The sequence below is a fragment of the Scyliorhinus canicula genome, chromosome 10, assembly GCF_902713615.1.
Source record: "Scyliorhinus canicula chromosome 10, sScyCan1.1, whole genome shotgun sequence".
Classification (NCBI taxonomy): Eukaryota; Metazoa; Chordata; class Chondrichthyes; order Carcharhiniformes; family Scyliorhinidae; genus Scyliorhinus; species Scyliorhinus canicula.
Window position 1 is genome coordinate 86,667,871 of NC_052155.1, and position 288,358 is coordinate 86,956,228.

Sequence of the window (288,358 nt, forward strand, 5' to 3'; positions counted from 1 at the left end):
CTCTGTTGACCCAACATCTCCTGACAATAAACAAACCTGGATAAAACAGGTTACTGGAAGAATTTGCCAGCCAACTCTATTCATCGCAAGGTTTGACAAAGGCACATGATCATTTCTGTTTTGGAACCTTGACGGTGGTGAGCACTTCGCTGTTTCAGCCAGGATTTTTCCTTATTGAACTTTTGAAGCTGTTGATCCCTGAGGCTCTGAAAGTTACTGGAGCTAAATGACTTCTCTCTTCAAATCTATGAGCAAATGGAAGGATCCTGAGGATCATCCATTGTTACAAGAATGCAGACCTGTGATAGGTAAATACCGTGTTCAAAGAGGAAATGGTGGGGACAATTTAATTAGTGTTAAGTACACTCAGAAAGATCGAGAGAGTTTAGCATCGCATGAGAGCCTGGATTATCTACCATCTCACAGCGACATTTATAAAAATTGGCTGCGAAAAATGCCTTATAGGTAAGTAACACAATTCCTGTCTATTATTTAGATATTTTCATTTCAACATTGGCAGATTTATCTTTTAAGAATGTAATTATATTGATAAAGAACAAAAAGGTGTATTTTAAAATGTCTCTGGGAAATAAAGAAAAAACTTGCATTATTTTGACTGTTTTTCATGACCATCATAGATCTCGAAACTCTTTAAAGCCAATGAAGTACTTTTGAAGTGTAACCACTGTCGTAGGAAATGCGGCTGTCTATTTGTACACAGCAAACTCTCACGAACGGCAATACTATGATGATAATGAACCGATAATCTCTTTTGTATTGTTGCTTGAGAAATAAATATTGGTCAGGTGTGGGGATAATTACCTCTCTCCTTTTTGAAATAGTGCTGTGGAATGTTTTATATCTGTCCGGGCAGGAAAATGGGACCTTGAAAGATAGTCCCTGAGACAGTGGGGGACCTCCTCAGGACTGCACTGGACTGTCAGCCTCAATTTCGTTGCTTAAGACCCCAGATTAGGATTTGAGCCCAGAACCTTTGTGACCCAGAAGAAAGAGAGGTCCGACCTGAGCCATGGCTGACAGCATCCTGGGCTAGGAGCACACAAATCAGCTTGCATTATTGCACCAGATGCTGGAATCTGCTGGGCAATGTATGGGTGTCTTGTGTGGACATTGACTGAGGAGACGATTGGGCTCAGATGGGAGGATTGGTTGCCTTTCAGAAAATGTCAGTGACTTCGGAAGAGAAAAATAAAAATAAGTTGGGGGACAAATTTTATTTCCTAACCAAATGTTTAATTTTATTCAGAATATAATGGCATTAAGTACAAATATTTAGCAAAGGAATAATGCGATGGTGTGGCGATTCCAATGTCCTGGAATTTGTCGGTTTTTGATGGTGAACTGTTGGTATTTCGGTGTCACTTACCCCTCTGAAGTTGACGGCAAGAAACACCTTGGAACACTTTTACATTAAACATGTCATATAAATACATGTTGCTACACAAGCGCAGATTAGTGCAGAAATCCTGAAATTATGATTTGTCATTCACTGCCCCATCACAGGCTGCACTGTGGATTGTTCCCCTCCCCCGTCACCTTGCAGAGCCGGAAATCAGTGAGATCATGACTTCTGTTGAGAAATTTCACTTTACTCTCACATTGCCATTAGATACCCTGTAAGAGATTACACCTTAGTCAGGTGTAATTGGGTTGTTAACAGTGATCTCAAATCATAGGATCATAGAATCCCTACAGTGTAGATGGACGCCATTCAGCCCATCAAATCTGCACCGACCCTCTGAAAGAACATCCTACCTAGCACACACCCCCCCCCTCCCCGCCCAGCCCTATCCCCATAACTCCACCTAACCTGCACACCGTTGGACTGTGGGAGGAAACCGGAGCACCCCGAGGAAACCCACCCAGACATGGGAGAACGTGCAAATTCCACACAGGCAGTCACCCAAGGCTGAAATTGAATCCGGGACTGCAGCAGTGCTAACCACTGTGTCACTGTGCCACCCTTGAGGAATAACTATAGCTAAACAATTGATCTGGCCCTGAAGAAATATGTGGAATATCGTTACGTGTCTTCCTTATGATTAATTTCCAGATTTTTTTGCACTAAACGCTTTAAATAATTAAACTATTTAAAAGGTTTGTTCATGATATTTCACTTTCGATCATAACTTCATAAGTATGTCCCAATCTTGCTTTCTGTAAAGTTTTTAAGAGGTGTCTCGTTATTAGTGTTTTTAATTTCCAGGTTGACTGTGAGAATTCTTTAATGTAATTGGTTGCTTATGCAGCTTGATAACATCATTCCAGCTCATCGCTGGGAATCCCAATTCAAACGACACTATAATTTATTTAATAGAAGAGATAAAGCTCCTTCCACAGAGATTGACAAATCTTTGAGTGAAACTTCCTTTGAGATCAGCAGGGGGCGCTCTTGCTTTGCTGCAGGCGCAGAATCTGGGACAATCAATCAGTCACAGAAGCATGGAGTTCCATGTTATTATTTGGAATTCTTACAAAACTGTTGGAGTGAGCACACACTACATATTTATGAGATATAGACACTGGTACAAAGCTTTTATATTCAGCCATTTTGGAGTCAGTGACTACCCTTGACATCAAGGCAACATTTGACTGCATGTTGTATCAAGTAGCACTGGCAAAATTGAAGTCAATTGGAACTGGGGACAAACTCTCCACTGACTGGAGTCATGACGAGCACAAAGTAAGATGGCTGTAGATATTGGAGGCTAATCATTTCTGTCCCAGGACATTGATGCAGAAGATCCTCAGGGCAGTGTCCTAGGTCCAACTATCTTCAGCTGCTTCATCAGTGACCTTTCCTCCATCATAAGGTCAGAAGTAGGAATATTCACTGATGATTGCACAATGTTCTGAGCCATTTGTGATTCCTCAGGTCCTGAAGTAATCAATGTCCAAAAGCCTGGGCAACATTCAGGCTTGGACTGATAAGTGGCAAGAAAAAATCCTCCCACACAAGTGTCAGGAAATGACCATCTCCAACATGAGAAAATCCAACCAGCTCCCTTTGGCGTTTGACGGCATTACCATTGCTGAATCCCCCACGATCAACATTCTGGGGGTTACCACTGATTAAAAATTTAACTGGATGACTTCCGGTGGCAGCTATGAAGGAGTAAGTCGCACAGTTGGTGACTCCCGCTCTGGTCAGTCTTTTGGACCTTTTCCCCCGATTTTCTACCGGACTTGAATTGTAAAACTGATGACAGAGGCAATTGTGTACTGAATTCCCACATCGGTTCATGGAGAGAAGGACTAGAAGTGCTCGTAAAGGCAGAAACAGAAAGACAGAGAAGGCTTGGGCTGAAGCTGCAGCGGGAGACAGCATGGTGGAGGACAGAACCTCTGGTTTGTCGACTCAGTGGTCAACGGAGCAGCTGATGCAAGTTATTCAGGAAGGCTTTGCTAAGCAGAAATGGGACTGCTTGGACCCGATAAAAGAGTCAATTGAACGGCTGGAGCTTAGATTGGACACCCAAGATCGGGCGATCCAGAAAGTAGAGAAGGTGCTGGCTGAGCAGGAGGAACATCAAACTGCGGTGGAGTTGGAGGTGGGGATGTTTAGAGACCAGCAGAAAAGGCTCCTGGAGAAGGTGGAGGACCTAGAGAACAGGTCCCGCCAGCAGAACTTGAGAATCGTTGGGCTCCTGGAGGGGTCCGAAGGAGCGGATGCTGGGGCATACATAGCGGGTATGTTTGAGAAGCAGCTGGGGGAGGGGACATTCTCCCGACCCTTGGAGGTGGACAGGGCTCACAGAGCGCTCCCGAGGAAGCCACGAATGGGAGACCCCCCAGGGGCAATGGTGGTGAGATTCCACAGGTACTTGGACAAGGAGCGCATTCTACAGTGGGCCAAGCAGACACGGAGCTGTAAGTGGGACAACAGTATCCTGTGGGTTTACCAAGACCTGAGTGTGGAGGTGGCCAGGAGAAGAGCAGGTTTAAACCAGATTAGGTCGATCCTTTTTAAGAAATAGGTGAAGTTTGGACTGTTGTATCCGGCCCGTCTCTGGGTCACGCACAAGGAACAGCACTTTTATTTCGAGTCTCCTGAGGACGCGCTGGACTTCGCGAAAAGGAAAGGACTGGTGGTGGACTGAGAACTTTTGAACTTTGCTGCAGTGTTTTTTTTTGTTTGTTTTTCTGTTCTTTTAAAAAAAAAGTTTCTTGTTTTTCATTTTGTGGGAGCTGTTTGCAATGCCTTTTGATTGATTTGGGACCAACGGTAGAGCTGAGTGAGTTAAGGTTTTCATCTGCACTGTTGGGGGATGGAGGTGTGCTTGTTTAGATCTTGGTGTTTTTCTGTCGGGCAATTGTGTGGGGATTGTTTGATGTTGGAGTATGTTTGTATGAGCGGGCGGGAGGGTGAGGAGGGAACAATAGGTGGGAGACTATCCAAACCAAGGATGGGGGCCACCAAGCTAGCTGGGTGCGCTAGCTCACAGAAGCGCAGTGGGGGGTGTGCTTATGTTCGGTTTATTAAAGGGGTTGGGTTATAGAGTGTTGTTATTGGAGGGGAGGGGGGATAAATGTTCTGCTGATGAGGGAGGGACTTGGACTAAGGGACAGAGAGGAGGTTGGGGGCGGAGGCTGCCTGGGGGCGGACCGGAGGAGGCACGGAGCATGGGCTGGAAAGGGGATGGCTGATCAGGGAAAGGCGGGGCAATGAACCCCCCAACTAGGCTGATCACCTGTGTTGCCAATCGGCACCGGAGTTGCCAATAATGTTGCCAATTAATAATGATGCTCTTTAGAGTCGGCAGGTATCAAATGATACCACTACAAGGCTTTACCGGATATCGATCAAAGGACCACACAACCAGTTAGTCAGTTCAAGTTCAAAGATGGTTTATTTACACACAAGGATTACTTTGACATTCAACACAAAACACAACAAGTTAAACTACACCTAACAACTACAATAACCTATACTTAACTTCAGGCAACTGGCTCTATGCAGATGGACAAGGCCTTTGTCCGGATCTTGCGGGGCTGGGTGGAAGAAGTGGCTCTGTTTTTGCTGGGTTCATCCGCTTTGTAGCGATTGTTGGTCTTGAACTTGTCTGTCTGGTCGTTATCCTGTACTTGGGTTGGCTTTGATTTTGGCCAATAAAGGGGTGGGTGCCTTGATGGCTGGGTGTGCCCTTAGTGGTCATTGACCTTGGCTGTTTGGGCTCCCTGAGTAAAGGGAGTGGCGATGATTAGTCTGCATCTGTATCGGTTACCTGAGTACAGTACTTTTGTTCTGGGGAAATGGGCCATTAGAATGCAAACGAGCTGGGGTTTCCATCGCGTCTAGCTATCTGGGTTGCAAATACACACACAAGCTCTGAGTCTGTCTGAGTCCTGGGTTGGCCATAATTCCCATGGTCCTTTGCAGGTGGCCATCTGAGATGGCTACACACCGTCCTCTTGATCCTGAACGCGAAGCGTGGTGGATCCCTTATCCATCCCTGGTGTGCCGGTTACCCTTGGTCAAGGACAGGTTCTACGCTACTCTGTCCTATGTTTTTGGTGCGTTTTTATTAACACATCATACATTCATAATTTCTAACGGGTCACTATAAAACATTTCACTGTTCCGCACAATTGAATATCTAACTTACACTATCTAAGCTACTCTAATGCTGCTGGCAAATATCAAAAAGAACTTATGTACAATACAAGGTTTCAAAACAGCAGCATCACATTCCTACTTAATCCATCAAAGTTAGAGAGGTATACGGTCTTTATTTTTATCAGCGATTACAGTGTTTGTTGAGGTGGGTGAATTCCAAAGAAGGGGGCTCGGAGTGGATATATCGGAAAGCGGGAGGCTCCATTTAGCCATTTGCGGAGTCTAAGTATCTGGAGGACACTGCAGAGTATTGCTATTACCAGAAGGGCCTCTACTGTGTATGAAAGGGGGTACCATTTGGCGATGTCTTCACACCAAGTGGGGGTTTCAGTGTCTATCTCTATGTGTGGTGTCTGGGCTAGGGATGTCATGATGTGTGGTGGTGTTCGGGGCTGGTGTGGTGTGTGGTACAGAGGCTTGTAGGAGTCCAGTGATGAAAGAACTGTGATTATAAAGGGAAACCATTACTTGCTGACAGACTGTGTACTCTACAGGGTAGACGGTTATGTCAAAGCAGGCTTTCCTTCTAGCGCCTAGTCGGACAGCTGCAGTGAACTATGCTGCTTTAATATACTCTGTGACTTGTTGGACAGCTTTTTCATGGGTGAGGGCGGTGACTGTGGGGCTTGCCAAATCGAGACATAATAAATATTCAATTCCTTTCATGGGCCGTCCGGTTATGAGTGTGTGTGTGTGTGTGTGTGGGGGGTGTGTGGGGGGGGGGGGGGACCTGTGGAACTGGAAACGGTGTTCCGAATAAGGGTAAATGGGAGAACTGTGTCCCATGTGGTGTTATCCTGTTGCACCATCTTTCTAATGGTCGCTTTTAATGTGTGATTCATTCTCTCAACAATGCTGCTGGATTGGGGGTGATACGCGATGTGAAATTTTGGTTTCACTCCAAAAATTGTTAGGACATTTTGCATGGCTCTGCCGGTGAAATGGGAACCTTGGTCTGACTCAATGCTGCGGGGGAGATCGCAGTGTGTAAATATCTGTTGGGTCAAAATCTTAGCTGTGGTCTTTGCCGTGTTTGTACGGGAGGGAAATGCTTCTACCCATTTTGTAAAGGCGTCGATTACCACTAATACATATTTGAAACCATTTTGGTAAGGGGGGAGGGGGCCAATGTAGTCGAGTTGCAAATTTGTCCGAGGGCCATTAACAGGTCGGGTGTGTCTCAATTGTCCTTTCTTGGAGTACCTTTCAGGATTGTTCTGTGCACAGATTAAACAATTCTCAACATAATGTGTTACATCGGATTTTAAATCGGGCCACCAGCACAAAGGTCTTAAATGGGCAATGGTATTGTCTATCCCCTGATGTCCGTCATGAAACTGGTAAATTATCTGGTTTCTTTCCTGGGTGGGGACCACATACATTCAATTTTTCAAAACTATACCGTCCTGTACCGTCACTGAGTCCTTGCATTTGTCATAGGGGGCTGGGAAGTTACCGTCTAAAGCTTGTTTGAGAGTGTCGTCTGCCTTTTGGGCTGGGATAGATCCTCGATGTTGGTCTAAGAAACCTGGACTGCATGTAACGGTTCACTTTCGGGGGGTTGCCATTAGTGACTGTGGCGTAATCCTGATTTAGCTAAGCCTTTACATTAACGGGTGGGGAGGAATGATGATGGCTTCTCACTTTAATAATACCGTACGTGTGGTCTTTAGCTGTCCTAAGAATATGTTTCAACAATGGGGCTGAGGATAGGGGTTTACCATCAGCGGATACGAATCCTCCAGATTCCCACAGGGGCAGGAATTCTGTCAAGCTATTGCACACATATAAACTGTCCGAATGTATGTCTGCAGGGATTGGAAATTAATCGGGGTGCTGCACTACATATGCTATGGCTGCTAGTTCTGCTGCTTGTGATCCTAGGTGGCCAGGCAATTTTAAAGATAGTTCTTCTAATGCGCCTCCCTGTGCATCTCTACATAAATTCCACAACCAGTTATTCTCTTTCCATTTTCGATCGTGGAGGAACCGTCTTCATAAATCTATAAATTTTATTGCCTGCTTGTGTGTGCAGTGACTTTGGAATAAAGGGGCCTGTGTGGTGTTGGGCTGCTATGATCTGGCACACATGTGGGGTCCCTCTATACTGAAGGTTATCTGCTAGAAATGTGTGGATCTTTGTATGTTTGACTGTAATGTCCGTTTCTTGTATCAGCAGTATCCAGGAGCTGCTCTGATCTGGCTTACTGAAACGTCCTTTAACCTACCATCTAAAAATAGCTGCGTTGGGGTGTGCTCGGTTAAAATCGTTACTGGGTTAAGGCCTGTGATGTATTCAAAATACCGTACTGCCCAAATCTGCAAGCAAGTGCCGTTCGCTGTAGATCCTTGCTCTACGGGATCCAAAATTCGTGAGGCATAGGCTACGGGTCCTAAGCGGTCATGTCTTTCCTGCAGGAGTACTGCTAATAGGGTTCGGTCGGTGGTTGCTACTTCGATGGCATAGGGCGAGTGTGGGTCTGGAACTTGCAAAGCGGGGGCTGTACCTAGGGCGCGTTTTAATTCACCGATGGCGTTTGTGTGCTGAGGATGCCACTCCCATGGGGCGTTCTTTTTAAGGAGCTCTGAGAGTGGGGCTGCTTTTGTGGCAAAACCATCTATATGGTTCCTACAATATCCAACTAATCCTAAGAATGACTGAAGTGCAGTGATATTGTGGGGCAGGGGCAATTTAACTATTGACGTAATTCACTTCTGTTCGATCTCTCTCTTCCTGTGCGTGATAATGGTGCCTGCGTAAAGAACCTTTCCTTTTACGATCTGGGCTTTTTTGGGGTTGACCTTGCATCCAATGGATCGTAGGAGGCCAAGCAATTCCGATAGGAGCTGTACATGCTCCTCTTTTGTGTCCGTCTGTAGGAGTAAGTCGTCCACATACTGTATAAGGCATTCGGGGCGAGAAAATTTGGAAAGTCCGCTGGCCAATTGGCGGTGGAAAATGGAGGAAAGTGGAATCCTTGCGGGATGCATGTCCACGTGTACTGCTGCTCTTGAAATGTAAACGCAAACTTATATTGACAGGCCTTGTCAAATGGGATGGACCAAAAGCCATTGCTGATGTCCAGCACTATGAAGTACTTTGCCTATACTCCCTGCTTGAGCATGGTCTCGGGGCTCGTGGCAAAGGTGGGGGCTGCAAAAAGGGTGACCTTGTTAAGTTCTCAGTAGTCAATCGTCAGTCGCCTAGAACCATCGGGTTTTTTCACGGGCCAAATTAGGGCATTATTTGTTGAGGCTACTGGCCAAATTACTCCTCGATCTAATAAGTTATTGTTGACTTTTGAAATCTTTTGCTGTGGGAAACCGTATTACTTCTGTGGCTTAGGATCGGGACCCTGAAATTGTGACCATTCCTGGGATCTTCCCACAATCGTGTTTGTGTTGGGCGAAGGAAGCTTTATGTTTTCTGAGGACTTCTCTAATTGTCTGGTCTGTACTAATTGTTTGTGGATCAAACCAATAGTCTCCTACTGAGCAAATCCTATGTTCATAGTCCCCTACTGTTTTGGCCATTTTCCATGCACATCAATTCTCGGGATCAAAGGAAATGTTGTGGGAGCTCATAAAATTGATTCCTAGAAGGTGCTCGGCTGTTTGGGGCGAGTCGATTAAAACAACGGGGTGTCTGGTGCTTATGTTCCCTATCTGAATATCTACAGGGGCTCTGATGTATCCCTGCTGTATGTGTCCGGTAAATCCACTACGGGTGATGGTGTCTGTAGTGGGCCATTTGTCACGCTGGAACATTGTGGAGGAGTTTAAATTGGTGCGGGACCCTCCTGTGTCCCAAAGAAATTCTATTGGATGTCCTCGGACTGTGCCTGTGACTACTGGTCTGTCAGATTTGTCCCAGAGTGTCGCAGACCCAAGTTGGGGAGTCCTAACACCGTCAATCTGTGGTGTTGATTGCTGAATTATGTGAACGGGCGGCTAACTCTATGTATGGGCCTAACATTGTTCCTAGGTGGGGGGCCTGGTTGTTGGTGGCGTTGCTGGTTCGGGGGGGGTTCTGTCTGCATTCGGGGGCGTAATGTCCCAAGTGTCCATGATTATAGCAACCTCATGGTGGCTGTGCTCTGGGGTGCTGTCCTTCATGTCTACCCTCGTTTATCCATGCTGGGTCCTGGCTAGTCCTGACTGGGTGTATATTTGCTTCTATCTGTTCCTGATCTGCCTGTCTGTGTAGGGATTGTTCCCATGCCCAGGAGAGTCTCTTTAATACTCACACTTCATTGTGTGTGTGGTCTGCGGGGTCGTAATTCACACAAGCCTTTTGACCTGCTTCTGTGGCATGCGAGACTAAGGTGCAGGACCATTTAGAGGCGTTGTCCTCATTTAAGTGTGTGCGGTTCAAATCCCCAAATACTGCTTTAAAATGGATCCAAAGGCGACCTGCAAATGTGGTCGGATGCACTCCCTTCTTTTGCCGACAGCGGTTTAAACCTTCTACCGGATCTCCCTTGTTGTACCCGATTGCGTCTAAAATGGCCGTTTTCAGCTCCTGTAGGATTCTTCCTGCTACATTCTGGGGTTCTGGCAAAGCTGAGCTGACGGACTGGTCAAGGCTCTTTACTATAAGTTTAACTTCCTCCCTTTCGTCAAAACCGTACATAACCTTTTGCTGGCGTACTCTCTCAAAGAAATTATGTGGGTCTGCGGTGGGTTCGAATGGATCAAATTTAGCGCAGGCATCTCTCAATTGGGTTATGGATAGTGGGGTGGTGTAAACGCAATCAGGCTCCTCCCGATCTGATGACGTGCGCTGTGTGGTGACCGGATTCATGGGGGTGTGTGCTGCCTGTGCAGTCGGTGGTGCCGGTGCTTTCCTTTTCGGGGCATGGGGATCACTATTGTGATTTTCGGTATTCTCCACATATCTCTGGGTGGTTTCATTTAGTTCTTGCCAATTGGCGTCACCTTCCTCATCTAAATTTTGTCCAAAAGTCTACCTAAATCCACTTTGCACTGAAAGCAGTGACTGCAACTTCTCTATTTGTTGTCTACATTTCGCGTGGTCTCCTGTGCTCTGTCTTTGTTCTGTAGTGGAGCTATGGAGGCTCGTAAAGCTGCCTTTAAATCCGCGCATTGACTCGTTAACTGTGCTACCTGCTGTTCTGTCTCTTCTCGTACCAAGACTGCGCGCTGTGTATCTTGGTAGACTTCATCGTACTGGGTCTGAAAGCTGCTAAGGTGAACTAAACAAGATTGATGTGCCCGTTTGACATCAACCATCTCTTTATTTTTAGCTACCAACTGATCCCGGAGTTGCTCAATAATCTTTTCGCTTTCACTATTGTTTCCCTCATTCTTCTCTTCTTTCTCAACTAGCTGCCTGCGGAGCATCCTCGTGACCTCCTCTGTGCCTCGCAACTGTGCCGAACAGGACACAATTGCCATCGGCTTTTGCACTTTCGCTGCATTTTTCTTCTGCACCTCGGTTAGGTTGTCCCACCAAGTTTATCCTATGGACCTGACTCTTCATTTGAACAAAAATCGGACCAAAGGGGCCATCCTTCCTCCTTTTCTGGAGGAAGGACTGATTCTGAAGTGGGACAAGAACCCGGGACTGTGTAGGTCCTACAGGCCGATATCCCTGTTGAATGTGGATGCCAAATTGCTGGCCAAAATTTTGTCCTCCAGGATTGAGGATTGTGTTCTGGATGTTATTGGGGAGGACCAGACGGGGTTTGTTAAGGGTAGGCAGTTGGTGGCAAATGTAAGAAGGTTGTTAAACGTGATCATGATGCCCCTGGAAGGTAGGGAGGTGGAGGTAGTGATCGCAATGGAAGCAGAAAAGGCTTTTTAAAAAAAAATAATTTTTATTCAAATTTTTCAACAACAAATTTTCTCCCAACAACAAAATAAATAAGGTATAGAAATAAACAGAAGGAAGGACCCCCCCAATACAAAGCAATAAATTAATAACAATACAAAAAAGAAGAAAGTAGCAAACAGTCGCAAAAACAAACCCCCTTAACAGACCCCTAACCCACCCCCCCGGGTTGCTGCTGAGATTGACCACCCTCTAACTCTCCGCCAGAAAATCGAGAAAGGGCTGCCACTGCCGGAAGAACCCTTGTACCGGCCCCCTCAGGGCAAACTTAATCTTCTCCAGCCTGATGAACCCGGCCATGTCGTTAAACCAGGCCTCCGCGCTCGGGGGCTTTGCGTCCCTCCACTGCAAAAGAATCCTACGCCTGGCTACTAGAGATGCAAAGGCCAGAGTACCGGCCTCTCTCGCCTCCTGCACTCCCGGCTCCGATGCTACCCCAAAGATCGCGTGCCCCCAGCCCGGTTCCACCCTGGAACCGACCACCTTGGACAAAGTCCCCGCCACCCCCTTCCAAAACCCCTCCAACGCCAGACACGCCCAGAACATGTGGGTGTGGTTCGCCGGGCCTCCCGAACACTTCCCACATCTGTCCTCTCCTCCAAAGAACCGGCTCACCCTGGCCCCAGTCATGTGCGCCCTATGCATCACCTTCAGCTGAATTAAGCTGAGCCGTGCGCAAGAAGAGGCCGGGTTCACCCTCCCCAGGGCGTCCGCCCACGTCCCCTCATCGATCTCATCCCCTGGCTCCTCCTCCCACTTCACTTTCAGCTCTTCCACCGAGGCCTCCTCCTCCTCCTGCATCACCTGATAAATTGCCGAGATCCTCCCCTCACCGACCCACGTCCCCGAGAGCACCCTATCCTGCACCCCCCTAGGCGGCAGCAGCGGGAACTCTGCCACCTGCCGCTTAACAAATGCCGGAATCTGCATATACCTGAAAGCATTCCCAGGGGGGAGGCCCCATTTCCCCTCCAACTCCTCTAAAGTCGCAAACTTCCCATTGAGGAAAAGGTCCCCCATCCGCCTGATGCCTGCCGTGTGCCAACTCAAAAACCCACCATCTATTCTCCCTGGTGCAAACTGGTGATTGCCCCGTATCGGGGCACACACTGAGGCCTTCACTTCCCCCCTATTCCGCCTCCACTGCCCCCAAATTTTGAGGGAAGCCACCACTACTGGACTCGTAGAGTACCTTGCCGGGGGGGAGTGGGAGCGGGTCCGTCACCAATGCCTCCAAACTCGTACCCACACAGGACGCCACCTCCAACCTCTTCCATGCGCCACCCTCCCCCTCCATCACCCACCTACGAATCATTGCCACATTCGCAGCCCAGTAATACTCACACAAGTTGGGCAACGCCAAACTGCGTACCTCCCTGCCTCACTCCAGGAATACCCTCCTCACTCTCAGGGTCTTCCGCGCCCACACGAACCCCAGAATACTCTTATTAACCCTCCTCAAAAAAGCCTTTCGTGCGTCAGCGTCATGACGTCAGCCGCGCATGCGCGGGTTGGAGCCGGCCAACCTGCGCATGCGCGGCTGACATAATTAGGCGCGCCGGCCACGTCATTCTCGGCGCGACGCCCCCACGGCCAAGATTTACGGAGCGCCGCTCCTAGCCCCGCCGGGAGAGGAGAATAGGGGGCGAGGAGCGGCCTCCACGGCCGTCGTGAAACTCGGCCAAGTTCACGACGGCCCTTCCGATTTTTCCCGGGAGTGGAGAATTCCGCCCCCTACCTCCCGGCCTCAAAAACCTCCAAGGGTCTACCCCTCCCATCTGATCAATGAACCCCCTCAGCACTGAGGCCGCCGCCGGCCTCTTGCCCGTCCTTGACCTTGAAAGATCCAGAGCTGGATCCAACACGGTATTAAAATCCCCTCCCAAGATCAAGCCCCCCCGTTTCAGGTCCGGGATATGGCTCAACATTCGCCGCATGAAGCCCGCATCGTCCCAGTTGGGGGCGTACACATTGACCAGAACCACCCGCTCCCCTTGAAGCCTGCCACTCACCATTACGTATCTACCTCCACTGTCCGCCACCTCACTCGACTCCACAAACGACAAGCTCTTGCCAACTAAAATCGCCACCCCTCGATTCTTCGCCTCTAGCCCCGAGCGAAACACCTGCCCAATCCAGCCTCTTCTCAGCCTCACCTGATCCACCACCTTAAGGTGCGTCTCCTGGAGCATAGCCACGTCCGCTCCCAGCCCCTTCAAATGCGCCAAGACCCGGGACCGCTTCACCGGTCCATTCAGCCCCCTCACGTTCCATGTACCAGCCGAATCTGGGGGTCTTCCCCCTCCCTCTGCGCCGGTCAGCCATAGCTCTCCCTCGGCTCACCACGTGCCCGCAGAACCCCCCAGGCCCGTTCCCCACGGTGGCAGACCCCCCTCCCAACCTCCCCCACCACCAGCAGTTCCCCTTCGGCCCCTGCAGCAGCAACCCGGTACCCCCCCCAGGCCCCCCCCAAAGCTAGGGCCCCCACTAGCTGCGTAACCCCTTCCATCGTACTTCCGTAAGTCAGCCGACTCCTGCTGACCCTGGCTGCTCCCACCATCCCAACAACCCCCCACCGATGCAACACAACCACCACTCCCCCCTCCCAGTGCCGGCCCCGCCCACTGCTCCTCCAGCATGGGAAGAAAACCCGCGCTTCCATCCCAAACCCCGTCCCCCCGACCCAACACGTTGGAAAAAGACGGGCAGATGACCCAGCGGGACCGCAAACAGCTCCCCAACCCTCCACCAGTGAAGAAACGAAAAAGCACCCAAATAAATAAATAACAGCCCCAAAAAGCGAAAAAGCAAAAAAGCAAAAAGGCAACATCAAACACAAACCAATAAAAACGAAAGGATACCAAGGAGGACTGTTGCACGTTTTACTATGGGCGTAAAACGCGTTTATTGGAGTGTATTAACACGCCTCCGAGTTCGACGTGTGCTTAACACTGCTAGGCTCTGTTCTATGTAATTATTTAGCTCTGGAGTCGCCAGTTGCCGTATAGGCAGCGTCACAAGTATTCCAAGGTCAAGTTCAAAGTAATAAAGACGATACACCGATTAGTAAAGTTCAAACGATCAATATTTATTATACAGTTAATAATAAATACTCATGCACACACTAAGAGACTAAGCTACAACTAAACTTAAGCAAACAGAATACTTATCTAACAGGAACAGGCAAGGTCAGAGAACGAGGCCTTCGTCCTGGTCTTGGTACTGCAGCCTTCAGCAAGCGTTCTGGTACTTGGGAGTCTAGTGGGCTTGGATCGCGTAGCGAGCGTTGAACTTACGGTTTCGGCGGCTGGTGCTCAACGGCTGGAGTCAGGATGCCAGGTGTCAGTCAGAGCCGGAGCACGGGTTTAACAGACCGGACAACACGAGGTCCCTATCTTTTATAGGGGTTCCGTTGTCCTTCCCTCTTCTCGGGCGGGCTCTACCTATTGGATCAATTTCTTATCGATACTGGATTAATTCCCCAATGCGAGGGGGTCTCCGTGATGGAGGGGGCGTTTCTTATGTCCTTTTGTTTGGAGGTTTCTGGTGCCTCGATGTCTGGGTCTTGATTGGAATGTGTCCATTCAGAACCAAATGTATCTATTGTGTGGGTGTTCAAGTCTGATGGCCTCATTAGCATGCAAAGCGTTTTGCCATTTGCACCTAGCTAAGGTCTTTTCACCTGAGCCCAAACTGGTTTCTGCTGCTGCAGAATGCAAACTGCTCTTTGCAGACTGCTGTTCTGGCTGAACTGTCTGTTTCCCAGCAGCCTTCCATTTTAGTTTGGCTCAGTGTCCATTTTGCGTGGCCAGCATGGCTACATTCCCTCCTTGTGATCCTCACAATCATACTATTGTGAAGGATCACCTATGTACTTTGCCTCCTTGTGTTCTGACCTCTTGCCAGTTCCTGTTCTACTCTGTTCTAAACTATGGGAAGAAGAGAAAAAAAAATTTTAACTAACATTTCTACTTGGCCCTATGTCAAAAGGGACATGCATTACTACAATTGGGAACCTCTACCTATCACTATTAACCTTAACCTTGACTTAAACATTTAATCACTCTAAAACCTTAACCATTCACACCACAACATCACACTTCCCAACTCGGCAGTCGAGTATGGAACAAATGAGGGGCCTCACGGTAGCATGGTGGTTAGCATCAATGCTTCACAGCTCCAGGGTCCCAGGTTCGATTCCCGGCTGGGTCACTGTCTGTGCGGAGTCTGCACGTCCTCCCCGTGTGTGCGTGGGTTTCCTCCGGGTGCTCTGGTTTCCTCCCACAGTCCAAAGATGTGCGGGTTAGGTGGATTGGCCATGCTAAATTGCCCGTAGTGTAAGGTTAATGGGGGGATTGTTGGGTTACGGGTATACGGGTTACGTGGGTTTAGGTAGGGTGATCATTGCTCGGCACAACATCGAAGGCCGAAGGGCCTGTTCTGTGCTGTACTGTTCTATGTTCTATGTTCTAATATAATACATGGCTGAATTTTATTTACAGAGTGTTGTAATCAGTGAGGGGTTGAGGGGTTTGGTGGAATCCGAAGATGGGGGATTGCACTCTATAGATGGGTGAGGTGCTGGAACGAGAGGCTCTCCTCTTCCATTTCCTCAACCTGAGGGTCTGCACTAGGATGATGAGGATCGCGATCACCAACAGTGATTCGATTATGTAGGACATGGAGTACCACGTCATGAATTTAGTACACCAGGTCTGAACCTCGCTGATCAGAGCTGAGCACTGGGGGTTTGTTGTACTAACATTTACGGTGGGGGTTGTGGGGGAAACGTGTCTTGTTTCCACACATATACATATGACATTAAACAGTAATAAGTGGGCTTCCATCATCTTTTGTTGTTCTTCTTCTTTCTCTTCCTTCTTCCTCCGGTATTGACAATCCTGGCTTCGACCTCTGTCTCGTCCTTTGAAACCTTTGGGATCAAGCACAGTATCTGTCAATACACAGTTTAAGACCTTTACTTGTTAGTGCATCTGTCTTTCAAAACCCAATTGACCCTTTAAAATGACTGGCTAAGTCACACCCTGTGACTCCCCTCATTTTTTTTTCAAAAAGCGAATTTAAAGACCAGCATACACCTAACAATCCTTCCTTCTGCGAGCCGTCTCGCAGGCTTTGCTGATTTACCATCCGAATGTTCCCGGATGTAAATAGCATGTGGGATGGTGGCCGAAGGGCTACCTAACCTAAAATGAAAACAAACTTGGAAATAAACATCCGAATGAGTTGCGTATGGGCCGCTACGGGTACGAGTTGGATGGGATCCCCGGGTAGGGCGTGCTGTGCCATACCCGAGCTTGGCTGACCAAGGGTTGGTTCTCAGACAGGGCGGGTCCTCAGTGCCGTTTGTCCACTGCCTGAGTAACCTGGAAGAAACGGGGACGAATGTGTTGACCATGACTTGCAGCCTCTATTTCGCCGAATAGAGGGGCACCTGAAAAAAAACCAAGGGAGCCAAGATGCTCCAACTGAGGACATCACTGAAGTTCTCAGAGATATCTGCGGACAAGCTATTTGGCGTGTGGCCTTACAGCTTTGGAAAGGATCTCCAATCAAACCGAAGTTCTCAAAAGTTTCGGCAGACAAGCTAACGTGTATGTGAGGTGGTCACAATCTTTTCAGCTGAAAAGAAGATGTCCATCCTCCAGCTGAACAATGTACAAACCTGAGACAAACAAACATAAAACGAAGACAAACATACGTGCAGGTTCCATCAGAAAGGACATCGTTTCCCTCAAACGATTCCTATCTTACATCATCTGGACACCTCACTTTGATTCTGCCTCTGTGAACAGGGTCACAAAGGGGTTGCCGTGTCGGGAGTCAGACACCGTGTCGTCCTGCTCTCCCGGATCCCACACCCTTGTGTGGATCAGGCATGCTATTTTGGAATTGTGTGACCGGGGGTCACTCTCGTCATTGCGGACAAGTCTGTAGGAATTGTCCCTGTGCCATTGTGTAGCGTCGAGTGTGTTGTCGGGGTAGTCGGGGTCGGGTGGTGGTTCTGGATGTTTGAGGTAGGTGACTTCCATGGGGTCACTGGAGTCGGGGTCGTAGTTGGTGCAGTGTGGGCTGTATGGCTGTGTGCTGTCGCTGTCTTCAGAGTCAGTGTCTGTCCTACTGTCTCTGCTGTGGCAGCTTGTGGGCGTGTCGGGGCGTGGTCTGTAGTGGTCTGTGGGCGGAGTCGTGGGCGAGTCCGTTGATGAACTGGTCTGTGAGGGGGATGGTGGAAAAGTGTCTCTGGTGGGCGGGGTGAAGTGTTCTGCTGCATCCAGCAGGACATGGTGAGCATGGTTGGCCTGTGTTCCATATGCCTTTAACTGGTTTATATGGAACCACGCGGTCTTCCCATTAGGATACTTTATCCTGTAAACGGAGGGGCTAATTTTGTCCGAAATTGAGTAGGGACCGGAATATTTTGGAGCCAAAAAACTGCTGGGGTTATAAACAGATAACATTACCTGTTGCCCAACCTGGAATTCTGTGGTGTGGACGGTCTTATTGAAACAGGCAGTACGTTGCTGTCGGCGTTTCCCTAGCTGGACTGCGGCTGCGATCTGTGCAGACCTCACAGTCTGAACTAGATCTTTAACTGCCCTTTCATGTGTGAGGGCCGTCACTTCGGGGCTTGTCATGTCCAGTCCTAAAAGGAATTCTGTACCTTTCATAGGGCGTCCGGTCATGAGTGTGTGTGGTGTGTATCCTGTAGATGTGGAGACAGTGTTCCTTATGAACATAAGTGCAAAGGGGAGCACTGAATCCCATGTGGAAATGTTCTCTTGAACCATTTTCCTAAGGGTGGTTTTTAGGGTCCGATTCATGCGCTCCACAATCCCGCTGGACTGTGGATGATACGCAATATGAAAATTCTGTTTGATTCCGAATATTGTCAGGACGTTCCTCATGACCCGTCCTGTAAAGTGAGATCCCTGGTCCGAATCGATACTTCGGGGTAAACCCCATCTCGTGAAGATGTGGTGGGTCAGGATCTTTGCAGCTGTCTTTGCTGTATTTGTTCGTGAGGGAAATGCCTCTACCCACTTGGTAAAGGTATCTATCACCACCAGAACGTATTTATAGCCATTCCGACAAGGGGGCAATGGACCTATAAAGTCGATCTGGAGGTTTGTCCAAGGGCCGTTAACTGGGCGAGTATGCCGAAGTTGTGCTTTCTTAGAATACCTCTCCGGGTTATTCTGAGCACAGATCAGGCAATTCTCTATGTAGTGCGTTACATCATTCCTGAGATTAGGCCACCAACAGAGTTGCCTGAGGTGCCTCGTTGTTGCATCAATTCCCTGATGCCCGTGTCCGTCATGGAACAAGGCAATCATCTGATTCCTGTCCTGCTTCGGGACCACATAAAGTTGGTCCTTAATGATCACACCCTCATGTGTGGTCAGTGCGTGTTTAAAGTGCTCGTAAGCAGGCACAAAGTTTCCCTTGAAAACCTCCCTGAGGTCTCCGTCCTGTTTTTGTGCTGCCACGAGATCTTTAATATCAGTCTGTGAGACTTGGACTGCGCTCACAGGGGCGCTAGCTGGTGCGCTAGCTGGGGGGGTCCATAAGTGTCCTCTCCTGGAACCTGCCTTAGCCAACGCGTCGGCCTTTACATTCCCAGGGGGTGATGACCTATGGTGGCTTCGAACTTTTATAATGCCGAAGGTCCTGTCCCTCGCTTTCTCTAGGATATGCTGGAGTAAGGGGGCTGATGGAAGGGGTTTTCCGTCTGCGGAGACAAAACCTCGTGTCCTCCACAGGGGCAGAAAGTCTGTCAGGCTATTGCAGACATATAAGCTGTCTGAATATATGTCTGCTGGGCTGGGGAAAGAATCGGGGTGGTCCACTATGTACGCTATGGCTGCTAGCTCTGCTGCCTGCGCGCCTAAGTGACCTGGTAACTTAAGAGCTATCTCTTCGAGAGCGCGCCCCTGCGCGTCCTCTACATAGATGCCGCATCCTGTGATACGCTCACCATTTAAAACTGTGGAGGAACCGTCTACATAAATCCTCAAGGGTCCACACGTGTCTGTGGGCTGGGGGCTTTGTTTCGGGTTCCCTATCTTCCTGGGGGGTGTTTTTGCTAAAAAGGGTCCTGTGTTATGCAGGGGAGCTACAATTTCACAGTCATGGGGCTGTCCGGGGTATTGGAGGTTGTCGGCTAAGTATGTGTGTGTGCGTGTCCGTTTTACAGTAATGTCCCGTCCTTGTAAAAGTAGGGTCCACCTAGCTGCCCTAATCTGGCTAACTGAACCGTCCTTCAGTCGACCGTCTAGTAGTAGCTGTGTGGGTGTATGTTCGGTTAGAATGGTGATGGGGTTTAGTCCGGTGATGTATGAAAAGTACTGTACTGCCCAGAAGACAGCAAGGAGGTGCCTCTCACAGGCCGAAAATCCTTGTTCTACTGGGTCTAACAGTCGGGAGGCATAAGCCACTGGTCTTAGCTGCTCGTGCCGTTCCTGAAGCAACACGGCCGAGAGGGTCAGATCGGTGCTCGCTACCTCTATTGCGTACGGTGAAAGTTGGTCGGGGACTAGCAGCGCGGGTGCTGCACTAAGGGCTCGTTTCAACTCTTCCACAGCGCCTGTATGCTGCGGAAGCCATTCCCAGGGGGCTCCTTTCTTAAGGAGGTCTGAAAGTGGGGCGGCTTTTGTCGCGAATCCGTCTATGTGGTTCCGACAATAGCCAACCAGTCCTAAAAACGACCGGAGGGCTGAAACATTCTGGGGAAGGGGCAATTTGACAATCGAATCAATTCTTTTGAATTCGATTTCGCGTTTGCCGTGCGTGATGACTGATCCCAAATACATCACTTTACTTTCCAATATTTGGGCCTTTTTCGGGTTAACTTTACAGCCAATTTCAGTTAAGAGTTCCAGGAGTTCGGCCAGAAGCGAAATGTGCTCTGCCTTTGTGTCTGTCTGCAGTAGTAGGTCGTCTACATACTGTACCAGACATTCGGGTCGGGAAAATTTTTCTAATCCACTTGCCAGCTGTCGGTGGAAAATGGAGGGTGAATTGTGGAATCCTTGTGGGAGGCATGTCCACGTGTACTGCTGTGTTTTAAAAGTGAATGCGAATTTGTATTGGCACGCTTTTGCCAATGGTATTGACCAGAATCCATTACTGATGTCCAATACCGTGAAGTACTTGGCGTTGAGACCCTGCTTGAGCATGGTCTCGGGACTAGTAGCTACCGTTGGGGCTACTGCGGGGGTTACTTTATTGAGTTCCCGATAATCGATGGTCAGACGCCATGATCCATCGGGCTTCCTCACTGGCCAAATAGGGGCATTGTTGGTGGAGGCTACCGTTCTCAGTACACCTTGGTCCAACAAGCTACCTATAACTTTTTCTATTTCCACCTCTGCTTCAAGGGGAAATCTATATTGCTTTTGCGGTCGGGGGTCCTGTCCGGTAACATGAACTTGTCCAGTCATTCTGCCACAGTCATGACGGTGACTTGCAAATGCTGTCCTGTGTTTGTTTAGTAGGGCCTTAATTTGTCTGTCGGTGTGGAGTGTAGTCAGGTCGAATGAGTACTCTCCCACTGCGCTAATCCGATTAGCGTAGTCTCCTACTGTGAGGGTGGCTGGGGCTCTGTCTGATCTCGCCATTCGCCAGACACACTGGTTCACTGGGTCGAACGACAAGCTATGAGCGTTCATAAAATCTATCCCCAGGATGTGCTCTGCTGTCCGGGGAAGATTTACTAGAACTACGGGGTGCCTTGTGGTAATGTTCCCTAGCTGGATCGCTACGGGTGCTGTGATATGTCCCTGCTGCGAGTGTCCGGTGAACCCGCTAAGTGTGATGGTGGAGGTGGTCGGCCACGTGTCTGCGTGTGCCGTGGTTGTGGAGTTAATGGTGGTGCGGGATCCTCCTGTGTCCCACAGTAACTCTATGGGCTTCCCTTTGACTTTCGCCGTGACTACGGGCCTCCCTGATGAGTCCCATAGTGTGTCACAGACCCAAGTGGGGGAGCCCGAACACCGTCAGTTCGTCTCGTCCACATTGGTGGGTCCTGACTGTACTGCTACATTGTGGATGGGTTTTGCTTTGTTGCGGTTCAGAGTGCCTGTCTGCTGGCCTCTCTGAGATCGCTGGGGTGCATTACACTCTTTTGCCCAATGCCCTAACTGTCCACAGTTATAGCATTCCTGTCCTTTCTGTTGAGGGCTGCTCTTGCCTTCATTTACCCATGCGGGCTTCTGGTGCTCTCTGACTGCTTGGATATCTGCAGCAGCCTGAGCCTCTTCTGGGGATCTAACTTTTCCTTTTGCCTGAAGCGATTGCTCCCAAGCGCGGGACAATCTTTTCAGGACCCATTTTTCGTTATGGGCCTCTTCTGAGGGGTCGTAACTATTGCAAGCGCTCTGTCCTGCTTCTGTTGCGTGTGAGATAATTGTGCGCGTCCACTTAACCATGTTTTCGCGGGTTAAATGCGCTCTATCTAGCTGTCCGAAAAAAGCGCTGAAATGAATCCACAGCCTTCCTGCGAATGCTGTGGGGTGTTCGGATCTCTTCTGCCTGCACTTATTCAATCCTTCTACGGGGTCACCTCTATTGTACCCGATGGCATCTAAAATGGCGGTGTGCATCTCCTCTAGGCTGCCTCCTGCCACGTTCTGTGGGTCGGGGAGGGCTGCCACTACACTCTGGTCTAAGCTCAGCACGGTGAGCTTAACCTGCTCTCTCTCATCCAGGCCGTACATGGTAGCCTGCTGTTTTACTTTAGCGAAAAACTGGTGGGGGTCTGCGGTGGGGAGGAACGGAGTGATCTTTTCACAAGCGTCCCTTAGCTGGGTTACTGTTAAAGGGGTGGTGTAAGTTATGTCTGGGGCGCCTTCTGATTCGGCTTTCCTCTGTGTGGTTACGGGATTCATGGGTGCGGTTATGGTCTGAGCTGTGGGGGGTTGGGGTGCCTGTCGTTTCTGCTGAGCTGCGGGCGCACATGTTCCCTGAACATAACGCTGCGCTGTCTCGCTTAATTCCTGCCAATCTGGGGCATTTTCTCCATCTAACTGTGCTCCAAAGGTGCTTTGGAAGCCATTCTGCACCGAAAGCAGAGATTGCAATTCCGCAATCTGTTTCCTGCATTTCGCGTGGTCAACTGTGCTTTGTCTTTGTTCGGTCGTTGCAGCGTGGAGTGCTCTCAAAGCTGCTTTGAGATCGGAACATTGCCTCTGCAATGCCTCCACCTGCTTTTCCGATTCCTGTCTTATCAGAACGGCACGTTGCACGTCCTGATAGGCTTTCTCATACTGGGTCTGGGAACTGTTCAGATGAGCTAGACAAGACTGGTGAGCCCTCTTGGCATCATCCACCTCTCTACCCTTCTCTGCCAACTTCCCTTTTAATTCCAGGTTTTCTTTCTCGATGTCCCTGACATCGACCTTACTCATTCGGTTCCTTTCCTCTAAATCTGCCCGGAGCGTCCTGATGACCTCCTCTGCGCCTCGCAACTGTGCCAAACAGGACACAATCGCCATCGGCTTGCGTGCTTTACCTAAACTCTTTTTGTGTATCTGAGAGAGGTTCTCCCACCAAGTATGACCTATACTTCCGGGACCTGTCTCCTCATTTGCACAAAACTCTTTCCAAAGGGGCCATCCCTTTCCCTGCAGATATTTGCGGAGTTCCAGCTCCCACGTGGGACACTGGCCTACCCTGCTACTGCTGCTGGTCGCTGCGACCACAAACTTTGCTGGATCCATCAGACGTTCCATTGCCTGCATGGCCATTTCCTCTGACTCTCTTTTTATAATTTGGAACAGGGGGTTGCTGGGGTGGTGTTTCGTGAAAAGGGTACGGCTTACGCTATTTTCCGATCACAAAACTACCGAAAGTTTGTCGCAACAAAAAGCTTTCAGTTTTACCTTACAGCCCTGTTAGTACGCATGCACTAAACACACTTCCGAATTTCGCTTATTATTTTGAACACCTTGAATACTTGTGATCTCTTTCTTTCTCTGCAATTTGGAGTTCTAATTCAAATTTCAGGGTCCTGGACACTGTGGTGTTTCCACTTACAACAGGGTCCCGGCGGAGTCGCCACTAAATGTTGCACGTTTTACTATGGGCGTAAAACGCGTTTATTGGAGTGTATTAACACGCCTCCGAGTTCGACGTGTGCTTAACACTGCTAGGCTCTGTTCTATGTAATTATTTAGCTCTGGAGTCGCCAGTTGCCGTATAGGCAACGTCACAAGTATTCCAAGGTCAAGTTCAAAGTAATAAAGACGATACACCGATTAGTAAAGTTCAAACGATCAATATTTATTATACAGTTAATAATAAATACTCATGCACACACTAAGAGACTAAGCTACAACTAAACTTAAGCAAACAGAATACTTATCTAACAGGAACAGGCAAGGTCAGAGAACGAGGCCTTCGTCCTGGTCTTGGTACTGCAGCCTTCAGCAAGCGTTCTGGTACTTGGGAGTCTAGTGGGCTTGGATCGCGTAGCGAGCGTTGAACTTACGGTTTCGGCGGCTGGTGCTCAACGGCTGGAGTCAGGATGCCAGGTGTCAGTCAGAGCCGGAGCACGGGTTTAACAGACCGGACAACACGAGGTCCCTATCTTTTATAGGGGTTCCGTTGTCCTTCCCTCTTCTCGGGCGGGCTCTACCTATTGGATCAATTTCTTATCGATACTGGATTAATTCCCCAATGCGAGGGGGTCTCCGTGATGGAGGGGGCGTTTCTTATGTCCTTTTGTTTGGAGGTTTCTGGTGCCTCGATGTCTGGGTCTTGATTGGAATGTGTCCATTCAGAACCAAATGTATCTATTGTGTGGGTGTTCAAGTCTGATGGCCTCATTAGCATGCAAAGCGTTTTGCCATTTGCACCTAGCTAAGGTCTTTTCACCTGAGCCCAAACTGGTTTCTGCTGCTGCAGAATGCAAACTGCTCTTTGCAGACTGCTGTTCTGGCTGAACTGTCTGTTTCCCAGCAGCCTTCCATTTTAGTTTGGCTCAGTGTCCATTTTGCGTGGCCAGCATGGCTACAGGACAAAGCCCAGAAAAGGCTTTTGATGTGTAGAATGGGATTATCTGTGGGAGGTGCTGGGGCGGTTCGGATTTGAGTGGGGCTTTATTGACTGGGTCAGGTTGCTGTATCCTGTGGCAAGCGTACGGACGATAAAGGACAACATCGGGCTATTTTAGACTGGACCGGGGAATGAGACAGGGATGCCTCCTCTCCCCACTGTTGTTCGCGCTGGCTATAGAGCCGTTGGCAATGGCTCTGAGAGCCTCAAGGGGCTGGAAGGGCCAGGTCCGGGGGGGCGGGCGGGGTGGTGGAGCACAGAGTCTCGCTCTATGCAGACGACCTGCTTCTGTATGTATCGGACCCAATAGAGGGGATGGAAGAAATCATGAGGATTCTCGGGGAATTTCGCCAGTCTTTGGGGTATCAGCTAAATATGGGGAAAAGTGAGATGTTTGCGGCCCAGGCGAGGGGACAGGAAAGGCGATTGGGGAGCTGCCGTTTAGATTAGTAAGGGGAAGCTTTAGGTACCTAGACATTCAAGTGGCGCAGGAATGGGACCGGCTGCATAAATTAAATCAGGCCCGACTAGTAGACCAAATGAAGGATGGTTTTCGGAGTTGGGACGCGATTCCGTTGTCACTGGCTGGGAGGGTGCAGACGGTGAAGATGACGGCCCTCGCGAGATTCCTGTTTGTATTTCACTGTCTCCCCATCTTTATTCCGCGGTCCTTTTTTTAGAACGGGTCAACAAAGTGATCACTGGCTTCGTTTGGGCGGGCAAGACCCCGCGAGTAAGGAAGGTAATGCTTGAGCGGAGTTGGGGAGAGGGCTGGCTGGCGCTGCCAAATTTTAGTAACTATTACTGAGCGGCGAATATAGCCATGATCAGGAAGTGGGTGGTGGGACCTGTAAGGAAGGGAGACGGCTTTTGCACTATGTTTATAGTTTAATGTACATTGTTTATTTTATTGTTGTTACAATACCAAAACTACCTCAATAAAATGTTTATTAAAAAAAAAAGAAATTTAACTGGATCATCCATGTACATACTTTTACTGTAAGAGCAGGTTAGGGACTGGGAATTCTGTGGTGAGTAACTCACTTCCTCACTTCCCAAAACCTGTCCACCATTCATAAGGCACAAGTCAAGAGTGTGATGGAATGTTCCCCACTTGCCTGGATGAGTGCAGCTCCAACAAGACTCAAGAAGCTCAACACCATTCAGGACAAAGCAGCTCGCTAGATTGGCACTCCATCCACCACATGAAACATTCATTCCGTGCACCATCAATGCACAGTGGCAGCAGTGCGTAGCATATACAAGATGCACTGCAGCAACTCACCAAGGCTCCTTCAACAGCACCTTCCAATCCCACAACTTCTACCATCTAGAAAGACACAGGCAGCAGATCTGCAAGCTCCCCTCCAAACCACAGACCACCCAGACTTAGAACTATGTCGCCATTCCTTGGCTGTCACTGGGTCAAAATCTTGGAACTATCTTGGAGCAACTACAGTGTTGTGGGGTGTACGTAAACCACATGAACTGTTCAAGAAGGTAGCTCCCCATCACCCTCTCAATGGCAATTCAGGCTGAGCAACGAATGCTCGCCTTATCAGCGATGTTCATATCCCACAAAATAAGTATAAAAATATATTTAAATGACCAAAGCATCTCCTCTGTGTAAATGGTTGCTTATTCTCCAGCGCACCTCCATTAAATCCAGAACTGTATGCATTAGAGGGGCTTCGCTTCCTGTTTCAGACTTGTTGGACCATGTTGTTGTGGAAACCAATCACCCTAATGGGGATGTTAGCTAGGCTGCTACTTGCTTCTGGCTTGGCTGGTGGAAAACATCACTTGAGAAGGTGCTCGTGTGGATATCCTGTGAGCGCGGGAAACAATGTAACAATGCCACGCGGCCCAATTTGCTGGAGAGATTCCCAAATCCTGAATTTGGACCATTCAACCAATTCACACACCACTCACCAAAGATCAAGCACTCAACTGTAAGACCCATCATTAGGAACTGTGAGTTTCAGATCAATTTACATGGCTTCTTTCCCGCTCCGGGACACCTGGTGGGCTTGTGACAGTATTATGTGCCTGAATGCAAAAAATTAGAAGGAGAAAGATTGGGATGGGAAGTGGCATGAGGTGGAAAGTAAGAGTGCCATGATGATCTCATCATGCCAGATGGCAAGGTAAGGGTGAGCTGAGGACTATGAAAGGGCATAAGGTATAAGGGCAGCACGGTAGCACAGTGGTTAGCATTGTTGCTTCACAGCTCCAGGGTCCCAGGTTCGACTCCCGGCTTGGGTTACTGTCTTTGCGGAGTCTGCACGTTCTCCCCGAAAGACGTGCTTGTTAGATTATTTGGACAGTTGGAAGAATGTTAGTGCTTGTGTTGCGCTGTGTTTGGGTGATGTGCCTTCCATAGCTGAAGCTGGAGTTACGTCACAGCAGTGAGAGGTGTAGGTGAAGTATCTGAATGTTATGTAGGAGCCCTGAGTGTCAGGAACTGGTTGAATGATAAGGCATGCAGTGCACTGTGCACCATGATAGGCTGGTGGAATAATGAATAAGAGATTCCATGAAAATGCATTCACTGATCTTGACTACACCCATGAGTGTATTAGCACCAACCATCTTCTGAGTGTATGAGCACCAACCATCGCGTTAAACAATAGAACAGGCTTGTGGGGATGAATCACCTACTCCTGTTCTTTTTTTAAAAAATATTTTTATTCGCTGTTTTCACATTTTCTCCAGAATTAGTCTGCTGGTGACACTGCTGCTAGACATGGAAACTTGACCACCCCGGGCACCTGCTTCCAATCCCTTCTGATGGCAGTGCCCTCATAGAACCACAGTGCCTCTCCTCCTCGACACTTGCACCACTAAGGCCTCCAGCATGTAATCATGAATCCTGAGCCTTCTCTCTGCCATGGTGTTGCATTTATCTTGTTTTAAATTGAAATAGTATTCAGGAGTAGCCTCCTGCAATTCAGTGCAACTTCTTTTTAAGCGGGACACACTAACTTCAAGAAGACAAGTTTGGCTCCACAAGTTGCTGTTCGAACAGACTGCTGAGCTCCTTGCTGAGTTCAGAGACAGCCAGCAAGGCAGCAGATGCTCCGCCCTATACAGTAAGCAGGTAAAACAGGTGTCAGCACCAACCATCACATTAAACAATGAATCATCTACTCCTGTTCTTTTAAAAAAATATATTTTTATTCTCCATTTTCACATTTTCTTCAGAATTTACACCCCACCAACAAACAGTAAACGGTAACAAATATAATGTCAGCCCCCTTATCAACAACAGCAACCCCATCCTCCCACCATCCCCCAAACAACAGCCCACCTGACAATATAAGTGAGGCACTATCAATTACGACGAGACGAGAGTAGAGTGTAATCGAGACTTTATTATGCAGAGATGTGGAGCCTCCTGCAGCTGCTGCAGAAATGGCTGCAGCTCGGAGAGCACACACATTTATACTCCACCTACTGGGCGGAGCCAGCAGGCAGGGATCAACCCCCGTACCTGTAGTACAGGAGTCTTACTGTATTACATCTCGTATGTGATATATACAAAAGTGGTGACTACCACATTCACCCCCTGTTTAAAAAGAGTCCAGCGGGGGTGGTGGAAGACTTTTTACATGCATAGGTTAACATTTTGGGGAAAGTTCACAAATTCAGCCGAACGGGTACCTTTATCCTCCGTTGTGAGCGCCGCAGTCCCGGTGGTGATGCAGGCGTCGGCTCGGTCGCCGGTGACTCCGGGAGCATGTAGACCTCATCTACATCCCCGGGTGGGACCAAGGGGAGGACGAATCATCCTGAAGTGGGGGCTGTGGTGAGGTGCGCTGGGGGGAGGAAGGGTGGTGCCGGGGCAGGAGGGGGGGGTGGGGACCCAGCTGGTGCCAGGTCCATGAGGGAGACTGTCTCTTGGCGGCCATCGGGTACGCCACGTAGGCGTACTGTGGGTTTGCATGGAGTAGCTGTACCCTCTCAAACAACGTGTCCACCTTGTGGAGCCGCACGTGCTTTCGGAGGAGAACGGGTCCTGGAGCTGCCAGCCATGTTGGGAGCGAAACCCCGGAGGTGGACTTCCTGGGAAAGGCAAGGAGATGTTCATGGGGGATTGCATTAATCGCAGTACAAAGTAGCGATCGCATGGAGCGAAGGGCATCGGGGAGGACCTCCTGCCAGTGGGAGACCGGGAGATTCTTGAACCGTAGGGCCAGCTGGACGGCCTTCCAGACTGTCCCATTCTCCTAATCCACCTGCCCGTTTCCCTGGGGGTTGTAGCTGGTCATCCTGCTCGAGGCGATGCCCTTGCTAAGCAGGTACTGACGCAGCTCATCACTCATAAAGGAGGATCCCGGTCACTGTGGATATAGGCGGGTAAACCGAACAGGGCGAAGATGGTGTGTGGTGAATTATAAACCTAGTAATTCACACTGTGTTCCATTATATGTATTGTGTCCTTGTGGGCTCTGTATACGAGCCATTGCGTGGTTCTACCCATAGGGGAGATGAGGAGTTTGTACTGTGCTCCACCCTTGGCTCCGCCCATGGCTCCCCCCATGGCTCCCCCCACTAACCGGAAGTATAAAGCTCTGCAGTCGTGAGCCTGCTGCCAGTTCATCTCGTCGCAGGCAGGCTCTGTTGTAAGATTATTAAAACCACTGTTCACTTCCAATCACGTGTCTTGTGAATTGATGGTCACATCAAGGTGTTGAGTGCTTTGATGACTGTGGCAGACGTCATATCGGGGTGTGGGACGGCGAAGGGGAATCTGGAGTATTCATCGAACACGCTAAGGAAGTACGTGTTTCGGTTGGTGGAGGGGAGGGGCCCTTTGAAATTCACGCTGAGGCGTTCAAAGGGGCGGAAGGCCTTCATTAGATGCGCGCGGTCTGGCTGGTAGAAGTGCGGTTTGCACTCCGCGCAGACCTGGCAGTCTCTGGTGATAGCCCTGACCTCCTCAATGGAGTAGGGCAGATTGCGGGCCTTTATGAAGTGAAAGAACCGAGTGACCCCTGGGTGACAGAAAGCGTCGTGCAGGGTCCGGAGTCGGTCCACTTGTGCGCTGGCACATGTACCTCGGCATAGGGCATCGGGGGGCTTGTTGAGCTTACCGGGGCGATACAAAATCTCGTAATTGTAGGTGGAGAGTTCGATCCTCCACCTCAAGATTTTATCATTTTTGATCTTACCCCGCTGTGTGTTATTGAACATGAAGGTAACAGGCCATTGGTCAGCGAGGAGAGTGAATCTCCTGCCGGCCAGGTAATGCCTCCAATGCCGCACAGTTTCTACGAAAACCTGGGCCTTCTTCTCGACGGAGGAGTGCCGAATTTCGGAGGCATGGAGGGTGCGTGAAAAGAATGCCACGGGCCTGTCTGCCTGGTTGAGGGTGGCGGCCAGAGTGATGTCTAATGCATCGCTCTTGTTTGGAAGGGGAGTGTCTCGTCGCCCGCGTGCATCGTGGCCTTGGCGATGTCGGTCTTGATACGGTTGAAGGCCTGGTGAGCCTCGGCCGTCAGGTGAAAACTGTTGCTCGTTCTGGGTGAGTGTGCTTAACACTCAATTTGGCTCTGTTTCGTTCCTTAGCTTTGGAGTCGCCAGGTATTGTTAAGATACCGCCACAAGTTTCAAGTTCAAGTTCAAAGCAATAAATCCATACACCAGTTAGTAAGTTCAAACAAGACACGTTTATTATATTACAGTAATCTACTAACCATGCATATAAAACTATAAGACTAGGCTAATCCTACCATTAATAGGCCAAATACTTATCTGGATAAGGGGACTGCCGGATCAGGGAACAACGGCCTCTAGCTTTGTCCTGGGTCCGCAGGCTTCCAGTAGTTATGGACTAAAGGGGGTCAGGAGTGTCTACTCTCGTAGTGTGCGTTGTATGACACTTACGTGTTGGTGGCTACTGTCCAGGCCTCTCCTTCTCAAGGTTCTTCTGCTGCAATGGTGTTCTGCTGGAAGGGCTGGCTGGTCAAGGAGAGGCTGGCAGAGAGAGAGAGAGCTGGGGTCGCGGTCTCTGTCTTATACCTCTCTCAGGGTCTGGGCGGACCCTCTATTCACTCACAATCGATTGGGTCTCTTCCCAATCGATTGATTTGAATTCCCCAATAACGGGGCAGTTCCTCGATCTCTGGGCGGTTCTTGGGACTTATTGTTTTGGACTTCTTTTGGCGCCGAGAAGTCTGGCCTTCTATTTAATGTATCGATTTGTGTTAACTTGTTTACATTGTACCTGGGGATCGCCCGGTATCGCCTCATTAGTATGCTAACTTGTTTTCTTTCACAGTGCTGTCTGGTTTCTGCAGCATTCAGAACTGGTTTCTGCAGTAGTCAGAATACACAAGCGCTTTGCAAGCTGCTTGCTTTTGCAACATGTCCATTTTCCCTGCATTCCTTGCAATCTTCCATTTTGTGTTGGGCAGTGGTCACCCCAGGTGGCTACAAAACGATGGATTGAATGAGTGGGCAGGCCTTGTCCGCATAGTTGGGCGTAGTATCAGATGAACCCCAGGCATCGTTTGAGGGCCTTAGGGCAGTGGACATCTCATGTGTGATATATACAACAGTGGTGACTACCACAATAAGCATCAAATAAAACAAATCCTCCCAAAGTGGAAAAAAAAGGAAAAAGGAAAAAGGAATCAGGAATCGCCTATGTTCACCATTGACATATACAGTCCACCGCCCAACCCACCCCCCTAATATTCAATGCCACCCAATCCCCGAAAGAGTACCATGAATGACACCCATGAATTGTAGACACCACCCCCTCCACCCCAGACTCCTCCCCTCCACTTCCTCTTGTAAACTCCTCCCCCCATCCGTTCCTTCCCCCAACTTTTCCCCCCGGCTATACTCACCGAAACCTGTTCTACCAGGCTCCGATGGCTGCAGCCCTTCCCCCCACCTCACTCCCGTTCACTGGCTGGCTTAAACTGGCCAGCATGGAGGCCCCTGCCCGGGTCTCCTTCCCCCTCACACCAGTGTCCAATTTGAATCTGATGCGACACTGGTTGACCGTGATGACAGCAAACCACTCGTCGTCAGGATCCACACTCAGATTGAAAGGAGGTTTGCAGGCATGGTGGAGACCAGCTCGCGTGTGGTGATGATGCCCACCCGATACGGAGACTTGAGGCAGTCAGCATCGGGGTCTGTTGGGCTTTCGGGATCAGAATCCTGAATGCCTTGTTGTATGCAGTGGACACGTCTGCGCTGCAGCTGGGATCACTGGCTGTTGCTCGGTGGAGCGGACCTGCAGAAGGCCGCATAATGCCCAGGCTTTCCACACTGTAGACATTGCCTGCCTTTGGCTGGACATTGCCGCATTAAATGGGCGGAGCCACAATTTGGACACGTCATGACGCTGACGTCAGTGCGTTCTGTGCGCCGGCGCGCATGCGCAGTGTGGTCGGCCGACATTCGCACATGCGCAGTAGGGTCTTCGGCCTTATTGTCCTCCCGGTCGTGGCGCGCATGCGTGGGGACCCGGGAAAAGCGCGTGAAAAGGCCACTCTCCTCGATGCTCAGGCCTGCATTTTTGCGATGGCCTGCACCCTTTCTGCCTCGTGGGAGGTCAGTTTTGTAGTTTCTGCCGCCCTGATGCGGGGGTAACAATTTCTGGCATGCCCATGGACAACGTACGTTTCGATGGCGACAAAGAGGGTCAACTGTTTGATTTTGAGTAGTTGCTCCCGCAGGGAGTCGGACTGGACCCCGTAAATGATCTGATCTCTCATTCACCTCAACTTCGCAGTGGCTGTCGAATTTCAGCAGAACTGTCTTGAACTTCATCTTGTCTTCGCCATCGGCAAACGTGAGCGAGTTAAAGATGTGGATGGCGTGATCCCCCGCAGTCGACAGGAACAGCGCGATCTTCCTGGCATCTGATGCTGCCTCGAGGTCGGAGGCCTCGATATGCAGGAGGAACTTCTGTTTGAAAACCTTCCAGTTGGCGCCGAGGATGCCGGAGATCCGGAGTTGCGGAGGATCTTTTCCATGCCGCTGGAGGTTTGCTTGCTGGCTGTTGCAGAGTCACTTGAGATAGGTTCGTTAGAGTTAATAGTTCCCTGGTACCATGATGTCTTATCTGAGTTGGTCTAACATCGACTGCAACTGGATGCAGTGAGACTCGAATCAGGCTTCCGACACAGGAGATGGTCCAACACTGTTTTATTGAACTTGCTTGTTGCTGTACATAATCTGCTGTGGGTTGACACTCTATTAATCTAAACTGATAACCTCAGACTGTCTTGACCAGACTAGCTCTCTGTCACCTGGAGAAGGTGCTCATGGTCTTCTGCACGCTAACTATCTCTGTAGCTGTAATCAGTGAGAAGAGGCAGAGTCTTAATGCCTCGTGTGTTTTATAGTGGTAGTGTCTGATGCCTGTCTGCATCTCGTTATATCCATCAGTGGATATTATGACAGACATAACTACTGTAATTGTTTCTCCGGCACCCCAGTGTATATATACCTCCCCAGTTTACCCTCCCCCCACAAACATGTGTCTACCTATTTGTTAAATGTAATATTGCTAATTGTACAGAGTTGCTGATTTTGAGCTCGTGTACAAGCCCTACCAGTTTTTCTTATATTTCATTCTGTGTACAAAACTGTAAATATACTAGGTTCAAAAACCCAATAAAAAACATTAAAAAAATATCCATTTTTGTGAGATAGGAATATCAAAAGACATAGAGCAAAGGTGGGTGGATGGAGCCGAGAGGTACATCAACAATGATTTAATTGAATATTGAAACAGTCTAGAGGGACTTTCTGCTCTAGCTTATGAATATTCTTTTTGAGTTAATAGGAGGGGCACTAATGCTGCGTATTCTCTTCCAGGTTAGACTGGGACTATTGGTTTATGATGGGACTCATTGGAATAGCAGTTGGGATCCTGGGATTTTTCGTACATCAGGCGATTGACACTCTTATCAAGTTGAAATGGAAGCTTATTCTACATTATATAGAGGTAAGGAACAGAAACGAAACAGTTGGTATACATGAACATGCTTTTGAATTTCTTCCCAATTTCTACTAATTGAAATAGCTTTTTTAGTTCTTAAATTATGTAATTATAGGGCTGGAAAATGCACAAAGTCCTCTCTGTTTAATTTTCCAGTTAAAGTAATTTTCCTGTTTATAAACCTTTTTAACCTAAAACACCCTGGGTGGAATTCTCCCCGCCAGCAGGTTCAATGGCAGACACATGGGAGAGAGGTTGGCAGGAGGTCCACAAATCGATTTTACACTGGTGGGAATTTCCCATGGGATATTTTGCTGTGCACAGCAGATCGCGAAACCCACTGGAGGCTGGCATGAAATTGATTTGAAATCCTGCTAACAGGATGCAGATGAAGGCCCAACACTACCACACCTGATTCTCTGCAACACCGGCGAGAAATCATGCTGGTGCAAAACACATCTGGAACAAAATGGCGTGAACAATGGTTGGAGGACACTGGCCGCCCTGAATCCTGGAACACCATGCGTGAGGGCAGCATCTACTGGTGGATCTTTTAGATTTGGTGACCTTGAGGAGGTTCATCTTCTAGTCTCAGAATGTACCTGGAGGCTCACCTGCTTTCTCAGGAAGCCCATCGTCAAGTCCATCTTCTTTTTCTGGAAGCCAATCTTCATTTTCTGAAGGTTCATCTTCATTTAATGGAAGATCATCTTCATTCTCTGGAAGCCCATTTTCATTTTCTGAAGAATCTTCTTAATTTTCTGGAGGCCCATCTTCATTTTCTGGAGGATTATCATTTTCAGGATGCCCATCTTCATTTTCTGGAATTCCATCTTCATTTTCTGGAAGTCCACCTTCTTTTACTGGAAGACCAGCTTCATTTTCTGTCGGATCATCTTCATTCTTCATTTTCTGAAAGTCCATCTTCATTTTCTGTCGGATCATCTTCATTCTTCATTTTCTGAAAGTCCATCTTCATTTTCTGAAAGTCCATCTTCATTTACTGAAAGTCCATCTTCATTTACTAAAAGTCCATCTTCATTTTCTGAAGGATCATCTTCATTTTCTGTAGGATCATCTTCATTTTCTGTAGGATCATGTTAATTTTCTGAAGTTCCTTCTTAATTTTCTGAAGTTCCATCTTCAATTTTTGAAAGTCCATCTTCATTTTCTGAAGGAGCATCTTCATTTTCTGGAGGCCCATCTTCTTTCCTTGATAATAGAACAGTGATGTTGGGCACATTTTAAATATGGTGCCGGATACGACGCAGACCACGTGCCATCAGACTGGCCTGCCATGGAATATAGTGTAAAACCCTCAGTTGCATAATTAATGATGTTGGGGCCGGATGATTGGAATGCTTTCCTGTTGGCCTCTGCAGTGGGAAACACCCCACGTTCCCACCCCGCCTTGAGACGTAGTCCCAGGATAGGAGAATTCTGCACCACATTTTGTTTTGCTATGTATGAGATGCGTTTGCTGTTTCCTATCTGTAGTCATCTCATGTCATGCCACATTTCTAGTCAAGGGGAAATAAATGGAAGACTGCTAATTAATGTTGAGATGTGTAGTGACTGGTATGTCTCTCCCTGTAATTCTCCCTTGCTGACCTCTGCTAAATGCCACATTGAAATAGCTTAGCCTAACTACAGTACAGAGTGGTCAGCAAACCCGTGTTCCTGATGGTGTATTGACTTGAAGCTCCTGTGGCCATGCCTACTCGCTCCACAAGATCATTTTCTTAAAAAATCAATTATTGATGCCTGAACGGATATCTTGAAAATTTGTGCTTTTTCTCTACTCCACAGAATAGCCAGTTTATCCTCACGTGGACCTGGCTAGTTGGAATTGGATTGGTGATGGTCACACTCTCATCTGGAGCAGTGCTGGTAAGGAATTCAGGGATGCAATTCGTTCACAACAGCCTCAAAAGGTCTTTAACAATTTGACTTGTGCAAATATGAAACATGAGCAAGCTTCATATTACACAATAATAGATCAAATGTTGCCATGGGGACCGATAATTCTATTAAATTTAACTCTTGTTACGGCACATTAGAAGAAGGGTTAGGGAAATATTGTGGATGGACCAGCAGTGAGGTGAGGAGAAGAACTAGTCTGCATAATGCATTGCACTGAGGAAAGCGCTCAAATAATCAAATCATTTTCCTATGGTCTTATACCCATCAAGTTACTTTGCCTTTATTAAAGTTAGAAAAATTGATCCATGACTGTAATAACCTGCATGTGTCCCTCCCCCAAACCCAGCTGGGGATGATTGTTCTTTTGTCCTGATTGGATTGGGAATTAACCAGCAGTTGTATAATCGGCCACCCTCTGTGGTAGCTGACAGAAAGGAGTAAGGACTTGGTAATGTGTAACCGGGCTTTATGTATGTGCTACCTCCCTGTTGACCTCAAGGTCTGCCTGTCTACTTGATTAGGATTAGTTATATTGTAAATTTTTAGTGTATCATTTAAAACATGACCACTGCAAGGATTAAAAAAGGTCCTGGAGTATGTTACAGTGCATAAAGGATAGTACAATAATTTAGCCAACATTATTTTGTATTCTGATACCTGTGCTGTCCCAGAAAGTTTTTATTAACCACAATACAAACTTGGATAAAATCACAGTTGTGCAACAATGAAGGATTCCTGTATAATTCATACAGACTGACATTATTTGTTTGGCATTTCCAGATTTTCTGCCCGTCAGGTATGCCAAGTGGCCTGCCAGAGGTGATTGGATTTTTGAATGGTGCCTCAGTCCATGGTATCTTTCACATAAAAACCCTGATTGGGACCTTAGTGTCTTGCATTTTAGCTGTAGCCTCCGGACTCTTCTGTGGACCAGAAGGACCAATGATTCATATGGGGTAAGCAGTTCATCGCTGAGATTAACGTGCCAAGGTATTGAGTTAAAACAATGAGTATGAAAATTGCTGATTTAATGATTCATCATATGACTTTAATTATTGTCAATGTCACTTACCAACTGATTATGAGATTGTATGTCTCTTGTTAACTGGGAGGGACATAATGGGTGAGATTCTTCGTCGGCTGAAATTGGAATGAGGAAACGCGATTGGGCAGAGAATCGCATGTGAGGCGACAATCGTGGCCGGTGCTGGGCGCCCGACAGAATGCCATGCTCTGGTGCCTCGACAGTGGCGTCAATGCATTCTAGTCCTCACATGCATTAAATGCCGTTACTTTATCATTGGCGGACCTGACCCGGTATTCTCCAGGGCCTCCGCGATGGTCCGCTTCCGGAAGGAGGAATTACCGACGGCGTGTTTCACTTGTGATTTTAAAAATTGGGAAACAGGCGCCGTGGCTGATGAGGGTGAGAGAGGAGGTAGGACATGTTCCCTGATGCGTGACCATGGGCTGCCAGTCCTGCCACTGGCAGGGTTGGCTGGGAGCGGGGGGGGAGGATGGTGGTCTGCCAGGACCGGGTTGGGGGGGGGGGGGGGGGGGGGGGGGGTGGAGCAATGTGGTGTGACAGACGTGACCAGGGGATGGGTTGTGTGGTCGGGGTGCCCCCTCCCTCCCCCAAACCAGGGCATCCAGGCACAGACCACCATGGCTGCGGCCTACAAGGCAGCCATCTTACTATGCACCACACTGACCACCCACTGCGGCTCATGGTTGCGCAGAATGACGCCGACCATATGGGTAATCCCACTCCAACACCTCCGCAATCCAACCCCCCGCCTCACCAAACCCACCCCACCCCCCAACCGGGCACCGCCCACCAGCGCAGCATCACGTAGTCCACCCAAGGGCACCGTCCACAGTAGATCCTACAGGTTGTCACCGGACAGGGCTGCAGAGCATACCACTGGCATGGGTAGCGCAGCCACTGGTACCACTGCCAGGAGGGATGGGTGCCTGTCAGCAGGGACGGGAGCCGGGGCCAGAGGTCCTAATAGTGTTGAGCACCGACGGGGCCAGGAGTGCGATGTGGAGGGCAGAATGCCAGGGGGAACTGCCAGTTGTGGGTATGGGGTGGAGGGAGCTGTGGGACATGCAGGGTCAGAGTCCGCAAGGCCAACCGGGGCCACCGTATTGCCCATTGGACCTGATTGGGCACGGGGGTACGCACCATGCTAACATGTCTGCTTTTCACCCACTGCAGACAATGGCTATCGAAATCTAACCAGGAATGGTGCCCTTCATCCTGGCCACTGCAGTCTTGAGGGATTCATTGAGGCTGTACGAGTAGGAGCTGTTCGGGGGAAGGAACAGGGGGGGAACCTGCCCCAGAGGAACAGGAGGCAGCCACTGAGGATGGAGAGCCAGCCGCCCAACAGTGCGAGGAGGAGGTGGAAGGAGGACACCCACTCCAGGTGGCCGTCAAGGTGACGTTTGGCCTGAATGCTTATGCCTCGGGGCCCTCCCCAGGTATCAGGCACAGACGTGCATGATGTGCAGCTCATGCTCACACACTAGCTGCACGTTCATCAAGTGAAACCCCTTTCAGTTTGTGAAGACCGACTTGTCGTGGGCCGGTGCTCGTAGGGCGAATGCATCTCGCCGATCACCCCATGGAACTGAGGAATCCTGATGATGATGGTGAACCCCGCTGCCCAGACATCCTGATGGACTCGGTCCACATTTCATTTGATATATTGTGCTGACTGGGCATACAGGGCCTCCGTAACGGCACGGATGCACCTGTGCACTGAAGTCTGCGAGCTCCCAGACGGGTCCCCACTTGGCGCCTGACAGGACCCCGTGGCACAAAAGTTCAGGGCGACCGTCACCTTGATGGCCACCTTGAGCGAGTATCCTCATCCATACCCTCGTGCATCCAGGTGCACCATAATCCAGCAGGTATTCGTGCAGCACGGTAGCATGGTGGTTAGCACAATTTCTTCACAGCTCCAGGGTCCCAGGTTTGATTCCCGGCTTGGTTCACTGTCTGTGAGGAGTCGGCACGTTCTCCCCATGTCTGTGTGTGTTTCCTCTGGGTGCTCCGGTTTCCTCCCACAATCCAAAGATGTGCAGGTTAGGTGGATTGGTCATGCTAAATTGCCCCTTGTGTCCAAAATTGCCCTCAGTGTTGGGTCGGGTTACTGGGTTATGGGGATAGGGTGGAGGTGTGGGCTTGGGTAGGGTGCTCTTTCAAAGAGCCGGTGAAGACTCGATGGGCCGAATGGCCGAATGTAAATTCTATATGCTGTACTGTCCCACTGCTCAGCCGGAGTCTGCTATGGTATGCTCAGTCTGGCAGGCCCTCAAGTGACAGGTGTTGCCAGTACACATGAGGACTCATGCAGTGCTCCTTCCATGCATGTCGCCCTACGAGCACTGGCCCAAGGCAAGCCGGTCTTCACAAATCAAAAGGGGTTCCACTCGATGAACATGCAGCTAGTGTGTGACCATGAGATGCTAATCATGCACGTTCTTGCCTGATAATCGGGCCGTGTGCACAACGCCTTCATCCTGGCACACTCGATGGTTCTGACACCTTCGAGGGGCACCCCTGTATGAGTGCTGGCTTCTATACAACAGGGATTATCCGTTGCGGTCGTGGCTGGGGATGTCTATCGCAGAGACCCACTGTAACGACACTCATGTGGCGACCTGGGGCGTGATCGGGTGGTGCCTTCAGCATCCTGAAGATGTCAGGTGTCAGATGACCCTCCAGTATAGCTCTAGGAGGATCTCCCATATTGTGGTAGCCTGCTCCGTCCTCCACAACATCACGTAGCAGAGGGGCGACGTGCCGGAGGAGGATGAACGCGTGTCTGTGTGGGCTTCAGCTGCAGCTAAAACTACAAACCACGCTGTGGAGGTACTTTAGTGGCCTGGTTGCTGAGGCCATTTTTCGATTTAACGTTAACAAAGTTAGAGAGTGGATGCCTCCATCTTGGAATGCCCTTTCCATCACTTACCTGAAAAGATAGCAAGCTACTTCTTCAGTGCTGATGGGCCATCTTTATTGAATGGCAAGCCATGTCCTCTGATTGGCCAATTTGGGAGGAATCACACCTCGTTGACTGTTCCTATAGTGCCTGGGCTTCTGTCCCCCATTTGACTATGATATTCGTGGCCTGATAGGGGAAAAATCTTGCCCCTTGTTTCGAAGTATGTGTGTGAACAGGGAAAGGCTGGTGGGTGTGGGAAAGATAAAGTAGACACAAATGTATTGGTGATCATTGTTTGCTATAATAATACAATAACCTTTATTGTCACAAGTAGGCTTACATTAACACTGCAATGAAGTTACTGTGAAAATTCCCTAGTCGTCACATTCCGGCACCTGTTCAGGTACACAGAGGGAGAATTCAGAATGTCCAAATTACCTAATAGCACGTCTTTCGGGACTTGTGGGAGCAAACTGCAGCACCTGGAGGAAACCCACACAGACATGGGGAGAACATGCAGACTCCACACATACAGTGATCCAAGCCAGGAATCAAACCTGGGACCCTGACGTTGTGAAGCCATAATGCTAACTGTGGTGAATGTGATTCACACCGGATTATAACCTGTATATACATGTGTCTATATTGTAAGTGCAGTTGCACTAACTGACCTCCAGGGGGAGTAGCTCTGGGAATGCTTGAGAGTTGTACGGGGCTTCTCCCTTGACTCCGCCCAGGACACCTCCCCCGGGAGCTGCTGTATAAAGATCAGTGCCACAGGGTCAGCCGGCCAGTTCACCGAAAGTTCAACGGCTAACAGGCTGGCTCTGTTGTAAGTATATTAAAACCACTATTCTAATCCTACAAGCACGTGTCCGTAGAATTGTTGGTTCCAATAACCACCATGCTATTGTGTTGCCCTGTACATGCAATTATATAAACATTTTCCTGAAGCAGTCAGATAAGACAAAAATCTCATTCCCTATAAGCTGCAAGAAGTCTCCAGTTGGGCTGTGTCAAATGGATCCCACTGGACATAAGACTGTAAATTAGCGCTAAATTTCCCACTTTACTGAGTCATGCTCACACTCCATCTACAATAGGCCTGACCTCTTGGGCTGGTAGATAATGTGATTTTTAACATGTATAACCTGTGCTTATTCAAGTTTCATTTGAACCTTACAGCATCAGGGGCTGTTTAGCACACTGGCTAAATCGCTGGCTTTGAAAGTAGATCCAGGCAGTCCAGCAGCACGGTTCAATTCCCGTACCAGCCTCCCCGGACAGGCGCCAGAATGTGGCGACTAGGGGCTTTTCACAGTAACTTCATTCAAGCCTACTCGTGACAGTAAGCAATTTTCAATTGTGGGTCGACACATGATCTAGAAAATTCACTCAATGCAGGTACTTTGGGTTTTAGAGGAAGCCTTATCCCTACAGTTTTTTGGGAAATAATGGGTGGGTTCCCCATTAGCTGATGCCAAAATCTGGAAATGCGATTGCGCGGAGAATAGCTTCCGACGCCAAAATCGTAGCAAGCACTGATTTGACGCCAAATCGCGATTCTTTGTCACCTCGAAAACGTCATCAATGTGTTTCATTCTGCACATCCAGTAGACAACGTTTGCATATCATTAGCGGGTCTGACGCAGTACTCTCCTGGGCTTCCGCGAATCTCCGCCTCGATGGGCCAAGTTCCTGATGCGGTGATTCATTTGTGCTTTTAAAAATCGTGAAACCGGCGTGGTGGCCGCTGAGGGAGAGTGGGGTACGGAAGGTGTTCAACATGGCCATAGTGTGCTGACATGTGTGCCACAGGCTGGGGGGCTTCTGCCAGGTCTGGGGGGAGTAGCAGGAGGTGGGCTGTGGGGTAGGGGTGGACGGGCAGGGAACACCATTGCTGCAGGCGGCAAGGCAGCCATGCAGCTGCGCACACCGCTAACAGCCCACTTTGAACCTGGTGCCACGGGTCATATAGGTGTCCCCCCCGGGCACCCCACTGCGTGCCCTCTGGCCCCAGCTGTATGGGCTTGCTCCAGCGCAACCAGTGCCATCTTGTTGGCTGGGATGAGTGTGTGTAAGGTGTGTAATGTGTCAGTGCGGATGCGGCTTGTCAGCCTCCTGGGTGTCAATCACGAACCCGGTGAATCCCGCACTGTTTTTCATTCAAATCGATTGTGTTCCACACGGCACAGGTGCTAGCCCCTTAATAGTGGCAGGTGCAGTGCCAATTTTTCTGTTGTGAAAGTCCACGGATTTTCTGTTGGCTTCAACACTTGAGGCTGGATTCTCCGACTCTGTGGCTATGTCCACAGGATCCGCCTGGTCATAGGGCCAAAATGTCAGCGACACCCCTGCAGCGATGCTCCACCCAGTGGGGAGCTAGCAGCCGTGCCACCTGCCAATACGGACGCAGAATGGCCGGGTCCGTGGCTACGCATGAGCACGGCGGCGGCCAGTGGCGGCCGTGCCGTGCAACATGGCACCGGCCGCGCGCGGACATGTCCTGCCTAAAGCTGCCACCTTGTAATCCCTCTCATCACCCCGGACCACCCCCCATATGTCCCCTCAGACCCCGCCGAAGCTCCCTCTGCCAATGGAATGGCTCCCCCCCCCCTGACTGTGGCAGTGCTGGACACAGTCCGCAGCAGCCGCTACGTGAGGTCCCGGAAAAGTGAGAGACCACGCGCCCCACGCCATTGGGGACTCGGCCCATTGGGGGCAGAGCATCAGAGGAGGAGCTTCAGAAAAACGGCGCCGCACCCGACTCCGGCGTAAAAATGGATTCTCCGGCCAATCGTCGAACGCGATTTTGGCGTCGGTGATCGGAGAGCCCCGCCCTTAGTCTCAGAAACTGAGAATCCCACCCAATACGTGTATTTAACGTGTTTCACTCGATTCAACAGGCCGTGATTTGGTGAGGGTTTATAGCTGCAGAAGCTATAAAAATTAACACTTGTGAAAAATAGGTACTGGTAGTTGTAGTTAAAGAATATTGTTAGGACATTGTAACGGGAATGTTTACTCTGCAATGCTATACATCAGTCAGGTAGTTTTTGATGTCCCTTCTGAATGCCAAAAGTGAAAAAGATTACATTTCCCATAACTGGCATCTCTCACCTTGGTCTGTGTATTCAAAACAAATGAGGTGAATAAATGAAATATACACACAACAAAGTGAAGTATTTCCCTGACATGTGTTTTAAACAATAACAGTAAAAGATATTTCTGCTTTTTAGCATGTGCTGACATAGACTATTCTGCACTCAAACGTGTAAGTGTGTGCAGGTAATCTAAAATACAAGCCAAGTGCATTGAGGTTTCTCCATTTTCTTTACAAAGATGCAATTTGCAACTGTGGAGATTTTGCATTCTACATGAGATGGGAAGGGGCAGGGGCTGGTGGTGAATTTCCACATGGATACTCCCATTTATTCATCATGTGCCATTATACAAAGCAAACCTGATGCTGCCTGCAAATTTGAATAATTTCTGTGTGCAGCCAATCAGGGGGCCTAAAATTGTAATTTGGTGGCACCAATTAAAGCTATCCTTCACTATTTAAAGCTCACTGACCCCCTTAAAGTTGGGGGTAGAGGAGGGGGTGGATTGTAGCTGCAGTAGGAAGTGAATCTGGTCTTGGAAACAATGAGGAATGGCATAATATTGGAGAGAGTTTTTCAGATACAACAGAGGCATTGGTTGAAGAGATAGGGAGTAGGAGAAATGTCTGAAAATCACTGGGGCTGTGAGGCGATCCAGACACATTATCAAAAGGCAGGAAGCAGATAGCTATGGGGGTCAAAGCCGGGAGTCAAGCATCCTTGACATCAATGCAGAATTGCAAAACATTCCGTGACCTTGCACAAGTGATCTAAGTCAGTGAATGCACCTTCAGATGCATTTTACCAACTGCATCACAAACTACAGGCAATCCCCAATTCACTGAAGGGACACAAAAGTATGGCTACAGAGAAGTCAGATAAGAATTTCAATGGGACAAACTACAAAAGAAAACTGATGCATATGCACAACTAATTGCTTGGTGCATTGGGAAACCTTATACAAATCTTGTGTTCAATGTCTAGAAGTTTAGCACAGGATATTGCACAGAGCTTGGAGACAATCCTTTCCACCATGTAAGTGATGACCATTTGCAAATTTGCGGACTCCACTATTGCAGAATCACAGAATACTACATTGCAGAAGAGGCCCTTTGGCCCATCTAGTCTGCACCGATGCATGAAAGGCCCTGACCTGCCCACCTAATCCACCTGCCCGCCTTGCCAGCACTTGGCCCATAGCTTTGAATGTTACGGCGTGCCAAGTACTCATCCAGGTACTTTATAAAGGATGTGAGGCATCCTGCCTGTTCCTCCCTCCCAGGCAGTACATTCCAGACCATCACCACTCTCTGGATAAAAAAGCTTTTCCTCAAATCCCTCCTCAACATCCCACCCCCTCACTATGAACTTGTGTCCCCTCGTAACTGACCCTTCAATTAAGGGGAACAGCTGCTCCCTATCCACCCTGTCCATGCCTCTCATAATCCTGTACACCTTTATCAGGTCACCCCTCAGCCTTCTCTGCTCCAGACAAAACAACCCAAACCTATCCAACCACTCTTTCTAACTTAAATGTTCCATCCCAGGCAGCTTTCTGGTGAATCGTCTCTGCACCCCCTCCAGTACAATCACATCCTTCCAAAATTGTGGCGACCAGAACTGCACACAGTATTCTAGCTGTGGCCTCACCAAAGTTCTATACAGCTCCATCATGACGGTCCTTCTTTTGTAATCTATGTCATGATTGATAAAAGCGAGTGTCCCATATGCCTTTTCACCACCCTATTAACCTGCCCTTCTGCCTTCAGAGATCTATGGACAAACATGCCCAGGTCCCTTGGTTCTTTGGAACTTCCCTGTGTCAGACCTTTTATAGTGTACTTCCTTGAACAGGCGACAGAATGTGGTGACTAGGGGCTTTTCACAGTAATTTCACACTTGTGACAATAAAAGGTTACTTTTATTATTATTATTATTGTCAAATTACTCCTTCCAAAGTGTATCACCACACAGTTTTCAGGGTTAATTCCATCTGCCTCTTATCCTCCCATTTGACCGTTTATATCTTCTTGTAGCGCAAGACACTCAACCTCACTGTTAACCACCCGGCCAATCCTTGTGTCCCTGCCTCTCCAAGTGGAGATAGATTGTCTCCTTCAGAATCTTCTCCAGTAGTTTCCCAACCACTGTTGTGAGACTCACTGGTCTGTAGTTCCCTGGCCTGTCTCTACAACCTTTCTCAAATAGTGGGACCACATTAGATGTTCTCCCATCCTCTGGCACCTCTCCCGTGGCAAGAGAGGAATTAAAAATTTGGGTCAGAGCCTCTCTCACCTCCCATAGCAGCCTGGGACACAGGCGACACGATAGCACAGTGGTTAGCACTGTTGCTTCACAGCTTCAGGGACCCAAGTTCGATTCCCGACTTGGGTCACTGTCTGTGCAGAGTCTGTACGTTCTCCCCGTGTCTGCGTGGGTTTCCTCCGGGTGCTCTGGTTCCTCCCTAAAGACCTGAAAGACAGCTTGTTAGGTGAATTGGACATTCTAAATTCTCCCTCAGTGTACCTGAACAGGTGCCGGAGTGCGGTGACTAGGGGCTTTTCACAGTAACTTCATTGCAGTGTTAATGCACGCCTACTTGCGACACTAATAAAGATTGTTAATTCATGCGGACCCGTAGATTTGTCCACTTTTAAGCCTGCCAATACCTCCAATACCTTGTCACTCCCGATGACAATTTGCTCAAGAACCTCACATCTCTCTCCCCGAGTTCCATAACTACCTCCTCATTCTCTTGGGTGAAGCAGATGTGAAATATTCGTTCAACACCCAACCAATGTTCTCTGATTCCACCCACGGATTTCTCCCTTGGTCCTTAATAGACCCGACTCTGTTCCAAAGTGTATCACCACACAGTTTTCAGGGTTAATTCCATCTGCCTCTTATCCTCCCATTTGACCGTTTATATCTTCTTGTAGCGCAAGACACTCAATCTCACTGTTAACCACCCGGCCAATCCTTGTGTCCCTGCCTCTCCTCTATCCTCTTCCCATTGATATAATTATAGAATATCCTGGGACTTTCCCTACTTTTGCCAGCCAGAGCTTTCTCATATCCCTTTAAGCTCCTGCACTTTCTGTACTGCACTAATGCCTCTGCAGACTTGCTCCCCTTATACTTGTTAAAAGCCTCTCTTCTCCTTCTTATTGTATTCTGAATGTCTCTGGTCATCCATGGTTCTCTCGGTTTGTTACACCTTCCTGTTACTCTAAAGGGACCATATTGGGCCTGTACCCTCCCAATATCATCTTTGAAACCACCCCCCCCCCATTGCCCTTCTATAGCTGTTTCCACAAGTAACTCTTTCCACTCGACCTTGGCCAGATCCTGCCTTGTTTTGTTAAAATCTACTCTCCCCAAAACCAAAACCTTTTTTGCAACTTATGTATTTCTTTGTCCATAACAAATTTAAATTGAACCGTGTTGTGCTCGCTATCACTAAAATGCTCCCCATCAGCACATCAACCACCTGTTCGGCTTCATCCCCAGCACTGCACCATCCCTTGTTGGATCCTCTACATATTGAGATAAAAGGTTCTCTTTTATACATTCTAAGAACTCAACCCCATCTAAACCCTTAACATGATGGCTATCCCAATTAATTTTGGGAAGGTTGAAATCACCTAATATGATTACTCCCCTATCGATCCCGGCCCCGGGTCACTCTCCGTGTGGAGTTTGCACATTCTCCCTGTGTCTGTGTGGATCTCACTCCCACAACCCTGTTTAGCACAGGGCTAAATCGCTGGCTTTGAAAGCAGACCACGCAGGTCAACAGCACGGTTCAATTCCCGTAACAGCCTCCCCGTATAGGCGCCGGAATGTGGTGACTAGGGGCTTTTCACAGTAACTTCATTTGAAGCCTACTCGTGACAATAAGCGATTTTCATTTCATATGCAAGGTAGGTGGATTGGCCACACTAAATTGCCCATTAATTTGAAAAAAAAAGAGACTTGTGTACTTTGAATTTTTTTTTTTAAATTGCCCTCTTATTATTTTTACACAACTCCACGAATTGCGCATATATTTGCTTCTCAATTTCCCACTGAATGGGCGGCACGGTGGCGCAGTGGTTAGCACTACTGCCTACAGCGCTGAAGACCCAGCCCTGGGTCACTGTCCGTGTGGAGTTTGCACATTCTCCCCGTGTCTGCGTGGGTTTCACCCCCACAACCCAATGATTTGCAGGGTAGGTGGATTGGCCATACTAAATTGCCCCTTAATTACAAAAAAGTAATTGGGTACTCTAAATTTAGAAAAATAAATTTCCCATTGACTATCTTGGGTCTATAATAAACACCTCGCAACATAGCTGACCCTTTTTCATTCACAAGCTCTACCCACAAAGCTTCATATGATGCCCCCTTGAAGATATTGGGCGGAATTCTCCTGTCGCCGACGCTGAAATTGTGTTTGGAGATTGGCCAGTGAATCAAAGTTTATGACCAAATCTGGGGCGGCACCGCTTTCGCGATGCTCCGCGCCCTCCAAAATGAGGCATCGACGACCACAGGACATTGCCTGAGGCCCGCCCTCGATGCTCCGCCCCCGACCTGCGAGTTGCCAACGGCATGGGTCTTTCATCATCTCATCTGTCAGGAACTTGGCGTGGCGGCTGTGGACCCAGTCCAATGCCGCCACAGTCGGGGGAGGACCGATCCATTGGAAAGGGGGACTTTGCCAGGGGCTGGGGGCACTGTGGGGTGTGGTCCGGGACGCGCGAGCCAGCCAAAGAGGTGGGCACAGTTTTGCAGGCTGGGTCTGCGAGCGACCAGCGCCATGTTGCACGCCGGGGCCACTGCAGGCCGCCGCTATGTGCATACGCGGCCACAGACCCGGCAATTCCCCGGGCCATATCGGTAGCTAGAACTCTACGCTGCCTTGATGATAGCCCCCAGCCAAACAGAGGATCGGTGGCTGTTTTACGCCATTTATTCTGTTGTAAAATGCTACCATTCCCACGTCGACGTGGGGCCATAGCCTCAAAATCAGAGAATCCAGCCCATCATCTTTCCTTACTGCAGCAACTGACTCCTTAACTAATAATGCAATGCCTCCTCCTCTTTTACCCCCTCCTCTGTCTTGCCTAAAGATTCAGAGTAGTTGAGCTAACAATCCTGTCCCTCACTCAACCATGTCGCTTTGATAGCTATTATATCATAATTACATGTGTCAGGGCAACACAGCGGCGCAGTGGTTAGCATTGCTGCCTCACGGCGCCAAGGTCCCAGGTTCAATCCTGTCCATGTGGAGTTTGCACATTATCCCTGTGTTTGCGTGGGTTTCGCCCCACAACCCAAAACATTGTGCAGGGAAGGTGGATTGATCATGCTAAATTGGCCCTCAATTGGAAAAAATTAATTGGATACTCTAAAATTAAAAAAAAAAAAAATTACACGTGTCAATCATCGCTCTTAATTCATCCGTTTTACCTTTAATACTCCTGGCATTAAAGTAGAGGCCATCCAGCCTTGTCTTACTCCCTTGAAATTTACTACAACTGTATTCCCTTTGACCTGATTGATTTTCTATGTTATACTTGATGTGTTGGGTATGCTGGGTCTATGTGGACTGTGTTTGATGCAGTGTGGAGAGAGACAGGCTTCCAACACTTGATGAGATGCAACACAATTTTATTTAACATTTAACTATATTACATGTTAACTGTGGGTTGACACTATGCTGATTTGACTGGAGACCTGAGACTAGCCTGACCAGACTAACTGACTACCACATGCTGTTTGCACTGGCTGCTGCTCACGAGCTGACTGTCTCAGAGGCTGGATCCCCGAGAGAGCGGGAAAACTGGCGCCCTCTGGCTTTATAGTTATTAGAACAGTACAGCACAGAACAGGCCCTTCGGCCCTTGATGTTGTGCCGAGCAATGATCACCCTACTTAAACCCACGTAACCCGTATACCCATAACCCAACAATCCCCCCATTAACCTTACACTACGGGCAATTTATCATGGCCAATCCACCTAACCCGCACATCTTTGGACTGTGGGGGGAAACCGGAGCACCCGGAGGAAACCCACGCACACACGGGGAGGACGTGCAGACTCCACACAGACAGTGACCCAGCCGGGAATCGAACCTGGGACCCTGGAGCTGTGAAGCATTGATGCTAACCACCATGCTACCGTGAGGCCCCTAAAGTTATTGTGTCCTGTCTGGTGATTGGCTGCTGTGTTCTGTGTGCTCACTGGTCATCCTGTGTGTCAATCACTGCCTGTCTGCACTCCATCATATACATGGATGTATAGTATGACATCTCACCCCCTTTTTTAAAAAGATTGTGTTCAGGTAATAAATATTGAGGTGCGTGTACGTGAAGATGTGTACATGTACTTGACTATATAGATAATATGCTAACTTATATACATGGGAAGGTGTCGCTAGTGCAGATATAGGGCAGATAAAGCAGTAAAAAAATGATATGTACAGATGTCAAAACAATGAGACAACAAGATTATGCAACATTCAGTCTATAAGTTTAGTCTCTCTGGCGGGCGACGAATTGGTTGACTGAATGAGCATTTGGCTCTGTTGAGTCGGAGGCTATGCTCGTAGATCCTGTGGAACACCCGCTTGAGGCAATCAATGTGTTCATGAGGAGTTCTGGACCAGATTATGACATTGTCGACGTACACTCGCAACCCATCGATGCCCTCCATCATTTGTTCCATTATGCGGTGAAATACCTCTGAGGCAGAGATGATGCCAAAGGGCATTCGGTTGTAGCAGTAGTGACCGAACGGGCTATTGAATGTGCACAGCTTGCGACTTGACGTGTCCAGCTGTATTTGCCAGGACCTCTTGGAGGCGTCCAGCTTCGTAAAGAATTTGGCATGAGCCATCTCGCTGGTTAACTCCTCTCAGTTTGGTATCGGGTAATGTTCCCTCATGATGTTGCGGTTTATGTCTTTGGGGTTGATACAGATTCGAAGCTCCCCTGAAGGCTTCTTGACGCAGACCATGGAGCTTACCTAGTCTGTGGGTTCTGTGACCTTTGATATGATGCCCTGGTTCTGGAGGTCCTGCAACTGCTGCTTGAGGCGGTCCTTGAGGGGTGCCGGCACCCGACGTGGTGCGTGAACCACAGGGGTGGCGTTTGGTTTCAGCAGCATTTTGTATCAGTATGGGAGTGTGCCCATACCGTCGAACACGCTATGGTACTGCGCTATAATGTCATCTATTTGAGCCTGGAAATTTTCATCAGGTGAGACCGTCGCCTGTGAGGATGATCTGGTGTGGACTCGTTGAACCAGGTTTAGGAGTTTGCAGGCCCGAGCACCAAGCAGGGATGTTCTGTCAGGTCCTACGATCTCAAATCGCAGCGTCGCTTTCAATGACCTATTGGATACTCCAAGTTGGCATGAGCCACTGGCAGCAATGGCATTGCCATTGTAGTCGAGGAGCTGGCAGGCCGGTGGAAGAATGCTTGGTCTGACGCGGATGGTGTCGAGGTCGGATTTTGAAATGAGGTTTGCTGAAGCGCCGGTGTCCAGCTTGAAACGGATGCCAGCCTTGTTAACTGTGAGGACAGCATACCACTCGTCGTCCAGATCAACGCTCAGGATTGGGAGGTGCTTAACCATCTTTGAGAAAGGCAGGGCATGCTTAGTAATGATGCACACACGGAATGGTGATTTGAGGCACTCGCCGTCAGGATCTGGTGGGCTGTCGGATTCAGAGTCTGTCACGCTCTGTTGTATCGAACGGACGCTTCTGTGCCGTGGCTGGGATCGCTGGATGTTGGGCAGTGGAGCAGATCTGCAAAGGGCTGCGTAGTGGCCAAGCTTGCCACACTGGAGACAGCGTCGTGATTTTGCTGGATATTGCCGCTTTAAATGGGCGGAGCCACAATTAGGATAGGTCATGACGCCGACGTCAGCGCGTTCCGTACGCCAACGCGCATGCGCAGTGCAGTCGAATGATGTACGTGCCTGTGCAGGCTGGTCGTCGGTCTCGCCGTCCCCTCGGTCGTGGCGCGCATGCGCTGGAGTCCGGGAAAAGCGCACAAAATGGCCACTCTCATCAAGATTCAGGCCCTCCATTTGTGTGATGGCCTGTACCCATTCCGCCTCGTGGGGGCTTAGCTTTGCCATTTCTGCTGCCCTGATGTGGGAGTACCGGTTGTTAGCGTGCTCGTGGAGGACGCAGGTTTCGATGGCGATGGTGAGGGTGAGTTGCTTGACTTTCAGGAGCTGCTGGCGAAGGGAATCGGAGTTGACCCCGAAAATGATCTGATCCCGGATCATGGAATCAGGTGTCGAGTCATAGTTACATGACTGCGCGAGGATGCGGAGATGGGTCAAAAAGGACTGAAAAGGTTCATCCTTACCCTGAAGCCTCTGCTGGAAAACGTACCGTTCAAAGCTCTCATTCACCTCAATGTCACAGTGGCTGTCGAACTTCAGCAGGACTGTTTTCAATTTCGTCTTGTCTTCGCCTTCAGAAAATGTAAGGGAGTTGTAGAAGTGGATAGCGTGGTCACCGGCTGTAGAAAGGAATAGTGCGATCTTCCTGGCATCCAATGCGGTCTCGAGGTCGGTGGCTTCACGATATAGTTGGAACTTCTGTTTGAAAATCTTCCAGTTTGCACCGAGGTTGCCGGCGATGCGGAGCTGCGGAGGAGGGCGGACGCTGTCCATGTTACTGGATGGCTGTTTGCTGGTCAACGCTGATTACCTCAAGGTGAGTCCGTCAATTCTCAGCATCCAGACCTGGTACCATGATGTGTTGGGTAAGCTGGGTCTATGCGGACTGCGTTTGATGCAGTGTGGAGAGAGACAGGCTTCCAACACTTGATGAGATGCAACACGATTTTATTTAACATCTAACTGTATTACATGCTTAACTGTGGGTTGACACTATGCTGACTTGACTGGAGAACTGAGGCTAACCTGACCAGACTAACTGACTACCACATGGTGTTTGTATCGGCTGCTGCTCACGAGCTCTGACTATCTCAGAGGCTGGATCCCCGAGAGAGTGGGAAAACTGGTGACCTCTGGCTTTATAGTGGTCGTGTCCTGTCTGGTGATTGGCTGCTGTGTTCAGTGTGCTCACTGATCATCCTGTGTGTCAATCACTGCCTGTCTGCTCTCCATCATATACATGGATGAATATTATGACAATACTGTGTCCCTGTTCTGCTATTAGTCTGAGCCCCCTCCCGCCAAATTAGATTAAACTCTTCCCAACATGGGCAGCACGGTGGCCTAGTGGTTAGCACAGCTGCCTCACGGCGCTGAGGTCCCAGGTTCGATCCCGGCTCTGGGTCACTGTCCGTGTGGAGTTTGCGCATTCTCCCCGTGTCTGCGTGGGTTTCGCCCCCACAATCCAAAAATGTGCAGAGTAGGTGGATTGGCCACACTAAATTGCCCCTTAATTGGAAAAAATAATTGGGTAATCTAAATTTATAAAAAAAAACTCTTCCCAACAGCACTTGCAAACCCGCCAGCAAAGATGTTCGTCCTGCTCTAGTTCAGATGTAGACCCTGTCGCTTGTACAGGTCCCACCTTCCCCCAAAACGGCCCCTATGGTCCAGGAACCTAAAACCCTTGCTCCTGCATCAACCCTTAAGCCATACTTTCTTCTGTGCTATTCTCCTATTCCTGTACTCACCAGCATGTGGTCTAGGAATAATCCAGAGATTACAACCCGAGAGGTCCTGTTTTTTTGCCTACTGCCTAGCTCCCTGAATTTTGATGCAAGACCTCATCCCTCTTTCTACTTATGTTATTGGTACCAACATGTACCATGACCAATGCCTTATCACCCTCCCCTTCAGGATGCCCTGCAGTCATTCAGTGACATCCCGGACCCTGGCACCAGGGAGTCAACACGCCATCCTGGAGTCTTTTTCATGATCACAAAAGCGCCTATCTGTGCCCCTGACTATGGAATACCCTATGACTATTGCTCTTCTGCCCTTTGACCTTCCCTGCTGAACAACAGAGCCAGCCAGGGTGCCACTGCTCTGGCCGCTGCTGTTGTGTTTGATAGCGCATCTTCCATTACAACACAAGCAGCAACCACTCAACATCTGAATGCTACCCTGGAAGCACAGACTGCTGCCATGCAGTTAAGGAGCCCGAGTAAAATTGAATTCAATGGGAATTGGGGAACAGCTCTCCACTGGCTGGAGTCACATTCTACACAAAGGAAGATGTTTATGGTTGTTGGATAGGCAGAATATCATGACTTCTGGGATATTAGTGCAGGGGTTCCTCGGGGTTGCGGGGCCCATCAGCTCCTTTATTATTGCCTTCATCATAAGGTCCAAGTGGGGACGTTCATTGATTACTGCAGTATTCAGCTTCATTCCCAATTCTTTGGTAATGAAGCAGTCTGTGCCCAAATGCAGGAAAACGTGGACAACATTCAGGTTTGGGCTGATAAATAGTAACATTTGCGCCACAAGTGCCAGGCAATGACCATCTCCAAAACAAGAGAATCTTGCCATCTTTCAACATCCTGGGGGCTACCATTGGCCAGAAATCTTTCACACAAATAGCCTCTCTTGTGTCTTCAGTATGTGGATAGATTGAAGAGGCTGGGTGTTGTCCCCTTTGGAGAACAGAAGGTTGAGAGGAGATATGATAATAATAATAATCTTTATTAGTGTCACAAGTAGGCAGCAGGGTAGCATGGTGGTTAGCATAAATGCTTCACAGCTCCAGGGTCCCAGGTTCGATTCCCGGCTGGGTCACTGTCTGTGTGGAGTCTGCACGTCCTCCCCCTGTGTGCGTGGGTTTCCTCCGGGTGCTCCGGTTTCCTCCCACAGTCCAAAGATGTGCGGGTTAGGTGGATTGGCCATGCTAAATTGCCCGTAGTGTCCTAATAAAAAAGTAAGGTTAAGGGGGGGGGGTTGTTGGGTTACGGGTATCGGGTGGATCCGTGGGTTTGAGTGGGGTGATCATGGCTCGGCACAACATTGAGGGCCGAAGGGCCTGTTCTGTGCTGTACTGTTGTATGTATGTATAGGCTGACATTAACACCACAATAAAGTTACTGTGAAAATCCCCTTGTCGCCACTCTCTGGCACCTGTTCGAGTACACTGAGAGAGAATTCAGAATGTCCAATTCACCTAACAAGCACGTCTTTCAGGGCTTGTGGGAGGAAACCGGAGCACCCGGAGGAAATCCACACAGGGAGAATGTGCGGTCTCAGTTGATGTCTAAGCTGTCCAAGATTGGTTATCTGGAGAGCCATGCAATGCACCCGCAACTCACTGTGATGATGGGTCTTCAGGGACAATTTAGATGGCCTTCAGGCTTCTTCATTTAGGTGTGCATTGGCTGCGGGTTGTATGAATCACAGAATTGTTACGATGCAGAAGGAGGCCCTTTGGCCCTTCATGTCTCCACTAGCTCTCCAAAAGAGCATTGTGGCTTAGTGTCATTCCCTTGACTTTCCCCCACGGTACATTGTTTCTATTCCAATAATCATCTAATACCCTCTTGAATGCCTCCCATCCTGTTTCTGGTACTCATGAATATTAGAACTGATATGGTCCATGCGCTGCCTAGAGGCAAGGGAATGAGAACTCTCAAATCAAAGCAAAATACTGTGGATCATGGCGAGCAGAAACAAAAACAGACGGTGCTGGAGATTCTCAACATTTTGATGCTGCCAGACCTTCTAACTCTGTTTTTCTCTCCACAGATACTACCAGACCTGCTGAGCATTTCCAGCCCTTTCTGTTTTAATGACAGAGAACTTTCTCTTTCCTTCTGAGAGATAAAGCCGGTGACAATGCCACAGCCATCAGTAACAAAAATGTTGATCCAGCTTGCTTTGCAGTAGCTTAGTTTGAAAATGGACCTATATCTTGAGAGTCAGCAAGGTGGCATCTTTATTATTCTTCATAGTGTGAAGCGTACAAAATGAAATTTTTTCACTGCGAAACCCATGTCCTTTTTTGTGTTTTATGTTAAATAAACAAGTTTTTTTGTTTGGAATCGTGCGTCATCTTGAATGAATGCTGCACGGCAGAGAGGAGAAAACATATGGTGGGGGAACGATATTTCAATAGCTGATGTACCGACCGAGGGGTCAAATTCAGGAGTCATGTTATAGTTTAACTAAAAAGTGGACAAGAAGAGATGAATAGTATGTGATGCAGGATATATGGGAGTGTAACTGACAGGGTTGAATTCAAAACAGTATTCTTATTTTCAATTTTTGTTGAAATGCAAATAATTATGTTTATGATAAATAAGCTTTCTTTGTAGTTCAATTCTAGGAAGTGGTCTGAGTCAGTTTAAATCTGACACATTTGGAGTACAATTGCCTTTCTTCACAAGATTTCGAAACTGCGCTGACAGGTAATTGGTTGATTTTGTAGATGAATGTCTGGTGGTGGAAGAAAAAGTTGGAGTGGTTTCTTCCGGAAAGCAGGGAAGCTGAACAGGCGAGATCTTGAGCTGTCCGGCTCCTTAATAATGCAATAGTGAGGTCAAATCTCGTGGTGAGATGGGCAGGAAGTGGTCCACCTTCCCCGTCACTTCATGGGCTCTAACGTCCAGGCCCCATATTTGAATGGCACTGGGGAAGCCATTCACTCTTCCACTCTGCTCTTTGACTCCACCCCCCACTCCGCACACCCCTCCCAACCCAGTCCTGGCTTAGTCGCATCCCTCCCCTGTGCCCAGCCTTGACGCAGTATGTGTGGCAGATAGCTAATGTCTCTCAGTGCCTGTGTGGAATGAAGGCGAAAATCTAGGAAGAAGTCTACCTTGCCAAGTGCACGCTGCGTCTGTATAGTCATGAAACTGAACGTTTTAAATTCCAGCTGGCTGGGCGCTGAATTTGGAGGGGGGACAATATTCCACAGTGTTGGGATTTTATTGAGCATTCATGAGATACAAATGTGGCTCCCAACATAGATCCGCGGGACTTTCAACTCGCATTTAACCCGCTATGACAGTCAGGAGACAAAGATTCCAAACAAGTTTCCCGACCTTGGGAAATTGATTTTTGGCCTCCCGTCAAATCTTATTCCCCTGCCTGCCACAATTCCCGCTGCTGGTGGGAATGGAAACTTCCGCCCTATAGAAATGGATTACATTGAATCACCAAAGCAGATTTTGCATTGTATATTAGCAGCACATAACCCGTTTATTTGTGTGCCACATTTATAGCTTAGAACTGCCTGGTGAAATCGATGAGTTCAATGCCATCCCACTTTTTCTGCCTTTTTTGAAAAAAAGTGTCTGGAAGTATATTTTCCGATCTTGTGTGAAACAGAATTACAACATGTCTTAAACAATGAAACATTCTTTTATTTGCAGTCAAATTGTTCAAATTCCTGTTCAGAAGCTCTTCAATGGCATTGTATGTGTTTCAGGAGAAACTTCATCACTGCAGGGGCAGGAGCAGGCATTGCCTCCGTATTCCGAGCCCCTATGGGTGGACTTCTGTTTACATTTGAAGAGGTGGCTTCTTTTTGGGATATCAAGCTAGCCTGGCAGACCTTTTTTTGTTGTTTGATGGCTGCATTTACCACTGATCTCCTGTCCTCTTCGTTCTGTGGATTTGTGTATCGGGGCCATTTTGGATTCTTCAAGGCTGAAGAGAGCATCTTGTTTGGGGTATGTTCAGCAGAGAGCCGTTTGACAGAACTCCATTAATTTAACGTGAACTGCTTGTTGCTGAAGGATTTTCCAGACAGTGAGACAGTGAGTGGGCAGCACGGTAGCTCAAGTGGATAGCACTGTGGCTTCACAGCACCAGGGTCCCAGGTTCGATTCCCCGCTGGGTCACTGTCGCCTGTGTGGAGTCTGCACATTCTCCCCTTGTTTCCGTGGGTTTCCTCCGGGTGCTCTGGTTTCCTCCCACAGTCCAAAGACATGCAGGTTCGGTGCATTGGCCATGCTAAATTTCCCTTAGTGTCCAAAAAGGTAGGAGGGGTTATTGGGTTTTGGGGATAGAGTGCAAATGAGGGCTTAATTGGGTCAGTGCAGATTCGATGGGCTAAATGGCCTCCTTCTGCACTGTATGTTCTATGTTCTACATCTCATGTGAGATAGTAATCAGAGTAATTTGCTGTTTTTTATTTCAAACAGAGGGACTGAAGTTCACATTGGAATCAAGGTGCATTCCAACTAATTATATATTTCACAAGAGGCTAGATATGCTCGATTTGCAGAAGATAACTATTTTTTGTAAAGCTCTTGTTGAAGTGTAAATTTACAATTCGAAAATATGGATTTTATTTTTCATAATATGTAAGGTGGGGGGGGGGGGCATTGCTGTCATGTGTTTACTATGAGCAGGAAAAGAACAAGTTAATGGCTGCTGGTGAGAATATGCTGTGCTTTTTTATCTCTTTTTCAGACATCCCTGTGATAATTGGGTGGGTTAATTCAAATTTGACACAAAGGTAGCAACTCAGAAAACCACCACCAATATGTTTTTTTAATTATTGTACAAACAAACATTAAGCTAGAACTTACAACCCTCAGGGGAAGGGTTGTTAGATGGGGGAGGGGAGCGTGGCTGTAAAATTGTGTGCCATGCCATGGATACCATTCTAGGAACCTACCCACCAGCCCCACTGCAATTGTATCACTCGTGGGCCAACCGATGCTCTAAATGGCCAATTAATTATTAACTAATGAATCCATGGTGTGAGGGATCCACGCTAAGCATACAGCTGGTAGTTTCACTGCTCGGGCTACTGGCTGGACAGAAGGGGTACTTCCTTTGCAGGCCCCCTGCCAATAAGAGGCCCTCCCCCAAGGCCAGCCTACCCCCACATTTCTTTTCCCCTGTCCTGTCTACCCCTAAAATGAAGTTCAGAGTGGGGCAGTGGCAGCATGGATAAAAGATTGACTCAGTGACAGAAACAGAATAGCGGTGAACTGCTTTTCAGACGAGGGAACTATATAGTAGTGTTCACCAAAAGGTTGGTACTAGGACCACTGCTTTTCCTGATGTATGACTTGGCTGTATAGGGCACAATTTCAAAATTTGCAGGTGATGCAAAACCTGAAGTTATAGTGAATGGTAACGAAAATAGTGATAAACATCAAACGGTATTGGGGGATGGGAACCAGATTAGGAAGTTAGAGGTCAGTAAAGAGGCAGCAACTAAAGCCAGTAAGGTACTAGATAATAAACTCAATGTGACTAAGGGGAAGAGTAGACAGGGAAGAGATGATGAACGCAAAGGGACAGGTGGTCTGAGGTGCATTTGTTTTAATGCGAGAAGTGTAGCAGGGAAGGCAGATGATTTAGGACTTGGATTACTCCCTGGGAATATGATGTTATTGGTATTACTGAGACTTGGTTGAGGGAAGGGCAAGACTGGCAACTGAATATCCCAGGGTATAGATGCTTCAGGAGGGATAGAGAGGGAGGTAAAATGGGTGGAGGAGTTGCATTACTATTCAGAGATGATATCACAGCTGTGATTAAGGAGGGCACGATGGAGGATTCGAGCACTGAGGCAATATGGGTGGAGCTGAGAAATAGGAAGGGTGCAGTAACATTGTTGGGACTTTACTACAGACCTCCCAAAAGCAAGCGTGAAGTAGAGGTACAAATATGTAGACAGATTATAGAAAAATGTAGGCGCAATAGGGTGGTTGTGATTGGAGATTTTAACTTCCCCAACATTGAATGGGACTCATGTAGTGTTGGAGGCGTAGATGGAGCAGAATTTCTAAGGTGCATCCAGGAGAGTTTTTTAGAGCAGTATGTAAATAGTCCAACTCGGGAAGGGGCCATACTGGACCTGGTATTGGGGAATGATCCCGGCCAGGTGGTTGAAGTTTCAGTCGGTGATTACTTTGGGTATAGCGATCACAATTCCGTAAGTTTTAGAATACTCATGGACAAAGGCGAGAGTGGTCCTAAAGGAAGAGTGCTAAATTAGGGAAAGGCCAAGTATAACAAAATTCGGCAGGAGCTAGGGAATGTGGATTGGGAGCAACTATTTAAGGGTAAATCCACATTTGAAATGTGGGAGTCTTTTAAGGAAAGGTTGATTAGAGTGCAGGACAGACATGTCCCTGTGAAAATGAGGGATAGAAATGGCAAGATTAGGGAACCATGGATGACGGGTGGAATTGTGAGACTAGCCAAGATGAAAAAGGAAGCATACATAAGATCGAGGCGACTCAAAACTGATGAAGCTTTGGAGGAATATCGGGAAAGTAGGACAAATCTCAAACCCGCAATAAAGAGGGCTAAAAGGGGTCATGAAATATCTTTGGCTAACAGGGTTAAGGAAAATCCCAAAGCCTTTTATTCGTATGTAAGGAGCAAGAGGGTAACTAGAGAAAGGACTGGCCCACTCAAAGACAAAAGAGGGAATTTATGCGTGGAGTCAGAGGAAATGAGTGAGATTCTTAATGAGTACTTTGCATCGGTATTCACCAAGGAGAGGGACATGACGGATGTTGAGGCTAGGGATGGATGTTTAAATACTCTAGGTCATGTCGGCATAAGGAAGGGGAAGGTTTTGGGTATTCTAAAATGCATTAAGGTGGACAAGTCCCCAGGACTGGATGGAATCTATCCCAGGTTACTGAGAGAAGCGAGGGACGAAATAGCTAGGGCCTTAACAGATATCTTTGCAGCATCCTTGAGCACGGGTGAGGTCCCGGAGGACTGGAGAATTGCTAATGTTGTCCCTTTGTTTAAGAAGGGTAGCAGGGATAATCCAGGGAATTATAGACCTGTGAGCTTGACGTCAGTGGTAGGCAAACTGTTGGAGAAGATACTGATGGATAGGATCTATTCACATTTGGAAGAAAATAGACTTATCAGTGATAGGCAGCATGGTTTTGTGCAGGGAAGGTCATGTCTTACAAACCTAATAGAATTCTTTGATGAAGTGACAAAGTTAATTGATGAGGGAAGGGCTGTAGATGTCATATACATGGACTTCAGTAAGGCGTTTGATAAAGTTTCCCATGGCAGGTTGATGGAAAAAGTGAAGTTGTATGGGGTTCAGGGTGTACTAGCTAGATGGATAAAGAACTGGCTGGGCAACAGGAGACAGAGAGTAGTGGTGGAAGGGAGTGTCTCAAAATGGAGAAAGGTGACTAGTGGTGTTCCACAGGGATCTGTGCTCGGACCACTGTTGTTTGTGATATATATAAATTATCTGGACGAAGGTATAGGTGGTCTGATTAGCAAGTTTGCAGATGATACTAAGATTGGTGGAGTTGCAGATAGCGAGGAGGACTGTCAGAGAATACAGCAAAATATAGATAGATTGGAGAGTTGGGCAGAGAAATGGCAGATGGAGTTCAATCCAGGCAAATGCGAGGTGATGCATTTTGGAAGATCTAATTCAAGAGCGGACTATATGGTCAATGGAAGAGTCCTGGGGAAAATTGATGTACAGAGAGATCTGGGAGTTCAGGTCCATTGTACACTGAAGGTGGCAACGCAGGTTGATAGAGTGGCCAAGAAGGCATACAGCATGCTTGCCTTCATCGGACGGGGTATTGAGTACAAGAGTCGGCAGGTCATGTTACAGTTGTATAGGACTTTGGTTGGGCCACATTTGGAATACTGCGTGCAGTTCTGGTCACCACATTACCAGAAGGATGTGGATGCTTTAGAGAGGGTGCAGAGGAGGTTCACCAGGATGTTGCCTGGTATGGAGGGTGCTAGCTATGAAGAAAGGTTGAGTAGATTAGGATTGTTTTCATTGGAAAGACGGAGGTTGAGGGGTGATCTGATTGAGGTCTACAAAATTATGAGAGGTATGGACAGGGTGGATAGCAACAAGCTTTGTCCAAGCTGAGATTGTTTTTCTTGGTAGTGGTGATCAAAATCAAGGCAAATCCAGACAGAATAGATAGAGAGAAACTGTTCCCATTGGTGGAAGGTTTGAGAATTAGATGACACAGATCGAAGGTGATTGGCAAAAGGATCAAAGGTGACATGTGGCAAAATGTTTTTACCCAGTGAGTCATTACAATCTGGAAAGTACTGCCCAAAATCGTAAATCATTCCAGGACCTTTGAATCTTTGAAGCATTTCCGACAGTTCTGGACAGTTCAGGGATATTTCTATCATAGTTTATCTCATGAGAATCTTTTTCTGCAATTTGTTTAATATCTCAGCTCATGACTCTCTTTTTATGGATGCCATAGAAGGAACCATGCTGACTTCCAGTGGCGTAATGTAGTGGATGGGGTGCATGGGGTGGCTCCTGCTTGAGTGCACTTTTCGTTTTAGTTTTAGGAGGTATTTTCTTTTGAAAGCCCACCAACTTGATGGGATAAGGACCCTATAGAAGTGAAATACCCAGAAAAAGCAAAGGAAAAGAAGATGGGCAGTAGTGGTTTGTTGATGGAATTGGAGGCTACTCAGAGCTCGACCACAGATAAAATGGCAGTGGCAGCCTCTGGGGCTCTGGCCAGTCCGCTAATGGCCGAGGTGCTTTTCAGTACCTTGGTGAAAGAATTTGAGTAGCACTGGCAGATTGTGTTGGATGACCTCCAGAAAACGATGGAGGAGGCCTTGCATACAAGTGGCTCTGGAGACGACCAACAAAACCGTGAAAGCCCATGGAGCCACGATAAAAGAAATGGAAGTGGTCCTTTATGGACAGTCATCAGATTGCTTCACTGGAAGCGGAGACGTCTCTGGTGGCCAAAGCGAATAAATCATTGAAGGCCAAGGTAAATGATTTAGAGAATTGGTCCAGGACAAAACAGGGAATAGCTAGGGGAGGGAGACGAGCTAAATTGCTCTTGCAGATTTTGGCACAGGTCCAAATGGCTTAATGGTGTCTTTTGAATTGTGGGGCTGCATGAAGGGATGGAAGGACCAGCGCCGGCAAAGTCACTCACCACCCTGACTTGGAAATAAATTACTCTTCCTTTAGTATCGCTGGGGAAAAATCTTAGAATTCCCTCCCTAACCCTAACAGCACTGTGGTGTACTTACATCTCAGAGACTGCAGCGGTTCAAGAAGCCAACTCACCACCACCTTCTGAAGGGCAAATAGGGATGGGTAGTAATGCTGGCCTAACCAGCGACGCCCACATCCTGTATATGAATAAAGAAAATACTCAATGTTGATTTGGATCCATGTCCGCTGGTGGCCATTTTTGGGGTATCAGACTTGCCGGTACTTCAAATGGGGGTGAAGGCGGATATCCTCGCCTTCACCTCATTGATAGCCCGGAGACGAGTTCTACTTGTCTGGTGTTCTCCTACCCTGCCCAGTGTCTCGGCTTGATTGGGTGACCTCATGTCTTTCTTACATTTGGAGATGGTTAAGTAAACCATTAGATGATCAGTAGATGTGTTCTACCTAAGGTGGCACCCATTCATTTATTTTTTTAAGAAGCTAGTCACCGTCAGCTGTTAGTGGGTTTAGTTTAGTTTTTGGGGGTTAAGCTTGTTCTTTTATTGTGTGACTTTGGTTAATTTTGTTGTACGATTTTGTTTATGACGGAAAAATTAAAAAAAAAAAAAAATTTTTATTCAAGTTTTTTAATAACAATAACAACAACAAATTTTCTCCCCGCAATTTACGACAAACAAGGCGTGTTTCCACGCCAAAACAGAACAAGAAAATAACTCTCCCCCCTAAAATAAATAATAACAAATAGCAATATAAGAAAGAAGAAAATAACATAACAAACCCACCGCTGCAAACCCCCCCCCCCCCAACCATCCCCAAACCGACCCCCCCCCCCCCCCCCCCCCGGGTTGCTGCAGAGACCGACCACTCTCTACCCCTTCGCCAGGAAATCGAGAAAGGGCTGCCACCGCCGAAAGAATCCCTGTACCGACCCCCTCAGGGCAAATTTCATCCTCTCCAACTTGATGAACCCAGCCATGTCGTTGACCCAGGTCTCCGAACTCGGGGGCCGCGTATCCCTCCACTGTAACAGAATCCTGCGCCGGGCTACTAGAGACGCAAAGGCCAGAATGCCGGCCTCTCTCGCCCCCTGCACTCCCGGCTCCGAAGCTACCCCAAAGATCACGAGCCCCCAGCCCGGCCTGACCCTAGACCCAACCTTGACGGACAAGTTTTAATAAACATATCTTAAAAAAGGAATCATTCCCATCTACTTAAAATGTATTTTTTTGTTCCAATTTGCATCGCTTGATTATTTGAAAACTCAGAGCTCCTTCTAAAAGGAGGGGAGGCAACTATTCGATTGGACTGAGAGGATTGCAAACCTGATTTAAGCCTAGTAGGGGGATGCTGAGGCCAATTACAACATCTGCAATATCAATTGGAATGGGAGTTTCTAGCTCAGCACTGACCAGGGATCGAAGACCTCCTGGTCCATATAGCTATGTTTCACCTTTGCTTTACCAGCGCAGTCATCTTCTATTTTTGTACTGGAATGCCACCTGCGGCTCTGAAAGAGTGAATGCTTCTCAATTTTAAAATGCTATTCTCCTTTTTGATTTCTGTTCATCCAGGTTAAATACTTGCTTGACATGAATGTTTTAGTCTTTATTCCAACCATTATCCTGGGAATAATAGGAGGTCTGCTGGGAGCATTGTTTGTCTCCATGAACGTGAGAGTCAACAAGTTCCGAGCAAAATTCTTTAACCTAATTAAGCATGCGTTTGTGCAAAAAGCGTGCAAGCTCATGGAAGCAGTCCTGATTCTGGTGAGTTTCCTGTGATTTTACTGCTGAATGCAAATTATTTGATTAGTTTGTTTCCCTAACATATTCACTTGTGTCCTCCTGTTTGATTTCTGCTCTTTCACACCTTCTTGGTGTGCACTGCTCCATTTCAGTTTGGTGCGGATTTCTTTATCATAAGCTCTGATACACAACTATTGCTATGTTACTGAGCTGTCATTCATATTATTTGTAAATAGAAATAGACCAACAGAAAAATCAGGTGTCCTACCCAAAGCGAGTTTGTGCACATGTGTAAATTAGAAAGGTCTAAAAATTTAAATGAAGGATTAAAGGTCTATATAATTTGAAAAACATAAGGTGTATTGAAATTATGGCCTGGATATGGGTGTGGAGATTTTGGCAGGAAGTCTGCTTTCTCTATACACTTTAGAGATTCAACTCCACAGCGTGTGCCTTTTCTCCTTCATAGCTTTACCGCTCAAAAGTTAGATTAAATGACAGGTTTGGCTGCCAATCAGGCTGGGAAGTCTTTGTATGGGTGGGGGAATGTAGGGTGATCTCCTGTTCTTCTTCGTCCACAAACAAATTGTTAAGCACTTAACTTTCTCTCTGGATCTGTCCTTTCCTCCATTCTTAAGCTTATTAGACCTGGGAAATCCAGTTGGCCAATGTCAAATCTGCAAAACATGTTAAATCAGAGGCTATCAACCTTACATTCAGATATCCAAATGACTGACCTGCATCTTGGGTGTGGGCTGCCTATCTACACCTTGTCTTGCATCCGTGAAACTCAGAACTTGGTGGGTTGGAGGCAGGTTAGAGTTTTGGGTTTGAGGTTTTAAAAATGTCAACATCTGACCTGATCCGACTGTTTTGGGAGTTAAACCTCATCTTTACATATCCCCACAAATAAACCTAAAAATTCAGAAAATAGTAATTATACAACAGAATTTAGAAATTACATTGTGCTTTTTTTTTATCGGGGTACTAAAATGATCAAGCTAGAAACTAGTGATCCTCTATTTGAAGTAAGCCAAGGTTGGGTTCCCTTTAGAGCAAAGCAACTGCTATGTCACATATCCTGTCCATATACCACATATCAACTACGTTCCCTGCATAGCAAACATTCTGTGCATGGAATACATAAATGATAATTCGAAAGTTAAGGACTGCTATGCAGTTTCCCAGTAACAGCGCAATTGCTAATGACAGGACTGCAAAATTTATGTTTGGTGTCTATGCAGTTTTTATATAAATGTTTTTTTATTGGGTTTTTGAACAAGGTATAATTACGGTTATGTACACAGAATAAGAAACATATATATATATATATATATACACATATTTAGAAGAGAAGGGCCACCCTTCCCCCCACCCCAACATAAAATACAATAAAATATGAAATAGAATAACTGGTAGGGTATTGTGTACCAGCTCGACAGCGGCAGCGCTGTACACCTGGCAAAATTATTTACGCCACATAAGTAGGCGACTGTTTGGGGGGTGGGGTGGGGGGAAGGGGGGGGGGGGGGTGGTGGGGATTGGGAAGGCAAATATACATTTGGGTGCCGGGGAGATAATTACAGTGTGCGATACTTGGCTGTGTTTTGTGTTGTTGTCTCCTGCTTCTCCCGGACGGGTCTCACTGCCGTCCCACGCTCGCCTCCGCTTCTGCTGCTCCTCCAGCCGTGTCTATGCAGTTTAATGCCCTGATTAGATGGGATAACTTGCTGGGAAAATAAATGAATAGCAGAACTCCTTACAAATGATTGTGGCATTCTTATTGTGCCTGTATGTGTATGGATCCAAGAGCAGGTTAGAGGCTTGGAAATCTGTGGCGAGTAACACACCTCCTGATTCCCTAAAGCCAGTCCACCATCTTCAAATTACAAGTCAGGAATATGATGGAATACTGTCCTGAATGAGTGAAACTCCAACAACAGCCAAGAAACACAACACCATCCAGGACAAAGCAGCCCGCTTGATTGGCACCCATTCACTACCTTAAACCTTCACTCCCTTCACCACCCACACACAATGGCAGTAGTGTGCACCACCCACACCACATAATTCACTGTAACAAATCACCAAGGCTATTTTGACAGCACTTTCCAAACCCGCAACCTCTAGCACCCAGCAGGACCAGCAGATACCACGGAACACCATCACCTGCAAGGTCCCCCCAAGTCACACACCATCCTGACTTGGAATTATATTGTTGTTTCTTCACTGTCGCCGGGTTAAAATCCTGGAACTCCCTCCCGAACATCACTGTGGGTGTACCCACACCACATGAGCTGCAATGGTTCAAGGAAGCACCTCACCATCACCTTCTCAAGAGCAAATAGGGATGGGCAACAAATACCGCCCTAGCCAGTGACACCCACATCCTGGGAAAGGATATGAAAAAAGATCCCCGCAGGGGGTTGACTACAGTGGGGCTGGAAGATGCTGCCTGCAGGAGGTGGTGGTAAACCCCACCCTCTGTTACTTTAACAAAAAAGAATCCCTAATTAACCTCTGGCCTGGCAAAGGCTGTTCCTGGATTAACGAGCACCCAGGTCTATACAATATTGGTAACTAGTTGGCAATGTTCTTTCATAATGGAAACAAAGGGCAAGAGGATTGACCTACTGAGAAGCAATTTTGCTGACTGTCAGCCAAACTGCAGGAGATCCGTTTTTAAAGTGCCAACAAGCTGGTATGATATCCCCCTCTCACAGCACCATTACCAAAGAATATATTCCCAGTCACCATATTCACTTTGTTTGGACCCACAGTGCCTCAGCTGGACAGACCTCACACTTCACAAGTAGAGCAGATCCCACAATTTGAGAAGCAGTGGATTAGGGATAAATATGGACTGGAATAATAAAATACTCCCCAGGACAATATAACTCTTGAGGTGCTTGGCCTTGGGCAGGAGAGAACACTTCAACAATGGAAAGCAACCTGTTGGAATGAATGATGGAGACAGACACACTTCTTGCGGTCTAACTTGGTTATCTTTTGGATCAGGGATTATTTATTCTCAATTTTCATTCAGAAGATTAAATGGGTGGATGTTATCAACGTAGCAGTTAGGAAGAAGAGGGTTTTCCTCTCTTTCCACACTTTCTTATTCTCTTAATGCTTTTGTAGCCATGCTTTTTCACCCCTTCATTAAAGTTCATCTACTTTTTAAAAATACTTTTGTGTTATACCCTGTATATATTTCAATGAAAGCTGCATGGCTGGAATCCAATCCTTATCAATGTGTAAACATTTGTTTGTCAATTGAGACACAGAAAAATAAAATTGGTGAATTAATAAACACACAGTATCATAAAATTTGTAAAAAAAAAAATCCTGTTCAGATTTTGAAGATGTTAATTGGACAGCAGAGCTTCATTAAGTGACTGTCCTTTTAGCATGTTTTAAATTTGCGTGTGAAAGCATTCAAAATTTTTACCAATGGTAGTTTTCTTTTTCTCGTGCAACTTTTACATTAATATCTTTCTGGTAAAGATACCTGTTATTAGAAGAAAAGATGAATTGTTTGTAAAGCTTGGGCTTTTGTGAACACTCTATTTTTCAGTTAATCACAATTACGGTTACGGTCTATGTGCCTTCCCTCTTCCCATGCACAACGCTCTCCAGCCGTATACACGGTGAACAAGAAAACGGGTAAGAACACATTTTTTCTCTTTGCAATTGTCTATCTTCCCTCCACTCCCCTCTTGAAACTTTTGGTTGGTTAATGGAATGCTGCCTCATAGGAACTGTTGCCACGTCCAAGTAGCCATTATTTATGTGTAAGATTTGACAGTGAATGTTTGCTGGCCATTCACCTGTGTAAATAATTCTGTTCCCTTCCATTGCTCAGGCACATGTTTCCTTCAAGGATCATTAGATAGTCATCTCCAGGACCAGTGGTATACAGTGACTGAATCAATCAAATTCAGATTTTAATTCCATGGAATACCAGGATTTTTATTCATATATTAGAGATTAAATTTTGAGTCCTGTAATTCTTCTCAATTTCCCATGAAACCTCTAAATAAGTGGCCTTCTTGGTCAGGCATGAGACTCATGATTGATCATTTCTTTTCTCTTCCAGGCTGGTGCAGATGAGATGATTTTAGTGTCCCTTGTGTCCCTACTGTTGTCCTTATTAACTAACTCAGTACCTATCAGGAATTGGACCTGTGACCTGAACTGCACGGTTCAAAGCTGGTACTTTTACCTCAGAACCAAGTGAGAGCCCCAGGTAGCACATTTAAATTTACAACGTACTTCGTCCAGCTTGAAATTATTTTGTCTCACTGCCACCAATAAACTAATTACCAGACCCCTTTTCTTTTCATTGTTCACTTAGTTGTGTCATATTTTATTCTGAGCTGAGTTTTCACTCAATATGATATTTCAGTATGATCACCTCATATTATTTCAAACTCCAATGGGTATAGGCCCAGTCTGCTCAACCTTTCCTTATAAGCTAACTAACTGCTTCATCCCAGGTATCAGTCACGTGAACCTTCCCTGAAATGCTTTACATGCAATTATATAATTTCTTAAGTGAGGAGACAAATACTGTACATCGTACTCCAGATGCAGTCTCAGCAAGGCCCTGTACCACTGTAGCAACACTTAGATACTTTTATATAACATTCTCCTTGCAACAAATGCCATTTGTCTTCCAGATCACCTCTGAATAGCTCTGCAGTTACTCTGCATTTAAATAATATACTGTTTTTCTATTCTTCCTGCCAAGTGGGCAACTTCACATTATCCCGCATATATTGCCAAGTATTTGCCCACTCACTTAACCAATCTGCTCTCTTGACAATTTACTTCCCTATATATCTTTGTGTCGTCAGCAAAGTTAGCTACTATACATTAGGTCCCTTCATCCAAGTCACTGGTATAATGTGATGAATATTCAGTCCCTTAACACAAATCATTGATATACTGTGATGTAAGAAATTGTTAGAGATATTTATTATTGTTGCAGTAATGTTTTTAAAAGCCTGAGTTCAGGCACATATAATCTGTTGCAGTAATATTATTATTGAATCTAGGTTAAGGATGTAGACTCTGTGGGCGCGATTCTCCGCTCCCCACGCTGGGTGGGAGAATCGCGGGAGGGCCCCGCGATTCTCCCACCCCCCCCCCGCTTGGAAGAATCGCTGCTCGCCGTTTTTCACGTCTTGCTGAGGGGAAAGACGGCCACTGCGCATGCGCGGGTTCGAGCTGTCAGCCGTCGTGACGTCAACTGCGCATGCGCGGGTTGGAGCGGCTGACGTCACATAGGCGCCGCTGTCGCATCACTCTCTGCGCGCCGCCCGGCGGCCGAATGTTACGGAGCGCCGCTCCTAGCCCCGCCGGGAGGGGAGAATAGGGGGCGAGGAGCGGCCTCCGAGGCCGTCGTGAAACTCGGCCGAGTTCACGACGGCCCTCCCGATTTTTCCCGGGAGCGTAGAATTCCGCCCTGTAGCTGTAACATATGCAATTAAGGTGTTGTAAAGGTGAGATCATCATTCAGTCCAACCATGTATGTGCATACAAAGAGGAGCTTAATGGAATTTTGTTATGATTGCTGGAGATTCCCTGGAGAGTAGATAATTTGATACATTGGGCGTGATTCAGCAACCCCATTGCTCGCAAGATCAGCTCACCAGCATGAAATCTCTTGAGTGTGGCCTCGACGGGGAAAAACGTCCTGACAAAAAAGCTAAACTACAGAGGTGAGATGAGAGTGACTGCCCTTGGTATCAAGACAGCATTTGACTGAGAGTGGCAAAACTGAAGCCAATGGGTATTCATGGGAAAAACTCTCCATTGGTTGGAGAATTATCTGGCACAAAGGACGATGGTGCTGGTTGTTGGAAGTCAATCATCTCAAGTCCAGATGTTCCTCAGGGTAGCGTCCCAGGCCCAACCACCTTCAGCTGATTCATTAATGACCTTCTCTCCATCATAAGGTCATAAGTGGGGACGTTCATTGATGATTACACAATATTCAGTACCATTTGCAGCACTTCAGATCCTGAAGCAGTCCATGTCAGCAAGACCTGGACAATCCCCAGGCTTGGGCTGACAAGTGGCAAGTTACATTCGCGCCATACAAGTGGCAGGCAATGACCATCTTCAACAAGATATAATCTAACCATCGCCCCATGCTGAATCCACCACTGTCAACATCCTGAGGTTTATCATTGATCAGAAACTAAACTAGGCCAGCCATGCAAGTACAATGGCTACAAGAGGAATCCGAGGCTGAGAATCCTGCGGCGAGTAACTCGCCTCCTGACTTCCAAAACTGGTCTGTCAACGGCAAGGCACTAGTCAGGGGTGTGATGGAATACTCTCCACTTGCTTGGATGAGTGCAGCACCACCAACACTGAAGTAGCTCATCACCACAAAGAAGGCTGTTTGATTGACACCCCATCCACAAACATTCACTCCCCCATCACTGAAAAACAATAGCAGCCATGTGTACCATCTACATGACACACTGTAGGAACTTACCAAGGCTTCTAAGACAACACCTTCCAAATCCATCACCACTCGCACCTAGAAGGGGAAGGACAGCAGATACCTGGGAATACCAGAACTTGCAGATTCCCTTCCAAGTCACTGACCATCCTGATTTGGAAATATATTGCAGTTCCTTCACTGTCACTGGGCCAAAATCTTGGAACACCCTCCCTAACAGTGCTGTGGGTATACCTACTCCTCAGGGATTACAGCGATTCAGGAAGGTAGCTCACCACCACCTTCTCAAGGGCAACTGGAGATGGACAATACATGTTAAGCTAGCCAGTGATGTGCACATCACCTGAGTGAATGAGAAAAAAGGCAAATTGGCTTGCAGTTACTGGCTCCTTGTCTCCCTCCTTTCTTGAACAGTGATGTTAAATTTATAAATTTCCAAATCACTGCAACCTTTCCAAAGTCCAGCAAATTTTGGAAGTATTTTAAGAATCTAATACGCAGGCCATCGGTTCCAGGGGACCTATCGGCCTTTAGTTCGAAGTTTTTCCAGTTCCTTTTCCCGTGTGATTGTGATTGTTTGAAGCTCCTCCCATTTATCTCTTGATTTTCAAGTATTCTTGGAATTTGAGTATTCTACAGTGGAGAAAGTCACAGAATACCTGTTCATAGCTTCTACCTTTCCTTATTTTCCATTATTAATTCCCCATTCTCATTCTCAAAGTGACCAACGCTCACTTTACTTGCTCTTTTCTAAATACATATCAAACCGTTCTTATCTGTTTTTATCTTTGTAGCTGGCTTTCTCTTATAACGGAGGTCCACAGATATCTCAGAGGGTTGTATGGCTGGTGGAGGTGACAGGGATAGGCAGGCGGGAGACCTTGGAAGGAATTGAAAACAAGGAAGGGAGCCAAGAGCCAATGTGCATCAGTGGCCACAGGGTAATGGATGAAGGGATGTGAGTAAGGACATGCAGCTTTGGATGAACTCAAGTTTAAGGAGGGAGGTTGACCAGGAGTGTGTTGGACGAGTCGAGTCCACACGTAACAAAGGCATAGATGAGGGTTTCAGCTGCGGGTGCAGAGGCACATGCAGAATCTGGCGATGTTATGGAGGTGGAAATAGGGAGTCTTAGTGATGGAACAGGCACAGAGTCAGATATAATTCCAAGATTGTGAACAACCTGATTCAGCCTGAGAAATTTGCTAGGGAGAGGGATGGAGTTGGTAGTGAGGGAAACAAATTTGTGGTGAGAACTGAAACCATGGCCTTCCCAATATTCAATTGGAGTAAATTTCTGCTCATTCAACACTGGATGTTGGACTAGCAGTCTGATAATCTGGAGAGACAGAGCAGGGGCTGAGAGAGGTGGTGAGGTAGAGCTGGATGTCGTCAGTACATATGTGGCAATTGAAGCTGTGTTTTTGGATGATGCCAACAGAGGGAAACATGTAGACAAGAAATAGGAAGGGGCCAAGGATAGATCCTTCAAGGACACCAGGTTCAGGAAGAAATGCCATTACAGATCATTCTCTGGTTCTATTTGGATAGATAAGAATGATCCAATGCGAATGCTACTCTTTTCTGTTCTTCACGGTCTTTCTTCAAACATTCTTCTCCTTACTCCTTCTCAATGTCTCGTTCCCTTTCTCTTGCCATGTTAAAGAAATCATTTAAGTTCAAGTTGTAGTTACTGATGCCAAGTGAAATAATTACTATATTAATGGCTCCACAAAGCTTGGCCAATATTTTTCACATTGCGATATGATTTTTGCTACTTGAATGGTTTCTTATGGACCAATATGTGGAGGCAAATTTATGAAGTTTGTTACCAGAGGAAATTAAACATATATGTGCCACTTGAGAGTTGAGTTCAAGCCTAGCTTACTCAAAGCTTTAAGGTAATTTGCTGCATTATTATGTTTGCAAGGGTTGGAAGTGAGTACTGGGAGCTATGCAGAGTACCACTGAGCTAAAAAGTTAGATGAATTACCTTGGGCTTTTGTGCTTTAAGGTACTTTTACTATTCATTGGATTTCAGTAACTTCATACGAGACTGTCAGTCAAGCAGGCCCTGGAACCCATGTACTTAACTGCCTGGTAATATATTTGAAAAATGAAATGAAAATGAAAATGAAAATCGCTTATTGTCACGAGTAGGCTTCAATTAAGTTACTGTGAAAAGCCCATATATTTAAATAACTTATGGCCTGAAATTATTTAAAGTCCTATATGACTCACAAAATATTTACAGATGTGGGATGACACAATGTAAATTGTGTATATATTTGACTAAAGTGTTTGAGAAAGCACCACACAATTGAGGGTCATGGTATAAGAGTGTCAGTGTCAGGTTGGATAAAAGAGTTGGCTGAAGGACAGAAAAGAGCAAATAGTGGTAAATGATTGTTTTTCAGACTGGAGAATGGTAGAATCAATGTTCCCAAATGGTTGGTGCTAGAACCACTGCTTTTTTTCTGATATGCCTAATTGAATTGGATATTAAAATACAGGTATCCATGTTTAAAGCAGATTCTAATAGTGCATTTTTGTTTTTGCGTGTTTTGTAAATTAGGGATACTCCGTGAATAGAGTTGCTTCCATTTTACCTTTAGCATGGTTACTGCAAATGCCCAAACTTTTATTTTAAAAGTCTTTTTTTAAAAACTTAGTACCCAATTTATTTTTCCATTTAAGGGGCAATTTAGCATGGCCAATCCACCGACCGTGCACATCTTTTTGGTTTATGCTACTTCACCCTTGCAGGCACAAGGCAAACTCCACATGGACAGTGACCCGGGGCTGGGATCAAACCCGGGTCCTTGGTGCCTTTAGGCAACAGTGCTAACCATTGTGCCACTGTGCTGCCCTATGCTCAGTCGTTTATAAAGAAACTGCTTCTCATTGCTTTCCTCCACTGATCATCCTACTTACTGCTTCCCTCCCCCTACCCTCCTGCTCACCACTTCCCTATCCTGATCCTGCCTCTTGCTACTTCACTCCCTTGATCCTCTTGTTTGCAATTTCCTCAAACTTCCCGTTCACCACACCCTTTACCGACCCTTCTGCATGCTCCTTCCCCCAAACTTCATGGTCTTTCCCAGTTGCTCCCCTTACGCCAATCCATCACTTTCTCTTCCCAAGCCCTTGACGCTTGCTGCTCACTGCCATCCTTCCCTTGAGCTCTCGCTGTGAACAGGAGGGGTGGGGAGGCTCGGAGAAGGAATGGGAGGGTCAGCGAGCGGGAATGTCTGGCTAAGTGGTGAGTCAGAGGGTTGGGCTAAGGGCATTGAGCAGGAGGGTAGGGTAGGGGATGAAGTGGGAAAAACAGTAAGAGTTAGGGTCGAAGAGGGATCGGGCGGTTTGAGATAAGGTAGTGGGTGGGAGGGATGGGAGTGGCGGAAGTGGCAAGCAGGAATTGGAGATAAGTAGAAATAATTAATAAGTTAGTAAAAGTCACTAAGAGGACTTTTGTACCGATTAGAATCAAGACAGCCTTTAATATAAAAATTATCAAGGATTTCCTCCGATATGTTTTCTTATGGGAAAATAATTTTCGTTTAGCAGGTTTTTGTGTAGCACATTGTTTTTTAGGAACACTTTAGGAATACTAAATAAGGCATAGCTGCACAGATTAAAATTTCAAAATTTGTCAGTGCCACCAAGCTTGAAGTTGTGGTGAACAGTGAGGATGATACCAATCGACTGCAACGGGATGTAGACAAGCAGAATGGTCAGACAAGTGGCAGAATTTTAAAAAGTGAAGTGTGAGGTGATGGATTTGGGCAGAATGGATCGCAAGAAACAATATAAACTCAATGGCACAGTTCTAAAGAGTGCGCAGGAACAGAGGGATCCTGGGGCTCCTGTTCATGGATTTTTGAAGGTGGCAGAAGATATTGAGAGACTGGTTGAGCTTCGTAAATAGAGGGATTGAGTAGAAAAGCAGAGGAATTATGCAGAAACTTTATAAAGCTCAGGTTAGACCACAGCTAGAGTATTGCATCCAATTGTGATCACCATACTTCAAAAAGAATAGGAAGGTGCTTGAGATGATGGCGAGGTGGTTTATTAGAATGGTTCCAGAGCTGAGAGAATTTAGCTATAAGTTTAAATTGGAGAAGCTGGAGTGTTCTCATCAGAGTGAAGAAGATTGAGGGATGATTTGCCAAGACATGTACAAGATTATGACAGGTTTACATATAGCAGACAAAAAAAAACTTTTCCCATTGTCCAATTATAAAAGGACCAGAAGACACAAATGTAAGTTTTTGGGAAAGAGCTCCAGTTCCCATTTGGCGGTCAATGTTCTATTATAGTCCTTCATAATCTATATTTTCTATCTTTCACATGGTAATCAAAGCTTTGTGATTAGTGTTGAATTATTAAGAAGTAGCATTTTGGAAGGGAGACCTTGCCATTTTCCTAATTTGAAACCACTGGGCCATTCAAGATGGCAGCTAAATTCCTCTGGACAGAGATGATTGGCATGAACGGATAGGAAACATATAGTGAACATTGCACCTAATTGTATTTATTAAAATGCCCAAATACAAATTTGTTCTAAAATGTTATAAATTATTACTATAACAGAGTTGTCATTTCAATGCTGATTGTAGAATTCATAAAACACATGGAGGAAACGTTTACTTATTTCTGAGTCCCCTCATTTATATGATAAATTTCATTTTCAGCAACCAATTAGCAAGTATTATTGATTTCTTTTCTATGTTTTTGTTGTTTAATTATTGTTATATTTATTATGAGAAAATCAATTGATATTTTTCCCTGAATGGTTAAACAGATCATTTTATTACAACATCTCAACACAAGTTTCTCAACTACTGAGTAAGACAGACCATTTTAACTCCTACAACTGTCCACTGGGAACAACCTGGATCGGACCTGATGGTATAAAGCATTCAAATCGCACTTATAATCAAGGTAATGCTGAAACAAACTCCCCTGGAACTTTGGAGGGGATGGATATTCAGATGAGAAGGGGAATTTGTCCAGTGTTTTGACTAATGCCTATCCCTCAAACAATGTCACCAACATCAGATACTTCTGGTTATTTACCTCATTGCTGTTTATGGGACTTTGCCGCCAATTGGTTGAAGCCTTACAACAATAATTACACATTAAAAATACTCCATTGATTGTAAATCACATCATCTCAAAGGTGGTCAGCCTTGAAACATTAACTTTGTTTTTCCCTTCGGAGGTGCTACCTGACCTGTCCAATATCTCCAGCATTTTCTGTTACTTTGCAATGTTTTGTTATGTTAAAGCCATTATATAAATACGCTATGGATATTCTTTTATTTTAGATCGTCAGCATCAGCAGTATTTTGCCTTTAACTTTCTAAACTGTTGTGTCTGCCTACAGCTGCTGTACTTCTGATTGAAAATGGCTATAATGGAATTGTGTATCTCTTCAGAAGAGGAACACATGAAGAATTTGGATATGCTGCCCTCTTCACTGCCCTTATTATTTACTACTTATTTTCTTGTTGGACAGCTGGTACCGCTATGGCATGTGGACTAGTCATACCAATGCTGTAAGAGGCCATTTTACTTCTGTAAACCTTTAATAGGGATATGCTTTCCAGTGTACTGTCTAATAAGGTCAAATAATTATTGACTGAGAAATCTATATTTTTAAGTTATTACGTTATTGCCAGTGAAAACCCAATTCTTTGAATCTCCATAAACTTAAGCCACTCAAAAACTCTGCTGCCTGCTTCCGAACTGCCACCAGGTCCCATTCGTCCATTATCCCAGTGCTGTCTGACCTACATTGGTTCCCAGTTAAGCAACGCCTCTGTTTTAAAATTCTCACCTTGCTTTCAGATCCTTTCATGGCCTCATCCCTCTAGTTGTACAATCCTCCCATGTGCCTCCACTCTTCCAATTCCTATTGATCATCTCCGATTTTAATCATTCTGCCATGCCTTTAACTGCCAAGGCCCAAAACTCTGAAATTCCTTCAGTAAACCTCTAAGCTTTTCTCCCACCTATGTAAACCCTCTTTTTTTTATGTGTAGATGCCGGCGCTGGACTGGGGTGGGCACAGTAAGATGTCTCACAACACAACAAGCCCAACAGGTTTATTTGAAATCACAAGGTTTTGGAGTGCTGCTCCTATAAATGCTGTGATTGTGAACCTGTCTCCACTTCACCCGATGAAGCAGCAGCGCACCGAAAGCTTGTGATTTCAAATAAACCTGTTGGACTTTAACCTGGCATTGTGAGACTTCTTACTGTGCCCTCTTTTCTCCACCAAGCTTCTAGCCTTCTGCTTTAACCTCTCATGTCGTTTGGCGTCAAACTATATTTGGTAACATGCTTGTCAAGTGCTTGGGATTTTTTACATTATTAAAGGGGTAATATGAAATACAAACTGTTATTGTTACTGCTGTTGCTGTTAAAATAATGCAGGTTGAAAAATATAATACAGCCTATCTCTATCTGTGTAAATCTGATACAGCCTAACATTACCTGTGTCAATCTGACACAAACTGTTTTTACCTGAGTCAATCTCTGATACAGCCTGCCTTTAACTGTGTCAGTCTGATATAGCCTAACATTACCTGCGTCACTCTCTGATACAGTTTGTCTTTATCTGATTCAATCTGATACTGTGTTTTTCCTGTGTTGATCTCTGATATAGCCTGTTTCTACCTGTGTCAATCTCTGATACAGCTTGTCTCGATATTTGCCAATCTAATAATAATAATACTAATCTTTATTATTGTCACAAGTAGGCTTATACTGCAATGACAATACTGTGAAAATCTCCTAGACGTTAACACTCCGGCACGTGTTCGCGTACTTAGAAGAAGAATTCAGAATGTCCAATTCACCAACAGCATGTCTTTTGGGACTTGTGGGAGGGAACCGGACCACCCGGAGGAAACCCACACAGACACGGGAAGAACGTGCAGACTCCGCACAGACAGTGACCCAAGCTGGATATCGAACCTGGGACTTTGCCGCTGTGAAACAATAGTGCTAACCACTGTGCTACCGTGCCGCCCTGATACAGCCTATCTTTCTTTACCTGTATCAATCTCTGATACAGCTTGACATTACTTGTATCAATCTCTGATGTGGCTTACCTTTACGTGTGTCAAACTGATACAACCTGTCTTTACGTGTATCAATTTCTGATGTAGCCTTCATTTACCTGTGCCAACCTCTGAAACAATGAGGAGATGCCAGCATTGGACTGGGATGAACACAGTAAGAAGTCTTATAACACCAAGTTAACATCCAATAGGTTTGTTTCGAATCACTATCTTTCAGAGCACAGCTCCTTCCTCAGGTGAATGAAGAGGTGGGTTCCAGAAACATATATATAGACGAAGTCAATGATGCAAGACGATACTTTGAATGCGAGTCTTTGCAGATAATTAAGTCTTTACAGGTCCAGAGGTCTCTCCAGTTGCTCGGTCTGAGGAAGGAGCTGTGCTCTGAAAGCTAGTGATTTGAAACAAACTGTTTAATCTCTGATACAACCTATCAACCTATCTTTACCTGTCAATCTGATTCAGCTGTCTTTATATGTCACAGCCTCTCTTTTATTTTGTGGTTACATTAGCTTCTTACTCTAGAATGGTCTTGTTGAAAATGCATTTATTTGCATTCCAACTATTTACAAATGTTAAACAAGATCGAGGAATAGCTGGAGCTAATCTCTAAAATGCTTCATTTTCTCTCAGTGAATGACATCACCATAATCCTTACGCACATGCTCAGTAACTATTATTCATTAACCTGATCACCTCCGCTTCAGCCGTTCGTCCCGTCTTTCGCCTGGATTTTCCTTGTTCTCTGCTCCTGTAGAAGCCAAGTTTGTTATTGTTTCCCTTGCCCTCCTTCCGGCTGTCATTCCTTTGCGTCCCGCCCCCCCCCCCCCTCCCTGGTTCCCCTCTATTGTTCCCTGTCTCCTCCCTCCCCCCCCCCCCCCCCTTCTCCTGTGGTTCGCCTTTTTTTTCTCTTAGATTTAGCTGGTATCCCCCTCCCCCCCACCCCCGATCTATCCCTCCCCCCGCCTCGGCTACTTTCCCCTGATTCTTGGCTACCTGGCTATTCTTCTGCTTGTTCGTTGGCCACAAACAGCTCCTGGAACAATCAGGTGAATGGCTCCCATGTTCTGTGGAAGCCGTCGTCTGACCCTCGGATGGTGAATTTGATTTTCTCCATTTGGAGAGAGTCTGAGAGGTCGGACAGCCAGTCTGCAGCTTTGGGTGGTGCTGCTGACCACCAGCCGAACAGGATTCTATGGCGGGCGATCAGGGAAGCAAAGGCAAGGGCGTCCGCCCTCCTCCCCAGGAATAGATCTGGTTGGTCTGATACCCCGAAGCCTGCATCAATCTCTGATACAATCTGTTCTAACCTGTATCAATCTGATATAACCTATCTTTACCTGTGTCAATCTGATGATATAGTTTGCCTTTACCTGTGTCAATCTAATGATAAAGCCTGTCTTTACCTGTGTCAATCTGATATAGCCTGTCTTTACCCGTGCCAATCTGATGATATAGCTTGTCTTTAACTGTGTCAATCTAATGATATAGCTTGTCTTTACCTGTGTCAATCTGATATAGCCTGTCTTTACCTGTGTCAATCTGATGATATAGCTTGTCTTTACCTGTGTCAATCTGATGATATAGCCTGTCTTTACCTGTGTCAATCTGATGATATAGCTTGTCTTTACCTGTGTCAATCTGATGATATAGCCTGTCTTTACCTGTGTCAATCTGATGATATAGCTTGTCTTTACCTGTGTCAATCTGATATAGCCTGTCTTTACCTGTGTCAATCTGATATAGCTTGTCTTTACCTGTGTCAATCTGATATAGCCTGTCTTTACCTGTGTCAATCTGATGATATAGCTTGTCTTTACCTGTGTCAATCTGATGATATAGCTTGTCTTTACCTGTGTCAATCTGATGATATAGCTTGTCTTTACCTGTGCCAATCTGATGATATAGCTTGTATTTACCTGTGTCAGTATCTGGTATAGTCTGTTTTCTCCTGTGAGGAAATATTTAAGGCAATTGTTGGAATATTTCCCTTCTTGCCTACTCCTGTCCTCTGGATAATGATCTCAGTAAGAGTTGCCCAAACAGCAGGCGTGGGCTATTATAATGAAGTACAAGATTGATCATCAAGGGAAAGCTTACTGTTGGGTCTCTGCTGTGTGATTCGATAAACAATCCATTCACCATTTCCGTTTCCTTCCTCTGAGGGAATATTTCACATTTGATCTCCCGTTTGTTTGTCCAATGGGTTTCCACATGGGAAATCAGGAGGACATTAGGTTTTTCAGTTTTCGTTCTTAGTGTGTAATATTTGAAAATCTTCACCAGTAAAATGTAACTGGGGAACTATTTCAAGTAGTGATCTGAAATGGAATTGATTTTTTTTAAAGGAAAATCTATGTGAAGTGTCCTAGAACTGATTATCTTCTCCATTAGGTACACTGGAGCATTATATGGCAGGATAATTGGTCTCATAATGGTGTCGATTTTTGGTATCCAAACTGACAAGCATGAAGCCTGGATAGACCCTGGCCTTTTTGCAGTAATTGGAGCTGCCTCATATTTCTGTGGCGTTTCCAGACTGACAATCTCCCTTACTGCCATCATGGTAAGAAATATTCATCAAGAAGCATCTTTAAATACAATATGTTTGCCAATGGTTGCAATGTTTTTGATCTTTACACTACTCGCCAGATATAGATACCTGTATTTCACACTTCTTTGATATTGCCTCAGATTTCCCTCTATTTCTGCCTCTGATGTCTATCTGAGAGTCTTGTTCTTGTGCCCTCTTCCTATTCATGTTCTCCTTTAGCTGTTGTTCTGCTGGATTTTGATCAGCTTCCCTGAAGGGACGTTGTGTCTTCTTTGTTCACTAACGAATAGACCAGTTTTACAGCACACAGAATTGTGTGCTGCCCTATAGCTATTCCATGATTCACTCTTGTAAAATGGAGAGCAGGGAAATGGTAATTTTCTCCGGCTGCAGGCTAGAAGTGACAAGAAATCGAGAACTGGAAGGGGTGAGTGGCCAGATATCCACAGGGGATTTAACGTGCAAAAACGAGTTCTGTTTTGGGCACATATAGCAGGGTCTTTCTCGATGCCTGCAGTGCCAAGGGCACCCTGCTATCAAAAGGGACTAAGTTTTTTTCCTGGCCCCGGCGAGGAGTGCCCTGCTGAGGCTGCACTTACCTTATTTCTTGTACAGATGAGCTCAGCCCAGAAGGAAGAGATTGAGGCGCCATTTTTAAATGCTTCCCCGATCTCTTGACCCCCCCTCGGACATCACATTGTGGACTCCGGACCACCCTCCCACTGCCCCAACTTACCTCTTAGGGGGTTCTCGAGTCCACTTCACCCCATCTCCTAAGTGCAGGATTGCTCCAGGTCCCATCCCTGGCACAGGCAACCTGGCACCCAGGAACCTTGACACTGCCAGCCCGGCACTCAGGCAGGATGACATTTACATTGCCAGGGTGTCCAGTTGCCAGCAGGCATGCCACGTTACCACCCTGCCCAAAGCCAGGCCACCCAGGGGCCTTTGATGGCCAGGAAGGCCCCTCCCAGGTGCATTTATGCCTTGTCCAAGTTTGTGTGGACCAGTACTAAACGGCACTCTGACAAAGTCTCCCAGGCCTCGGCAGAATCGGACACCGAAATATTTAAGTGGGACTAATGGCTCACTTAAATATGTTAATCTGTCCTGTGAGGGCGAGATCCAGATCACGACGTCTCGTAAGATCTCGTTAGATCCCAGGAGGCTTTCCCAGCGCTGCAAATCCCATGAGAGGCCTCTTGTGAGATTCAACAACCTTGTCACGTCACCAAGTTGGGCGTGAAAAGGCAGATCGATCGCGTCATTAGGGAGGGATATCGAACCAGGTGCACAAGGGCAAAAAAGGGCCCTTCCAGGGTAAAAGGCAATGGTGATGGGGCAAGAGAAGAAACAAAAGATGTGTCTAGAGCAGGTGTGCCGCTGACTGAATCCCCCCCCCCCCGCCAAAGCAAGCAAAGGAAACAAAATGGTGTGCAGATTATGGTCTGAAATTGTTGAGTCCGAAAGGCTGTTAAATGAATGAATGAAATGAAAATCGCTTATTGTCACGAGTAGGCTTCAACGAAGTTACTGTGAAAAGCCCCTAGTCGCCACATTCCGGCGCCTGTCCGGGGAGGCTGGTACGGGAATGCATCACCAAAAGATGATGTGGTTGAAGTGTTGGGCAGTGTAGGCTTGTGAAGCTAACATATGCCACCAACACTGAAGAAGGTTCAACTCTATTTTATTAACTACTTATAAAATAATAGACATACGAGAACTGTGTGTTTAAACGATGCTAGTTTAACTAGAGACCTGTGCCTGTCTGAGGGCAATGTGTCCAAGTTTGCAGATGACACTAAGATGAGTGGTAAAGCGAAAAGTGCAGAGGATACTGGAAGTCTGCAGAGGGATTTGGATAGGTTAAGTGAATGGGCTCGGGTCTGGCAGGTGAATACAATGTTGACAAATGTGAGGTTATCCATTTTGGTAGGAATAACAGCAAACGGGATTATTATTTAAACGATAAAATATTAAAGCATGCCGCTGTTCAGAGAGACTTGGGTGTGCTAGTGCATGAGTCACAGAAGGTTGGTTTACAAGTGCAACAGGTGATTAAGAAGGCAAATGGAATTTTGTCCTTCATTGCTAGAGGGATGGAGTTTAAGACTAGGGAGGTTATGTTGCAATTGTATAAGGTGTTAGTGCGGCCACACCTGGAGTATTGTGTTCAGTTTTGGTCTCCTTACTTGAGAAAGGACGTACTGGCACTGGAGGGTGTGCAGAGGAGATTCACTAGGTTAATCCCAGAGCTGAAGGGGTTGGATTATGAGGAGAGGTTGAGTAGACTGGGACTGTACTCGTTGGAATTTAGAAGGATGAGGGGGGATCTTATAGAAACATTTAAAATTATGAAGGGAATAGATAGGATAGATGCGGGCAGGTTGTTTCCACTGGCGGGTGACAGCAGAACTAGGGGGCATAGCCTCAAAATAAGGGGAAGTAGATTTAGGACTGAGTTTAGGAGGAACTTCTTCACCCAAAGGGTTGTGAATCTATGGAATTCCTTGCCCAGTGAAGCAGTTGAGGCTCCTTCATTACATGTTTTTAAGGTAAAGATAGATAGTTTTTTGAAGAATAAAGGGATTAAGGGTTATGGTGTTCGGGCCGGAAAGTGGAGCTGAGTCCACAAAAGATCAGCCATGATCTAATTGAATGGCGGAGCAGGCTCGAGGGGCCAGATGGCCTACTCCTGCTCCTAGTTCTTATGTTCTTATGTTCTTATGAACCAGTTGAATCTCTCAGCACGTGGTGTGAGTTTGTACTGTACTTGATGAGCTCTTGTGCTTCTGAGAGGCAGCATCCAGAATGAGCAGGAAAAGTGATGCCCTCTGTCTTTATAGTGTGTGTGTTCTAACTGGTGATTGACTGCTGTGTTTGTGCATGTTGATTGGTCCTAGTGTATGTCCCTCAGTATGTGTCTGCACCATGATATACTGAAATCTGTTGAAATTAGGTCAATTGAAAATGTCAAAACTGAGATTTGTAGTAGGATATTACGTGTTATGGAATCAAGATATGGATCAGCATTATCTCCTGGATGTGCATTCATCTCTTTTTACCTCTGGCTTTCTATTTCTTTATCTCTTTATCTTTGCCTGAGAAACATCCAAATCAATTTTTCATAAAAGCTTAAATTTAGATGAGAAAAGATTCCCTGGGATAAATTTTCATCTCCGTTGTCCACTTATCCAGTGGAGAAGATGGCCCATCTATTGTAGGCCAGAATTCTCTGGCCATTGCGATTCACACTTCCCGGTCGCAGCGGACCCCTGGCCGCAGATTTCCTGGAAGCATGGAAATCCCATTGACAAACCCGGGAGTATAAAATCCCGCTGCACGTGAATGGTGCGCTGCCGACAAAGATGTGAGGCGGGATTCTCTGAGCCTCCGCACCAATATCGCAATCGGCGCGGGGGCGGAGAATGCCCGCGATTGGGTCCGACACCAAGACACGATTCTCTGGCGACCGGAGAATCGTCGCCAGCCGCGTGCGCATGGTTGACGCAGCGCCAGTCAGGGGCCGTTGAAAGAGGCGGCGATTCTCCGCAGTCGACCGGCCGAGTTCACCCCGAGTTCTGCGGAGTCCCGCCGGCGTGGTTCCTGTATGGTTTCACCCGGCGGGATCACAGTGTGGCGGCTCCGGGGGCCGTCCTGGTGGTGGGGGGCGGCGGGCTGGGGACGGATCAGACTGGGGAGGGGGCCTCCATGATGGCCAGTCCCGCGATCGGGGGCAATCGATCGGCAGGCGTGCATTCCGGGAGTGGGGGGGCTATCTCCTTCCGCGCCTGGCTGCTGGAGGGATCTGCTATGCTGCGCGGGAGCAGGGGCGAAAACAGCTGCCACACGTATGCGCGGAACCACTGCCAGTCGCTGCGCGTGTGCGTGGACCTGCAGCCAGAAATGCTGGGGCCCATATCGGCAGCCGGAGCTGCGTGAAGCACTCCAGCGCTGTGCTGGCCCCCTGTGGGTTGCAGAATTGCTGGGCCAAGAAGCCCGTTAATGTCGGCGTGAAGTACTCCGGTGTTTACACCGGCGTCACACTTTTTCGCGATTTTGGAGAATCCCGGCCGTGGTTGGGAGAGTGGAGAATCCCACCCATTGCCTGATTTTAATTCCATTGATTTCATTGGAATGAAAATGAGATGAATTCTATGGCAGATAAATGATCTGCTCTGTGGAGGCGGTGAAAAGAACTTCTGCCATCTCTTTCTCCCTGACTTTTTCTCTGACTTACTTTAAGTCTCTCTGAGCTTTAAACAAAGCAAAACCTACACCGAGTAGAGAATTATCAGAGTGTGTATTTGAATTTTTTTCTCTCTCACAGAAAACCTCAATAACAACTTATCCAGAATAATGTGCTCTTCTGCTCTTCTCATGTTCCCACGCCCACATTGTCTTTGCACTGTACTGCTGGCAGAAAGTAGCAGGAGACTTCCTTATTGGCTGAGAAACCCCCATACCTCAGGTTCATCAAATTGGAATATTATTGAAGTTTTCCCATTGACGTTTTCAGCTTCACCACCAGGTGTCAGGACTTCCAAAGCTTTAAAATTTTGGCACTCTTAAGACGACTGAATGTATTTCTGACAGAGAAATTATCATAGAATCTCTACAGTGCAGAAGGAGGCCATTCGGCTCATCGAGTCTGGACCGACCCTCTGAAAAAGCACCCTACCCAGGCCCAATCCCCCGCCCTATTCCTGCAACACCACACCACAGGGCAATTGATAATGGCCAATCCACCTAACCGGCACATCTTTGGACATCATGCATTGAAACAGTAACTGGTTTAAAGGAAAAAAAACAGACCCCCGTTTTGGGTGCGTTTAACGGGGTGTTTCTTGGCATCCACAGCGCTGAGAACGACTCTGTTATCAAACGGGACTCTTCTTTTTTGGCCTTGACAAGGAACGCCTTCAGGCAATCAACAAAGCGAAGGCTACAACATCTGCCTCCACACCCGTTTCCAACCCTGGCTGGTCCGACACCCCAAATATGGCCTCCCGGGGGCCCGGGTCCAGTTTCACGTGCACCACTTTAGAAATTACCCTAAAAACCTCCTTCCAGTAATCCTCTAGCTTTGGACAGGACCAAAACATATGAACGTGATTTGCCCCCCCCCGCAATGTCACAAACATCTTCTACTCCTTCAAAGAATCGGCTCATCCTCGCCCTCGTGAGGTGTGCTCTGTATACCACCTTTAGCTGTATCAGCCCCAATCACGCACACGAGGTGGAGGCGTTCACCCTCCCGAGCACCTCACACCAGAACCCCTCCTCCATATCCTCTCCCAACTCTTCCTCCCACTTTGCTTTGATCCCTTGTAGTGGTGCCTTCTCCTCTTCCAAAATAGCTCCGTAAACCGCTGACACTCCCCCCTTCTCCAGTCCCCCTGTCGTCAGCACCTCCTCCAGCAATGTGGAGGCCGGCTCCACTGGGAAGCTCTGTATCTCCTTTCCAGCAAAATCTCATACCTGCATGTATCTAAACATCTCCCCCTGCTCCAGCCCATAATTCGTTTCCAGCTCCTTCAATCCTGCAAACCGACCCCTACGAAACAAATCTTTCAGTGTATTAATCCTCTTCTCCTCCCATTTCTGAAAATTTCTATCCCACCTCCCTGGCTCAAATCTGTGGTTCCCCTGAATTGGCATTTCCCTTGACCCTGCCCTCAACACGAAGTGTTGGCAAAACTGCCTCCAAATTCTCAATGAAGCTATAATTACCGGACTCCCTGAGTATTTGCCCGGAGCTATCGGGAGTGGTGCTGTTGCTCGTGCTTTCAATCCTGACCCCCTGCACAAACTCTCCTCCATTCTGACCCACTGGGAATCAACCCCTCTGACCCAGCTCCGCACCTTCTCCACATTTGCCGCCCAGTAGTAATACATCAGGTTTGGGAGACCCAAACCCCCTGCCTGCCTTCCCCTCTGTAGCAGCACCTTTCTAACTCTGGCCGCCTTCCCTCCCCATATGAATGAAGTAATCCTTCCCTCAAACTCTCTGAAAAAAGCCTTTGGCAGGAAAATCGGCAGACCTTGAAAAATAAACAGAAATTGCGGCAACACGTTCATTTTAACCGCCTGTACCCGACCCGCCAGTGACAGAGGGTGACCATCCCACCTTGCCAGATCAGCTTTCACTCTCCCCACCAAACTAGAAATGTTGTACCTGCGGAGCCCCCCACCCCCCGACTCCCGGGCAACCTGCACCCTCAGGTGCCTAAAGTGAATCCCTGCCCAACGGAATGGCAGACCCCCCATCCCTGCCCCCACCCCCGCCCGAGACACCACAAAATACTCACTCTTGTCCAGATTTAGTTTGTACCCCGAGAAAGACCCAAACACTCGGGTGGGAAGGAGGCTGCCAGCCACCGCCGTTCGCCGGGCCTGGGCACAAGTGGCAGAGTGGGCAACACCGTTTGGACTGGCCAGCAGTGCCGGAGAAAACTGCATGATCTCCTCAGGGTGGCCAGGGTGAGTAGGCAGCACTGTGCCCCTGACACTAACATGCGTCCCAAACACTCACATCTCCACCCCCACCACCCAGGGGGGGCGGCCAAACCCCTACCCTGCAACACATGCCAGCACCCATACCGACCCCCATGGCTGGGTGTCCTGGCCACTGAAGCCACCAGCTACTCACCCCCTGGGCTCCATAAGTCGGACTGTTTAACACTGCGCGTTCTTTATTCACTCCCATCCCGACCAGGAGAAGGCCGCGCACAACCGCGAGAGAAGGTGGGTGGGTCTGCCGGACCTGCGCCCCTCACCGCAGCAGAACAGAGGCACTCGACGTGGTCAGTCGGCCCGAGGAAAGGGCAATCGAGGAAAGGGAATCACTAGGTCGGAGGTTGGCACCAGACTAAGAAGTGAGAACCCGCTGAGTTACGGTTCCCCATGGCACATGTGTCATTCCCCCCAACCCCCAGCAGCACACCCACACCCCCTTACCACCATCACACCCACACCCCCTTTCCACCATCACACCCACACCACCCACACCATCACATCCACACAACTCCCTCCCCACGATCACACCAACACCCTCCCCTCCCCACCATCACACCCACACCACCCCCTCCCCACCATCACACCCACACCACCCACACCACCCTCCCCACCATCACACCAACACCCTCCCCTCCCCACCATCACATCCAAACCATCCCCTCCCCACCATCACACCGACACAACGCCCTCCCCACCATCACACCAACACCCCCCCCACCATCACACCCACACCACCCACACCACCCCCTCCCCACCATCACACCAACACCCTCCCCTCCCCACCATCACATCCAAACCACCCCCTCCCCACCATCACACCCACACAACCCACACCATCACACCCACACAACCCACACCATCACACCCACACCACCCCCTCCCCACCATCACACCCACACCACCCCCCTCCCCACCATCACCAAAACCCCCCCCCACCATCACACCCCACACCACCCCCTCCCCACCATCACACCACACCACCCCTCCCCACCATCACACCCACACACCCCCTCCCCACCATCACACCCACACCACCCCACCACCCCTCCCCACCATCACTCCCACACCACCCACATCCCCCCCTCCCCACCATCACACCCACACCACCCCCTCCCCACCATCACACCCACACCACACCCCGGCCCCACCATCACACCCACACCACCCACACCATCACACCCACACAACCCACACCATCACACCCACACAACCCACACCATCACACCCACACAACCCACACCATCACACCCACACCACCCCTCCCCACCATCACACCCACACCACGCCCTCCCCACCATCACACCAACACCCCCCCCCCCACCATCACACCCACACCACCCCTCCCCACCATCACACCCACACCACCCCCTCCCCACCATCACACCCACACCACCCCCTCCCCACCATCACACCCACACCACCCACACCACCCCTCCCCACCATCACTCCCACACCACCCACATCCCCCCCTCCCCACCATCACCCCACACCACCCCCTCCCCACCATCACACCCACACCACCCCGGCCCCACCATCACACCCACACCACCCAAACGACACCCTCCTCACCATCACACCTGCACCACCCCACACCACCCCCCTCCCCACCATCACACACACCCACCCCCTCCCCACCATCAAACCTACACCACCCCCTCCCCACCATCACACCCACACCCCCCTCCCCACCATCACCCCACCACCCCCTCCCCACCATCACATCCACACCACCCCCTCCCCACCATCACACCAACACCCTCCCCTCCCCACCATCACATCCAAACCACCCCCTCCCCACCATCACACCAACACCCCCCCCTCCCCACCATCACACCGACACCACCCCCTCCCCACCATCACACCCACACCACCCCCTCCCCACCATCACCCAACCCCTCCCCTCCCCACCATCACATCCAAACCACCCCCTCCCCACCATCACACCCACACCACCCCCTCCCCACCATCACACCCACACCACCCACTCCCCACCATCACACCCACACCACCCCCCACCCCCTCCCCCCATCACCCCCCCACCCCCCTCCCCACCATCACACCTACACCACCCCCTCCCCACCATCACACCTACACCACCCACCCACACCACCCCTCCCCACCATCACTCCCACACCACCCACACCCCCCCCTCCCCACCATCACACCAACACCCCCCCTCCCCACCATCACACCCACACAACTCCCTCCCCACCATCACACCCACACCATCCCCTCCCCACCATCACACCCACACCCTCCCCTCCCCACCATCACATCCAAACCACCCCCTCCCCACCATCACACCCACTCCCCCTCCCCACCATCACACCCACACCACCCCCTCCCCACCATCACACCCACACCACCTCCTCTCCACCATCACACCCACACCACCCCTCCCCACCATCACGCCCACACCACCCCCTCCCCACCATCACACCTACACCACCACCACCCCCTCCCCACCATCACACCCCACAACCCCCTCCCCACCATCACACCCACACCACCCACACCACCCCCTCCCCACCATCACTCCCACACCACCCACACCCCCCCCCTCCCCACCATCACACCCACACCACCCCTCCCCACCATCACACCCACACCACCCACACCACCCCCTCCCCCCATCACACCTACACCACCCACACCACCCACACCACCCCCTCCCCACCATCACACCTACACCACCCACACAAACCCAGCCCCACCATCACACTCACATCACCCCCTCCCCACCATCACACCTGCACCCACAACACCACCCCTCCCACCATCACACCCCACCACCCCCTCCCCACCATCACACCCACACCACCCACACCACCCCCTCCCCACCATCACACCCACACCACTCACACCACCCCTCCCCACCATCACACCCACACCACCCCCTCCCCACCATCACACCCACACCACCCCCTCCCCACCATCACACCCACACCACCCAAACGACCCCCTCCTCACCATCACACCTGCACACCCACACCCCCTCCCCACCATCACACCGACACCACCCCCTCCCCACCATCCACCCACACCACCCCCTCCCCACCATCACACCCACACCACCCCCTCCCCACCACACCCCACCACCCACACCACCCCCTCCCCACCACACACACACCACCCCCCCCACCACACACACACCACCACACCCCCCCCACCATCACACCCACACCCCCTCCCCACCATCACACCCACACCACCCACACCACCCCCTCCCCAACATCCACCACACCACCCCTCCCCACCATCAGACTCACACCACCCCCTCCCCACCATCACACCCACACCACCCCCTCCCCACCATCACCCCACCACCCCTCCCCACCATCACACCACACACCCCCTCCCCACCATCACACCCACACCACCACCACCCCCTCCCCACCATCACACACACACCACCTCCCCACCATCACACCCACACCACCCCCTCCCACCATCACACCCACACACCCACACCACCCCTCCCCACCATCACACCCACACCCCCCCCCCCCCATCACACCCACACCACCCCCTCCCCACCATCACCCCACACCCCCCCCTCCCCACCATCACACCCACACCACCCCCTCCCCACCATCAGACTCACACCACCCCTCCCCACCATCACACCCACACCCCCTCCCCACCATCACACTCACACCATCCCCTCCCCACCATCACACCCACACCACCCCTCCCCACCATCACACCCACACCCACCCCCTCCCCACCATCACCCACACACCCCCTCCCCCCCATCACACTCACACCATCCCCTCCCCACCATCACACCCACACCACTCCCTCCCCACCATCACACCCACACCACCCCTCCCCACCATCACACCCACACCACCCCTCCCACCATCACAACAACACCCCCCCCCCCCATCACCCCACACCACCCCACCCCACCCCCTCCCCACCACACACACCACCACCCCCTCCCCATCCCACACCCACACCACCACCACCCCCTCCCACCATCACACACACACCCCCTCCCCACCATCACACCACACCACCCCTCCCCACCATCACAACAACACCCCCCCTCCCCACCATCACACCCACACACTCACACCACCCCCTCCCCACCATCACACCCACACCACCCCCTACCCACCATCACACCCACACCACCCAAACGACCCCCTCCTCACAATCACACCTGCACCACCCACACCACCCCTCCCCACCATCACACCCCACACCCCTCCCCACCATCACACCCACACCAACCCCTCCCCACCATCACACCCACACACCCCCTCCCCACCATCACACCCACACCACCCCCTCCTACCATCACACCCACACCACCCCCTCCCCACCATCACACTCACCACCCCCTCCCACCATCACACCCACACCACCCCCTCCCACCATCACACCCACACCACCCACACCACCCCCTCCCCACCATCACACCCACACCACCCCTCCCCACCATCACACCCCCACCACCCCTCTCCACCATCACCCCACACCCCCCCTCCCCACCATCACGCCCACACCACACCTTCCCCACCATCACACCCACACCCCCACTCCCCACCATCACCCCACACCACCCCCTCCCCACCATCACACCCACACCACCCACACAACTCCCTCCCCACCATCACTCCCACACCACCCACATCCCCCCCTCCCCACCATCACACCCACACCACTCACACCACCCCCTCCCCACCATCACACTCACACCACCCCCTCCCCACTATCACACCCACATCACCCCCTCCCCACCATCACACTCACACCATCCCCTCCCCACCATCACACCCACACCACCCCCTCCCCACCATCACACCCACACCACCCAAACGACCCCCTCCTCGCCATCACACCTGCACCACCCACACCACCCCCTCCCCACCATCACACTCACACCATCTCCTCCCCACCATCACACCCACACCACCCCCTCCCCACCATCACACCCACACCACCCAAACGACCCCCTCCTCGCCATCACACCTGCACCACCCACACCACCCCCTCCCCACCATCACACTCACCCACCCCTCCCCCCACACACAACCACCCCCTCCCCACCATCACACCCACACCACCCCTCCCACAATCACCCCCACCCACCCCCTCCCCACCATCACACTCACACCATCCCCCCCCACCATCCACCCACACCACCCCCTCCCCATCACCCCACACCACCCCCTCCCCACCATCACACCCACCACTCCACCACCACCACCACCCCCTCCCCACCATCACACCCACACCACCCAAACGACCCCCTCCTCGCCATCACACCTGTACCACCCACACCACCCCCTCCTCACCATCACACCCACACCACCCCTCCCCACCATCACACCTACACCACCCCTCCCCCCATCACACCCACACCACCCCCTCCCCACCATCACACCCACACCACTCCTCCCCACCACAACCTACACCACCCCTCCCACCATCACACCCACACCACCACCCCCCTCCCCACCATCACACCCACACCACCCACACCACCCCCTCCCCACCATCACACCCACACCACTCCCTCCCCACCATCACACCCACACCACCCACACCACCCCCTCCCCACCATCACTCCCACACCACCCACATCCCCCCCTCCCCACCATCACACCCACACCACCCCCTCCCACCATCACACCCACACCACTCACACCACCCCCCTCCCCACCATCACACCCACACCACCCAAACGACCCCCTCCCCACCATCACACCTGCACCACCCACACCACCCCCTCCCCACCATCACACACACACCACACCCTCCCCACCATCACACCCACACCAACCCCCTCCCCACCATCACACCCACACCACCCCCTCCCCACCATCACCACCCACACCACCCCTCCCCACCATCACACCCACACCACCCCCTCCCCACCATCACACCCACACCACTCCCTCCCCACCATCACACCCACACCACCCCCTCCCCATCATCACACCAACACCACCCACACCACCCCCTCCCCACCATCACACCCACACCACTCCCTCCCCACCATCACACCCACACCACCCCCTCCCCATCATCACACCAACACCACCCCCTCCCCACCATCACACCCACACCACCCCCTCCCCATCATCCCACCAACACCACCCCCTCCCCATCATCACACCAACACCACCCCCTCCCCACCATCACACCCACACCAATTGGTGGTAGGAACTCTCAAGGGGGTGGATGTTTGGAGGGTGGGCCGATCCCAGGAACTAGCTGCCATCCGGATGGTTTTGAGCTTTTGGAATGGACAGTCCCACCGATTGTGGAGATGCAGCCGCAGAGCCATGGACTACATGAGCGGTTGTTGGCGAGCACCCAGCACCTGCAGGTGCAGTTGGAGGAATCCAGCCGCATGCAGGAGTAGGATGTTGTGCCGACCATGCATGCCACCCAGGCCAACACCACATGGGAGGGTGGCCACAGTGGAGGTCTTGGGGCAAATGGTTCGGCCATGGGTCAACATGTCCAAGGCCTGGGGCACTCTGTGCAGGAGTGGCCGAGGCCCATTAGACAGCTGCTGTATCAGAGGCAGCAATGTCCCAGAGCCACCTAGACATTGCTGTGGTGCTCCCGAGCATGGTCCAGTCACAGCGGGCCATGGCTGAGAGAGTCGGCGGCATTGCCCAGGCGCTGGTGGACGGGGCACAGACACAGAGGGAGGTGGCCCAGACCCTGAGGTAGATGGAACGGTCACTGGCTAATGTGGCACAGACCCAGAAGGTGGTGGCACAGTCTCAGCGTGATGTGGCGCAGTCCCAGATAGAGGTGGTCCACTCTGTGTGGTCCATGGTCACGAGCATGCAGACCCTAGTCGAGATGAGAGCAGGACCCCAGGACTGGCAGTGTCAGGTGACAGAGGAGCCTCCGGGGCTAGCTCTGCTCGCACCCCCGTCCCATGGAGTAGCTCAGGGCCATTGGGCACCCCGAGGATGTAGGAGGTGATGGGGCCTGTGCCGGTGACTCCCACAGCAGTGGTGCCAGAACACTGCAGTGTCTCAAACTACCCCCTTCCGTCCCTGCTGCATGACATGGGCAGCAGGCAGAACTGGGCAGCATCACACCACATGCTACACCCGAGCAGCAGCCAGGCTCATCCAGGCCTGGTCGTCCCAGAAGACGGCCACTAAAGGGGACCCAGGTCACAGGGCGGGAATCACAGCAGGCTGCCTCCACTCCTGATGTACCATCTGGGGAACAACCTAAACATAAGGGCCTGTAAGGCCAGAAAAGTAGACACCAGCTAAGCTGGCATGAGTGCAGGCCACAGTAGAGCGATAGGGGCTCGGGCATAAACCTGAATATATTTGTTCACATTGAACACCTGTGCACAATGTTACAATCAGCCTCGGTGTTCTGTTAGAAGGTTGTGAAGGGTGGGCTTGTCTGGGCCGTTGCAGACGGGACGCGGTGGAGGGGGGAATGGACAGGTGTTTTGGGTGGGATTGGCCCGGGGAGTGCGGTTCAGCCAGCGCTCACCGCTCCGGTGTCTCACCCCCCCCACCACTCCACCCTACCCACCTCCGCCACCCCAGCGATTCGATGTGACCATGTGATGGAATGGCCAGCTCGCATGCAGGGATCACCCAGGAGGATGGTAGTAAGTGCTACTGTGGGCAGGAGTCAGATGTTGTCAAACGATGCGGAGCACCAGAGCTCAGAGCAGGGGGGGTGTGGCCGAGGTGGGGGGAGGAGGGGGGTGGTGGGGGTGGCCGTGCCCTTGCCCAGTCCACCTAGTCGGTGAACCTGGAGGTGATTAGAGCGTCCCGTGCGCATTGACCCTGAAACAAGTTCAGAAACAAGTCGCTAACCTATTGCCAGAGGCCTATAGCTTGAGGGGCGTCTCTCTGCATCAAGCATGGCTGCCATGGCCTTGTTGGAAGGATTTTGCAGGTCCTGTGGGCCTCGAACCCAGAGCTTCTGGCTCAGAGGTATGGGGCGCGATTCTCCGCAACGGCCGATGCCAGCATGAAACCCGGAGTGTTTCACGACGGCGTCGGAGGCCGCTCTTCGCCCCTATTCTCCCCCCCCCCGGGGGGCTAGGAGTGGCGTTGCGAGGAACTCGGCCGCCGGGCCTTGACGCTGGCGATAATGACGCGGCCGGCGGCGCCTAAGTGACGTCAGCTGCGCATGCGCAGGTCGGCCGGCGCCAACCCGCGCATGCGCGGTTGCCGTCTTCCCCTCCGCTGCCCCGCAAGACGTGGCGGCTTGATCTTGCGGGGCGGCGGAGGGGAAAGAGTGCGTCTCTTAGAGACGCCGGCCCGACGATCGGTAGGCACCGATCACGGGCCAGTCCCCTCACGAGCACGCTCGTGGTGCTCGATCCTCCGCCCCCCCACAGGCCCCACACGTACCTGTCGCGCTATGTTCACGCCGGCAGTGAACAGTTGAGCTTCAGCCCCCAGAATGTTGAAGGAGCTGGCTAGAATCATTCTCAGGATGGCAGGCTTTTATTACTGAGGTATGACAAAGCCATTGTTCATCCAGAACTGTTCACAGTCTATATCAATGATTTGGATGTGGGGACAAATTGAATATTTCCAAATTGGCTGATGACACTAAAATGGGTGGGAACATAAGTTGTGAGGAGGATGTAAGGAGGCTTCAAGTGGACTTGGGCAGGTTAAGTGATTGGGGTAGAACAGGTTTGTCCAACTCTGCAAAGTCCCTCCACGTGGCTGTTGGTACCACTGATCAATCTTATTTGTTTCTTCATTAATAAGGGGATCAGGGGTTATGGGGAGAAGGCAGAAGAATGGGGATGAGAAATGTATCAGCCATGATTGAATGGTGGAGCAGACTCGATGGGCCGAATGGCCTAATTCTGCTTCTATGCCTTATGGTCTAAGACCAGTCAGTGAAATTGAAGATTTCTGCAAGGGGTTTCTTTACCAATATTCTCTTCCTTGTTTGCTGCTGATAGGCTCACTAGCTAACACAGGAGAGAAACAGACTGTGATTGGAGACACACCAGCAACTGCAAATATGTGGAGATAGAGAGATTCTGGGGCGCGCAGGGAAATGCTTTCCCCCTGCTTACCCTGGCTGTTGCCAATTACCCCCTGGTTCTTACCATTGTCCTCCCCCGATCTTCCTGCGCTTTCTCATCTCTTTCTCCCGGCTCTTTTCACTCCCTCCTGGCTCTCGCCACTTCTCCCCCGTCAACACTCCCCCGGGCTCCCCCCCCCTTCTCCTGACTCCACTGCTTTCCCATGGCCTCAGAGTACACCCACATTTGGGCAGCTCCAGGTCTCTCTTCCCCTTTCCTCGCACCCACTGTGTGAGTGAGTGTGTGAGAGAGGGGTGAGTGTGAGGGGTGTCAGTGTGTATATGAGGGGTGGGAGGGAGTGGAAAGGGTGTATCTGGCTCACTCGCAATCTCAGCATTCTCATTCACACTCACCCTTACACACCATCACCTATTCTCAAAGTGGGTGAGCATGAGTGAGTGGACACCTGAGACTGGGAATGAGTTGGACACACACACCCTCTCATACTCGAATGTCGTCTTTTTTTAATGTTAGCAATTTATTGTTTTTACATTTTTATGCTCAGCACATTGTTTCTTTTCCTACATTAGCTTTTTTTTGAGATTCATTTTTAATGTTGGGCCAAAACCTATCTTTTCAAAATTTGTTCATCGACCCCTTGAGTGAGAAAGAAATTGTACTGTGGCTCCCCGTGTACAACAGGTTGGACAGGCCTGGTATAGAACATGGCAGATGGAATATAATGTCACTCTGTTTGAAGTTATTCACTTTGGTTGCAAAAACAGAAAGGCAGAATATTTAAAAAAAAAAATTTAGAGTACCCAATTATTATTTTTTTTTTCCAATTAAGAGGCCAATTTAGAGTGGCCAATCCAACTAACCTGCACATCTTTGGGTTGTGGGGGTGAAACCCACGCAGACACGGGGAGAATGTGCAAACTCCACACCGACAGTGACCCAGGGCCAAGGTTCGAACCCGGGTCCTCAGCGCCGTAGTCCCAGTGCTAACCTATGCGCCACTATGCTGCCTTCAGGCAGAATGGGCGGGATTCTCCCATCGGGGGGCGAAGTGCCGATGCCGGAGGAAAAATGGGAGTGTTTTACTCCGGCATCGGCGCCCGTTCTGGGACCCCATTCTGCAGCTCACAGAAGGCTAGGACGGCCTATGGCGCTCCAGCTGCCGATCCCGGCCTGAACCCGGTGCCATGGGGTCCGCGCATGCGCAGTTGGGCCGGTGCCAACTAGCGCATGCGCAGTGGCCTTCTTCCCCGCCCCAACCCCGACGCCAAATGGTGCAGGGCTACAGGAGCCGGCGTGGAGGAAAGGAGGCCGGGGGGGGCAGAGAGGCCGGCCTGCCGATTGGTGAGCCCCGATCGCAGGCCAGGCCACCACGGTCAAACCTCCCCTTCCCCCCACAGGCTGCCTCCGGAACCTTCAGCACTGAGGTCCTGCCAGCTCCAAGGATGTCAGAATGGCGCCGGCGGGACTCGGCTGTTTGATGACGGCTGCTCAGCCCAGTCATGCTGGAGAATCGGCGCGCCGTCCTGTGCCGGCCCGGCCGGAGAGTTGGCACATACCCCGACTGGCACCATGCTGACCACGCTGGCGCCGATGGCACTGATTCTCCACACTGTGGCGAATTACGTCCCGGCGTCGGGGCGGCGTGGCATGATCCAAGCGGCGCCGCGCCAATTCTCCGACCCAGCGGGGGGCCGGAGAATTACGCCCAATATTTTTAAACTGTGAGAGGTTGGGAAATGTGGATGTCCAAAGGGGCCTGGGTGTCCTTGTTTATGAGTCACTGAAAGCTATCATGCAGGTGAAACAAGTAATTAGGAAGGCAAATGGTGAGCGGCTTGCTTTGGCAGAGGTTAGCACTGCTGCCCCATGATGCCAAGGACCCGGGTTCGTTCCTGGCCCCGATCACTGTGTGGAGTTTGCACATTCTCCCCCTGTCTGCCTGGGTCACACCGCATAACCCAAAGATCTGTAGTGTAGGTGGGATGGCCACGCTAAATTGCCCCTTAATTGGAAAAAAAGAAAAGAGGAAGGCAAATGTATGTTAGTCTTCATCACAAAGGAAATTGAGTATAGGAGAAAAGATGTATTTTTGCAGTTGTATAGAGACGTGGTGAGATCTCAACTGGAGTATTGTGTATAGTTTTAGTTCCCTTATCTAAGAAGGGATTAACTTTCCACAGAGGGAGTGCAACCTAGGTTCATCAGATTTGTTATGATGTGGAGATACCGGCGTTGGACTGGAGTTGGCACAGTAAAAAGTCTTACAACACCAGGTTAAAGTCCAACAAGTTTATTTTGAATCACCAGCTTTCGGATAACTGCTTCTTCCTCAGGTGAATCAAGAGGTAGGTTCCAGAAACATATAGATAGACAAAGGCAAATATGCAAGACAATACTTTGAATGCGAGTCTTTGCAGGTAATTAAGTCTTTACCGGTCCAAATGGAGCAACTGGAGAGAGGGATAATCACAGGTTAAAGAGGTATGAATTGTCTCAATCCAGGACGGTTGGCAGGATTTCGCAAGCCCAAGCCAGATGATGGGGGTGAATGTAGTACGACATGAATCCAAGGTCCTGGTTGAGGCAGTACTCATGTGTGCAGATCTTGGCTATAAGACTCTGCTCGGCGATTCTGCGTTGTCACGCATCCTGAAGGCCGCCTTGGAGAACGCTTACCCGGACATCAGAGGCTGAATGCCCTTGACTGCTGAAGTGTTCCCCGACTGGAAGGGAACATTCCTGCCTGCTGATTGTCACTAGATGTCCGTTCATCCGTTGTCGCAGCGTCTGCATTGTATCACTAATGTACCACGTTTCGGGACATCCTTTCCTGCAGCGTATGAGGTAGACAACGTTGGCTGAGTTGCACGAGTTTGTACCACGTACGTTGGTTGGTGGTATACTCACGTGTAATGGTGGTACCCATGTCGATGATCTGGCACGTCTTGCAGAGATTGCCATGGCAGTGTTGTGTGGTGTCGTGGTCGCTGTTCTGAAGGTTGGGTAGTTTGCTGCAAACAATGGTTTGTTTGAGGTTGCGTGGTTGTTTGCAGGCAAGTAGTAGGGGTGTGGAGGTGACCTTGGCAAGATGTTCGTCTTCATCGATGACGTATTGAAGGCTTCAAAGAAGATGTCGTAGTTTCTCTGCTCCGGGGAAGTACTGGACGACGAAGGGCACTCTGTCAGTTGTGTCCCGTGTTTGTCTTCTGAGGAGGTCGGTGCGGTTTATTGCTGTGGCGCGTTGGAACTGTCGATCGATGAGTTGAGCGCCATATCCCGTTCGTACGAGAGCATCTTTCAGCGTCTGTTACACTCCTCCTTGTCTGAGCAGTTCCTGTGCATACGGAGGGCTTGTCCAGATTGTCTTGTGGAGGAGGGAAGACTGGGTTTGTATTCCTTAAAGTTTCAAAGAATGAGATGCGACCTCGTTGGAACTTACAAAATTCTTACAGGGCGTGACAAGGTGAATGTAGAGGGGGTATAATGTTAGGATAAGGGTGTCATAACCCTCACGAGAACCATAGGGAAACCATTGTCGATCTCTTTGTGGGACACGTGGAGTACAAGCTTCCCAGATAGGGGGCAGAGGCCACCCAGATGGAGCTCATTAAAGACTGCACATAAGTGGCGGTCCAAGCAGGGTCCGCAGTTGTTGGTTTTCCCAACAAGGACTGGATTAGGAGAGAGTTACTGCTGTGGGCAGAGTATTGTAGACAGTTCAATAAATCCTTGTTCCAATATCGCTGGCTTCCTCATGTTACTAAAAAGGGGTAGGCCATATAAGACTGAGATGAGGAGGAATTTCTTCACTCAGAAGATGGTGAATCTCTGGAATTTTCTACCCTAAAGTGCTTAGGGCTGTGGAAGGTTAATCATTTAGCATGTTCAAAACAGATTCAATAGGTTTCTGGAGGCTAATAACATCAAGAGATATGGGGATAGTGTGGTAGAGTAGCATTAAGGTAGATGATTAGTCATGATCTAATTCAATGGTGCAGCAGGCTTGATGGGCTGAATAGCCTACTTCAGTTGCTATGTTTCTACCGTGGCTACTATTCTCTACTGGGCCATTTACTCGGCCACAGTTGAAACCAATGAATATACAACTCGTGGATTGATGTAATTCAACAAGTAGGGTATTTATTTATCTTATGCTGTGCTCTCACAGGCTTAATACAAAGACTGGGTCTAGAGCCTGTGCTTCTGACTGATGATGTTGCCAGTGCCCATGTGACTCACCTCTTAAAGGGCCACTGCCCAACATTACATATAATACATAACAACTACAATAGCAAATCAGAGGCTTGGAATTCTGCAGCGAGTAATTCACCACCTGACTCCCTGAAACCTGTCCACCACCTGCAAGGCAGGAGTGTGCTGAAATACTCTCCACTTGCAACTCCAAATACACTCAAGCTTGACTCCATCCAGAACAAAGCAGCCCACTTGATTGGCACCTCGTCTAACCACCTTAACATTCACTTCCTTCATGGTGGCAGCAGTGTGTACCAACCATAAGATGCACTGCAACAATTAATCAAGACTCTTTCGATAGCATCTTCTAAACCCGCGACCTCTACTATATCGAACTACAAGGGCAGCATGTGCATGGAAACACCACCACTTGCATGTTCTCCTCCAAGCCATGCACCATCCTGACTTGGTGCTATATTTCCATTCCTTCACCGCTGCTAGGTCAATATCCTGGAACTCCCTTCCTAAATGCACTGTGGGTGTACCTATGCCACATAGACTGCAGCGGTTCAGAAAGGCAGCTCACCACCACCTTCTCAAATGTGTTTCGGGATGGACACTAAATTCTCGCCTAGGCAGTGATACCCACATCTCCTGAATGTATAAATAATATAGTCCAAACCAAGTCCTGTAGAAAATATTGGCACTAGATTTTTAAAACATAATGTTACGACACCCTGGGCTAGTGCATAATCAATTCTAGCCCCACTTGACCCGGAATCATAACACAAATGAAATTAGATGCTAGTTTAAAAGACTTGGGCTGATCCGATAAAATGCAGTCACCAGGTTTTTAAAATCTAAACACAAATAATCTTTTATTACTTAAATGTAACTTACTATCTAATACTGCTTTGCAACCCCCACCTTTCTAACTACCTGCACTATTTACACAAACACATACACACAGATAAACAACACAGGGGATAAAGGGTGATTAAGAGGAAATGGAAATATCAATACAAATGAAAGGATAAAGGATCTTGTATATACTAAGATTGTTTCCAGTTAATGTCTTTCTGGAGTTTAAGCTTTTGCTTTGGTACTTCTTCCTTCTGGGCTTGAGATGGTTTTCTGTGGCAAGGTTGTCTACTTTCTCTGTCGATTCAGGATTATTTCAAATTTACAGTAAAGATGTGCCAGGCATTCACTGGTTTTAGAACAATAAAACAGTTCTTTACTTCAGCAGCGGGAGAGAGATAGTGACTGTTCCTTCTCCTTTCAAGATCTAATCACTTCTGCCCAGCTCTCTGAGAAGTATCACTCAGAAATAAATTACTGACTGTTTTCAGGCAGAATACTATCCCTGGCCAATCCACAGGTTGTCATTCAGCCAATCAAACTGACTTCCTCCAGAGCTGGTTCTTAAGATTCACTCGTTGCTGACGAGTCTGTTTTCTCCTCTCCAAAATACAAATCCTGGAACACACTGTCCTGACCAGCAGGCTGCTTCAGCTCGAGTCCTCTGTTTAAAGGTACATTCCGATTCGGGGTCCAAGGACCAAAAATAATATAGGAAAAGAAAATGGGAACAAAGGAAAGTCAAAAGGAAGGACTCTTAACAATAAACAGATTTCAATAACTGCTGTTTAGTGGGGAGACATTGTGAAAGGGTAAGTGATGAAACCATAGCTTCCAACTGTTCGATTGCTGGTTGGTCTGTTATTAGGATCTTCCATGGACCAAATGCTGAATAAGAAAGAGAAACACAAATCAAAATAGTGTAATATGAAAATATAGTAGTTTGATACCTTGTTAAATGTTACTAATTTCCATAAACCTAGTAAATATTCTGTGCACTGAGGTGATTAATCTGTCAAACCATTATTTCAAGTGATCAAAGCTCGGTAAATATCAGTGTGGCTTCTCACAGTGATAGCATTAATATTTTAACTCTACTGCTTAAAGAAACAGAGCAGATCAAAAGCCAGGCAGCTTCCTGTTGCAGTCAGCTGCAGAGTAAATCTTCAAATTCAGTGTCTTGGTTAGGCATCCCACTTGCCAAAATCTTAACATAGTTGTTCCGAGCAACTGAAGATTTTTTGAGCAATTTGACACGGTTCTTTCGTTCAAAGAAAACCAGACACCAAAAACTATTATGTCCACTCAGATTATATTTCAAGTATGAACTTAAAATGGTGAATTATGAAAAGATATTGAGCAGTTCTGCAAAAGTTGTACACTTTGAACCAGAAACTAAAATAAGCATCATGTAACTAGAAGTGAATGGAATAAGTTCAAGGACTAAGCCACCCTTAGGCAGGAACCCATTGCTAAGATTAACTCAGATATCCTGTGTAATTATGTTGTTAATAAATATACACAAATAACATCCAGACGAGTATTTGGTTATTTGGAAAATCCATTTTGGATTTTCAGTACATAAGCGAAATGAAAACTTATCAAAAAGATCATTTTCTGGTAAATAGCATGAGTTTATAAACATGTTTAACAAATAAAGTTTTCAACAAAGAATTCTTATACAGCGAAACATCTTTTGTATCCCACTGTTCTCGAATCCTGCTCCAATCTAAGCAAACCCACAACGGATCCCATAAAGTGCAGTGCCTGAAGCCTAATGTTATAGTTAAGAAAATTCTGTTCATTCTGATTGGGGAATGCATTCCTGGCTGGTCTCCCACATTCTAACCTCTTTAAACTTGGTCATCCAAAGCACTCTGTCCATGTCTTAACTCGCAGCGAGTCCCATTTCTCTATCAAACAATGCCTTCATTTTAAAATTTGCATCTTTATTTTTAAGTCCCTCCGTGCCCGCTGCCCTGCCTATTTTTGTAATCTTTTTCAGTCCACAGCATTCCAAGATGTCCGTGCTCCTCTCATTCTCACCTTCTGTGCTTCCCCAATTTTAGTTGCTCCATCACTGGCGGCCTTGCTTTCAGCTGCCTACGCTCCAAGCTCTGGAATTCATTCTCTTCACCTCTCCACTTTTCAAACTCAATTTCTTCCTTTCAGGCATTTCTTAAAACCTACATGTTTGTCCAAACTTTGGTCATCTGGGGTGGCATTCTCCCCTACCCGACGTGTCGGAGGGTGCCGGAGTAGGGGAGTGGTGCCAACCACTCAGGGGTCGCGCCTCCCCAAAGGTGGGGAATTCTCCCCACCTTGGGGGGCCAGCCCCGCGCCGGAGCGGGAAGCACCAGAAGACTGGCACAAAAAACCGGCGCCCCCGGTGCGAGGCTGGCCGAAAGGCTTTCGCCGGTCCGCGCATGCGCCGGCAGTGATGTCAGCGGCAGCTGGCCGCTGACGTCACTGCCGGCGCATGCGCGATGCGGGGTTCTCTTCCGCTTCCGCCATGGCGGAGGCCGTGGCGGCGCGGAAGGAGAAAGAGTGCAGCCAGGGCACTGGCCCGCAGTCTGAGCGGGGGACCCCGATCGTGGGCCAGGCCACCGTGGGGGCACCCCCTGGGGTTCGATCGCCCCCCCGCCCCCCCAGGACCCCGGGGGCCTGCTCGCGCCGCTGAGCCCGCCGTTCCAGAGGTGGTTTAAACCTCGGCGGCGGGAGAGGCCTCCCAGCGGCGGGACTTCGGCCCATTCGGTCCGGAGAATCGCCGCAGGGGCCTCTCCGATCGGCGGGGCGACATTCCTGCCCCCGCCACTTCCCGGGTGGCGGAGAATCTCTGCCACTGCGGGGGCTGGATTTTAGGCGCCCCCAGGCGATTCTCCGACCCTGCTGGGGGTCGGAGAATTTTGCCCCTGATCTATATCTCCTTATGTGGTTCGGCGTGAGACAATGGGTGGGAATTCTGGCCATTCACACTGGCGGGATCTTATGGTCCGACTGACAATACACACCTACCGCGGGTTTCGTGGCAGCAAGGGGTGTGGTCAACAGGAAACCCCGTTAACAACGGCAGGACCAGAAGGTCCCGCCATTGGCCACTGGGAAGCCACCCTCCGCTGATGCAGAATATGCTGCAGAGGGGGCGGAAATCCTGCCCATTTTGTGTGATTTTTGAGAAGGAGGAGGCAAAGACCTATTTTAAATGCAGAAAATACTGAAATAATGTTGAGCTTCATGACCTAGTTCAACGTTTCAATCTCAGAATGCAGCATAGCTGTATAAAATAGTGGGGAAGGTGGTGACATAATGGTATTGTCACTGGACTAGTAATCCAGAGACCCAGGGTAATGCTCTGGGAACTCGGTTCAAATCCCACCATGGATGATTTCCCAGATGGTGAAATTCGAAATCAATTCAAAGAAGAAATCTGGAATTAGGAATCTATTGATGACCATGAAACCATTGCCGATTGTTGTAAAACCCCATCTTGTTCACTAATGCTGTTTAGAGAAGGAAATCTGCCATCCTTACTTGGTCTGGCCTACATGTGACTCCAGACCCACAGCAATGTGGTTGACTTTTAAATGTCCTCTGAAAACTCAGTTCAAGGGCAATTAGGGATGGGCAATAAATGCTGGCTGAGCCAGCAACGCCCACTTCCCCTGAACGAATAAAAGAAAATGGGACCATGGCAGCTCAAAGGCCTTTACCTGGCTTAACCTAATAATTAAAGAAACACTTATTCTTATACTTGATTGTGAATTGTTTGGCGTTGGAGCAAGCCTTTAGCCAATGTTTAATATCTGCATTTAGCCAATGTTTAATATCTTACATTTGATTTTAGTCTTATGCTTTCATGCATTTTAGCTGAAGTCCACAGTTTGTTATAGACAGTAGCTTCATTGCAGTGTTAATGTAAGCCTACTTGTGACAATAATAAAGATTATTATTAGTATACTTTAATAGTAATTTGAGCATTTTGTTATATTGTGCTCTCTGCAGCCCTCTATATTGAGGAGGCATATAAATGAGCATTTGTTAATCTCACTCAGTGTAATACACAACAGAAAGATGACAACAAGGCTGGGATGAAATTTTCTTTTGCATTTCATTTGGGAAGTTAAGGACTGAAGAACAATTGTGACACATTTTTTTGAACTCCTAAAGTTGATTTTGAGGAAATTTGAGCAATTTTAAATATAGCTTTGTGTGGACATTGTGTTCAGGAACACAGTTAGTCAGTACAGTATATAATTGAAACAAAAGTGCTGAAAACATATTTGGAGACAATGGGGGAATTCAACATTAACAAAGAGGTCTAGTGCAATTGTGGATGAATGAGGGTCACACATTTGGCTGAAAGTGAATAAAATGGGAGATAAATGGGAGAATAAAATGATGGATAAAGTAAATGTTTTCCTCACCATGATGGGGCCAGATCTTTCAATTAATTTTTAATCAATGTTGTCAAAGAGAAACGAGTATGATAGAATACGCTGAAATTAGTGAAGTTCTGAACGCATATTATAGCACAACTAAGAATTAAATTGTACTGAGAATTATGTCCTTTCAAAGGAAACAGTTGCTAGAAGGGACAATTACTGATGACATTTTTGCATTAAAGAAACTCTCTCAATCATCAGTGTGGGTATGGCGCAAATTTAGAAAGTGACTTTAGAGACATGTTTGAAGGAGGCCTAAAGAACAATAAATCCAGACTAAGATTTTGAGTAAAGGTGATTGATAAGCTCACATGGAAGTAGGCGTGTAATGAGGCCACAGCTCTGGAAATGGCAGAATGAGATCATTGCAAGGGAGTTATTTTCCTGAGCAAGCAGGGGAGGTCCACTGGATTCAGCAAGATCCAGGCCACAGCAGCTCAGTTCACAGACTCAGAATCTGAAATTTAGATTTTAATATTGCCATTGTGGCCACCAACCATTTAAATGCCCCCATTTCCAGTCAAAGTGCTCTGCTTCTGGAACTACATGCAGATGTAGAGGAAACAGTATAATGCTTCCGGTCTCAGCCTTGTACCAGGTCAAGGTCATGGTGGATCTAAAGCTAGTTCAGGAATCTGGAAATCATCGGATGTGCATTCAACAGATATGGGCCGGAATTCTCTGTTCCCGCTGGCAGCGCACCCCCCACCTGTGGGTTTCCCGGCAACGTGGAGTGTCTTCAATGGGAAATCCCATTGACAGCGGTGGGAACGGAGAACCCCCCCCCCACCAGGGAACAGCCGCCGGGCGAGAAACAATTGGCTGGGGAACTGGAGAATCCAGTCCATGGAAACAGAAATTGATGTTATCGAGAAGGAAGATTAAGAGTTGTATTTGGTCAGAGGGTAAGGAAAATAGCACAAGGAAGATGAGAGGAAAAGGACTGAAGATATAATTTAAGTTTCCCACAGTAAGGATGAAAGCCAGAGATTCACAACTTGCTTTCATCGTTGATTCAACTGCAGCAGTCAAGGTTTATTATCTCGGAAGAAGAGTATAATAAATCTCTAAATCACAATTACTTACTCAAAACTGATGTGAAACTGACTTGTTATTCCAATAACAGTATTTCAGAGTCAGATAAAGTTAGTATTAATGTGGGATATGATGATACTATGGGTGGGATTCTCCGGCCGTGTCTGGCCGGCGATCAGAGAATCCTACCCGAGGTCAATGGACTTCTCCATTGTCCGTGGCTCACTTGTGACATTCTTGCGGCAGGCGGGGTGGAAGAATCCAGCCCATTGAATTACTTGCCATTGGTTTGGAGGAGATGGTGACCAAGTGATAATATCACTGAACTAGTGATCCCAAGGCTTGTGCTTTGGGGACTGTGGTGATGTGCCTGTGCACAGTTCTGTATATAATTAGTGATGCAACCTCCAACCAGCTGGTGGTGATAGAGATCTATCATATGATTTGAGACACCTGCCAGTTGGTAGTAAGTCATACAGGAGGATAGTTGCACTTAGAGTAGCTACAGGAGAATTCACTGAATTCATTCATTAGCCATTGGGCGCAATCTTCCCAAAAGGGAACAAAGTCCCCTAGCGAGCACGTTTAGCCATGTTCTTCCTGGCACTCGCAGTGCTGAGAAACACGTGGCTATTCAATGCTACTCGTGTTGAATAAGGGGCCTAAACGGGAACGTTCAGCCGAGGCCTCACATAGCCCCATTTTTTACAACGGGGAGCTCTGCTTGCCGGAACTCGCCATTGTAGTGAGAGATCGGGACGCCATTTAAAAGTGGCGTCCCAATCTCAGAGGCCCACAAACAAAATTACCTCCCCCCAACCCGAATGCAACAGTTGGTGTAAAGTTGTTCAATTCTCATTTATATAAATTCTTGCTTAACCCAATTTTAAATTAAAAGATAAAGGGCGTGATTCTCCGCCGGTGTGATTCTCCATTTTGTCTGGGGGTTTTCCAACAGCGTGGGGCTGCCCCACAATGGGAAACCCCATTGATCGGCCAGCGTAACGGAGAATCCCGGCAGTGGGTCAGGGCAGAAATGTGGCGCGTCAGCCCAATAGTTTTCTAAAACCACAACTATTATTTTGTTTGTACTAATGATGAGCTTGTTCAATCAGACCTGATCTTTCCAATATTCTTATAGGTGGAACTAACTAATGATGTACAGTCGGTAATGCCAATAATGGTAGCTGTCATGGTGGCCAGGATGACTGGAGACTTGTTTAACCATTCGTTGTACAGTTCTTTACTGAAACAAAAATGTATTCCATTCCTGGAGCCAGAGCCGCGTGTCTTATACCAGAAGAAAGTGTAAGTACCTTCTGAACTATCCAACAGTCCCAGCATCTCCTTGGGGCATAGATTTAGGAATCTATTTTATAGTACATCTGAATGTTCAAGTTTAAATAATCAAATAAATCAAACGAAAGAGGATTAGTGCTGACTAGTGTGGAATTTTATTAGTATTGAATTTACGATTGGAAAGCAGTTTGGATTTAACAATGCCTTATGAGGGGTAACTGTTTTTTCTTATCCACTATGCCCTGTTTACATCTATTTATAGGGTGTCACACAGTAAATACAATAGAGAAACTACTTGGGGTAGAATTTGACTGTGTGCCACAATGTTAAATGTGTGATAGCAAGTTGGCAGCCTGATTTACATTTATTTCAATGCTTATTTCTGTTGAAGTCAATGGGTTTGATATTGGCAGGAAGAAGCCAACTGGGTTTGAATGATTAAAAAATGGGGAATGTGACCCCAAACTGATGTTTCTGTGCCTGTTAGATTTGTATGGTGGCATGCATGGTCTGAGGGTGGGAAACCATTAACATGTTTAAATAAGGCTCTGATAGTGCAACTATTTTTAATTATTCATGGGGTGTTGCTAGTTTGTCAGCATTTATTGCAACTCGATAAAGTGGTGGTGAGCTGTGTCCTTGAACTTCTACATTCCATGCAGTGTAGGATCACTCACTGGTAGGCAGTTCCAGGATTTTGATTCAGTGACCATGAAGGAATGGTAATCTGGTTCCAAGTAAATCTCACTTCTGGAATTCAGTTCTTTTGTCCATGTTTGGTCCAGGACTGTAATGAGTTCTGGAGTCGAATGGTCCTGCCAGTCCCCAAAATGGCATGAGTGAGCAGGTTATTGGTAAACAAGTGATAGCACTGTCGATGATCCTTTACTCATCATTTTACTAATGACTGAGAGTACACTGATGGGCTGGTAATTGGCTGGATTGGATTTGTCCTTTTCATGCACAGCGCATGCCTGAGTTTTCAAAATCATTGGGTGGATGCCAGTGTTGTAGCTGCAATAGAGCAGCTTGGCAAGAACGTGCAGGTAAGTCTGGAATAGAAACCCTACAGACAGGATGTTGTTGAAACCCATAGGCTTTGCGGCATCCAACTCACTCAGCTGTTTTGCGATATCACACGGAATGATGGAATGAGCTAAAGACTGGCACCTGACGGTGGGAATCTCAGGATGTGGGCAAGCTGTATCATCCACCTAGCATGTCTGGATAAAAATGATTGAAAATGCTTCAGCCTTCTCTTTTGCATTTGCATGCTGGGTCCTGCCATCAGGACGATATGGGCCAGTGATGCCCATATAACATGAACAAATTTTTAAAAAGGCAGCTACATTATTTCTCCTCAGTTTGCAGGCTGGTTTACAGAAATGCTTGGCGTTTATCGTGACAACATTGGTGTGCTGAATTTTTCAGACCCTTTGACGATGAGCCGGGGGTGGGAGGTGCGGAAAGATGGCAGGGGAAGGCAGCAGGAGGCGAGCCTGATATCTTCACACCAGCATGCTATATTACCAATGGTGGGAAAGATGGCAATTTGGGTGCCTGCCAAGAGACCAATTGAGTCCTGTGACAAATTAAGGACGACTTTGCACCTCTGTGGACGTTTTGCTGGCATCAGGAGGGCCCACCACTGAATGGGGTAACAGCCCAACGAAACCTGTATCTTCCTAGGTTACTCCGGAGTGGCCCTCCATTTGCTGCCCTCACAGAAACAGCACTCAGTGCTTCAGGATAACCACCCCACCCCCATCCCTGATCTCCAGGGCTTTTCTGACCGTACCCAGCTTCCCTCAACCTATCTCAAGTCTCTTCAAGGTAACCTGATCATTGAGGTGCCCTCTATCTAGAGCTGCAGCATAGCAATGGCCAGAACTGGCAGTGGTACTGGTGAGACTGCTGAGTTGCCGGTCCTCCAGCAGTGGCCTTTGATTGGCTGCTGCTAATAATATGGTGCTCTGGGTCTGGTTGCCCACTGAAGTGGCATTACCTCCTTTTTTGATGGGGCTTATTGGCAATTGGCAAAATTCAATCTGGTGAGACACAAATGAAGGGTTATAGATTAAAAGGTGCATTCACATCTTTTGCATTTCATTATAATGAAACATTATAACATTGTGATGCATATTCAGGCAGACATGCCCAATGTCACATCCACGGGCGGCTTGGTAGCACAGTGGTGAGCACTGTTGCTTCACAGCGTCAGGGACCTGGGTTCGATTCCTGCCTTGGGTTACTTTCTGTGCGGAGTCTGCACGTTCTCCCGTGTGTGCGTGGGTTTCCTCCGGGTGCTCTGGTTTCCTCCCACAGTCCAAAGATGCGCAGGTTTGGTGGATAGACCATTCTAAATTGCCCTTAGTGTCAAACAAATGTTACAGTAGGAAGTCTTACAACACCAGGTTAAAGTCTAACAGGTTTGTTTCAAACACTAGCTTTCGGAGCACTGCTCCTTCCTCAGGTGAGGAAGGAGCAATGCTCCGAAAGCTAGTGTTTGAAACAAACCTGTTGGACTTTAACCTGGTGTTGTAAGACTTCTTACTGTGCTCACCCCAGTCCAACGCCGGCATCTCCACATCAAAAAAATGTTAGGTGGGATTACTGGGTTATGAGGATAGGGTGGAGGGTGGGCTTAAGTAGGGTGCTCTTTCCAAGGACCGGTGCAGATGATGGGCTGAATGGCCTCCTTCTGCACTGTAAATTCTACGATTCTATGATTCAGTGCGAAATGGCAGGATTTGAGTCAGATGCTGGGAAATAGCTGAACAGCTCATTGTTCCACCGAATCTTCGTCAACCACCTGCCCCAAATCCACCAGAATGATGGAAGGAAATCTCGCTCTGTGGTGTAGATCTTTCCTTTAGATAGAATATAACTCTGGCTGGATGACCAGAGAGTAGCATGACAGTGCTCTTTGTGGTGTCTCCAATGCAGGCTCAAATCTCCAACAACACTGAAGGAGGAAACCCTTGGTGCCATCATAATTGCCCACGTGACGCTGACAATCTTGGTGCTCTCGGCAACTGCTAGCAGATAAATTGCAGACCCCAGCTGTTGGCCTACTCCGCCTTGCAAATCACAAGCAAATCACTTTGCACATTGAAATAAAAGGGTTCCCTACACCATAAGCAAGAGAAGCTCAGTTGTCTATAGGAAATCAGGGCATTTGAATTCACCTGAGCTCTTGGAAAGATATATCTATTTCTAATGCTGCTATTCTCAATAATAGGAGGCACTTTATTGATCTAGTGATCTGGAGAATGTGCTGGTGAATTTGAGCAGATGGGTATTTGAGAAAAGCATCAGCTGAAGTGAAAGAAAAGATCTAAAGGCAAAAGAGTGAGAAAGAGCTGCCAATGGAAAAGAAAATGACAAGGAAATCCATCTGAAATGTTTCCTTCAGAAATCTCTGGATGTCAAATCTACTCTGAAACAACAAAGGTTCATGCCAACTGGGTTGCTGCCTGGACAAACAAGACAAATGGATACCAGAGCTACCAATCTGAAATTGCTCCCTGTCTGCACACTGCCCTATTTAGTTTTACACTGGATTCAAACCTGTGGAATTATGAGTGGTGTGAATCCAAAAAGAAATGCATCTGGGAGCTAGTTCCTAGTAACGCATCAACTAATAAATTCTCCATTGTCTGATTTTGGTGTGAGTGCAAAATAGATTGAAAACGTAACCTTCTCCCAAAAGTCGAAGACAGTCTTTTTATTGTTTAGATTCACACTAATGTGGATTTTTCTCCCTGAAGTTGGTGTTTAAGAGTGTATTTTCCAAGTCATGACCCACTTCCAGTCTATATTGTAAAACTGCAAAAACACAGTCAATCAGCATTGACTGAGTTGATAGTAGGCTCTGAGTCCATGATCTAGGCTGAAACTTCAGTGCAATATGGAGTGAATGAGACATTAAACTGAGATTCTGTCTGCTGACTCAGATAGATCTAATGTACCCCAGGTAATGCTCAAAGAAGGGCAAAAGGATCCCCTTGTGTCCTGGTCCAGATTTATCCCTCAGCCAACACCTCAAAAAATAGACTCGCTGTTCACTCATCCATTGCTTTGCGTGGAACCATGTTTTGTCCAAATTGGCTGCAAGCCTTGCTGACAGAACAACAAAGTTCTCATTGCCTTGACTGCTCACTGACCTCTCTCCTCCCACCAAATGTTCTTCCTACTCTAGCCCCCAGGGGCTGGTTTAGCACAGGGCTAAATAGCTGGCTTTGAAAGCAGGCCAAGGCAGGCCAGCAGCATGGTTCAATTCCCGTACCAGCCTCCCTGAATAGGCACCGGAATGTGGCGACTAGGGGCTTTTCACAGTAACTTCATTTGAAGTCTACTTGTGACAATAAGCAATTTTCATTTTTCACTTTTTTCATTCCCTCCCCAACACTGCCCCCCACCCTGTCCCCAGAATACTTCCTGCCTTCCCCAAAAATTTGTTACCGGCTCCAACTTCTTTGAGTGCCCATAAAACCCAAATATCACGCAAAGTTCCTCTTTGATTCTCTGGCTCAGGTGCTCCTTCCCAAATGCTTCCAGTCTTCAACTCCAGTTAATGGGAGAAGAAGCTGGAAGAATTTTGAGGAGCTTTGATTGTGGGAAAGTTAAAACAGAGTTTCCAAATGTTGGAAACGCTGTTTGAAGGATCCCACCCTCAAGATTGCTCGGAATTCTTCCAGGTACTTGTCCTATTAACTTATCCCTGGCTGAAATACCCCCAGGATTTACAGACTGCTGGATCCTTGCTGGTATCATTTGCTCCCATGAAACAAACCTTAACCTTTACTCCCACTCCTTCTGTCCGGGAACCGTAGTTGCTCCTATTTTAACATGTGTTACTTCAGCTCACTGATAGCTTGTCTTTATCTGATCTTAGTACCCATCTCCAACCTTGAACTTGTTGGTAGGCATCTTCTTGTATACTCCATTACAGTCATAATCTACAAAAAGGATTGGAAATCAAAAAATACAAATGCAACCAAAATGGGATTTGAAAGGAGTGGGAATGTACAAGTAAATCATTCATCAGGAATTGTGTTACCATTTTGTGGCTTCATTTATTTAAACTGGGCACCTGAGAATAGATATATATGGGTAGAAAGTTTAAAGACACCAGCAATAGAGATGTGTGTGCTGTGTTCCGCTCACAGGCCCAAATGAAACTGAGGCTGGATTAAATGATAAAATTCCCTTCTACTGAAGGCATGCACTATCCCCGAAAGGCACATTACAACATCCCCCTTTTCAAGATACCTTTCCCCCTCCGATACTTCAGCTATTTACAATATGGTCAGAATTCTCCTGCTGTTGGGATTCTCTGTTCCCACTGCTAGAGCAACCCTGTCTGTGGGTTTCCCGGTGGCATGGGGCGGCTTCAATGGGAATTCTCATTGACAAGCCGCCAGCGAATAATGCGCTGCTGAGAAACAGGCGGCTGGGGGATCGGAGAATACAGCCCTATATGTTCATGTTTAGTTAACAATACATAAGTGTATAGAACTGAGGAATATATGAGTCTCTAACACATGGAGGTAACATTCTGGTATGCCCAGGTCCAGCAATGTTAATCTTGTCTGGAGCTTTCTTCAATTGCTCACAATGATCTTGGGATTGTCATTCTTGGGGGTTGTTGCATTTGGGATCTTGTCCTTGATGAAATAGGACTGTACAGATGAGTGGAGACCAGTTGAGAAGGGCAGGTTCTGCTACAAGTTGTTCTTGTGTTGACACCTGTTACGAAGCAACTGGGGAGGTTTTGAAGGAGGATGGTGTGCTCACAATGTATAAAGCTGTGAAGAGGTTGGAAGAGGATGAGGAGGACTGGTGAATCAAGGTCACAGTCAGAAAGGATGCATTAGTGTGGAACACAAAGGAACAGTGTTTTGTAAAAGGCAGAAACTGAACCAATGAGATTTGAACAGAGAGCTGCAAGAGAAATGGTGCACAGACTGTGAGGTGACAAAATGTACAACAATTCACGAAGAAAGGAAGATAGCAGATAGGGTAGTGAATGGAAGGTACATAGGCAGATTTTCAGGCGAGGGTGATAATGACAGTTTTGAGTTACAGAAGGACTGTGCCTCAGGGGATGGAAGCATTGATTATGATTCTCTTGATGCACAGACTCATTTGATTTTTGTGGGGTTGAATTTAGCAGTTCAATTGTCCTGGGATTTGTTACGGATGCCTGGTCAGCTCACAACTGTGGCTAAGAGACTGGGCTAAGACCTTAACTTTTTTAAGTTTTAAGACTGTACGGAGTGATAATATAAAAATAGGGCTCGGTCATTTTACAAACAAACTTTATTAAAAGGAAAGAAAACAATATCCAAACTTTTAAACTTCAACCCTAACAATAGCAGATTACATGCAACTTCTTAACCTTAATCCACTATTTCCCATTAAACAACATTGTAACAGACCATGCAGCTCTCCTGCCATTTTCACAGTTAGACAATAGCAATACTTGCATTTAAAAAGCAATTTTTCTTCTGGTAGGGAACAGTCGTTCTGAACCCTTTTTCAGAATCCTGCCTCGGTAGTGATTTCCATGACCTTCTCGGTCGATTTCCAAAGCCTTCTCCTTGTTACTGTTCAAAACAGGATTTTCAATCTCTCTCTCTTTCTCTAAGCTCCACCCAGCCCATAAGACCATAAGACATGGGAGCACATTAGGCCACTCGGCCCATCGCCCCTCACACAAAAGAACAGAGTCATGCTATTTATATGCAACTGACCTCCCATTAACAGAAAATGAGAACTACAGACTCTGTAATGTGCTAATAGTTGGTCAGACAGGAATGTCCCGAAGGCGATGGATCTTGAGTGACTCACCCTTGCTGAACAGGGCAATCTTGCGTATTACCACTAACGAATTTAAGTCTGAATGGGACAATGTAACTTATGACGGGTGTGGGCATATCATTCTGACTCTGTGCTAGCAGGTATTTTTTCCTTTCAGTCTGTTTGACCCCTAAATTTCCTGCTGCATTGGGGTCTAATTTCTGGACCCAATTTCTTTATAACTCCCTCGTGTAACAGCTGGTGCAACACAGCTTTCACTCCACACATTATGGGTGAGATCTTCCGGTTGTTCAGGCAGGCGGGATCTTCCGGTCCTGCTGATGGCACAACCCTGTCGCAGATTTCCTGGCGGTGTGGGGTGGATTCAATGGGAAGTCCCGAGAAACAGGTCACTCGGAGCCTGAAGAATCTCGCCCAAGAAAAACACATTAATAATAAATGACATGTATGGAGCATAATGGCAGGGAAAATTAGAGCACGATGAAAGATCTTTTGACGAGTACAATGGAATAATTGATTTCTGCACCAAATTTGTCAAAAGTACCAGACGTTGTTATTTTCCATTTTGGCTCCAATAGTTTCTTCCCACTTGCCAGTATTTAATTATGGCTGCATCCCAAGTATTCATAGATCTCCTGTACAAATTGTTCAATGCACAGAAACAGTAGGAATATGTTGTCCATGAACAGCAAATATTTAAGTTTTACAACTGTAAAAGTTAATGTGGGAAATGCTTTAGGCCACATTGATGCCTACACTGCCTTGAAATAGCAATAGTAATTGAGGCCGCACAGTATCTCCAAATTCTGGCTGTTTAAGGCTCTTTCAGAGAGCTGCACCCACTAGAATTGCGTATCAGAAACTTTGATGCGTTATTTTCCAATCATTTAAAATTAAATGTTGGAAAGGATGCCTGTATTTCCAATATGTGGTCCGGGTGGGTGAGGTTCCCAACCTTGCCAACAGTGTGAAGTTTGATTGTTATTCCTTATTTGCCACTGCCACTCCACCCAACCTATCCTTTTCAAGGCAATTCACCAGTCACTGGAATCTGCTTTCATGGAATTTATGATTCAACTTTTGTAATAATTTTCATTAAATGTATGTGTTTTATGAAGAACAATTTGTGTGCAGATGATCTGATAAGACTATCATATGAACATCCAAAGTGGAGCAGGAGTAGGCCACTCGAGCCTGCCCTGCCATTCAATAAGATCATGACTTATTGTCAAGCCAACCACACATTCCTGCCTACCCCCGATAGCCTTTCACCCCCTTCTTAATCAAGAATCTAACTCTGTCTTAAAATAACTGTGGTGTGCCGTTCCCGTCGACGGAACAGGAGGTGAGCACCACCTCCGTGCTCTTGTTTATTTTTGCTGATTCCCATGTGAGTACAATTAAAAGTTAAAGTGAAGATGGTGTACAGTCATGTGGCGGGTAAAAGTTTCAGTGGTCAGCTGACAATGCAGAAGGTAAGGGTTGGCTATAAAACAGCCTCCTGGACGAATAGGGAGGATCTTTATCACAACCATTATAGACGTTTTACCCCATTGCCATTAAAATAAGACTTATTGAGAGAATAAAGGTGGCATGGGTGTTTTCAAATTTAAATTTCACTTGTAAGTGAGTCACGTTATATTGGTTCCACTTTATTCATGTGTGCATTTGTTTGAGACTAGCTTAGTCAAGGGCCAAAGGTACTGGCATATTTCATGGTTGGCACATATCGATGGTTACAGGGGAGTTCGGGACATTTCTTTATTGTGAATAAATCAATAATATGGTTTATGTTCACTCCATTGAATGTTCATGGTAGCATCCAATGTTGTATTCTTCACTTTGTGGAACATGTTGAAGTTGCAGGCTCGGCTGACCCTCTTTCCAAGACATTGTCTAAGAGCACTCTCAGCAGAGGTGATGTAGGTGAACCCAAACCCCTGTAAGGATTGTGTCCGCCAGCACCCTGAGATGGACCCAAATGTGGACAGTACTGACAACACTCTTTAAGCACTTCCTTTTCTTACTTTGACTGACTGTTCCTACCACCTCGCCCACCACATCTGGGATACCTGGCCCTTCCCTCTTCCACTCTTTCATGCCCCATCCACACACTCTGTCCTCACTTGGATCCCTCTTCCACTGCTCCATGTTCCTGACTCCAGTCCACGCAGCCTCCTGAAAACCTCACCATTGACTCGTCCTTGTCGGCCCCGAGCCTTCATGCATGCTGCCATTCTCCCCTACTTGTGCCCGTGCAAATAGACCACTTACTTAGGGTGGGATTTAACCAAATGGGAACAGAGTCCCATAGAGAGCATGTTGAGCCGTGTGTTTCCTGGAGCTTGCAGCGTCAAGAAACACAACTCTATCTAACGTCACTCGGGTTAGATACAGGTCCTCAGTGGCAAATGCCCGGCCGAGGCCACACTTACTCCTGTTTCCTGCACTGAAAAGCCCGCTCGCCGAAGCCAAGTGCAGGGAGAGATCAGGATGTCAGTGTTAAATGCCGTAACGATCTCTCGAGCACGACCCCCGAACCACACCCCCAAGCCACAATGCACTGTAAGGGGGTGCCCAGGCCCCTACCCTAACATCCCTTATGTGTGCAGGACACCCCCCCCCCCCCTGCCCGATCACCGCTGTGAAGAAAATACCAGCTTGGCACCTTGTGAGTGCCTGACTGGCATCTTGGACATTCCCCTGCCAACTGGCAGTGTCACCTGGGCATTTTTGCAGTGCCAGTCTGGCACACAGGTGGAGACCAGTCCTAAACCATGCTCACTCGAGGTCTCTGAATATAAGGGGATAGATCCCAATGCCTTGGTTACATCAGGAGGCTGCATGTTAAAGCAAGACTAGCTGTCTCGCTCTAATATGCTGTTTTGCCAAAAAGGGATCCCATGCACAATGGGCGGACTTCACGCTGTGACGTCGCACAAAATTGCGTTAGATCTTGCAAGGCGTGGCGAGCCAGGTAATCCTAGGAAACAAAAGTGGGAGTGGGATCTCCTGTAATTTACAGGCCAGTAGCAGTGCGCTGCTTTTCAGGTGCAGCATGGCCAGTAGATTGCACCCTTGATCTCTGCATCTTGACCTGCCATTTGAAATCAAAATTTTGTGTCCTGTCTAATTCAATCACCCTGCATGCAGTCATGGTACGATGTAGTGCTACTGGCAATGACCATTAGGTCATTGTCCTGGCTTGGACTGCTCTTGCTCTTTTGGTGCTTATGACAGTGAGGAGGAAGAGGAGGATATGCCTCCCTCACCTCATCAATGACATTTTCTGAAAATCAGATTGGGAGAGGAGATGCGGACAGCTCTTCTACTCAACTTGTTCACCCTCTGTATCTTTCTGCCTGATACTGTAGTTCAGGGAACGGCTTATGATAGAATTTACAGTGCAGAAGGGGACCATTCAGCATATCGAGTAGACACGGACCCCTGAAAGAGCACCATACCTATGGGGCAATTTAGCATAACAAATCCAGTATTACATTTTAATTTCACCTTAATAATAATAAACACTTATTGTCAGAAGTAGGCTTCAATTAAGTTACTGTGAAAAGCCCCCGGTCGCCACATTCCGCCACCTGTTCAGGGAGGCCGGTACTGGAGTTGAACCCGCGCTGCTGGCGTTGTTCTGCATTGCAAGACAGCTATTTAGCCCACTGTGCTAAACCAGCCCCTTCTGGACTCACATATGGAACTTTTCAAAAAGGAAGTTTCAATTATTAAAACAAAGACACTGACTTAAGATGGCTGCCAGAGGCCATCTGACATCTCTGCAGCCGCAAGTTTGTCAAGTTTGTACAAGTTTCCAATGTGGATTACGACTAAGACACGTCCAGGCAATCCTTCTGTGGAATTTCACATCTGCTGATATCAAGGATTATGACAAAGACCCGACAGAAAATTAAAATGGCTGCCACCACAGCCACATTCCATTTCTGTTAGGCTGTAAACAGAGAGTCTACAGAGACCATGACCACATTAGCGATGTTTGTATTCTGCTTCCTACCTCGTACATGAAAGAATGAGTCATTCAGAAGTGATGGCTTGGACATTAAAAATTAATCACCTAAACCATAAATCATAATCAATTACCATCGGTGGAATACTCAATCATTATGGAGAGAGAGATCATGTGATCAGGGTCACCATTTTGAAATGTTTTTTATTACAAAACCCTGCTTGGTCTGGAGCAGTCTGGAGAAGAAACATCTGAGAACAGCAAAAAGGCTGATTGCCTTTCTCTTTTTCTTGCAACAAAAAATTCAAATCTCTGTTTCCTTTTATTTCAGCTTTTGGCGAGGAATGCCCCACCGAGGCTGCACTTAGCTTCATTAGCTGAGCTGGTCAGTGCAGGAAGAGATTGGGGCACCTTTTTTAAATGCCCCGATCTCTGGACCCCCCCCCCTCCCAACACCCCAAATTACCGATTAGGGGGGTCCTTGTTGTGTTTGTTGTGTGTTGTGTCTGTGTTGTGTTTGTTGTGTCTGCATTGTATGTGTTGTGTTTGTTGTGTGTGTTGTGTTTGTTGTGTGTGTTGTGTTTGTTGTGCCCTGCGTTGTGTGTGTTGTGTTTGTTGTGTTTGTTGTGTGTGTGTGTTCATTAAATTTCAAGATACTCTGTTACGATTAGCTAAGGAGTGGCAGAAAAGGGAGACTATTTATATCCTTCCTCATCTGCTTGTGACATTAGTCAGACCTTGTCATATCCCTGTCATCGGCTTAATATGCAACACATTTTATGGAAATAGCAAAATCCGCTGGTACTAATCTTCAGTGAAAGTGAGGTATATACATCTTTGCAGTTAATGCAGATCTGGACATGGAACTGCATCGTCTGCATCGACTCTCACAAACTTCTACAGATGTGCCATAGAGAGCATCCTATCCAGCTGCATCACAGCCTGGTATGGCAACTGCTCGGTCCAAGATCACAAAAAACTGCAGAGCGTGGTGAACTCAGCCCAACGCATCACACAAGCTTGCCACCCTCACATTGATTCTGTATACACCTCCCACTGCCTCAGGAAGGCAGACAGCATTATCAGAGACCCCTCCCACCCAGGCATTGCCTTCTTCCAGACGCTTCCATCAGGCAGAAGGTACAGAAGTCTGAAGACTTGCATATCCAGACATAGGAACAGCTTCTTCCCCACAGCTACAAGACTCCTCAATGACTCCACCTCGGACTGATCTGTTCCCTGTAAGAACACTATTCACGATGCCCTATGCTGCTCTTGCTCATTTATTTGCTTTGTTTGACCCCTTGTTCCGCACTGTAACCAATCACTGTTTGTCAATGTACTCTGTTAATTATTCTTTTTTGTCTGCTATGTACATACTGTGTACGTTCCCTTGGCCGCAGATAAATACTTTTCACTGTACTTTGGTACATGCGACAATAAATCTAATCAAATCTAATTTAGCCTTCTGTCTTTCATCTGTCCTTTGGTCCTCCTCTTCTTTCTCAAGAGAAAGGATTCCCATTGACAGATCAGTATCAATGGTGTAGGTGGGAAAAAAGGAATCTGAGATTGACAATTGACACAAAGGCTCATACAGCAGCAGTTAACACATAAACATTGCAGAAATGGACTCAATGTTGTTGCATGTGCCCACTTACATCAAAGTCCTTCAAACTTACATCAGTATACAGCTGAGTGGATGTTCTTCAATGCAATGTGGGTACCATTGATTGCAGTGTGCCCTTGGGAACAGCACTCACATGTAACTGTATGGTCCTTTCATTCTGCTGCACTGTGCTGTGCTGCTCATGTAAAGGGCGCCAATGGCAATGAATGCACTGATATTCGGCTGAATGTACAAGGATCCCTTGTATCTGCCTGAAATGATCCTGCCCTCTGAATTTTGAAGACAGTGGTACCTTCGTAGCTGCTAAGAGAGCAGTGTGGGCCAACCACCATAGCTTCAGGTCTTCCGACAATAGGATATAGAAATACCCTATTGCTTGATTTCCCTCACTTACAAAATTCCCTACATCATTTATACACAAATAAGCAGCAAGGAAATTCAGACCCTGTGGTGTGAGAACAAATAGGACGGGCACGATATAGTGGAAAAGTTTCCAAGTATGGTCGTGAGCAGGAATTACCGCAAGCTTCCTGACCTCTGACTCAGCGCGGCCATCACCGGTATCAGACATTCGGTCCACTTAACAAGACCTATGGCTGCATGCCGTAAATTATGGTCCTGCCGAATGATTCCGCGCCTTCCAGCTTCCCGCCAACAAGGGAAACCGATCCTGCAGAGCAAACCGCGCACAGCTCCCAGCCATGCCACCGAGGACATTGGGCCCACGATTCGGGGATGGCGACCTGTCCAGATTGTTCGATGCAGTCGAGTGCAGACAGGAGAGGCTAGGAGGGTCAGCCACAGGGCAGTCAGTGTTGCCTGGGAGAAAGTGGCAGTGGCCGTCAGCTCGGAGAGTGTCACCAGGAGGGTCAGTGCCCACTGCCGTAAGAAGATCAATGACCTGCACCTGGCCGCACAGGTGGGTTGGCAGTGGCCCCCTGGCACCGGCCCCACCTGCCCGTTTGAAATCCATGAGCCTGGCACTGCCCCTGTCCACCATACCATGCCCCGGCCCACCCATGTTCAACAGTGCCATCCACGCCAACCCCATCCCCCCCCATCTCTCCAACCCTTCCCCTTCCCCATCTCCCCCATCCCCATGCATCCCGCCCTCGACTTTCCCCACCCACCTGCGATGAACGAAGTGTGTGGCTCACGTTGCCCCTCTGTCCCCACAGGAGAATTTGGCCCACAACAGACGGGAGAGGGCCCAAACGGGCAGTGGGGTGCCAGACATCGGAGTCCTCACCCCCAACGAGGAACTGGAGGTCGCAGGGTTGGCCAAGGACAGATCGGTCACTGATGTAGAGGTTGGTCTACACCGCACAGGTGAGGATGCACCGGCACCCCGTAGAGGATCTGTCACAAGTGAGTTGTTAATGGTATACAGAATGCCCCATCGCTCCCACTGACCACATGTCCATTATCCCGCATCCAGGATGGTCCCCCTATAAAAACATCTCGGAGGGGAGCTCCGAGGAGACCATGGTATTTGCGGCACAGCTGTCAATCTGACCCTCCACTAGTGCAAAGACACACACCTCAGTGGGCAATAGTAGAGGACAAGCTTCTGGGGCAAATTCTGGCGAGAACCTCACACTTGCTGATGCACATCAGGTGGAGGCAGGAATGCCCAGGTGAGACAGCAGTCAGAAGTCTGCTTGATCCCAGGAACCATGCCGAGCCTCTGGACCAGGTTCACCCAGAGCAGTCGGTACGGTGTGACTATGATATTCAGAGGGGGTTGTCAGTAACACTCCAGCTGTACCACAGCCGATTGGTGGAGATAGCAGCAGAAATGCATGGCACTGCTCGGGTAGCGAACACAGTGTAGAGCCTGGTGCACAACATCAGCAGCATGAATCAAGGTGTCCAGGGTGTGCCTCAGTCAGTGATGGCTATGGCTGAGCGCCACAACAGCATGTCCGACTTGCTTGGGGGACGTGTCTAAGTATCAGGTGGGCATAGCCGAGGCACTCCAGAGCATGTCGCAGTCGCAGGAGGCATTGCCGGGACGCTCCAGAGCATGATCCAGTCAGTGAGGAGCATCGTCAAGGGCGTCGACACCATGCTGCAGACATTGGAGGGCAGCCAGGGCTGGCAGAGTCAGCTGACGCAATGGCAGCCGGGGCTCAATCCAGCTGCATTTCTGTCCAGAGGTGAACCTCCACACTTTCAAGAATCCTACCTTTAACCCTGTATTCAGCATTCAAATTCGACCTTCCAAAATGAATCACTTCACATTTATCTAGGTTGAACTCCATCTGCCATTCTCAGCCCAGCTCTGCATCCTGTCAATGTCCTGTTGTAACCTGCAACAACTCTCAACACTATCTACAACTCCACCAAACTTCGTGTCATCGGCAAACTTACTAACCCACCCTTCTACTTCCTCGTCCAAGTCATTTATAAAAACCACAAACAGCCGAAGCCAGAACAGATCCTTGCGGGATATATTGAGGAGCACTGGCGCTCAGCTCTCAACGTGTTATCATCACCCCCATGTCCTCGACAGTGAACCGCTGATGGGTGCCGACACAGTCCCAGCACCCTGGAGTGATGTGACACATACCCTGGGAGGGTGGGAAAAGGGAGTGGGGGGTAACGGACCAGGATCCGTCTGATGCGAAGCGGATGAGTATGTGGGTCTCCCTAGCTCTCTGGGCTTGCCAGACCGTCGCCTTTGGCGCCTGGCCTGCAGCCTCCGGCTGGTCCTCAGATTCCTCCAGCCCCTGCTGGTCCGGAGCCGCCTCATTGTCCTCGTCCTCCTCCTGCTCCTCCGCAGGTGGCCACATGTTCCTCATCACCAACCTCCAGCTCATTGTTCTGCTGCTGTGCGAGGTTGTAAAGGGCTCAGCAGACCACCACAAAGCGGGCGACCCTCCGGGTGGTGTACTGGAGGCACCATCTGAGCGGTCAAGGCATCGGAACTGCATCTTGAGCAGTCTGATGCACCGCTCAATCACAGCCCGGGCAGCCACATGGGCCTTGTTGTTTCAGGTCACCACTTTGGTCTCCGGCCTCCGCACTGGCGTCACCAGCCAGGTCCTCAGCGGATACTCCTTGTCCCGCAAGAGCCAACCGTCCATCCTGGGGTGCTCCTTGAAGAGGCCAGGGATGACTGACTGCCACAGGACGTAGTAGTCGTGCACACCCCCCGGGAAGCCGGCACACACGCGCATTTTCTTCAACTGGTGGCAGCTCACAAGCTGTATGTTCAGGAAGTAGAGCCCCTTTTGGTTGACATAGGGCACTCCCAGATGGCCCTGTGAGCGCAGGGCGACATGCGTGGCATCTAGACCTGGGGTATCCCGGTGATCGGGAAGAAACCTGCTGCCTGGGCATCTTTCTGGGCTTGGTCCATGACAAAGATGATATAGTTTTCCACTCAGGCATACAGGGCATTCCTGATCTACCGGATGCACCTGTGGGCTGTGGCCTCTGAGATACCACACAGGTCCCCACTCACCCTAACCCTGGAAGGATCCCGAGGCATCGGGAGCGGTTGTCCTCCTCCTCCACATGGTGCCAAGTCCACGTGCACTGTCTCCTTGTTGAGGTGGAGCCTCCTGCGTCATCTGTTCAAATGACCAGTGATGCCTTTACACCTGCGCCTTTGCAGAACTCCCGCTCTGGGTCCCTCCCTTGCCTGATGTGCTGCTGGGTCCTCAGGGTGTGGGGTGGGGACCGGCACATGGTCTTCTGCCTTGATCACCTGCAGACGCTGCTGCTGCCGTTGTCTCCAGCGTCTGTCCGCCCCGACTACCAGCAGCACCACTAGGGCAAGTTCTGGGTCCAAAATCCCTGACATAGTGTCAATATCTGTAAGGAACTGGGAGAGGGTATTAGAATCATAGAATTTATAGAATTTACAGGGCAGAAGGAGGCCATTTGGCCCATCGAGTCTGCACAGACCCTTGGAAAGAACTCCCTACTTATGCCTACACCTCAGTAACCCCATCTCACCTTTCTGAACACTAAGGGCAATTTAGCATTCCCACTCCACCTAACCTGCACATCTTTGGACTGTGGGAGGAAACCCATACAGATACGGATTCAGACCCCGCACAGACAGTGACCCACGCCGCGAATCGAATCTGGAACTGTGGAGCTGTGAAGTAACAGTGCGAACCAATGTGCTACCATGCCGCTCATTAGACTGGCAGACAGCAGTGGCTCCCACCCCAGGACTCTCATTTCCCCATTGATCCTCCCCTGCAATGCACAACCGACCACAGCAGGCCCCCCTCACCAGACCCCAGACCTTGAACCCTGGACATCCGCTCATAACATCACCTGGACCGGGTGCTGGTCCTCTCCCAGTAGCACTCCCCCAGCCTCCAGCTCTGGGCATGTGCCCGGAGCTGTATTCCATCCCCCGGGTGTTTGGATGTGGCTGCTGCATCTGTGGTGTTCCGTCCCGCAGTGTTCAAGCTGAGTGGCCATGCATCAAGGTGTGACTGGGATGCTAGACAAGCTACATGGCCCGCCAAACCCACAGGAATCCACTTGGTTGTGTGAAGTGTTCACTTAACCACGAATGCCAATTCCCTATGAGCAATAACCTTCAGCCACACGGCCAGAGGCCTCAGCTGTAGGTGAGTGTCATGGATGGTCCGAATGGCAGGGACAAGGGTTCTCCTGGAATGGGTACACATGATTCAGTGGTTAGATGGTGGTGCCACGAGCGGTTGCTCCCCCGCTTGTCCCCCTTAGTGCTTCCCCCCAACCGCCCTCCCATGGCAGCCCATCCCTATGGGGGTCCCCCACCCCCCTGCCGAGTACTGGGTTGGCAAGCCTAGTGCACCTGGGCTCTTTGCCTGGGAGCAAAGATGACTACTCACCTCCTCGGCTCCCCACGGAAGCCCTTCCGCCAGGTTCACTAATTGGCGCCAGCGTGACCACTTGGTGGGGAGGCTGATGAATGACAGAAGGCCGTTGGATAAGGAGTGGCTCCTGTTAATTGTATGAAAATAGGGCTTAAGTGGTGATAATTGAGATCCCGATTTCGTCCACGGAAGGGGCGGGTTGCCTTGCAAACTGTTTGGCGCCTGGCGCGGTTCTCGTTTTCTGCCTCTCCCGCTATTCACCTGCCTCGTTTCGCTTGAGCAAGAGTGCGACGAGGTCAGAGAATCGCGGCCACTATGGTAACATATTTAAAATGATCGTGTGATTTTTAATCTCACTTTCACATCCAGCCAATGTGTCAAGCTACCAGTTATTTGAATGCACAACTCAGACTAAATGCTGAATCCCACAATAGGATTGCAGACTTTATCTCATCATGTTGCTGAGTCCCACAGTGATATAGAATGCTTCACTTAATTGGAATAAAAATTGTTCAAACCTTAAGTATAAGCAGAGGCAAACCACCTAGACTAACATTACCAAACAGTTCTGTCATCCATAAATAAGCAGTATGAAAACATCCTAATTTCTTCAACTATGTTGGTGAACTGGACAAAATCAGTCAATGTGTAAAAACCAAATACTTCCCATAACCAAAGCCAGTAATGTAAAAGGAACATTTATCACTATAGGTAAAATAACACCACTGCAGCAAAGTTTTGGCTGAACTTATTTATTCAAAGCTCAATGGCCCATCATGATAATATAAAATCAGTTTACAGTAAGGCTAATTTAACATGAATACCATCCAGAGTAAATTGCTTTCAGTCCAGACAGGGGATAAACAAGGCTCACCACATATTTCTTCCTGATGCCACTATTGTTACTGGTGTGCATTAGCAATGCAGAAAACATACAGTTTTTTAGGAAGACAAAATAGTTCTGAGTGCTTATTTTAATTGGTTAAAAGGGCAATGCTGTCCATTGTTATGTAAAATATTTTTATAAGGAATACAAAACACTACATATGTAATCATAAAGGTCCAGGTCTTCTAGTCTTCAGATCGTCAGAGACTCCCACTTGATCCCCTCCCCCCATCCCCACATAACCTCCACACTGACCAGACTTAGAACATAGAACATTACAGCGCAGTATGGGTCCTTCGGCCCTTGATGTTGCGCCGACCTGTGAAACCATCTGAAGCCTATCTGACCTACACTATTCCATTTTCATCCATATGTCTATCCAGTGACCACTTAAATGCCCTTAAATTTGGCGAGTCTACTACTGTTGCAGGCAGGGCGTTCCACACCCCTACTACTCTCTGAGTAAAGAAACTGCCTCTGACATCTGTCCTATATCTACCACCCCTCAATTTAAAGCTATGTCCCCTCGTGTTGGTCATCACCATCCGAGGAAAAAGACTCTCACTGTCCACCCTATCTAACCCTCTGACTATCTTATATGTCTCTATTAAGTCACCTCTCAGCCTTCTCCTCTCTAACGAAAACAACCTCAAGTCCCTGAGCCTTTCCTCGTAAGACCTTCCCTCCATACCAGGCAACATCCTAGTAAATCTCCTCTGAACCCTTTCCAAAGCTTCCACATCCTTCCTATAATGTGGTGACCAGAACTGCACGCAGTACTCCAGGAGCGGCCGCACCAGAGTTATGTACAGCTGCAGCATGACCTTGTGGCTCCGAAACTCAATCCCCCTACTGATAACGGCTAGCACACCATCTGCATTCTTAACAGCCCTATTAACCTGGGTGGCAACTTTCAGGGATTTATGTACCTGGATGCCGAGATCTCTCTGTTCATCTACACTACCAAGAATCTTGCCATTAGCCCAGTACTCTGCATTCCTGTTACTCCTTCCAAAGTGAACCACCTCACACTTTTCCGCATTAAACTCCATCTGCCACCTCTCAGCCCAGCTCTGCAGCTTATCTATGTCCCTCTGTATCCTATAACATCCTTCAGCACTATCCACAACTCCACCGACCTTTGTGTCATCTGCAAATTTACTAACCCATCCTTCTACACCCTCTTCCAGGTCATTTATAAAAATGACAAACAGCAGTGGCCCCAAAACAGATCCTTGCGGTACACCACTAGTAACTGAACTCCAGGATGAACATTTGCCATCAACCACCACCCTCTGTCTTCTTTCAGCTAGCCAATTACTGATCCAAACCGCTAAATCACCTTCAATCCCATACTTCCGCATTTTCTGCAATAGCCTACCGTGGGGAACCTTATCAAACGCCTTACTGAAATCCATATACACCACATCAACCGCTTTACCCTCATCCACCTGTTTGGTCACCTTCTCAAAAAACTCAATAAGGTTTGTGAGGCATGACCTACCCTTCACAAAACCGTGTTGAGTATCGCTAATCAACTTGTTCTTTTCAAGATGATTATAAACCTTTTCCAACATTTTACCCACAACCAAAGTAAGGCTCACAGGTCTATAATTACCAGGGTTGTTTCTACACCCCTTCTTTAACAAGGGGACAACATTTGCCATCCTCCTGTCTTCCGGCACTATTCCTGTCGATAAAGACGCCATAAAGATCAAGGACAAAGGCTCTGCAATCTCCTCCCTGGCTTCCCAGAGAATCCTAGGATAAATCCCATCTGGCCCAGGGGACTTATCTATTTTTACACTTTCCAAAATTGCTAACACCTCCTCCTTGTGAACCTCAATCCCATCTAGCCTGGTCGACTGTACCTGAGTATTCTCCTCGACAACATTGTCTTTCTCCAGTGTAAACACTGACGAAAAATATCCATTTAACGCTTCCCCTATCTCCACACACAACTTTCCACTACTATCCTTGATTGGCCCTAATCTTACTCTGGTCATTCTTTTGTTCCTGATATACCTATAGAAAGCCTTAGGGTTTTCCTTGATCCTATCCGCCAACGACTTTTTGTGTCCTCTCCTCGCTCTTCTTAACTCTCCCTTTAGGTCCTTCCTGGCTAACTTGTAACTCTCAAGTGCCCTAACTGAGCCTTCATGTCTCATCCTAACATGTCTCGCCCCCGACCCGACAAACCCGACTGACCCACTCACCACCCTATCTGTCTGTCCACCTCACCCACCTGCTACCCTATCACCTCACCCACATGCCACCCTGCTCTGCTGCCACCCTACCCACCCAGTTTGTTCCCAAGTCAGATTTGAAATGGTCAGAATGAGTACATAACTTTCTCCCAGTGACAAACTCAGCAGGTGTGTAACTGGCATTGGGTTGGCGTGTCTTACGATAACTAAGAGGAAATGCAGCTAATTGCTGGTGCATGGTGTAAGGATCTTGCAACACCTTCTTTAAAGACACTTTGAAAATACATACACTCCTCTCCATTTTCCCTTTGGACAGAGTGTCCAAATGGAGAGGTAATAGGAGATACACTATTCTTATTCAAGAATTGAGAAATATCATAAACACGTGCTGATGACATTGGAAACACTTTCAGCATTTAAAATAAGGATCTAAAGAAAGGAAAGATTTCCATGCCTTCAGCCAGACAGAATGAACAGGAGTATGCTGCCATGGTTTTGTTGGCTACTGCCAAGTACTAGTTTCCTCAGGAATTAGATTCCTCAGGAATTACAGGTAAATTGATCTGACAGACTTGATGCTCATGAATAGCATCTTCTGTGTCACTATCTAGAGAAGGTTGCCACATGTGCATTTCAGCCAATCCGTTCATTCTTACGACAGCAGGATGAATAGCATGGATTTCCTACATCATGTTTTGTTTTGTTTTGAAATTTAGTTGGAATAGCAACATAGAGTTCACGAGGCAAACATCCATCTTTGATCAAAAAGGCACCTCTATTTCTGTCTTGTGATGGTAGTTCTGTTGGCAAAATGGCATCATTCAGCCAGCTGTTCACCATATACAACAAAACAAGGGATAGTACAGGATTATGATCTGTTGAATTACTCATGCCACTGGCCACTGGTGAGAAGTGAGTTTACCTTCTCAGTGAACTATTTTTTGATGGTGAAATCAATATATGGACCTGATTGAAGCAGGACAAACAAATTCTGAATTGGCATTTAATTTTGATGGTCAAACTGATAAACTGAATAGATCGTCTTTGAATTTTCACCAAATTTACGAACAGTTTTCAGAAAATGTGAAGGGCAAAAGTCTATGATCAGTATACAGAACAAAAGGGCACCTGAATAGGTGGGTACGTATTAAATTTCCAAATATAACTTCACACATTATTTCTCAATAATTGATCTCACTGGAAGATAGGGAACAATAAATGTTATTGTTCGTCCAAAGCCATCAGAATATCATAATGAGAAATCATTGTTTATGTATGCATTTGATACGGTTTGACTGGTAAAATTAGCAACAAATTAGGGTCATAATGTTCCAATATTCGTGCAGAGTAAAGTCTTCAGCCATTCTGGGTTCAGATATACTTTGAGTATTGGGAATAAGTCAGGATACATTTTGAAGACCCGGAACTTCCATTGAGTGGCAATGACTGTCAGTTTGCCACTCTGATCCTTTTAACTTACCCAAGAGCTGCGCACATCGTACCTGGAATTCTGACCTGGGTCTGGTGTGAAATAAACAGCGCAGGAGCCCCTGATTCCTTTCTGGGTAGGGCAAGCAGCATCGGGGAAGTGAAGTCACACTCTTTGTTACAGGGAGTTGTACGTTTAACGGTCCCAGTCATTTTAACAGGAGAGAATGTTAGTGTGTAATGGTAGGAAGAGGGTGGGTCCTCTGGAGTGGAGGAGGTGGGGCAGTGGGTGGTTGGATAGGGGTGTTGAGTACCAAGGCCGGGATTCTCCGGTCACTGACAGCAAAATCGCATTCGGCGATCGGCTGGAGAATCCCCGTTCAAGATCAAATCAGGAGCGGTGCAGCTTTCGCAATGCTCCGCTCCCTCCAAAGTGGCGTACGGCTATACCGACGGCCACAGGATGTTGCCTGAGGCCCGCCCCCCGATGCTCTGTCCCCGACCGGCTGAGTTCCCGATGGCGGCACTCAGTCCAGTGCCGCAATAGTCGGGGGGGGGGGAAGGGTTGATCTACGGGCAGGAGGGACTTTGCCAGGGGCTGGGGACACTATTGCTGGGTGGTTTGGGGTGTGTGAGCCAGCAAAAGGGGGGGCACTATTTCACAGGCCGGGTCCGTGAGCGGCCGGTACCATGTTGCATTGCGCGGCCGCTGCAAGCCGGCGCCCTGCACTTGAAATGAAATGAAATGAAAATGAAATGAAAATGAAAATGCAAATGAAAATCGCTTATTGTCACGAGTAGGCTTCAATGAAGTTACTGTGAAAAACCCCTAGTCGCCACATTCCGGCGCCTGTCCGAGGAGGCTGGTACGGGAATTGAACCGTGCCGCTGGCCTGCCTTGGTCTGCTTTAAAAGCCAGCAATTTAGCCCAATGTAGTAAACCAGCCCCTTGCGTGCAGTTGCGTGGCCGTGGACCCGGCAATTCTCCGGGCCATAACGGCAGCTAGAGCAAGGTGCTCTACGCTGCCTTGATGCTAGCCCCCAGCCAAACGGAGGATCGGTGGCTGTTATACGTCATTTTTTCTGTCAGAAAATGCTACCGTTCCCACGCCAGCATGGGGGCATAGCCTCAAAATTGGAGAATCCAACCCCATAGCTACCCAGGAGTTCAAAGTGGTTTTAAGTTTCCTGGGTAACTCTTCTGTTAAGAATGTCAGAACAACCCAAAGTCTCTCATTTAAATTGGAGTTTCAGATGCTTCCAGGCGCAGGATAATTGCTAAAGGGAAGTTGAAACTTCCTGGTCAATTCTCATGTAGTCCTTGCATAAGGGCTGTTGTGTTATTGTAATGATATAATACCTGAGGCGTATTTATTGTATAAGACACAAGGCACCAATCACTCATAAGGGACTGGGTAAACACATTGTTCATTTATTAAGGCTAGGCACACGAGAAGACTATAAAATCATAAGGCGATAAGAAATAGGAGTAGGCCATTCAGCCCTTCGAACCTGCTCCACTATTTAATAAGATCATAACACACACTACATCCACTTTCCTGCCTTGTCTCCATCACCCTTAATTCCCCGATTGATTAAAAACCTATCAATCTCAACCTTGAAAATGTTCAAGGACTCAGCCGCCATAGCTTCCTGGGGAAAACAATTCCAAAGATTCACCACTCTTTGAGAGAAGAAATACTTCCTCAAATGCATCTTAAATGTGACTACCCCTTTGGTCCTACAGTCCCGCTTGAATGGAAACATCCTCCCAACATTTACCCTATCTAACCCTCTAAGAATCTTACACCTCTCATTCTCCTGAACTCCAAGGAATGCAGACCCATCTTTCCTCATCTGGCAGTCCCTCCATACCTAGGATCATCTCAGTAAACCTCTTTTATCCTGTCTCCAATGATATATCTTTTTTTAAATAAGGGGACTAAAACTATACACAGTATTCTAAATGTGGCTTCACTAATACCATGTACAGTTGCAGCAACACCTCTTTACTTTTATACTCCAGCCCCCTTGAAATAAAAAGCAGCATTCCATTGGTCTTTAATTGTTATAAAAAATTAGAGTAGCCAATTATTTTTTTTCCAATTAAGGGGCAATTTAGCGTGGCCAATCCACCTAAACTGCACATCTTTGGATTATGGGGGTGAAACCCACGCAGACATGGGGAGGATGTGCAAACTCCACATAGACAGTGACCCAGGGCCGGGATTCGAACCTGGGTCCTCTTGTCTTCCCTATTATCTTCTCCACATGTATGCTTAGTTCGCTGGGTTTCATGGCCAAAGACCTGCAAGTCCCTTTGTGTTGCAGCTTTCTGCAGTCCCTCTCTATTTAAAGAATAATCTGCCTTCTCCTTCTTTCTTCTAAAATGAACAATGTCACATTTTCCCACATTCTATGAGAACAGCTGTTAATAGGTATAAAACTTGGCGATGCCAGAGCTGTGTATGTGCACTCTGCTGAAAGGAAAAAGTGAAACTAAGACTGGATCACATGACACACATCCCTTCTAGTGATGTCACACTGATAACCCTTAAAGGCATTTTACAACAGTGCCCTTTCTTTTTAAAGATACTTTCCCTCCTTCCAAAGAAGTATAACTATTCACAATCCATGTTCACTTTTGGTTACCATTGCATAACCACACAGAATGGATTAATCTATTCATCTCGAAAGTAGGCCATTTTGTTGTCCGCAAAGCCCCTCTTTGTGGATGCTGGAGCACTGTTCAAAATGGCAGTCAGACAGATAAGTGAATTTCAAGATTTCAAGGGGCTGCTCCTCCAATCACAGGCCATTCCTTTCTCATGTTTGCTACTGATAGGCTCACAAGTGAATGAGTGAGTGAGCGAGTGTGTAGGAGTGGTGAGTGAGTGTATTTTGGAGAGAGTGATTGTTTTGGAATGAGTGTGTGAGAATGAATGAGTGTATGTGGGAGAGTGTGTGTATGTGTGTGTAGAAAAGAGTGAAAGAATATGTGTGTGGGAGTGAGTGTGTATGGGGAGAGAGAGAGTGAGTGAGTGGTGTCATGTTAGGTACACTGGTCTAACACTGGCTGCAACTGTATGCAGCTTAGATCAGAAAGATACTCCAGACCTTGAAGTTAGTTCAATCAGGTTTATGGAACTAATAGCACAGTTAGCACAGTTCTCTGTGAGTTCGACTCTCTGATAACTTAAGTGTGGTTACTCTGTCTGACTGAACCAGACTAGCTCTTAACCACGTGGTGGAGGTATGAGATTGTAACAACACCCTTGACTGACTCTCTAGGTGTTCATCAGTGGAAAGAGGCAGAGAGTGAGTGCCTCATGTCTTTTATAGTCAGATCCCACCCCTGAGTGTCCTGCCTGCTTATTGGTCATGTCCAGTTCTCTGTATCCATTAGCTGCTTGCCTGTATATCATTATGTGTGTGTCTGCATATCATGACAAGTGGGAGAGGGAAAGAGAGTTCGAAGAAAGGGAGTGAATGAGTGGGTGTGGAGAGAGGGTGAGGGAGTGAATGTGCATGTGGGAGAGAGAGTGAGGGATAAGTGTGGGAGAGGATGAGGTAGTGTGTATGTGTGTTTGTGTGAGAGAGTGAAGGAGTATGTGTGGGAGAGCGCGAGTGAGTGAGTGTGTGGGAGAGAGTGAGTGATGGTGTGTGGGAGAGAGTGAGTGATGGTGTGTGAGAGAGAATGGGGGTGACAGAGTAAGTGAGGGAGTGTGAATGTGTGTGAGAGAAAGTGAATGAGTGTATGGGAGAGAGAGAGAGAGAGAGAGTGAGGGTGTGAGTGTGAGTATGGGAGAGAGAGTGAATGAGGGTGGGGAGAGAGTGAGTGAGAGTATGGGAGAGAGAGTGAATGAGGGTGGGGAGAGAGTGAGTGAGAGTATGGGAGAGAGAGTGAATGAGGGTGGGGAGAGAGTGAGTGAGAGTATGGGAGAGAGAGTGAATGAGGGTGGGGAGAGAGTGAGTGAGAGTATGGGAGAGAGAGTGAATGAGGGTGGGGAGAGAGTGAGTGAGAGTATGGGAGAGAGAGTGAATGAGGGTGGGGAGAGAGTGAGTGAGAGTATGGGAGAGAGATTGAATGAGGGTGGGGAGAGAGTGAGTGAGAGTATGGGAGAGAGAGTGAATGAGGGTGGGGAGAGAGTGAGTGAGAGTATGGGAGAGAGAATGGGAGTGCCAGAGTAAGTGAGGGAGTGTGAATGTGTGTGAGAGAGAGTGCATCAGTGTGTGGGAAAGAGAATGACGGTGTGAGTGTGTGTATGGGAGAGAGAGAGAGTGAGGGTGGGGGAGTCTGCCTCCGCCACCCTTTCAGGCAGCGGGTTCAAGACTCCCACCACCCTCTGGGTGAAAAGGTTTCTCTCACATCTCTAAACCTCCTGCTCCGTACCTTAAATCAATGCCCCATGTCATTTATCTGTCCACCAAGGGGAAAAGTTTCTTCCTGTCCACTTTATCTATGCCCCTCAGAATTTTATACATCTCTTTTTTTAAATAATTTTTATTGAAAGAGTTTTTCCATACAAACATTTACCCCTACTAATTTTTAAATTATTTACAACACAATCCCTCTAGGCAAATGTCCCTCCCTCGCCCGCCCTCTCGCGCGCACCAGTCCTCCCCCCCCCCCCCCCCCCCCCCCAGGCAACCTTAACAAACAAGGCAGCCTACAGTTTCAGACATGAGCAGCGAGCAGACTTGCCCGCGTTACAGTCGTGCATGTCCCCCCACGGCCCTTGCTGCCCCCCCTCCCCTCCCCCCCTCCCCTCCCCCCCTCCCTCCCCCCCCCCCCCCCCCCCGGGTTGCTGCTGCCACGACCCCGAACGTCTATCTCTGATCTAAAAAGTCAAGGAAAGGTTGCCACCGCCTGGCGAATCCCTGTACCGACCCTCTCAGGGCAAATTTGATCCTTTCTAGCTGAATATAGCTAGCCATATCATTAATCCAAGTTTCAACGCTTGGAGGCCTCGCGTCCTTCCATTGAATTAATATCCTTCGTCGAGCCACTAGGGACGCAAAGGCCAGTATTCCGGCCTCCCTAGCCTCCTGTACCCCCGGTTCTACCCCGACCCCAAAGATCGCCAGCCCCCATCCTGGTTTGACCCTGGACCCCACCACCTTCGACACCGTCCTTGCCACCCCCTTCCAGAACCCTTCCAGCACCGGACATGCCCAGAACATATGCACATGGTTCGCTGGGCTTCCCAGACATCTGACACACCTGTCCTCACCCCCAAAGAACCGGCTCATCCTTGTCCCCGTCATGTGAGCTCTATGCAGCACCTTAAATTGAATGAGGCTCAGTCTCGCACACGAGGAGGAAGAGTTGACCTTCTCCAGTGCATCCGCCCACGTCCCGTCTTCTATCTGCTCTCCCAGCTCCCCTTCCCACTTGGCTTTCAGTTCCTCCCCTGATGCTGCTTCCGCCTCCTGCATTATCTTGTAGATGTCTGATATCTTCCCCCCTCCGACCCAGACCCCCGAGAGCACCCTATCACTCGCCCCCTTACTGGGGAGCAGGGGAAACCCCTCCACCTGCCGCCTAGCAAATGCCTTCACTTGTAGATATCTGAACATGTTTCCCGGGGGGAGCTCAAACTTCTCCTCCAGCCCTCCCAGGCTCGCAAACCTCCCCTCTATAAACAGGTCCTTCAGCTGCCGTATGCCCACCCTGTACCAGCTCTGAAATCCCCCGTCGATGTTCCCCGGGATGAATCTATGGTTCCCTCTTATTGGCGCCGCCAACAGACCTCCCATTTCCCCCCTATGTCGCCTCCACTGCCCCCATATCTTGAGGGTGGCCGCCACCACCGGGCTCGTGGTGTACCTCGTGTGGGGGAGCGGCCATGGTGCCGTTACTAGGGCCCCCAGGCTTGTGTTGCCACAGGACGCCCTCTCCATTCGTTTCCAAGCTGCCCCCTCCCCTTCCATCATCCACTTGCGCACCATTGACACATTTGCCGCCCAGTAGTACCCCGAGAGATTGGGCAGTGCCAGCCCTCCACTGTCCCTACTCCGCTCCAAAAAGACCCTCCTCACCCTTGGGGTGCCATGCGCCCACACGTAGCTCATGATGCTACTCGTCACCTTTTTGAAGAAGGCCCTAGGGAGGAAGATGGGCAAGCACTGAAATAAAACAAGAACCTTGGGAGGACCGTCATTTTGATTGACTGCACCCTCCCCGCCAGCGACAACGGTACCATGTCCCACCTCTTAAACTCCTCCTCCATCTGTTCCACCAGCCTGGAAAAGTTCAACTTGTGGAGGGTCCCCCAGTTCCTTGCCACCTGCACCCCTAAGTACCTAAAGCTCTTTCCTGCTCGCTTGAAGGGGAGTCTCCCAATACCCTCTCCCTGGTCCCCCGGGTGTATCACAAAAACCTCGCTTTTGCCCAAATTTAATTTGTACCCCGAAAAGTCCCCAAACTCTGCTAATAGTTCCATTATCTCCGGCATTCCCCCTTCTGGGTCTGCCACGTACAGCAGTAGATCATCCGCATACAGCGATACTCGATGTTCCTCCCCTCCCCTAGTCAGTCCTCTCCACCCCCCTGAACCCCTCAGTGCCATCGCCAACGGTTCAATCGCCAGTGCGAAAAGTAGGGGGGATAGGGGACATCCCTGCCTGGTCCCTCGGTGGAGCCCGAAATACTCCGACCTCCTCCCGTTTGTCACTACACTCGCCGTCGGGGCCGAGTAGAGCAACTTCACCCACTTAATAAACCCTTCCCCAAACCCAAACCGTTTCAACGTCTCCCACAGGTACTCCCACTCCACCCTATCGAATGCCTTCTCCGCGTCCAGCGCTACCACTATCTCAGCCTCCCCCTCCACTGCCGGCATCATAATTACATTCAGCAATCTCCGCACGTTCGTGTTGAGCTGCCGCCCCTTCACGAACCCCGTCTGGTCCTCATGGATTACCCCTGGCACACAATCCTCTATTCTAGCTGCCAGGATCTTTGCCAGCAACTTGGCATCCACGTTCAGAAGCGAGATAGGCCTGTAGGACCCGCACTGCACGGGGTCTTTATCCCGCTTCAATATCAGGGAGATCAGAGCCTGCGACATTGTCGGGGGCAGAACCCCCCCCTCTCGCGCCTCATTAAAGGCTCGTACCAGTACCGGTCCCACCAAGTCCACATTTTTCTTATAGAATTCCACCGGGAACCCATCTGGCCCCGGCGCCTTCCCCGCTTGCATCTGACCTATTCCCTTGACTAGCTCCTCTAGCCCTATTGGCGCCCCCAGCCCTTCTACCAGCCCCTCCTGGACCCTTGGGAACCTCAATTTGTTTAGGAAGTCCTCCATTCCCCCTCTCCTCGTCGGCGGCTCAGACCGATACAACTCCTTGTAAAAATCCCTGAAGACCCCGTTCACTTCTTGCCCCTTCTGCACTACCTTCCCGCCCCTCTCCTTCACTCCCCCAATCTCCCTAGCCGCATCTCGTTTGCGAAGCTGGTGTGCCAGCATCCTGCTCGCCTTTTCCCCATACTCATAGACCGCGCCCTGTGCCCTTCTCCACTGCGTCTCTGCCTTCCTGGTGGTCAGCAGGTCGAACTTGACCTGCAGGCTGCGCCGTTCTCCCAGCAGCCCCTCCTCTGGTGCCTCCGCATATCTCCTATCCACTTCCAATAGCTCCCCCACCAGCCTCTCCCTCTCCTGCCTCTCCTTTCTTTCTCTGTGCGCCCTTATGGAGATCAGCTCTCCCCTGATCACTGCCTTCAGGGCCTCCCAGACCATCCCCACCTGCACCTCACCCGTGTCATTCAAGTCTAGATAGCTTTCAATGCTCTTCCGGACCCTTTTACACACCTCGTCGTCCGCTAACAGCCCCACATCCAGCCGCCACAGCGGGCGCTGGTCCCGCGCCTCCCCCATTTCCACATCCACCCAATGCGGTGCATGATCAGAGATCGCAATGGCCGAGTACTCAGCTTCCCGTACCCTCGGGATCAGCCCCCTGCTCAACACGAAGAAATCGATTCTGGAGTACACTCTATGGACGTGGGAGAAAAAGGAATACCCCCTCGCCCTCGGCCTACCAAACCTCCATGGGTCTACTCCTCCCATCTGCTCCATGTACCCCCTCAGCACTTCTGCCGCTGCCGGCCTCCTATTGGTCCTTGAGCTCGATCTGTCTAGCCCGGGGTCCAGCACTGTGTTAAAGTCCCCCCCCATGATCAAGCCCCCTGCCTCCAGTCCCGGAATGAGGCCCAATAGGCGCCTCATAAAACCCGCGTTATCCCAGTTCGGGGCATATACGTTGACCATCACCACTTTCTCCCCCTGCAGCTTACCCTTCACCATCACATACCTACCCTCCTTATCCGCCACCACCTCCTCCGCCACGAACGACACCCTCTTTCCCACCAGAATCGCCACCCCCCGGTTCTTTGCGTCCAATCCAGAGTGGAACACCTGTCCCACCCACCCCCTTCTCAGGCGAACCTGGTCCACTACCTTCAGATGGGTCTCCTGTAACATTGCTACATCAGCCTTCAGTCCCTTCAGGTGTGAGAATACCCTTGATCTCTTGACCGGCCCATTCAACCCCCTCACGTTCCAAGTGATCAGCCGGGTCGCGGGACGACCCGCCCCCTTCCCCTGCCGATTAGCCATGTCCTGTTCCCTGCTCGCCCCGGGTCGACCCTTCCCTTCTGACCCGCTCCCCATGGCGATGTCCCCCTCCCCCCACCTCTCCAGCCCTCCACTTCCCGTTTCTGGTCTTTTCAGCAGCAACCCGGTATCCCTCCCTAACCCCCCTCCCCCCCCACCCCCAGGCTAGGACCCCTCCTAGCCGCGATGTACCCTCCATCGTACTCCCGTAAGTCAGCTGGTTCACGCTGACCCGGCTGCTCCTGCCACACTCCGACTCCCCCCGGCTCGGGGAGGGGGGCCTCCCCCCCCTTGCCACTCCTCCCTGGCCCCGCTCCAGCGCGGGAAAGGTCGCCATTGCTAGCCACGCCCCGCACTCCTCCCCTCCCCCCTCCTCTGCCCCGCGCGCGGGAAAACAGAGGAAAGCCCGCGCTTTCGCCCTGCCACACCCCACCCCGCCATCTTCAGTTCCACCCCCGTCCCCGTCCATGCCTGTAAAATAACCCCCCCTAGGAACCCATATCCCCGATCTGCTCTCCCCCCCGTCCCACCTCCCCAACTTAACATTATAAATAACAGATAAATAACAAATAACAATGTACTTAACAGTCGCCCTCTACCAAACAGCATAAATAACCATAAATAACCATGAATAACCACAATAGCAATAACTAAGGGAAGTTGGCAAAGGGGGAAAAAACATCAGAAGAAAAACCACAGCAAGAGTTCAAAATCCAAACAAAGAATTCAGCAGAAAGTACCCGAGCGGCTACGGCCGCCAAGTATCCCCTGGGTCTAATTCGAGTCCAGTTTCTCTTCCTGTACAAAGGCCCACGCCTCCTCTGGGGACTCAAAATAGTGGTGTTGGTTCCTGTAGGTGACCCACAAGCGCGCTGGCTGCAGCATTCCGAACCTGATCCGTTTTGCATGTAGCACCGCCTTCGTCCGGTTGTACCGGGCCCGCCGCTTTGCCACCTCCGCACTCCAGTCCTGGTAGACCCTCACCGTCGAATTCTCCCACTTGCTGCTCCTTTCCCTCTTGGCCCACTCCAGCACTCTCTCACGGTCGCTGAGTTGCTGGAACCGCACCAGCACCGCCCTCGGGGGCTCATTTGCTCTTGGCCTCCTAGCCATGACCCTGTAGGCCTCTTCCAGCTCCAGGGGCGAAGGGACGGCCCCTGCCCCCATCAGGGAGCTCAGCATTTCTGCTACATATCCCGGGAGGTCTGACCCCTCCAGGCCTTCTGCCAGGCCCAAGATCCTCAGGTTCTTCCGCCTCATTCGGGTATCCAGCTCCTCAAAACGGCTCTGCCATTTCAGGTGGAGTGCCTCGTGCACCTCTACCTTTCCCACGAGGACCGTGGCCTCCTCCTCCCTCACAGTCATCTCCTGTTGCAGCTCCCGAATCGACGCCTCTTGGGTCGCCTGGGCTCCCATCAGCCTGGTGGTCGTCGCATTCATTGACTCCAAGAGCTCCATTTTCAGCTCCGTAAAGAAGCGCAGGAGAGCGGCCTGCTGCTCCTCCGCCCATTTCCTCCATTCCTCGGGTGCGCCACCGGCCGCCATTTTGGTCTTCTTCCCCCGCTTTTTTTTGGGAGCTGCTGTTGCTTTCTTTACCACCCCACTCCGGGTACCGACCATAAAGTTGGTCTGGTTCTCTTCAGGGAGCCTTCCCCCACCGGGATTTGTCCTTACAGCGCCGTTGGGGCCCTCCAATCGGCCCGAAAACACCTTTGTAGCAGGAGCAGCCAAACGTGCGACTTAGCTGGTCATAGCCGCAACCGGAAGCCCCAATTTTATACATCTCAATCATGTCCCCCTCAGTTTCCTCTGTTCCAAGGAAAATAACCCCAGTCTATCCAGTCTCTCTTCACAGCTAAAACTCATCAGCTCAGGGAACATCCTGGTAAATCTCTGCACCCTTTCAAGTGTGATCACAATATAATGTGGATTCCAGAACTGCATACAGTACTCGAGTTGTGGCCTAACCAACGTGTTACACATTTCCAGCATATCCTCCCTGCTCTCTCTCTCCCACACACTCTTGCACTCTCTCTCACACCATTCACACTCTCTCACTTACTCTGTCACCCATTCTCTCTCCCATACTCTCACTCACACTCTCCCACACACTCACTCACTCTCTCTCTTAAACTCTATGCCTCGGCTAATAAAGACAACAATTCCATATGCCTTCTTAATCACTGTATCCATCTGCTGAGCTACCTTAAGGGACTAGTATACATGCACAGCAAGATCCCTTTGATCCTCAGAGCTTCCCAGGGTCCTGTTGTTTATCATGTATTTCCATACCCAGTGATGGAAGGGAGGTCATTGATGAAGCAGCTCAAGATGGTTGGGCCAAGACACAACCCTGAAGAACTCCTGCAGTGATGACCTGGGACTGAGATGACTGACCTCCAACCGCCACAGCCATCTTCCTCTGTGTCAGATATGACTCCAACCAGTGGAGTGTTTTGCCCCTGATTCCCAGAGGTGTGTGTGATCTGCTCAAAGCAAAAGTGAAACTAGGACCGGATCACTTGATACATTTCCCTTTTAGTGATGTCATGCCACTATCCCTTAAAGCCTTTTAAAACACGGATTTATGGGGGTCCTCAATGCATCTTCTCAGGTATCTCTGGGGTAGAGCACCACCCCTCCCTTCTCAAAGATCTGGGACCTTGTCTTCAAGCTAAGCAAGAGGAATCAGGTTCTTAATCAATACACATGATGCGGGTCCACAGATAACAAGTAAAACTGGTGCAGCTATTGCACCTTTATTTGCCTCACCATAAAAATAATTTTTTCTACATATTTACTTTACCCAAACATAATTGGATCTCTTATTTTTCCAACTAATGCCGATATTGACAAAAGAAATAACAAGCTAGAGGAATACCTAATTAATAAAAATGTCCAATATTCATTAGGCGGGATTCTCCGACCCCCCCGCCGGGTTGAAGAATCGCCGGGGGGTGGGGGGGGGGGGGGGGCCGGCAGGGCGATCTGGCCTGGCCCGCGATCGGCACTCTTTTCCTACGCGCCGGCCGTGTCAGCCTCCGTGATGGCTGACGCGTAGGTGAACCTCCCCCCCCCCCCCCCCACCCCCCCCCCCCCCCCCCCCCCCCCCGCGCATGCACGGGGATGACGTCAGCAGCTGCTGATGCTCCCGCACATGTGCGGACTCTCGCCGACCGGCGGAATCCCTTCGGCCCCAGCTGGCGTGGCGCCAAAGACCTTCCACGCCAGCCGGCGGGGCGCAAATCACTCCGGCGCCGGCCTAGCCCCTGAAGGGGCTAGGGGCTAGCCCCTGGGGCGGCTGACGCCGGAGTGGTTCACGCCACTCCGTCCTGCCGGGACCCCCGCCCCGCCGGGTATGGGAGAATCCCGTCTATGATGCTCAATGATGCATTGTCTGTTAACCTTGTTGCCATTGTTACATCTGGAAAAGCACACAAATTGGTGAGGTTATAACTAGTTGTGTTTATCTCCAGACACTATAGAATAATCTGTGAAGATTAATAAAGTACAAGATAAATGTTGTAATTGCTACAAAGTACATACTTCCATCATGAGGTGGTGTTCAGTTAACAATCTGCAAATGCTACCAAACCTAATAGTTACAATGGGCCAAAGCTTCTGTTCTCTGCACCGTCAGAGATGGGATGTACTTTCAGGGACGTGTTTCAGGACCATGCAGATGTCCTCACGCGTAAGTTTAAACTTCCGATGGGTGGATTGGCACAGCCCACTGCCCTCTGTGAATGTCTCTGATGGTAAACTTAGTGCAGCGGATGGTGGGAGGGCAGTGGGGGTGGGGTGGGGGGGGGGGGGGGGGTGGTGGTGGTGAAGCGTTGGGCCAGGTGGGTGGGACTTACCACTCTACTTACCCAGGAAATGTTACACAGTTAGTGCCTGATAACACTCAGTGAACAGTCAGTTTAACTGAACTGAGCACCACAACTGACTTTCCCAATCTACGATCCCAACCCCCCAACTATCCCACAACCACCCAACAATCCCCCTCATCTGACCCTACTACCCCTCCCAACCTACCCCTGATTTTCCGACGGAACCCAACCACCCGACTATCACCCACCACACTGACCTCACTCACTAACCACTCAATGCCTGCATATGGCAACTACTGCGGTGAAAAGGGGCTGTGTTCTCCCTTCTTCTGTCTCTTGTATCGGACGATCTTCTCAAGTCCCGGCTGAAAATTATTAAAAAGGACTGTAAATCAGAAATATTTGCAGACAGCATCAATGCATACAGCATCAAAACTGACTGGACGTTCTGGGCCATTGTCATGTATTGCACTTCCAGCCCATGTCATGCAGTGTGCACTTGTATAGTTTGAAACCCAGTCCAGTAGATAGTCACGTAGAAATGTAACAAAGTTGTTTTTATCTAAACAAGTTGAAAAAATACAAACATTCCGACTATTTGCTGGAGCCAGGCTGATGTTAAGCTATTCAGATGGTTTCATGTTTCAAGTTCCTTTTAATAGATAATAACCACATGTTGGGGAAAAAAAACTTCCACGACTACAAGATTGCCTAATTATACCTGACTTCCTTCTTCATTTTCACAGGCTGAATTTAGAATTGTTTACAGCAAAAGATGTCATGGAGCGTCAAGTAAAGGTCCTCCATCTGAGGGAAAAGGTCTCTTCCCTGGCTGCACTTCTCTTGGAGACAAATCATGGTGGATTCCCTGTGATTTATCAACTAGAACAAGGCCATGAGGAAGTATTTATAGGAAGCATCACCAGGTGAACAATTTATGTGCTAGAACCCCACTGGTTTTGTCACTTAATGTTATGAATGAATGTTGATGTATTGTATAGGCCCGATGGTTTGCACCTTTGAACAATAAAGAACCAGGGAGCAGCTGGTAGTGGTAACCATCATGTCAGGAGTGTTGAAACAAACAGTTTTACAATGATGCATGAGCAAACCTAAATCCAAACCACATTGGCTGGGAAAGAATGATTTCAATTTAACTCATAGTTATCCAAAGGAACTTTTGATTAAAAAAATGCGTGTGATTATAAAAACAACGGAGCTGTTTCTCTAACACACGAAATGAAAAGAATTCACAGGAAACAGTCACATCTAATGGTTTGATAGCAGTTGGCATTAATTAACAAAATATTTCACAGAACGTTGCCTATAGCTTTAACCTCTTAACAAAAGTGAGCCACCACATTCTCACTGACATATTTACATATATTAAAAAAGAGCTGGTCAGTTTGCTGTCAGCATTTTGCATAAAAATTCTCAGTGGGTGGGAGGATAAATGGAAATTGCAATCTGCTTGTTCTGAAATAAGAAAGTGCCTTGCTGTTGGCCAATATATGGATCGTTTGAAAACCCTAGAAATATATCAGAGGTCTTTGCCAGCTGGTCAAGAATGGCTTAAAATAATCCAACAAACAAAGTAAAGCAGAAAAAAAACAAATCATTAAGATGCATTATGGGACACTGGTCACAAAACTCCCAGCTGTGTTTGAAAATTAAATTTCTGTAATTATACCTGTCATAATCTATGTGCACTTGCTGCAGGAACAGATAAGTCAGCAACCGATACCTATTACAGTCATATGGTCTAACTAACAATCTGACACAGTTTCTGTGTTGTTTGAGATGCTTTCTTAATTTTACTCCTCATTTCTTCATGCTACTTACTAACTTCAGTTGAGAGAGTAGGCAAAACATCTGTGAATATCATCAGGAGATACATAAGACGTTTGAGAACGATTCTCCCCCTTGGAAAAAAAGAGATGCTCATATCTATAGAACACCTTGTTATGCCATTTAAGTGTGTCAGATTACTTCCACAATAAATTTGTGTTTGTTTTTGAAGTACATTGATTGTTGTTCAGGAGGGAAAACAGCAGTCATTCTGTGCTAACAATTCCCTACTAACATCAGCATGATGAATGCTGCTACTTAGTGAAGGTAAAATGCAAGTCAGAATACCGGAAGAATTATTCGGGTAATGGCCTTGAGATCTTTAATGTCTCGATAGAGGGGTCATCAGTCTCATCCAAAGGTTTTCCTTCTCTTCCAGAATGACACAAATTAATCAGAAAAAAGTGAAATACAAAAACATAGGGAGGTTATAGTATATTGTGGAGGTGGGGATGGCGAGAAACCCACATTATCTTCTTTGGGGTTGGCCACTTGGCCCACTGAGATTTGAGCCAATCAGGGAATTAACAAGCCATCAGTAGGCCCTACCCAGGATCAAGGACCCTGGGGGCAGGAAGTCCGGGCTGTTGAGAGCTGCCAGATTATCAGAGGCTGCCAGTTTCTGTGCTCAGCTGTGCAACTGGGGAGGTGGCGGCTGCTGTTAGAACAACATTAACCTGAGGCTCGGGATTGCTGAGCAACCAGGGTTGGAGGTAAATGCTAGAGGAAGGTCTGCTGGAGTTGGGGATGATGGGGAAGAGGGGTATAGGGGGATTAACAGTAAGGGTAGAGGGTGGCACTCCCCCTTCCCAAAGCTACAGCCCTCATTCAGACACTGAACTCCGTTTGACGAGGAATTCCTCCCTAGAAGACCACAAGCAACATGCACAGGTTTGTTGTCACGCTCCCTGTGTGATGAGCCCCCTGACGGCCATTGGGCTAATACCAGTGACGACAGGCTGCGACCCTTAAATGGGTATTTTTTGGCTACTTAAGGGCCTAAAGTGGTAGAGGGATGGGAAGGCCATCCAGAGGCCTGGGTTCAGTTGGAGTCGGAAATGTGGTGGGGTTCCCACCCGCCACCATCCAGTCCAATTAAATCCCACTCCAACTCCAAAATTGTCATTGAAGGTAGAAGGGGGGAGTATGGGGGAGGCCCAGGGCATAAAAAACCCCCTAAAGTAATCAAGAGGAATAATGTAGCTCAACCAAATGTTGGGATTTCTCTGTGCATTTATTCAATACCACGAGTTTGGAAATCATGAAGACATTGTGGAAGTGAATTGACAAAACATATTTTTAGACAAATTCAGGTTGTGGTTCTTTGCTGAAAAGCATTAGATGCGTGTCAAAAAATTAAAGCATGGCCACCTTTGTAAAATCTACTTTTCATTTGTTTTTCATAAAAATGAACGAATGTAAATCACTTCAGAGTATTATAAATTTGTCATGTTCTCACTGGAGCCTCGTTAGAGTGTCAGCCGTGGCTCAGTCGGAAGCACTTTCACCTCTGAGTCACAATGTTCAGGGTTGAAGTCCCATTCCAGGCGTGAGCACAAAAGTCACTGACATTGCATTACTGAGGGAGTACTGCAGAGGCAGAGGTACCATCTTTGAGACGAGACTTGAACCGAGGCTGCATCTGCTCACTGAGGTGGATGCAAAGAATCCCATGACACTATTTTGAGGAAGAACAGGGAAATTATCCCTGACGTTCTGGCATATACTTACCCCTCATTCATCATTATAAAAATAATTAGATGGTCATTATCCCATTGATGTTTGTGGGATTTACTGGTACAGATTGCCTGCCATGTTTCCGACATTACTAGAGTGACTGCACTTCAAAAATTATCTCATTCGCTATAAAGTGCTTTGAAACATGCTTTGAAAGGTGCTCTATAAATGCACATCTTTTCTTTTTGGAAGGTTAAGAGGCGACATGATTGCTGTTTTTAGAATCCTAAAGTGACAAGACAGTGTAAACTATGCTTGTTTACTTTACCTTGTCCAGAACAGTCGAACCAGATGACACAGCCTGGGCTTAAAAGTGGGCAAATTCAAAATCAATCTGCAAAACAATGTATTACATTTTGCAGTAATAGTAACAGTGAAACTGTCAGCGTTTGCTGTGGTTACTCAGCCCAAACTGGCAGCAACTTGGGGGGCGGGATTCTCCGCTAGCGTTATTCTCTGTTTAGCCGGCGCCTGGGAGTTTCCCGATGGCGTGGGGCTGCCCACTATGGGAAACCCCATTGACCGGCCGGCGGCGGGTCGGGGTAGAAATGTGGCGTAGCGGGGCGGAGAATCCAGCCCCAGACGTCTGCAGGTGCACAGGATAACATGGAAATCCAATATTTGCTGTCAGTGATTCTACGCCGCTCCACTGGGGGAACTACTTAGGGACCAATCTCTAAGTAATCAGTGAGTAGATAAAAATACTCACATTTATGCCATTAATCTCACGGTTCTGTTATGGGCCAGGGTTTGGAGAACCCCAAAGTGTATCATGGGGTTCACCTGACCCACAACTTTTAATAGATTGTGGTATGGGGAGCACATGACCCACTCTACAGGTGTGGTACAGCAGAAATGGAAAAGTATTTTTTTATAATTTGATCCTTGATCCGATTGTATTTCTGTGGGTAGTCTATATCTAGTAAAGAATTTAAGTAATTCCTCCACAATCTTTTTAGCTGTAATATTACATACTGGAATGGCCTCTGGAAACCTAGTCGACACATCCATTATAGTCAAAAGATATTGATTCCCACTTTTTGTTTTAGGAAGCGGTCCTACGCAATCAATTAGGACCCCTGTAAAAGGTCCCTAAAATGCTGGAATGGGTATTAAGGGCACTGCTTTTAACACCACTTGAGGTTTCCTTATCATTTGACATGTGTGATATGATTGACAAAATGTAACTACATCTTCATGTAGTCCAGGCCAATAAAAATGTTTTCGTATTTTATCTTGAGTTTTCCTTATTCCCAAACGACCTCTCACTGGTACCTCATGTCCAACTCGCAAAACCTCCTTTCTATACCCCACCGGCAATACTACTTGATGAACTTCTGCCCACTTTTCATTCACCTGCATATGTAAAGGTCTCCATTTTCTCATAAAGACATTACTTTTATGGTAATAACACTCTGGTATACACTCTTCCATGTATGCTTTCTGATCCATCTGTTTTATTTCTACATCTTTCTGTTGTAACTCCGCCAATTTTCCTGAACTAAAAATATCCGCCTGATCCTCGACCTGTTCTTGTTCTTTTTCAACCATCTCATCAAAAATCGTTTCTGATAATTGCACTTCAACTTTATCTTCACTCTTTAATTTTTCCTCTTGCCTTAACCTGTGACTTTGCAATCTTGTTACTACACAATCCGGAAAAATCCCAGGATATTCGTCCTTCAACACTTCAGTTGTCTGATTTTCCACTGGCTTATCAACCACAGTAGGCATCACTCCCACCTGTGATCCAGCTATATCATTACCCAAGATAAACTGTATTCCTGGACAAGATAGTTTCTCTATTACTCCTACTACGACTTCACTACTCTGCACTGGACTTTCCAACCTTACCTTATATAATGGAACACTACTCCTCTCACCCTGAATTCCACGTATTACCATCTTTTCTGGCATCATTCTTCCTAAACTACATAACTCCTCATCGCTTACCATTAAAGATTGACTAACTCCCATAGCTCTTAAAATTGTGACTTCTTTACCTACTCCTCCTGATACACATGAGTAAGCTTTACCCACACAAGTAAATTCCTTAGAGAGATCTGGCACCTTCTTATCAATCACCTCTTGATCAGGCTGTACAATCTTTTGCACCTCCTTCGCTTCACTTGGGCTTTCCTTTACCACTATAATGAACCCCACTGTCTTATCCTGTTTTACCACATCAACCTTACCAGTGCTTTTCTTGAACTACCAACACTGACTTTACATGGCCTAGTTTATTACAGTGAAAACATTTGAAACTTTTCATTTCTTTTTCACCCTCCTGAATTTCTTTTTAATCTGAGGTACACTCTTCTTATTATCTCCCATCAGATCACCTTTACCTTTCCCACTTGAGTATTTCTCATGTCCCCAGTTTCTATCGCTCACAGGCTGAAACTGATGTCGGAAACCAAGCTTTGATTTATGAACTAATTCATAATAATCTGCCATTTCTGCTGCTAATATTGCAGTTTTAACCCTCTGCTCTTCCACTTGAGTTCTCACTACATCAGGAATTGAATTTTTAAACTCCTCCAAAGTATAATTTCTCTTAGAGCTTCATACATTTGGTCTATTTTCAAAGCCCTTATCCACCTATCAAAATTACTCTGAGCCTTTCAAACTCCATGTATGTTTGACCAAATTATTTCTTTAAATTTCTAAACCTTTGTCTGTAGACTTCAGGCACTAGTTCCTATGCACCTAAGATGTATTTTTTCACCTCATATGTCCCAGATATCTCCTCTGATCGTGATGCAAACACTTCACTCGCCCTACCTACCAGCTTTGTTTGAATCAGTAATACCCACATGTCCTGTGGCCATTTCATTTCATTTGTTTAGCTACCTTCTCAAATAAAATGAAAAAGATTTCCGCCTCCTTCTCGTCAAACTTTGGCCATGCTTGGACATATTTAAATAGATCCCCACCAAGCCTTTGACTATGACGCTCTTTCTCACTATCCTCATCACTATCCTCCAACTGTACGTTTCCCTTTAAGTCTGCCAATTTTAACTGACTGTATTGTTTCATAGCCATTTTCTGAAGTTCAAACTCTCTCTTTTTCCCTCTCCTCTCTATCTCTTTCTTTGTTTCTTTCTTATCTCTCCTTTCCTTTTTCCCTGACCTGTATCTCCCTTTCTCTTTCTTTTTCTCTCATTGCATATTCAAGCTGCTTTAATTCTTTTTCATGTTCAAGTTGCTTAAACTGCAGATGGATCTTTGCCATTTCTAATGAGTCAGACTGTATCTCAGGCAACTTTAAATGCTTAGCCACCACCATAATTACCTCATCTTTTCGCAATTTGTCAGGAAATGTTAACTGCAATGTTTTTGCCAAATCTAACAGTCTGCTTTTAGTCTCTGTCTGTAAGGTACTGCGTGTGACCGTCTCCACCCCCAAAAACTTCAGAGCCTCTGAAAGAGCCATTGTCCACAACACACTCCCTACTTAAACTAAAATACCACACCTGAAAAGCAGCCACAATGTGCTCACCCCTCACTGTTTTTCGTTTTACTAAACCAATCCAATAGATAGACTTTTATCCCCCTCTAGCCCCCAATTTGTTATGCGCCAGGGATTAGAGAACCCCAAAGGGTATCAAGGAGTTCACCTGACCCACAACTTTTAATAGATTGTGGTATGGGGAGCACACGGCCCACTCTACAGGTGTGGTACAGCAGAAATGGAAAAGTATTTTTTTAAAGCAAAACAATGTTTATTCTATGAACTCAAGTGAACCTTTTTAAAACATACAGTGAACATCTTATCAACCATTAATTCAAATACAACCCCTAAAGTCTACAACACTAAATAATCCTTTAAGCTTTCCTTTTAACATCCGTAAGTGTTAAAAACAAAACTTTTAACAGAAGCACATCAAGTTAAAGTCACTACTGAGAGCAGTTATTAGTTTTAAATCACCAAAGGATCGATTTACAGTTTTTAGATTACAGAGAGAGAGACTCATACACCTTCTGGCTGTGACTGCAGCTATCCAGTTCTGAAAATGAAACGAAAACACACCCTGCAGCTCCACCCACACCCATCACTGATAAACACCCATTTCTTAACGGTACATTTCTTAAACACCCTTTTCTTAAAGGTACTCTCACATGATAGTTCAACATTTCGGAAAAGCTGCACCTTGAATGATGTGTAACTAACTTTGTAATTACTTTGGGATATCAAACCAGCCACCAGGGGTGGGGGCCGACTCCCTTGCCTTTGCCTCCCTAATTGCTCTCCAAAGAATCCTGCAGGCTGGCGATCAGCAGCACCACCCAAAGCTGTAAACTGGCTGTCTGACCTCTTGGAATCTCTCCAAATGGAGAAAATCAAGTTTGCTATCCTGGGGTTGGAATATGGCTTCCACAAAACATGGAGGTCACTCGCCAACTTGTTCCAAGACCTGTTTGTAGCCAACAGCCAATAGAGTAGGTGGGTGGGGGGGACACGGATGAGCCACAGATAACAAAGGAAGAGGAAGGGGGGGAGGGGCCAGAGGGGGAGTTAAAAACCCGCAAGAAGACCATGAAACACAAGGGCACAACTGCAGGGGACAGATCCAACAGTAAAAGGAGGACCAGAGGGAGCAGCAACAAGTGGGTAGGCGCAAGCTGGGGCAGGGCTTCCAAGGCACACCGACCAAATGAGACCCACAGCCACCAAAGAGAAATAAAGCAGGCAAATGTAAATGTGTATAGCAAGCCTTCATCGTCTGCACTTTGTTGACTTTTTAATTTTCCCTCTTGTATAAGCCAGAACAGCACCTTGATTGGCTTTGTAAAATACTACTAACGGGTATGACACATGTAACTTAACGTCAAACTAAAAATATGTAATATAAAATATGAAAATCATTAAAAATATATATTTTATACACATTCAAGCAGCCTAACTAGCCCTGAAAGAATAATTTAAAATTTGTGGAATGTCAAATTTCTCCATGATGATAGAAGTTCAACATAATTTAAAAATAATATATTTTTAAAATGAAACCAGAAAATGCAAGAAGAACGCAGCTGGTCGGGCAGTATCTATAGACAGAGAAACAGAGTTAATAGTTGGAAATTTAAGGGATCATTTGGAACAGGTTTGGATTGGTGGCTTAAAATCAGACCAGAAGACAACAGACCCATTCAGGGCCAACAAGGTTTCTGGACACTATGGGAATCAATGGAAACGGGGTTAGGGTGAGAATGTGACATTGATGTCTATGTGAAGAGTAGAAAAGGTTTGATGGGCTGTATGACCAACATCTGCTTCTGTCTCCCGTATTCTTGGCCTGAACTTTACACTCTCCCATCGGCAGGTTTGTAGATGGGGCGGGGGTGGTAAATGTAAAATTCCTCAATGGGCTTCCTGCTGGATTCCCATCTGCCCTGACCTCTTTCCAATTTTATGCTTTAGGCGAGGCTCTCCCTTTGCCCCAATTGAGGCCCTTAATTGACCAAATATTGACCACTTAAAGGCTGTTACCCACAAGCCTCAATTTGCAGGCTGGTGCAACGAGTTCCGGGATATGGGGAAAGCCCAAAAATAATCTGTGGAATTCTCTGTCAGCGGGATCTTCCGCTTCACCAGCAGCGCACCCATGTCCACGGGATTTCCAAAGGCATGGGGGTGGTCACAATGGGAAATCCCATTGGCCAGCTACGGGAACAGAGAATCCCATTGTCGGCAGGGGTGCACCGTGCCAGAAGATGGGGCTGGCGGGACGGAGAATCCCACCCAATATTATTCGGCCTTTGATGAGAAGGGAGTGGTGGCGGAGGGGAGCCTCCATCAGCCTTGGGTGCCACGACCCCCTTATGATTTGGTAACCGCATGACCTCCCTCCACCCTCCTCTCCCTGGCTTCTCTCCCAACACCCCATCCCCCACTGGCCACCTCACCAGGCCTCCCTACCATTTCACCCTGAGGTCACCAAAAACCACCACTTCCTGGAATCCCAACTTAGGCACTGGGGACTGCTTGTAGTCCTGGTCATGTCCACTGTAGCTTCTTGTGCGGCTGGGATTGAGAGCTACTGGCCAATCAGATGGGCGGTAGCTCTCAGCGGAATTCTCCGTTCCTGAGACTAAGATCTGGCAGATATGCCGCACTGTCTCTCTGCTCAGCCAGCATCTTCGATGGCATGCTCGGTCCAGCAGATCCTCGAATGACAGACGCAGCCGTACATGTGTGGCCTCATGCGGCATCTCCTTCACACCACTTCCTCTTCTTCCTCGGCCTGTTGTGTGGCCGGCTCTCCATCCTCAGCGGCTGCTTGCTGGTCCTCTGGGGCACACTCCGGTGTTGCAGCTTCCTCCTCCTCCATCAGCTCCAGCTCGTACAGCCGCAGGTCATCCCCTAGGGCTGTAGTGACTAGGAGGAAGACCACTATTGCTGGTTGAATTCCAATATCCATTGCCTGCAGGGGGTGAAAGGCTGACATGTTAGTTTAGTGCATACCCCCATGCCCAAACAGGTCCACCGGGATACACAGCGGCCTGGTTGGTACTGTGGATTCTGCCCCCATAAGTCCCCCCCCTCCTCCCCCATCCCTGCACCCCGGCCCCATTGGTCCCCGGCACTGTGGTGGCCTCTGGCCCTGGCATCGATCCCTGCTGACAATGGTATCATCGGCTGGTGCTGCCCATGCCAGTGGTACAGTCTGAAGCCCCCATCCGGAACCCCATTGTCGGGGCTACTGTGGGCGTTGCCCTTGTGTGGGCCGCGTGTTTCCCTGCTAGCGGGTGGCTGTGGTGGGAATGGTTGTAGGGCGGATGGTGGGGTACGGGGGTGGTAGGGTGGAGGCACCCATACGGCCAGTATTACTCTGCAGAGCCAAGGTCAAAGTGGGTGTCACCCAACCCCATAGCCTGTCTGCCCGTCACCCTCCCCACTCCCTGCCCATCTCAGGACCGGCAGCCCACGATCGCACCTCTGCATGTTCTAATTCTCTCTCTCCCTCATCAGCCACGGCGCCTGTTTCCCGATTTTTCAGAGAACAAGTGAACCTCACTGTGAATTCCCCCCAGTGGAGGTGGAGAATCATAGAGGCCCCGGAGTATACTGTGATATGCCAACGGCGTATACTGTAAGTGTGGAGTGGAACACATTGACGCAGCCGTCAAGGCTCCGGAAAATTGTGATTTGGCGTGAAACCGGCGCCTGCCGCGATTTTGACATCAAAACTGATTCTCCGCCCAATCTCGTTTCCCGATTCCAGTGTCAGCCAATGGGGAATCCCGGTTTCCTCCCAAGTGAGGGACAGTAGTGATGTCTGCAGCCAATTACCGTTCGTTGGAGCATGAAATCACTGTGGGGCAGAAGTACTCCCCACCAACTCTTCGGATGGCAGGAAGGGAAACCCTGACACCTTAAAAATCCCGGCCCTTGTGTCCTTAACAGCTGGTCCCGTGATATCCAGTTTGCTGTTATTTAGGGCTCGGGTAAAGGTGTTCCCATAGTTGCGACAGTGCACAGCATAGTTTACTCTTCATCAACTTGCATAGGCCCGGATATTGGGGTGCTTGATGCTAACACTACATCCACATAAAGTAGAGGAATCGTCCATTTTGCTTTTGTGATATTCCTTCAATTTGGTGAGAACAATAAACAAAGAAACGCTGATGAAAGATCTATTCCAGAATCATTAACCCATCTCACTTTACAGATGTTAATAGACCTGCTATGTATTTCAAATATGTGCTCTTTGGCTGAACAACTTCCAATTGTTGAATTCTCAATTATGCTTTCATTTATTTTGGGAGTAGGTTAGAACTTTGTCGAATCTTGGAAAATGAAATGCTTTTTGAAACTCAAAATGAGGGTACCTACAAACAACATGCTCAGCTGAACTACAATGAGGTGAGGATTACTTGGAATGATTAAAGAAAGTAATAACATTATTCTTCTTCAGTGCCCATTTGCCTCATAAACTCAACTTCTAGGTTCCTTAACTTTTACTCCTGGGCTTCATTTAGATCTCATCAGCCAACATCCCACTAGTTTCAGGCAGCAAGTGGCAGAATATCACGCCACCAAATGCTGCCCATTGAAACCAGGATTGCTGGAATTGTATCCGGCCATCATGCAAGGGTTTTCTTGGGGATTTAGGATATTGGGGGGAAGGGGATGGTACGTGGCACATATTGCTGTTGGAGAGACCTAAACTATATCACTTTCCAGTTTTGTAGATGTGATAGGTGGCAAAACAATAGTGGCATATCACAAAACCCTGGCAGCCCTTCCCTGTCATTGCCCTCTAACAAGCTAAGTACTTGGGGAAGACTGAAAATTGTCATTAGATTTCCAATAGAGAAACCCAATTTGCATCCCAACATTCCCAGGTAACAACATACAGCGTACTTCTCATAAGAACCATAGGAGGCATGAAGACTACAATTTGCCACACTTGTCCTTTAGTGTCTCCCACAAGTCCTGAAAGACGTGCTGTTAGGTAATTTGGACATTCTGAATTCTCCCTCTGTGCACCCGACCAGGTGCCGGAATGTGGCGACTAGGGGCTTTTCGTAGTAACTTCATTGCAGTGTTAATGTAAGCCTACTTGTGGCAATAATAAAGATCATTATATCATCATTAATGAGCACAGGAACCAACAAAGATAACAAGGGACAATAATATGCCTTAAGTGACACATAATGCCCTCAATGTGGAAACCAATGAAAAATGGTAACAACAGGGCATCCTGTATGAGTTGGGCACTATTGCCAATCTGCTGGTGGAATGAAGGGGTCTGCTGATAGCAATTTCTAGGCTACTGCATTGAAATACTCTTCAAAATTAAGCATGTTTTCAATAGCAGTTGAATTCAAATGCTGCAGGATAAATTATTGGATCTATAACCACAGCTTTATTCTTAAATGACTTCACAGTTGCATTGAACTGTGGCTTACATCACATACTTTTTATTACTCTGACCTAAATGGCTGGAAGGGTGTGAGCCAGAATGGTTATCATTAAGTGCAGTGTGTAGACCAACACAAGAGAGTTATTTATTTTATCTGTACACATGAACTACAGGAAACCTGATAGCAGCCCTTGGACGTTAGACCCATTCCCTCACTAATAATACCTAATGGATACCTTATGTATTCTGTATTTGAATGTGATTCTGATTTTTGTTTTAAATATCAATTCCCAGTGTTCAAACAGTGCCTCTACAGATACTGGGCTGAAAATCAGCAATGTTGTTTCTGCTGCGATAAGGTCAGCACTTCTGCCCACTCATGAATTACACTTCTACCCTGTCAGACTTCCCAGGATTGGCTCAACTTTGTCGACCAAAAGTGTATCCCTCATAGAACATGGGAGTGAATTACTGTGAAGGGGGAGGGGGCAAACTAGTTGCAGGGTTTAAAAGCCTGTCAGAACCTACAGATCGCATGCAGCACATTTATATTTTACTTCAGAGGGCTCGGTGTTGCAAAAATGTCTGGAGCGATGTTTCAGCAAAGATAACGATCTCAGAATTTACCTTACCCTGTTCCTGTTCCCAGTGAAGTGGATTCTGCCTTTGTTATTAGCATAGGAGAGGCTGATGCAGGGGGACTGCTGGAGTGTATAATGGAAAGGATGACAGGCAAAATAGACAAGTCATTCTCCAGTGCTGGCTGCCGATTCAGAACAGGCCAATATGTGAGCTTTTTCTCACTATTTCCACACATATATTCACTGATCTGAGGAAAGAATAGTTCACACGTATGTTCCTGTAGCCAGGCACCAATTTATTTTTAATTTTTAACCTGTCTTGTAACAATTTCCTGTCTTACATATTTGGCTTTCTATGCCATTTAGAAGTTCAAACGTGCTGAATGTTTCCCGATACTGCACTAGCCCAGAAGACGTTGGCCGAAATCTAACGGTCCCGCCCGACTTGGGACACAATGTGGCGGGTAAATCTCGCGAGAGGCCTTTATGCCTCGCCATGTCTCTTCCCGGCTTGATACACCTCGCGAGATTTATTTTAAAAACGTGGCTACTGCAGTCAAAAGCGCTCTAATCCTGGCTTTTAACCCTTAAATTGTCAAATGTTTATAACCCAACATATTTAAAATCTTGCATTTGTCGCAGGGTGGGATGCATGAGTTGGTATTGTTGGCATGGAGGGTATGAGGGACTTTGGGGTCTGGGGGTGAGGGAGTGTGAGGGTGAGGGCTAAAATGCTTAACAATTTATTTTACTGAGGTGGGTCCAGTGAGTAGGGAAATTTCCCAACTTGAGCTACCACTTGGTAGCCAAAGTCAGGCCCCTAGTGTCAGTTTCTGAACGTGCGCTGACAACATCCTGCTCTACCTCACCATCACCTCCAACGTCTCTAAATGATCAGGCTGCTTAGTTGACATCCAATACTGGACCAGCAGAATATTCCTCCAACTAAATATTGGGAAGGACAAAACCATTGTCCCTGCCGCAAACTTTATTCCCTAGCCACTGACTTCAATCCCTCGCCCCGGAAAATGTCTAAGACTGAACCAGACTTATGGCAACTTTGTTGTCATCCATGATCCTGGGATGAGCTTCAGAGCACATATCCATCCCTTCACCTAATTCCGCTTCCATAACGTCACCTGAGTCTGTCCCTGTCTCGGTGTAACTGCTGCTGAAACTCTCATTCATGCCTTTGTCACCTCTAGACTTAACTTTTCCAATGCATTCCTGGCTGACCTCCTGTCTTTCACCCTGCTTAAATGTGAAGCTATCCGAAACTCTGCTGCCCTTGTCCTAACCATTACCAGCTCATATTCACCAAGTACTTCCGTGTTCGCTGGCTTATATTGGTTTCCAGGCAAATAGCAGCACGGTTTCAAAATTCTGTTTTCAAATTCCTCAGTGAACTCACCCCATCCTATCTTTGTAACGTTCATCCCTACAATTCTCCGAAGTATCTGCACCCATCCAACTCCGATCTCTTGTGCATTGACCAACTGTGCCTTCATGGCCAAGGTCCTAAGTTCTGGAATTTCTCTTTGACTCTTCATTTGCCTTTCTGGCTTCAAGTCACTTTTTAAAAACTGGCCTCTTTAGTCATGACCTAAACAGTTTTTTCTGGCTCAATGGCAAATTTTGTTTGATAACACTTATGTGAAGTTCCTTGAGATACTTTACTAAGTTAAAGGCCCTGTATAAATGCAAGCTGATTTTTAGTATTCTAAGTCTTGTTCTTTGTAATCTATTCATAGATATCAGTCAAGTTTCTAAACTCAACAAAGATAAATCTTCTCCTGAATAAGTACAGAACTGACAACCGATATAAGGACTACTATGTGAATTTGGTAAGCAGTGAGCCACTTGTACAAAAATCTGCATTCATTGTGTTGTTGACTCTGACTGTTTATATAGCATTTTTCGATGAGCAACAGAATTTTACATAAACAGTAGTTTGTTTTTTGCAGTGGGTTCTGCTTGTCACCATGAAGTTTTAGGTTCTCCATTATTAGTTATTGTACTTAAAACAGAAGAATACTTTGAATGCCAAACTCTAGACTTTGGTTCATAAGTGTTGAAAATCTAATTAGTGTAGTTCTTGCAGGAACACTTAACTTGCTTATAGTAAATTCCTGCATAATCCATAATATGATTGTGCATCACCTTTGTTTCAGTCTATTATGGGATAGTTAAATCATTCTGCTATTATTACCCGTCATGTTCTCTGAACTGTCTACAGTTTGCTCTCTCAATTTCCAATTTTGGCTCAGTTCAAGCGTCAGATCAAGCCCAAGTGAAGTGTAACGTCTTTTCTTGTCAGCTTGGATCTTGTATGTCTCTCTTGTGGAGACCATGAATTGGCTTCAATTTGAATTAGTCTTTGGAGCAAGCAATGAGCTGGATTAAGGGCTTGTTCTGTCCACTCTGTGCATTGACTTTGTAATATTAAGAATGGAATAAAAATTATAGTGCACACTGAGCACTGTATGATTTGTCTTCTGATTTCTTAACTCTATTTATAAGCATTTCATATTGTCATAACCCATTGGACATTGTTACATTTTAAGGCTATGATAGAATCCTTTATTAATGCAACCAGTCCCACGCCCCCCATGATTCTCTCTTTCCCTGAAAATGTATAACCATGAATATTAAATACATAAGATGCATCTCCCTCTGGGCATGTTGGTGAGTTGGATGCAGTAAAATAATTTAGGTATTGAGATCCCATTACTAATCTTGCTGAACATTCCAGAATCCAATGGTCAACTTTGATTAGCAGGTTGGATCTAGACTGAAATAATTATACTCCACAAGACACAAATTTGCTCTGAATGTTTCAATGGACTCCATTCCTTTTTCTTCATTTGAGAGCCTCTGGTTTCTATTTAAATGATACTCTGAATGTTGCGTGTTTCATAGGCCTCATTGCAACCTTTCTGATTCCTCTCATAAATCTAATTAAAGAGAATTAGTATAGTTTACCATTTGATATGGCAGTGGAATTTTACTACATTTAACGACAGCAAATTGAACTAACCTTGTGTTTAGCCGTAATTATGTCTGAATCTCAAACTTCCAGCAGTTGAGGACAATAAGAAGCATTCCGTTTTATGAGAACTCAAATATTTCCCTTTGGTCAGTTTTATTCCTAGGATATTCACTTTATTCCTCATGCCGATTATGAGGTGCATAACTAACCAGCAGTTTTAGTTAGAAACTTTTCATTGATAAGTGTTTTCTTTCCTGTTAGTTCTTCTGTCATGAGCAATCTCAGCCAAGATTTCACCTCACTAATGCACGATACTATCATAGCCTACAAGGCAAGTAGAGATAGGGAAGAGAGGGTGGCCAGGCAACAGCAAGTGGACTCCATTCTGGAAGTCAATTGAAAGTACTCCGAGGCCCCGACCATAAGGCTTCTGGTGGAGAGGAAAAAGCTGTAAATGGACTTTAACCTGCTATCCACTAGGAAAGCAGTGTACCAACGCCACCAGTCACGGGGGACCTTCTACAAACACGGAGACGAGGCTGGCTGCCTATTGGCTCACCCGCTGAGAAAGCAGGCAGCCACGAGGGAAATAGTGCAGGTTAAGGATAGCAGAGGCAGACTGATAACAGAGCCAAAGAAGGTCAATCGGGCATTCGAGACCTTCTAACGGAGACTGTACGCCGCCGAGCCCCCCGACGGGGATGCGGGAATGAAACAGTTGCTAGACAGACTGGAACTACCAGTTGTGGGGGAAGACAGACAGGGGGAGCTGGAAGCACCAATAGACCTGGGAGAAATCATGGAGAGCATCAGCTCCATGCAGATGGGGAAGGCACTGGGACCCGATGGGTTCCTGGCGGACTGCTACAAAAATCTTGCACCAGTCCTGGCCCCACACCTAAGGAACATGTTCACAGACTCACTGGCAGGGGGCACCCTGCCCCCCACGCTAGCGCAGGCCCCAATCTCACTAATACCCAAAAAAGAGAAAGACCTGATGGAATGGATCATACAGCCCCATTTCACTGCTGAACATAGATGCAAAAATACTCACAAAGGTCCTGGCCAAAAGGACCTGGAGGGCTGCGTACCAGAAGTGGTCACAGAGAACCAAACGAGCTTTGTCAAGGGTAGGCAGCTCACAGCTAACATCAGGCGGCTGCTGTATGTAATAATGACTACCCACTTTGCCGGGGAGAGAACACCAAAGGTCATTGTCTCCCTGGACGCAGAAAAGGCCTTCGACAGAGTCAAATGGAACTACCTCCTCGAGGTACTGGAACGGTTTGGGCTAGGAGCGGGATTCACCGCCCGCGTGAGGCTCATGTACAACACTCCCAAAGGAAGTGTCTGAACTAACACCACCAGCTCTGAAATTCTTCCAGCTACAGAGAGGAACAAGACAGGGTTGCCCCTGTCCCCACTCTTGTTCGTGCTAGCGATTGAACTCCTGGCAATAGCCCTGTGGGAAACAAAAAGATGGAAGGGAATCTGGAGAGGAGACAGAGAGCACAGAGTCTCACTCTATGCAGATGACCTGCTCCTCTATGTCTCGAAGCCACAGGAGGGACTGAAGGCAATACTGCAAAAACTGAAAGAGTTTGGAACCTTCTTGGGCTACTAACTTAACCTGGGCAAAAGTGAGGAATTCCCAGTGAAACCAAAAGGGGGAGGGACAGAGCTGGAGAGGCTCCTGTTTAAAACGGCCAGAACAGATTCCGGTACCTGGGGATCCAGATAGCCAGATATTGGACACAGATCCACAAGTGGAAACTGACCAGCCTGGTGGAGGAAGTAAGAAGGGACTTTCAACGGTGGGGCTCACTCCCACTCTCCCTGGCGGGAAGAGTGCAGACGATCAAGGTGAACATACTGCCAAGGTTTCTCTTCCTGTTTAGATCCATCCTGATCTTTATCCCCAAGACCTTTTTCCAAAACATAGACAGGCTAATCATAGCATTTGTGTGGGGGGCAAGAACCCAAGAATTCCTAAACCAACACTGCAAAGAGGGAAAGTTAGAGGGAGCCTGGCTCTACCGAACCTGCAATACTACCACTGGGCAGCAACGGCAGAAAAAGTGAGGGGATGGGTACAAGAACCCGACACAGATTCGGTACAAATGGAGGAGGCATCCTGTAAAGGAAGAACCCTCCGGGCCCTGGCCACAGTAGCATTCCCATCCTCCTCAAGGTACACAACAAGCCCAGTGGTAGCGGCCAAACTGAGAACGTCCCTTATGGACCCCATCTGTGGCAATCACAGATTCCCCCCAGCCATGCTAGATAACACCTTCAAAAGATGGAGGCGGGTCGGGGGCACACTGACGATCGGGGACTTCTACGTAGGGCGCAGACTGGCGACACTGGATGAACTGACGAGGAAGTGGAAACTCGCAAGACGACAGGAATTGGGACACCTTCAAATAAAGCACTTGCTCCACAAAGAGACAGTAGGGTACCCCGGGGCCGCAGAAAGCACATTATTAGAGTACCTGAAAGGGGTGGCTATGTGGGAAAATATACAGACAGCTGCTTGACAGAGCCCAAACACCACTGGACGGGACCAGACAAAAATGGGAGGACGAACTGGGGACAGAGGTAGGATCGAGACTCTGGAGCGAAGCACTGAGCAGGGTGAGCTCCACCTCCTCCTGCGCAAGGCTAAGCCTAATGCAGCTCACAGTGGTGCACAGAGCGAACCTGACCAGAACCCAGATGAGCAGGTTCTTCCCGGAGGTGGAGGATAAATGTGAACGATGCCAGAGGGGCCCGGCCAACCACACCCACATGTTTTGGACTTGCCCCAAGCTTGCTGGATTCTGGACAGCCTTCTCTGAAACAATGTCCAAGGTTGTGGGGTGAGGGTGAAGCCATGCCCAATAGTGGCAATCTTCGGGGTATCAGAGCAGCCAGAGCTACACATGGGGAAGGGGGCCAATGCCCTCGCTTTCACTTCCCTAATCGCACGGCGGAGAATCCTGCTCAGCTGCCGATCGACGGCACCACCCAAAGCTGCAGACTTGCTTGATGACCACCTGGAGAAGATTAAGTACGCCATCTGAGGGTCAGAGGAAGGCTTCCTGGATACTTGGGGGCAGTTTGTCGGCCTGTTCCAAAATCTGTGCGAGGCCAGCAATGAGGAGTAACCGGGGATGGGGAATGGGGAAACCACAAGAGAAGAGGAAAGGTGCTGAAACCAATACGGGGGTGGGATGGGAGGAAGGGGTGATATCATAGACCGATCCAGAGGGCAGCAAAATGTACGGGCAGTTAGTCAAATAAAGACCAAACAAACCTCTCTGTAAAATAAAGCAAATTAGTGCGGGGAAGAAAAATGTAATGTATATAAGCAACAACTATTTATAAATATGAGAAAAGCCAATAAAAATATTTTCAAATAAAAACTAATGCACTACAGTATAAACCATGGAACCATACAAAGGTTATGGTGCACAAAGAGGCTATTCAGCCCATTGTGTCTATGCCGGCCAACAAGGAGAACAAAAAAAACTCGTCGCTTAGCACCTGGTCTGTAGTCTTGCAAATAAATAGCAGATGCAGGTGAATTTCAGGTGCCCACCACCCTCTAATCCCACTAATCCTTCTTACGTCTATAAAGTTACTACAATTCAACAGCAAAAAGAAAAAAAATCTGAGTTATGCCTCATGTTCAGTTGGCAAATTATCTCCTTCTAAATGTACAGGACTTCAACAATTTGTTCCTCTCTTCTGGGTATGCTGATGTATAATTACTTCTTCACGTTTTAATTCTGAATCTTGGATCTTAATCAGCTGTAATAAGTATAATGTCAATTAGGTGGCAGCTTGCAATCATATTTGATTGCTTTCCAGGAAGCTTGAGAAAATCCCTGTTGTTTGGTCTATCTTATAGGACCTTTCCGCTGAACCTAGATAGCTTGATGTTAAGGTGGTGGAATTGGGCTCTGTTGTGTCAGTATCTGGGTGTGATCAGGCTCCCCGAAGTGTGGGAAATGGCATCTTTGACACATGCGCCCGCTTCTGATGGGAAGTGCAGCATCTTTGTAAAGGTGTCGCGCAAACACACACTGAGGATGCGATTCAGTTGCTTCGTTGCGGTTGAGCGATAGCCCGACGAGGCCGGTAAATGGCGGGAGAGAATCGCACCGGGCGCCGAAGTGTTTACAACGCAACAGGCCTGCCACTGTTGGCGAAAATGGGATCCCGCCGTAGCATGGCGAGAATTCAATAATCGCCACTTAAGCCTTATTTTCATACAATTAACAGGAACCACACCATATCCAACGGCCTCCCGAAATACATCGTCCTCCCCAGCAAGTGGTCACGCTGGCGCCGATTAATATCATCTTGAAAAACGTGAACCTGGCAGATGTGCTGCTGTGGGGAGCCGAGGAGGTGAGAAGCCATCTTTGCTCACAGGCAAAGAGCCTGGGGGCACTGGGCTTGCTACCCCTGTGCTTGGAGGGGGGGGTGGGCAACTGGGGGCGGGAGGTCCAACCTCAGATGGGGTGGGCCACCATCAGAGGATATTGGAGCTGTGGGGGGGGGGTCTCTGCTGGGGGGGCAATAATAATAATTATAATAACCGCTTATTGTCACAAGTAGGCTTCAATGAAGTTACTGTGAAAAGCCCCCAGCCGCTACATTCTGGTGCCTGTTCGGGGCGGCCAGTATGGGAATTGAACCCACGCTGCTGGTCTTGTTCTGCATTTTGTTCAACTGTGCTGATTTTGGATAGCTTCAGTCTGATATCTGAACAAAAATTCAATTCTATTTTTAACCATCTTTTTAAGACAGCCACTAACTATGATTGTTTCCTATTTGATAGCTTGTCTAGTTAATTTATGTTATCTGAAGATATCTGTCTTTTGTTGAGAATTGTCAATAGTCAGTTTTCCTCAGCTCTTTTGTTTATTGTCTATAGAAACCATACATCAACCAATCAGCAATGACAGTCCATGCTCATTTCTCTCTCCAACGAACTTACATAATTTTTCGAACACTGGGACTTCGACACTTGACTGTTGTTGACTTGAGGAACCGTGTCCTTGGAATAATTACTCGGAAAGATCTGATGGCATTCCGACTTGAAGAGAAACTGCTTCAATCTGAGAATCTGGAATCAGACAATGATAGAAGATAAAAAAAAAGCTTCCTGGTGGAAACTTTCACATCTTACCCTGCCTGTGTAGAACACAAACCTCATTAAGAGGGAAAAGTAATTCTAATTGTATGAATTGTTTATGATAAGTTTTCCATAGAACATCCTCACAGCTTTGAAGCTCTCCTTTTGAATTTTGCTTTGTAATCACCATTTTCAGGGTTCCTCCAAACAGCCCCGTCAACATCCATTTTGACCGGCTGTTTATTCGGGTGATTAGGGTTTATTAGGGAGATTATCTTCTTCAGAAGATATTCCACGAGGAGGAATGTCTCTTTACCAGCCTTGTAAAGAGGAATTGCAAAATGAATTTCCTGTGTGTTAATATTTTTCACAATTGTTAGCTATATAATTTCAATTAATGCCCATCTTCCCACATATATTAACTCTCAATTATGCACGTCATCTCTTAATGACAGTGGATTGCAATTTTTGTATGTGAATATATATAAAAATATACATAGAAAATAGAAGCAGGAGGAGGCCATTCGGTTCTTTGTGCCTGCTCCGCCATTCATTATAACCATGGCTAATCACCAAGTTCAGTACCCTGATCCCGCCTTCCCCCCATATCCCTTGATCGCTTTAGCCCCAAGAGCTATTTCCTTCTTGAAATTACATAACATCTTGGCCTCAACTACTTTCTGTGGTAGTTCCTCAGTTTTACCAATCTCTGGGTGATGACATTTCTTCTCACCTGAGTCCTAAAAGGTTTACCCCCTATCCTCAAGCTGTGACCCCTAGTTCTGGATTCCCCCACCATCGGGAACATTCTTTCCGAATCTACCCTGTCTAATCCTGTTGGAATTTTGTAAATTTCTATAAGATCCCCTCTCACTCTTCTAAACTCCAATGAATATAATCCGAACCAATTTAGTCTCTCCTGAGATGACACTCCTGCCATTCCAGGAATCAGCCTGGGAATTCTTTGCTGCTCTCCCTCCATTGCAAGATCTTTCTTCCTTAGGTGAGGGGACTAAAACTGCATACAATAGTCCAGGTGTGGCCTCACCAATGCCCTATATAATAGTGTGATTTGTTGTAGATTAGCAATGGGTTTAAAGTCTTTTTGGGGAGAAAACAGTATGGGCAGTGCTCACATTCTTAGCCCTCAGTTTCTGTAATTGTTGTAAAATAATCTGGGATAAATCTGGCAGCACGGTAGCATTGTGGATAGCACAATGGCTTCACAGCTCCAGGGTCTCAGGTTCGATTCCGGCTTGGGTCACTGTCTGTGCGGAGTCTGCACATCCTCTCCGTGTGTGCATGGGTTTCCTCCTGCAGGTGCTCCGGTTTCCTCCCACAGTCCAAAGATGTGCAGGTTAGGTGGATTGGCCATGATAAATTGCCCTTAGCGTCCAAAATTACCCTTAGTGTTGGGTGGGGTTACTGCGTTATGGGGATAGGGTGGAGGTGTTGACCTTGGGTAGGGTGCTCTTTCCAAGAGCCGGTGCAGACTCGATGGGCCGAATGGCCTCCTTCTGCACTGTAAATTCTATGATAAATGATATGAAATGCTTAACAAGATGTTACAAGTTACAGGAAAAATACTATGTTTAGAAAAACAACTGTTCCCTTAAATTAATCAAATTAGAGCTGCATAAGTAAACAACATTAATTTTCCCTTTGAAACTGCCTCGACCTGTCAATCAAAAGACTTTTGAAAGTCAATGGTTCATGAAATAACATTTTAAAAATGCAGTTCAAAGATTTTAGGCTTCTAAACTTGCAGACAGGTTTCAATACTTTAAAGGGCAATGAAATTGACTAGGAAAATAACACTGCAAAGTTTACCACCACATTAAAGGGAATACTTTTACCTTCATCTCACAGATCTTTGAATTTAGCACATTGGCAGGCATTTTAAAGGGTTTAAGGCCTCAGATGGGAACTCTTTCACTTTATTATTAGATAACTGTATTTGGAGACATTAACAAACTGTTTAAAGGGTTTAAAGGCTGCAGGATGGAAAAGCAGCCAAATGGCCCCGTCCCAGGAAAGACCCCTGATGAGCTCCAGCCGAGCACAAGCCACCCTGTCCTTCGGCTCCCATGAATGCACCCTGGAGGCAGTTGTACAGAGGGTGCTGACCCCATTGCCACCCTTCGGACTGCAAAGTTAGCACTGCCATGGGGTGGGTTCTGAAGGGAATGGAATTGGGTGGGAGTGAGGTGGGGCTGAAGAAGGGTTTGTGGGGGCTGATGGGGGGGAGGCTGGGGGTGCTGAAGGGGAGTAATGAGGGGGGAGGCCCGTGCCAGCAGCATTCTGAGATTGGGATGCCCTTTAAAACTGGCACTCAGATGTTTAATGAGCGGAACCTGTGGAGAGATTAAGTCCCACCTTTCTCAGGTCCAGCGAGAATCCTGGTGTGCAATTGAATGGTATGTTGGGCTGGTGCAGGAATCACTCTGGTTTAATCTCCGATCAGGAGAATTGCGCCCTCTGTCTCTCCCACAGTCTCTCTCTCTCACACACTCACTCACTGTCCCTCTCACACAGCCTTTCATTTTTAGACAAAGTCGCTCTCCCATACACACACTCTCTCCCACACACACACGCTCTCTCTCTCCTACACATTGGCCAAGATTTTCTGAGCCCATTGAGGTAGAACCCACTGGATGAGATTCGACAGCCCATGCCAAACGTCCATTGACATTCGGTGGACTGGATGATTCTAGTGGCAGGCAGGGCTGGAAAATCCTGCCAATTCTCTCTCTCTCTTTCCCAAACAATCACTCTCTCACATCCCTGGGCAGCGACTCTCTTCATCTTCACCCCGTCTCTTCAGCCGTCCGCACCATTGTCTCCAGCCTCTTCTAGCAGGGTGTTCAGTCTCCCCCTCCACCCAGCCTGGCCCGGCAGTCAGCCTCCTCCCCTGGCCTGGATGACAGGTAGCACGGTAGCATAAGTGGCGAGCACTGTGGCTTCACAGCGCCAGGGTCCCAGGTTCGATTCCCTGCTGGGTCACTGTGCGGAGTCTGCACATTCTGCCCGTGTCTGTGTGGGTTTCCCCCGGGTGCTCCTGTTTCCTCCCACAGTCCAAAGACATGCAGGTTAGGTGGATTGGCCATGATAAATCGCCCTTAGTGACCAAAATGGTTGGGAGGAGTTATTGGGTTGCGGGGATAGGGTGGAAGTGGGGGCTTAAGTGGGTTGGTGCAGACTTGATGGGCCAAATGGCCTCCTTCTGCACTGTATGTTCTATGTTCTCCCCGCTCGGCCTGGCCTGGCCCGGACTGGCAATCAGCCCCTCCCATGACCTGGCCCTGGCCCGCCATTGTGGCTACCTCCGGGGCCACAATGGGGGGCTTTGGGAGCCACATCTGGCCCGTGGGCTGCGTGTTGGACAAGCCTGGTGTAAAAGATGTAACGCAAAGCCCATGCATGATGCTAATCAAGTTTTAAATATATACAGCTTGTTTCATTTTATAGCATCAATATTTTACAATCTGCTTTGCTGTTTTACATTGACTTGTATTAATTTGCTTCATTTTATTTGATATAATGTTTGTTAAATTATGAAAATTGAAAGTATTAAGAAATTTTTACTTTAATGTGAAAATATATTAAGAAATCATGCTAATATTTATTTTGCTACTTAGGAAAGGCAATTTGGATTAGCTCTTGGGGGATAAATAGCTTGTAGGAATTTGTGCAAAATCATTAAAATGATAACCTGTTTTGAATTCTTTTTGGGCAGTATTTTGCTGTATTAACTGGATCCCTGTAATCCTGGTCCTTGGGCAGGGTGAAAGGATGGATTATTGGACATTGCTGTTAACATGTGTGGGAGGTGCACTCACGAGAGAAGCACTCGGAAGTGAGTTACTGCCAAAGAGCTCTGGTAGTCTAGGCTGTTATTCGTGTCTTCCCACCTTCTCACTACTTTTAGTGGCACCTGTGGCATCTTCATCATCTTGTTGAAGGTCCGTCGAATCTGTAGAACCGCTACAGTGCAGAAGGAGGCTCTCCTGCCCCGACCCTCTGAAAGAGCACCCTACTTAGGCCCACTCCCCACCTATCTCCATAACCCCATCTAACCTGCACATCTTTGGACACTTAAGGGGAAATTTAGCATGGCCAAATCACCAAACCTGCACATCTTGGACTGTAGGGGAAACCCACGCAGACACAGGAAGAACATGTCTGGAGCACCCAGAGGAAACCCACGCAGACACAGAGAGAAAGTGCAAACTCCACACAGACAGACAGTCACCCAATGATGGATCCATTTGTTATCTCTGCTACAAAGCAAAGTTAGATAGTATACAGCAAATCACAATGATATCACTCACACTTGCTGGGCTGCAGTGGAGAAAACCATGGCCCAGGCCTTCCATTCTCTGGATCGTTGGAGGTGGTGCCACTGACCCAAGATGCACGTTGGCATCTCGCTATAGTCCCGACCTCTTCTAAATGGCCAGGAAGCTTCAACTTCTAATGGGCAATTCCCCTGCTCCCCAGCACCCTCCACAAATGTCTCCAGCTTCGGGCTAAGAGCCTGAAACTTCAAACAGTTCTGTGGGACTTACATGAATGGTTACCCAAGAAAGGTTAGATAGAAAAAGTCTCAGTCTAACTTCTGGGTATCTACACAACTGACTCACAACCACTCACACTGACACCCTGGCTACCCCCTGATCCATCTGCCACCCAGGCTCCCCTCTCGACCCGCCTTACCTCCTAACTCGTGCCCTGAAACCCCGACTCACTCCGACACCAAATACCTTCTGATCACCCCTACTGCCCAACTGATTACCCACATCCCTGACACCCAAACTAATCTGACCTGACCTGACTCCACCCCAGATCACCTGAAAACACCCTGACCCAAGACTACGCAACTAAAACTTGACTTATTGATCTGCTGATGTGAAATCAGATTCACTGAATGGGAGAATGTTCAAAGTAAACCAGCCAGAACAGCATACATCTGCAATTTAAAAAATCATCCAAGGCAACTATTTTGCCACTGGCAGACATCACTGAAAGGAAAGAAAGTGTCAGCAGCGCGGTAGCACAGTGGTTCACAGAAATGCTTCACAGCTCCAGGGTCCCAGGTCCCAGGTTCGAATCTCGGCTTGGGTCACTGTCTGTGTGGAGTCTGCACGTTCTCCCCGTGTGTGCGTGGGTTTCCTCTGGGTGCTCCAGTTTCCTCCCACAGTCCAAAGATGTGCAGGTTAGGTGGATTGGTCATGCTAAATTGCCCTTAGGGTCCAAATTGCCCTTAGTGTTGGGTGGGGTTACTGGGTTATGGGGATAGGGTGGAGGTATGGGCTTGGGTGGGGTGCTCCTTCCAAGAGCCGGTGCAGACTTGATGGGCCGAATGGCCTCCTTCTGCACTGTAAAATTCTATGAAACAGAGCCGATGAACCCTCTTAACTATTGAATATATTTTGAAACCTGCAGCACTGCAGTCCTGCTACATCCAAGTCACGAGTGGTGGATGGCAAGTAAGCAACTCACTGGAGCAGGAGGCTTCACAAATATCCCTGTGCCCAATGATGGCGGGGTGCCCGCCACATCAGTGCAAAGGGAAAGACTGAAGCATAAGCAATCATATTCAGCCAGAAGTGTCAAGTGGATGATAAGTGGATGATCCATCTGGGTCTCCTCCTGAGGTCCGCTGCATCATGTTACTTTCTTTTAATTCTTTCATGGGGCAACTGGGCATCACAGGCAAGTGCAGAATTTGTTGCCCATCCCTAATTGCCATTGAGCTGAGTCACTTGCTAGGCCACTTCAGAGGGCAGTTAAGAGTCAACCACATTGTGGATCTGGAGTCACACGTGGCCAGACTGGGTAAGGATGGAAGATATCCTTCCCGAAAGGACATTTATGAACCAGAGATGCGATTTTCCCATCATGTCGTGCCTGGCGCCATTCTGTGTGCTTTGGGTGAACCACAGGAGAGGCCCAAATCGAATGCAAAATATTTTGCAATTCACCTGTCCCGCTCCCAATGACGAGTTCCGAATCTCACCCCAAAATGGCGAGAAGGTCGTTTAGGCCAATTTGCAACCATTTAAATCTCATTGGCGAGATTCCAGCGGCCTCCGGGGGAGTCACCCATCCCAGGCGCCATTTAGTTCTCCTTAACAAAAACAGGAAGGCGCTGCAATGATTACTGAGGGGATGTGAGGAACTGAGTAGCGTGGAGCTGCTGCCCCAGTGCTTGGGGAGTGGGGAGGGGGTGCCTTCAGGAGGGTGCGGTTGTTCTTGGGGCTGGAGGTATCCAAGTTGGAAGTTGCCCCTGGGCCGGGAGGGGGGGCGGGGGGGGGGGGGGGGGGGGGGACTGAGGCCTTCGAGCCATCTCTAACTATTGTGGAGACCCATAACAGGGGCAAGAACAGCTACAGCCTGTCTGTCCTACCAGATACTTCCTGAAATTCAATTTCACTCCCTTTGACTGGGAGCAGCCTCTAACTTCACAGATGGAGGCTATTTCAAATGAGGAATTAGCCTTATTAGGTGTGATAGAACTTTACGCACCTGAACTCTCAAGTGTCTCCTCGAAGGAATAGATGCCATGTCTCAGAGGATGCCTGAACAGCGTGTCTGTACTCCAGGAACAGGAAGGGGTTCCACTCCTGAATGTTCAGATCATGTGTGTCCAATGCCTCAGGATCATTCATGTGTGTGAGCCCGTTACCCTGGGAGTGTGAAAGACAGCTATATCCTGGGGCACTTGGAGATTCCCCGGTGTCTTCAAGGACAACCCCAGGATGACGGGTTGGGTCATGGGGAACACAGAATACCCATTGAGGTTGTGGCTGATGACATCAGTGCAGAAGCCTGAAACCAAGGCGGAGATCCGGGGCTGGATTATCCATTGCAAGTCTACCTCGCTACCGCTGCCAGCGAGGACGGAGAATTTGATGCTCAGCTAAATCTCCATTTACTGTAATGGCAACGGAGAATCCCACTGGCATGAAGGAATGGAGAATAAAAGTCCCGATATAATGTGGCCCACGCTGCCACCCGTGCTGTCATTGAGCAGTGCATAGGGTTGCTCAAGCTCTGATGCCTAGACCACTCTAGTGGTGCTCTACAATACACTCCCCAGAGGGTCACCTACTTTGTGCAGGTCTGCTGTGCCCTCCACAATCTGGCACAACAGCAGCGCGACATGCTGGAGGAGGAGGAGATGGAGACGACCAGGAGGACTATAAAATATAAGACAGAATTAGGCCGCTGGTCTTGGAGCCTGGAGGAGTCGGAGGATGGAGGACAGGTGGCGGCAAGGGTCCAACATGCCAGGAGGACCAGCGATGCCCTCATAGTCTCTAAATTCTCCTCGGACGATCCATCAGCTCAGCACCATTCTTCACCCCCCCCCCCCCCCCACCCACACCCCATCCAACCAATCACTCCGCCCCCTCCCCAACCACCTGTTCCGCCCACCAAGGGTCCATGTAACATCACTCCAGAACACTGAAGTGTATTGAAAGTCAGAGAGATTTAGGTGTATAGGTCCACAGGTCCCTGAAAGGGGCAACACAGATGGAGAAGGTAGTCAAGAAGGCAGACGGTATGCTTGGCTTCATTGGCCGAGGCATTGAGTATAAGAATTGGCAAGTCATGTTGCAGCCGAATAGAACCTTAGTTAGGCCACACTTGGAATATAGTGTTCAATTCTGGTCACCACACTACCAGAAGGATGTGGAGGCTTTAGAGAGGGTGCAGAAGCGATTTACCAGGATGTTGCCTGGTATGGAGGACATTAGCTATGAGGAGCGGTTGAATAAACCCGGTTTGTTCTCACTGGAACGACGGAGGTTGAGGGGCGACCTGATAGAGGTCTACAAAATTATGAGGGGCATAGACAGAGTGGATAATCAGAGGCTTTTCCCCAGGGTAGAGGGGTCAATTACTGGGGGGCATAGGTTTAAGGCGCGAGGCGCAAGGTTTAGAGGAGATGTACGAGGCAGGTTTTTTACACAGCCTGGAACTCGCTGTCGGAGGAGGTGGTGGAAGCAGGGACGATAGTGACATTTAAGGGGTAGCTTGACAAATACATGAATAGGACAGGAATAGAGGGATACGGACTCCGGAAGCATGGAAGATTTTAGTTTAGACAGGCAGCATGGTCGACATGGGCTTGGATGGCCGAAGGGCCTGCTCCCGTGCTGCACTTTTCTTTGTTCTTTGTTTGTTTTTTGATGGGCCTGTGTTGGCACTGTCTGTGTGTACCTCACAAGGCAGGAGAGTGATGAGCACTCGCTGTGAGGAAAACTCTTGTGCTCCTCAGGATATGATCAAGTCTTTCTCCTGTCTTTCTGCTGGCAACCCGCTCACACCCATTCACATGACAGAGTCTGCAGTGGGGTCTTTTGATCTTGGATAACTGTGCCGGGAGCGGGGGGTGGCAAGGGATCAAAGTTTTGGGGTGCAGCCAGGCCCACTGTGGAGACTAACATGACTGAGGCTTCACATGTATGAAGTGTGACATGTTTTCATGGTGAACATGTTAATGTGACAGATTTCCATTCCCACCAGCTGTGGATAGTGACCTCACCAGTGCCCACTCAGTGCCTCTCATTTTTCTTGATCATCCGTGGTCTAGTGCTATGCCTAGGCCCGTCCCCAGGATACACAATAGTGTTGGAGGCAGCCTGTTGCTTTCCACATCCTATGGCCTTTGATGCTCTTGGCGGACTGGAGGATCTGGAGACGGAAGGCTCCAGCCGACTTGCCGATGTCACAGGCATCGCTATGCCACCTTGTTCAGCGCGCTTTCCTCGAGATGCACCAGTGTCAGGAGGAGGGTATTCAAAAGAACTGGAGACCACCATAGTCTCTTTCGTGGAAAGCCCCGGGTTGGGCTCCAGCACTTTCTCCTCCCTGGCGGTGCTTGTGGGCTCTACGTGAATCCATGGGATGGAGGGGCAGCTGGAGTGAGCTCCTGAAGCCTCTGAGCCATCTGCCGGTCCTGGAGGCTCCCTGTTATCTGCACCATGGCATTGACACTTTCAGCTTTTGTCCCCAGTGTCTGGGCCACACTTTGGAATGCCTCAGCAATGGCCACTTGTGCCTGAGACATGTCGCTCATCGGCAAAGACATGGGGCGGGATTCTCCGACCCCCCGTCGGGTTGGAGAATTGCCGAGGGGGGGGGGGGGGGGGCGGCGTGAATCCCGCTCCCGCCAGCCCCTGAATTATCCGTCACCGGAGATTCCGCCGGGGCGGGAATCGTGCCAGTCGGCGGCCGCTTGCAGCAGCCCCCCGGCGATTCTCCGGCCTGCGATGGGCCCAAGTCCCGCTGGTTCTATGCCAGTCTCGCCGGTGTAGATTAGACTAGGTCCCTTACCGGCGGGACCTGGCAGCGCGGGTGGGCTCCGGGGTCCCGGGGGGGGCGGGGCGATCTGGCCCCGGGGGGGGTGCCCCTACTCCGGTGGCCTGGCCCGTAATTCGGGTACACTGATCCGCGGGCGGGCCTGTGCCGTGGGGGCACTCTTTTCCTACACGTCGGCCGTGTCAGCCTCCGCGATGGCCGATGCATAGGTGAATCCCCGCGCATGCGTGGGAATGACGTCAGCAGCTGCTGACGCTCCCGCGCAAGAGCGGACTCGCGCCGGCCGTCAGAGTCCCTTCGGCCCCGGCTGGCATGGCGCCAAAAGCCTTCCACGCCAGGATTCCGCACCTTTGGGGCGGGCTGACACCGGAGTGGTTCATGCCACTCTGTCCTGCCGGGACCTCCCGCCCCGCCAGGTACGGGAGAATCCCGCCCATGATGTTGAGGCCCTCAGCCATGGTCATCACGGACTGAGCCATGCCTTGGACACAATCACTCAAGATGCGGATGTCGTGCTCCAGGTTTTCCACTGCGGTCAACACCCTAGTAGTGTTGGCTGTGTGCCACGTATTGCCGGTACAATCTCCTGAATCTGAAGGCTTTGGGACTTCTCCAATCGGCCTTACAATTGCTGGAATGTCACTGATACCCCCTCCTGAACGTTATCAGCTCTGGAAGAACCTTGTCCAGAGGCTTGACATCAGGCTGGGACCCGGCTAAGTCCTGGGAACCAGCAGACCTCCAAATGCTGACCCCCTTTAAATATCCTGCGTCCACCTGATGAACATCAGCAAATGCATGGTACTCACCAGGTAGTTCCCCCTAAGTCTGTCCACTAGTGCTGCACACCGAGATGTGTGTCTCTACATTGGTGGAAGGTGTGGGTAATGGCTGTGGTGCATCCCTGGTGTGCTCCTCGGAGCACTCCACCGAGATGTGTGTCTCTTGGAGCTCTCCACTGAGATCTTCTGTTGGGTGGCAGTGGGTGTACGATTCTGGATGGCCCAGCCTCATCAGATGATGATTCTGCATGTGAATGGACATATAGTGAGTGAGAGGGAAGAATCATTTTGTGGGACAGCAACGACTCACTTGAGACAGGTCATCTGGATGAAGGGACAGTGGATCCTCACCTCCCTGGCACTGGCCAGCCTGGCTCTCATTGCTCTCTCCTCGGGCAACCCCGCGATCTCCAATGCCTGTTCCTCATAGGAGGTGAGGACGTCGGACCTCTGCGATTCCTCCACCCATCTTCTTTCTTTCCCCCTTATTATGGGCTCTCTTCTGCGGGGACAAAGAGAGGGCATTGTAAGCTGCACGCTTGATGAGTTGGGAGTCTATAGCAGGTGGCATGTGTGGGTACGGCAGCTAGACCATGGAGTTCTGAGGAATAAGCTTGAAGATCGGATGTTGGGAGAGTGTAAGGGGTCAGCCAGAGGATTGAGGGGGAGGAGCGGATGGGGGTTTGGGAAACTGAGATGTGGCAGTTGGGACTGATGCCATGAGAAAGTGGTAACTTACCCTTGCAACTCGTTAGAGGTCGTTCATCTTCCGACATTTGACGGTGGCCCTCCTGGTCATGCTGCCCGCACAGATAGCTGTTGCCACTGCCTCCGAGCCGGCATTCCTGACCCTGCTACTGGTTTTCCGACCTCCTCGGGGGAACAGGTGCACTGCTTCTCATCCACGGCGTGGGGAAGCCTGGTCAGGTCAGCATCCCCAAAGCGAGGAGCAGGTCTCCGCACTGCCATCCTCCTGTCATGACTGGGAGTGAGTGCTGAGGGAGCATTTAAAAACAGCTCCCCTTTGTTAGCAGCGCACAGCCGAGGAACAAATCAGGTGAATCAGATGGTGAGGGAGCCAGGCATGTCGAGATTCAGGTACGGGCTGATGTTTGAGACAGCGAGGGAGCCAGGCATGCCGAGATTCAGGTAAATGCTGATGTTTGAGACAGCGAGGGAGCCAGGCATGCCGAGATTCACGTGCGGGCTGATGTTTGAGACAGCGAGGGAGCCAGGCATGCCGAGATTCACGTGCGGGCTGATGTTTGAGACAGCGAGGAAGCCAGGCATGCCGAGATTCAGGTACATGCTGATGTTTGAGACAGCGAGGGAGCCAGGCATACCGAGATTCAGGTACGGGCTGATGTTTGAGACAGCGAGGGAGCCAGGCATGCCGAGATTCACGTGCGGGCTGATGTTTGAGACAGCGAGGGAGCCAGGCATGCCGAGATTCAGGTACAGGCTGATGTTTGAGACAGCGAGGGAGCCAGGCATGCCGAGATTCAGGTACAGGCTGATGTTTGAGACAGCGAGGGAGCCAGGCATGCCGAGATTCAGGTACAGGCTCATGTTTGAGACAGCGAGGGAGCCAAGCATGCCGAGATTCAGGTACAGGCTGATGTTTTTTTTTAAATACAATTTTTATTGGAATTTTTTACAGAAAATATAAAACATAACGACAAACAATGAAATGCAACAAAATAACCCATAATAACCGTACCATCCCCAGACCGTATCGACGCATATATCCCATCCCCCACCCCCCCCAACCCCAATGAACAACAAAAGGACTTCAAAATAAATTTAAATTAAATAAACAAACATAGTCATCATCCGCCCCCCCACCTTTTCCCTCCCCCTTCCCCCCTCCCCCCCTCCCTCCCCCCCCCCCCCACCATTTCCCTCCCCCTTCCCCCCCTCCCCCCCCTCCCTCCCCCCCCCCCCCCGGGTTGCTGCTGCTACTGTCCCCGTACCCTATCGTTGAGCCAGAAAGTCGAGAAAAGGTTGCCACCGCCTAAAGAACCCTTGTACCGACCCTCTCAGGGTGAATTTGACCTTCTCTAGCTTAATAAAACCCGCCATGTCATTGATCCAGGTCTCCACGCTTGGGGGCCTCGCATCCTTCCATTGTAGCAAGATCCTTCGCCGGGCTACTAGGGACGCAAAGGCCAGCACACCGGCCTCTTTCGCCTCCTGCACTCCCGGCTCCACCCCAACCCCAAAAGTCGCGAGTCCCCATCCTGGCTTAACCCTGGATCCCACCACCCTCGACACTGTCCTCGCCACCCCCTTCCAGAACTCCTCCAGCGCCGGGCATGCCCAGAACATATGGGCATGGTTCGCTGGACTCCCCGAGCACCTGACACACCTGTCTTCACCCCCAAAGAACCTACTCATCCTTGTCCCAGTCATGTGGGCCCGGTGCCGCACCTTGAATTGGATGAGGCTAAGCCGCGCACACGAGGAGGAAGAATTAACCCTCTCCAGGGCATCAGCCCATGTCCCGTCTTTGATCTGTTCCCCCAGTTCCCCCTCCCACTTAGCTTTCAGCTCCTCTACTGACGCCTCCTCCGCCTCCTGTATAACCTTGTAGATATCAGATATCTTCCCCTCTCCGACCCAGACCCCTGAAAGCACCCTGTCGCTCACCCCCCTCGCGGGAAGCGAAGGGAATCCCTCCACCTGCCGCCTAGCAAATGCCTTTACCTGCAGATACCTGAACATGTTCCCCGGGGGGAGCCCAAATTTCTCCTCCAACTCCCCCAGGCTCGCAAACCTCCCATCAATAAACAGGTCCCTCAGCTGTCTGATGCCCGCTCTGTGCCAACCCTGAAATCCCCCATCAATGTTCCCGGGGACGAACCTATGGTTCCCCCTTAACGGAGCCTCCATCGAGCCCCCCACTTCTCCCCTATGTCGCCTCCACTGCCCCCATATCTTGAGGGTAGCCGCCACCACCGGACTCGTGGTATACCTCGTAGGAGGGAGCGGCCACGGCGCCGTTACCAGGGCCCCCAGGCTTGTATCTCCACAGGACACCCTCTCCATCCGTTTCCATGCTGCCCCCTCCCCCTCCATTACCCACTTGCGCACCATCGACACACTGGCCGCCCAATAATACCCCGAGAGATTGGGTAACGCCAGCCCCCCCCATCTCTACCCCGCTCCAAGAAGACCCTCTTCACCCTCGGGGTCCCATGCGCCCAAACAAAGCTCATGATGCTGCTCGTAACCCTTCTAAAAAAGGCCCTAGGGATAAAGATGGGCAAACACTGAAAAAGGAACAAGAACCTCGGGAGAACCGTCATTTTGACGGACTGCACTCTACCCGCCAACGATAGCGGCACCATGTCCCACCTTTTAAATTCCTCTTCCATCTGCTCCACCAGCCTGGTAAAATTAAGCTTATGGACAGTCCCCCAACTCCTGGCCACCTGCACCCCCAGGTATCTGAAACTCTTCACTGCCCTCTTAAATGGGAGTCTCCCAATTCCCTCCTCCTGATCACCCGGGTGTACGACAAATACCTCACTCTTGCCTAAATTTAACTTATAGCCCGAGAAGCCCCCAAATTCCGCTAACAGCTCCATCACCCCCGGCATTCCCCCTTCTGGATCCGCCACATACAACAGCAGGTCGTCCGCATACAGCGATACACGATGTTCCTCCCCACCCCGCACCAGACCCCTCCATCTCCCTGACTCCCTCAACGCCATAGCCAAAGGTTCAATCGCCAGTGCAAAGAGCAAGGGGGACAGGAGGCACCCCTGCCTGGTCCCACGGTAGAGCCTAAAGTACTCCGATCTCCTTCCATTTGTAACTACACTCGCCATCAGAGCCGCGTAGAGCAGCCTCACCCATTTGATGAATCCCTCCCCGAATCCGAACAGCTCCAGCACCTCCCACAGGTACCCCCACTCAACTCTATCAAACGCTTTCTCCGCATCCAGCGCCACCACTATCTCCGCCTCCCCCTCCACTGCCGGCATCATAATAACATTTAGCAGTCTCCGCACATTCGTGTTGAGCTGCCGTCCCTTGACAAATCCTGTCTGATCCTCGTGTATCACCCCTGGCACACAGTCCTCTATCCTGGTGGCCAGGATCTTCGCCAGCAACTTAGCGTCAACATTGAGGAGCGAGATAGGCCTGTATGATCCACACTGCAAGGGGTCCTTATCCCGCTTTAGGATCAGAGAGATCAGTGCCCGCGACATCGTCGGGGGCAAAGCCCCCCCCTCCCATGCCTCATTGAAAGCTCGCACCAACAGGGGGCCCACCAGATCCGCATACTTTTTATAAAATTCCACAAGGAACCCGGCCGGCCCCGGCGCCTTACCTGACTGCATTTGTCCAATCCCCCTGACTAGCTCCTCCAACTCTATCGGCGCCCCCAGCCCCTCTACCAACTCCTCTTGAACCCTTGGGAACCGTAGCCTGTTCATGAAGCTCTCCATCCCCCCTCTCCCCATCGGAGGTTCTGACCGGTACAGTTCCTCGTAGAAGTCCCTAAAGACCCCATTTACTTCTGTCCCCTTCTGCACTACATTCCCACCCCTATCCGTCACTCCACCAATTTCCCTAGCCGCATCTCGCCTGCGGAGCTGATGCGCCAACATCCTGCTCGCCTTCTCCCCATACTCATATACCGCGCCCTGCGACCTCCTCCACTGTGTCTCCGCCTTTCTGGTGGTCAACAAGTCAAATTTGGCCTGCAAACTGCGCCGTTCCCCCAGCAACCCCTCCTCCGGTGCCTCCGCGTATCTCCTGTCCACATCCAGGAGCTCCCCCACCAGTCTCTCCCTCTCCTTCCTCTCCCTCCTTTCCCTATGGGCCCGGATGGAGATCAGCTCCCCCCGGATCACTGCTTTCAGAGCCTCCCAGACCATCCCCACCCGGACCTCCCCCGTATCATTGGTATCAAGATACCCCTCAATACTTCCCCGGACCCTCCTACACACCTCCTCATCAGCCAGCAGCCCCACATCCAGTCGCCAGAGCGGGCGCTGGTCCCGCGCCTCCCCCATCTCCAGATCAACCCAGTGGAGAGCATGGTCTGAAATCGCTATGGCCGAATACTCTGCATCCTGCACCTTCGGGATCAATCCCCTGCTCAGGATGAAAAAATCTATTCGGGAATAGACCCTATGGACATGGGAGAAAAAGGAATACTCCCGCGCTCTCGGCCTCCCAAACCTCCAGGGATCCACCCCTCCCATCTGGTCCATAAACCCCCTCAGCACCCTGGCCGCCGCCGGTCTCCTACCCGTCCTTGAACTGGACCGGTCCAGTGTGGGATCCAGCACTGTGTTAAAGTCTCCCCCCATGATCAGGCCCCCTGCCTCCAGGTCCGGAATGCGCCCCAACAAGCGCCTTATGAAGCCAGCATCACCCCAATTCGGGGCATACACATTAACCAGCACCACCTTCTCTCCCTGCAGCCTACCCTTCACCATAATAGTACAGGCTGATGTTTGAGACAGCGAGGGAGCCAGGCATGCCGAGATTTAGGTAAATGCTGATGTTTGAGACAGCGAGGGAGCCAGGCATGCCGAGGTTCAGGTACGGGCTGATGTTTGAGACAGCGAGGGAGCCAGGCATGCCGAGATTCACGTGCGGGCTGATGTTTGAGACAGCGAGGGAGCCAGGCATGCCGAGATTCACGTGTGGGCTGATGTTTGAGACAGCGAGGGAGCCAGGCATGCTGAGATTCAGGTACAGGCTGATGTTTGAGACAGCGAGGGAGCCAGGCATGCTGAGATTCAGGTACGGGCTGATGTTTGAGACAGCGAGAGAGCCAGGCATGCCGAGATTCACGTGCGGGCTGATGTTTGAGACAGCGAGGGAGCCAGGCATGCCGAGATTCAGGTACGGGCTGATGTTTGAGACAGCGAGGGAGCCAGGCATGCCGAGATTCAGGTACAGGCTGATGTTTGAGACAGCGAGGGAGCCAGGCATGCCGAGATTCACGTACGGGCTGATGTTTGAGACAGCGAGGGAGCCAGGCATGCCGAGATTCAGGTACAGGCTGATGTTTGAGACAGCGAGGGAGCCAGGCATGCCGAGATTCAGGTGCAGGCTGATGTTTGAGACAGCGAGGGAGCCAGGCATGCCGAGATTCAGGTACAGGCTGATGTTTGAGACAGCGAGGGAGCCAGGCATGCCGAGATTCAGGCACAGGCAGATGTTTGAGACAGCGAGGGAGCCAGGCATGCCGAGATTCACGTGCGGGCTGATGTTTGAGACAGCGAGGGAGCCAGGCATGCCGAGAGTCACGTGCGGGCTCATGTTTGAGACAGCGAGGGAGCCAGGCATGCCGAGATTCAGGTACAGGCTGATGTTTGAGACAGCGAGGGAGCCAGGCATGCCGAGATTCATGTGCAGGCTGATGTTTGAGACAGCGAGGGAGCCAGGCATGCCGAGATTCAGGTACAGGCTCATGTTTGAGACAGCGAGGGAGCCAGGCATGCCGAGATTCAGGTACAGGCTGATGTTTGAAACAGCGAGGAAGCCAGGCATGCCGAGATTTAGGTACGGCCTCATGTTTGAGACAGCGAGGGAGCCAGGCATGCCGAGATTCAGGTGCGGGCTGATGTTTGAGACAGCGAGGGAGCCAGGCATGCCGAGATTCAGGTACAGGCTCATGTTTGAGACAGCGAGGGAGCCAGGCATGCCGAGATTCAGGTACAGGCTGATGTTTGAGACAGCGAGGAAGCCAGGCATGCCGAGATTCAGGTACAGGCTGATGTTTGAGACAGCGAGGGAGCCAGGCATGCCGAGATTCAGGTACAGGCTGATGTTTGAGACAGCGAGGGAGCCAGGCATGCTGAGATTCAGGTATGGGCTGATGTTTGAGACAGCGAGGGAGCCAGGCATGCTGAGATTCAGGTACGGGCTGATGTTTGAGACAGCGAGGGAGCCAGGCATGCCGAGATTCAGGTACAGGCTGATGTTTGAGACAGCGAGGGAGCCAGGCATGCCGAGATTCAGGTACAGGCTGATGTTTGAGACAGCGAGGGAGCCAGGCATGCTGAGATTCAGGTACGGGCTGATGTTTGAGACAGCGAGGGAGCCAGGCATGCCGAGATTCAGGTACAGGCTGATGTTTGAGACAGCGAGGGAGCCAGGCATGCCGAGATTCACGTACGGGCTGATGTTTGAGACAGCGAGGGAGCCAGGCATGCCGAGATTCAGGTACAGGCTGATGTTTGAGACAGCGAGGGAGCCAGGCATGCCGAGATTCAGGTGCAGGCTGATGTTTGAGACAGCGAGGGAGCCAGGCATGCCGAGATTCAGGTACAGGCTGATGTTTGAGACAGCGACGGAGCCAGGCATGCCGAGATTCAGGCACAGGCAGATGTTTGAGACAGCGAGGGAGCCAGGCATGCCGAGATTCACGTGCGGGCTGATGTTTGAGACAGCGAGGGAGCCAGGCATGCCGAGATTCAGGTACGGGCTGATGTTTGAGACATCGAGGGAGCCAGGCATGCCGAGATTCAGGTACGGGCTGATGTTTGAGACAGCGAGGGAGCCAGGCATGCCGAGAGTCACGTGCGGGCTCATGTTTGAGACAGCGAGGGAGCCAGGCATGCCGAGATTCAGGTACAGGCTGATGTTTGAGACAGCGAGGGAGCCAGGCATGCCGAGATTCACGTGCAGGCTGATGTTTGAGACAGCGAGGGAGCCAGGCATGCCGAGATTCAGGTACAGGCTCATGTTTGAGACAGCGAGGGAGCCAGGCATGCCGAGATTCAGGTACAGGCTGATGTTTGAAACAGCGAGGAAGCCAGGCATGCCGAGATTTAGGTACGGCCTCATGTTTGAGACAGCGAGGGAGCCAGGCATGCCGAGATTCAGGTGCGGGCTGATGTTTGAGACAGCGAGGGAGCCAGGCATGCCGAGATTCAGGTACAGGCTCATGTTTGAGACAGCGAGGGAGCCAGGCATGCCGAGATTCAGGTACAGGCTGATGTTTGAGACAGCGAGGAAGCCAGGCATGCCGAGATTCAGGTACAGGGTGATGTTTGAGACAGCGAGGGAGCCAGGCATGCCGAGATTCAGGTACAGGCTCATGTTTGAGACAGCGAGGGAGCCAGGCATGCCGAGATTCAGGTACAGGCTGATGTTTGAGACAGCGAGGGAGCCAGGCATGCCGAGATTCAGGTACAGGCTGATGTTTGAGACAGCGAGGGAGCCAGGCATGCCGAGATTCAGGTACAGGCTGATGTTTGAGACAGCGAGGGAGCCAGGCATGCCGAGATTCAGGTACAGGCTCATGTTTGAGACAGCGAGGGAGCCAGGCATGCTGAGATTCAGGTACGGGCTGATGTTTGAGACAGCGAGGGAGCCAGGCATGCCGAGATTCAGGTACGGGCTGATGTTTGAGACAGCGAGGGAGCCAGGCATGCCGAGATTCAGGTACGGGCTGATGTTTGAGACAGCGAGGGAGCCAGGCATGCCGAGATTCAGGTACAGGCTGATGTTTGAGACAGCGAGGGAGCCAGGCATGCCGAGATTCACGTGCGGCCTCATGTTTGAGACAGCGAGGGAGCCAGGCATGCCGAGATTCACGTGCGGGCTGATGTTTGAGACAGCGAGGGAGCCAGGCATGCCGAGATTCAGGTACAGGCTGATGTTTGAGACAGCGAGGGAGCCAGGCATGCCGAGATTCAGGTACAGGCTGATGTTTGAGACAGCGAGGGAGCCAGGCATGCTGAGATTCAGGTATGGGCTGATGTTTGAGACAGCGAGGGAGCCAGGCATGCCGAGATTCAGGTACAGGCTGATGTTTGAGACAGCGAGGGAGCCAGGCATGCCGAGATTCAGGTATGGGCTGATGTTTGAGACAGCGAGGGAGCCAGGCATGCCGAGATTCAGGTACAGGCTGATGTTTGAGACAGCGAGGGAGCCAGGCATGCCGAGATTCAGGTACAGGCTGATGTTTGAGACAGCGAGGGAGCCAGGCATGCCGGGATTCAGGTACAGGCTGATGTTTGAGACAGCGAGGGAGCCAGGCATGCTGAGATTCAGGTACAGGCTGATGTTTGAGACAGCGAGGGAGCCAGGCATGCCGAGATTCACGTGTGGGCTGATGTTTGAGACAGCGAGGGAGCCAGGCATGCCGAGATTCAGGTACAGGCTGATGTTTGAGACAGCGAGGGAGCCAGGCATGCTGAGATTCAGGTACGGGCTGATGTTTGAGACAGCGAGGGAGCCAGGCATGCCAAGATTCACGTGCGGCCTCATGTTTGAGACAGCGAGGGAGCCAGGCATGCCGAGATTCAAGTACAGGCTCATTTTTGGGACAAAGTGCGGGTGAATACTGGCTGCACTCTCACCAATGCAGCCGATGTGAAACACCCCATCAAACGTGCCCAAATTAAATAATTGTTTTGGGTGAATCGAACCCCAGATGTGTTTTTATGACAACCAGTGCTAGTTTCATGGCCACTATTACTGAGATTAATCAGATTTAGTAACTGAATTCAAATTCCACCAGCTGCTGTGGTGGGGTTTGAACTCACGACTTTAGACCATTAGCCTGGTTCTCTGCACTACTTGTCCAGCGACATTACCCACTACGCCACCATCTCCCCTTTACTGTACTAAAATGTCAGAGACACTTCACAGGAGCATTACAAAGTTTAATGCAAGGCCGCATAAGGAAATATGGATACCCAAAAACATTGTCAAAGGAATAGGTTTAAAGGTGTGTCTTGAAGAAGGAAAGAGGAAGGGAGGTGTAGGGAGGGAATTGTAACAATTAGGGTCGAGGCAGCTGAATGCCTGGCCACCAATGGTGGAGTGATTTAAATCATGGGAGCACAAAAGGGCAGAATTGAAGTAGTGCAGATATCTTGGAGGGTTGAGGGCCTGTGAGGTGGTTACGAAGATAGAACATCAAGGCCATGGAGCAAGTTGAAAATAACAGTGAGAAGTTTAAAAATGTGGCATTGCTGGCAGGGAATATAGGTCAGTGAAAATGGAGGCGGATGGGTGAATGGATTGTGGTATGTGTTGGGATATGGCCAGCTGACTTTTGGATGAGTCAGGTCTATGTCAGACATATGATCAGGAGTGTGGTGATATGAGTGGGAGCACTGCCATTGGTGCAGAGCATTGGTTTCCCATTGGCTCAGGCTGGTCATGTGCCTCTCATCTGATTGGCTGGGACTAGTCATGTGACTGCTCACCAATTGGTCAAGAGGCAAGTAGACCTCGCCTCTGAGGCGGGGTATAGGTATCCAGGTTTCCCGGCGGTCGACCTTTCTCTGTAGCCGACCACCGGGCTAACAACTAGCTGATTAAAGCCACAGTTCGGATCCTAATTGTGCCTTGAGTCGAATCGATGGCACATCAATTTAATCAGCTAGAATTTTGGAATGGAGCTATGCATCAAGCCTGACTGCCTCCGCACCAGCCCGCATGCCTCAAATGCGCCTGCAATCTTTAAACATTGGCAGGCGTGTTTTAACAGTTACCTGACAACTGCAGCCAGCAAACCCACCAAGGAGCAGAAACTCCACATCCTCCACTCGTGCGTGGGCACGGCGGTATATTCAATGATTGAGGACGAAAGCGATTGATGCGGCCATGGATATCCTGAAAGGACACTTTCTCCGGCCGGTCAACAAAGTATACGCACGGCATCTCCTGACGACTAGACAGCAGTTCCCTGGTGAGTCACTCGACGAATTCTACCAGGCCCTCACAGATCTAGGGAGAATGTGCGCCTGTCCCCAAGTTTCGGCGACTGAGCACATGGAACTTTTAATTAGAGATGCTTATGTTGCCGGCATGCAATCCTCCTCTATCCGCCAACGATTCCTGGAGAAGAATGCCCTCAGCCTAGCTGAGGCACGGACCCTTGCAATCTCCCCGGCCGCGCAGCAACCCCATGGACATCGTGGCTTGCGCCACCCCCGTCCTCCGCTGACACCGACCCCCCCCAGGCCTGTGCTGCGGGACGCTCCGACAAGCTATCGGGGCCCCGGTGCTGTTTTTGTGGCCTCTCCAAACACCCCCACCCGCGCTGCCCAGCCCACTCCGCTCTGTGTAAGAGCTGTGGGAAGAAGGGCCACTACGCGGTGGTCTGCCAGACCAAGTCGGTCGCTGCTGTTCCACGCAGTGACCGCGGATCGCTCTCCCCGGGCCCCCCCAGGGACCCACGCCGCGCACCGACCTCTCCAGCCCACCTTCCGGACCCCGCAACAGGCCCACGGTCCTCCCGACTCCCGCTCCCGACTGCCCCGACCGGCCCGCAGACGCCACTGACACTGCCCCCAGCTGCCACGAGGTTCCGACGGGCGCCGCCATCTTGGGTCCCGGACGCCACGTGCGGGTCATGGGCGCCGCCACCTTAGGGCCCCGACTCTACGTGCGGGTCCTGGGCGCCGCCATCTTGGGCCAACACGGAAGGTCCTGCCAGCGATTACTCTGCCACCGAGGATGACCTGGAACTCTCGCCACGACTTGCTTCAATCACACTCGACCAGTCGCGACAACGCTCGCTCGCCAAGACTACGACAACGATCCAGCTCAACGGACACAAGACGAAATGCCTGCTGGACTCAGGGAGCACGGAAAGTTTTGTCCACCCCGACACGGTAAGACGCCGCGCGCTCCCCATCACCCAGTTAAGCATAAAATCGAATTGGCCTCGAGTTCGCACTCTGTCAAAATCACCGGGTGCTGCATAGCGGACCTCACGGTCCAGGGGAGGGTTTTCAAAAACTTCAAACTCCTCATTTCCCCCCGTCTATGCGCTCCGGCACTCTTGGGCCTGGATTTCCTGTGCAACCTGCAGAGCTTAACCTTCCAATTCGGCGGGCCTATCCCCCCCCTTACTGTCTGCAGCCTCGCGTCCCTCAAAGTGGACCCCCCTTCCTTGTTTGCTAATCTCACCCCAGATTGTAAACCTGTCGCCAATCGGAGCAGACGATACAGTGCCCAGGACCGGACCTTCATCGGGTCCGAGGTCCAGAAGCTCCTTAAGGAAGGAGTGATCGAGGCCAGCAACAGTCCCTGGCGAGCCCAAGTGCTGGTAGTTCGGACTGGGGAGAAAAACCGGATGGTCATGGATTACAGTCAGACCATCAACCGGTTTCCGCAGCTGGACGTATACCCTGCCCCCCGTATCTCTGATCTGGTTAACAGGATCATGAAATACAAAGTATTTTCCATGGTGGACCTTAAGTCCGCCTATCACCAGCTTCCCATCCACGCGAGTGACCGCAAGTACACCGTGTTTGAGGCAGATGGGCGCCTCTACCACTTCCTCAGGGTTCCATTCGGTGTCACAAATGGGGTCTCGGTCTTCCAACGGGAGATGGACCGAATGGTCGACAAGCATGGGTTATGGGCTACCTTCCCGTACCTCGATAACGTCACCATCTGCGGCCACGACCAGCAGGACCATGACATCAACCTTCAAAAATTCCTCCGAACCGCGAAACTCCTTAATTTAACCTACAATAAGGATAAGTGCATGTTTAGCACCGACCGTCTAGCCATCCTCGGCTACGTAGTGCGTAACGGAGTGATAGGCCCCGACCCCGAACGCATGCGCCCCCTGATGGAGCTCCCTCTCCCCAACTCCCTTAAAGCCCTCAAACACTGCCTGGGCTTCTTCTCCTATTACGCCCAGTGGGTCCCCAATTACGCCGACAAAGCCCATCCCCTCATCCAGTCCACCTCCTTTCCCCTGTCGATGGAGGCCCGGCAGGCCTTTAGCTGCATCAAAGCGGATATCGCAAAGGCCACGATGCGTGCTATCGACGAGTCCCTCCCATTCCAGGTCGAGAGCGACGCGTCTGACGTAGCTCTGGCAGCCACCCTGAACCAAACGGGCAGACCCGTGGCCTTCTTCTCACGAACCCTCCACGCTTCCGAAATCTGCCACTCCTCGGTGGAAGTGGAGGCACAGGCCATAGTCGAAGCTGTGCGATATTGGAGGCACTATCTGGCCGGCAGGAAGTTTACCCTCCTCACAGACCAACGGTCAGTCGCCTTCCTGTTCGATACTGCACAGAGGGGCAAGATGAAGAATGACAAGATCTTGCGGTGGCGGATCGAGTTGTCCACGTACAACTACGATATCTTGTATCGTCCTGGGAAGCTCAACGAGCCTTCCGATGCCCTATCCCGCGGTACCTGCGCCAGCGCGCAGATTGACCGCCTCCGCTCCCTCCACACGGACCTCTACCATCCAGGGGTCACCCGTTTTTACCATTTTATTAAGACCCGCAACCTGCCCTACTCCGTTGAGGAAGTCAGGACCGTCACCAGGGACTGCCACGTCTGCGCCGAGTGCAAACCGCACTTCTACCGCCCCGAACGAGCGCATCTGATCAAGGCATCCCGCCCCTTTGAACGTCTTAGTATAGACTTCAAGGGTCCCCTCCCCTCCATCAACCGTAACACATATTTCTTGAGTGTTATCGACGAGTACTCCCGCTTCCCTTTCGCCATTCCCTGTCCCGACATGACCACAACAACCGTCATAAAGGCCCTCCTATCCAGCTTCTCCCTTTCGGTTACCCCGCGTACATCCAGAGCGACCGGGGACTGACGAACTGTGTCAATTCCTGCTCAGCAGGGGCATAGCCTCCAGCAGGACGACCAGTTATAACCCCCGGGGTAACGGTCAGGTTGAGCGGGAGAATGGCACCATTTGGAAGACCATCCTGCTGGCCCTACGGTCCAGAGATCTCCCTATCCCCCGTTGGCAAGAGGTCATCCCCGACGCCCTTCACTCAATCCGGTCTCTCCTCTGTACCACCACTAATCAAACACCTCATGAACGTCTCCTTGTTCTCCCTAGGAAGTCGTCCTCAGGATCCCCTCTCCCGAGCTGGCTGGCCACCCCCGGGCCCATCTTGCTCCGGAAGCATGTGCGGGTGCACAAGTCCAACCCGTTGGCTGAGCGAGTACAGTTACTCCACGCCAACCCGCAGTATGCGTACGTGGAGTATCCCGACGGTCGGCAGGATACGGTCTTGCTCCGGGACCTGGCACCTGCCGGCGTGCGGCCTTCTCCTCTTCCAACAACACCCCCCCCCCCAACCCCAATTCCCCCCAGCGCCCCCCGCGCCCCCACGACCCAGCGCATATACCCCCCCTTCTCCGATTACAGCGTCTCCACCACCGGCCCGGGGTACGGAGACACATCTACGACCGATGCTCCCGGAGGCAATGACGACCATTGACCCGACGTCACCGGCTCCACTGTGACGGTCCACCAGAACATCACGGGCACCCGACAGGCTGATCGTGACCATCTGATGCAACCATGGGACCTTATTGGACTCTATTGTAATTTTCTTTGCATCCTAATGTAGTATGTAATATTGTTAATTTTGCCACGAGCCAGTGGGCAGCCCATATCTTTGATTATCTCTACTCATACCACCAGTCCTCGGACCCCCCCCCTCTCTCTCTCTTCCCCTCACACAGCACCCCCCCCCCTTTCTTTCTCCACAAGGGGTGAATGAGTGGGAGCACTGCCATTGGTGCAGAGCATTGGTTTCCCATTGGCTCTGGCTGGTCATGTGCCTCTCGTCTCATTGGCTGGTACTAGTCATGTGACTGCTCACCAATTGGTCAAGAGGCAAGTAGACCCCGCCTCCGAGGCGGGGTTTAAGTACCCAGAGTTCCTGGCGGTCGGTCTTTTTCTGTAGTCGACCACTGGGCTAACAACTAGCTGATTAAAGCCACAGTTTGGATCCTCATCGTGTCTTGCATCCAATTGATGGTACATCAAGGAGTTTACCAGGAAAATTTGGAATACTAAAGTCTAGAGGTAACAAAGATGACGGTGCTCCCGAGGTTTTTGTTTCTTTTCCAGTGCCTCCCCATATTGATTCCGAATGCTTTTTTCAAGACCGTGAATAAGAGTATTCTGGGGTTCGTGTGGGCGTGGAAGATCCCGAGAGTGAGGAGGGTATTTCTGGAGCGAAGAAGGGAGGCAGGCGGTTTGGCGTTGCCCAACCTGTGTGGGTATTACTGGGCTGCGAATGTGGCAATGATTCGCAGGTGGGTGATGGAGGGGGAGGGTGCCGCATGGAAGAGGTTGGAGGTGGCATCCTGTGTGGGTACGAGTTTGGAGGCATTGGTGATGGCCCCGCTTCCACTCCCCCGGCAAGATTTTCCATGAGTCCGGTAGTGGTGGCGTCCCTCAAAATGTGGGGGCAGTGGAGGCGGCATAGTGAAGGCCTCAGTGTGGGCCCCGATACGGGGCAATCACCGGTTTGCACCGGGGAGAATGGATGGTGGGTTTTTGAGTTGGCATAGGGCAGGCATCAGGCGGATGGGGGACCTTTTCCTCTATGGGAAGTTTGCGACTTCAGAGGAGTTGGAGGGGAAGTGGGGCCTCCCCCCTGGGAATGCTTTCAGGTATATGTAGATTAGGGCGTTTGTTAAGCGGCAGGTGGCGGAGTTCCCGCTGCTGCCGCCTAGGGGGGTGCAGGACAGGGTGCTCTCGGGGACGTGGGTCGGTGAGGGGAGGATCTCCGCGATTTATCAGATGATGCAGGAAGAGGAGGCCTCGGTGGAGGAGCTGAAAGCGAAGTGGGAGGAGGAGCTAGGGGAAGAGATTGATGATGGGACGTGGGCGGATGCCCTGGGGAGGGTGAACTCGTCCTCTTCTTGCGCACGGCTCAGCTTAATTCAGCTGAAGGTGCTGCATAGGGCGCACATGACTGGGGCAAGGATGAGCCGGTTCTTTGGGGGGGAGGACAGGTGCGGGAGGTGTTCGGGAGGCCCGGCGAACCACACCCACATGTTTTGGGCATGTCCGGCGTTGGCGGGGTTTTGGAAGGGGGTGGCGGGGACTTTGTCCAGGGTGGTCGGTTCCAGAGTGGAGCCGGGCTGGGGGCACGCGATCTTTTGGGTAGCATCGGAGCCGGGAGTGCAGGAGGCGAGAGAGGCCGGTACCCTGGCCTTTGCGTCTCTAGTTCCAGAGTGGAGCCGGGCTGGGGGCACGCAATCTTTTGGGTAGCATCGGAGCCGGGAGTGCAGGAGGCGAGAGAGGCCGGTACCCTGGCCTTTGCGTCTCTAGTAGCCCGGCGTAGGATTCTCTTACAGTGGAGGGACGCGAAGCCCCCAAGCCCGGAGGCCTGGGTCAATGACATGGCCGGGTTCATCAGGCTGGAAAAGGTTAAGTTTGCCCTGAGGGGGTCGGTACAAGGGTTCTTCCGGCGATGGCAGTCTTTTCTCGATTTCCTGGCGGAGGGATAGAGGGTGGTCAATCGCAGCAGCAACCCGGGGGGGGGGGGGGGGGGGGGAAGGGGGTAAGGGGGGGGGGGGTGGGGGTTTGTTAAGGGGGTTTGTTTTTGCGACGGTGTGTTTGCTATTTTCTTCTTTCTTGTATTGTTATTGGTTATTAATTTATTACTTTGTATTGGGGGGATTTATTTTTCTGTTTCTGTTTAGTTTTACACCTTGTTTACTTTAACTGTTGGGAGAAAATTTGTTGTTGAAATATTTGAATAAATATAATTTTTTTTAAAAGTCTAGAGATAACAAAGGCATGGAAGAAGGTTCCAGCCTCAGATGAGTTCAAATTGGGGGATATTATGGAGATAGAAACAGGCAGTTTTAGTGATGGCGCTGGTATGTGTTTGGAAGTTTACCTAGGGGTAAAATCCAACACAAAGATTGTGAACAGTCTGGTTCAGTTTCAGACAGTTGCCAGGGAGAGAGAGCCAGGGCCTGACAAAGAGAGCTTGTTTTTATTCATAATGTGATGTAGCATCACTTAGCAAAGCCCTCATTTGTTGCCCAAATTCTTGTGATGGAGAACAGTTAAGTGTCAACCACATTGCCGTGGGTCTGGAGTCACATATAGGCCAGATCAGATGAGGATGGCAGATTTCCTTCCCTCAAGGACATCAGGAAACCAGATGTATTTCAACAACAATCAATGATTAATGAGATTCGCTTTCAATACATATTTTCTTTTCTTAATTAATTCAATTTAAATTCTGTCAGCTGCCATGGTGGAATTTGAACCAGTGGCCCAGAGCATTAGCTTGGGTCTCTGGATTGCAAGTCCTGCCACACTCTCCCCCAGTTTATGTATGTCTATGGCAGGTGCAGAAGTGGTTTTGATTCTGCCTATATTTAGTTGTAGAAAATTTCTGCACATAGAATCGTACAGTGTTGAAGGAGTCCATTTGGCCCCTTGAGTCTGCACCGATCCTTTGAAAGAGCACTCCACCTAGGTCACCCCCCTGACCTATCCCTGCAACTGATCATGGCCAATCCATCTGACCTGCACACCTTTGGACTGTGGAGGAGGAAACCCTCGGAGACATGGGGAAAACATGCAAACTGCACACAGGCAGTCAACCAAGGATGGAATCGAACCCAGGTCCCTGGCGCTGTGAGGCAGCAGTGCTAACCACTGTGCCATCCTGCCGCCAGTACATTCAGTCCTTGATTTAAGCCAAGCAGTGTGACAAATCAGAGAGGGCAAAGGGGTCATGAGAGGTGGTGGTGAGGAAGAGCTGGGTGTTGTCAGTGTAAATGAGGATCTTGATGTTGGGTTTTCGGATGACATCACAGAGGAGCAGCATGTAGGGTTGGTGGGGCAGGGGGTGGTGGTGGTGCAGAGAGGCACAAGAATAAACAGTATGGGAGCCAGTGATGCTTCAGCTACAACTTGAAAGGTGGAAATGAAATAAGGTGAGTGCAGTCCTGCCCAGCTGTGTGGCAGAGGAGAGGCACTGGAGTAGGATGGTGTGGTCAACCGTGTCAAAGGATTAATAAAGTCAAGAAGGACAAAGAGGGGTAGTTTTCCACAGTCACAGTTACATAGGATGTTGTTTGACCCTGTGATAAGGGACATTTCAGTACTGTGGCGGAAACAGAAACCTATCTGGAGGGGTTCAAACACAGAATCCTGGGAAAGCAGGACATGGATTTGGAAAGTGAGAACACATTCAGGGCTTTATAGAGGAAAGCGAGGTTAGAGATGTAATGTAAGTTTGCAAGGACCAATGGGTCAGGGATAGCCTTTTTGAGAAGTGGGTGATAATGGTAGCTGTGGAAAAAAGGATGCAGTACTGAGGCAAGAGAACCATTAACAAGATCAGCTAACATTAAACAGGAGCCGGGGGTAAGTTTGGTGTCAGTCAGTAGTTTGGTGGGAATATGATTGAGGGAACAAGAGGTGGGGCTCATGGATAAGTGGAACTTGGAGACTTAGTGGAAATAGGAGAGGAAATAGAGAAAAATGTGAGTTCAAAGGTATGGCAGAAACACTTGAATTGGAGAGCGAGAAGGAGGGAGGGAAGTAGCAAAGACAGCAGATTAGATGGGGTCAATCTTCATAACAAAGAAACCTATGAACCCCTCACAGTTGTTGGAGGTAAGGGTGGAGGGCACAGGGAAGTAGGCCTTAAGAAGAGACTTTACAGCAGAGAAAAGGTGTATCTTTGCATCGTAGAATGGTGAGCAGTTTTGGAAGATGAGAGCCAGACCCAATTGTGCTTAAGTAGTCCAGCCAGATGTGACTGTGGATGGCAAGACAAATTGTTTACCGTATATGTTCAAGCCTGCATCCCGTGGACTTGAGAAAGTGGAGATGAGGGCTGTAGAAAACTTCCTCAGACAACCCTCAATTTGTCTTGCCATCCACAGCCACATCTGGCTGGACTACGTAAGCACAATTGGGCGTGGCTGTCATCTGCCAAAACTGCTCACTATTCTATGATGCAAAGATACACCTTTTCTCTGCTGTAACGTCTCTTCCACCCAGGGTCAGCGAGATAAATTGTTTCACTGGAAACCAGGGCATCAAAGGTGGAAGTGAGTCTGAGGAAATGAGGAAGTGATTGAGCAAATCCGCAGCTGCAAGAATGTTGTTGTGAATGGAGAGTCTATAGCCAGTTTCAAATTTGAAAGTGATTTTAAATGACTTGAAGAAGATTTTTACAGATGACACATAGAAGGAAGTGATATCGGGCAGGAGGGACATGGAAGTGGATAGCAAGTGATGCAAGGAAATGGTCAGAAATGCTCTCAGCTGTGATTGACACAATTGGAGTAGTAAGGCCAAATGAGACGGCAAGTTTGAAGGGGTGACCTTGAAAATGGAAAGGGGAGTTTAAAAAAAATATTTTTTTATTCTCCTCCTTTTTCACATTTTCTCCCAAATTTACACCCAACAATAAACAATAATCAGTAACGAATGCAATGTCAATTCCCATATCAATAACAACAATCCCATCCTCCCACCAAACCCCAGACATTGGCCCGCATGTTAACATAAACAAATGACAAAAAGGAATCAAGGATCACCCATAGTCACCATTAACACATACGAGGGCCCCGGTCCAGTTTCACATGCATGACTTTAGAGATTACCCTAAAAACCTCCTTCCAGTAATGCTCCAGCTTTGGACAGGACCAAAACATATTAATGTGGTTTGCGGCCCCCCCCCCCCTGCAACGTTCACACACATTTTCTGCCCTCTCAAAGAGCCGGCTCATCTTCGCCCTTGTGAGGTGCGCTCTTTCCACCACCTTCAGCTGTATCAGCCCCAATCTCGCACACGAGGTGGAGGCGTTCACACTCCGGAGCACCTCACACCAGAACCCCTCCTCCATCCCCTCTCCCAACTCTTCCTCCCACTTTGCCTTTATCCCTTCTAGTGGTGCCTTCTCCTCCTCCAAAATAGCTCCGTAAACCACTGATACTACCCCCTTCTCCAGTACCCCTGTCATCAGCACCTCCTCCAGCAATGTGGAAGACGGCTCCACCGGGAAGCTCTGTATCTCTTTCTAGCAAAGTCTCGAACCTGCATGTATCTAAATATTTCCCCCTGCTCCAGCCCATACTTCGCTCCCAGCTCCTTCAATGCCGCAAAATGACCCCCAAGAAATAAATCTTTTAGTGTCCTAATTCCTTTCTCCTCCCATCTCCGAAAATTTCCATCCCACTTCCCAGGCTCAAATCTATGATTCCCCCAAATCGGCATTTCACTTGACCCTGCCCCCAACCCGAACTGCTGTCAAAACTGCCTCCAAATTCTCAACGAAGCTATTACTACCGGACTCCCTGAGTATCTCCCCGGGGCTGTTGAGAGCAGCGCTGTTGGGAGCGGCGCTGTTGCTAGCGCCTTCAATCACGACCCCCTACCCAAACTCTCCTCCATTCTGACCCATTGGGAGTCAACCTCTCTGACCCAGCTCCGTACCTTCTCCACATTCGCCGCCCAGTAATAGTACATCAGACTCGGAAGACCCAAACCCCCTGCCTGCCTTCCTCTCTGTAGTAGGACCTTTTTAATTCTGGCCACCTTCCCTCCCCACATGAATGAGGTAATTGATGTGTTGGGTGTTCTGGATCCGTTGAACACATACAGGCCACCAACACTTAAAATAGAACATAGAACAGTACAGCACAGAACAGGCCCTTCGGCCCTCAATGTTGTGCCGAGCCATGATCACCCTACTCAAACCCACGTATCCACCCTATACCCGTAACCCTACTTTTTTATTAACCTCCCCTTAACCCTACTTTTATTAGGACACTACGGGCAATTTAGCATGGCCAATCCACCTAACCCGCACATCTTTGGACTGTGGGAGGAAACCGGAGCACCCGGAGGAAACCCACGCACACAGGGGGAGGACGTGCAGACTCCACACAGACAGTGACCCAGCCGGGAATTGAACCTGGGACCCTGGAGCTGTGAAGCATTTATGCTAACCACCATGCTACCCTGTTAGCTACACTATTTTATTAAACTATAAACTGTTGAACATACTCTTACTGTGGGTTAACACGATGTTAGATTAAACTAAAGACCTGTGCCTATCCTAACCAGTCTAATCACTCAGCACATGGTGAGGATCTGTGCTGTAAGCTGTAAGCTCTGTACTTCTGAAAGGCTGCATCCCGAATGAGCGGGAAAACTGATGCCCTCTGTCTTTATAGTGAGTGTGCTCTAACTGGTGATTGGCTGCGGTGTTATGCATGTTGATTGCTCCTACTGTATTGTTGCTCGTTCTGGGTGAGTGTACTTTACACTCAAATGGCTCTGTTTTATTCCTTAGCTCTAGAGTCGCCAGGTATCCTTATGATACCGCCACAAGATTCAAGTTCAAGTTCAGACCAATGACTCAATGCCCCAGTTAGTAAGTTCAAACAAGACACGTTTATTATTACACAGTTATTTACTACTCATGCATATAACACTAAAAGACTAGGCTATTCCTACCACTAACAGGCCAATACTTATCTGAAATAAGGGAACTGCCGGATCAGGGAACAATGGCCTCTTGCTTTTTCCTGGATCCGCAGGCTTTCAGTTGGTGTGGACTAAAGGGGTCAGGAGTGTCTACTCTCGTAGCGTGCGTTGTATGACACTTACCTGTCTGTGTAGTAATTGGCCAGGCCTCTCCTTCTCAAGGTCTTCTGCTGCAAAGGTGTTCTGCTGGGAGGGCCGGCTGGTCAAGAAGAAAGAATCAGTCCTGGGACCTGACTTTTATAGGTCCCAGGGGCTTTGCGCCCTTCTGGGCGGATGCTCTATAAATGTGCAATCGATTGGGTCTCTTCCCAATCGATTGATCTGAATTTCCCCAATAACGGGGCTGTTCCTCGATCACCGGGCGGTTCCTTCCACCTTATTTGTGTCCTTTGTCTCAGACTCCACTGGTGCCGGGATGTCTGACCTTCTATAGAATGTTTCAATCTCTTCTAATTGTTGTGTCCATTGTGCTTGGGAATCACCGGGAATCACTCACTTAATATGCGCAGCTCGTTAGTTACATTGCTGTCTGGTTTCTTTAGCAGCTAGAATACACAGGGGATTCTGCAAACTGCTTGTCTCTTTGCAACTGTCCATTTTTCCCAGTAACCTTTGCGTTCTTCCATTTTGTGCGAGGAAGTGGCCAACCCAGGTGGCTACAGTATGTCCATCAGTGTGTGTGTCTGCACCATGATATACTGGTGTATATTATGACAGTAATCATCCCTTCAATGTCTCTAAAAAATGCCTCTGGCCGGAAAATCGTCAGGCATTGAAAAATAAACAGGAATCGCGGCAGAACATTCATTTTAACTGGCTGTACCCGGCCTGCCAATGACAGAGGGAGACCATCCTACCATGCCAGATCAGCTTTCACTCTCCCCACCAGACTAGAAATGTTGTACCTACGGAGCAACCCCCAATCCCGGGCAACCTGCACTCCAAAGTGAGTCCCTGCCCTACGGAATGGCAGCCCCCCCACCCCTGGCCGAGACACCACAAAATATTCACTCTTGTCGAGATTTAATTTGTACCCTGAGAAAGACCCAAACACCCGAAGCAGCTCCAGTAGTACCCCTATTGACTTGGTTCCGACAAGTATAATAACAAGTCATCAGCGTATAAGGACACCATATGCTCTATCATCCCCCCCCCCCCCCACACTATCCCCTTCCGTACCCCCAAACTTCTTAATGCGATGGCCAATGGCTCAATCGTGAGTGCAAACAGCAGGGGGGACATAGGACATCCCTGCCTAGTCCCATGGTGGAGAGGAAAGTATTCTGAGCTGATGTTATTTGTGCGGTTACTGGCCCTCGGCTCCTTATACAATAGCTTTACCCAGTCCACAAATCTGGGTCCAATTCCAAACCGCTCTAGAACTGCCACCATGTACCCCCATTCTACGCGGTCAAACGCTTTCTTGCCGTCCAATGCCGCAACCACCTCTGTTTCCTTCCCCTCCGCTGGTACCATAACCACGTTCAATACCCTTCTAATGTTCAAAAAGAGCTGCCTCCCTCTCACAAACCCCGTCTGATCTTTACCTAACACCTTCGGGAGGCACTCCTCCAGCCTGCCTGCCAGTACCTTCGCCAATATCTTTGCGTCCACGTTTAAAAGTGATGTGGTCCTATACGACCTACACTCCGTTGGATCCTTATCTGTCTTAAGTAACAGGGAAATCGATGCCTGCCCCAATGTTGAGAGGGGAGTTTTAAGGGAAGATGATATTAAGGGAGGATTGGCGATCAGTGAACTCAGAGGAAGGAGAGCACAATTAATTCTAATGGAGGTTGAAATCACTGAGCACTAAAGAGGCTGAAGAATGAAAGCTGTGAAGATATCTCTGAGAATTTTTTAATGATGCTTGGATGAGCTGGAGAAAGTAAAACTTTTAAATGGGAGGTGAGGGGATGGGACAAAGTGAGATGCTTAAAGAAGGAGGAGGTACCAGGTAAGTAGGGGTGTGTGCAGCGGCATGGGTTGGTGGTTAGACTTGTTGGTGTGGGAAAACGTGCCTCCATTCTGACATTAGTATTTAATGGTGGGATGAGGGTTAAATGAGGACGTAAACTGCAAGTTGAAATGGATCCAGATGTGTCAGTTTCTTACTTATGAGTTTTGTTCTTCCTGCAGCAGTTCTGTTCATATTACTTTGCTGATTTTGCATGACAGGAACAAATAATTTCAAGCATTTTTCCACCCTGTAATTTTCTCTCCTCCTCCCTTCCCACAAGATGCCGGAGTGTATTACAGTGTGACAGCTCCATGGGTGCTGACCTCAAATACTTCACCCAAATGGCCACCCTTCATGAATGCTGACAGACTGTTTGGCCAGAGGGGCAGAGCTGAGGATGATCCTGTCCTCATGTGACATCCAGTAGAGAACAATGGATAGCCATCAAGAATGGGACTGCTGAAGATTTTTCATCATTCTCGATCAGGGTTGATGGGACCAATCATGTCCCCTTCTGCTGAGAGCCTGTCAGAGATCCCAGAATAGATTGGGCATTCGAAACCCTCTTTCTGTACCTCTGAGTTTTGTACATGTGAAATCTGGCAAATGTTTAGAGTGGCCTTATAAAGAGAAACCTTTGTTTCTCGACATCTGTATTTGTTTGCTCAGTTATCTGAAATGACTTCGTAACTAGCATCGGTGACTCACTGGAGAGCAGAAAGCGTTCCTGGCTGGAGCTTTAGGGAGTTAGCACAGTTAGGTTTGATAAAGAACTGCAGGATGGGTTGGTGTCGGGTGAGGTGGCTGATGCAGTTTAGTTTTACCACACTGGGAGGCAGCTTAGACTTACGAAACAATTTAGCCTGGAAAATTGTGGGAATCTAACCCAAAAAATAAGCAGACGCAGATATCTCTTGCAGCTTCTTCTCCCTGACGTGCGTCGGTTCAGGGATGTAATCCTGCCATTTGCACACTTCATCTTTGAAAACTGTGTTGATTTCCAAAGAAAACAAAGTTTACAGGTTTTAAATACCATGCTTCCTGCTGAAATTTCTTTGAACTCTTTCCACCTTGCCCCCAAATTAGTTGCATGCGTTGTATTTTTTTTGTGAGGTCACCAGGTGAAATGAACACAATTCAGAGCTTCGAAAGAGGTGGCAACACAACAACATCATTGAGGTTTCACAGTCAGATGACTGCTGTGGCTACCCATGGGGCAACAGTGCTGAGGCTGTCAAGAAATGGCTTTCCCCAGGACTTCAGAAATATTTAATGCTGCCTGAATCTCCAACTGAATAAATAAGTCAGGCCTCTCCCACAGATCACCGTTGCAGTCCTGCTGCAATAACTGGTTTAAAAGATATGTTCCTCCCAAAGAAGAATTATTTATTTTCCCAGTGGCATGCTTCATATGGTAGTAAATTCAGTCTCAGGTTTGAAAGTACAGACAAACATCTGAAAAGAAAGGCCAAGGATGACCATAGATGTTACAGATTCATAGAAGCATTGTGGCACAGAAGGAGGATGTATGGCCCATGCCTATTCCCTCTGTTGAGTAATCCAATCAGTCACATTCCCCCGCTCTATCCCCATAGCCCTGCACCTTTATTTCCTCAAGTGCCCATCCAATTTTCTTTTGGTATAATTGATCTCTGCTTCCAACACCCTTACGAGTAAGTTCCAGGCATTACCTCTCGCTTAGTAAAAAATGTTATTCTTCACATCTCCCCGCAACTCTTGTCCAAAAACCTAAATCTATGGGTGTGATCTATCCGAATGGACAGAGTCCCGTAGCACGCGAGATTAGCCGGGTGTTTCCCAGTACTCGGAGTACCGAGAATCACCCCGCTATCTAATGCCGATGCGAGTAGATTGGGGGCCTCAGCGGGGAACTCTCCGACGAGGCCGCACTTAGCTCCGTTTTCTGCACGAAGGGGATCCGTGCACCGGAAGTCTTCAGTGCAGCGAGAGATGCGGGACGCCATTTTTTAGATGATCCCCAAACCCCAAATCACCAAATGGAGGTCTCCGCAGTCCTCACTCAGGACACCCCCTCCTCCCCTCACAGCCCGATCACCACCATGAAAAGAAATGGCAGCTTGACACCTTGGCAATGCCAGCCTGTCACCCTGGCAGTGCCCTTGCCAGCTGGTAAACCGTTAAATCTTAGCAGTGCCAGAAAGGCACTGGTCACATTTCACCGTGCCGAGTAGCTGTTCGGGAGCAACATGACTGGTAGATCCCGTACTATGTCTCCAAGTCATTGTCCCATCAGCCAATGACAACGGGTTTTCCTTGTTTACCTTATTTAAGTCTTTCATATTCTATATCATCTCTATCAGATCTCCACTCAACTCCCTTTGCTCTAAAGATTCCTCCTTCCTGGAACTATTCTGGTAAATGACCTTAGCAACGCCTCATGGATTTTCACACCCTGTGAAAGTGTGGTGACCACCGCTCCATGAAATGCACTTTGGGGCCTAAGCAGAGCTCAATGAAGATTCAACATAGCTACAATGATTTCCTCTAAATCCCTCTATTTCCAAAGCCCAAGGCCTCGTGCGTTTTGCTAAATACGCACAAAATATGTCTTGCCATCTTCCAAGATCGAGGCATATGAACCCCCAAGTCCTGTTCCCCTTGCACCACCTATAGAGCTGCGCCATTAATTACATATTTTCTCTTCCTGTCCCTTCTATCAAAATGCATTACCTCATTATTTTCTGTATTAAATTCCAGCTGGCACCTGTCTGCCATTTAGGCAGCCCTCTCTAGCTGAGCGGTAGCACCCTCTCTATATGCAATACCTCCAGGTTTGGCATTGTGTAAATTCAGAAATTTTGCTCTGATTTCTAATATCCAAGTCACTTTTCTATCAAAAGAAAACTGGTCCTAGCACTGGCTCTTGGGAAGCACCACTGTCCACTATCCTTCAGTCTGAAAATTAACTATTTATCATGACTCTCTGGACATGATTCTCTGCCCTTATTACGCTCTCTCTCTCTCTCTCTCTCTCTCGAGGAAAATGAGGCCGGTGGATAGCGGGAGAGGCAGAAAACGAGAACTGTGCCCGGCAAATAGTTGCGATGCAACTGTCTCGCTCCTGTAGGCGAACACAGGATCTTGCAGCAGCGTGGCGAAAAACGATTTAAGCCCCTAGTCCCATACAATTAACACCCCATATCCAATGGCCTCCAGTCATTCATCAACCTCCCCAGCAAGTGCTCATGCTGTTGCCGATTGGTACTCCTTTTAAAAAATGTGAACCTGACGGAAGGGCTTCTATGTGGAGCAGAGGAGGTGAGTAGCCATCTTTGCACACAGGCAAGTGCCCGGGACACTGGGTTTGCCACCTCAGTGCTTGGCGAGAGGTGGTGGACCCCCAGCTGGGGAGGAGGGTGGGGCTGCTCTGGCTGGGGTGGACCACAATGGGAGGGTGGGAGTGAGGCGCTGAGGGGGGCAACCGGGAGGGGGGGGGGCTCACGGCACAACCACGCCATCCCCTGGATCATTTACCCATTCTGGGGCAACCCTTGTCCCGTCCGTCTGCCCCACTGACCACCCATATCCACCAATGACTGCTGAGGACTTTGGCTGAAGGCTGAAGGCTATCACTAATAAGGAATTGGCACTCGTGGTTAAGTGAGCACTTCACAAAATCGAAGTGGATACCCGTGGAGCGCGGGCCATTTAGCATGTGTGAATCATTGCCCAGCAACCCAATCAAACGTTGTTGCCTGGACACTGTGCCTGAACACCGTGGGAGGCAATACCACACACGCAGCAGCCAAAATCCGAACACCCAGGGGATGGGATACAGCTCCGGGGTCACGTCCACAGCGGTGGCTGGGTGAGTGACAAGTGGAAGGGATGAGTACCCTGTCCAGGTGACGCTTTGAATGGGTGTCTGGGATACAGGGTCTGGGGTCCTGCGAGGGAAGCTCGCTGCGGCTGGGCGTGCGTGGGGAGGGCGTTCAGGGTGGGGGGAGGGTCGTGGGGATCAATAGGGGAATGGAGGGTCCTGGGCCAGGAGCCACCGTTGTTTGTCAGTCTAACACCCTCTCCCAGTGCCTTACAGATATGGATCGCTGTGTCAGGGATTTTGGACCCAGACTTTGCCCTAGTGATGCTGGTAGTCCGGGTGGCTAGATGCCAGAGACAGCGGCAGCAGCAGCTCCTGCAGATGCTCAAGGCGGCGACGGCCGATCTGACAGACCCTGCCCCACATCCTGAGCACCTGGCTGCCCATCAGGCCAGGGAGGGACCCAGAGGGGGAGCCCACGGTGGTCCATGTTGTCCAGGCGTCACTGATCGTTTGGACAGAAGACGGACAGCGCAGGATGCTCAGCCACAGCAAGGAGACTGTGCGACACCTGTACTATGTCCTCTGGACTTGGCACGAATTGGAGGAGGAGGCCACCCACTTCCGGTGGGCGTCAAGGTCACAGCAACTCTGAAAGTCCAAGCCTCGGGATCATTCCAGGACTCGAGCAGGGCTGTGAGTGGCATCTCACAGGCCACAGGCCACAGCCCATAGGTGCATCTGACAGGTCACGGATGCCCTGTATTCCCGGGCAGAAAACTACATCATCTTTGACATGGACCAAGCTCAGCAAGATGCTTGGGCAGCAGGTACCTCCGCCATCGCCAGGATGTTCCTGGTCTCAGCAAGATGCCTGGGCAGCAGGTATCTCCGCCATCGCCAGGATGTTCCTGGTCCAGGGGGTAATAGATGCCACACATATTGCCCTGTGCCCACTGGGCCAACTGAGTGCACCTATTATTAACTGAAAGGGGTTTCACTCCCTGACCATACAGCTCGTATGTGACCACCAGATGAATATAATGCATGTGTGTGTCCACTTCCCGGGGAGTGTGCACAACAGCTACATCCTGGGGCAGTTGGTCATCCCCGGTCTCTTTGAGGAGCACCTCAAGATCAGCGATTGGCTCTTCTGGGATAAGGTGTACCCGCTGAGGACCCAGCTAATGATGCCAGTGCGGAGGCTGGAGACCGAAGCTGAGACTGGGTACAACACCCGGGCTGTGATTGAGTGGTGCATTGGACTCCTCGAAAATAAAAAATGAAAAGATGCAGTTACAATGCCTCGACCGCTCCGTCAGTGCCCTGCAGAGAGCCCCCCCCCCCCCCCCCCCCCCGGAGAGTCGCTCACTTTGTGGTGGGCTGCTGTTCCCCCCACAACATCACACAGCAGCGGGTCAATGGGCTGGAGATTGGTGGTGAGGAACATGTGGTCATCTCCGAGGTCAAGGAATGGAGGACAGAGACGGGAATGATGAGGTGGCACCGGACCAGCAGGGGCTGGAGGACGTGGCCAGGGAGGAACCTAAGGCCTAGCCGGAGGCTGCAGGGCAAGCAGCAGCGGCGAGGGTGCGGCAAGCCCGGAGGCTAGAGAAGCCTTTATACTCACCCACTTCACTGCCATTTCCCACCCTCCCAGGGTCTGTGTCACATGGCTCCAGTGTGCTGGGACTGTGTTGGCACCGTCAGCGGGTCACTGTCAAGGCCAGGGCGGGTGATGATAACCCGCAGATAGCAGAACGCCAGTGCTTCTTGTTATGTTGTGCTGTTTGATTAACATAAGTTGCTACTGACCATAGACGACTTTGAAAGACACCCCAGTCCTTGAAGTAATTTGATAGGATTTATTCAGTAACAACAACTAGATAAATGAGTTCGACACTCTGCTGATCTAACTCTAGTAACTCAGTGATAATGACAAACTGTACAACTGGGATCTAGGTCACATGTGGTGACCCAGCCTGAGATCTAAACTATTCTGGTGCTAATCCTACAGTTCCTGTCAGGAGTGAGAGAGAGGGTCTAGTGTGTGTCTGGTTTCATAATGAGTTATGTAGTGCCCTCTAGTGGTTGTGCCACAGCCGGGTGTTCTGATTAATCCCTTAGTTTCATGTCAGTCTACATATCATTACACTCCTCAATCTATACCACAGTCTGACTCCTGCCTGTCTACTGAGTGCTTGCTCACATTCACCATCTGCATACTGTGTGCCCAGGGGGGAGGGGGAGATACCTGGAGAGATGGGCCAAGGTTACGGAGGTCGGCCCGCATTGTAAACGAGTGACAGGAGGCGTGTCATTGCTTGTGCTCAAGGGTATTTACTGTGTTTTACAATTGCCCACTGTCCCGAAGGTCCTGCCCCCAAACCCCGCCCCCCCCACTCCCCCAACCCCTCCCCTTATCCCCTCCCCTGGTGCCCTCAGTGATCCTTGATGCGCTTAGCCTTCCTAGCTCTATCGCTATGTCTAGGTGTGTCCCCAGGATGCACAGCTGAGGTAGAGGCTGCCAGCTGCTGACATCGCCCCATGGCCTTCTATGCTCCTCGTGGGTCTCCTCTGGGGGTTCGGGGCCGGAGGGTTCTGGCGCACTTCTCGACAGCACATGCACACCGTGCCATCCTGTCCTGTGTGCTGGCTGTGAGATGCAGCCTCTTCAGAGGGGTGGAACTCGGGGGCGTTGGTGGCCACCAACGCCACTCCATGGGATGGGTCCAGGTTGGCACTCAGCATTCCCTCCTCCCACTCGGTGCCCATATGGCCCCGGGGTTCACCTTGGGATGGAGCAGCAGTTGGCTCAAGCCCCGGCTGTACCTGCATCATCTGGTTCTGTCAGCCCTAGTAGCTCCCTGATGCCCGCACCATTGTATCGACGCCCTCGCCGATGCTCCTCATTGACGGAGATATGGTCTGCAGTGCCTCAGCAATGACCACCTGCAACTGAGACAAGCTCTCTGGTGACTCAGCCATTCCCAACTGAGAGCAGGAAACATTCCGCAGAACCGTCAGCCAGGTACTGGGTGACATCCAGCAGTGTTGGGCAGTCTGCCGAGACCCTCAGCCATGGCCGTCACCAACTGTGCAACGCCTTGGACACCTTCACTAATGGTGCCAACATCGTGCGCCAGGCTCTCCACCACAGTTGCCACCCTAGCCGTGTTGGCCTCGGTGCTACTCATTGCTGGCGCTAACTCCTGTGTCATAGCATCTGGGACTCCTCCAAGCAGCTATGCATCTGCTGGAGTGTTATGGGCCAGAGTTTAGAAAACTCCAAAGTATATCATGGAGTTCACCTGACCTGTAACTGTTTATTGAATGTAGCTGGGATGAGCACAAGAGCCTGCCTTTCAGGTATTATTCAACAGAGTTCTCAGGTGCTTTTAATCAAAAACAAACTTTGTTCTAAGAATTTAGTTAACATTTGTATAAACAGGGCAGCACTCTTACTGGTATAAGACTTGGTATTGATGCTCGTTTCCTTTCCAAACAGCAGGGGTGGAATTCTACGACCCCCCCGCATGGTTGGAGAATCGCCCGGGGCCTGCGTAAATCCCGCCCCTGCCATGGCCGGAATTCTCCGCCACCCGGGAATTGGAGGGCGCGGGAATCACGCCGTGCCGATCGGCGTGCCCCCCGCGGCGATTATCCGGCCCGCAATGGGCCGAAGTCCCACCGCTGACAGGCCAATCCCGCCAACGTGATTTCAGCCACCTCTGGTGGTGGCAGGATTGGCGGAGCGAGCGGGCCTCCGGGTCCCACCGATCGGCAGGCGGGCCAGTGCCATGAGGGCACTCTTTTTATTCCCCCGCAGCCACGGCCTCCACCATGGCGGAGGCGGAAGAGAACCCCCCTACTGCGCATGCGCCGGTGGTAACGTCAGCGGCCGCTGGCGCATGTGCGAACCGGCGAAGGCCTTTCGGCCAGCCCTGACGCCGGGCGGCAGGCGTCAAAGGCTGTTGGCGCCGTTTTTGGCACCAGTCGGTGTGGCGCCAACCACTCCGGTGTGGGTCTAGCCCCTAAAGGTGCGGAGAATTCTGCACCTTTGGGGAGGCCCGATGCCGGAGTGGTTGGCGCCACTCCGCTATGCCGGGACCCCCGCCCCGTCGGTTAGGGGAGAATCCCGGCCCAGGTTTGAATTCCTTCCAGAAAGCAATTATCTCTTTTAAGTTATTAAGCAGTCTGGAACAGCTTTTAAAATGAAGATAGAGAAACCCTTCTTTTAACCTGTGCAGTACAAACCAGTTCAAACTCAAAGTGAAAGTAGAAGTCAAAAGTGAAAGTAAACTCACAGAGCCACAGCCCAGCTCTACCCACACAATGACATCACTGAAGCCATGTGATAAGACAAAAACATTTCTTAAAGGGACACTCACATGACGGGAGTGGTGCTGACATCTCTCTCTGAATGTCCTGGCAGCACCCTGAAGTCTCCATCAGCTCCAGGATAACCTCTTCCTGAGGCTCAGCATCAGGCTGGGACTCAGCTGGGTCCTGGGATCCAGCAGACCTCCGATTGCTGTTTCACCTGGAGTTCCTGCCTCCACCTGTTGTGCATCATCAGCTGTGTGGTGCTCATCAGATTGTGCGCCAGAATCCTGACCACTAACATTTCACACTGAGGTGCGTGTATCTGCGCTGGTGGAGAGTGGGGATGACAGCTGTGACGGGACTATTATGGTAGCATCCTCAGAGCTCTCCTCCGAGGTGTTCTCCTGGGAGGCTGGAGAGGTGGCCACCGGGATGGGCTGGTGCCGACGGCTGGAGGACCTGCGGGAGAATGGGAGAATGGACATGTGGTCAGTGGGAGGGATGGATCAGGTAGTAAGGAAATAACAACTCACGTTTGACTGGTCCTTTGGCAGGGGCCCGGGGATTCCTCACCTCTGTGGCGTCCACCAGCCTCTGTGTGGGTGACCACCCTGTCCTCACCACCCCAGTCACCTTCAGGGCCTGCTCCTCAACGGAGGTGAGGATTATTATGTCCGGCATGCCTCAGCCATCCTAGGCCCTCTCCCAACAATTGTGGGAGAGATTTTCCTGAGGAGGGACACAGAAGGTACCGTTAGCCACACGCGTGGTTCACAGTGGTGGGAGGGGGTGAGTGATGGAAGGAGTGGGGCGGGTTGAAGGGGGAGGGGGGCTGGAGGGAGGGTTGGTGATCGTATGGAGAGTTGGGGATGGATGCTTGCGTGAGGGTGGAAAGGTCTCTGGGTCGGGGAGGGTGGGCTTGGTGTCTACTCACTTGTGTTACCCTGTGTAGGTGGTCATTGACTTTTTTCCTGCACCGGAGGCCAACCCTCCTGGTCACATTCCTGGCGTTCACAGCTGTCGCCACCTCATCCCATGCAGCAATGGCTACCGATGGTTGGCTCGCCGAGAACCTCTGGGGAACAGGACATCCCTCCTGGTCTCCACTGCATTGAGCAGTCTCCCCAGATCTACATCCCCGTATCTTGGGGCCGATCCCCTGGACGAGCTGAGTGGGATTGAGTAAGCAAGTGCTGCTTAAGTGCTCGGTCTTGTTAGCCGGGGCTGGCGAGTGCGGTGCCAGCGAATCAGCTGGCAAGCCTCACCTTGCAGTGAGAAGCCCGTGGGGCCTCATTAATTGGACCAATTAATGTTGAATAGTGTTGCGGGCCTTGCTAGACCGAGCGTGGGGAAGCTCACCAAAGTTCCTACTCGCTACCACACTTAGAAATTATTCTGGAAAATCGCGCCCTCTGTTTCCTGTCTCTACACTATTGTTTTTTCCAAGTTGGCACTGATTCTTCAATTCCATGTAACTGAGTTTTGTTAACCAATTTTTATATGGCATTTTGTCAATTGATTTTTTAAAATTCATATCGACAACATCCACTGCTTTCTTTTCATAAACCTTCTCTGTTACTTCATAAAGGCTTTCAGTTAGATCCATGAAACACTATCTGGCTTTTAAAAATCCATGCTGTAGCTCCTGAATTAACTCAAACCTCCTCAGGTGCCTGTTTGTTTTTTTTCTCTGGTTATTGTTCGGTAATGTTGGGCTGGTGGTCGGGGATGGGGTTGGCTGATCGGGAGTAATGAAGTTGGGCCAGCGGGATAGTCAAATCTGGCTAGTAGGGCAGACATGGGCAGTCGGGTCGAAGGGATAGTTGGGTTGGGTTAGGAAAGTGGGTGGTCATGCTATTTGGGGTGTCAGGGCGGTAGCTGGGTGGTTGGGGGGTAGCCTGGTCTGGTTAGGGGTAGTTGGGTAGCTGGTGGAGTAGTTGGGCCTGGTCGTGGGGATAGTCGGGCTGTTTGGGGCACTGTTGGGTGGCTGGGCAGGGGTGGCCAGGACATCAAGGGGTAGTCGGGCATGGTCAGAGGGTAGTTGGCAGTTGGTCGGGGTGTTAGTTGGGGGGTCGGGTGGAGTGATTGGGGAGGGAGTTGATTGTGAATTTGTCAGGTGTTAGACTAGGTTTTAAACTGTCTAACAAGTCCTCAGTAACTACCTAGGTAAGCACAATGGAATTGTCCTAAGTCTCCGAATGTAACTCAGAGTTAGAAACAATTTAATTGCTCATTGGAAAGTGAAACACCCTGGGCAATTCCCATGTAGATTTGAGTGTCAGGACTGTGATGATATGATCTGCATACTCGTCTGCCATTGGGCCAGAACGTCGGCTTACCATTGGCCCTGGTCGGTCATGTGCCTCTCGACCGATTGGCCGAGAGGCTGAGTTAACCACGCCTCTATCAACGAGGTATAAATGCTCAGAAGCCTGACGATCGGCCTTTTCCACTGTAGACGATCGCCAGGCTGTGTTCTAGTTAATTAAAGCCTGACATTGGTAAATCACTCGCCTCGCGTGCAATTGATGGTGCATCAATTTAATTAACTACAACTTTGAAGATGGAGTTCCGCATCAAGCCCGAATGCCTCCGCATCAGCCCGCAAACTCTGAACTCTACAGAACTCTTTAAGCTCTGGCTGACTTGCCTCGAAGGGTTCCTGGCATCTACAACCACCCCCCCCACCGGGGCACAGAAGCTGCACGTCCTCCACTCCAGCGTGGGTATTGCCGCTTACTCGATAATCGAAGACGAAACAGACTATGATGAAGCTATACGGAAGCTAAAAGGACAATTCCTCAAACCCATCAACAGGGTATTCGCTCGACATCTGCTGGCCACCAGAAAGCAGGTCCCCGGTGAGTCTCTAGACCAATACGCCCGGGCCCTCTGTGCCCTGGGGAGAGGTTGCGCCTGTGAAGCGGTGTCCGCTACAGAGCACATGGAGCTACTCGTCAGAGACGCTTACGTGGCTGGGATGCTGTCCCCCGTGATCCGCCAGCGGATGCTGGAAAGAGACGAACTCAGTTTAACGGAGACACTGACTCTCTCCGCCTCCCTGGAGGTCGCAGATCAAAGCGCGCGCACCTATGACCCTGGCCAGGCCGCCTCCTGGCACGCTTCCCACCAGCTACCCACCGCTCCCGGCCTCCCTCAGGCTTGTGCCGCGGGGCGCCCCGATAAATCCGCGGGGCCCCGCTGCTACTTTTGTGGGTACGCTAAGCACCCTCGCTCGCGCTGCCCAGCCCGCTCCGCCCTCTGTAAGAGCTGCGGGAAGAAGGGCCACTACTCCACGGTCTGCCAGGCCAAATCGCTGGCTGCAGCGCTTCTGGAAGCTGCACAGCACTCTCCCCCCCTCCCCCAGGCCTCTGCAAACGGCCTGTGTGCCTCCCTCTCTCCCCCAGGGCCGCCCCAGCTGCTACCGACTCGCGCCCCGCCGGCCGACATGCGCACCTCCCCGGCCCCTCCAGGCCTCTGCCTGCCCGCCGCGCACGTTTCTCCCCCCCGCCCCCGGGCCCCGGCGCCCGACCGGCTCGCCTCTCCGGGCCTCCCTGGTCCCTGCCTGCCCGCAGCGGCCCTGCTTCCCTCGCTCCCGGACCCCGGCTCCCCCCACCCCCGGGCCCCGGCGCCCGACCGGCTCGCCTCTCCGGGCCCCCCGGTCCCTGCCTGCCCGCAGCGCGACTCGGCTTCCCCCCGCCCCCGGCCCCCCGCACCCGGCCCGCGCGCCTTACCTCCGCCCACAGCTGATGCACCTAGCCGGCGTCCTGGAGCCGGCTTCCGCATCCCCACAGCTGATGCACCTAGCCGGCGTCCTGGAGCCGGCTTCCGCATCCCCACAGCTGATGCACCTAGCCGGCGTCCTGGAGCCGGCTTGTGCATCCCCACAGCTGATGCACCTAGCCGGCGTCCTGGAGCCGGCTTCCGCATCCCCACAGCTGATGCACCTAGCCGGCGTCCTGGAGCCGGCTTGTGCATCCCCGCAGCTGATGCCGGTCACTCACCTCTTGGAGCCGGCCTGCGCGCCTCTCCGCTCACAGCGCCGGGAACGCTAGCTCCGCCTCCAGCGGCCACGAGGGCTTCCTGGGCGCCGCCATCTTGGGGTGCCGACCCCACGTGCGGGTCCTGGGCGCCGCCATCTTGGGGCCCCGACCCCACGTGCGGGTCCTGGGCGCCGCCATCTTGGGGAACAGACCTCACCTGGGAATCCTGGCCACCGGCTTCCACATCTGCCACGCAAGGTCCCTCCAGCATGGAATCGGACAGCGACGACGGATTTTCTCCACGGCTCGCGGCCGTTCACCCCACATATGGATCCTGGCCACCGACTTCCACATCTGCCACGCAAGGTCCCTCCAGCATGGAATCGGACAGCGACGACGGATTTTCTCCACGGCTCGCGGCCGTTCAACTCGACCAGTCTCATCCACGCACGCTCGCCAAAACGACTACGCTGATCCACCTCAACGGCCACAAGACGGACTGCCTGCTGGACTCCGGGAGCACGGAAAGCTTCGTTCACCCTGACACGGTAAGACGCTGCGCGCTCCCTGTCCATCCCGTAACACGCAAAATCGGTTTAGCCTCAGGTTCGCACTCCGTCCACATCACCGGGTGCTGCATCGCGGACCTCACGGTCCAAGGGAAGGTTTTTAAAAATTATAAATTCCTTGTCCTCCCTGACCTTTGCGCACCGGCACTCCTAGGACTGGACTTCCAGTGCAACCTGCAGAGCTTGACTTTTCAATTCGGCGGCCCTATACCCCCCCTCACTGTCTGCAGCCTCGCGTCCCTCAAAGTAGACCCTCCCTCCCTGTTTGCTAACCTCACCCCCGATTGCAAACCCGTCGCCACACGGAGCAGACGGTACAGCGCCCAGGACCGATCCTTCATCAGGTCCGAGGTCCAGAGGTTGCTGACGGAAGGGGTCATCGAGGCCAGCAACAGTCCCTGGCGAGCCCAAGTGCTGGTGGTCCGGACGGGGGAGAAAAACCGGATGGTCATCGATTATAGCCAAACCATCAATCGGTTTACGCAACTGGACGCGTATCCTCTCCCCCGTATCTCTACCATGGTAAACGAGATCGCGAGATACAAGGTCTTCTCAACTGTGGACCTTAAGTCCGCTTACCACCAGCTCCCCATCCGCGCGAGTGACCGACTGTACACCGCGTTCGAGGCTGACGGGCGCCTCTACCACTTCCTTAGGGTTCCGTTTGGCGTCACGAATGGGGTCTCGGTCTTCCAAAGGGAGATGGACCGAATGGTCGACAAGTACGGATTACAGGCTACCTTCCCGTACCTTGATAATGTCACCATCTGCGGCCACGACCAGCAGGACCATGACGCCAACCTCCAGAAATTCCTCCAAACCGCAAAACTCCTTAACCTCACGTACAATAAGGATAAATGCGTGTTTAGCACCGACCGCCTAGCCATCCTCGGCTACGTAGTGCGTAACGGAGTGATAGGCCCCGACCCCGAACGCATGCGCCCCCTGATGGAACTCCCTCTCCCAAATACCCCCAAATCCCTCAAACGCTGCCTAGGGTTCTTCGCATACTACGCCCAATGGGTTCCCAACTACGCGGACAAGGCCCGTCCCCTCATGCAAACCACGACCTTCCCGCCGTCGACGGAGGCCTGCCAGGCCTTTAGCCGCATCAAAGCGGACATCGCAAAGGCCACGATGCGTGCCATCGACGAGGCCCTCCCCTTCCAGGTCGAGAGCGATGCTTCAGAAGTAGCTCTGGCGGCCACCCTGAACCAAGCGGGCAGACCCGTGGCCTTCTTCTCCAGAACTCTCCAGGCTTCCGAACTCCGCCACCCATCTGTGGAAAAGGAAGCCCAGGCCATAGTCGAAGCCGTGCGACATTGGAGGCACTATTTGGCCGGCAGGAGGTTTACCCTCCTCACAGACCAACGGTCAGTAGCCTTCATGTTTGATAATGCACAAAGGGGCAAGATCAAAAATGACAAGATTTTACGGTGGCGGATCGAGTTGTCCACGTACAACTATGATATCTTGTATCGTCCTGGGAAGCTCAATGAGCCTCCTGATGCCCTGTCCCGCGGTACCTGCGCCAGCACGCAGATAGACCGCCTCCGCTCCCTCCACGCAGACCTCTGCCATCCAGGGGTGACCCGCCTACACCACTTCATTAAGGCCCGCAACCTGCCCTACTCTATCGAGGAAGTCAGGACAGTAACCCGTGACTGCCACATCTGCGCCGAGTGCAAACCGCACTTCTACCGCCCCGAGCGCGCACACCTGATCAAAGCATCCCGCCCCTTTGAACGTCTCAGCATTGACTTCAAGGGGCCCCTTCCCTCTAACAACCGCAACATTTACTTCCTGGCGGTTATCGACGAACACTCCCGCTTCCCCTTCGCCATTCCCTGTCCCGACATGACCACATCGACCGTCATTAAGGCCCTACTCTCCATCTTCTCACTGTTCGGCTACCCCGCGTACATTCACAGCGATCGGGGGTCCTCATTTATGAGCGACGAGCTGCGTCAATTCCTGCTTGACAGGGGCATCGCCTCTAGCAGGACGACCAGCTATAACCCCCGGGGTAACGGACAGGTCGAGCGGGAGAATGGTACCATCTGGAAGACCATACTACTAGCCCTCCGGTCTAGAAATCTCCCTATTTCCCGATGGCAAGAGGTGCTCCCCGATGCACTGCACTCTATCCGCTCACTCCTCTGTACTGCTACTAATCAGACACCTCATGAGCGTCTTCTTGTTTTCCCCAGGAAGTCGTCCTCTGGATCCCCTCTCCCGACGTGGCTGGTCACCCCCGGACCCATCTTGCTCCGGAAGCATGTGCGGGTGCACAAGTCCGATCCGTTGGTGGAGCATGTCCAGTTACTCCACGCTAACCCGCAGTATGCGTATGTGGAGTACCCCGACGGTCGGCAGGACACGGTCTCCCTCCGGGACCTGGCACCCGCCGGCGTGCAGCCCCCCCCCACCACAGACCCCCCCTCCCCTTTTTCACCCCAGCACCCCACTCAGCTTCCCCATCCCTCATCCATGGCGTCTCCACGGCCAGCTCAGGTGACGGAGACTACTCGAGGTCTATCGCTCCCGGACTCCAGGACATCAGCAGGACCATCAGCCGATCCGACGACTCCTCCTCCACTACGGCGCTCGGCCAGGACGTCAAGGACCACCAAACGACTGATCGAATCCATCTAGAGTTCTACGGTCCCATGGACTTCCCTTTGTAAATATTGTTATGTCTGGGCCAGTGGCAAGCCCCCAAATTCGACAAGGGTACGGAGAGAAAATTATTCTCCCGACGGCTACTCATATCATCAGTTCTTCCCCCCCCCCCCCCCCACCCCGGGTCTCGTTCACACCCCCCCCCCCCCCCGCCTTCCTTCTCCGTAAGGGGTGAATGTGATGATATGATCTGCATACTCGTCTGCCATTGGGCCAGAACGTCGGCTTACCATTGGCCCTGGTCGGTCATGTGCCTCTCGACCGATTGGCCGAGAGGCTGAGTTAACCACGCCTCTATCAACGAGGTATAAATGCTCAGAAGCCTGACGATCGGCCTTTTCCACTGTAGACGATCGCCAGGCTGTGTTCTAGTTAATTAAAGCCTGACATTGGTAAATCACTCGCCTCGCGTGCAATTGATGGTGCATCAAGGACTTCCACAGGTCGTATCCTTGGTTGTATGTTTAGTCTGTGATGATCCAGAAGCCGGAAGAATTTGAGCTTAATTCTCTCTCTATCTGTTAGATATTGTAAGGTCGTATACTGTCCTCTCAACCCCTGGAGGAGGCAAAACACAGGAAATAATCTGTGGGCCAATTTCAGGCAAAATTGACAAATTTCTTCCCTGTTCCCAAAAGCAATCAAGCAACCTCCAAGAACTTTTGGCTAACAATGATACATCACGGGGCAAAATTAAATGTAACTAAAAACTGGCCTCCTCGTTCCTTCCTCTTGGATATATTGCAATGTCCTCAGGATGTTAATGTTATTGTGGTGACCGACCAGGGCCTAGCGTTCAGGCCCGATTAAAATTGGCCATTTTAAAGTAAAGAATTAGGCACTTTAAAATAAGCCACAGTCACTCCAGCACAGCCTCATGGGAATTCAAACTGGCCAAGTTTGAATACACTGGAGGTCAGACAGGCTGCCAAGACACGTCTGGGCCTGCCCTTTCAATCGGTCATCAAGAGATAATCGATCCAATTGATATGCACTGTATCTATTGTTGCAACCCCAGGCCAGGCACGACACTCAGATACTTAGAGTTCTTGCCTTCACCTTATTTGGGAAAGGTGTACGTGCGAATAAGGACACTGAAGATGGAACCTGGGCAGGCCCAGGTGACCTGTTAATCGGGCATCAATCGGACATTGGACACTAAAACCCCCTCTCGATATCCCATTGGCCGAAAGGCACAGGAAGTGGGAATCGGGCGCAAAGCCAAAGGGGATAAAAGTAGCCTCTCTGGACCCCTCGGCAGTGAGGACTCGGCATGGGACATGACCTTGACCACACCAGGGAAGTCATGTTTGCGGGTAGTATGCACTGATCTTGGTTACCTCTAGTATATTTTGTGGGTAATTTAAGGGTTAATTGTGTTAAATAAACGTTGTTGAATTTGAACTTGTGTTTGTGGTTTGTTATCCTTGTTAATAAAAACACCTACGTAAACTTTTGAGTAATTAAACTGGTCAAAAGTATCTGAGGCTTTACAGATACAACACTATAAAGAATCAAAATACAATCACTCCATCCATTAGGTTAATTTCAAATTCAAAGACGCCTATCCTACTTAATGTTTCATCTCCTTCATTAGACATTTCTGGTGAAATTATCTTCTTGTATTCTAAATATCGGCTATGTACACATAGTCATATACATAAGATGATGTATTAGTCTTAGTCATACATAGACTTACTCAATCATTGTATGAGTAAGTTATATTAGGGCCTGTTCCTGTGCTGTACTTTCCTTTGTTCTTTGTTCTTTGAGAACTGTGTATGCAACTTTTCCTGTCTAAGTTATATTAACATCCAATGTGTCCACCCCCATGGACCTGCTCTTGTTCCGTAGAGCAAAGGCACCATTTCAGCCATTTCTCATGGATTCCCACCAAAGATTATGCTGGGAGTTCGGTAGAAGTCACGCATGGAAATTACAGGTGAGTATATTCACTGTAACTTATAAACTGGCTATAGTCACCAAGTATTGTCTAGTAAATCGCCAAAATTTCCTTGCCAACATCTCTCAAACTGAGGACCACCCATCACCTCGGACAAGTGAAAGGATTAATTACAGCGTAATTAATTTATAAAATATACACACAAAGAAGACAAAAGTACCTGTAAGTTGCACAAAATCCTGGTGTGCACACATAGTGATATCCCTTTATCATTGCAGGGTGAGAATCCTAGAAAATCCTAGAAACCTCTAATGAAGCACACTCTGAGTATACCATCACTACTTATTTCAGAAGTTTAAGAAGGAGGCTGATCACTATCTTTTCAAGGACACATAGGGATGGGAAATAAATGCTGGATTTTATAGTGTCACCCAAAATCTGAGAATTAATAAAAATAATAAAAACTGTCTTTCATCACAGTCCCTGAAAATGTTTTCTCATGTAGGGAAAAGATGCCATGGAGTCAAACCAGTGCACTTCTTCTGTTAGTTCAGGGAAGGCAACACACTTTGAATCTGCAACTGGAGCACTTGACCACAAAGTTGTCCACCAAAAGAACAATGGATAAAACATTTGCCTGTGCAGCACTGCTTCTAGCAGCTCTGTGAAGACTTATGCCAATTCCTTGTGAGCCACAATTTGCGTTGCCTGTGTGTGTGTGATTAACATCATTGAAGAAAATCATGAACCACAGCTCCATGCACCTTTGGTTTGGCTTTAGTCTCTTCAATTTGAAGGGTTTGCCTTTTTGAGATATTCAGTGTGAATGCTTCAGAAAACATGGCAGAGATCATCATGCTGAACAGGTAATCAGCCAACACATAGCCCCGTTTTGCTTCAATTGTGACTGATAAGGTGGTAGAAGATTCTCTATCATTCAGAACATGAGCAAGCATGTCATTGTGAAATTATCGTAAAATGAATTTTTCTGGACACTGAGATTGACATGTCAAAGTTCACAAGTTCATAAGATATAGGAGCAGAATTAGGCCATTTGGCCCATCAAGTCTGCTCTGACATTCAATCATGGCTGATCTCATCCTGGCCTTAACTCCACCGTCCTGCCCGCTCGCCATAACCCTTCAAGCTATTACCAATTAAAAATCTGTCTAATTCCTCCTCAAATTTACTCACTGTCCCAGCACCCACCGCATTCTGGGATTGCGAATTCCACCGATTCACAACCCTTTGGGAGAAATAGTTTCTCCTCAACTCTGTTTTAAGTTTGCTACTTCTTATCCTCAGACTATGACCTCTCGTTCTCGAATGCCCCACAAGAGGAAGCATCTGTTAACTCTACTTTATCCATGGTAAGAAGTCTTACAACACCAGGTTAAAGTCCAACAGGTTTGATTCAAACACGAGCTTTCGGAGCGCAGCTCCTTCCTCAGGTGAATGGCGAGGTATGTTCCAGAAACATTTATATAGACAAAGTCAGAGATGCTGGACAATGCTTGGAATGCAGGCATTTGCAGGTAATCAAATCATTGCAGATCCAGGGAGAGGGATAATCACAGGTTAAAGAGGTGTAAATTGTCTCAAGCCCGAACAGTTGGTAGGGTTTTGCAAGTCCAGGCCTGATGGTGGGGGGTGGATGTAATGCGACATGAATCCAAGATCCCTGTTGAGGCCGCACTCATGCGTGCGGAACTTAGCTATAAGTCTTTGCTCGGCAATTCTGCGATGTTGCGTGTCCTGAAGACCGCCTTGGAGAACGCTTACCCGGAGATCAGAGGCTGAATGCCCTTGACTGCTGAAGTGTTCCCCGACTGGAAGGGAACATTCCTGCCTGGTGATTGTTGCACGATGCCCGTTCATTCGTTGTCGCAGTGTCTGCATGGTCTCGCCAATGTACCACGCTTCAGGACATCCTTTCCTGCAGCGTAAGAGGTAGACTACATTGGTTGAGTCGCACGAGTATGTGCCGCGTACCTGGTGGGTGGTGTTACGACGTGTAATGGTGGTATCCGAGTCGATGATCTGGCACGTCTTGCAGAGATTGCCCTGGCAGGGTTGTGTGGTGTCGTGGTCGCTGTTCTGAAGGCTGGGTAATTTGCTGCAAACAATGGTTTGTTTGAGGTTGCGCGGTTGTTTGAAGGCCAGTAGTGGGGGTGTGGGGATGACCTTGGCAAGATGTTCATCTTCATTGATGATGTGTTGAAGGCTGCAAAGAAGATGTCGTAGTATCTCCTCCCCAGGAAAGTACTGGATGACGAAGGGTACTCTGTCAGTTGTGTCCCGTGTTTGTCTTCTGAGGAGGTCGGTGCGGTTTTTTTGCTGTGGCGCGTTGGAACTGTCGATCGATGAGTCGAGCGCCATATCCCGTTCGTACGAGAGCATCTTTCAGCATCTCTAGGTGTCTGTTACACTCCTCCTCGTCTGAGCAGATCCTGTGTATACGGAGGGCTTGTCCATCGGGGATGGCTTCTTTAATGTGTTTCGGGTGAAAGCTGGAGAAGTGGAGCATCGTGAGGTTGTCTGAGGGCTTGCGGTAAAGCGAAGTGCTAAGGTGACCATCCTTGATGAAGATGAGTGTGTCCAAGAATGCAACAGAATTTGGCGAATAGTCCATGGTGAGTCTGATGGTGGGACGGAATTTATTGATCTCATCGTGTAGTCGTTTCAGTGATTCTTCGCTGTGGGTCCAAAGGAAAAAAATGTCATCGATGTATCTGGTGTATAACATCGGTTGCAGGTCCTGTGTGGTGAGGAAGTCTTCAGGACACGCGACAACGCAGAATTGCCGAGCAAAAACTTATAGCTAAGTTCCGCACGCATGATTGCGGCCTCAACAGGGATCTTGGATTCATGTCGCATTACATCCACCCCCCACCATTAGGCCTGGACTTGCAAAACCCTACCAACTGTTCGGGCTTGAGACAATTTACACCTCTTTAACCGGGGGGGGGGGGGGGGGGGGGGCCTTAGTGTTGGGTGGGTTACTGGGTTATGGGGATAGGGTGGAAGTGTTAACCTTGGGTAGGGTGCTCTTTCCAGGAGCCGGTGCAGACTCGATGGGCCGAATGGCCTCCTTCTGCACTGTAAATTCTATGAATCTATGTTTCAAGATCGAAATTTCACCAAATCACGTCAATAAATGATGATATGGCTAATGCTGAAATATATACTTTTACAGAGAAAAATCATGTAAATAGCTTTCATTTACATCCATTTGAAGCATTAACTGGGTGACAAGGTAGCACAGTTGTTAGCACTGTTGCTTCACAATGCAAGGGTCCCAGGTTCGTTTCCTGGCTTGGGTCACTGTCTGTGCGGAGTCTGCACGTTCTTCCCGCGTCTGCGTGGATTTTCTCTGGGTGCTCTGGTTTCCTCCCACAAGTCGCAAAAGACTTGCTTGTTAGGTGAATTGGACATTCTGAATTCTCCCTCCATGTACCCGAACAGGCGCCGGAGTGTGGGAACTAGGGGATTTTCACAGTAACTACATTGCACAAGTAAGTCTACTTGTGATACTAATGAAGATTATTAAAAAGGAGGGGGAGAATGGAGAGGGAGAGTTCACTTTCCTATTCTTTTCAAAATTGGTAGTGTCTTGTACCATGCCTTTTTATTCCTTACTCAGTTAAAAGAATAGTCCCTGAAAATATGGAGAATGTTTCTTTTAAAATTTAGAATACCCAATTCATTTTTTCCAATTAAGGGGCAATTTAGCGTGGCCAATCCACCTAGCCTGCACATCTTTGGGTTGTGGGGGCTAAACCCACGCAAACACGAGGAGAATGTGCAAACTCCACGCGGACAGTGACCCAGAGCCGGGTTCGAACCTGGTACCTCAGCGCCATGAGGCCACAGTGCTAACCCACTGCGCCACCGTGCTGCCCTTAAATGTGGAGAATGTTGATATATTAGTATGACTGAACATTGTATTTACAGTTTTTCAATTGGTTGTGGGGATAACCTATATTGGCATTGTATTCTGAAAAGGGAAACACATTCCTGTTCATGTGCATCTTAAATGTAACTCATTTTGGTTCTGCAAAGTTGCATTGAACTGAGAACCCAGCTGTGAAAGAACTAAGAAAAAAATACTTCAAAAGTTAGATTTAAATGTTTACCAGCGAAGGTCCTTACAGTTTACTACTCCCCAGAGATCCTGAAACATTTTCTGGGCCATGTAATATATATATATTTAAAAATCAAATAATTTTTTTCTTTAGCACAGAACAACACATCTAAGCAATTCTAAGCCTCCTGGGAAGAGGTTAAATGACAGTAATGGTGCCTGCTTGTGTCGTTCAGCCACTAGAACATTCCATATCCATGAGGCACACAGATGAGGCTTGATTTTGTTTGTGAGAATTTATCCCAAAGGTTATTTATTGCGACAGCAGTTTTGAAGTGATTTTTCTTTAATAAACGTTGAATTCTCTGTGAATTTTGAGTCAGATGGCGAAGCAGACTGCAATCCTTGAATAGGGGCCTGTGTTGAAACGATCAGGTTGAAATGCTGCCGGTAACACAGTATAATTCAAGTCAGCTGTAATTAAGCACAGTAATCAAATGTACTTAACTGTTAACTCAAAGTGTTCACACATGAGTGCTAAGAGGTTACGACGTGTTAATGTGAGGAACACACTGAAGGCACCAACAGGCTCATGAATGTCTTGTCATCCTTCCGCTTGGGTGTTAGTCAAGGTTGACCGAGCTGCCAAACAGAGATAGGTATTGAATCTTGCTGAACCTAACAAGTCTAAGCTCATATACCTGGCTATGTAAATGAAACCCATCAAAGGCGAGGGTAAGGTGTTTTGCGACTGAACATGGTTCTGTTGTAAATGAGGTGGATAGAAACTGATTTCTGGTAGTTTATATCATGTGACATGAAAGAAACAACCTGACGTGCATGACCTTAGGACATCTGAAAGTACTTTAGAGCCAGTGAGGTACTGGCCTGTCCGCCGGCCTGAAATTTGATGGCAACTCCATTGTGGCCATTCTTGGCCCCGCAACCCAATTTAATGCCAGTAAGGCACTGATCTGGTTGTTCTCAGGTTCCTCAGTGTGCTCAGAGCAGTTATTCCCCTCTGAGTGCTGCTGACCAATCAGAGGCCGGCAGATATCCAGTAGCGGTAATGCCACCATGGGCGGCGGCACTGCTGGTACCACAGAAGGCCATGCTGAAAATTGTCGCTAGAGCCCTGGATGTGAGCCATGATCGGCAGCCCAGGAGGCCCCAGTGAGGAAGGCAGGGTGGGCTGATTAAAGGACAGGCAAAGGTCCTTTTGGGTGAGTGAGCCTTGCCACTGATGGATGGCGTGAACTGGGCATGAACTGTCTGACATGGGCGACCCACTTTCCTGCACCGGTGTACAAGCACCTTGTAGATTGTCTGTTGGTGGTGGAAATAGTGAGTTGAGACCCTTATTAAGTGGCCACTTAAGCATCTCAATAGGCCTCTTGACGGGAAGGCTGCCCTTGACATTCCTACTCCAGACTTAATTGGGTGGAGTTGGGAAGCTGATGGCCACCACTTATGCATTACACCACCTCCCTGCCTCCCAGTCTGCCTCTTGGGGGCATGGGGCGCAGGGGCATTACATTCTGCCCATGACACCTTTTATGGCCATCTGTGAGGACAAACAGACTCATAGTTTCATGTCTCATCTGAAAGTTTGAATCTCTGACTGTTTCAGTCTGGATTATATGCTCTGGAGTGAGGTAAATCCTAGACTTTGAAAGCAGGAAGGGATCCATCAATCTAGGTAGGCTGATGGGAGTGGGAGGGCGGGTATAAGAGGCCTGGTAGGGAGGAGCGAAGGGGGTATCATCTTGGAGAGCTGCCACCAATGTGCACAGGGCACCCCCCCAAATGATGTATCCTCCCTTCATTCCTGCCTTTTAAGTAGTTTGCTCAAAACACAGCCTGCCCATTCCTTCAAGCCTGCAGAAACCAGCTGTATTATGGCCTGCGAACATATTATCTCGGTTTGGTAACATGCTCAATTGACCCTTAATCATTTATTTATAAATGGTGGGTGGGTTTCCGATTTCTGCATCTGCCCACCTACCGTGTTATGGAAGACGGCTCAAAGATGGGCAGGAAGGTGATGGGAATGCTGTCCCTTGTATTTCCTATGTCCTCCTGCTGAAACCATGCCCAACAGGGACTCAGAAATCCAGCCCCATGATCCTAGTGGATTGCTCATTACAGGTTTCGAAAGATACATTCTCATTTTTGTATAAGTGAAAATGCAAGTCACGCTTTTATGGGTGCCAGCCAGCATCCAGCTATTCTTCATTTGTGTAATTAGATAACAAGTGTTGGATGTCATATGAGAGCCATCAGGCAGGATTCTCCATCCAGCGATGACAGCATTCTGAAATATGATTGGGCGGTGAATTCGGTGTCAGCCGAAAATCGAGGTTGGCGACGGGCGCCAAATTGAATGCCATGCTCTGGTCCCTTGAGAGCGGTGTGATTGCATCCTAGGCCACACGATGGTGTGGGCATGCAAATGGTACAGTAAACGCCATTGGCATATCATTAATGAGCCCGACCCAGCATTTTCCGGGCCTTCCGCGATGCTCCGCCTCCGTCAGGAGGAATTACCGACGCCGAGATTCACTTGTGGTATTTCAAATCAGGACACTGGCTGAGAGAGAGTGGGAGGTACAAACAGTGTCCAACGTCGCTATAGCGGGCTGACAGTTGTGCTGGTGGCTGGGGGGTGTCTGCCAGGGTTGGGGGGAGCAGTGAGGGGTGACCAGGAGGTAGGCCGTGGGGTCGGGATGAATGGGCACAGACCACCATTGCCGCAGCCTGCAAGGCATCCATCCGGCTGTGCATGCTGCTGACTGCCCACAGTGAGCTCAGCCCAAGGGTCGTATGGATGACCCCCCCCCCCCTCCCCCCAACCAGGTCAGCCCCCAGGTACCCTCTGGCCCCAGCTAACCCATCCATGGGATGGGCATGCTCTAGCGCACCCAGTGCCATCACCTTGGCTGGGTTGAGGGTCGGCATGCATTGGTTGTGCTTGAGTTCTATGTGGTGCCGGTGTTAGCCCATTAACGGGACCTGAATCATTCCGGGACTGGCACCACTTTTGTCCACATACAACACTCGCGATTCAGTCTCGGCATCAGCAGTTAGTTTCCCAAACGGAAAATTCCACTGTTGGTATCTTAGATAATCTTGTTGCTACCCGATGGCCACACATGTATCTTTTAACATGAGAAGAGGGAACTTTGGCCAATTTTCACTTTCCCTAGCTATGCTGTTCTGCAATGAAATGTAGCACCTCTTTGCCACCATTGCTCATGGAATCAGATAATTGAGTGCAGCATTTTATCTATGGAAATATACAGCTCTGGCATGGATTGGCTTGACTGAATTGCCTCTTTCTGTGCCATATATCCTACGTATATCTTATGGAAAGTTCATCCCTAGATTATATTCACCTTCACCCATTTATTTTATCGTGGAAGGAAAGATTTCAGATGGATATGTTAGGTGTCCATACACCAGGGTCCCCAGTATAATTTCTGTGTCTGAACAAAGAAAACACAAGATCAGCATTAGACAAATCAAGGTGAAGGAAACAGCCAGCTAAAGTTTAGTATTGTTTCTCAAAGCCATTAAGAGTTGATCTATGACCTTTTGGTGAAATGTATTGTTTGAAATGTTTGGAACCTTGTCTAAGCTTTATACCCACCCTAAAGTGTTAACTGAGTTGTTATTTGGCCACTTTGGAGGATTTGTTGTTAATTTTTAATATGCCGACCCTTCTTCCATTAACTAGAAGTATGCAAAGTAGTGCATTTAATACTCTTGTTTCGAATCGTTAAAAATAAAGATCTTGCTACACTAGGGAGATGATTAAATTACAACTGGATGCTTTTAATTAAAATAAATAAATGCTGGTCTATAAAATATCTTATGGGGAAAAGAATAATCAGTGTCTATCTTTCAGTTTGAGGGATTGGCATTGTAGCGAAATGAGATAGTTGGCAGTTGATTTGAGTGTCCCCTTGATGACTCTGATACTAACAGGATTTGTAAGTATCAGGCTGCATTGCTGATGCTGGCTCAGGGAGAGGAAGTGGGTAATAAAACACAAATGTAAGCTGCTTGCTAGAGCCAGAGACTCTGGGCTTGAGTTAATTGCCTCAAAATGGGAAAGAATTTAAGCTAATTTTTCATTTAATTTGATCTTGTAAACTTGCCAGTTCTCCAGTTTTATATGTAGGGCAGCAACAGTTTTTTTTTCTGTTCCATTTACTGATGTGCTTTTAATCACCTTCTGGAATGGGATTGCTTGAATTATGAAAGCTTATTGCATTCAAATGTTAGCTACCACTCGCTTCAGGTTTAGCCTCATTTACCAGTCTGGCAAAGAATGGGACTCAACAGCACACATTAATGCTGGAAGCCGCTGACACATTTTGGCCCGAGAATGGTTGACGGTAGGGTTTCAAAAAGTTATTAGTAGATCCAGACACATGATGCAGTAATAGCTGTGCCCTGCCCATGATATAACACTGATGTGTCTTATTGCCTGGAAATAAATGGTATATTTTGTAGTTGGACTCCAACATCGCTCTAAGTCTTTAACATAAGAGTGACATACCATAGATAAAACTTACGATTGAAGAAATAGATCTGACAAGCTTCATTCATTTGCAGAGAGATTCAGTTACATAATTTTGGGTGCAATCTAACAGCTGCGTTGTGCCAACAGGCGGCACGGTGTGGCGCGGCCGGGAGGTGCAGGGAGATCTCACTTCCGGGATCTACCCGGCTTGCCTGGCATCACTGAGATCACTTTCTGTTAAACCTGCTTATTAGAGTGAGTCACCAATCTCACTGTAATATGCATTCCCAAGATCTACCCAAGGCATGGAATCTAACTCCCTCACCTTGGGGACCTCGGGCGTGCGCATTTCAGTACTGGTCTCCACAAAAGAGGACCAGGTGGATTGGCACCTGTGGGGCTCCCCCAGAACCCCAGAAGCTTGTCCTCTGGGCAGGGTGGTACCTTTGCACTGCTGGTGCCATTCAAGCCCTGGCACTGTGAGCCTGGCACTCTGGCAGTGCCACCTGGGTGCCAGGCTGGCACTGCCTAGGTGGTGTTGCCAGCTTGTGGGGCACTGCCAGGCTGGCACTGCCAAGGTGCCAAGCTGGCATTTTTCACATGATGGGGATCATGCCATGGGGTTGTCTTCACAAGTGCAGGGAGGGGGCACCGTGGACCCCCTTGTAGGTGAGTTGCGGCTTGGGGGGGGGGGGGGGGTTCGGGGATTGTGCCAGGGTGTTTGAGTGCTCAGGAGGAAAAATGGCATCCCAAGCTGTCCCTGCACTGAGGGGTTCCAGCGAGTGGATAAGTGCAGCCTTGGCCGCACGGTCCCCAGTGAGACCCCAATCTACCTGAACGGCCGATCGATAGAGTGGTGTTTGTCAGTGCTCTACACACCAAGAAACACCTGGCTAATCACGCTATGGAACTCTGTTCCCATTCGGGTAGATTGCGCCCCGATTTTAGTTGATAGGAGAAAATGGACATTATTGGATTGACAATCCATTAAACACCTCCTCCAAGTTCCTATGAAAAGAATATTGAGGTTATGGGTGGGATTCTCCTTTTCCCACATTGAGGGCTGGATTCTCCTATTTTGCGGCTATGTGCGGACTCCGGTGTGGGAACAGTGGTGTATTATGATGCCAAAATCGGCGCTGAACCCGCACCAATTCCAGGCACGTGAGGGTCTAGCAGTGGCATCGGGTAGAACTCCCAGCTCCCATGCCAAAAATAGCCAGAGAATTGGCAGGTCCATGGCTGTGCATGCACACGATGACAACCTGCAGTGGCCGCTCCGTACAACATGGCGCCGGCTGCGCGCGGACCCGACCTGCCAGATAGTACCCTCCTGGACCCCCCCCTCGCCACCCCGGTCCACCTCCCACCAGTCACCCCAGCCCTCACCCTCACCGGCCAGTGACACGGCTGCCCCCACCCCCCCCCGACTGTGGCGGTGCTGGACACAGTCCGCAGCAGCCATGCGAGATTGACGTCAACTGAGAGTACAAGTGATCCGTGCCGTCATGAACAGCCCATCGGGAGCCGAGCATCGGTGAAGGGCCTTCAGGTGACATCCTGAGGCCGTCCCAACGGCGTGCAGCGTACTTCCCAATAACACCATTTTGGAGGGGGCAGAGCATCTGGGATTTGGTTGTAAAAAGGGATTTTCCGCCCGATCGGCGATTACGATATCGGCTTCGGGCAACGGAGAATCCCGCCCCTAAGTTCGGGAATCTGGTGGAGAGTCCTGTGTCAGGCCAAAGACAGAATTGGCAACGGGCGGCAGTCCCGTCCCCAGTTTCCATTACCGCCCCACCGACCATAGCGTGCTACCTGCCCTGTGCCAGAGCGAATGTGCAAACCGGCAATTTGCATCCATTTCAGTGCGATTGGAAGCTTGATTCTCCAAGCCCCCACTGCCCGCATGCCCCACCCTTTCCAGTCGGGCGTTACCAGGGTGTGATTTGGTGCGAGTATTTACAAACAGGGTCCTGACGCCATGGCCTTTGAGGGGGGACAAGGAGATAAGTACACTTTTTATGGTAATCGGGCTTGCCGGGGGATGCATGCCTGGGTCTGGGTGTCTGGGATTAGTGGGGACTGACTTGGTCGTAAATGCGTGAATTCAGGGTGTGCCCCTCAGGATCCCCCAGAGGAGCCGTGTCTGAACCTCCCATTGCTGCTGTAAAAGACCAGCAGATCACCCCTTGGTGTTACTTACAGGCTCCTGACTGCTTAAACTGTTGACTTCTCCAAGTATCCTTGAAATGCTCTGAGGTCTCCTGACCATGCAGATACCTATCTACTCTGCCCATCTGGAAACCCTCATGTATCAGCAGTATGGGGATGGGCGGGGCTATGTTCAATTGCCAGAACACCAGGTGTTGGCATTCTTCGTTGCACTCCTTAGATGAAAAACTGCATAACAGAGGAAGCAGGGAATGAACAAAGGACACACGCACCCATGCCGCTGGAACCCTCGCTGGCACACAGTCCTCTCAGAGTAACAGCCTCACTCGTGAGACTATCGACTAACTCACTCCTAAGGATCAGGCGATTACTCCAGACCCAGCAGGTCAACTGCGGCCCATTGGTTTCAGATGGTATTGGTGTATAGATCCTTGACCTGCTCAGGAAACCTGGACAACTTCCTGTCACAGCCTCTGTGGTAAACCCAGGCTCCACATCACATTGCAGCTAAGCTCCCAGCAAAGGCACACATTCCCCATTTGTAGGACGTGCCGAACGCCAGTTTCTAAGCATAGAGCTGCGTGTCTGCACAGTATGAGTGTGTCCAGCGCCCAACCAACTACCACCAGTCTGACAGGAAGGCACAAGACTCACTCAATGAGGACACCCACAGTAGATCCCACTGGGAGAAACAGGATAGTGATCATAGAACCCAATACTAACATCTGTTGTGGCAGCCACCGGTACGCCATTTGGTACGGATGGGTGATGAAGACAGAGGCTTCCCACATCAACTCACTGACGGTGATAGGGGTGCTGTGTCAAGTACATGATGTAGAAGGGGCTGGGGAGGGGCTTACTGGGTGGGGAGGGGGTTGGGGGGAATGGGGAGGATAGCTGTGCAATCAAACTCAGGTAATTTGGGGAGTTTGGATGGTCAAGGGAAGCATTACCTTGCTGACAGTCTCTGTTTCTACCCCACCTCCCTCTCCTTCCCCACACAGAAGTGGAATATGGAACTCAGTCTGCCATGCTAACTATTTAACTGGCCGCTTCTGCTGTCGTGGATGCATGGTGGCAACAGCACCAGGGTCAGCCCAGGGAAGATCCTGCATGACAGGAACCTGCCCGAGAACAGCTGGGGCCAGCCTGTGAGGCTCACGTCTCAGCCGTCCAGGCCGAGGAGGAGGTGTGGAGGCGGCGCCGCATCAGGCCACATTTCTACCATTGGTGCTGTCCTTCGAGGAGCTGCTGGACTACGTGTGCCATCGTCGACTCTGTCTCAGCAAGGAGACCGTGTGCCATCTATGCCAGATGGTGGCAGAAGTGGAATTTGGAACCCAGTCTGCCATGCCAGATGGTGGCAGACCTGGCATGGCGAAGGGAAGGAGGAGGACACCTGGTTCTGTTCCATGCCTCTGTCTTGTTGCAGGGTTTGAGCAGGGACATGTGTGGGATTTCATAAACATCCGTGCACAGGTGCATTTGAGATGTCATGGATGCCCTATGCAACTGGGCAGCAACCTACATACACTTTAACTTGGACCAGGCCCACCAGGATGCCCGGGCTACTGGATTTGCTGCCGTCACTGGCATGTCCCAGGTCCAGGGGTTATTGATGGCTCGCATGCTGCTCTCAGAGCACCGTCTCAATAGGGGATGCCCTTCATTAACAGAAGAGGTTCCACTCCCTGAACGTACAGTTGGTATGCCATCACCAGCTGCCCATCATACACAATACCCAGGCAGCGTGCACAACTCATACATCTTGGCGCACTTGAATGTTTCCGGCACTTTTGAGGTGGTTCCTTGGGTGAGAAGTTGGCTTGTGGATGACAAGGCCTACCTGCTCAGGTCATGGCTGTTCAAACCTGTGCAGAGGCCCCATACTGAGATAGGGAGGCATTATAACGGCACTCACTCAGCAACCAGGAACGTCATCGTGCAGTGCATCAGCCTCCTTAAAGTGCGTTTCTGTTGCATGGACTGCTCTGGTGGGCTCTCCAAAACAGCCCCCAGAGGGTCTCATGCATCGTGGTGGAGTGCTGTGTCCTGCACAACATCGCGCAACAGGATGATGCGCTGGAGGAGGAGGAAGAACAGCAGGCCTTGTTGAACAAATAGGATGAGGATGGTGTCCAGGAAGAGCCAGGCAAGGACTCTCGGCTGGCTCGACAGGCCAGGGAGAACCTGATCAGCTCACAATTCGCCGGCTTGGAGGTCAAATACCGGCAGCCTCATCTCCCCCCCCCCCCCCCCCCCCCCCCCACCACACCACCCCTTGCCCTCTGTCCTTTTGCCCCGTAGCCCTCATCCCACCTTCTCCATAGCCTTTCTCCCCACCTTCCCCTTAGCCTTTCACCCCTTCCCACATCCGCAGCTCCCTCTTCCCCCCTCCAAGGGTCAACTCAGTATCACACCAAGGTGTCGGGCCTGGGTTGGCATAATCAGTGCGCCTTGTCTGTGGGACGGAGGATGATGATGACTCGCTGTGAGATGAGCTCTGGTGCTCCTCATTGCCTTATAATGTCCGACTCCTGTCTTTTAGATAACATCTAACTGTCCGCTCAGATGATCCCTGGTTGTACGATAGGGACTCTTTCTCATGGGCTACATTATTTTGCGGGGATTGTAAGGGAGGTCGGTGGAACCGGGGTAAGATGGAGCAAGCTTTGGGATCAGAGACTGGGGATGCTGTCATTCTAGGCTGCCTCACATTGTGGTTCCCATGGCCTTCCCGGGAGGTTGGATGCCTGTCAGAGATCCATGGGTGCGATGTGTCCTGAAGCCTCCCCTGCCAACCGTCACAAACCAAGACCCTGCCCCAGCCAAACCTTCCCACCCATGGGACAAGTGAGATGCAGATCGGACCAATGGTGGAAGAATGTTTAATGGCGTGTTTTTACATTGTTGATGGCCGAACTGGGGGCTAAAATGCTGGAAACGTTGATGGGGGAGGGGGCCATTGACCAGCACCTGGAGGTTGACCGGACACACAGGGTGTGATGAGGAGGACTCCGGCTAGTGAGCCACCGAGTGCGATGGTGGTGCGCTTTCACCGTTTGCTGGACAAGGAAAAGATTTTGCGACGGACAAGGCAGCCGAGGAGGGAAGGAAATGAGCTGCGGGTGTACCAGGTACTAGTGAAGAGGAGGGCCAGGTTTAACCAGGTCAAGGCTGCCCTCTTTAAGAAGGGGCTGAAGTTCGGGATGTTGTACCCGGCCTGGCTCTGGATGACCTTCCAAAACCGGGAACCTTATTTTGGAACACCAGAGGAGGCGACGGAATTTATGAGAGACAATGGGCTGGCGGGAGAAGGAGGACATTGAACTGTGGGCCGGCCAAACGATCACGTGTTCGGCCACTTGAGGTGTCTGAGAGCGGATGCGGCTTTCTTACAGGAAATGCATTTAAAGATTGTTACCGCACAAGGGTGAAGAAAGGATGGGCAGGGCAGGTGTTCCATTCGGGATTGGACATGAAGGCGACCGGGGTGGCGGTGCTGGTGAATAAGCGGGTGGCGTTCAAGGTGGGGAGCATTGTGGAAGGTTTGTGATGGTGAGTGGGAAGATGGAGGGGATGCCAGTGGTTTTGCTAAATTTTTATGCCCCAAACCGGGATGATGTGGAGTTTATGAGACGGGTACTGGGGAAGTTTCCTGATCTGGACATGCACCGGTTGATCATGGGGGGGGGGGGGATTTTAACATGGTCATTGAACCAGGCGTGGACTGATTGTGACCGAGGTTGGGGAAGATGTCGGCGGTGGCGAAGGAACTGAAGAGGTTTATGAGGTTTTCCGACTTTGCTCCCTTTTAGCTTGCCCTGAACTCTGCATATTCAGAGGATGCTTGTTTACTGGCTTTGCACATATTAATCACTTCACCTAGCAGCGAAATTGGTCGTCTCAGCATTTTTTCTCGCAAATGTTCGTCATTAATCCCAAATACAACTTGATCGCGAAGCATTGAATCAGCAACAGAGAAGTTACATAATTGCGCTCTCAACTTTAAAGCAGTAATAAAAGAATCTACTAACTCCCTTTTCAGTTGTAACCTTTTCCGAAACATATACCACCCATAGGTCTCACTCATAGGTCTCATTCACTTGATATTTGCAATGAGCATCGAATTTCTGACGTACTATGTTATACTTTGTTTTATCCTCATCTTCAGCAAATTCAATGGGTTATAACCTCTAATGCTTGCGTTCCAGCCAAATTAAGAAGAGATGCTATTTTTCTCTGATCGCAAGCATTTTCTAGCGCGGAGGCATATAGGAAAACCTCAAACTGCTGTTTGAAGAATGCCCAGTTTTGACATAGATTACCGGTTAAGAAGTAGTCAGGTTTCTTCAGACTCCCCATCGTACGATCCTTCATCTGTGTAGATTTTTCTTTGATCGTTGTAGCGGTGTGATTGTTTTCTTCAATCTTCCTAAAGCTAACCTGTCTAATTTAATTGTTTATTATTTGTAGAAATATACTCCTGGTACAATGTGGTGTTCTTTGTGGTTCTAATCCTCGGATGGTTGGCACAGTGTTCACAAAGACCACAAATAGCTTTTATATTGAACAAAGCTAAAGATTTATTTACAATGCTGAATTGATTCGACACTTACTCTAGATAATAAACAGTTGCTAATGAACATACAATCTACACTCATCTACTACTAATCTCTACACGCATACATTAACTATGATCTGCTCTGGGCAGCACGATGGCACAGTGGTTAGTACTACTGCCTACGGCGCTGAGGACCCCGGTTCAAATACCGGCCCTGTGTCACTGTCGGCGTGGAGTTTGCACATTCTCCCCGTGTCTGCGAGGGTTTCCTCCCGGTGCTCCGGTTTCCTCCCACAGTCCAAACATGTGCAGGTTAGGTGGATTGGCCATGCTAAAATAGCTTAGTGCCCAAAATTGCCTTTAGTGTTTGGTGGGGTTACTGGGTTATGGGGGCAGGGTGGATGTGTGGGCCTGGGTAGGGTGCTCTTTCCAAGACCCGGTGCAGACCCGATGGGCCGAATGGCCTTGTTCTGCACTGTAAATTCTATGATTATATGAATGCTTAGCATCGATGCCTTATATAGTTCTCCATCTAGCTCCCTCTAGTAGTTGATTTGGACATAACATCAACCCTTACAGTTCTGTACATTTATCATAATTTGGATTTGGATTTGTTTTTTGTCATGTGTACCGAGGTACTGTGAAAAGAATTTTTCTGCGAGCAGCTCAGACAGATCAGTAAGTACATGAAAATAAAAGAAAAGAAAAAGAAAATGCATAATAGGGCAACACAAGTTACACAATGTCAATACATGGATACCGGTATCGGGTGAAGCATACAGGACTGTAGTATTAATCAGGTCAGTCCATAAGAGGGTCATTTAGGAGTCTGGTAACAGCGGGGAAGAAGCTGTTTTTGAGTCTGTTTCTGCGTGCTCTCAGACTTTTGTATCTCCCGCCTGATGGAAGAAGTTGGAAGAGTGAGTAAGCCAGGTGGGAGGGGTCTTTGATTATGCTACCTGCTTTCCCCAGGCAGCGGGAAGTGTAGATGGAGTCAATGGATGGGAGGCAGGTTCTTGTGATGGACTGGGCTGTTTTCACGACTCTCTGAAGTTTCTTGCGGTCCTGGGGCGAGCAGTTGCCATACCAGGTTGTGATGCAGCCAGAAAGGATGCTTTATGTCACAGGCAGGACGGGATGAGATGAAGTGCGGGATAGTGGTGTGTTGGTTTTGGTTATTTATTATGTTCTACCAGTTTGCCCTTGCTCTTATTTGTGTGTTTGTTGTCTATATAAATGTTTTAATAAAATATTTTTTAAAAAACGGTGCAAAATCCCCTAGTCACCACACTCCGGCGCCTATTCGGGTACACTGAGGAGAATGTCTAATTCACCTAAAAAGCACGACTTTCGGGACTTCTGGGAGTAAAGCAGAGCACACAGAGGAAACCAAGCAGACACGGGGAGAACATGCAGATGCCGCACAGACAGATACCCAAGCTGGGAATCAAACCCGGTGCCCCGGCGCTGTGAAGTAACAGTGCTAACCACTGTGCTACCATGCCACCCATTAGTGCAGGCTAGGTGGATTGGATATGCTAAAGTACCCCATAATATCCAGCGATGTATAGGTTAGGTGGTGCTATGGGGCTACGGGGATAACGTGGGGGCATAGAGCGATAGTGCTCTTTCAGAGGGTCAGTGCAGACTTGATCGGCTGAATGGCCTCCTTCTGCACTGTAGTGTTCCAAGATTCTATGGTTCTTAATTAATGTTGTATTTACCTTAGAAAATAATGAATTGAAACTCACTCACGAATCAAACTATTCTTAGATCGCGACATGGGGCAAAATCTGCCTGAACCCACTCACAATTTGCATGTGGGATTTGGAATGTTTTTATTTGATCGCATTTCCATATATTGTGCTTCTGAGAGTGAAAAGGAATTTAACTCTACTGATCTTTGAATGTTGCTTGTTCCCTCTAAACTCGGATTATAGATCGGGGGCTGGATTCCCCGTTGGCTGACACCGAAATCGCGAGACACGATTGGGCAGAGAATAAGGTTCTGACGGCAAAATTCCGGCGGGTGTCCATGAAGCGTGGGGCCACGCGCCTTGCTGCCATCTTGTTGGTTGGAATGGTGTGTGTAGGGTGTGCAGTGTGTATATGCGGCTGCAGCTTGTCAGCCTCCTGAGTGTCAATCACGAAACCAGTGAATCCGGCACCGTTTCTCATTGGAATCCATTGTGATCCACATGGCGCCGGTGCTAGCCCCTCAACATATCAGAATTGGTCCAGGTGCAGTGCCAGTTTTGTCGTCGTGGAACTCCATGAATTCTGTGCCGGCACCAACAAATAGGGCACGATCTTCCCAAAAGAGGGCAAAGTCCCCAAATGAGCACATTTAGCCGCACGTTTCCCGGCACTCAGTGCTGAGAAACACATGGCTATTCAATGGGATTCACTTTGAATAAGGGGCCTAACTGGGGAACGTGTGGCCGGGGCCTCATATAGCCCCGCTTTTTGCAATGGGGAGATCCGCTCTCTGGAACTCCCCGTTCCAGCGAGAGATCAGGACGCCATTTTTAAATGATGTCCCGATCTCCGAGACCTGCAAAAAAATCCCCGACCTCTCCCCAGCCCGAATGGAACATGGACCCGAACGGGACAGGGGAGAGGAGGCCCACCCGGCCCACCACACCGCCCCCACCAACACGCACACCTCCCGCCCAAGCCCCCCCCCCCCCCCAAACACCGGGCAACTCCGGCCCAACCATGCGTGCACAAAAAATGCCAGCTTGGCACCCTGGCCATTGGGATTCTCTTTTCCTGCTGGCAGCATATCCCTTCCTGTAGGTTTCGTGGCGGCATTGGGTGGTTTCAATGGGAAATCCCATTGACAAGCGGCGGGAAGATAGAATGCCACTGCCATCAAACGGCACACTGCCCAGTAACACGTGGCTGGGCGACCAGAGAATCCTGCCATATTGTTTTACAAGCTCCTTTTCCTCCCTACAATCTCCCTTGTGGTTAAATTAAGACACACCACACAGTCCCAAACCGTAATTCATTTTTCCCTCAGTTCCTCAAAACTGGGAAACTTCTGAATTTCAATTCTCTTACAATCCTCAAACTTTGAAAGCCCAATCTTGGCATAATCTGCATACTGCTTCAAGATTTACTTTCTCTGCTCTTGCTCTTTTCAAACTTGATGCAATTCTGTCCTTTGGGGTTTGTCCTGTTATCTTGACTTCTTAATAAAATTAAATGGGTGGCATGGTAGCACAGTGGTCAGCACTGTTGCTTCACAGCGCCAGGGTCGCAGGTTTGATTCTCGCTCGGGTCACTGTCTGTGTGATATCTGCATGTTCCGTTATTTGCCTGAGTTTCCTCCGGGTGCTCCGGTTTCCTCCTACAAGTCCCGAAAGACGTGCTTGTTAGGTGAATTGGAAATTCTGAATTCTCCCTCAGTATACCCGAACAGGCTGCGGAGTGTGGCGACTAAGGAATTTTCACAGTAACTGCATTGTGGTGTTAATGTAAGCCTACTTGTGACAATAAAATTATTATTATTAAATGAAAAATGAAGGACATCATTCAAGGAAAACTTCTTCATTGTTATTCAAATTAAATGAAAACAAAAGGGCATTTGTCTTATTTTTATTGGAATGTTGCAAAATGGCGACTGCTGTACTCAGGTGATTAGCATGCAGTCTTTGTGCGTAACTGAAGGGTGACTGTCACAGCATGAACCTCTTACATCCCATGCTGATTTGGAAGTTTTCATAGCTTTTGGCAGGTTTGGTCTTTTTCACAAGTTAATTCCTGGAATATTATATATTTCTTTTGAGCTCTCCAACATGACTGTTTCTAATCTAAATATTTAGAGGCATAAATATCTGAAACTTGTTTGTTAGCTGTTGTGAGATGAGTCAATGTTTATGTTGCTATGGGTTCTGCATATAAATTTATTGTTGAGGTTTAGCTGCTTCTGATGCTGTGCAACAGTAATCTACCAGAGCTGCTCTCATGCAGCCTGCCCACAAAAGAATCAGAGAATTTCTACAGTGCGGAAGGAGGCCATTCGGCCAGATTTGAGGATTCAAATGTCACCTTTATGCAGGTGATTGGTGATACCATGTGTAAATTCTTCAGTGCTATTTTATGTAACCAGTGAGTCGAAGGGGAGGAAGGACAATTTGGATTTATCTAATTCACACAAAACTATTGAACAGAAAGTATTGAACAGACCGCCCAGGGAAACAGTGAAGATGGATTGTGCCAGCAACTTCAAGAGAGAACTGTAGTTGCTCCGGTTTCCTCCCACAAGTCCCGAAAGATGAGCTGTTAGGTGAATTGGACATTCTGAATTCTCCCTCAGTGTACCTGAACAGGCTCCAGAGTGTGGCGACTAGGGGATTCGCACAGTAACTTCATTGTGGTGTTAAATGTGTTGGCTATTTTGGGTGCGATCGAATGGCCACATTGTGCCTGAAAGGCAGTGTGCCGTGCCGATAGAAACTGGGCGACCCTGCTCCCAGGATCTACCCGTCTCGCAATGCCTCTCGAGATCTAACGCGATCACGCGACACGTTGCAATGGGAATCCCGGCCATCACTTTTAGGCAATCTACATATTAGAGCAAGACAGCTAGTCCCACTTTAATATGCAGTTTCTGAGACACCTGAGGCATCTGGATCTATCCCCTTCGCTTTGGAGAACTCGGGCGAGTGCCATTGGGATCTATCCCCTTTGATTCAGAGATCTCAGGCGAGCGCCATTCAGTACCGATCTCCACAAATAGGGTCAGATGGAACGGGAGTCGTGGGGGTCTCCCAGGGATTCGGAGGCCCCCAGGTCCGTGGCACTGTGGCATTACTGATGCCACCTGGGCACTGTGGTACTGCCAGTCTGGCATCCTGGACACTGCTACAGTGCCCATGTGGCACAGCCAACTGGCAAGGGCACTGCCAGAGTATTAGGTTAGTGGTGCCAAGCTGGCATTTGTGTGGCAGTGATTGGGCTGGGTGAGCACTGTCTGGTTGTTGGTTGGGGGGTCGGGGGACCCCCCATAGTCAGTGTTGCGGCTTGGGGGTTCAGGGTTTGCGGCGGGGTCTCTAGAGATCAGGACAAAATTGACAAATCCCGATCCCTTGCTACACCGAGGAGTTCTGGTGAGTGAAGCTCCTCTGTGCACAAAAGGGGGCTCTGTGCAGCCTCGGCCGCTCATTCCCTGCTGAGACCCCCTATCTAACCGGGGGGGGTGTTAAATAGCAGGGTGTTTGCTGCGGGCAGCGGGAAACACGTGGCTAAACGTGCTGACAATGAAACTTTGTTCCCATTTAGTTAAATCACTGCCTTATTCAAGTAGGGTGAAGGATTTCTCTCTTGTGTCATAATAAGATTATGTAAGGAGCATCATCAATGTGCAGGCCAGTTTTAGTGACAAAATGAACTTTTAGACTGGTGCAGTTTCCTTGGTGCCTTGATCCACATTTACCCTTGTCAGGATTCACCTGCACCTACAAGGAGTCCTGGAATTGCTGATGCTTAGGCCTGAAGGCACTACAGGTGACCCTCCAAAGTTCTGGCAGTTTTTAAGATGGTGCCACACTTGACCATGAGATGAGTTTCCAACCACATATCTACTCTAAGACCAAGACCACCTACCTTTACGACTGTAACACCTCCCAATTCCACACCGTGCGGAGAACACGTAGACTCCGCACAGTGACCCAAGCCAGGAATTGAACCTGGGACCCTGGAGCTGCGAAGCCACAGTGCTAACCACTGTGCTTCTGTGCCGCCTATACCGAACAGACGGTCAGGAATTTCAGAGTCATTTAGAGAAGCTGACATTAATGGCAAGTTATTAAAGGAAGATGGAAGTCACTCAATCCCTTCACAAATATTCAGAGAGCAGAAGCTTGAACGCAATTGCTTCTGGCAGGCAGCGCAGAGACTACCTGCATGGCAGACTTTGAAGGTTCTTATTCTATTAAGGAGCCTACGTCCTTTATGAATGGCTGAGATCCCTGAAATCCCGACACGAATGTTGGGGGCAAGCCTACAACCACTCTGGTAGCTTGCCCCTAACATTTGGCAGGCCGGTAATTGGCCCATGCCCATATGGAGATCGTGTTCCACCTCTTGAGAGATGATGGTCAATCAAATTTAGGGCAGCATGGTAGCAGTGTGGATAGCACAATTGCTTCACAGCTCCAGGGTCCCAGGTTCGATTCCGGCTTGGGTCACTGTCTGTGCGGAGTCTGCACATCCTCCCCGTGTCTGCGTGGGTTTCTCCGGGTGCTCCGGTTTCCTCCCACAGTCCAAAGATGTGCAGGTTAGGTGGATTGGCCATGCTAAATTGCCCTTAGTGTCCAAAATTGCCCTTAGAGTTGGGTGGGGTTACTGGGCTATGGGGATAGGGTGGAGGTGTGGATCTTGTGTAGGGTGCTCTTTCCAAAAGCCGGTGCAGACTCGATGGGCTGAATGGCCTCCTTCTGCACTGTAAATTCTATGAAATGGCTGACAGCTCTCTGGTCCCAGCAGCGCCATTGCGAGTGGTGGCCAGTGCTGGGATTGCATCAGTCTCCAATGCTGATTGTTGCGAAAGCTGGACGCTGAGGTGGGTGGGGAAGTTACCGCTGGAGCCAGGCTGGCAGGCCCACTGATGGGAGCTAGCGGGGGGGGGGGGGGGGGAGGTGGGGGGGGGGGGGGGGGGGGGGGGGGAGTTGGATAGGCAAAAGGGCAGGTGGGTGAAAATACATTAGGCGTGCTCTCTCAGAAGGCTTCTAAAGGTGGTATCCCTTCCAGTGCACTTTGTCTGCCACAACCTTGAATTGTGAAAGCTGCCGGGCTTTACTTGGCACTGGCTTCTGGCCAATGCAGGAAGAATTGCGACAGGGCTGGAAACTTGCCCTTAATTGGCCATCAATTGACCACTCGATGGCCTCCGTTGGCCCATGGTCAGGCGGGTTGCCTGATGCCTGACCTGCCAGGTATAAAAGTGCAATGGGGGTGGGGAAAAGGTGCAGGGAGTGATGTCCATGTCATTGCTTCCAATTTTATGCCCCACCGCTTATCAGCCAACCTGCCCCGTAGGAGTGTAAAATTCAGCCCATGCAGTTGAAATGGAAAATCACAGTCAGTGTCAGAAGTCTATTTAGCGGTCGGGGAATCACATCTGATACCAATCTTACCCTTACCTCCTATCTACACGTACACACTTCCGAGGGAAGGTCTTTCGAAAGCCATCATCAACTGGAATCCTTGTTGATTTTCTTGTATGAGATTAATTGCAATAAATATATAGCAGATATAGTTGCTATTTACAATGCATATGTAGCAACATTAAATAGACGATTTATGATTGGAATTGGATACAATAACCAGAGTTATATTGACATCAGCTAGCATTGACTGGCAGTTGAGTCTGGGTGCTTACAGACTATCTGGCACAATTTTATACTGGGCATTGCACGTAAGAGCTGAAGTACTGGGGGAGCAACCGCAGGATCTGTATGCAATGCTGATTATAAATCATTTTCTTAACTTTCTCCTACTTTATTGCAAATAACAGGACTCTTTTGTTATAATGTCCAATTTAAAACATTTGTGAGCTGATGTGACAAAGCAGTTATAACATTCATACATGCCAATCTACAAAATTTGGCAAAGCTAACAAACAACTTCAAAAAGCTGATATATTCCCCCAAAAAGCTGACAACTCAAAGAAAACAACAAACTGAAGAATAGCCCAAGCCTTTGGCCAAGGCCGCCGCTTCAAGGCAGTTGAATTAATTACATTTCAGGAGTTTTATTAATGTTTTAGGATCACATGCAGCAAATCAGGTTGCTTTTCTGCAAAAGCTGAATCCAGTAGTCTCACGTTTGTGCAAAAGAGGAATAGTTTTAAGGTACCTCACTGAGAAGTATGACTTCAGCTGCAGATAAGCTCAATATCTATTCGTCATATTATAGGGAACACAAAAGTATAATTTTTGCCCGGGGGAAATGAGCTCTGAAAGTGAAAAATTAATTTCCTGCCACGCTATGTTTGGGAGTATGCCTCTCGGGATTTTTGACTTTTGACACTAATTGGGTGCACTTCCCAACTCCCTGAAATAAAAACAAAAAGTGCTGAAGTACTCAGTACGTTGGCAACGCTGTGGCGAGAGAAACATCGTTAACATGGTAGTTCTATGACGACCCTTCATCAGCACACTGTCAACCTGAAATATTAGACTGGATTTTACTCTCCACTACCGGTGGGTTTGAAAGCTTGGGAGGTGGAAGTGGGGGTAGTGGAAATCCAGTGGGTGCCATGCCTGCTGCCTACCTGCTTTACATGTCGGATCGACGATGAAGGGGCGGCTAGGAGATCATTGGATCAGTCAAGACTAGAAGCTGGATGATGTTATGAAGATTGAAGTATACAGCCTTGATGATAAAGCCAGTATTATAAGGTATTGTTAACGTTTTGAATAGGTGGGACATTTTTTTTTAGAAGAACACCCGAGAGAATCTAAAGGAATGTCAGCCAAATGATGCATAATTTAACAATAAAATGGTTGAATTGCAATTCAAGGTCAATCATTAACTATTGCACAGGCCCCCAGTAATTTGAGGGTGATGGGTTTACGTGAACTATATCTTGGGTTTGTTGAAGGGTATTTCTAAAGTTTTTCCTGCCATCCTCACTATCTGACAGTGGAACATGAGTAGACCAGCCATGCCACGTCCCTTCATTTGCTTCCTGGCTTTTTAAAAGGTATGTGCCGGTATTCTCCATTTGGGAGACTATGGGCGGGTTGACCGGGGGATGGGCCGTGGGGTCTGGGTGACTCTGAACGGGGCGCCCGGGGATGGACCGCTATTGCCGCAGCCTGCAAGGCAGCCATCTTGCTGACTACCTCACTGACCGCCCACCGTAGCCCGTGGTTGTGCAGAGTGATACCATCCGTATGGGTGCCTCCACCACCTCCGCACTTCAGCCCCCAACCTCCACCCCACCAACCCCACACCTCAGCCCCCACCCTCCACCCCTGCACACCACCCCCACCCCACCAATCCCCACCCCCTATCTGGCCGCCACCCGCCGGTGGGGAAGCATGCATGCTTGCACCTATGAGAGGGTACCTGACCGGGGACGCGGAGCATACCGCTGACCTGGGTAGTGCCAGCCAACGGTACCCTTTGCAGCAGGGACGGGCGTCAGGGCCAGAGACTCCCAAGGTGCCGGGCACCAACAGGGCAAGAGGGGAGGAGGGCAGAGTGCCAGGGGGAATGGCCGGGGGTGGGTGTGGAGATGGGGGGACATGCGGGAACAGGCTCTGCAGTGCAGGCTTGAGCCAACGTGTAGCCTGTTCGAGCTGGTTGGGCAAGGGGCAAAGGACTTTCACCTCACCCCAGCAGACAATGACTGTCTGAATCCAACCAGGAATGGTGGCATTCAGCCTGGCCGCCGCAGTCCTGGGGGATGCACTGGTGCTGTACGAGCTAGAGCTCCTTGAGGAAGACCCAGCAGCAGCGGAGCCTGCCCCAGAAGGGCAGGAGGCAGCCGGGGTGAGGATGAAGAGCCAGCCGCCCAACAGGCCGAGGAGGAGGTGAGAAGGAGGCACTGCATGAGGCCTAGTGTGTACTGGCAGCACCTGTTATTTGAGGACCTGCCGGTCTGGGCATGATGTCGAAGGCTCCGGCTGAGCAGGTTAACAGTGTGGTGTACCTGCTGGATCACGACGCAACTGGCACCATGGGGGAATGGAGGAAGGCACCCGCTCCCGATGGCCGTCAAGGTGGCTGTCGCCCTGAACATTTCCGTGACGGGGTCCTTCCAGGCCCCGAGTGTTTATCTGTCTGAAATGTCACAGACCTTGGTGCACAGGTGCACCCATGCCGTCACGGAGGCCCTATTGGGGCTGTTTAGCACAGGGCTAAAGAGCTGCCTTTTAAAGCAGACCACGGCAGGTCAGCAGCACGGTTCAATTCCCATACCAGCCTCCCCGAACAGGCGCCGGAATGTGGCAACTAGGGGCTTTTCACAGTAACTTCATTTGAAGCCTACTCGTGACAATAAGCGATTTTCATTTCATTTTTTTCATTTTTTTTCATTTGCCCGCCTGGCGCAATACAACAAATTCAATGTGGACCGAACCGACCAGAATGCCCGGGCAGCAGGGTTTGCCATCATCATGAGATTCCTCGTGTCCAGGGGGTGATCGATGGGAGGTATGTCGCCCGAGGAGCACTGGCCGATGACGGGCTGGTTTTCACAAACTGATGAATGTACAGCTGGTGTGTGACTATGAGCTGTAAATCATGAATGTCTGCGGCTGATACCGACAATGTGTCCGACACCGTCATCGTGGCACACTCAACAGTTCCTGATGACTTTGAAGTGCACTCCCCCCCCCCCCCCCCCCCCCCCCTCCCCGAGGGGCTGGGCCACCGGGTTTATCCGTTGGGGTCATGGTCAGAGGCCACAGACCGACTTGGAGACCCGCTACAACGACAACCATGCTGCAAATAGGGGTGTGATCAAGCGATGGATCGGCATCCTGAAGGTGTGGTTCAGGTTCCTGGACCGCTCTGGAGGGGCCCTCCAATAAAGTGCTAGGAGATTCTCTCACATTGTGGTGACTGTCACGTCCTCCACAACATCACGCAGCAGAAGGGTGATGCTGGAGGAGGATGATGAACGCCAGATCTCATCTGACGAGGAGGATGCAGGGGAGGGCGAGGATGGGCAGGTCATGTGGCCCGGGCAGGCACGGGAGGCCGCACGATGTGTTCACCAGGGTTGGTGCGAATAGGACGCTCTAATCACCTCCACATTTACCGACAAGGGCGCCTGGCAAATGGCATGGACAGCCAATTCCACCCCATACTCCCCCAGCCGACCGCCCCCTCCCATGAATACCCTCCTTGTGCCAACTGCCCCCCCCCCCTTGCAACCCCCTCCATGATGCCTACCTGCCTCACTATGGGGTGCGGGCACATGGTTGGCAGTAACAGCGGGTCTGGTCCATGGGATGGAGGATGAGGACAACCCGGACTGCGATGAGCTCTCGTGCTCTGCATCATTTGACAACGTCTGACTCCTGCCCATGGTAGCACTTTCCTCCGTCCACCTGGGTGACCCCCGCATGCAAGCTGGCCATTCCATCACACAGTCCCATTGGATCCCTTTGGAGTGGGAAGGCGAAGGCTATGGAGTGGAGCGGGAAGGGGTTGCGGCACCGGAGTGGTGAGCACTGGCTGAACTAGGGGTCCTGGCCCAAGCCCACCCCAACGTCTGCCCACCCTTCCCCAGCCCCTGGTGCCCCCTGTAAAGGCAGCCCAGTCCAGCCTATCCCTCTCACTTCTGACAGAGCACAGAGGCAGGTTGAAACATTTTGAACAGATGTTTATTGTGAAATGGTCAACATATATGTACAGGTTTGTCCCCCAGCCCCTATCACTAAACTGTGTGGTGCACCCATACCAACGTAACTGGTATCTACCTTTCCGGCGTTACAAGCCCCAATGCTATGGCTAGGTGGATCCCCAGGCAGTACATCAGAAATGAAAAAAAAATGGAGGTGGCCTGTTGCAATTCCCGCCTGTGACCTGGGTCCTCCTTGGTGGGCGTCTCTGGGGCAACCGGGCCTGGATGGAGCCAACTACTGCCTGGGTGTCCCAGGTGACATGGTGGTGCTCTCTTCTGCCCACTGCCTGCCAGCTGCGGCAGGGATAGGAGGGCGGAGTCCGAGGTGCTGTGGTGTACCAGTGCCACCCCTGCGAGAGTCACTGGCATTGACATCACCTTCTCCTCCCTTGGGGTGCCCGATGGCCCCTGGTCTACTCCTTGGGATGGGGGTGTGAGCGGAGCAAACCCCTGATGCTCCTGCATCACCTGACACTTCCAGTCCTGGAGTCCCGCTCCTGTCTTGACCAGGGTTTCAATGCTCGCGGCCATAGAGCACAGGGAGTGGACCACCTCCCTCTGGGACTGTGCCATAATCACGCTGTGACTGTGAAACGGCCCTCTGAGTCTCTGCCACATCAGCCAATGACTGTGCCACCTTCCTCTGCTCCTGGCTCAGGCCAGCCAACGCCTGGGCAATGCCACCAACGCCCTCAGCCATGACCCTCTGTGACTGGGCCATGCTCTGGATTGCTGCTGCAATGTCATAGAATTGACAGCCTTTGATGTAGTCCCTGGCTCTGAGATTACATCTGTAGCCATCTAAGATGGCCACCTGCAAAGGACCATGGGAATTATGGCCAACCCAAGGATTCAGACAGATACAGAGCCTATGTGTATCTGGAACGCAGGTAACCAGGCCTGATCGAGACCCCCGCTCGTTTGTATTTCAATGGCCCATTTTCCCAGGACAATAGAACTCCAATCAAGCAACTGGTACAGCCCCAGACTGATCGGCGCCACTCCCTTTATTCAGAAAGCCCAACTGCCAAGGTCAATGACCGCTAAGGATCCGCCCAGCTACCAAGGCACCTGCCTCTTTATTGGCCAAAATCAAAGACCGTGATCAGAGCCTTGTTGAACTGTTGGGTCCAAGGTTAAGGACCGCCTCAAAGAGTGCAAAATCCCAGAGGGACAAAAGAGAGCACAGCCATGTGTTCTGTCTCTTTTGGATCCAGCCTGTGCACCCACTTTCAGCCATCCAAGTTCAAGACCAATGATTGCTACCTGACGGATGAGCCCAGCAGAAACAGAGCCACTTTCTTCGAACCAGCCAAGTGAAATCCAGATAAAGGCCTTATCCATTTGCACAGTGCCGGTCGCCCTGAAGTTAAGTATAGGTTATTGTAGCTGATAGGTGTAGTTCAACTCGTAGCAGATATTATGTTTGCATGTTGAGGTAACTCTTGTGTATGTAAATAAACCATCTTTTGAACTAACTAACTGGTTATGTGGTCATTTGATTGATATAAGGGAAGGCTTGTGGTTCACTAACATTATTAATAGAGCAACACATCTCCACTAACGATGGGACCACCTTTTCCAGAAGCTCGAGACCACCCAAGGGGCAGCTAGTCCCTAGTGTTGTGCTGCCCTCCGACCGTCTGCCCCCTCGGAGATTCTTGCTTCTTCACCCGATGTACTGCTGCACGTGTATGGTGTGTACCAGAGGAGTGCTCTAGGAGCCTCTTTGCTAAGTTGCCCAACCGAGGTTAGTGTCTCTAGGATGGTGGAGGGTGTTGGAGACAGCCGTGTGGAGAAGTCAGTGTTGCCCTGGACTGGTGCTCTGGGGTGTCTTGGGCTGTGGTTTGAGGGCTCCAGTTGCTGCCCATGTCCCCAGCCTCGCTGCTCGCGGTTGGGGTTGAGAGCGGGGGACACCAGAAGGGTTTGCCTCACCTCCAGGTGATCCTGAAAGATAAAAGACATGACACATGATTGAATCGTGGGTTAGGGTGGTGGTGGGTGGTGGTGGTGGAGGGGGAGTGGGGGTGGTGTGGGGGAGGATGGGTGGGGGTGGTGTGGGGGTGGAGGGAAGTCTGGGGAATGGGGTGGGGGAGTGGATGGAGGGGGGTAGTAGGTGGTGGAGGAGGGGGTTTTGGGGGGATGGTGTGAGGGGTGGGTGGGGGTGGAGGGGGTGGGGATGATGTGGAGGGTGGGTGTGGGTGGACCAGTGTGTGGGGGAGGATGGGCGAGGTGGAGGGGGGTGTGGGGGTGGAGTGGGGTGTGCATGGTGGTGTGCGGATGGTGGTGGTGTAGGGGGGTGTTGGAGAAGGTGTGGGTGGGGATGGAGGGGGGTGTGGGGGTGGAGTGGGGTGTGCATGGTGGTGTGCGGATGGTGGTGGTGTAGGGGGGGTGTTGGAGAAGGTGTGGGGTGTGGGTGGGGATGGAGGGGGGAGTGGGGGTGGTGTGATGGGGGATGGGTGGAGACAGAGGGGCGTTGTGGTGTGGGGGATAGGTGGGTGGTTGGGGTGAAGGGTGGGTTTTAGGGACGGTGTGGGGGGTGGAGGTAGAATGTGAGGGTGGTGGGTGGGGTGGTGGATGGGGTGGTGACATACGTGACATAGGAAACTGCAACTCAGTGGAGTCCCATTTGCATGCTCAATGCCAACTTCTGCCTCGGCAACTGCCCCCTCTCTGGATCCACCAACCAGATCCAGTGCCCGCTGCTCCGCTGTGGTGAGGGGCCGTCGGTCCGGCAGTCCCACTGCAGTCTTTTCCCTTTCCTGGCCGCCATCTCCTGGGGGGGCCAGAAAGCACAGAATGTTAGAAAGTTGGAAGCACGCAGCACAGGAGGTGGGTTGCTGGTGGCCTTCGTGCCAGGACACCCGGCCATGGCGGCTGGTATGATGGATGCTGGCAAGTGGTGCAGGGTGGGGTCCGTGCGCACTGCTGGCCAGTCGGGTTAGGTTGCCCTCTGGGTTGGGGGTGCAGGGTTATGGGTGAGGGGGATGGGGGTTAGTGTCAGGGGCACAGTGTTGCCTTCTCACACTGGCCGCCCTGAAGAGGTTGTGCAGTTTTTTGCTGCTCTGCTGTCCGCTCCTGGCGGTGGGGCCCACGGCACTCATGGCCTCTGCCACCTGTGCCCATGCCCGGTGTACAGCAGTGGGTGGTAGCCTCCTTCCCACCCCGGGGTAAAGGACAGCCCGCCCCTCCTCCACCGCGTCCAGCAGGACATTGAGCTCTGCATCTACGAACCGGGGTGCTCTCTGCGCTGCCATCTTGTTGGCTGGGATGAGTGTGTGTGGGGAATGGAGTGCTAATATGCGATTGCAGCTTGTCAGCCTCTCGAGTGTCAATCCCGGCCCCGGCAAATCCAAAACCGTTTTTCATTGGAATTGCTCGTGTTCCACATGGCGCCGGTGCTAGCCCACTAATGGTTGTCGAATTGCTCCATGAGCAGTGCCAATTTAGCTGTCGTAGAAGTCCACCGATTCTGTCCCGCCATTCTGCCCTATGTTCTCCCGCCGGAGCTAAATTGCACCCGATTTGTACTCCCACTGCGAGCGCCAATCAGAAGCATTTCCCAATCCTTAGCAATGCAAATTGTTGCTTGACGAGGAATCGCCAAGGGAATCCCGCCATCAGGCCACCATTGAACGGGCAACCCGATAGATAGGGCCCCCGGCAGGCTCCCCCTAGCGGTCAATCACAGCCTAGTAAAATCAATATCAAAGAGAAATGAATGAATGGCTTGTAGGCCGGCAAGGTGGGGGGTCTCTTTATTTAGGGATCTGCTGGGGGTGGGATGGGAAGGTTTTGCATTATGGAGGGGAGGGTCTTTGGACCCAGGGCACCAGGTTTAAAGCGGGCTGTCAGCGGCATGCACAGCCGCATGGCTGCCTTGCCAGCTGCGATAATGGTGTTGCGTACCCATCCCGACCCCACATCCCACCTCCTGACCACCCCCCACTACTCCCCCGGCCCTGGCAGAAGCCCCCCGGTCATTGGCATGATTGTCAGCGAAGTATGGTGATGTTGGACACTATCCGTACGCCCACTTTCTCTCTCAGCAGCCACCATGCCGGGTTCACGATTTATGGACCGCAGTCGGGAACTCGGCCTATCGGAGGTGGAGAATCGCAGGTGGGCCCACTGATGATATGTAAACGATGTTTAAAGTACGCACGGCGTGCATCACATTGACTTCATTTCCGAGGTGACAGAGCATCACTATTGGTGTCACACTGGCGCCTGCCGTGATTTGGAAGCTATTCTCTGCCCGTTCGCAAGCCCCGATTTCAGCATCAGCTAACGGAGAATTTCACCCTCTATCTTCCCCATTAATTTATACTTGGGGTATTCAAGAGCTTGTGGGCTGGATTCTCCAATTCTGTGGCTATGACCGCAGGATCCGTCTGGTCTTACGACTAAAAGTCGGTGCTGCACCCGCACCAATCCTCTGCCCGGTGGGTGGGGGGGGGGGGGGGGGGGGGTGGCAGCCGTGTAAGGCTTTACCTGCGCATACGGCCGCAGAATGGACGGGTCCGTGGCCGCGCTGTGTGACATGGCAGCGGCCGCACACAGACCTGGCCTGCCAAAACCTTCCCCCCTTCGCCACTCCTGGACTACTGCCCACCAGTTCCCCCAGCCCCTGCTGAAGCCCCCCCTGCCAGCGGAACTGCTCCCCCCGACTGTGGCGACGCTGGAACATTCCGCAGCTGCCGCGTGAGGTCCCCGAAAGTTGTGAGGACATGCGCTCCACGCCGTTGGGGACTTGGCTCATCGGGAGCGGAGCATCGGGGGAGGGCCTCGGGTGTCGCCCTGACGGAGTGCGGCGGATTCCTCGAGTGTACTGTCTTTGAGGGGGCGGTGCATCGGAAATACGGCGCCGGCCCCGATTCCATCGTAAAAGTAGTTTCTCCGGCCAATCGCCGAACACGATTTTGGTGTCGCCGATCGGAGAATCCAGCCCTGTGAGTTCTGGGCTGCATCATGTGAAATAAATTTCAGTGATTCTGGGATGACTCAGCCCAAAATGTACTCATGTAGGAATAAAAAGAGAAAACTATTTTTCAACACACAACGATGCATCAACAACTCCTCAAAATGCTGTCAATCCACACACAGCACAGAGGGCCTGGCTGTTATGGGCATTTCTATCTGATGCTGCAAATTTTTTGTTAGACTGTACTTACTGCTTGCACTGAAGGAGTTAAATAATATGCCTGCAGTTTGTTTTTCTAAGCCACACATGAAAAGTAGTTTTGTAACGCAGAGACCTTGAAGCCACTAATTCTACAAAGGAATATAGTCTGGAACCTTTGATTTTTTTTTTGTTGGATTACGTTTATCATTATCATAGAACAGAAAAGAAATGCCATCATTTGATCATCCTGTAATTTGAAGTTCTTGTCTTCAGCAAGTTATAAAAAAAGCACACACAATAGCTGGAAAATGAGATCAAAATGGTTTTCCTCTAACAGTGGGTCAATGTGTTCTGTAAGCACTTCCATCCTGTGAAATCCCTGGTTGGTCTCCACCTGCTAGGCCAGCACTAGAGGCACCAGTGACCCAGCCTCCCCCTCATTTTGCTGGCGCCAGTGCTGGATGGGTCTTGCACTTTGATTATTTGTGTTAACAGTTAATTTAACACGGTGGACACGCGTGCCAAAGCTGCCTGCACTTCCTAATGCATCCCAACAAATGTGACTTTTATAGGTTCCTCTGCATCGCCCTTCCCCCCGCCCTAATCCTTTCCACAATTTACAGGAAAAAGCTATTTCTGGCTGCTGTGCCCCAAATGTTTGCTCTGCAAGGTTTGAATTTAATGGAGATTTATGGACCTAGGGTCATGTAGCTCTTAAGAAATTTCATAAACTTAAGCAGTTATATTTAGAGATTACAGATGAAGTTCCTTTGTGCAGCCTGGAGGTTTACTGACATTTTCTCATTAACTTTCTGTTGTATGGTTAATCTAAACATTTTACTGACACATGGCCCTGGGAACAGCACTAAGTCTCCTTTTTATGAGTGAAAAATGTTTAAATTAGGAGGTTAGGAACAGGCTGCCAATGACAACAAGAGCGACTTGGAAAATGTTTAGATTTGTCAACATCCAAATAGTCGAGATGGTGGTGAGAAAGCAGACGAAAGCCACTCTGACATTTATGCCAGACCCACTTTTAAAAGGCATTAAAGAGGGAGTACATCACAGTGCACAGATGCCTAAATGTTCTCCATTCATAAACAAAAGGCTTGCCCAGTGTTTAAAACTGGGCATTAGGCTAACTGCATCTTAAATTGAACAATTTGTGAGCTTAGTTGGTATCCATTTAATAAAATAGAACTCAAATAACCTTTGTTATTCATTGAGCCTGCAGAGAACGGGAAAATTAAGGAAATGTGCAGTGTTTCGAGCTGCACTTGGGTTGTTGCTTCTTTCCGTTTTTTTCCAGATCTCACTTGCAGGCCGCTGATAATTGTCCCGCTGTTGTGATGGTGATGGGGCTGCTTTGATTGACAAATCTTCCGGGATCACAGCCACTGGAACACTCTGAATAGCACACATTACAATTCAAAAAGCAGGGGACTGATGAACGTTCACAGGAACATAGAGAGTATAGAATAAGAAAAAGCTATTTTGATCAGCAGTTTACATCTCAGACCATACATTGACTTATTTAAAGTCTTCTGGGAGAAGGGACTGTTTTTATTCTCTGATAGGATGTGGGCGCCACTGAGAAGATTTATTGCCCATTCCTAATTGCTCTTGAACGGAATGGTTTGCTAAACCATTTCAGAGGGCAGTTAAGAGTCAACCACGTTGCTGTGAGTTTGGAGTCCCGTGTAGGGCAGACCAGGTAAGGACGGCAGATTTCATTCCCTAAAGGACGTTAGTGTATCAGATACTTCCTTGTACTTGCCAACTTCGAAGGAGCAACAATTCATGAAACTCCAGAAAGCTGTGTTTCTAAAGCATTCCAGACCACAAGAAATATGGGGCAGGATTCTCTAAAAATGGGGCTATGTCCTCACGCCGGCGGGAAAACCGGCACCAACGACTCCGGCGTCAACGGCCCCCGAAAGTAAGGAATTCTCATCTTTCTAGGGGGCTAGGTTGCCACCGGAGTCGTCCCCGCAGCTCCAGCCGGCGGGGAACGGCCCGCGAGGGTCTGCACATGTGCTGAACGGCCGGCGTATTTCTGCGCATGCGCAGGGGTTCCCTACAGGGGGCCGGCACGGAGTAAAGTATGTCCCCACGGAACCAACCTGACCGTAAGCCCCGATTGCGGGCCAGGCCACCATGGGGGCCGCCCTGGGGTTGAATCCCCCCCCCCCCCCCGCCCCCCCCATCCAGGATGGCCCCCGCAAACTCACCTCGCAGGGGGAGGTGAGTAACCCACGCCTGCGGGACTTGGCCAAACTTGTCGGCCACTCGGCCCATCTTGGCCTGGAGAACAACTGGAGGGGTCGCTGTCAACGGTACCGGAGAATGTGGAAGCCGGCGTCAGGGCAGAGAATCCCGGCCATGATATGTAATGGTCCGACATTAAATTGGAAATTGTGCCATCCTTTCAGAAGCAGTGGGCAGGGTTCAGCAACCCGTTGTGCCCGATGATTCGTGCGTCACCGCCTGCGTCTGGGAGACCTTGCCAGGGAGCCATTTAGTATTCGTCGACACGAACGTGGACTAGTCATGATAGCACTGGCACTTGTGGGGGGGGGGAGGTGTCTCCCATGCCAGTGAAGACCCATGGGTGGTCGGGGACAGGGCAGAGTGGCACCCTGGCAGTCCCCTTGGCGCCTATGGACCCTGGCACTGCCAGCCTGGCACCCTGCCCTGCCAATTAGAGTGGGGGGGATGAGGAGGTTTTGGGGGAAGGTTTGTGGGGGCCATTTCCACTTTGTTTCCCACTCACTTAGCCTATCATTAACTGAATCTTCCTCTCCCCCCACCGATCAATCCGATTAGTCGAAAGCTCCATCAGTCCTGGGAGTGCCAAGAGCACAATAATGGACATTGCTGGGACTGCAATGAGGAAACTGAAGAAGAGCCAATGAATTGACCCTCACTGTTGGTGCCCCTCCGCATCACGAATCAGCCATCCAGCCAATTAAGCTAACTGCCACAGTTGGCTGGACGGCTGATTCATGACGTGGAGCGATGCAATTTGCACAGGTTCAATTCCCCTACTGGCTGACGTTATTCATGAAGGCCCCGCTTTCACAACCTTGCCCATCACTTGAGGAGTGGTGACCCTCGGGTTAATTCATTACCAGTCAACTCTCTCTCTCATACAGACCTCTGGAGCTGTGGCAACTTACATGGTCAGTGCACTATCAGGGACAATTGGCTTGGTAAAAAGCTTTATTAACAATTTAAATATGCCAGGCAGGCTGCTGATTTTGCCACCTGCTCACCCCCTATATTATTTGGGTGAGATTGAATGTGGATGGGACTTTCTCACCTGCCACATCTGTCTCTGGATTTGGATAACAGTTTGTGATGCCAATGCTGACTCCACCCTACGTATGTCAATGTTTCCCCACAAAGTGACTTCCAAGTTTTATTGTCAAGTTTTATTCCAATCTTTCTTATTGTCCCTTCTTTATATCCTGTTTTCCATCAGGATACAGGCATCTTAATAAGCGCTATGCAACCAAGGCTCTGTAACTGAGGTTTTCCTATATCCATTCACATGCATGTTTTGGTTGCCACCCTGGATCTGTTACTTCCATTTCCACTTTCTCCCCCAAGTTTTTATTTCTTTTCTCTTTATCCGTCCTAGATTCTAGGCCTTCTCTCGACCATTTCCTTGTTTTGCTCATGTGGTGAATGTGATTCACACCGGATTATAACCTGTATATACATGTGTCTATATTGTAAGTGCAGTTGCACTACCTGACCTCCAGGGGGAGTAGCTCTGGGAATGCTCGAGAGTTGTACGGGACTTCTCACTTGGCTACACCCAGGACTCCTCCCCCAGGAGCTGCTGTATAAAGATCAGTGCCACAGGGTCAGCCGGCTAGTTCACCGAAAGTTCAACGGCTAACAGGCTGGCTCTGTTGTAAGTATATTAAAACCGCTATTCTAATCCTACAAGAACGTGTCCGTAGAATTGTTGGTTCCAACAGCTCTCCACCCATATTCCCCTTCCCCCTCTCAGCCATACATCCCAAGGTAAACTCTGTCAATTCATTTGCAACTTTCAAATCACCTTTGATGGCGCCCTGGCTGGAGAAAGATTCTGTGGAGGCATAGAATGAATGCTACTGTCTTAAAATTAATTATATCGAAAGTTTACTGAATTTGAAAGTCGAGGAATTTTACCCTCCAAGTTAGGATTGCTCATGAAATTGTTCTACAAAAAGATTTAGCTGATTATACTCTGAAGTAAAAAAAGCAGAAATGCAACAATGTAACGGATTGATCAATTTGAACGTTTAGGTGGCCAACCAATGACAAAGCCCACACTCCGTATTTCAAGGCCATTACTTCTCTAATAATTCTGTTCTTAAAACCATTTCCTCTCCAGTGAGTCAATGTGTGAGTGTAAATGTCAGTGAGTGGGTCAATGTGTGAGTGTGTAAATGTTAGTGAGTGAGTCAACGTGTGAGAGTGTAAATGTTAGTGAGTGAGTCAATGTGTGTGTGTAAATGTTAGTGAGTGAGTCAATGTGTGAGTGTGTAAATGTTAGTGAGTCAATGGGTGAGAGTGTAAATGCTAGTGAGTGAGTCAACGTGTGAGAGTGTAAATGTTAGTGAGTGAGTCAATGTGTGAGTGTGTAAATGTTAGTGAGTGAGTCAATGTGTGAGTGTGTAAATGTTAGCGAGTGAGTCAATGTGTGAGTGTGTAAATGTCAGTGAGTGGGTCAATGTGTGAGTGTGTAAATGTTAGTGAGTGAGTCAATGTGTGAGAGTGTAAATGTTAGTGAGTGAGTCAATGTGTGAGAGTGTAAATGTTAGTGAGTGAGTGAATGGGCGAGAGTGTAAATGTTAGTGAGTGAGTCAATGTGTGAGAGTGTAAATGTTAGTGAGTGAGTCAATGTGTGAGTGTGCACATGTTAGTGAGTGAGTCAATGTGTGAGAGTGTAAATGATAGTGAGTGAGTCAATGTGTGAGTGTGCACATGTTAGTGAGTGAGTCAATGGGTGAGAGTGTAAATGTTAGTGAGTGAGTGAATGGGCGAGTGTGTAAATGTTAGTGAGTAAGTGAATGGGTGTTTGGGTAAATGTTAGTGAGTTGGTGAATGGGTGAGTGTGTAAATGTTAGTGAGTGAGTGAATGGGAAAATAGTGATAATTGGTTTCTCACCATGCTGTGGCAAGATTCCAATTTCACCTACGGGAGCAGGCCGGTTGCATCGTAAACTGTTTGGCGCCTACCGGTTCCTGTTTTTGGCCTCTCCCGCTATTCACCGGCCTTGTTACGCTTGAGCTCAAATGTAAGGAGGCCGGAAGATTGCGCCCTCAGTCTCAGGAATGGAGAGTTACATCGTTCATTTCTCACAATGCATTCTCCCTGCAACACACCCCTAACAAGTGCATTTCAAACTATTTTAATGATAAATGTCAGTGTTTCAAAAGTGTGTGGAAACCAGAAAACTCTCAGACCGTTAATCTGCCGCATCATGTCACAATTTAAGCACGGAGACTGCAAAGCAGTTTTTGAAAATTTATTTCTGAAATAAATAATTTTTCCTGGGTGACGCACAGAATTGAATGTGATACATAATTTTAATTTATGTTTGCCTGTCTGTCTATGACGTGCCATATGCTGCTTTGTCGTACCGTATATAACTGAGAGACTGGGGGCTGGATTCTCTCAGCCCGGGACCGGGCCGGAGAATCCCCGCAACCGGCACGAATCGCGCCACGCTGCCCCGACGCTGCCCCGACGCTGCCCCGACGCTGCCCCGACGCTGCCCCGACGCTGCCCCGACGCTGCCCCGACGCGATTCTCTGCAGAGCGGAGAATTGGCGCAATTGGCACCGGCGTGGTCGGCAGGGCGCCGGTCAGGATGGGCCAAGCGGCCATTGCAAAAAACCCGAGTCCCTCCGGCACCGTTCTAACCTGCTCTCAGCCGGCGGGACCTCGGCTTGGAAGGGTCCGGGGGTGGCCTGTGGGGGAGGAGGGGGTGATCGACCCCGGGTGGTGGGGGGGGGCCTCCGTTGTGGCCTGGCCCGCGATCGGGGCCCACCGATTGACGGGCCGGTCTCTCAGGCTGCGGGCCTCCTTTCCTCCGCGCTGGCCCCTTTAGCCCTACGCCCTGTTGCCTCGGGGGCCAGCACAGAGAAGGCAGCCACTGCGCATGCGCGGACCCTGCGGCGCCCAGTTGACGCTGGGATCAGCAGCTAGAGCAATGAGGGCCGCTCCAGTGCCGTGGGCCAGTATTTTTGATCCTGAGGCCGTTTTGACGCCGTCGAGAAATGCAACAGCGTTTCCGACGGCATCAACACTTAGCCTCAGGGTTAGAGAATCCTGCCCTGGATGTTATTCCTCTGAAATCTGGGTTTAAACCCAGCTAAGGCTGATGGGATAAATATCCCTTTATTGGTTGAGACTCCTTTGTAAAATAAACAGTTCCACATGATCAGCTGGCAGATGCAGAGAACCATCATCATATTAAGAGTGCCTGGACCCAGTATGGAATGATCACTTTCTCCCCATGGAACCACACTCCAGTGACCGAGATCCAGGGAATTTTGGCAAGAGTTATGGTTTAGGGATCTCCAAGTGTGAAACTAGTTACTGACTACTACACTGGAGCGTATGCCTAGATTTATGGCCCATACCTTCCGATCTCCGGATAGTCGGAGGCCCCTTGGAAATTCTAATGCAAGGACTCCCAGGAAGTTTGAATTTGTGATGGCAATTCCCCTGCTTCGTGGAGCCCTCCGAAAAAGTCTCCAACTCTGAGTTAGAGTTGGAGAATTCAGATGGTTTCAGATGGTTCCAATTGACTTACCTGGATAGTTACTCAGCAAATATTAGACTGGGGAAAACCTGTACTAACACCCAGTGACTATACAACTGACACCCCGGTCACTCACATTGACTCCTGCACCCCACTACCCCTCTCCACGAGTACTCACCTTGACCCTCCCCAACTACACCCCTTAAACCCCCTCACCTTACTACACCCTTGACCTCCTAACTCCCTCCTGACCCGACCTGGCTAGCCTCCACCACCCAACCCACCACCAACACCCCACAATCCGACCTGACTATTCCCCAATCTGACCTGACTACCCACTCACCAACCACTCTACCCATCTCATCCATGCTACTCTTTGCTGACCGGACTACGGCAGCTAATGCCCTAACCAGGGACGTGGCTTCTGCATGGATTCTCTACGCTATTCCCTATGAGGTATGCTGCACTCTGTCAGATGTGAAGAATCTTCCATCAGAAGACTGCTCCTAATATTGGTGGAAGGTAAGTGTGCTTTTTTTGGACTAATCAGTGTCGGAAATAGGGGGCTGGATTCTCCGATCCTGGGGCTATGCGCCCACGCCAGCGTGGGAACGGTCGCATTTTACGCCAGAGAAAATGGCGCTAAACGGCCACCGATTCCCTGTTTTGCTGGGGGACAGCAGGAAGGCAGTGTAGAGCACCTGGCTCTAGCTGCCGATACGCCCTGGAGAATTGCCGGGTCCTTGGCTGCGCATGTGCACGGCGGCAGCCTTCAGCAGCTGCACCATGCTACATGATTGCCGCATCCCGCGGACCTGGCCCATGAAATAGTGCTCCCCCTTTGGCCGGCTTCTGCACCCCGGACCACCCCCCACAGTGCCCCCAGCCCCAAATAGTGTCCCCCTTGCCCTTGGATCGGCCCTCCCCCAACTATGACTTTCCCTTGTATTGTTATTTTTTTTTTATAAATGTTTTTTATTGAGTTTTCATATTTTATATATGACAAATTACAAATTATTAGAGAGAGAGAAAAAAAAAGGAAAACACAAAAATTTAACATGAATATTTACAGGTAAGCATCTTCATAACAACAATTGTGGCCGCCCCCTTTAGCCCGCATACATATTTTACATTCCCCAATATGGCCGAGGCACATGTTTATAGGCATTTATTTATAGTTTGGTTTTGGGCCTTGGCTTGCCATCAAACCCCCATACCGAGCCCGTAACCCCCCCCCCCCCCTCCCCCCGGCTACCTTCCCCCGATTCCCGTCCATTTTCCCCTGGTTCTTGGCCACCCGACTATTCTTCCTCATGTATGTTGGCCACAAACAGGTCCCGGAACAGTTGCATGAATTGCTCCCACGTTCTGTGGAAGCCGTCGTCCGCCCCTCGGATGGCGAATTTGATTTTCTCCATTTGGAGAGATTCCGAGAGGTCGGACAGCCAGTCTGCAGCTCTGGGTGATGCTGCTGACCGCCAGCCAAACAGGATTCTACGGCGGGCGATCAGGGAGGCAAAGGCAAGGGCGTCCGCCCTCCTCCCCAGGAATAGATCTGGCTGGTCTGAAACCCCGAAGACCGCCACTATCGGGCATGGCTCCACCCTCACCCCCACCACTTTGGACATAGCCTCGAAGAAGGCTGTCCAGTACTCCACAAGTCTGGGGCAAGACCAGAACATGTGGGCGTGGTTGGCCGGGCCTCTTTGGCACCGCTCACATCTGTCCTCCACCTCCGGGAAGAACCTACTCATACGGTTTCTCGTTAAGTGGGCTCTATGTACCACTTTTAGTTGCGTCAGGCTGAGCCTTGCGCACGTGGAGGTGGAGTTGACCCTATGCAGTGCTTCGCTCCAGAGTCCCCACCCTATCTCCATCCCCAGGTCGTCCTCCCATTTCCTTCTTGTTGCGTCCAGTACGGTGTCCCTATCTACCAGTCGGTCATACATGTCACTACAGTTCCCTTTCTCTAGGATACTTGCGTCCAGTAGGTCTTCCAGTAGTGTCTGTCGTGGCGGTTGTGGGTACGTCCTTGTCTCCTTTCGCAGGAAGTTTTTGAGCTGCAGGTACCGTAGCTCGTTCCCCCCAGCTAGCTGAAATTTCTCTGTCAGTTCGTCCAGTGTTGCGATCCTGTCGTCCGTGTATAGGTCCCTGACTGTCAGTGTCCCCCCGTCCTGCCTCCACCTTTTGATGGTGGCGTCAGTCAGTGCTGGTTTGAACCTATGGTTGTTGCAGATGGGAGCCTTGTCCGACATTTTGTACAGGCCAAATTGCTGCCGCAGTTGGTTCCAGGATTGGAGGGTGGCTGTCACCACTGGGCTGGTGGAGTGTTTTTTGGGTGGGGATGGGAGTGCTGCCGTGGCGAGGGCCCGGAGGGAGGTTCCCATGCAGGAGGCCTCCTCCGCACGCACCCACTCGGCTTCTGGCTCCTGGATCCATCCCCTTACTCGCTCGGCTGTTGCCGCCCAGTGGTAGAATTGTAGATTCGGGAGGGCTAACCCTCCCCTGGATTTTGTTTTTTGTATGACCTTCTTTGGGATCCTATCATTTTTACCCCCCCATACGAACGCCATGATATGTTTGTCCAGCGCTTTGAAAAAGGCCTTGGGGATGTAGATCGGAATGGATCTAAACAGGAAGAGGAACCTGGGCAGTACGTTCATTTTGATCGTCTGGACTCTCCCCGCGAGGGAGAGCGGGAGTGTGTTCCATCTTTGCAGGTCCTTTTTAACTTCCTCCGTCAGGCTGGTGAGGTTCCATTTGTGGATCCCTTTCCAGTCATGGGCTATTTGGATCCCCAGGTAGCGGAATTTATTTCGGGCTTGTTTGAACAGCAGCCCCTTTAGTGCTGCATTGTTATTTTTGACAGTTTACTGTCATTCCAGCACTTAGCACCAACAGGAAAATTTAAGCCAGTATCCTTTGTTATTGCCAACATAACGGTCCGCAGCCGCCATGCTGAGTTCCCAACGGATGCGACCATGCGAGACCCACGCCGTTGGGCGGTCGGGAGCGGAGCATCGGGGGACGGGCCTTGGGCAATGTCCTGATACGTGGCGTACTTCTAGAGTATGCCGCTTTGGCATGGAAAGGAATAGTGCGGGGGGGGGGGGGGGGGGGGGTGTAGAGCATAGGGTGTTCTTATATGCCGACGACTTGCTGCTGTATGTGTCGGAACCGAGTGCATCGATAGGGAGAATATTGGAGCTACTGCTGGTATTTGGGTCTTTCTCAGGGTACAAGCTGAACCTAGACACGAGTGAGTATTTTGTGGTGTCTCGGCTGGGGGTGGGGGGGGGGCTGCTATTCCGTAGGACAGAGACCCACTTTAGGTCTCTGGGGGTGCAGGTTGCCTGGGAGTCGGGGGGGGGGGGGGGGGGGAGGGGGGGACTCCGCAGATACAACATTTCTAGTTTGGTGGGGAGAGTGAAAGCTGATCTGGCAAGGTGGAATAGTCTCCCTCTGTCACTGGCGGGTCGGGTACAGGCGGTTAAAATGAATGTGTTGCTGCGATTTCTGTTTATTTTTCAATGCCTACCGATTTTCCTGCCAAAGGCTTTTTTCAGGGAGATTGAGGGAAGGATTACGTCGTTCATATGGGAGAGAAGGTGGCCAGAGTGAGAAAGGTGCTACTACAGAGGGGCAGGCAGGCAGGGGGTTTGGGTCTTCCGAACCTGATGTACTACTACTGGGCGGCAAATGTGGAGAAGGTGCGGAGCTGGGTCAGAGGGGTTGATTCCCAGTGGGTCAGAATGGAGGAGAGTTTGTGCAGGGGGTCAGGATTACCTGACTAGCAACAGTGCCGCTCCCGATAGCTCCGGGGAAATACTCAGGGAGTCCGGTAATAATCATTGAAAATCTGGAGGCAGTTTTACCAACACTTCGGGTTGGGGGCAGGGTCAAGGAAAATGCCGATTCAGGGGAACCACAGATTTGAGGAAGGGAGGTGGGATGGAAATTTCCGGAAATGGGAAGAGACACTAAAAGATGTGTTTCTTAGGGGACGGTTTGCAGGATTGAAGGAGCTGGAAGTGAAGTATGGGCTGGAGCAGGGGGAAATGTTTAGATATATGCAGGTTCGAGATTTTGCGAGAAAGGAGATACAGAGCTTCCTGGAGGAACCGGCCTCCACATTGCTGGAGGAGGTGCTGACGACAGGGGGACTGGAGAAGGGGGGAGTGTCAGCGGTTTACGGAGCTATTTTGGAAAAGGATAAGGCACCACTGGAAGGCATCAAAGCAAAGTGGGAGGAAGAGTTGGGAGAGGATATGGAGGAGGGGTTCTGGTGTGAGATGCTCCAGAGAGTAAATGCCTCCACCTCATGTGGGAGGTTGGGGCTGATACAGCTGAAGGTGGTATATAAAGCACACCTCAGAGGCAGATATCATAGCCTTCACCTCGTTGATCGCCCAAAGGCAGATCCTGTTGCGATGGAGAGCAGCCTCTCCACCCTGTGCCCTGGCGTGGCGGGGGGACCTGTTGGAATTCTTGACCCTTGAGAAGGTTAAGTTTGAACTGAGGGGAAGGACGGAGGGGTTCTACAAGTCATGGGCATTATTCATTATGCACTTTCAAGAACTGGATAACATCGAATATTAGTTGGGGGGGGGATGGGTGGGAGGGTTGGCGGGGGGCGGGCTGTGTGTATTAAGGGTGACTATGGGTAATCCCTGATTCCTTTTTGTCATTTGTTTATGTAAAGATGCGGGCTAATGTTTGGGGGTTGGTGGGAGGATGGGATTGTTGTTATTGTTATGATGATTGACATATTTTTTGCTGATTATTGTTTATTGTTGGTGGGTGTAAGTTTGGGAGAAAATGTGAAAAAGGAGGAGATTAAAAATATTTTTTAAAAAAAGAGTACGCCGCTTTGGAGGGGACAGAGCATCGTGAAAGCGGCTCCGCCTCCAATTCTGTCCTAAACTTGGATTCTCCGGCCGATCGCCGAACACGATTTCGGCATCGCCGACCGGAGAATGCAGACCAGTTATTCTGGGGCGGAATTCTCCGAACCCCCGGGGGTTCAGAGAATCGCCCGGGGCCGGCGTAAATCCCGCCTCCGCTGTGGCCGGAATTCTCCGCCACCCGGGAATCGGCGGGGGCGGGAATCGCGCCGCGCGGTTGGCGGGTCCCCCATTGCGAATCCCCGGCCCGTGATGCGCCGAAGTCCTGCCGCTGTCAGGCCTCTCCCGCTGACGTGGTTTAAACCACCTCTGGTGCCGGCGGGAGCAGGCGGCGCAAACGGGCCCCGGGGTACTGGGGGGGGGGGGGGGACAGGGCGATCTGACCCAGGCGGGTGCCCCCACGATGGCCTGGCCCGCGATCGGGGCCCACCGATCGGCGGGCGGGCCTGTGCCGTGGGGGCACTCTTTTACTTCTGCTCCCGCCACGGCCTCCACCATGGCAGAGACGCAAGAGACCCCCTCCACCGCGCATGCGCCGGGGTGGCGTCAGTGGCCGCTGACACTCTGGCGCATGCGCGGACTCACGCCGGCCAGCGAAAGCCTTTCAGCCAGCCGTTCGCGCAGGGTGGCGGTGCGCCAAAGGCCGTTCGCGTCAGTTGGCGGGGTGCCAACCACTCCGGCGCGGGCCTAGCCCCTAAAGGTGCGGAGAACTCAGCACTTTTGGGGAGGCCCGACGCCAGAGTGGTTCTCGCCACTCCGGTACGCCGGGACCCCCCCGCCCCGCCGGGTAGGGGAGAATCCCGGCCCTGATCCTGATTGGAAGATCTGGGTCTTTGATTTCAAGTCTCTGGACCAGGGCTTGAACCCACAATCCACCGACTCAGAGACAAGGTTTGCAAGATTTGGGGCACACAGAAGATGGAAGCTGCAGGAAGGTTGATGCAAAAGGCCATCCTCTTTTCAATGGGATGGATGGAACCTTGGCCCATTTTGGAGGCCAGCACAAATTCCCCTCAGCTGCATGTTCATTTTGTTGAAAACCCAGGAAATATAGGTCCCTCCTGAATTCCTGCCTCAGCTGATACTCTCCCAGTCATTCTATATTGTTAACTTGACTCAGAACCGAAGGAAATTAGGGGCCTGGGTAATTTTTCCCTTTATTCTTTTCTCTAATGTCTGATCTCTAAGCTGGTGATCTCCTCCTCGATGTGACTAGTGCTTTTATGATAGGTCACCTTCTCTTAAGTTGGCAAGTAGCAAGTTAAAGCACTGCTGATGAAAGCACTAGAATATATTCTACGTTAGATTTGCTGTTCCCAGAGTAGGACAAAGAGGAGGTGGGACATTTGGAAAAGAAAAATGTTGATACAAGGAAAATTTTGGTGCTGGTGTTTCTGAATGTCTACTGATTAATTTTAGTGTTTGGTAGTCCAGAACTTGAGTAATGCTGAAAATGCTCATTACTTTATACTCCCTTTCGGTGATAACTGTATCAGTGACATTAACAGCAAGAAGTGAATGACTTTACCTTGCATTGTTATTTTTGACAGTTTACTGTCACTCCAGCACTTAGCACCAACAGGAAAATTTAAGCCAGCATCCTTTGTTACTGCCAACATAACAACTTTGCACGTGGATGCCAACTCTTGGCACACAGGCGCTGTATGATGTCTCCATCCTCCAGACAAACAGTAATTTGAATGACTTCTTCCTTCTGGTGAGAGGAAGCAGCCTGGTGCCTGTGAGAATAATTATTTTGTCAAGCCAGTGCATTGCTTCCCTCAGTGCTTGCCTTACCATGGTATAATTTGCACTGTGGCAGTCTATATAATTTCCTTAGGTTCAATTATCCCGGTCTTAACTTAAACTTCCTCATGGTGTCGAACAGAATTTTTAAAAGCTGACTTCAGTGCATGAGATAAAAAATGTTAAAAATGAATCTGAATACCTGCTGAGTTTGTCCTTGAATGGGAAATGCCTTTGTGTTGTTATGTACCCTGAACACATTCTTGCAGGGTTCTCTGTTTCTCAAGTCCCATCATCAGCAACAGCTCAGCCACTTGATAGCTCATGTTAAATAAACCCCTAACACTGGAAGATTTTGTTGCCTGGAAGAAGGAATGGCAGATACGAGATCTTTCGACCTGCATTATGTGTTTTGACAATAAAAAGGAGAAAGCATGGCAGAAAAATAATATGGTACTGCAAACTCGCTCACATCTTGTTGACCTGGAATGTTACCCTACTCTTATCAAGGGGTTTGAACCATTCTCACCTCAATTGGTTCTCCAGTTTAGCTGGCAAGTAAAATGTTAAGTTTAAACTTGCTGAAAATAACTTTGCAGAAATTTATATTACAGAATTCACTAATTTTGAGATACAGCAGGGACATGTCGTAACATTTTTCTTGTCCGTTTTCTACTCTCCTCTTCTGAAGCCACTGACCATTGCTGGAGTATAGCTCAGTGGATGCCACTATCTTTTGGCAATTCGCCCGGGTAGCCATTGTTCCTGTGCAAACCAACATAAACTATTCAGCTGTGGCAGATAAGCCTGATCCCATCCTGAGAAATATTGCGTCAAGAATAGGCCATTTATTCCCTTGGGCCTGTTCCATGCAGTGGGATTGTGGCTAATATGTGACCTAACCGCATAAACCTGCTTCTTCCCTGTATCCCTCGGCCCAATGCCACCTTTACCCAGCATTCTCCCACGTGCTTTCCAGGAGGATTTACTTGATAATGAGAAAGGAATGGAAATCCTGGCTGATAATCCTTCCTTCTGCCTTTACTTATGCTTTGACAAAGATCTGCTAACAGCACAGATCTGTATTTGATCCTAGGCTATTATAGCATGTAGCTTTGTTCATGTGTGTGTTTTTAAATGTTCCCACTTCTTTGCAACAACTTAAATATGATAAATTAAGTAAGAATGGACATAACCAAAGGACAAAGACCAGATGAGCTGGTGGCAGGCATGTTTTTGCAATTGTGCCTTCACCAGGTTTGATTTTGCCAGTGCCTGAACTGTTAGAAGTTCTCTTTCTGAAACATTCAATACAGAGGCAACCCACCCAAATTTTGGACCAAGTTTTCATGGAATCATAGAATTTACAGTGCAGAAGGAAGCCATTTGGCCCATCGAGTCTGCATCGGCCCTTGGAAAGAGCACCCTACTTAAGCCAACCCTATCCCAGCAACCCAGTAACCCCACCTAAACTTTTGGACACTACGGGGCAATTTAGCATGGCCAATCCACCTAGCACATTGGAATGTGGGAGAAAACCGGAGCACCCAGAGGAAACCCACGCAGATACGGGGAGAAAGTGCAAACTCCACACAGACAGCCACCCGAGGCTGGATTTGAACCTGGGTCCCTGGGGTTGTGAGGTGGCAGTGCTTTTTTTTTTTGCTTTTTTAAAAATATAAATTTAGAGTACCCAATTCATTTTTTCCAATTAAGGGGTAAATTAACGTGGCCAATCCACCTACCCTGCACATCTTTAGGTTGTGGGGCGAAACCTACGTAAACACGGGGAAAATGTGCAAACTCCACATGGACAGTGACCCAGAGCCAGAATCCAACCTGGGACCTCGGCGCCGTGAGGCAGCAGTGCTAATCACTGCACCACCGTGCTGCCCTAAGAGGCAACAGTGCTAACCACTGTGCCGCCCCATCAGCCTCCATCAGCAACGGGAAGCTCACTCACTATCCCGCCTGCCACCACACTTAGTCTGAAAAATGGAAAATTGTGCTCAGAAAATGAGATTCACTCATCAGGAATTAAATTTGTGTCGTATTGTTAGAGATCACCTGTTAATTTTAAATTTGTTATATTTATATAGGGTAGGTAAGGGCCTTCCGACCCAAAGAATTTGCTTAATTGTAGCCTGGCAGAAAAACAATGCCAAGTAAGACTAGGCCTCCCAGGCCACCACCTGATGGAAATGAGGCTCACCTGGGGTTGTAGTGTAGTGGAGTGGGAAGCTGGTGGTGGTGGGGTGGGGGGAGGATGTTAGTGTTGTGGCCTGGACTACTGATGACTAATAACAATTCAATGAATTTGTGAGTCCCTAGCAATGGGGTGTCAATGAACAAACTCTGATGATATGTGGGCTCCGTCATCCCTTGCTTTGGACACCCTTTACTGGGATTCCTGACCTTCCTACCCTGGAGGGCAGCTCAGATGCACCATTAGGACTCTGGGTGCTTGCCTATAATATTAAAATCAAGTGACCCTCTGATGACCCCACATACTTTGATGTAGGCGCCACCAGAAGTCACAGATAGACTCAACCTGGAAACGTCACTGAAAGGTCAGTTCCATCTATTTTCAAGTCATGTAATTCAAATCATTATCTAATCTTGCCCCTTGTCTTTATTCTGTTTCTTATTAAGTTTTTGACTTGGTAGAAAATGTCATTGATTCTAATAATATTACTAGACTGTCTGATATAGGGAGTGAAAAAGAATTCAAACGTGTGATCGGGCAGAGGGTCATTTACTGAGATTAAGTATATTAATGAGGCAAAGTAGGCTGTCTCTGACTATGCATGTAGTCATGTTTGACCTGATCTATGGAATCTTTGTTGATGACATTGAACCTCAAGATGTAAAAATGTCCCATTGTTACCATAAATGCCCTTCGACCTGTGTTGGTGAGCACAAGCAGTCATTTCCCTCTGAAATAACAGCACTGCAAAGAAACAAGAACTGTCACAGGACAATTTTTTGTGTTGCTTGACAGATTGGCTGACATCTTTACAACATTCCTGTGAATATGCTTCAAACACATGCCTCATGAATTATTTTATTCCATCTTTTTTTAGCTAATTAGAATAATTAAATGGAGTCACTAAATCAGAGCAATGACTCATTTGTCTATCTCAAATATCATAAATGAGTCTACAGAGTAGATATTGTGAATAAACTGTTTTTAAAAAGTAATTTGAACTCTGTACTACATTTTATACTTGGATCATTACAACCCAAAATATGAATGCTGCTTTCTGTCGATGTTCAAATGCAATTCAACTGTGTTAAACACTTTCCTGAGATTGCAAACTATGTTTTGAGTCTCTGAAAGGTGCTTAACTAAGCTGAGTTATGTGCAAGCATGCTTGAATGTGTTAGACAGTGACCTAATGCTTGTTTTAGGACACTGATTTCAAATAGGGCTAAGGTAGGCTGATCATTCGGTGTGCTGTGTCAACTGTGATCTAATGAAAGTGGTTAAAGGACCTGGTAGTTGCTGCCAAAAGACAGGTATGGTTTACTTTGCAGCTATTTTAATGTGGAGCTAGGAGGTGCAGGTCTGTTTTTCTGACTTCACATCAGGAGTACAGGCTACTGCTGGCCTACACTTAACATCTTTCCTCCGGAACTTAGCCGTGGGTTTGCTTGGCTCAAGTGGCCCAATGTTATGTTCTTCATCTGAGAGGCTGATGTCTGAATCAGATTCAATGCTTATGAATACTGTTTTCAGTGCTTTGAAGCTGACCTATTTTGTGTGATGATTTGCGCTATTTTGTGTAATGAAGTCCCCGAGCGAGCAGCGCCAGGAAATACATGGCTATTCAACGTGACTCGCTTTGAATAAGGGGCCTGAATGGGGAAAGTGCGGCCAAGGCCACACATAGCCCCAACTCCCTGTTGTAGCGAGAGATTGGGACGCCATTTTTAAATGGCGTCCTGATCTCCGAGGCCCCCAAAAGCATCTCCGACCTCCCCCCCCCTCCCCCCTCCCCCGCCAATCCAAACGCAATATGGGAAGGTCCCCCAGCACCCTCCCCACCACACTCCCCAACACCCATGCCGGGCAAACCCGGCCAGATCGCGGGCGCACAAAAAATGCCAGCTTGGCAGTGCTCCTGCCTGCTGTAAGTGCCACATGCGCACCTTGAGAGTACCATTCTGGCACTGCAAGGATGCCAGGATGGCATTGCCAGGCTACCCAGGGTATCAGCAGTGCCAGGGCACCGCCCTGCCCAAAGGGCATGCAGCTGAGGTCCTCCAGTCCCTTTGGAGACCCCCATGAGTGCCGTTCCATCTGTCCCCGTTTGTGGGGACTAGTACCAAACGGTGCTCACCGAGGTTCCCGAGGCAAAGGGATTGATTCCCAAAGCCTCAGGTACGTCGGGAATTTGCATATTAGAGTAAGGCCTACTGCCTCACTCTAATATGCTTATTTGCTAGTCCATCGTATTTATTATTATGTTCCAAAGTGAACTATTTTCAGCTGGTGAACAAATCCTTTATCGCATTGTGTATGACTGAGTGCATTGCTAAATTAATACAAACGTTTGCACATGTAATATAGTTGCTGATGAAGTTAAGTGTGATGAAGTTAATTGCATCAATGATGCTTTGCATCAATGGTGCCGAGGTGGAGATAATTGACAGCTTCAACTTCCTAGATGTGCACAACACGAACAATTTGTCCTGGTTCACCCAAGTCGACGCTGCGACCAAGAAAGCACAACAGTGCCTATACTTCCTCAGGTAACTAAGGCAATTCGGCACGTCCACATAGACTCTTACCAATTTTTACAGATGCACCATAGAAAGCATCCTTTTTGCCTCCATCACAGCCTGGTATGGCAACTGCTTGGCTCAAGACCATAAGAAACTACAGGGAGTTGTGAACACAGCCCAGTACATCACGTGAAACTGCCTCCCATCCATTGACTTAATTTACACCTCCCGCTGCCTTGGGAAAATGGGCAGCATGTTACCAGACTCCAGAAAGACCCTCTTATGGATTGAACTGATCTCTCTACTGAGTAGCACTACGCTCTGTATGCTTCACCCAATATCTGTGCCTATGTATTTACATTGTGTATTTATCATGTGTCCTATGTGTTTCTCATGTATGGAATGCTTTATCTGGACTTTATGCAGAACAATACTTTTCACTGTACCTCGGTACACGTGACAATAAATCAAATCAAATCAAGTGTTCAAATTACACTTTCTTTTTGTTTACACTTCTGGAAATAAACCATTGACATATGCTATGCCTCTCATTAATTAATTTATTTTTGAAAAATTTAGAGTACCCAATTCATTTTTTCCAATTAAGGGGCAATTTAGCATGGCCAATCTACCTACTCTGCACATCTTTGGGTTGTGGGAAAGAAACCAATGCAAACACGGGGAGAATGTGCAAACTCCACATGGACAGTGGCCCAGAGCCAGGGTCAAACCTGGGACCTCGGCACCGTGAGGCAGCAGTGCTAACAACTGGGCCACGATGCCTCTCATTTATTAAAAAGGGGAGGGATAAAATGTATTGAAAATTTTGTCCACTTAAGGCTACCAAACCAATATACTAGCAGAGGGAGTCTAGAAGGAGAATAAAGGAATCCATGTTTTCACAACATGCATAGTTCTCTCGATGCTTCTTACTGATTCTGATTGTTTGTTCCCAAGAACTTCAGTGAAAAGGAGGTAACACATGATGGGAAATTGGCTGCTGATTCCCTATGAGCCTATTTTGTGCAGCTGGCAAAGACTAAGTTCATCGCATGGTATATTTTTACAAACTGTCGAGCAATGTGATTTTACTGCCTGTATACTGATGACATGGTTATATATATAATGCAGCCCAATTGACATAAATAGGATATTTTTTGTGCAAATGAAGTCATTCTTTAATTTTGAAACATTCCCATTCAAAACAGGACAACAGGTTATTTATTCTCTAGAAAAACACATGTTCATCTTCCTCAAAGAATATGAGGTGCCGAAACAGCTTGTTCAGTGTTTATATTTCTATAGATGAAAGGATCTCTTTTATTGTTTTTGCTTGTGACCACTTCAGCTTCCAAGAATTTAGTTCTTGTGACTTGTCAAGGCACAGGGTCATGCAGCTTGCTAGCAGGCCTCAGCCCAAGGTCCAGGATTCCCTCCTTTTCCTTCCCAGTATTGTCCTGCATCCTGCAGGGCCGATCTCCTTTTCTACCGTTGCTGTCGTGACAAGAATGACTGGTGCACAGCACATGTGGACACAACGGTGACAAACACTGGTTTACTGCCAAAATGTCATTATTGCAGCATGACAACAAACACTTGTAGACATGTTTGCAGAAGGTGTATACTGGTCTAAACATATCACATCCTGTGATAAAACCCTTCTTCTGTTCCACTAATTAAACCAATCTACGTATTAACCATGCCCAAACTGATCTAATAAATCTCCATTAAAATTATGCTTGAAGTAAAATTGGTTGGAATGAGGATATGTGACATTAGTTACACATGCTGAAATGCTTTTTTGCTATTTTAACAACTCACTTAAAATAAGTAGATTAATGTTTTTGTGATATGAGGAGGTGAAAAAAATCACAGTAGAAACAAGAACATAGATTTGTGTCATGCTTTTAACAGTGAATAATATTTCAAGAGATGAGAGGGAAAAAGGAATGTTGAACCAAAGAAGGACAAATTAGAAATAGTGACCAACATTTTAAACAAAAAGACCTTAAAGGAGGAAAGGTAGGGTGGAGAGGATGTGAGTTTTAGGAAGGATATTCCAGACAGTTGGATTGAGAAGGCTAAGTGCACAAGTGGCTGAAGTCAAAGGGGTTCAAGAGTGGAGGGGGGAGGTCATGAAGTAATTTAAATAATAATAATCATAATCTTTATTAGTGTCACAAGTAGGCTTACATTAACACCGCAATGAAGTTACCATGAAAAATCCCAAGTCGCCACACTCCGGTGCCTGTTTGACGCCTTAGGGAGAAATGAGAATGTTCAATTCACCTAACAAGCACGCCTTTCGGGACTTGTGAGAGGCAACTGGAGCACGCAGAGGAAACCCACGCATATACGGGGAGAATGTGCAGACTCCGCACAGCAAGTGACCCAAGCTGGGTATTGAACCCGGGTCCCTGGTGCTGTGACGTAATAGTGATAACCACTGTGCTACTGTGCCACCCAAGGTTCAGAATTTTATACTTGAGGTAATGGGAGAACTGGGAGCCAGTGTTTATGGGAAAGAGATTGAAAAGACACGCTAATCTTTCCCACAACTTGTTATTGAATCCTTCCAATCAGTTTTTTACTCCAACCAAAGCTCTTTGAAACTAACCTGAGATAAGTTATGGCTGATATGTTTCTCCTGCCTTCTCCCCATAACCTCTAATCCTCTCATTAATCACGAACCTATCTATCACTGTCTGAAAGACACTCAGTGACTTGGCCTCCACAGCTTTCTGTGGCAAAGAGTTCCACAGATTCACCACCCTTTGGCTGAAGAAATTCCTCCTCATCACAGTTTTACATGATTGTTCCTTCAGTCTGAGGTTGTGCCCTTGGGTTCTAGTTTCTCCGACTAGTGGAAACACTTTCTCCACGTTCTCTCTACCTAGGCCTCTCTGTATTCTGTAAGTTTCAATGCGATCCCCCTCATCCTTCTAAACCTCATTGAGTCCTCAACTGTTCGTCAAGTTCTTCATTCACAGAGTGATTTTTGTGAACCTCCTCTGGACCCCCTCCAAGGCTTGCCTTCCTTCCTTAGATACGGGGCCCAGAATTGCTCACAATATTCTAAATGAGGGCCTGGATTCCCCCCTACCTGGCGGGGCGGGGGGTCCCGGCGTAGCGGAGTGGTGCTAACCACTCCGGCGTCGGGCCTCCCCAAAGGTGCGGAATTCTCCGCACCTTTAGGGGCCAAGCCCTCACATTGAGGGGCTAGGCCCGCGCCGGAGTGGTTCCCACTCCGCCAGTTGGCGTGAACGGCCTTTGGCGCCGCGCCAGCCAGGGCCGAATGGACTTCGCTGGCTGGTGTAAGTCCGCGCGAGCGCCAGAGTGTCAGCGGCTGCTGACGTCATACCGGCGCATGCGCAGGGGAGGGGGTCTCTTCCGCCTCCGCCATGGTGAAGACCATAGTGAAGGCGGAAGGAAGAGAGTTCCCCCACGGCACAGGCCCGCCTGCCGATTGGTGGGCCCCGATCGCGGGCCAGGCCACCGTGGGGGCTTCCCCGGGGTCAGATCGCCCCGCGCCCCCCTCCAGGACCCCGGAGCCCGCCTGCGCCGCCAATCCCGCCGGTCAGGTAGGTGGTTTATTCCACGTCAGCGGGAGAGGCCTGTCAGCGGCGGGACTTCGGCCCATCGCGGGCCGGAGAATCGCCGCGGGGGGCCCGACGACCGGCGCGGCGCAATTCCCGCCCCCGCCGAATCTTGGGGGGGGGCGGAGAATTCGGGACACGGTGGGGGCCCGGCCCCGGGCGATTCTCCGACCTGGCGCGGGGGGGTCGGAGAATCCCGCCGGGGGTCTCACCAGAGCCTTCTACAGCCTCAGAAGTAAACCCCTGCTCTTGTATTCTAACCGTCTCGAAATGAATGCTAACATTGCATTTGCCTTTCTAACTGAACCTGCATGTTAACCTGAAGAGAATCCTGAACTAGGACTCCAAAGTCCTTTTTTGCTTCAGATTTCCAAAGCCTTTTCCCACAATGAAAATAGTTTATGCCTCTATTTTTCCTACCGAAACACACAACCTCACACTTTTCCACATTGTATTCCATCTGCCACTTTGTCCACTCTCCCAACCTGTCCAAGTCTTTCTGCAGCCTCCAACTTATCTTTTTCACAGCCCAGCTCAGTGGAACTGTCCTTTTTTGGTTCTGTTTTACCAATCCAATTACAGTTAAAGCATTTTCAGATATGGCCTCTATTCCCACCCCTCATTATAACCTTCAGTGTCTCTTAAAAGATTAATCCTTATCTCCTCCCTCACACCTCCTCTTCCCTAGTTACATGTTGCTCCTGATGACATTATCTGCAGGTTGCACATGTAAACTGATAACATCTAGTTTTCAGCCAAGATGGAAGCGAGAGCCCGGAGATGGACTTCCTGGGGAAGATAAACAAACGATCGTGAGGGGTCTCATTCGTGGCTGTGCAGAGGAGCGATCTGATGGAGTGGAGGGCGTCGGGGAGGACCTCCTGCCAGCGGGGGATGGGGAGACTTCTAGAAGGCCAGATAACAGCCTTCCATACTGTTGCATTCTCCCTCTCCACCTGCCCGTTTCCCTGCAGGTTATAGCTCGTAGTCCTGCTCGAGGCGATGCCTTTATCGAGCGATACTGACGCAGCTCATCGCTCATGAACGATGTGCCCCGGTCACTGTGGACATAGGCAGGTAAACCAAACAGCGTGAAGATGCTGTGCAGTGCCTTTATTACGGTGGCTGAGGTCATGTCGGGGCAGGAGACGGCGAAGGGGAAGTGGGAGTACTCATCGATGACGGTGAGAAAGTATGGGCGCGATTCTCCCAAAACGGGAGAAATCATAAGGCTGGCGTCAAACCCGGGCGGGTTTGACGCCAGCGCGCCCCTTCCCGACCGGAAAACCGATTCTGGTCCCCGGTCGGGGCTAGCAGCCCGACGCCGTAAGCTCCGGCATCACGGGCTTAACGAATTTCGTTAAGCCCGCTTGCCGGAGTTAGCGCCGGCTGACGCGTCATATGACGTCGGCCGCGCATGCGCGGATTGGAAGACTCCAACCCGCGCATGCGCGGATGACGTCATCGCGTATTTGCGCGAAACCCGCGCATGCGCGGGCCGGGATGCCCCTCAGCCGCCCCGCGAATGGATACTGCGGGGCGGCGGAAGGAGAAATAGTGCGCGGGCATCGGGCCCGCTGCCCGCGATCGGTGCCCACCGATCGCGGGCCCATGGCACCCTTGGCACGGCCGTGGTACTGCCGTGCCAATCGGTGCCATGGTTATAAAAAGCGAGTTGTTCCCGCCGTTTTTACGAACGGCCAGACCAGGTGTGTTTGCCGTTCGTAAAAACAGCGTAAAGGGCTGGGACTTCCGCCCATCTATCAGCTGTGAATCGCTGCCGGCCGTAAAAAAACGGCGGCAGCGATTCGTGTCGGGAGTTGGGCGGGGGGGGGGGAGAATAGCGGGAGGGCGGGAAAAATGTCGGGAAGGCCCTCCTGCTATTCTCCGACCCGTCGTGGGGGGCGGAGAATCGCGCCCTATATATTCCGGTTGGTGGAGGGGAGGGGCCCTTTGAAGTCAATACTTTACCAAGCAGGCCTTGTCTGGCCGGTAGAAGTGCGGTTTGCACACCGCGCAGACTTGGCAGTCCCTGGTCATGGTCTTGACCTCCTCGGTGGAGTAGGGCAGTTGGGGGCCTTACTGAAGTGGGTAAACCGGGTGACCCCCGGGTGGCAGAGGTCATTGTGGATAGCCTGAAGTCGGTCATCTTGCACGCTGGCGCATGTGCCGTGGGACAGGGCATCTGGGGCCCGTTGAGCTTCCCAGGACGATATTTGATATCGTAGTTGGAGGTGGAGAGTTCGATCCTCCACCTCAAGATTTTATCATTTTCAATTTAGCCCCGTTGTGTGTTGTCGAACATGAAGGCTACCGATCGTTGGTCAGTGACGAGGGTGAACCTCCTACCGGCTAGGTGGTGCCTCCAGTGCCGCATGGCTTCCACTATGGCTTGAGCTTCCTTCTCGACCGAGGGGTGTCAAATTTCGGAAGCGTGGAGGGTCCGAGAAAAAAATGCTACTGGCCTGCCCGCCTGGTTGAGTGTGGCGGCCAGCGCGACGTCTGATGCGTTGCTCTCTACTTGAAAAGGGATGGACTCATCCACCGCGTACATTGTGGCCTTGATGCGGCTGGAGGCCTCGATGGCTCACTCAGGCGTGGAGCAGTTGCAGCTTGAGAGTCTCTGTGGGAGGCATTGAGGAGGAGTCGAGGTTTGCCTCGAAGCATCGAAGCCAATGTTCGAATATTTCCTTGGCTTCAGATGCGCGGGCTTCGAGTTCCTGCTTGTTTGGCTTTAGAGTGACTTCCATAGTGCTGTCGATGACCAATAAATTGATATACCTTCAATTCACTGTGAGGCAGAGAGAGGAAGTGAACAGTAGGCTTTATTGGTCATGAACTTGCCTAGCCAGAGTCAGTAGTACAGAATGGATGCCACCTGCAAGAGGCCAGCTTATATATGCCCCGGTGTGGGCGGAGCCAGAGGCGGAGCCATAACGGGGTTACAGTACAGTACCTGAAAGCAGTTCATATCACCACTTCCAGGTCATAGGTCACAGGTTACAGTATCATGCATGCATTATGGTGAATACATTCACCACAGACATGGAGCCCTGCAGCTCCTGCACACCTTTCTCCTCATGTTCACAAGCAAGGGAAAGATCAATAGCCTACTTCAAACCTTATGTAGTCTCTGCTAACAGCTTCCTCTGTGTGGTCGTATCGTTAGTACCACACACAAACCGATCTCTCAACATCTCTGAGAGAGACGGCCCGAACTCGCAGTGCTCAGCCAGGCGCTGTAGACAGGTCAGGAAGTCTGTGACTGATTCACCAGGAGGGTGCACCGCCGTGTTAAAACAATACCTTTGCATAATCACAGAAGGCTTGGAGTCATAGTGGTCTGAAACCATAGTTACCAATCCATCCAGTGCAGCTGGGTAAGTAAAATTCTTTATGATCCCAAACATCTGAGTCCTGCAGGCGTGCACGAGGAGAACTTTCCATCAGTCTTCCCCCAGTATTCCATGCCTGGAAGAAGTATCTCATGCATTCCGCACATTGATTCTCAACCTCCAGACCTGTATCAATGGCTTCCAGTTTCTTGAATAACAGCATCTTTTCGATATGACATGAAGTTTCACACAGCGAACTTCTGGAAGCTCAGTGAACAGATGGGCGAATCCTGAGTTTCCGTTAATCCTCGTCACCATTACAATAACGCAGAGGAAGCTGATGGCAAATGTAAGATAGATTTATTTACAAGTATTTACAATGGTCTGCATAACACAACATCTTACTACCAGAGCAATCCTAGCTGATAGGACTTACCTCACCAGGCCCTTGTCTGGGCCTGCTTTTAACCTTTGTTCATAACGAGTCCCAGGTGGTGGGTCTCTGGCCCCTACATGGGCAGCTTGTACTCTACGAGTCCAACAGGGAGATCAATTAAGGTTTCAATGTGGTCCTCGTGGGAGATATGACAGGCTATAAACAGCTTTTTAAAAAATGCATTTGTTCATGGGATGTGGGTGTTGTTAGAAAGGCCAGCAGTTATTGTCCATCCCTAATTGCTCTTGAGAAGGTGCTGCAGTCTATGTGATGTAGGTACACGCACAGGGGAGAAAGGGAATTCCTTAGACATTACCCCTCTTGTCTTCATCAGGTAATTCTCCCCCTTCTCCCCTGACCTCACCTTGAACTCCACCCCTGTTGATCTTCTGACCTATGTTGTGGTGGCTGCATGAGTCCTGCAGCACAGTCCTGCCCAGATAAACCCTGGTGTCAACATCAGGGGTTTCCTGTACATCCTAACCCCCGGATCAGTATTGATCTGACTTGGTGATACAGGATGGTCCATGGGTTCAGCAGCTCAGTGCTGTCCGTGTAGACCAGCTCGGCATGGAGATGGAGGGCAGGAACCGGTCTTTCCGGCAGAGTGGTGAACAGTACATCATGATCAGCGCAGCACCGTGGCAGTGCTGCACTCACCCTGAAACCTCTTGCGAACTGAGGACTGTTTTGTGCTCACCACTCACTAGAAATCAGGTTTTAAGACTGATGTAATTTCACGCTGGCATGATGCAAGATTGAATGGCCTGATGGGATGCAGTCAGGTAACTGTTTTAATGAGAGTTCATGAGACACAAATGATGTTCAAGCCAGCGGTAAGACCGATCAGCCATTAACCCGCCTTCTTCCCTTTGGGAGAATTGCTACATGGTGGCTTTCTGACTTTTCGGTTCCTGCTGGATTCTCCTCTCCCACCCACCATCAAACCCACCATGGGTGGGATGGGAGAATGCTACCCAAAATTACTGAGCTCCTCGGAGAAATAATAGTCAGAATCCAGATTGTCGGTCAGTTACAGTCAAGTCCAAGGCTTTGATACTACTTTTAAAATTTATACTGCCGCTTCTGTTAACATTTTAGTAGATGACCGTGACTAGCTTCGGCCAATGACCCTTTATCCATCAGGCATCAGGTTACAAGATGCAGGCAGCATCAAAGGCAGGATTATTGCTCCTCTCAGATACAAGGGGTGACATTATTAATTCTCTCTATGTTCTGCACAATCAATGGAGATTGAGTGGTGATGTTGGCATACTTCTGGGAATCCGAGAAAAAAACAGATAATGCCATAATTTGACTTTCGTGCAACAATTTTCAATCTTTTATTTTATCAGCCTTCAGAAGCTGAGGAAGTGTATACCCTCGGCAGCAAGTTTATTTATTTCACAGAGACACCATCCACCAGGCCCAGGGCAAATGTGGAAGTCATTGAATCTTTCAGTACTTCACGCAGTACGGCCAGTGGTGGCAGATACAGAAGGCACTGCAGCAGATGGTGCTAACCATCCCCATGAAGACCTACTGGAATTGGCTCTTCCGAGAGAGTGATGAGGAAGAATCCCTTGGGGTATTAAGTGATCTCTTGGAAAGGTGAGATCCAGGGGATGATTTGCCTTTCCCATTGATGGATGCACCTTCTAAAGTTTCTGTTGTCTCTTTTGATGAGTCAGTTGTGTTTCTAGTGGCTGAGCAGCATTCAGATCTTTGTTCCACTGAACCTACCACTGTTTTGCCTTGCCTATCCCCTGTTTTCCATGAAGAATTTTCCACACAGCGAACCTTGCCTGAGTCCAGGTCCATTGAGGATTACACTGCTGACGGGCTGATAGCTTTCAAAGGTGATAGACAATTGTTATCCTTCCGTCAGTCCCAGCTGAAAGTCTCTCTCCAGATCCAGAGGTCAGCACAGAAGCTGTGGTAGAATTTTTAGCACTTCTGAAGCTGCAGAATCTTGTACATCAATCGTGTTCCCTAGTTCATGGTCTCATTACAGAAGATGATGCTGTCTTGTCCCCATATTATCAGCAATTCTTTCCATTGCCAATATTGGAGTAGCCTCGTGTAGGGAGCAATGTGGTTCTCTTACCACTGCCTAAGGAAAGTAGACTGTCCCCCATTATATTATTGGGAATTCTTCTCTTCTCGTTTCCTGATAGACAGGAATATGGTTGTTTTATTCCTTCATTGCTCAAGTTAATTAAAATCTCCAGATCTTCAATGCCTTGTTAGTTATTGATAGAGCTGGGAAGGATATAGCTGTGACTGTCTTCCTGGAGTTGAACATCATTCCTCTCTCAGGTTGTTTCCCTGGCTACTTCTAAGGAGCAACACATTCCTCAGAATTCTCAGCCTCCTGGGATGTGCCGGCTCCATCGGATGGAGGACCTGTGGGAGAATGGACATGTGGTCAGTGGGAGGGATGGGTCAGTCAGTAAGGCAATCAGTACTTGCGTTTGACAGGTCCTCCGGGTGTAGCCCGGTGATTCCTCACCTCTGCGGCGTCCGCCAGCCTCCACATTAGTGACCACCCTGTCCTCAGCCACAACAGTTACCTCACAGAGAGGGAATATGTCAGCCACATGCGTGGTTCACTGTGGTGGGAGAGGGGGTGTGAAGACGGGGTTGAGGGGGTGGGGGGTATGGAGGGCTTGTGGCACTAACAATTGCACTCAAAGACGAGAGACAAGTTCAATCGAGGCTTTATTGCTGTGTGATGCTATTCCTCCAGCTGCAACTGTAGACTAGGGTCAGCCATGGGCGGCGCTATTTTGTCCGCCGCCATCTTTTCCCACACAGGTACTCCAGACCTGGGATGGAGCCATGGGACACGGGTCGCTACCACTCCTCGTCGGACTCATCTGACTCGACTGCCGATCACCCGCTACTCGCCTCCGTTACGCTCGACCAGTTGCGTCCTCGCAACCTGGCACCCTCTTCCACATCGGTGCTGGTCAACGGCCACGTGACCTCCTGCCTCATCGACACCGGGAGCACCGAGAGCTTCGTCCACCTGGACACGGTAAGGCGCTATTCCCTTGCGGTCCATCCCGCCAAACGGCAGATCTCTCGCGCCTCCGGTTCCCACTCTGTCCCGATCCGGGGGTTCTGCCTGGTTAAACTTACTGTACAGGGCGTGGAATTCGACTGTTTCTGTCTGTACATTCTCCCCAACCTCTGCGCTTCACTCTTACTAGGCCTGGATTTCCAGTGCAATCTCCAGAGCCTCACCCTCAAATTCGGCGGACCCCTACCTCCCCTCACCGTTTGCAGCCTCGCGACCCTCAAGGTCGAGCCTCCCTCACTCTTTGCTAATCTGACCGCAGATTGCAAGCCCATCGCCACCAGGAGCAGACAGTACAGCACCCAGGACAAGGCCTTCATCGGGTCCGAAGTCCAGCGGCTGCTTCGGGAGGGTACCATCGAGGCCAGCAACAGCCCTTGGAGAGCCCAGGTGGTAGTGGTTAAGACCGGTGAGAAGCACGGGATGGTCGTGGACTACAACCAGACCATCAACCGGTACATGCAGCTCGACGCGTACCCACTTCCCCGCATTTCTGAGATGGTCAATCAGATTGCACAGTACCGGGTCTTCTCTGCTATTGACCTGAAATCCGCCTACCACCAGCTCCCCATCCGTAAATCGGACCGTCCCTACACTGCCTTCGAGGCAGACGGTCGTCTGTACCAATTTCGTAGGGTTCCCTTCGGCGTCAGGAATGGAGTCTCGGTATTTCAACGGGAAATGGACCGAATGGTTGACCGGTACGGACTGCAGGCCACCTTCCCGTACTTCGGCAATGTCACCATCTGCGGCCAAGACCAGCAGGACCATGATGCCAACCTTTCTAAATTCCTCCACACCGCATCTCTCCTTAATCTCACGTACAACAAGGAGAAGTGCGTGTTCCGCACAGACCGCTTAGCCATCCTCGGCTACGTAGTCCAAAACAGACTACTGGGGCCCGACCCCGACCGCATGTGCCCCCTCATGGCGCTGCCACTCCCCCACTGCCCCAAGACCCTCAAAAGCTGCCTTGGGTTCTTTTCTTATTACGCCCAGTGGGTCCCACACTATGCGGACAAGGCCCGCCCACTTATCCAGTCTACAGTTGCAGCCGGAGGAATAGCATCACACAGCAATAAATTGTGGCGCTAACAATTGCACTCAAAGACGAGAGACAAGTTCAATCGAGGCTTTATTGCTGTGTGATTCTATTCCTCCGGCTGCAACTGTAGACTAGGGTCTGAGTGACTCACATGCATATTTATACACAAGCTCCCTGTGGGCGGAGCTAGCTGGCAGGGGCTTACCGGAGGAACCTGTATTACAGGTACAGGCATACATCCCCCTACTGCAAGTATGTATAACTACAGTGGTTATCACCACAGGGCTGGGGTCACCTGGGGGGTTGGGAGGTTGGATGTTCCCTTGGGGAGGGGGGGGGGGTGGTATTTAGTGCCTGCTAACTCATTGACTTTTTCCAGACAATGAAACAATGAAGGTCAGTCCTCTTGGACTCACTCCCCGAGATTACGGCTGACACCAACTCGTCCCAGGCAGCAGTGGCTGCCTTGTGCCTGACTCTCCGGGACCCTCAGGGGAACAGGACATCTCTCCTGGCCTCCACCCCACATCTCGGAGCCTCCCCAGGTCAGCATCCCCAAATCTTAGGGGTTCACTGAGCAAGTGCAGTTTAGGTGCTGCTCGATCTTGTTAGCGGGGGGGAGCTGACGAGCGTGGTCCAGTGAATTAGCTGGTGAGCCGTCATTTGTGGCGAGAAGCCCATGAGACCTTGTTAATTGGACCAATTAATGTTAAATTGTGTTGCCGGCCTCGTTGGGCCGAGTGACCGAAAGCTTGCAGCAATTCCCGCGCGCTGCCACACTGAGAAATGTTTCCGGAGAATCGCACCCATTATTTCATGTTGTTGAAAATAACATAGCATACTTGAAGGGAAGTGTAGTATAAAGGGTTAACAGATGGGATATCCTAACATATGAAGTTGATGATGATGTATTACTTATGTCAGTCAGTCAAGTGTCAGATTGAGATAGAGAGAGAAATGTTCGAACCATACCTAGGAGCAATAAGCTTACTCTGTAACCTGTTTAAATGTCGTACTAATAAACACGTATTAAGCAGATACCAGAGTACGTCTATGATCTGTCTACTAAGTACCACACCTAAGGATCAAGGTAGAAGGACACATTTCAGGACACAAGCTATCTACATTTGCCTTAACCATGTTGTTTTCAAAATTAAAATTTGTTTCAAAGGAAGGACTAGAGTAGGAAGCAGGTCTGGAGGTTTGGGTGGTGCTGGGGGGAGCAGCCAGGAGGGAGGTTCGGGGGGGGGTGAATGGGCGCAGTAATGGAATGGTAAGCCTGGGTGTGTGTAGGAGCGAGGCAATGGGGAGGAGGAGTTCTGGATGGAGATACGTAGCTGGATGGTTGTAAACCATTGGAGTCCAGTACAGGGGAAGGAAAACTGGAATAGACAGAAGGGTGGAGGGAAGATCAGGAAATAGAAAATCGTAGAAACAGAATTGGACTGAAGGAATTGGACTCTGCTTTATATCCCAAGGGGTTTTGCGCCCTTCTGGGCAGAGCCTGGACTTGGTCCCAATTAATTGGACCATGTCCCAATCATTTGTATCAATTCTCTCCAATAACGATCCCCGATCGCTGGGCGGGCCCTAGGTAACCGTTAGCCTGCCTTTGTTTTAGTCTCCACTGGCGCCAGGGAGTCTGCCCTGATACCGATTGTTTAAATGTTTATTTTTGTCCCCGGAGATAGCTCATTAATATGCTAATGGCTTGTAGTTTCAATTCTGTCTGGGCTCTGCAAGTTCCAATCCACAGGAAACCTTGTACCTGCTTATTTTTCTAGTGCTGTCCATTTTTCCCTGCACTCTTTGCGAGTATCCATTTTGGGATCGGGACGTGGCCACCCCAGGTGGCTACAGTGGGCAGGAAACGTGCGTACACTTATGCTGGAGATCCACAGCTCTCTATATTGGGTCAGGGCAACCAGAGGCGTGAGGAGAATCCCTTAGAGGTAAACACGCAACTAATCCACTATGAAGAAGGATTTTCCCTTAGTTCTGCCAGACAGGCAATGAAAATGTGATTGTTAACCAGATGAGTGAAAAGCTCTAATGTACTGATTTTCTCTGAATCTGAAAGGCAGAAGTGAAAATGTATATGACAAAGATTGGTTGCAACATTCCATGCATTGTCTGGATGATAGGTAGGTGGCGCTGTGATAAGCACCTTAACATAAAGTTCTAACGGTACAAGTTTCTATGATATGTGATTGAATTGAGGCTGTATCACTATTCGTACACCTGTCCTTAAATACAGCTGCAATATTTCCATGGATCTATTATTTTTCCTAATATTTGAATGAACCACAGCTATGGACTAAGGTTTAATTTTTCAAATTCAATATTTAACCTGTCAAGGACTAAAAGGAATATGCCTCTGGACCTGCAACACAAACTGCTAATGAACCAACATCTTAAACTTTTCTGACTTCCTGTGAATAATAATTAACAGAACCATTGGGTTCCCCGAACTGCTACAGTGTACCCCAAGCTGGGAAAAAGCAAAAAACATCTCTGCCTCTATCACCATCATGAAAATAATCATATTGGATGTATATAAACGTGAGCCTCAGAGACTTAAGGGAACATAGAGGGTAAATATGGAGACTAGTCTCTGAGGGAGTTTACCTGCTATTGTTCTACGTTCTCATTCTCCTTCTCTTTCACTGTCCCTTCTCACCCACTTTCCTACAAATCAACATTCACGCCCTATCCACTTTGCCAGGTTTTCCTCTATTCAATTTTTCCTCTCTTATCTCATTCCTTCTCTTTCCCTTTTTTAAATTTAGAGTACCCAATTCTTTTTTTCCAATTAAGGGGCAGTTCTAGCACGGCCAATGTGCACATCTTTGGGTTGTGGAGGTGAAACCCACGCAAACAGAGGGAGAATGTGCAAACTCTACACGGACAGTGACCCAGAGCCGGGATTGAACCTGGGACCTCAGTGCCGTGAGGCATCAGGGTTAACCCACTGCGCCACTGTGCTGCCCCTCCTCCTTCCCTTACACTTCCTTATACTCTACATCATCTCACCCTTCCATTTCCTCCCTCTCCAACCTGCAATCCTTCCACCTCCCTTCACCCCACCCCATCTACACACATTGCTCCTCCCCACCACCTCTTTTCTTTAATTATTTCTGACAACTGCCTGGATCAATACTCTTCTAAACTTTCCTCTGTTTTTCCTTCCAATTTTCAGTTTATTGACATGGATGCTCCTCCAGACAGCTCTGCAATCTTGAAAAGTAGTCCACCAGTATGAAGGTACGGAGACACAAAATAACAAGGAATCAGCAACAGGGATGGCACAGTGGCTAGCACTATTCCTAACAGCGTCAGGGACCTGAGTTCGATTCCGGCCTTGGGTGACTGTGTGGAGTTTGGGTTTCCTCTGGGCTACCAAGTGAGATCCTGCTGCATGACATGGGTGGCACGACCCTTCTCACCACCCCCACTCCACCCCCACCCCACCCCCATACCACCCCAACCTGCAATCTGATCACGTGTCACTTTTGTGTTGCAGGATTACCTGGCGAGGAGGCGGACCCTTCTGGATTCCCCCGACCCCAATCCCAAGCAGATTCCAGCGAAAAGGAGGCAGCAGACAGTGGCTCAAGCCCCCAAACGTCAGCCCGAGACACTGTGGAGCACCAGTCCAGGGACGACACTGACTTCCCATCACAGCTGTCACCAACACCCTCCACCATCCCAGACACACTCACCTCGGTTGGGCTTGTTGGTGAACAGGAGCACTATCTGATGCGCACCACACATGTGCTGCAGTACATCAAGTGGAGGTGGGAACCCCCGAGCGGGTGGATGGTCGGACATAACCTGACCCCAGGGACTAACTGCCATCAGACAGATCTCGGGCTTCTGGAAAGGGCAGTCCCATGATAAAGGTGTGGGGGTGGGATCGTGCCGTTGGCCAGGGCCTCTAGTTGATGAACCTGGTGGTGATTAGAGCATGGTGGTATAGAGAACTGTTGAGCCTGCCAGGATGAAACCACCATGCACACTGCCTGGGTATCAGGCACAGACATGCATGATGTGCATCTTATGGTCACACACCAGCTGCACGATCATCACATGGAACCCCTTTTGGTTTGTAAAGACCGGCCCGTCGTGGGCCGGTGCTCGTAAGGGGACATGAATCCCATGAACCCTGGAAATGGGGTATCTTGATGATGACGCCGAACCCCGCTGCCTGTGGCCCTGGGCTCGGACCATACTGAAATTGATGTATGGTGCCGACTGGACATATAGGGCCTCCATGATGCCGCAGATGCACCTGTGCACTGAGGCATGTGAGATCCCAGATGGTTCCGTACTCGGCTCTTGGAAGGATCCCGTTGCCTAAAGGTTCAGGACGACTTTCACCTTGATTTTCACTAGGAGCAGGTGTCCTCCCCAATACTCCCGCGGTTCCAGGTGCGCCATGATCCAGCAGAGATGTCACTCTGTCTCCCTGCTCAGCTGGAGTCTTCGGCAACATGCCTGGTCCGGCAGCTCATCGACTGACAGGCATTGCTGGTACACATGAGGCCTGATGCGACACCTCCTTCCCACCTCCTCCTCCCCGGCCTGTTGGGTGGCTGGCTCTCAATCCTCACCGGCTGCCTCCTGTTCCTCTAGGGCAGGCTCCACTGCTGCAGGGTCCTCCCTGAGCAGCTCCTGCTCGTATAGCCTCAGTGCCTCCCCCAGGACTGTGGCGGCCAGGCTGAGGGCCCCCATTCCCGGTTGGATTCTGAAGTCTATTGTCTACAGAGGTGAAAGGCAGACATGTTAGCATGGTGAGTAGCCCGTCCATAACCAGGTACAACAGGCTACACAGTGGCCCAGGCCTACAATCCAGCACCCCCCGCCACTCTGTCCCCATTCCCACACCCACTCCCAATCATTCCCTCTGGCACTCTGCCCTCCACACCGCACCCCTGACCTCATTGGTGCACGGCTGGCCCCACACATACCAGCGGTATGCTCTGCGGTCCCTGTCCGGTGCTCTTCTGCAGGGGCTACTCTGGGCATCCCCTTTGGGTGGACCGCATGATGTCCCCTGGTTGTAGGAGAGGGGAGAGTGGGGTTGAAGGGGTGGGGGGGGGTAGAGCGGGGTTGGTGGGGTGCAGTGGGGGCACCCATACGGCCGATGTCACTCTGCGCAACCATTGGTCATGGTGGGCGATCCGTGGGAAGCGCAGCAAGATGGCTGCCTTGCAGGTCATGGCAATGATGGTCCATGCCGGTCAATGACGGTTTCATTTCATTTAATTTTTATGCCTGGACACCGAGGCACCGGGGAGACACCCCGACTCCAGGGCCCATCCCCTGGTTACCCCCCCCGTCACCCCTGCTATCCCCCCTCCCCCCACCTGCCCCCCTCTCCTCCCAGGCAGCCCACAGTCACGTCTCTGGGAACATGTCCTACCTCCACCCGCTCCCTCAGTAGCCATATGTGTTTGCTGTAGGATGTTCATGTACAGGAAGGTCTATTATCAGATAAGGAGGAAGAAACACAAACACTGTTGATCAAAAAGCTCATGGAAATAGTTCTGATCTTCATGTGGAATTCACATGTGCAGACAAGTGTGTAGAGAATAGTCAGGATGCGTGACTAGGGGTCAATAAGTAAGGTTATCACAGGCCAGTGAATCAACAGGCTGACACCTCTTTGAGTTTGAGTCATTGGGGTAAGGAGGTGAAGGTTGATATAATTAGTCTGAGGGTTACCAAAGAAAGGAACGAATCGCAGAGGGAACCGAGAGTAATGATGGAAAAAGTAGCAGGAAAGGTAAGAAAATCTGTGAAGCTGCTCAAGCAGATTGAACTCAGAGAGAAAGACATTGGGAAAGTGTTGCTGGTACATTTGTGCTCAGGAAAATTGCTAACCCACTGCAGGATTAGCCCTGAAAACGTATCATAGCACATCCTACCTCAGACTCCTGGAGGTTATTATAACTGTGAATGATTGTGCAAAACACATCAAGCCAGGCAATTGGGCTGTTCAATGGCCGAGCTGATAGTCGTCTTTTTCCATTATCCTGCCTCAACCAGCTGAAAATTACCCCCATTCTTTTTTCAAAGCTTCAAAACCACAGATGTTTAAAAAAAAAAATCACTGTTAGTCCTTCTGGCTAATAATCCTACAGAAGGACTTTTTGGTGGCTTTTGGAAGGCCCCTTTGGCAGGATCCATCCAATTGCTTATCTGTATGAATAGAATCATGGTATTGCTGAACTACTTACTCAATAAGTATGCCATTCTGACCCAGCTTTAAAATGTACGTCAGTAATTTCTCTCTCAATTCAGAAACTACAAAAATAACCATCTACCAAAGCAACCAGGCTAATGTGAGATTGAAAAATGGATCTACATTAATGTAGGACACTATTCTATGATCAACCAAGATCAGCAGAAAAGATAAATGATCTTTTCTGGTGGGCAGCACAGTAGCGGTGGGCAGCACGGTAGCATGGTGGTTAGCATAAATGCTTCACAGCTCCAGGGTCCCAGGTTTGATTCCCGGCTGGGTCGCTGTCTGTGTGGAGTCTGCACGTCCTCCCCGTGTGTGCGTGGGTTTCCTCCGGGTGCTCCGGTTTCCTCCCACAGACCAAAGATGTGCGGGTTAGGTGGATTGGCCATGCTAAATTGCCCATAGTGTCCTAAAAAGTAAGGTTAAGGGGGGGTTGTTGGGTTACGGGTATAGGGTGGATACGTGGGTTTGAGTAGGGTGATCATTGCTCGGCACAACATTGAGGGCCGAAGGGCCTGTTCTGTGCTGTACTGTTCTATGTTATATCAGTCTGTTTGCAGGTTTAATATGTGCGACATATCACAAACTTCCTTTCTCCATTTAATGCAACTATTTACGGCAGATTCATCTTTTTAAAATTAGCTGCAGCTGATAAATTATGCAGGAATGTTTCTGGAAGTGCAGAAAACTTTTGTGGCCGACTTGTTTGTATGATTAGAAAATGTATTAGAAAATATGTCAAAAGTTGTGATAATATCATAGAATCATAGAAAGGTGCCGAATAGAAGGAAGCCATTACGTCCATTGAATCTGTTCTGGGTTTTTTCAAAGAGAAATCCAGTTAGTGTCATTCCCCAACTCTTTCCACATATCCTTGTAATGTTTTGCCCTTCAAAGATTCATTTAATTCCTTTTTGAAATCTATTGAATCTATTTCCACCAGCCCGTCATTGAGAATCCTAACCTTTCTTGTGTGAAAAAGCTTTTCCATGTCTGACTGACCCTGGACAGTGCTTCCAACTGATTCTCTGGAGAGAATCCAGCTGATGCTGGAGAGAATCCAACTGATTCTGGAGACACTCTCTAAATGATTTCAGGGAAAGTTCAACTGATTCTAAGGGTGGGAATTTCCGCTCCCATTTTGGCTGCCCCTTCAGATTTTCTGCCCCACCTGCGGCGGTTCCTGCCATGGGCGGGACTGTCAAATCCTGGCCAAAAACTGGGAATCGGGATTTATTTCAGATCATGGATGGGCAGCTGAGACCTGTTGCTTGCAATTCCTGAGCCATGAGGCCTCAGAACAGTACGTGTGTCTTGGGGATAGTGAGCAGGAAGTGTACCAGACATAGAAACATACATAGAAAATGGAGGCCCATCGAGTCTGCTCTGCCATTCATTATGATCATGGCAGATCATCAAATTCAATACACTGATCCCGTCTTCCCGGCTATTTGGCTACATGGGTCCAAGATGGCACCGGAGCGAGGCGACTTCTTACAAGCTGTGCCCAGCATACCCTCTAATTCTATCTTTTACTCTCGTTCTATGCTTCTAAAACTTCATTACCTACCTCGTATTGAGTCGATCTTTAGTCTACACCTTGCTCTAACTGTAACATTATATTCTGCAGTCTCTCCTTCCTTCCCTATGTACGGTATGCATTGTTTGTACAGCATGCAAGAAACAATACTTTTCACTGTATACTAATACATGTGACAATAATAAATCAAATCAAATCAAATAAATCAAAATCAGATACTTGAGCTTGAGCTCAGGGTTTTCAAATGTAAGGGGCATCTTAACCACAGAAATAGTGCCCCCGATCCTCCGCTCATCCGACCCGGACCGCCCTCACGAAAAACCCCGGTCCAGGATGAGGCCACCCCTGCCCTCCTATCGGCCCTCCCCCGACTGTGGCGGCCCAGGACTGAGTCCGCAGCCACCACTTGGGTATCACAGATGGTGGGACCGTGAGTGGTCCACGCCGTCGGGTATTCGGCCAGTCGGGTGGAGAATAGCGGTGCCGGCCTCAGGCAATGGCCTCAGCTGGTGGATAATCGGCGCGGCGTACTCACTGAGTACTCTGCTTTTCGGGGGTGGAGAATCGCTGAACCGGCGTGGGTCCCAATTTCATGCGGGAAACTGGATTCTCCGCCCTGTCGCTGAACGCGATTTTGGTGTTGGAGTGCGGAGAATCCAGCCCCGGGGCGGAAACCTCTGTCGGTTGACGCCAAAGGAGATTGGGCGGAGAATTGGTTGTGATGCCAAAATCGTGGCGGGCGCCAGGTTAACGGTAAATAGCAATTCTTCAGTTCCTTGACAGTGGCGTCAATGCATTCCACTCTGCACGTATAGTAAATGTCTTTTGCATATCATTCATGGGCGTGACCCGGTATTCTCCGGGGCCTCTGTGATCCTCCACCTCTACCAGGGAGAATTCCGATGGTGAGGTTCACTTGTGCTTTTAAAAATCATGAAACAGATGTCGTGGCTGCTGAGGGAGAGAGAGGGGCTGCAGAAAGTGTCCATCATCACCATAACGTGCTGATAGTTGTGCCATTGGCCAGGGGGCTTCTGCCAGGGTCGGGGGGAGTAGCAGGGGGTGGCCAGGCGGTGGACTGAGGTAGGGGTGGATGGGCACGGAAAACCAATGCCTCAGCCTGCAAGGCAGCCATGCAGCTGCGCATGCACTGTGCACTTAGTGCCACGGATCATATGGGTGTCCCCCCAGGCCTCACCCCCAGTTGCCCTCTGGCCCCAGTCGACCCATCAACGGGATGGGCATGGTCGAGCGCAACCAGTGCCATCTTGTTGGCTGGGATGGCATGTGTGGGAATGAAGTGTGTTCATGTGGCTGCAGCTTGTCAGCCTCCTGAGTGTCAATTATGGACCCGGCGAATCAGATACCATTTCTCATTGGAATCGGTCGTGTTCCATTTGGTGCTGGTGCTAGCCCCTCAATGGTTGCTGAATCAGTCCAGGTGCTGCGCCAGTTTTGCTGTCGTGGTGTTCCACGAATCCTGAGGAGGCGCCACTACTGCCGGGTGAGTATCTGGAAGTACGGGTTCTCGCTTTTGCAGGTGGTCCAAGTGCTTTCCCATGAACGTGGACTTTATATGAAACCAGAGCCATTTGTTCCACCATTACTCCTGGGAGCCACATGGCTCCATCACCAAAATTGCGAACATAGACCGCATCTCTGGCACAAAATGTCACCGCCCTCAAATCGTGGTGCCTCTTCTGCGTCACCAGCTGCACCTCTACTTTCCTGCCGAGACTTGGAAATGTCAGACTCAGCTGAGACCTGAGCCTTCGGCCCGACAACAGCTCTGTGGGGGCGATTCCCGTTAACACATGTGGTGTTGTGCGATAACTAAAAAGGAACCGTGCCAGCCGCATGTCAATGGACCCAGTGAGTCTTTTGAAGGTCTGGACCGCTCTTTCCGCGAAACCATTGGAGAAGGGATGATGCAGGCAGTCCGAATATGTCGAATACCTCTCCTCTTTACAAACACAGCAAACTCTTTGCTGGTGAACGGAATCCTGTTATCCGTTACCAGGACCTCAAGCATCCTATGGGTGCTAAAGGATCCCCATAGTTTCGCTATCATGGCCCTGGATGATACGAAAGCCATCTTACATACTTCAAGCCATTTTGAATGGGCATCCACAATCACAAGGAACATGGACCCCAAGAAGGATTCTGCACAATCTGCATGTAAGTGAACCCATGGGTTCCCTGGACATTCCCAAGGGTGGAGAAAGGCTGTGCGCGGGGGTTTCTGATGCTCCTGGCATGCTGTGCAGCTGCACACAACCCCCTGGATATCCCCATCAATTTTGGGCCACCAGACATAACTACGGGCCAACATTTTCATTTTAGACGCCCTGGGTGGCCACTGTTGCACGTTTTGCTATGGGTGCAAAACGCGTTTATTGGGGTGTATTAACTTCCAAGTGCTTAACACCACTAGGCTCTGTTCTATGTATTTATTCAGCTTACGAGTCGCCAGGTGCCGTATAGACACCGTCACGAGTATTCCAAGGTCAAGTTCAAAGTAATAAAGACGATACACCGATTAGTAAGGTCCAAACGATAATATTTATTATACAGTAATAATAAATACTCATGCACACACTGAGAGACTAAGCTATGACTAAACTAAAGTAATCAGAATACTTATCTAACAGGAACAGGCAAGGTCAGGGAGCGAGGCCATCGTCCTGGTCTTGGGCTGCAACCTTCAGCAAGCGTTCTGGTCACTGGGGGTTCTAGCGGGCTTAGTTCGCGTAGCGAGCGTCGTACTGGCACTTACGGTTCGGCGGCTGGTGCTCAACGGCTGGAGTCAGAGTGGATCTTCAAGTTCTTGGTCAGGGCCGGAGCACGGAATAACAGACCGGACAACACGAGGTCCCTGTCTTTTATAGGGATCCCATTGTCCTTCCCTCTTCTTGGGCGGGCTTTAACCTTTGGATATCTATTGGGTCAATTCCTCATCGATACTGTTTTAATTCCCCAATGCGAGGGGGTCTCCGTGATTGGGGGGGGCGTTTCTTATGCCCTTTTGTTTGGAGGTTTCTGGTGCCTCGATGTCTGGGCCTTGATTCAAATGTGTCCATTCAGAATCAAATGTTTCTATTGTGTGGGTGTTCAGGTCTGATTGCCTCATTAGCATGCAAAGCGTTTTGCCATTTGCACCTAGCTAAGGTCTTCTCACCTGAGCCCAAACTGGTTTCTGCTACTTGCAGAATGCAAAATGCTCTCTTTGCAGACTGCTGTTCTGGCTAAACTGCCTGTTTCCCTGCAGTCTTAGCGCTTGGCTTATTTTGTAGCTCAGCATCCATTTTAGGTGGCTACACCACTGTGCTGATCCGGTGTCAGGGCATCCTGATCCTGAAAGGGGATGACCACATGAGCTCCCAACAATATGACGCAATCTTCTAAACTGAGTTCGTAGAACTTCTGGGTGAATGACCGGATTACCGGAAGGGCCTCCATTTTCCAGCCACTTAATAGCATGAAAGGAAGCTTTGCCAGCTCCAGGTCGCGCTGTGTATGCACACACCCAAGCAGACGTCACCAGCACTGTGTCCATGAAGTTCATGGTAATCACCTCATCCACTTGACGGGGGCGGGGCACCCACAGCAACGGCAGCTGGCTGAGGGCATCTGCATGGACAATTTGGGTATCCAGTCAGTGCCAACATCATGATATGGTGGTGGTGGTGGGTGGCCTCCGCTCCCTATCTGGGAAGCTCATACTCCAAGAGTCCCACAGGGAGATCAATCATGGTTTCCCCTTGATTCTGGTGGTGTTATGACATTAGGAATCTTAAAGCTAGGGAGGGAGTTCAAAAGTGGAACTTAATGACTCAGTTCTAAAGGCTGTGCAGCACCAGAGGCAGCCAGTTGTGGATATGCATATATCTTTGAAGGTGGCCAGACATACTGAGACAGTGGTTAACAAAGCTTATGGAATCTTGGGCTTCATAAATAGATGTATTGCGTACAAAAGTGGGGAAGTTATTCTGAACATTTGTAAATTTTGGGTTAGGCAATAATTACCATATTGTCTCTAGTTCTGATCATGACAATTTCTGAAGAATAGGAAGGTCCTTGAGGGAGTGCACACAAAAATCACCAGAATGGTTCCAGCGATGAGGGAATTTAGCTAAGTTAAGTCGGAGAATCTGGGGTCATGTTCCTTTGAGCAAAGGAAATTGAGGAGATATTTGATAGAATGTACAAGGTTATGACAGGTATAGATAAGGTTGACAACAAAAAACTGTTCTTGTATGCAAATGATATAAGGACTGGAGGACACAATTTTAAGATTTTGGGCAAGAGATGAAGGAGGGAAATAAGTAAGGACACTTCCATGCAGCAAGTGGAAAGGTCTGAACTCGCTGTCTAAAGAGTGGTGGAAGAAGAGATGCTGAAGGATTTTAAATGGAAATTAAACAGGGACATGAGGGACATAAACTTGCAGGGCGAAGGAGATAGAATGAGGGAATTGGACCATCTAGATTGCAGAGGTCCAAATGGTTTTATTCTGTGCCGTAATAGTACAATAAATCAATGTCACCTTTGCTTTTTAAAAAAATATTTTCATTCAAATAAAATTTTCATTATACCAAACCCAACAACAATACAACTAACCCCAACCTCATCTTATTCCCGAAATGCACCCAGCCAGTCCCCCAAAACCCCTCGCCCCCTGAAGAAAACAAAAGTTTTAACAAATCCATAACCCATCTCAAAAGATGAAACCCTTTGCCTTCCCCTACCCCCCCCCCCCCCCGCCCCCCTCCCCCCCCCCCCCCCCCCCCACCACAACAGTTATGGTAAGAAGTTCCCTGAACAAGGAGTTGAAAGGCTGGCACCTTGAGTAGAACCCTTGTACCATCCTCCTCATGGTATACTTGATCTTCTCTAAGTTCAAAAATTCCATCTGGTCCACCAACCAAGCTGACGCCTTAAGCGTGTCATGTGAGAGTACCTTTAAGAAATCAGTGCTTAAGAAACGTACCTTTAAGAAATGGGTGTTTATCAGTGAGGTCAGAGTGTGGGTGGAGCTGGGCTGTCTGTCAGCTTTTTGCTTTTGTTTTAGGCTGTTTGCTGCAGGGTGTGTTTTAGTTTCATTTTCAGTGTTGGAGCTGAAGCCAGACCAAGCAGGTGTACCGCTGTTTTCTCTGCCATCAAAAGACTGTCTCTTGATCATTTGGTGAATTCAGAATTATAAATGTTCTCAGTAGTGAATGTAAACCTAATGTGCTTCTGTTAAAAGGTGTGTCTTCTGTCTTCTGGATGTTGTTTGGGAAGTCATTAAGCATTACTTATTCTTTGGGGGTTGTATTAGAATGAATGGTTGCTAAGATGTTCACTGTATGTTTTAAAAAGGTTAACTTGAGTTCATAGAATAAACATTGTTTTGCTTGAAAAATTACTTTTCCATTTCTGCTGTACCACACCTGTAGAGTGGGCCGTGTGCTCCCCATACCACAATCTATTAAAAGTTGTGGGTCAGGTAAACTTCAGGATACACTTTGGGGTTCTCTAAACCCTGGCCCATAACAAGCGCCACCCAAGCAGAACTTGCTTCTGGGTTATTTGCAAGGAGCAGGCTAGGACATCTGCCTTCGTCACAGTCTGTAGCACCGGTGAGTCCGACACTCCAAAACTGGCCACCAACAGGCCCCGAAATCCCTGAAATTGTATCAAAAACAGAGACCCAGAAAGTAACACACTTGGAAGGTAAGACCAAAACACGTGTGAGCGATTTGCCAGCTCCCGAGAGCACAGCTCACACCTGTGCTCCACCCTCGAAAAGAACCGATTCATACGTGTCCTAGTCAAGTGCGCCCTGTGCACCACCTTGAACTGGATCAGGTTTAACCTCGCACATAAGGAGGACAAGTTGCCCCGAAGAGCCTCACTCCACACTCACCCCTCAAAGACCAAACGCAGCCCGCCCTCCCACTTCCTCTTTACTTCCTCCAACAATGCCTGCTCCATCGCCAACAACTGCCCATAGACATCCAAAATACTACTCTTCCCCAACTCGGACAGGGGCAGGACCCTGTTCATAAGCTAATGCAACGGAAACAGGGGAAATGAAGGAAGCTCCATGGGTAAAAAAATCATGCACCTAAAAGTTCCTGAATACATTACTTCTCGGAAGCTGGAACTTCTCTAACAATTCATTAGACTGACAAACCCACCTTCCGGAAACATGTCTCGAAACCTCATCAGCCTCTCCCTCTCCCATGCCCTAAGCGATGAATCTAAGCCAGACGGCACAAACCTATGGGACTGGATTCTCATAGACATGAATCCATGGACTTTTACGACAGGTAAACCAACACCACACCTGGACCGATTCGGCTACTGTTAAGGGGCTAGCACTGGTGCCATGTGGAACACAATTGATTCCAAAGAAAAATGGTGTGGGATACGCTGGGTCCATGATCGACACTCGGGAGGTTGACAAGCTGCAGCCGCACATGC

The 288,358-nt window shown here is 49.4% G+C and overlaps 1 protein-coding gene across 1 annotated transcript; it reads left to right on the top strand.

Moving 5' to 3' along the window:
- Nucleotides 1-226: 226 nt before the first annotated feature.
- Nucleotides 227-162,035, top strand: LOC119972934 (chloride channel protein C-like). The gene is made up of 16 exons (XM_038810469.1): nucleotides 227-465; nucleotides 33,411-33,540; nucleotides 35,344-35,424; nucleotides 36,238-36,413; nucleotides 54,788-54,880; nucleotides 55,903-56,146; nucleotides 62,967-63,161; nucleotides 66,718-66,806; nucleotides 74,423-74,562; nucleotides 75,008-75,179; nucleotides 79,104-79,275; nucleotides 106,478-106,644; nucleotides 141,617-141,796; nucleotides 152,226-152,319; nucleotides 155,655-155,747; nucleotides 161,817-162,035. The coding sequence occupies exons 1-16, from the start codon at nucleotides 227-229 to the stop codon at nucleotides 162,033-162,035; spliced, it is 2,484 nt and encodes an 827-aa protein (XP_038666397.1).
- Nucleotides 162,036-288,358: the final 126,323 nt, after the last annotated feature.

Excerpts from the sequence above, each read along its gene's own strand:
- LOC119972934 (XM_038810469.1), top strand. The coding sequence starts at position 227 with ATGACTTCTCTCTTCAAATCTATGAGCAAATGGAAGGATCCTGAGGAT. Across the intron at positions 79,276-106,477 it reads TCTCCCTTACTGCCATCATG|GTGGAACTAACTAATGATGT; the intron begins GTAAGAAATATT and ends ATATTCTTATAG. Across the intron at positions 152,320-155,654 it reads CTCAGCTGAACTACAATGAG|ATATCAGTCAAGTTTCTAAA; the intron begins GTGAGGATTACT and ends ATCTATTCATAG.